This window comes from Pinus tabuliformis, chromosome 8 (assembly GCF_031772625.1).
Source record: "Pinus tabuliformis cultivar Carrire ecotype Pingquan chromosome 8, CPIR1, whole genome shotgun sequence".
Classification (NCBI taxonomy): Eukaryota; Viridiplantae; Streptophyta; class Pinopsida; order Pinales; family Pinaceae; genus Pinus; species Pinus tabuliformis.
Window position 1 is genome coordinate 504,691,616 of NC_142294.1, and position 288,358 is coordinate 504,979,973.

The 288,358-nt window shown below is 36.9% G+C and overlaps 1 protein-coding gene and 1 pseudogene across 1 annotated transcript in view; one reads left to right on the forward strand and one right to left on the reverse strand.

Moving 5' to 3' along the window:
* The first annotated feature begins 219,285 nt into the window (after window positions 1-219,285).
* Window positions 219,286-220,044, forward strand: LOC149236302 (monodehydroascorbate reductase pseudogene; annotated as a pseudogene).
* Window positions 220,045-288,217: 68,173 nt separating this feature from the next.
* Window positions 288,218-288,358, reverse strand: part of LOC149236303 (basic helix-loop-helix protein A-like) — a 46,552-nt gene continuing 46,411 nt past the window's right edge. The window contains exon 10 of the mRNA XM_089372372.1: window positions 288,218-288,358. This exon is cut by the window's right edge and continues 437 nt beyond it. The gene's annotated coding sequence lies outside the window, so the exon portion shown is untranslated.

The window sequence follows — 288,358 nt, forward strand, 5'->3', positions numbered from 1 at the left end:
TCTAAAAAAGAAAATGTGTGATTATATATACATGTGTGATAGTATTTGGATAAATGCCAACCTAACCCACAAATTTGTTGACATTTCGCTGGAGATGACCTATAATTGTTCCTAAATTGAATAAACATGTAAAATAGGATTGACTTGTCAATACAAAATATAAATTGATAGGAACATGGCCAAATTGTGAAACTATAAAAATTGGTATGGTTTAAAGGGACCTATCCCTTTGAAGAGTCTTAAATGTGGTAATGAAGGTTGAGCCTCATTATAGAACCGCTTTGGGTGTCCATCTTAGGAATTGGTGTAGGATGCAACACTTCAGAATAATTTTTGTAACAGTGATGTCAACACTTGTATAGTGACATGGGGTTGGAGTTGGCTTGTCAAAGCTCATTGGTATACTTTGGAACTTCTCTAGGGTGATGCCTTAGATGATTTGGAGTACGAGGGAATGATTTGATATTTAGTTTGCATTGAAGAAGCTTTGGAGGCTAGATACTGCAGAAAAACCCCTTGTTTTGAACAAGGAATCACATGCCACTGAAGAAAGTAACAACAAGTACATAGATTTGAAACTAAAATCACATCACTATTTATTACTCTTTGAAACAAGAAATAAATAAAATTTCAAAGACTAATATTCACTTTTCCTTTTGTAGGAATTTATAGGGTAAGTTCCTAAAACAGAACACCAAAGGACACCACTCACAAATAGATCACAGATCAATACACCAGCATTGTTGACATGGTTAAAACCCTCAAAGAGGGAAACAGTCCACGGCCTGAGCCAACGTGGCCACTTCAGGCAATTTATTAATAAAAGAATGAAAATTTACATAAGATTCTCTCATGAACAGTTACCCTACAAATGACCCTCCATGCTCTTTAAATAGAGATCATGGACCAATTGGGTGTTAAGCCATGGATCAAGTGTCGGTAATACCAAGGAGAGAATGAACCATCAGATCACTACATATCGTGACCATCGGATTCTAAGTTACAAAAGTACATAGTAAAGAAACACACTTTACCTAACAGTTACACTAGACCAAGTTATACTTAACTATTTCCTATGTGTCGAAATATCCTAACATCCCCCCTTGAGAACAACTTGGGATAGGATTGAAGGATGTACAAATATGACACAATAGGAGAGGGAAGGGGGTATTAGAGCCTATCCCCCTTTAGTGACAACTTCCTGAACTCCAACCATAAATTGAAGTTTAGTAAACTTTGCCTCTGTGAGAAGATTTGTAAAGATGTCTGCAACTTGATCATCTATTGAACAATATTGCACTTCAAGAACATGGTCGTGAATGAGCTTTCTGATGAAGTGCATGTGCAGTTCAATGTGTTTGTTGCACTGATGTTGGACTGGATCGTTGCATAGTTGAATGACACTTTGATTATCACACCAAAGTGTAGTCGGATGTTGCTGCTGAAAGCCAAACTCTGACATGATTTGGCAAAGCCACAGGGCTTCCTTACTAGCTTCTATGACACCACGATACTTTACTCTTGCTAAAGAAAGAGAAGTGGAACTTTTTTTCTTGCAAGCCCATGTAATAGGTCCTAAACCAAGAGTGAACACATAACCTGCAGTAGACTTCTGATCATCAGGGTCACCAGCCCAATCAGAATCAGTGAAACCAACCAATAGAGGAGATGCTTCTACACTGTAATGAATCCAAAACTGAATTGTACCTTGAACATAATGAAGTGTTATTTTAGCTGCTTTCTAATGAATTTCATGTGGGTTTTGCATAAACTGATCAATAAGGCCAACAACAAAGGAAAGGTCAGGACAAGTATGGGTCAGATACAAAAGTTTTCCTACAAGTTAATGGTATAAGGTAGCATCAACTTCAGGGGAAGTACAAGTGACTGAAAGTTTGGCTCCAGACTGAAAGGGAGAAGGGGTTGGCTTATAGTCTTCCATGTGAAAATGGCATAGAAGATCACATGCATACTTGGACTGGGAGAGGGAAATACCTTCCTTGGATTGCAAGACTTGAAGACCAAGAAAATAATGCAAGTGTCCTAAGTCTATCATTTCAAACTTCTTTTTAAGGCTGGACTTCACATGATTTATAAGGTTGGGATCACTACCAGTAAGGATAAGATCATCAACATAAAGAACAAGAATGATAAGAGACTTTCCCACTTTCTTGGTGTAGATAGTATTGTCAAAATGACACCTAGAAAATCCAGTTTCTAAAATAAAGCTATCCATTTTGGCATACCAATCCCGAGGGGCTTTCTTGACACCATAAAGGGATTTATTAAGCTGGCATACAAGATGGAATCTGTTTGTATAAAGCTAGTAGGTTGTTCCATATGGATTTCTTCATGCAAGTCCCCATGCAAGAAGGAATATTTAACATCCATCTGATGGACTTCCCATTTGAAAGAAAGAACAATGCAGATAGGGTTCGTTTTGGCAACAGTGGAGAAGGTTTCAGTATAGTCAATACTTTCAACTTGTGAAAAACCCTTAGCAACAAGACGAGATTTATGTTTATCAACTTTTCCATCTCGCCCATACTTAGTTCTGTAAACCCATTTGCATCTAACAAGTTTTCATCCCTTTGGAAGGGGAACAAGATCCCATGTATAATTTGCCAATAATGAATGATATTCTTCATTCATAGCTGCATACCAATATGGATGGCCTGAAGCTTCTGCAAACATGTTAAGATCATAATTAGCTGAAGCTTGAGCTAGTAAAGAAGAGGCTCTATTGAATTGAGAACGTGTATGTCATTGGTTTGTAGGATCACTGATAAGAGCACCTGTTGCATCTCGAGTAGCACAGACCCATTTTGGAAGTTGAGGAGTTGAAGGAGGATCCTGAGAAGGTGGGGGAGGATTGTCATCGTCGCTGTCATCTTCTGAAGAAGAAATATTTTCAGAAGTAGAAGGGATAGATAGAGGTGGCACATCTGCCAAACTAGGCTCGTAGGCCAATATATTTTCAGCAAACTTTACATCTCTTCTAATGATAACATTTTTGGACTTAAGTCGAATAAGTCTGTATCCTTTGACATCTTCAAAATATCCAACAAAAATACATTTTTCACTCTTAGGTTCTAAAGCTTTATGTTTCTGATCTCGAATATGGGCCCATGCTTCACTTCCAAAAACACGATAGTGACTTACATCTAGTTTAATTGAGCTCCATGCTTCTTCTGGAGTGATATTCTTTAAAACCTTAGTAGGAGTACGATTTATTATGTAATTTGCATAGTTAACTGCATCTACCCAAAAATTAAGACTAAGTCCTTTAGATTGAAGCATACAATTAGCCATTCCCTTTAACGTGCACATTCTTGCTTTCAGCTACACCATTTTGTTGTGGAGTATGTGGAATAGTATGTTGCATTTGAATTCCATTCTCAGTGCAAAAGTTGATGAATTTGTTGTTAACATATTCTCCGCCATTATCATATCTTAGCTTAAGAATTTGATGTCCATATTTTTTTTCAACAAAGGCCTTAAAGGCCAAGAACATGCTAAATAATTCACTCTTGAGTTTTAAGAAGTATACCCAAGTGCATCTAGAGAAATCATCAATGAAAGTTAATAAATACTTGTAGCCAGAGAATGAAACAACTAGAAGTGTACCACATAAATCACTATGCACAAGCTGCAAAGAGGTTAAGGCATGCCAAGAGGCACGTTTTTCAAAACTATCCTGATGACGTTTTCCAAGTACACATCCAGAACAAACACCATCTCTGCAAGATACCATTGGAAGACTTGTCACCATATTTTCTTTGCATAGATTTTGAAGGGAGAGATAGTTTAAGTGACCAAATCGCTCATGCCAAAGTTTTCTCACTTCATCATTATGAGCAACAGATACCGAGGGAAGATTTGATGACCCAAAGTTGTTAAACTTATACAACCTTGTAGAATCATCAATAATGCCAGTAGCTAAAATCTATCTAGGATCTCTTAGGTCCTTAATTACAACATCGTGAGGTGAAAATTCAATGATTTTACCTTCACCTGAATGAGTTATCTGATATATAGATAGAAGGTTGCAAGATAAGGTTGGAACACATAATACATCATTGAATTGACCATTGTCTATATGAACAGTTCTAGTCCCTACAACACTAAGAGATGTATCATCACAAACATATATATTTTTGGTGTTACAATCATTTTAAAGAAGAAAACATGGTTTGTTTTTGGCCATGTGATAAGAAGCTCCAGAATCAATGAGCCACTCATGAGAATGAGAATAAGAAGATACATTTAGTGCATATCCAGACTGAGATGCTTGACAACCACATGCAGAAAGTGCTATTCCTGAAGATGAAGTTGAAGTTGTTGAGTGCTCCAAATGGATATTATGCTTCTTCATTGATTCTTCCAAGGCTTCCATATTCTTAAAGCATTTGGATTCTAGGTGGCCATCTCAATTATAAAAGTGGCAATGTCTATTAGTCTTCTTCCCTTTGTTTTTATTTGCCTTATCATTTTTTTGAAATGATTTTTCATTTTGAGACTGAAATGGCTTAGGACCATTGTTTGGTTTAGGACCATTCTTTTTAGGATACAGCTTCTTAGGATTCTTTGAATTTGGTTGCTGCTGGGCAGCTAAGGCTTTGTTAGAAGAGTTTCCAAGATTAAGAAGACCAATATGTAAGAGTTTTTCTTGTTCTCTTATTAAAGAATCGCAAAAGGCATCAAACGAAGGGGACTTGTAGTCTTGTCCTTGAGAAATGAAGGCTTCTCTTGTAGAATGGAAGGTGGAAACAAACACAGAGTAGGCTGGTCCCAACTTAGTAAGAATGGAATAGATAAGGTTACCATCTTATTTCTTAACCTTAACGCCTTCCAAGAGAAGTCTAAGGGTCTTGAACTTGGACAAAAAATCTTCAATGGAAGAAAATTATTAGGTTCCAATGTAAGCAAATCATTTTCGAGTTGATGGGCTCTAAGTTCATTTTTAATTCCAAAAACTTTAGTGATCTGTTTCATTGCTTCATTAGGAGTATCAAGTTCTGTGATATGGAATCTAAGGTCTGGAGAAATAGACATCCATATCAACCCACGTGCTTGATCTTGCCTATTTTCCAATTTGGTTTCCTTATCTTCATCTTTTGGTTTGGTTTCTTGGCTTGGGGCTATTATGTAAAGACCTTTACTTCTAAGTAAATCCACAATGTAGGACCACCATTGGAAGTAGTTGGTGCTGTCAAGAATAACTTGGCATGGACTTTCCATTTTAACAGAAACTGAAGCTATAGATGTTGAAACTAAGTGTTCCAATGGAAATATCTCAAAAAATTAGGCTAATTAAAAAAAAGGCTTTAAAAATGACTTCCGGATGAAGAAGTTATGGCTTTTTGAAGAAAAGTTGTTGAAGATGCCGACGAAGTGTGGGAATGTGTGGAAATGAATGATATTGTTATATTTAAAAAAAATTCACCCCCTTTCCAAACTTAATCTAATTAGATCAACAAAAAGAAAGACTTGAACTCAAGACCTCTATTCTCATAAAGTAGCTTTGGACCAAGTGAGCTATATTAAAAGGTTAGTAAGTTTTGGAAAATAGGAAGGGTTTTTTTTTTTAATTCACTGAAGCTTTGGGGTGTGTGCTTACTTGAAAAAGTGCTTTTTTGCCTACAAAACAAAAAACAAAAAACTCAACACAGACACACAAAAAAAAAACAAACCTTACGGCTTGAAGTTAGCTTTAGATGGAAACTAAATATTTTCATCAATGTTTCTAATTTTCTGAGATCACACTAACGCGCGACAGAAAAGAGCATATGCATGAGAAAAATCCTTCCTTTCTATTTCTGATTTTCCCAGATCGCACAGAGTCATGGGGCAAATAGCATACGCATAAATCAAAGGTATAGATCCGGTAATAAAAAAACAAAGAGCTAAATAAACCAAAATAAACAAAGAGAAAATAACTAAAAACTACAAATAAACATTGTATTCCTCCAACTCTTAAAAATGACATAGCTAGGGATACTAGAAACCTTTTCGTGTCAAATGAAAAGGGTTCCTCACTGGAACATATGCTCCTAACACAATAGAGCAGTCCTCTCGGCCCAAAAATAGTCAATAATAGTAGATCTATGAAACGACGGTCGGATGCAGTTCTACCGGCTTCAGATTTGGATCACCAACGGATGTGGCCCTCAACCTAGCTCTGATACCATGTAGGAATTTACAGGGTTATTTCCTCAGACAGAACACCAAAGGACACTGCTCACAAATAGATCACAGATCAATACACCAGTATTGTTGACGTGGTTAAAACCCTCAAAGAGGGAAATAGTCCACGGCTTGAGCCAACATGGCCACTTCAAGCAATTTATTAATAAAAGAATGAAAATTTACATAAGCTTCTCTCATGAACAGTTACCCTACAAATGACCCTCCATGCTCTTTAAATAGAGATCATGGACCAATCGGGTATTAAGTCACGGATCAAGTGTCGGTAATACCAAGGAGTGAATGAACCATCGGATCACTACATATCGTGACCGTCGGATTGTAAGTTACAAAAGTTCATAGTAAAGAAACACACTTTACCTAACTCTACACTAGACCAAGTTATACTTAATTATTTCCTATGTGTCAGAATATCGTAACACCTTTAGTCTAGAAGGTACAATGAATTTGGAAACATGTACAACAATGTCTCAACTTTCTTAACTCCTAATCCTAAATGTACCTTCCTTGCATGGATAGACAAGACAATTAAAGTTTGTCTCTAGTGAATATGATATGAGATATGCAAACATGCTTCCTTAGCTAAGGCTGAGAATTAATAACTAGGTAAGTGATCCTTTTAAATGTTCATGCAAAAACTAAATAAAGCAAAGAGTTTCGCTACTCCAGGTGCTAGAAACGAATCCACTACCTAAGGTAAGTGCTTTGCCTAGAACAAGATATTAAGGACTCAGAAACTTTGTTGCTTCCTTCAAGAGAGGTGTATGCCAAACAGAACTAAGCTATCATGCACTATCCTCCAAATTCATTCACCTTTAACATAAATCTTTTGCTGAGAAAAATACAAGAGACCAATATCCAATAGAATTCGTTGACCAGTCAGAGACCCTTGTGCTCAAACAGCGAGATAATAAGGGAATGTCAACTAGGGTGGAATATTTCACCATCGAAATTGACAAGAGATAGAAAGGGTAAAAAACTATCAGATCTAATGCTCAAGAACAAATGAATTAATGCACACTTTGTGATCCAAAATGAATTCAATCCTTCTTTATTTATATATTTTCTAGAGGGGTTTCATATTCTTAAGTGATTGAGTAAACCTTACTCCGAACCCCAAATTTGGGTTTTTTAAGCCCAGTTTCCCCAAAAATTTCCCAACAATGGGTATTTTGGGGTTTTCCCCTTTATGGAGGACTATAGTCTATGGGAATGGATAGGATATTACATCCCATTCGTCCTCAATTTGTAGAGGATGTTACATGGAACCTAATAAAAGAAACAATGCTTTAGTTTAGGAGGTAATAACTAAATGCTTATTTCTTTCCACATAGGACATACATCTTACAAAAACGATCATGGGGTAAAAATACTAGAAAAGGCCTAAATATTACTAGCATTGTCATAGTCCAAGAATAAAAAACCTTTCAGGTGAAACAAGGTCAGTACCACATACTACAAGCACAAATGACAAATTCAAAAACAATATAATTATTCAATGAAAGAATGATGAATCATATTAGTGCACTTTAAATTTAATAGCTCTTGAGTTACAGTGTCAATCAAAATTTCTCAGGTTGGATCATAATTAAGTACTCAATGTTGTTTTGGGTCCAATTTAGGGAAAAGGAGGAGATCTTGGTGACAATGGTATGATTAGGCTTTTCAAAATGGAGCTCTGCTATACTTTTCAACATAAAATCCATTCATTCTAGTGGAGGAGATATAGAGAAGCCTTTAATAAGGACATTTCCAACATCAATTTGGCGGAAAATCCATCTTCAAAGCTTAAACATAGTTCTAGATTCAAACAAGAGTAGTCATTTTTCAAAACAATTATTAATTCCCAAGAAATTGGAGCCAAGCTGACATTTTGACCATTTATTCTTCTACTAGACAATGAAGCATTTATAAAAAGTCCTTGGCCCTTTGATCCAGTATTTGATGTAAATCTCTTGATTAGAAAAGTAATAAGAGATGCAGTTTATATTAAGGAAAATGGAAAAGTAGAGGACCAGTTAATAATTATCTCTAGCAAACTCTCAATAGAATCATAACATATTTTAAATGGAAAAGGATAAATCCATGGTTTTTTTTGCTTTAGAAACTTTGCTAATTTCCATGATTGAAGCATGTATTCATGCCTTGAAAGAATCTCACAAATGCTTTTGATATTGGTTGAAGCAAAGAAAATGTGAAAAGTTACACTCACATAGAGGTATGGAAAAAAAATATGTGGAGCTTGTTGTCCCAGACTCCAAACAAAGAATGGACAAAAGGTGGAAAAACCAAGTCAAAAGGTATGTGTAGCTTTTGTCATGCAGAGGTAGGTGTTAACTCCATACTCTACAACGAAGGCTTTGCGGCACAAGTGACACAAAGGTTTGCATGCAGAACTTTGGATTAAAAGGAGTGGAGCTTGATGCTACATGTCCATTATTACCTCACTTTCTGTATGAGTTACAAGAGATAAAAATAATGAGATACGGGAGATACAGAGTAGATACTATTGTTATTCAAATTTAATAAAAAAATATTACTATGTCTTCCTTGACATAAAAGAAACATCTTCCATAAAATATTTTCTCCATGAACCTGATTTAAAATGAATCTCTTCCATTGACGTACCTAGCCGCAAATAGAAACGATGCTGATGGGCCAATTTCAGTTTAGAAAATTCACAATTAGTTTCAATTGTAATATCTCCTATTTTCAGTTTAGATTTCAGTTACAAGCAGTGAAACAAGACTCGCCGATCAATCGCGATTAATCACGAGTCAGAATCTGCTCGCTCTCCAAACGATCTGATCTAAATATTTGCGAGTCAAACTCACGTTGACCAAGTTTAACTCATGGTCAATGCAATTTTTTCAAGTTTAGGTATTCCACATTGATAAAAACTAAACATCAGTTGTTCCAAAATTTATTTCTCATTTCTCAGGCCCAAAACTCATACGTCGAGACCTTCAATAATCAATCACTACCCTCTATTACACAGTCCAGACTTAATATCGGGGAACTACCAAGGTGAGCCTAAGTCTAGACTCCATATCAGGCAGTCACCAATCTGTGCTCTATCCATACTCCATATCGACCCTCGGGTAGTTGCACGTCACCTTCAGCGTGTGTTACCTTTAGGCTTAGTTGCTTCACTATTCAACAATCGAGGTAAATTGGCACTTGGCTTAAATAATAGGTATATTACTATATTGAAGTTTCAATGTCATTTTCAATGGCAATTTTCAAGTTTCACTGTTTAGCAATCAAATGTTCGGAATATTCCTTTGGATATGACTTTTCAACCCTATAAATGGGGCCTAAATAGATTTTTAAAATGCACTAAGAAATGGTTTCATACCAACCATCGACCAAGTCATCAAGCAGTCCTTCCTTGGTCGATGTCTTGCCGACTTCAAAGGATTTAACCATGTATTCACAACCTTGGGTATTTTTGTTCTTCCAGAATCTGTTATTGATGTATTGGTTCAGTTGTATTATGCTAAACGAACTTGCAAATTCAAGATTACAATACAATATATGTTGATAATATTTCCTTTACGTAGCATTTCCTCATATATACCTAATTGTGTTTCAAGTTCATAATGATATATTAGGTTGAAATGTGCTTGTGTTGCTGGACAGACTCCTCTTTGATCCTTAACAAAACCTCATATCCTTTAAAACCAACCCTCTTTTTCGGAAATTTATATATGGCATTTTTAATTTTAATTTTTTATTGTATTTTACAGGAGCCAAATTAAATAGAAGTCACAACTCCAAATCTAAACAGAAGCCCAATTTAAACACAAGTCCAAAACAACAACAATGTTGAGGGAGAAGGACTTTTCTTGGGCTTATTGTGACAAGATTCTTGGAGACCCTAAGCTCCTTTGTAAATTTTGCAAAGCGAAATGTAGTGGAGGCATTTATAGATTCAAGTACCACCTTGCACAAATACCCGACCATGATATAGGTCTCTGCAAAAACGTTGACGAAAATGTCAAACACCAAGCAACCTTGGCCATTGATATGTTGAGTCAACATAATGCAAAGAAAGAAATGAAAAAAAAGGAAATAGGAACTCTTGGAGTTGACAATTTTTCTTCCACTACCCCATGGTCATCTCCCTCTGTTGAATCCTTAATGCAGTCCCCAGGTTTCCCACACATGCCTCCAAGTCCAAGTCAAACTCAAGGCCAAATGAATCCTCCTGCATTCAACATTGGAGGTGGAAACATAAACACCTTTTTTTCTCCCCGCACAAAACCCGGTTCCCAACCTACCTTGGATACCACTGGTTGGAAAAAAAATATCCATAGTCAGGCAAGGAAGGCCATTGCTAACTTTTGGTACTATTCTGACATACCTTTCCACTGTGCCATAAGTCCTTATTGGCAAGCTATGATTGATGCAGTTGTTGTTGCAGGTCCAGGGTTCAAAGCTCCTTCATTAGAGAGCATTAGGACAAATTTTCTATTAGAAAGTGTTGAAGATGCCATGCTTGTGCTATCTGAGTTTCGTTCATCATGGGTAGAAACAGGGTGCACGATCATGAGTGATGGATAGACAAATTAGAGGAATAGAACTTTAATAAATCTCCTTGTATATTGTCTAGTAGGTACAATGTTTCTCAAATTAGTGGATGCCTCAAACAAGGTTAAGACTACACAACTTACTTGTAAAATGATGGAGGAAGTCATTCAAGAAGTGGGAGAAGAACATGTTGTACAAATTGTCACCGACAATGCAACTAATTATATGGTTGCTGGTAGAATTTTTGAGATTAGGCACCCCACTATTTTTTGGACCTATTGTGTTGCCTATTGTATAGATTTAATGCTTAAGGACATTGGTAAGCTTCATTGGATACACAAGGTTGTGGAGAAGGAAAAATCCATAACCAAATACATATACAACCACATTATTGTCCTAAACACCATGAGAAAATACACTGAAGGTAAAGAAATTGTTCGACCTACAGTGACTAGATTTGCAACAAATTTTATATCTTTGCAATTTGTGGTTGAGCAAAAGATAAATCTGAAGAGGATGTCCTTGGGACCTGAGTGGATGGCATCTAAACATTACAAGACCCTTGAAGGTATTGAAGTTGTTGCACTTATGTTTAATGACGGTTTCTCTAAAGATGCCGAAGAGATTTTTGCCGTGATGGAGTCCCTTGTTAGAGTTCTCAGGTACTTCAAGTCTTTTCACTTTTTCAGGTTTTAAATTTCATTTCAAGCTTCTTTTTATTTTCAATTTTCATATTAACTTAAATTTGAAAGCTTGAACTTTCAGGATGGTTGATGGTAACAAACCTGCTATGGGTTACATTTATGAGGTGATGGATCTCGCAAAGGAAGCCAACAAAAAAAGATATGGGGATGCGGAGGCAAAGTATATGCCTCTTTGGAACATTATTGATGCACATTGGGATAGGAAATTGCATTCCCCTTACATGCTGCTAGGTATTTCTTAAACCCATAGTATTTTTATGATGAGAGCAAATTTAATGAGGATGGGGAGGTTCACAGAGGACTTATGACATGCATGGAAAGGTGCTTCCTTGATCCAAAATTTCAAATTCGTGTCTTTTCCCAACTATAGGATTATAGAGCACCACCTAAATTATTTTCCTATACCAGTGTTATACGAGAAAGGTCTAAGGTGTTGCCAGGTACCCTTTAAGTCTTGAAGGATTTATCAGTTCATTAAATTTTTTTAAAATTTATTTTGTATGTTCAATTTTTTATTAAATTTTGTTGTGTTTTTAAGTTCTTACTATTTATTATTCAGTACGTCCATTCATGAACCCTTGCCACTTGCTAGGTCTTTGGTGGTAAAAATTTTGTAGTGATACACCAGATTTGAAGAGATTTGCCATTCGAATCTTAAACCAAGCATGCAGTGCTTCAAGTTGTGAGTGCAATTGGATCACGTTTGAGAAAATACATTCTAAGAAGCAAAACCAATTGACACAAAAGCGCTTAAATGACCTTTTATTTTCCCATTACAATCTAAAACTTCGCAACAAGAAAATACTAGATGAGAGCTTGAATTTGAAGGTTTCATAATCTGATTTGGAATTTAAAGTTTAAAGTTAAAATTCAAACTTAAATTCATGTTTCAATGTCTCATGATAATGATAGGTTTGGATCATTCACCAATAGACCTTGAAGAGATAGATTTGCAAACTACAAATGCAACAAATTGGGTCCAATTATAGGAGGCTCCTCTTTTAAGCCTACATGACTTGAAGAACTTTGAGAGTCAAGAAAGTGGAGGAGTGGGAGGAATCACTTCTAGTTCTCACTCTTAAGAGTCTTATACTCTTAGTTACTGATTTTTTCTAATTAGTATGCAGTTGTTTGTAAAATTTTAGAAGCAATTGCTTCTAGTTCTATGTAGTCACTAGTTAGGAGTCATGACTCAATACTTTGGATCATGTTTAGACTCATAACATATATGAGATGCTTATTCATTCATGATATTTTAGACATCTATTGATATTATGAATTGTTTGGAAATGGATTTACTGAATATCAATGAAAAATGTTTTTTCTTTTTAATTCAATATATGTGTATATTTTTATTTATTGAATTCAATGATTTTTTCCTGCTTTTTTTCCGATTTTTCCCCAATCTGATTAAAACTCTTAGCTCTTTTGCCTTGCCAATTTATTGTCTATTCTGAGTTTGATAACATTGGTTACTAGTTTCATTCTTCACTTATGAGTGCTAAGGTGTGCTAGAGAGTGCCAATGCATGCTGAGGAGTGTTAGGGAGTACTAGGAAAACACAAGGGAGCACTAGGTCAAAATGCATGGAAGTGAATGAATATGAGGGTGTGTTGGGGAGTGTCAATTAGTGCTAGTTGTCATGCCAGGAGGGAGTGACAAGGTATGCTAAGAACGGGTAAGGCATGCTAGGTAATATCAGGGAATGTCGAGAAGTGCTAGAGTGTGCTAGGTAGTTCCGGGGTGTGCTAACATGTGTCAAATAGTACCAAGGCATTCCAGGTGCTAAGACATGCTAGGATGTGTAGGGTGCCAAAGTATGCCAATATGCATCAAGGAGTTTCAAGGAAAAAAAGGAATAACCAAGCTAAAATGAAAGGAAATGAACACATAAGAGGGTTAATAAGTCAAGACTTTATCTTTTTCAAAAGGGGCATGCTAGGCACACTAATAATATGTTCCAATACCTGCCAAGTGCTATTTTGTCAATGAAATATTATGCCAAGGAGTTCCAGGGCATGTTAGGGACTACAGGGAAGCCAACACATGATAGGGGAGTGATATGCTATGTTATGGCATGCCAACATGTGCTTTGGCGTCCTACTCATGGCAAGATGTTCTCGGTGCAAAGATGTTCTAGGTACAAAGATGTTCCAAGACATGCGAGGTGCCAAGGAATGTTAGTGTATTGTTCCAAAGTATGTTAAGGTGTTCCATGAGTGTTGGGAAGTGCTAAGTCTCTCTCATTAATAGAATTTACAATGCTTGATTATGTATTAAATAATATAGTTCCTACACACACTAGTGGAACTTTATTTAAAGGAAATTTGATAGATAATAAATCTAAAAGATATTAATCATGTGTTGAGTCATATGAAGACTATACTATTATGACTTGAGGGAAATGATACACACTAATTACTTCTTAACAAATTGACTGGCTATTATAACCACTATGACCTTGGACACATAATGAAAAAGACTCCACAACGATGGTCTTAAATCATATATTTTGACAAAAAATATAGTAACAGGTACATAGCATCATCATCAAAAACTCATTGGAATGATCAATGATGACGAACATTTTTTTACCGTCACCAAAAGTAACCAAAAAGAGCATTGGTGAGGGTCAATAAAAGATTGTCACTCGAAGTGTCACCAAAGAGAGAATTAGTGATGGGCCTTTAACGACCCTCACCAAAAGTGTCACCAAAGAGAGAATTAGTGATGGGGAATTACCGACCCTCACTAAAAGTGTCATTGAAAATGGCTTTGGTGACAAACCTTAAAGGATCATCACTATATACACATACAACAATGATTTTTTAAAGACCATCATCATATGCGACATTGGTGATGGACCTTGAAGGTCCATCATAGGCATGAAGCATCATCAAAAACTCATTGGAATGATAAATGATGACGAACATTTATTGATCGTCACCAAAAGTAACCAAAAAGATCATTGGTGATGGTCAATAAAAGATCATCACTAGAAGTGTCACCAAAGAGAGAATTAGTGATGGGCCTTTAATGACCCTCATCAAAAGTGTCACCAAAGAGAGAATTAGTGACAGGCCTTTAACGACCCTCACCAAAAGTGTCATTGAAAATGGCTTTGGTGACAAACCGTAAAGTAACATCACTATATACACCTACAACAACATTTTTTTAAAGATCATCACTATATGCAACATTGGTGACAGACCTTAAAGGTCCGTCACAAGCATGACCCTCACCAATGACCTTTTTTCTTGTAGTGTATCATGATCTATTTTTTTCCTTAAAGTGTCTTCCCATTTGGTAAGTGTGTCATTACTTTAGGGAATGTAGTATTTCCAACATTGCCTTCTCATAAATAGGTTTGTGTAAATACTTTCCCTTGATTAGATGAATTTCAAAAGCAACGAGTTTTCCTTATTTTATTAAAACAACATAAATTCCATTTCATGAGGCATCAGATTCCACCAAAAAGGTGTTTGTGAAGTCTGGTGTAGCTAAAACTGGTGCTTGGAACATTTCCTCTTTAAGATGCTCAATGGATTTAGTTTCTTCTAGAGTCAAAAAAATGCATATTTCTTTAGTAAATTTGTTATAAGCGCTACTATTTTCCCATAATTCTTAACACTCTTGCCATAATACCCCATCAACCTGAGAAATCCTCAGACATGCTTTAGGGTTGTGGGGATTTTCCATTCCTTGATGGCTTTCATTTTGATAGGATCTACCTTAACACCCTCATGAGATACAATATGACCTAAATATTCCACCTCCTGTACCCCAAAGAAACATTTGGATGTTTTTTCATACAATTGTTTCTCCTCCAATAGTTTGAGCACCCTGTCAACATGTTGAACATGATCCTTCCAAGACTTGTTGCAAACTAGTATATCATAAAAAAAAAAATAACACAAATTTTCTAAGGAGGGGTTTGAAAATGGAATTCATAAAACCTTGAAAAGTGGAAGATGCATTAGTAAGGCCAAAAGGCATGACCAGAAATTCATAATAACCTTCATGAGTTATGAATGTTGTTTTTCAGAATGTCTTCAGTCTTCATTCTAATTTGACGAAATCCTTAACGAAGATCCAACTTGGTGAAATAAATTGCTTCATGTAATTCATCTAACAATTCATAAATGACAAGAATGGTGAATTTATATTTAATAGTGAGCTTGTTGATCTCCCTATAATATAGACACATACACCATGATCCATACTTCTTGTGTACCAATACTACTAGAGTAGAGAAAGAACTTTGCCTAGGTTGAATTATACCAGTCTCTAACATTTCTGCGACCATACATTCAATTTCACTTTTTTGGGGTTATGGATATCTGTAAGGTCCGATGTTTGGAGGAACACTTCCTAAAATCAAGTGAATAGCATGATCATGATCACAAATAGGTGGGAGGCCTTTGGGAGTCTCAAATACCTTGGAATGATTGTCCAAGATTATTTGGAGATATGGAGAAACAAATGGTTTCATTGTTTGAACATCTAGTGAGCATAATTGTGCAATTATGTCTTGTTTTTCTTTCTTCAAAAGATTTTTCATGCCATTAGAGCTGATTATCTTCCCTAGTTTCCCTGTGATTCCCCTTAATTCAATTTCCTTTCCTTCCCAAGAAAATTTCAAGAAAATTTCTTGAAAATTAAAATCTATCATCCCCAAAGATTGTAACCATTAGACTCATAATACACCATTAGCACCACCCATTGGAATGGAAATCATTGGAATATTCAATACATATTCCCCCATGGTTAGATTTATATTATGTGCACTTCCCGAAGCAATTTATAGTTCCTCCATTTGAAACCATCACTTGACACTCTAGAGATGTATATAGAAAGAAATTCAATTCATTAGCTATCTTACAATGAATATAATTATGGGTACTACTGAAATCGATCAACACTATGACCCTTTTTTTAATTGATATATCCTTCTATCTTGAGATTTTGAGGAGTTGTAATTCCTGCCAATGCATTACAAGATATGGTCAGATTCATTTCTTCTTTCTCTAGGATTCGTTCCTGGTGTATATCCTCTTCTTTTGATGTTTCTTGTTCCTTTTATTCCTCCTCTTCACAATATATGTAAAATAATTTATTCTCAGCACACTTATGACCCTTAGTGTATTTTCTATCACAACTATAACAAAGCCCTTTTGCTATGTTTTCCTCTAGTCATTGTGGTGTCAACCTTGTAGGTTGTGGGAGGCTAGGAGCAACAACACTTCCATACTTATAGTTGTGTGAGGTATATTTCCTTGTTTACATAATTTTTCTTTCAACTTTTCTTGCCACCTTGAATGCCTTCTCCAATTAATTATATTGCCAAAGGCAAACCTCATGTTGGATGTTATCCTTTAAAGTCCCAATGAAGATATTAGTCCTATGCTCCTATGGAATATCATTTACCTTGATATTCAACCTTTGGAAGACCTTAATGAGTTCCATCATTGAACCCTTTTGGTTTATATTTACCAATTGGGTAAAGAAGGCATTTCTCTTTATATCCTCATAATGTGCTACTAATTCTTCCATAAAAATTGTCCAAGTGAAAATTGATTTACAATAACAAGTTCATCGATACCATAAAAGTTGATTTTTTTCTAAATATAAAGATGAAACGCGTACCGTTTTTGAGTGTGGGACATCATGTAGATAAAATAATTACATGATATTTTTGTGTTTTCTCACTTATGATTGAATTTTATGGATATCATAATAGAATGGTTGTGGAAGGTTGGTGTTAATTTTTCATAGGGCTACAATGTTCTTTGCTTTGATAATTTCATTTCATCCGTAATACATTAAGTTCACCCCATATCATCATAAAATTATTCATATCTACACCATTATACATCAGCATATGCAATTATATAGAAACAATAGCATCATCGTCATAATCATCAATGCAGTGGAACATAAAAGGAACAATAGAAGAAAATCATGCACACACATAGATACACCAGGATTGGTCCGAGACCAAGGAAAAACCCACTATGGGGAAAACCCTTGCAAATATTCTTATTCTTAGATCATCATCAAATGATTCAGCAAAAGAGGTTACAATGATCCATCACTTTATCTATGCAAGAAAACAACAATGATATCCATGAAACACATCTAATCATGCTTGAAGTTATAACCCTGATTCTGAAGATTGTAATATGTTATCATTGACTGTAGATGACTGTTGGATACTACTTTCACTATGTTAAACACTATTGAACATTGAACAAAAACTTAAGAATAATGAAATCTCATCTTTGAGTCTCAGACATGGGGAGGAGGAGTTGAGAGAGCATCTATAGCGAACCTGGACACTCTCTGTGAAAAGTATGCCAACATCTATGGCAGCCTGGATGCTCCTAGACCATTATGTGAATCCGTTTGGAAACTAACTCACTAGATCTACTAAAAAAACATTGGTTTCCCTCTTATAGTTACTGTGCATTCATCCAAGACCTCCTGGATGCTCTCAGGACCACTTTGTGCTAGCTTCTGGGGACGGAAATCTCCAGATCTACCTCTCGAACCTTGGAAGTTTTCATAATCTTTAGTACCAATGTCTATGGGTCTCTAAAAACTCTCATAGGCTTGTTCTCCAACGTCTAGGAACTAAAATGCCCAGTTTTGTGCTAGCATCCAGGGACTAAAATGCCCTAGATTTGTGCCAACTTTGACCTTGAGATTGCAGACCCTTCAACGAACTTTTCTCCGACAGACTTGTGTGAACTAAGAGAATAAGAGAAGAGAATATGGCTTGATCGAATGTTTCCAAATGAGCTTGAGGTATATTCTATTTATAGGCTTTCATGAGGGTCCACTTTGGGTTAAGGCTGACCCAAGTAGTTACACATGTGGTTAGAGCCGACCCATTCCATATTACATGTATGAATAAAATAATTCATAACTCAAATTCCACTTAACCAAATTGGGTGATTGTTAGGTAAATTTTGGTTCTCTTGAAAAGTGGAATCTAATGCAATTATCATCTCAGTCATTTAAGTTGTCCAAGGTAGAATTTGATTGAAGTTAAAAAAATTAGCACTCGTTCTCAACTAGGAAGAATTCCACTTGACAATATTTGTCCATCGATCAATATGCCATTTTGGAATCTTCAAGTTTCATCATGTAACATCACAGATCATCTCTATCATGTATTCATAGTGCCATGTCCATCTCTAGTGTCTCATCATCAGAAATCATCATTGTACATCTCAATCTATCCTTTGCTTAATTTTTCATATCTCTTTGTTGTTCCTGTTTGTATGTTGAACATTCTTGGAGCTAGAAGAAGAAGAATTTGTTACCAGATGGGAGCTTAAGCTAGCACCCTTTGTCCATCAGGATGCTATCTAGAATCTGTGTCAAAGGGATGCTACTTGGAATATCATCGCCATTTGTCATCGAAGAGCATATCATCAGGGATCACATATCAACTTGGAACCACATTGGCGATCAATATCTTCCACCCATATCAAGAAATAGGATAACTCATCATATAGGGAATTACACCCTTAACCTTGGACTCTCAAAGGGAAGCTTACCCTCAACCCAAAATCTCAAAAGGGGAGTAACTTCCAACCTAATCCTATTTCCTACCGATCTTCCCAACAATGACTCTTTGTAGTCATGTGGTAGAACACCTGCATCATAATCACCTTTGGTTGCACACCCCCAAGTACGCTCTTAAGCTGTTGTCCAAATGAGGAATGGTATTCCCAAAAATCCTTGCTTGTGGGTATAATTCCAACTAGAGTATACTCAGCAAATACCAAACATGGGAGTAGTACCCTCAACCCTATGGGTAACAAATAAGGGTCATGCCCTATTGTCCAAAATTCCCTGAACCCCAGGGGCCTTTCTCCCTCAATTTCTCACCTTGGTATCTCAAGCAGGGGGGAAGAGTTGGCTCAGTTTCCTCAATCAATGTTGTTCTCATCAAACTCATTTTAGTTTGTCTCAATATCAGTTGTTTCCTATTCATACAGAACATCAAATAAAATATCAAGTTAGAACATCAATAATCATATATATCATGAAAGGATACCATAATTATCCTCCCTCTCAAGGAGGTTCCAACCACAAGCCTAAGATTATTTCAAACAGCTACAATGTCTCAGTAAATGAGAGTATCCTAGTCCCAACTATATCTATATATATATATATATATATATATATATATATATATATATATATATATATATATATATATATATATATATATATATATATATATATATATATATATATATATAGATATATAGATATAGATATGGGATTCCCTGTCATCGAAATGTACCCATGCGATCTACAAATCATGCTCAGACAACTCTCTAAGGAGCTTCTTCATCTTGCCTCACATCTAGCCATGCTAGCAACATCATGTTCAACCTCGGTCATGTTATGGACCTCTTGTCCAAGATATCATGGCATATCTCATACTAAAGTACCATACAAATGTGCTTAATTATAGTCTCTATCAATAAAATTACATCCATGCCATAACATATCATAGGAGAACTATCTCAGTATAAAAAAAGATAGAACATCTCATGAAAATATTTCAAAGGATGCTTGATGGAAACTCTAAGTGAATGAAGCAGCTCAATCATGAATTTATTTAAAATTCATGATATATACAATGGATGTTCAAAATGAAACATTAATGCTTCAAACAACTATCAAATGCCATGTCAAGTTCAACAACATCTTGAATGACAAATCGGAGTATCCAAGGATTCGGATTTTCATTATTCAAAAAAAAAAACCAATGGTTTTGAAAAATGGAATTTCTTTCTCAAATTCCAGAAATCGATTCATCATGCCATGATATATAATTTTTTTGGCTTCAAAATCCATATCCATTTGATTTAGATCATCATAGGCTCATCACCTATCACATGTAGATCATAAGGATATAAAACCAAAGCCATAATCAAAATCAAAGCCATACCTTGGAACTCATCATCTTGACTTCATCAGATAACTGTCAAATATAAACATATATGCATCGCAATAATCTAAGCATAATGCCTTACAAAGACAACATAATCAACCTTACATAAATAAATGTTGTACCATCACATCAATAGAGTCATCTTATCAAAGCTCAAAAGTAAGATCAAAGTTATTATGAAAGTCATCAATATCACAGTATCAATTCTTTCAACCAGAAGACAGGTGGGGTTCATATCAAATCATGACTTCATCATTCCAGCCATGCATTATCAATCTGAAATTCATTAGGTCATAATCATAATCATAACATAAGTCATTTCTGTCACTAGGTTCAAATGCATACACCAAGGATGAGTCATGAAGGTTTCAATTCCATGTTGAATCACAACTGTCAATACCTCAACCATTGTGCTAGGAACAAGGAGGCTAATTTTCGAATACCCACATAAGTCATTATGCCCACATGGCATATACATCAGAGAAAATCAACAATTATCAAATCAAATAATTAAACACCAGGTCAAGTCCAAGTTTTCTATTGTAGATTGATCTATAGTCAAAGCATATCTCAATCATCAATTCATAGTTATTATCAAGCATCATGACAAAACATTGTTCATCTATATCAATAAGCCAAATCATGCCAACCTCTTGTAGCAAAAACATAATTACATAGCTATATGTATGTCTCGATCACCTGTAAACACAAGTTCAGTCTGCATGTTCATATTATGACAAACGTTCAACCTTTTCCTACTTACAGATTTTTCTATTATCTTCCACACATCTGTAGGACTGTCATCTCTTAGGTGAAAATCTGATTTCATGCACAATACTTCATTTTTATGTGATCAACAATTTATCCCAACAACTTCAAAAATCATATTACAGTGGTAGAATATGTCAGAAACATCTTGATTTAGAGTTCAGAGAACTTCAAAAATATTCATATGATGGTCAACTATAGTCAAACCTATAGACGCTCCCTTAATGTTAGCATGGGAGCGTATTTAGCTGTCTGGAATGTCTCTGGGCCTTAGCATGTGAGTGTCCAAGGGGAATATCTTCCAGATCTGTGATTGCCTCTAGGGCAGCAACCCTAATTTCTGTACGGCCTTTAGATCTGAGACTCTGATGTAGATCAATATTGTAAGATGCACATAAATCATTCTTCAGTAGCACAGAATGAAAATAGTAATATGAGTAAGAGTCTTGAGAAGAGATTCTCCCTCTGACTGGGGATCTATATTATTCATCTTCATTCATGACATCAACCTATCTCTATTAGAGTCAAGCAACAACAAATATGTTAGATCATAAACATATATATATCATGGCTATTAGCATCATGACATCAATCTTTCATCAAAGGTTAGACTCAAAGTAGCAGATAGATGCAACATCATATCTCAAAGATTATGAACACAATGACACTTTCTATCAAGTCACTCCATCAAGTTAGGACAATCAAATATGCCATAGTTACTCATCACATCAAGACATGACCATAGTTAGTAAGAGATCTAGATATCAATATTACACTTATACCTCTAACATCAAGGTTACCATGCTCTTCATTATCAATAAGATCAAGTAAGGTCATTCAATAAAACTTCATCAAAACAACAAGAGTGTCAATCTCTCTTTCCATATGCTTTCATCATGCTTATCACAAGCATTATCAGCATACCCATGTATATGAGTTAATGGGTTATCTTTGTATGTGAAATCCAACATGACAAGTATTAAGAGTATAATTTACTAGTGTCGAGGTGATATCCTTATTTATAAGATGTCCAACGGATGGATGTTAGCCAAACATCAAGTATATCAAAACATTAGATAGCCTCATAGAATTTAAGAAGATCAAAATGTTCAACACCAGGTGCATCATTTCATCATAGGAAACATAGATCCAAGTTACATTCATAGGAATGTATGGTCCATTAAAGAAAGAGCCATTCTCCTCATAGCTAAAACACAACATACCATGCATACCTTGTGGTATTCAAATACATGTGCACCTTCTCATTAAACATAGGCCGCTTGAAGCACTTTATCATATTTTCATAAAGTACCTCTTTATCTCTTCCAGATTTTCATCTCAAAATGATTCTCAAGAAGGATCTACTCATTACATCTCATCAAGGAGGTTGGAAGCATCCATATACTCAAATACATATGCAAGAAGTGCAATCAATAAAAATAATCATCATATCTATAAGTCTAACAAGTAAGAAGCATCATAAGTCAAGGAATACTTATCTTCAATGAGAGGTGATCCTCTCCCTCTTGAACCAATCATCAATATCCATCAATGTCCATGGTCTATATACCAATGTTTCCTTCAAGTATCCAACCAGGTCTACTAGGGATTCTCCCATCTAAGGCTTCAATTAATCTCTCACAAGTGCTTGAGCATATTCTCATTGACCATACTAGGTTTCATATCTCATATTGTTTCCATATACCAGGGTTTTCTTTCCAACCCTAATATCATAGAATCTTTCACTGATACACACTTTCACTTCATGACAAGATGGTGTGGATTATAGTGTGATATCTCACCGCAAGACACTAATTCTTTCATTAGTTAATGCAGGGCAAATGAAAATACTAGTGAATTCAAAAAAGAATTTAGTGCTTCTTATGATCAAACCAAAGAATGATGTTGATTATGAAGCGTTTGAAGGTTGTGATACAAAATTGAAATCTGATTTGATTGAGTTGATTAATCAAAATGATGAGATATTTTAGGAACCTAAGGGATTACCTCCCAAGAGGGGAATCCAACATAAAATACCATTGCAACAATATTGTTATATTTCTAACATTAGCATGTATAGGATGTCAATAATGGAAAATTTAGATATACAAAAGTAAACCCAAGAGCTGTTGAACAAAGGGATCATCCGACCATCTACTACACCATACAGGTCACCTATTGTTTTGATGCCCAAGAATAATGGAAATCATGTCACTAAGTGGAAATTAAGGAGTGGATATAATCAAAGTAGAATTGTTGAGGGAGACACATGGAAGACGACATTCAAAACAAAGCAAGGTTTGTTTGAATGGCTAGTTATGCTTTTTGGTCTTGACCATGCTCCTACTACTTTTGAGCATATGATGAATGATGTATTGGAGCCATTTCTAGATGAGATAGTCTATTTAGATGAAATCTTAGTTTTCAGAAAATCTCTTGATGAACATGTCATGCATGTGAGAAAAGTACTTGATGTCTTGAAGAAAGAAAAATTGTATTTAAAGATGTCAAAGTGTGAGTTTGGAAAAACTTCGTTGGTGTGCTTAAGGCATATTTTTGAAGGAGGTGAGTTGAATATAGACCCCTCCAAGGTCAATTTCATGATGAATTGGCCAATTCCCAAGACAATCACTGGAGTAAGAATTTTTTTGGCAGAAACCCAATATTGGAGAAAGTTTATTGCTAACTTTTCTTCTATCGCAGCTCATTTTCATGCATTGACTAGTGTGGAAAAGGTCTTCTAGTGGGGAGGCAAGCAAAAAAAGGAATTTGATGTCTTGAAAGAAAAGATCAGTTCAACTCATGTACTTGCAAGTGATTATGTCATGGGAACAATACTCATGCAATATGGTAAGCCCATTTCATGTCATTCAGAAATTTTCAATGGTGCAGTGACAAAGTTGCAGCAATCAAGGCACTTTTGATGGATGGGATCCTTACAATAATTCCACTTGGTCAGCAGGTATAAGAAAGGTATATACAACAAGGTTGATGATATTCTTTCTAGGCCTATTGTTAGTGCAAATACTTTACTCAAACATACTTTTGTTTTGCATGAAAGTTATGTTCAACAATATGCATACTTTCAAAATGTACATTTAATATTGAGTCAAGAGAACCAAGTAGGGGAATTTGATTACCATTTGCGTCATAATTTGTTGTACCATATTGGTAAGAAGGATGTTGCTATTGATGGTGACATGGACAAAGCCAAGAAGTTCATTGAACGATTCCAAATGGTACTTGAAATAGTTCAAGATTAGCTTGAAAAGAGCCAAGGCAAGTACAAGTCAAGGCACAACAAGCATCGGGTAGATCACAAGTTCCAAGTCAGTGATGAAGTTTGGCTTCACATTAGAAAAGAGAGGCTCCAAGGAGAAGGTAAAAATATGAAACCAATTAGATATGGTCCATTCATAATTCTAGAAAAGATTGGTGACAATGCCTTCAGGTTGGATTTGCCTTCATATATGCAAATTTATGTTGTTGTTAATGTGGAAAATTTAAGGTTGTATGAGCCTCCTTTAATTGAAGATCAAGGAGAGAATGGTCAAATTCCATCCATTGAATATTACTCTCCGGAATACCTTGATGAACTATAACAGGACACCATTCTTGGTAGAAGAATAAGGTCTTGAAAACGAGGGAATGTAGAATACCTTCAAGTGGGGCGCAAAGGAACAAATCCTTCCAAGGTCAAATGGATCGAGATTGGAAAGGTGAGGGAAATGTACCCTCACCCGTTGAACACCTGAAAGCAATCTTTTGGGGTCCAAAAACTTCCAGTGGGAAGGAATGATTAGGTGCTAAAAAATTTGCTCAAAATTAAAAGTTGTCAGATTAGTGTGGAACCTGAAAGACCACATAGTGCTCGTCATCTTGAATCTGGTGCAACTCATTTCTCTCAAAACAGACTCTATATGCTCCCAGAAACATGTTCTATTCGTTTTCCTAAACAAACGAATTTTTAAAAAAATATGCAGGCAACCCAATCAGTGGTTCGTACTGCTGATGTGGTGGTGAATAGGCATGCCTATGTGGCAGGGTTACTGTGCATATTATTGTTTACCCCCAGCTAATTATATGGTGCCAAGTGGCATGATTTTATTGGTGTAGATGTGGACGAATTTCATTGGTTGGTTGGTGACCAACCCTGAGGTGCCACATGGCCCAGCCAGGGTTGCCACGTGGCAACCCGAGGGCCACCAAAAATTGGGCAAGGTTCAAGATGCAGTAGGCAGGGGTCAAACCTACAACCTTCAAGTGAGAAGTCCAAGCCATTACCAACACATCACACAATATTTCTTATTAACTAGTGTTGTTGGCACATGTTTAAAGTTAAAGTCTATCGCCATCTGGGAAAGGGTCCAGCCCCTGGGCGCATCCCACCCAACAGAACCACAATGGAGCGGAGTGGGGACCTAGCCGATAGGGGAAACCGATTGGCCTTAGCCATGGGCACATGGCCCCCCATGTCGCCTAATTTTCAAGAGTAAGGCCTCATTGGGAATTTAATCCATCCGACAAATTCGCACGAAATTAGGCGAAATCGGCGCTCAGTTAGCGGAATTGGAGGCGAAATTGTAGGATGGTGCCAGATTTTAGGGAAATTGAGGTGTGTTTAGAAGAAAGACTTAGGGAATCCATAACTTATTCAGTTTTTTACCAAATCAGGAGTAGAATGAGGCTAGATAGGAATTTTTGGGCATTCTGGAGTCATTGGAGTAGGTTTTAGAGTTGTTTGAACATTGTAAACTGATGTATTCACACTTTTGAGCATAATAGAGAGCGTTAAGCCATTGGAAGCTGGACCAAGGAGGCATAGCCCATAAGGGGTGAAATCCTTCATCATGTGTTGTTGTGATACTATTTTGGTAATGTTCTTGTCTGTCATATGTTGTAGTTCAATCATTTATTTATGTTAATTTGTACTTGAATTTTACATAAAACATTCAAAAGCTCATGTTAAAACTTGCAATTAACCGCATGAATCCTTAACCACTTTTACATATTCTGAAGAGGAATTTAGCACAACAAAACTAATTTTCCCATTCAGATCATGTTTCATGGTGTTTTTATGTAAATCTTTATGCTTCCTTAGTCTTTGTTGTAATGTGGTTTATATATCTCCCATCCCTTATGTTTTCTTTTTCGGTTGAATATGTTGTTGTAACACTAGAGCCAAATTCTTGGGTCCACATGACATGTCTATCACTAGGATTTCTGGATATCCTTGATGGAATCCCTTTTTGCATTATATAATTATTTACTGCCTACGAGAAAAAGTACAACTTCTGAATATATCTTTGGTATGGTCAGCATTAATATTTTAAGGCAACCACTAAACCTTACTCTGAATAATTATAATACCTAATATATGCATTATTACGAATCATTAAAATTTATATATATATATATATAGTCTGAACTAATGAAACATACTCATGCATAACACAATATATACGAGATGTATAAGAAGAACTGGAAAATTGTTTAAGCTTTAATTATAAATTGTACTCAATAATCAAGTTTATTAACAACACACTAAAAGGTAATATATATTGGAGTTGATATTCAACCCATAAGTAGGATATAGCTTTTACATCATCACCACACATTAATATTTTGATTCACACAATATTCTTCAACTTACACGTAAAGGCCATATTCAACATCTGACTACTGAACCACTACTTGAACTCTTTATTAAGGATACTTATTATTATAATATAAATTGAATGGTAGTATAAGAAAAAATATAATATTAAAAAAAAGCTCATCAATAACAAATTGGTAATATTCAATAGAGAAATATCATTCATATGAAATTCATATGAATCTATTCACAGTCGTATAACAACAATAGGATTCTTCAATTATATTTAATACTATAATTTCAATGATTTTACAATTTAGGTATCCCTATTCCTTTTACATCAATACAGTCTATGTAGAGAATTCCTTAATTATGCAAATTATAATTTCACAACAATTATTTTATTAAGTTCACAATGTTGAAGATCATAGTAATAACATGATATAATTACCAATTTAATCTTGAGTTGATGATTTGATCTCGTTTAGTAAATTGATGTAGAGATTCTCCATAAGTGTTCATGAAGTCTTTGGGATTTTTGAGACCTTGTATCTTGTCTAAATTCCATTGACTCAATGGTGAACCACCCTACCTATTCCTTAGACCTGAGGACCCCCGAGTTGCAAACTGTTTCATTAGGGAAGCTTTTGAAATCGAAAATCACCATAACAAATTTAATTGAGAAGATGGATATCGACTGAGCTATTCTTGGAATCCTACTGTTGATTTTTTGTCCTCTAAACCTTATTCCCCTAATACTAATGTCATTAAACCTCCCCTTTCACCTCTCACCTCATTCTCATGTGTCCTTCTCACTTTAGAAATTAATAGAAATTTACTACTACTGATGCATTCGAACTAAAAACAAGAGATTACAAATTTCCTCTACTATTCCACGGAATGTAAATCACAATTTAGAAACACATGCAATGACATGCAACCATTAAAACACCACAAGAACACATTGATTTATAGGCAAACCCAACTACAAAAAACCCCTTCACTACTTTTCACTAATTAGATGAGAATGAGAAACTATTACAAGGTCTTGCTTCGAATATGAAGCACACCCTACACTGTAAACATGTTCCCCTATTGAGTGTCCTGATTTGGCCAACACTTAGCTAATTCAAAGCCCTAACTTGCTCCTATTTCCTTGTGCAATCCTAGAGGAAATTGTCTCCTAAAAAGTAGGAATTTCTCCAATTTTCTTTCTCAATTCCCAAGGAATGATTCACCTACTTACCAACCCTACAAACTCAAGTAGTATACAATTGATAATCACAATGTGCCTTTTCTTCTACTCTATCTAGGCAATTCAAATTCCATGCATGTTTGGGCTATTTTTATTTGATTGACTAGTTTAACTGAGAGATCACTGAATTAACAACATTTCTACTTCGCAACTAACCCTCAACTGACTCAACTAGGTACTTGAGCTCACTTAATTGAGTCAAACTAAAAATAACTGAACTATATTACTAAATTTTAGTAATCACTACATGCACAACTCTACGTCTAGCCTATAACTAAAATTTACTAAGTAAAATAGTATAAAAATACATTTCACACGAGTCAACTACAATCCAAGTCATCCTACTGATGTGGAAAATCAAATTACTAAATTTGACTAAGGCACAAGTCAAATTTATCCTTTCTTGCTACATTTCTAACACTCCCTCCCTGCAAGAAAGGGATTTTGAACCACCCCTATCTTACACTTGTGGAATTTGAGTTTACCTATTGAAAATTCCTTTGTCAAGATATTTTCATCCTGCTCCTCAGTTGGAATGTACTCTGGCATCATAATCCCCCTCTACACACAATCCCGCAAGTGATGGTACTTAATATCAATGTGCTTGGACCCGTCATGAAATACTAGATTCTTAGAGAGTTTGATACAACTTTGATTATCACAATAAATCACTATCAAATTCATTTCCTGATTAAAAGGACCCACAAATATTTTCCTCATCCATATGGCCTCACATGTTTCTTGACTTGCATCCATGTATTCAACCTCTGCTGATTTGAGTGCCACAGACCTCGGTTTCCTACAATACTATTAAATATCTATAGGCACAACACTGAAGATAACACTTGAAGTACTTTTTCTGTCTAATGGAATCCCTACCCAATATGCATTGGTGAAGCCTTGGGGCTTCACGCCCTTTTTCCTCATGTACCATAACCCATACTCGGTAGTGCCTCTAAGGTACCTCAATACATTCTTTGTTTCCTTCCAATATGACTTGGTAGGCTTCATGATGGCTTGACTCAAATGATTAATTGCAAAGCATATGTCGAGTTGTGTGTTCATCAGATACATCAAGGATCCCACAAGTTGTCTGTAGAGGGTAGCATCTATTGCCTCTCCTGAAGAACCACTTCCCTTCCTCCAATTTGTAGCTAGAGGTGTTTCCATAGGCCTACAGTTCTCTATGTGAAATATCTAAAGTATTTCAGAGGCATACTTCCCCTGACTCACAAATAGTTCACCATCACCCTGCCATACTTATAGCCCAAATAATTAATGCATCAAGCCCATGTATTTCATCTCAAATTCTCTCGTAAGGCCATCCTTCCAAGAGTGGATCAACTATTCATCCTTTGTAAGTATCAAGTCATCAACCTACAAAACCAAGATAATAAACTTGTTATCTACCACAATGTCATAGAGGTTGGCATTTTCTTCACTTTTGGTGAAGCCCAATCCACTAAGTATGTGTCAATTTGAGTGTACCATGCTCGAGGCACCAATTTGAGACCATACAAGGCTCTCCTAATTTTACACACATGTCTCCCTATCATATGTCTCAAATCCATTTGGCTTCTCTATGTAAATTTAATCCTTAAGAACACCATTGAGAAAGGTAATATTCACATCCATTTGATGGATCTTCCACCCCATTTGTAGCTAATGATAAAATGGTTATGACGGAGGAATATCTTGCCACAAGGGAAAACGTTTCCTCACATTCTACTCCCTCTACCTAAGAGAAGCCTTTGGCCATAAATCTGGCCTTGTACTTCTTGATGCTCTTGTCAGCTGCATGCTTCACTTTGTAAATCCATCTAGAACCAACTACTGAATTATTCTATGGTCTCAACACCACTTCCCACACATTTTTCTTCATGATGGAGTTATACTCCTCGACCATGGAATCAACCCACACTAGTTGAGAAACTTCTTCCTCAAATGAAGAAGGCTCTGATTCAATGAATTATGTCATTTTTTGTAGCGGCTACAACCACCCTCTAAATTTTTTTCTATGCTTCATTTTGGAACCTCCCTTCTAAATTACAACATCTCATATTGTACTGACCCAAGTACTTGTGCTTGAATTGAGCCTCATACTTTGCATCATGGCTTCTTTTTCTTACTTGATTTATAGGCTAACCCACAAGCCAATCTCTTAAATTTGTTTCCACCCAGTTTCAGGATTCCCTTAGAGAATTGTGCAAACTTTGAGGGAAATCAACCTTGTTCTCGAGAATTGTGTAGTTCAAGCTAACAATGAGCCTACAGCTACAAAATTGTGCATATCTAGTTGAAGGCCAACCTTCAACAGGGAAATTGCACAGACTCTAAGAGGCAGCCTAGAGCCACTCAGCCTAGAAATTGCGCAAAAGGCTCTTGCTCAAAGGCTGCTCAGTGCATGAGCTAGTGAGTTACCCAGTCCTTCCCAGAACTGCACAATATCTCTAAGAAATGCATGGCATATTTTCCCAAAAAATAAAAAATAAAAAATCGAAAAAAGAATCCCTAAAAAATAGGGATCTATTTTTAGCAGCCTAGAGGAGACACTTGAGTTATTTTGGAAACTTCCACCAAGTGTTGCTTTTTCCTTGATTTTTTTCCTTCACGTCATAAACCCTGCATTGGAAAAATCTATTTAATCAGCACATCTAGAGTTTATTTTCACATTCAATCTTGGAGATTTAGCATTCTCAAGGAGATCAAGGAATCTTTGGTGTGATCGTCATTGATTTTCTGGGTAAGTCTTGCTTTTCTAGTCTTTTGCCACTTTTTCAGTCGCTTTTGTTTGTTTAGCTTGTGGGAGTGTTATTTCACTTGTTTTGTTGAATGAATTGTTGGCATTTTAACTTGTGTTAGCTTGTAGAAGTGTTGTTTTAAGTTTTTTCATTCCATTTCTCATTTGTCACATGCATTACCCAACTTTTTCACTAACAGTCATCATTGCAGTGAATCTCTCTACATGCTTAATTTTCCTTCAATTTGATTGATTCTTTCACTTGTTTTACTTGCATGCATCATCACTCAGTCAGATCTGCACCCAAAATCACACCATCCTTCATATCTGCTTGCTTTCACACTCCTCTTGGGAAGATTTGGGATTCCCTTACATTCACTCTGCATTCTGGGAACTCAAGGCCTCAGCCTTGGATTCGAGAATTACATAGAAGTTACCTTCTCCTGGCTCCAACAGGGCACTGCGCAGTTTGAGAAGCCAAGCTCTGAGTCCTGGCCACTAAGACTGTGCAATGTGTAGTCTCTCCTATCCTGTGCTCAGAATGAACTATCCATTGCGTAGTTCCAGTCAGCAAGCCTCCCCCACTGACTGTTGTGACTATGCAATGTGTAGTTCTAGCAGGAATCGAGTCACCTCTATGAAGCAGGATTGTACAATTTCTCCCAGCATTTTCCTGGTTTGCTACTTTGGTCTTGTCTTTAAGTGATTTTTCTTTTAAGCTAACATTTTCATGTCATAAGTGTCCTCTTTGTCTCCAGGTACATCAGTTGTGAGAATTTCTCTAGAAATTACAATTAACATGGCCTCCAAGAGAGCTACATCAAAGGACAATGTCGATAGTAGTAATGGGGTAGCAATTGAGCAGGTTTAAGTTAACTTTCTATTTTATGCAGACTCTTAGTTGTTCATTGATAAAGGCATCAAGTTGACATGGCAGAATATCAAGGATATCTTTCCATAGGACTTCAAGGAAGACTTAGAGGATCGATAGGTTTATATCAGTATATAGCGGTCATGCTTTTACAAGGTTTCATGTAGCTACCCTACCTTCCCATGTGTGGACATTACCAATTGAATTTTCTCACACACAGATCCAGAAACTATGACATTAAATAGTACCAGTGGGGTAGAGCTTGACATATTCATGGTGGAGAACTATCATCATATGTATCATTTACCTCAGTGGGCGAGGCACGTGAACACACTTTTCTATGTCACCCACAACTAAGTGAACATAAGAGATATATTCAAGCTCTAGGTCAAAGAGTCGTTAAAGTTTAGGAAGACACCCAATCATGTTTACAAGACAAAGTCTCTTAGGAAGGCATACCGGTTCTTGATCATCTTTACATGCTGAATATATGGTCAAGAGAGCATCGAGACCTTTCCTGAAGGTTGGGTAGTTGTGTTGGACCAATTGGTGAGTGATAGAAGGCCATTCAACTGGTCAAAATTGTTGGCTTATTAGTTGAAACTCCATGTGACTAATGCCCAGAATCCACCCAAGGATGAGAAAGCAAGATTCTACATATATGCATAATTACTAGATGCAATATGTGCCCGACAATAGTTTCCTGGCATGAGCTAGACATGGACACTAAAAGAGACTGTCATCAATATTTATTGCAAGTTTCTTTCTGACTGCAGCTACCGAGGAGTAATGGCAAGGTTGACTGCCCATTTAATCATCCCATTGCAAAAGTTGATCTTTGAGTAGGATCCACCTTGCATGTCCCAAGAAGTGATGGAGGCGATACTTAACATTACATATTGGTATGCCTCACCTGGTGGCACCTTCATGAGAGTGTTTGGTGGAGAAAATCCTTTGCATGTTCTACCAAGGTATGCCACAAATAATTTGGTCATGCAATAGGTCTTATATCACCTCTCCAAATCATCAGGACTACACAGGAAGAAGAAGGCACCATAGCCTACCCATCCTTTGTGGATTGGATTTTATGAGATTATGAGCTTGAAGGATGTAGATGCTGAATATACGGAGATATTGAAGTTAGAGTTCGGCACCAAAGAATTCAATCTTTATCATCCCCATGGTATTTGCAAGAACCAATGTGCGAAGGTGTACCATTCATTGATCGATGGGACCTTTCATTGGAATAAGGATGACCCTTGGGGCACTGTTACAATGACTCCAAACTCCATGAGCCATTCAATATAGCCACAACTTGGAAGGCTACTCTTGATCCGAAATGGATACTAAATCAAGAAGAAAAGGTATTACAGACTCATGTGCAAGAATGCCTATATTATTTAGTGCAATGGATGAAAAAGATTGTGGATAATACAAACATTTAAAAGTTGGAAAACATAACAATTCAACACATCAACACAACAAATAATCAAGGAGTTCACCAGACTTCTTGGCTACGTCTCCTAGTCTAGATTTTAGTGTCGACCTCTATATTATGTCTTCAAGAACAGAGTTTATAGGTGTGAGCTCAATTAGAACCATAACACAACAAAAAGTGACATTACACAGGGATTTCACTCGAAAACCTGGAGTCTAAAGAGTGCACAAACTCTCCCTCTTAGTGCCTCTGATCAACTGTTCGTACTTGTGCTTTTTCTCTAACTCTCTATCTCCCCTCTGTGTCTGATCTCCCCTTCTCTGTGCTGCCATTGAATGGCTTTTAAGCCTATCGGCGCTGTCGGTTCAATCCCCTTCTTGGGCTCTCTGGCTCCCAGTGCTATCCCTTCATCTCCCTGCTGAGCGTTTAAACAATCATTGCAAAAATGCTTAAGGCATTGAGGCCACCTATTTACAAACGGAAGGACCGGGTGCGAGTGAAAATCCCTGAGAACACACTTTTCCGTTTACACGGGGAATACACTGAAATAATGGAAAATCTGACCAAAACGCCAAAGCCGGACTTCAAACAATATAAAGTCCACCCTATAATCCTCTCAAGTTTGACTTGATCGCAATCACAAGTCACATTGGCTACGGGTCATAATCCCTTTGTATTCCACACCGTTGATTTGCCTTCAATATCATGGTTTACATCCAACCATCTCGTGCCTTCTTCACCATCTGATTTGTGATCACTAATCCAACGGTTGATGGCCATTTCGGGCAACCCACTTGCACGGGGAAAACCTACCTGAAATGAGTGGTTTTCTCTCTCCTACGCCATGCTACGTGTTAGCTAGTGTATGGAATCGGTTGAAGCCCTTCTAATACCACTTACCGCCTATAGCCTGCTCAAATTACCGTTTACCATGGAACTCAAATCCTTCATTGTTTAATTCATAACTCCTTCGGGTCTACTGAAAGCCTTCCACCTGTGTTAAGTCCTCCCTTTAGGAATCTGTGATGCGATATCTGTAATCTCCGTCGTTGATCTGCGCACTCGATCAATGGTCCACGTTAAGTCGCCGATCGCAGTCGCATTTCCCTTAGGGCCGCCTCTGATATACTCCGCTGGCCTCTCCCGATGCGATATCCCAATTTAATCTAGGTCGTTGATCTGTCTGATCCGACGACTCCTATGCAACGAGACTTTACGCTCTGCTTCACTCTGTTTTCCACCATTCCTTAGTGTTTTCCTCTGCGATCTCTATTTTCTGATAGTTTAATATATATGAAGACTTACATTTTTAGAGGGTTTAAGATCCATTTTGGATCACGCCTTCCCACTAAAAAGCTTTTGGACCACCAAAAGTTGGTTTTAGCATTCGAGCAAGTGAGGATACTACTCCTTCACCTGTCTAACTTCTATCCATCATGCTTTGCTTGGATTTGAACCTTTGAGTCCCACTCTCAGGTACTCAACATCCCCTTGACACGTAGTTCTTACCTTCCTGTCCAGAACTGTGTCCTCCTATAACTCATTGAGATACTCAGGCAACAAATCCCCCATAGAAGGCAATTGAATTTGCTCTTCAGGGTCTTCAATCAATGAAGGTTTATACAATCTCAAGTTTTCTGCATTAACGACTGAATAGATCTACATATAAGCTAGAAAATCAAGGCAAAAAGAATTTTCACCAATTTTATCAAGTATCTTGAAAGGTCCATACCTTATTGGTTTTAGCTTCTTACCTTCACCCTGCATTCTGTCTTTGCTGATGTACAGCCAGACTTGATCACCAACTTGAAAATTATGCTCAACTCGATGCTTGTCATGTCTTACCTTGTACTTGGCTTGACTTCTTTCCAGCTGTTCCTGTACTGCCTGGTGAATTTCTTGGATTTGTTCAATGAACTTGGTTGCTTTGTCCACATCATTGTGTCCATCAATTGCTATGTCTTTACCAAAGACAAAATCCAAGGGATACTTTGCTATAAAACCAAAACAAGTCTCAAAAGGAGATCTCTGAGTAGAAGAGGGCTTGGCATGGTTGTAAGCATGCCACACATAACACAAATGCTCATCCCAAAGCTTGGGATGCTTGCTGCAATAACCTCTAAGCAACTGGATAATTGTCTTGTTGAACGCTTCTATTTGACCATCTGTTTGTGGATGAAATGTTGTGCTTTTCTTCAATCTAGTGTCCATTAACTCCCATAGATTTGACCAAAACTTCCCAACAAATCGAGAATCTCGATAAGATACAATAGAAGTGGGTAACCCAAAATGAACCCATACATTCTGAAAGAACAACTTTGTTGTTTGTTCAGCTATAACCTGCTTGTTACATGGTATCAAAATACACATTTTACTTAACCTATCCACAACAACATACAAATAATCATGACCTTTCCTAGACTTTGGCAACCCCCCAACAAAATCCATGGAAACAATTTCCCAAGGATGAGAAGGAATTGAAAGTGGAGTATACAAGCCTAATTTGCTATTACTTGGTTTTCTTGTAGCACACATTGTACATCCTTTAATATATCTAGAAACCGTCTCATGCATTCTTGGCCAATAAAAAAACCTTTGCAATTGTGCAACTATTTTACTTACACCAAAATGTCCTCATATGAGAGAAGTATGTGCTTCTTGAATTATGTTAACTCTTTCAATTTGTGGAATGCATAACTTTCCCAAATGATATAAAAGTTGGTCCTTTACATAATAATCCAATTCTTCTACTTGCTTTCCATGACTTAAAGTTGCATATACATCTTTAAAATCTACATCTTGAGCATATTGTTCAATGTAAGTTTCATGCATTACTGAGTTATGCTTAAGTATAGTAGATGCATTTATGATTGGTCTTGATAACATGTCTGCGAACTTATTGTGTATTCCCTTCTTATATCTGATGAAAAAATGAAATTGTTGTAGAAAACCCATCCACCTATAATATTTTGATTGCTGCAATTTAGTTTGTGAGTGCAAATATTAAAGTGGTTGATGATCTACATGTATGATTGTTTCTTTACCCATTATGTAATGTTTCCACTTTTTCACACTTTGTACTAATGCATACAATTCTTTATCATATGTCGAATAATTAACTACTGCAGAAGAAAATTTCTCAGAATGGTAGCATATGGGTTTTTCTTGTTGCATCAACACTGCTCCCATGGCATAGTCACTAGCATCTATCTCAATCTCAAATGGATGTTGAAGATCTGGAAATGCTAGTACTGGTGCTGTACTGATTTTCTCTTTTAAGGTGTTGAAGGCTTTATGTTGTTTTCCTCCCCACTTAAACACCTATTTCAATCCTGTTAAAGCATGTAATGGAGCTGCAATCAAAGAAAAGTTAGCAATAAACTTTCTCCAGTATTGTGCTACCCCTAGGAAACTCCTAACCTCTATAGAAGATTTTGGTTTAGGCCAGTTCATAATGACTTCAACCTTAGAGGGATCTATCTTCAATTCACCACCCCCTACAATATAACCCAAATAATTTAAAGATGTTCTGCCAATTCACATTTTGACAGTTTTACATAGAGATTTTCTCCTTTTAAAACATCTAAAGTCTGCTTCACATGCTTTACATGGTCGTCCCATGTCTTACTAAAAACAAGAATGTAATCTAAATAAACAATTACAAAATCATCAATAAATGGTCTGAGTACATCATTCATGACTCTCATAAATGTAGTAGGAGCATTAGTTAAGCCAAAAGGCATAACCAACCATTCATACAGTCCTTGCTTTGTCTTGAAAGCAGTCTTCCATGCATCTTGTTCTACAACTCTGACCTGATGATAACCACTCCACAAGTCTAACTTAGAAAAGTAAACTTCTTCTTTTAATTGATCTAATAAATCATCAATACGAGGAAGAGGATAATGATTCTTGATCCTTATTTTATTTAGTGCTTTATAATCAATGCATATTCTCCACGAACCATCTTTCTTTCTCACTAGCACAATTGGAGATCCTCATGGTGATGTGCTTGGTCATATAAACCCTTTATCAAGCAACTCTTGTACCTACTTCTTTATCTCTGCATTCTCTAAAGCTGACAACTTGTACATTCCAATGTTAGGTAATGGAGTATCTTGCTGCAAATAAATATCATGTACTATTTCCTGCTTGGGTGGCAAACCTGTTGGTTCTTGAAATAGAACATCATACTGTGAAACAACTTTAACTAAATCAGCTTTCTATGTAGAATCACAACCTTCAAATGCATTGGATTTTTTAGGATCCTTTGCCTTGACAACCATTAGTAAAAATTGCTTACTTTAATTCACAATTCGTTTCATCTATTCTGAGTTTATGAGAGAATAATTACCTTTGAGTTTATGAGCTCTTACAATATATTCTATTCCATCTTTAGTGAGTTGATACTTATTCTCAACTCTATAGAAAATAGCTTTTCTATCATACAAGTATGGACTTCCCAAAAAAATACCACATATATCCAATGGAATTATATCTAACTCAACCTCATCTACAAATGTTGATCTAATAGCAAACCTAAGTTTACATTGTCTCATTACTTGTAGCTTTGTTTTATCACACACCCAACCTAATGGACATGGCTTCTCATGAGGTTTTGTTTGTAATCCCAACTTCTTTACAATTGTTTTAGAAAATCAAATTTACTTGTGATCCGCTATCAAATAAAGTATCAATCTTATTGTGCTTAGAAATCACTCTAATACGAAAAAGCTCATTTATTTCCCTCTCATTATTTTCATTATCAACGGATTGTGCAGAATTACTTGTGGATGCTTCATAATCTTTACCTTTAATACCTATAGTTGTAACTGTTGTTTCATTGCCTGAATCTGATCCCAAGTCCTGCTGAATAGCAACAACATTCTTCTTCTCCTTTCCACCGAACTTCTTAGGTTTTAGTTCTAGATTCAAAAACCAGCAGTGTGCCTCATCATGTCCTTCTTTCTTGCAACGAATGCATGAAGGTTTATCCTTCTTTACAGTGCTTTATTTCCTCTCCTTCCATTTCAGTTTCTTCTTTTCCTGCTCTTGCTTATAGAATATTTAGATGATCCCCCAACCTCTAGGTTTACATTCTTACCTCTAGCTTCTAGATGTGTGGCTTGAATTGATACATCATCTAAGCTAGTGGGATTAAACATGAGAATAGTATGCTTTAAATAGCTATGAAGAACACCTATATACTTCAATAAAGTCTCAGGTGAATCTAATGATATACCTAGAATTAAAGCTCTCTTTCTGAATTCCTGAGTATAACTTTGTACAGTTTGACCCTTCAACTGATGAAGAGTTTGCCAACTCATCATTGCCTATTGCATGTAAGCTAAAGGATAGAATTGCCTTTTGATAGTAGAAACAAATTCATTCAAGGTAGAAATGATTTTACCATGTTTTTGCAGATCAGCTTGTGTCTTGCCTTCCCACCATACTAGTGTAGTTCCTCCAAGTTGAAGGCTAGCCAGCTGAATCTTCATGTAAGCTAAAGGATAGAATTGCCTTTTGATAGCAGAAACAAATTCATTCAAGGTAGAAATTATTTTACCATGTTTTTGTAGATCAGCTTGTGTCTTGCCTTCCCACCATACTAGTGCAGTTCCTCCAAGTTGAAGGCTAGCCAGCTGAATCTTCTTTCTTTATGAATCAACATTCTGTACCCTGCAATATACATCAATTTGTCTTATCCAAGTATCTAGCTTTTCTGCATTTAATTCTCCATCATAAATTGGAAAATCAAACTTCACATCTAATTTGATTAAGGAAGTTTTCTTCTTCTTCTTAGAAGAGCTGGAAGATGATGATGACGAGGATGATGATGGAGGAGATGGTGGATGAGTCATTCCTCCTTTTCCTTTTCCTTTTAGAGGGGCAACTAGAAAAGGTTCCTCTGCTCCTTTGTCTGGTTTGGGTATTGCAGTGCTTTCACCTTGACCCTTCTTAAACTCCAGATACATCTCTTCCACCATGGCTTCGAGTGTCTTATAACTTTCTATAAATTGAGATTATGATCCCAATGGAGCTTCTTCTACCATTCTCCTCTAAGAATAGACTCTTCCAATCTATGTATTAGCCTCAACAAGTTCTCCTTCTCCTAGTTTGAGCTTTAATATAGTTAGCATTCAAAATCCAGCACAAGCTTGTCTAACCTTAATAAAACCAAAACCAAATGTTCTAATACCACTTAATCTGAAATGGATACTAAATCAATAAGAAAAGGTATTACAGGCTCATGTGCAGGAATTCCTATATTATTTAGTGCAATGGATCGAAAACATTACGAATAATGCAGACATTTAACAATTGGAAAACATAACAATTCAACACATCAACACAACAAATAACCAAGGAGTTCACTAGACTTCCTGGCTACGTCTCCTGGTCCAGCTTTCAGTGTCGACCTCTATATTATGTCTTTAAGAACAAAGTTTACAGGTGTGAGCTCAATCAGAGCCATAACACAACAAACAGTGATATTACACAAGGATTTCACTCGAAAACCTCGAGTCTAAAGAGTGCACAGACTCTCCCTCTTAGTGCCTTTGATCAACTATTTGTAGCTATGCATTTTCTCTGATTCTCTACCTCCCCTCTGTCTCTGACCTCCCCTTCTCTGTGCTGCCATTGAATGGATTTTAAGCCTATCGACACTTTCGGTTCAATCCCCTTCTTGGGCTCTCTGGCTCCCGGCGCTGTCCCTTCATCTCCCTGCTAAGCATTTAAACAATCATTGCAAAAATGCTTAAGGCATTGAGGCCACCTGTTTACAAACGGAAGGACTGGGCACGGGTGAAAATCCTTGAGAACACACTTTTCTATTTACACAGGGAATACATGGAAATACACTGAAATAGTGGAAAATCTAACCAAAATTCCAAAGCCGGACTTCAAATGATATAAATTCCGCCCTATAATCCTCTCGGGTCTGCCTTGATCGCAATCGCAAGTCGCATTGGCTATGGGTCATAATCCCTTTGTATTCCACACTGTTGATCTGCCTTTAACCCGATGATTCGTATCCAACCCAATCATCCAACCAGCTCATGCCTTCTTCACCGTCTGATCCGTGATCACTAATCCAACGGCTGACGGCCATTTCAGGCAGCCCACTTGCACGGGGAAAACCCACCCGAAATGAGTGGTTTTCTCTCTCTTGCGCCATGCTACGTGTCAGCCAGTGTATGGAATCGGGTGAAGCCCTTCCAATACCACTTATCGCTTATAGCCTGCCTGAATTACCATTTACCACGGAACTCAAATCCTTCATTGTTTAATTCATAACTCCTTCGGGTCCGCTGAAAGCCTTCTGCCTGTGTTAAGTCCTCCCTTTAGGAATCTGCAATGTGATATCTGTAATCTTCGCTGTTGATCTGTGCGCTCGATCAACAGTCCACATTAAGTCACCAATCACAGTCACATTTCCCTTAGGGCCGCCTCCGATATACTCCGCTGGCCTCTCCCGATGTGATATCCCGATTTAATCTGGGCCGTTGATCTATCCGATCCGACGGCTCCTGTGCAATGAGACTTTACTCTCTGCTTCACTCTGTTTTCCGCCATTCCTTAGTGTTTTCCTCTGTGATCTTTGTTTTCTGATAGTTTAATATATATGAAGACTTACATTTTTAAAGGGTTTAAGATCCATTTTGGATCAAGTCTGTAGGCAGAAATAGTGTAGGAAGAAACAAAAACAACAACAATAAGCAGTTATCTGGTGCAAGACAAAGGAAAGAGGAAGATTTCCGAGAAATGAGAGGTTGAGAAAAGATAAAAGATGAGAGCAGATCTTATCACTGATAAAGAATCTTTGGTATTGGAGGCAAAGAGGTAGTAGCAGATAAATAGGTTAGAGCGAAGGAAGAAAGAAAAGAAAAGGTTGGAGGAAGTGGAACGAAGTTGCAGGAAACAAAGAAGAAGTTGAACGAAGAGTAAGAGCTGAGAAAAAGAGAAAGGGAAGAGAATTAGAAATAGGAGGAAGAAGAAAGTAAAGGTGCAATGATAGAGAAAACATTGCCCATATAGGCTGAGGAGTCATAACAACCGATAGCTTAGTAAGATGGTAAACAGATGCAGGATCTAGAGCTTTCTCAATAGGTTGAGCAACTTATCAAAGTAACGAACATGGAGTTGGGGGATGAGCCACAGAAGGAAGACACTAACCTTATGTCGAGATAACCTGAGGTCACCACTCATTCCCCTCCACCTCTAGTGTCAGAAACAATCCCAAGCGAGCAAGGAGAAGTTTTCCTCCTTGAAAATGATCGAGTTATGGATGTGTACAATCTATCATTCGATGAGTTGCAGAAGAAGATTATACAAGCACAGAGGAAGCACCTTCTAGATTATCATGCTTCACCTGCATTCATGAAGGAAAGGGTGGTAGTGTCAGATGCTAGAAAGAATCCAACTACCATTTCCAATGCCACCTTGGCCTATGCAGGATAAACAAGCTCAAATATTAAGTTCCCATTGGCTAAGAATGAAGAAATGGCAAAGAACTTGTAGGCAACCAAAAAAGAGGCAAAACAACTTAGAGAGAAAAGTGAAGTTTCTGCATTGGTACAGATGAGGAAAGTGATACTTGATGAAGTATCAACTCTTAAGACTTCCATACAGAAGATCTATGATAGATTCGTCATTGTGCATAAAGCAGTTGTCCATATGCATGGCTTACAACAGCGGAGAAAAAATGTTTGTTCAAACTCTCAGGGACATACATGCTTCCATCGCCCATGTGCAAGAGTGGACAATCTTGTACAAAGGGGCCTCACTTCACTTGCTAAAGATGATGAAGCCTCAGGCAGAGCTAGATAAAGCAAAGGTCTAGATGTTGATCCAGAACTATGAGAAGCTCACCCCATTTCTCACCAGCATATAGGCCTCATATGCACAGTTGTACAAGAGTTTGGATGTCATGGTGAGAACGCACAGGATCCCTTCGAGTCGTTCCCTCACCGAGGCTAAACAAAAGAACCAAGTCCGGCTAGAGATCAACGGGTACATGGAGTAGCTAAGGTGAGAGGCTGCCAGGTATGACTTGGAGCTTAATGCACATAACATGAAGAAGTACATTGGTGGTCCCATCATGGTCAACACCATGTTGTACATGCTTCAGGACGATTTAAATACAGGTTCGAAGACCATATACCTAGATTCTATTTAGGCAAGAGTCCGCTATTAGAAACACACCCTTAAGAAACTTGCAGACATCATCTCATAGGACTGAGCTTGGCATGAGTACATGACCGAGAAGCACCAATTGGAGGTTTCCGAGTTTGTCTTTCCCCAAACTTCAGAGTCATAGTGTTTTGTTTTGTTAGGCTATCTCTAGCCTATTTTATCTCACATGGGTGCATGTAAAAAATGTAATATTATCTATAAATATGTTGTAAGTGAAATTCCAAGTGTCATTAGTGGAATATGAAAGGTCATCATATTATGTAATGAGTTTTTTGTAAAGAAGTTGAAGAATCATGAGGGTAGTTAAAGAGTCATAAATGGGAATATCAAAGGTCACCCCACCCTTTGTTATAAATAGAACCTCATAACTTATAGAAAGTGATTTTGGGAGCCAAGCTTTGGCTAGGCGTAGGCTTAGAAAAGGCTTGGGAGTATTGTGACGAGCCTTGGCTTCTCCACAACGTAGAGCCATTATAATTCTTTGGAGGAGTAGGTGTTCTTGACTATAATGTTCCACTGTTGGGGCTAGTGGATATCAATGGTGTATGTATGAATGGAACTTTCACTTATAATACTAATAACAGAGCCAACACCCTTTCATGCATATGTTGTTATTGTAGTTGGACTATTCTAGTTGCTTTAGAAATGTATATTGTTTAGCTTACACATTTTCTTATGAACTAATTTGTATGCAATTGTATGAATCTTGTTGAATGCATGTTGTTGGATTAACCCATCACTTTAATTTGTGGACTATTACAAATTTTAGCTTGTGATGTCATTACGCTCGTTTGTTCCTTTCAGGATGTGTATTACTATAAGATTCTAAGGCGCACACTTAATTCCCCCCCCCCCTCCATGTGTTAGAACCCCCGTGCATCTCACTTGAATCGCTACAAGGTCACACAGTTGCTTTAGCCCAAAGTTATAATACTTATCTCTACGTGCTAACGTGGTCAAGGCATTACACTACCACCCACTATTGGGACTCCTACTCCCAAATGGTTTGAGGTATAATTAGGACTTCTCACCGGGGATATCCCATGAATGTTGGTGGGTCCAGCACTGTTAAAATTGCTAACGCTAGAAGGAGGTCCAGATGGCAAGATGATCCCTTGAAGTGTGTTTTGAATTTCTGTGTATCAATCATTACTTATGTCCTAATAAAAACCCCATCACGTTTTTATCATGCTGCTAATTTCAACGTGTCGGTGGATGTTAGATGACTTGTCCAAATACAAATTCAATGGCAATAATGGAACACCCGTGTTTAGTCACGCAATTGCCTTTGGTGGATTTTGCGACAGGAATGATGTCCCCTCGGATGACATTGCCTGTGGGTTGTTCAGTTTCACGTTTGAAGGGAATGTTAAGAAATGGCGTCACTCATTGCCTGCAACCTCTATACACTCTTTCAATCACATGCTTAAATAATTATTTTGTGCTTTCATTTTTTGTGACCATAAAGTACTCAATTGAAAAAAGTTAAAATTTTGAAAAGCACCTAATGAATCTCTTGAGCACTTTCATGATTGTTTCATTCATTACCATCATGAACTCCCTAAAGATGAAGTTGACTTGAAATTTATAGAGGGAATATTTCAATATCTTGTTTACATTTTTTAGAATAGACACAAGTTAGAAACTTATGACTCTCTCCCAACATACCTCAGTGTTAGAGCTTTAGAATCTGATATGGATGAAGTTGTTGTCCCAAGTGACCCTCTATCCCCTTCTCATAAAACAAATCTAACTCTGTGGGATGAGATGGGAGAAGTTGTGAACCCACCTATTGATCTTCCACCATCTCGTCCTACCCCACCTGCTCTAGATTTCTGCGCAGATTTGGACTGCAAGTTTGATGGTTGTCACGTGTTCTCATCCACTCAACCTCCGACCACTGGTTCCTTTGATCCTCCATATTTTGGTGTGTTGTGCTCATCCGTTCTGTATTCGACATGTGATGTTCATGAGGATCTATTGTGGACAAATTTTTTGTTGAACAACCAACTTGCGCTTTTATTTTTTATGAGTATGTGTGGAAGTCTGAACAATAATCTGTAGTGAAGGATGACCTCCTTCCATCCATGCCTCATCCGCTTTATCTTGACATATTCATCGATTATTCGATTTTTGTTCCATCTTGTTGAAATTCATCTTCAGATGTTTCCACTCCTAATCATTCACAGAACACATGGGATGTCCGCATTTCATTCGAATTTGGAGAGGACAAATCTTTCTTCCCAGATCCACCCAATATCTCATCTTTCATTTCCAAAAACATAGAGGGTGAAAATTTTTGTCTTTCATCACCTCCTCTTTATGATTCATCAGATCATGAGGATTTTTTTGTTCATCTCAAATTTTCTGATCATGGCTATCATGATCTTTTTTCTCACTCATCCGATCACAATTTTGATTCACCTATTATTGATCTTTCCAAGCCACTAGTGTTTAATGATCCACCTTCTGATGAAGTGGAAGCCCCTCAAGATGTCGAGGCACTTCAACCCAAGTTGATGGTTTTGTCAGGTTCTCATATCCTTGAGGTTAGTTCCACTTCTGATCAGAAACCCGTTGAATTTATCCAGGCTCCTCATCAGTCCTTTGTTCACATTGAAGATCAATCTATTTCACAATTTTCACATCCTCCACCAAAGTCACATGATTCTATTGCTCGTGCATTGGAGGAGTCATACGTAGAAATCACTGTTGCGAAACATAAGCTTTCTTGTTTCTTTATGTTTTCTTGTTTTCCATGTTCGAAGGTGTGTACATGCTTGTCTTCCACACACAATGACAGGACACCATGATACATTTGTAGAGTGCCTTTAATGTGCTTTCAATATTTTATTTTATGTGGATGCATTCAAGCTTTGAATGATCTTGTTTGCGTCATTCCATCTTTATTTTCTATTGGTATGCTTGAATATATTTCTTGTCAATCATGTTTTCACCTACATGGGTCAACCAATGCGTCGTGGTTGCATTGGAAATATCACTTCATGTGAGTTGGCCCATGTTGTACTTAGCTTAGGAGCAGGATCAGTGTTTTCTTTCTTGTTTTGTTTTGATTTACTTACTTTATTTTTCTTTTCTCTTGATTATTTCCTTAGTTTGTTTTCTTTTCACCCGTAGATTAGTTTCCGCATGAAAACATGTTTGGCTTCTTGAGACAAGTAGGGTGAAATCCAAAAGAAACTTGTACAACTATCAACACTTAGTTATTTTTTGTATTCCCTCTCCTTATGAGAACCTTTTCTTTCTTCTAGTCGATGATACCCTGATGGAAAATACATTCCTTTCAGAGAAAATCATGGGGAAACCACAATGCTTTCACTTTTAACTAGTACCACCTACTTTAATCAGTTTTCTATATTCGTTTAACCCTTTTCAACTCAGTCAAGTAGAGTAAATAAAGGGGAAAAACATTAACAAGTATGTTATAGGTATATATAAACATCCTTCTCTTAAGGGACAACCTCTTCTAATTCAATAAGTCGGGATCCCTCTTCTTCCTCATGAAATAAATAAGTCCCTATGCACAATTCTATAAAAAAATGAAAAATGAAAAATGAAAAAATAAATAACGGTGAAAGAAGAGAAAGGCTTCCTATGAAGGGAGGTGAAGCAAGTAGCTCCATTGGGGTATTATCCAGGCTCACTGGCAGCGGATCAATGCTTGTATTCCTGAAGTGACTCCGTTGGGGTACTGTTCAGGCCTTATGAAAATGGAGCAACAGTAGAGATGACACTAAACTTTGACAATCTAAATTACTTGTGCATTTATATACCCCTCATCCCCAATGGAAACAACTCAGTTTGACTTGGATTGGTATGTGTGTTAGCAATAAAGAGAATGGTAGGAATTATATATTTAACTCAAGCTAGTGAAGAAGCTATGACAATCGAATAATCAAACAATACTTCTAGAGATTGGACTCGCTTTACACGAGACAAGTTCCATATAGAGAGTTGGAGTTCTACCAATTTGTCGCCAATGTTGCAGCAGCTGCAACCACCCTCCAAATTTTTTCCTATGCTTCGTTTTGGAGCCTCCTTATAAATTACAACAACTCATCTTGTATTGACCCAAGTACTTATGCTTTGATTGAGCCTCATCCTTTGCATCATGGCTTGTGTTTTATTACTTGATTTACTGGCTAACCCACAAGATGCTCTCTTAACTTGGTTTTGACCCAGTTCCGAGTTTTCCTTAGAGAACTAAGAAATCCTTGAGGGAAACTAACCCTGCTCTCAGCAATTGCGTAGTTCAAGCTAACAGTGAGCCTTCAGCTCCAAAATTACACAAACCCAATTCAAAACCAACCTTCAGCTGGGAAATTGTATAGAGCCTGAGAGGCATCCCATAGCCACATAACCTAGAAATTGCGCAGAAGCCTCTAAGAGGATGCTCAGTGAATGAGCTAGTGAGTTTACCAGTCCTTCCCAGAATTGCACAATCTCTCCGGGAAATGCATCAAAGCTTTAACTGAAAAAAAAAAGGAAGAAAAAAGTGAAAAAGAATCCCTAGAAAATAGGGATCTATTTTTAGCAGCTCGAGGGAGACACTTGAGTTATTTTGGAAACTGCCATCAAGTGTCGCTTTTTCCTTGATTTTTGGCCTTCGCATCACAAAACCTAAATTGGCCAAATCTATTTAATCAGTGTAGCTAGAACTCGTTTTTACATTCAACCTTGGAGCTATGGAATCCCCAAAGAGATAAAGGAACCTTCAGTGTGATCATCGTTGCTTTTCTGCGTAAGCCTTGCTATTCTAGTCTTTTGCCTCTTTTTCTGTCGCTTTTGTTTGTTTAGCTTGTGAGTGTTGTTTCACTTGTTTTATTGAATGATTTCTGGAATTTTAACCCATTTTAGCTTGTAGAAGTGTTGTTTCAGGCTTTTCATTGCCTCTCCCATGTGTCGCATGCATTATCCAATTTTTGCACTAATGGTCACCGTTGCGGCAATTCTCTCCACGTGCTTCATTTTATTTCAGCTTGATTGATTCTTGCACTTGTTTTATTTGCATGCATCATCACTTAGTCAGATATTCACCAAGCATCGCACCGTCCTTCAAATTTGCTCTTTTTCACACTTCTCTTGGTAGATTTGGGCTTCCCTTGCCCAGATTTCACTTTCCCTTGCATGAACTGCACATTCTGGGAGCTCAATGCCTCAACCTTGGCTTCTGGATTGTGCAAAGGTTGCCTTAGCCTATTCCTAACTGCACACTACGTAGTTCCAAAATCCAGCCTCCTAGTCCTAACCACTAAGACTATGCAATCTGTACTCTCTCTTGGCATGTGCCCGGATTGAGCTGCGCATTGCATATTTCCAGTTAGCATGCCTCCCCCACTAACTGTTGGGACTACACACTGCATAGTTCCAACAAGAATCCAGTCAAATCTATGAGCCAAGATTGTACAATTTATCCTAGAATTTTCCTGGTTTGTTTCTTTGGTCTTTTCTTTTAGTGCTTTTGGTTTTAAGCTAACATTTTCATGCCATGAGTGTCCTCTTTGTCTCCAAGTACATTAGTTGTTGAGCATCTCTCTAGCAATTATAGTTAACATGGCCTCCAAGAGAGTTGCATCAAAGGAAACTATTGAGAGTAGTACTGGGGAAGTAGTTGAGCAGGTGTCAATTAATTTGATACTTTATGCAGACACTCAATTGTTCACTGAGAAAGGAATCAAGTTGACATGGCGGTAGATCAAGGATATATTTATAGAGGACTTCAAGGAAGACTTGGAGGACCGACATGTTTATATCATTATCTAGTTGTCAGGATTTTACAAGGTTGCATGCAAGTATCCCACCTTCCCATGTGTGGAAATTATCAGTTGGATTATCTCACACACAAATACAGAAACTATGACATTAAGAAGTACCAGTGAGGTAGACCTTGCCACCTTCAGGGTAGAGAACTATTATCAGATGTATCATTTACCTCAGACTAGGTGAACAAAAAAGGTATAGTCAAGCATTGGGTGAAAGAGTTATCAAAGTTCAGGCATACACCCAATCATGTTTACAATACAAAGTCTCTCATGAAGGCATACCAGTTCTTGATCATATTTTCATGTGGAATATACAGTTAAGAGACCACCGAGACCTTTCCTAAAGTTTGGGTAGTTGTGTTGGACTAATTGATGAGTGATGGAAGGCCATTAAACTGGTTAGACTTGTTGGCTTATCAGTTGAAAGTCCATGTGACTAATGCCTGGAATTCACCCAATGATGAAAAAGTGAGATTCTACATGTTCACATACTTACTAGATGCAATCTATGCCCAGAAATAGTTTTCTGGCATGATTTGAACATGGACACGAAAAGAGATTGTTGTTATTATTTATTGTAAGTTTCTTTTGGATTGTAGCTACTGAGGAGTAATGGCAAGGCTGAATGACCATTTTTTCATCCCATTGTACAAGTTGATCTTTGAGCAGGATCCACCTTGCATTTTTGAAGAAGTGATGGAGGCGATACTTAACATTTCATATTGATATGCCTCACTTGGTGGCACCTTCATCAGCATGTTTGGTAGAGAGATGCCTCCGAATGTTCTTCCAAGGTATGCCACAGACAAGTTGGTCATGTAATAGGTCTCATATCACTTCTCAATAGGGTTGTCATCATGACTACACAGGAAGAAGGCACCATGTCCCACCCTTCCTTTACAAATCATATTGTATGAGATTAAGAACTTGAAGGATGTAGTTTCTGAAGCTAAGGAGGTATTGAAGTTTGAGTTTGACAACAAAGACTTCAATCCATATGATCCCTAGGGTATTTGCAATAACCACTGTGCGAAGTTGTATTATCCATGGATCCAAAAGACATTTCATTAGCGTGAGGAGGACCCTTGGAGGTACTGTTATGATGACTCTAAGTTCCATGAGCCGGTCAATATAGACACAGTTTGGAAGGCTACTCTGTAGGCAGCAACAATGTAGGAAGCTACAACAACAACAACAATAAGTATCAATCTGGTGTAGAAGAAAGGAAAAAGGAATATTTCTGAGAACCCATAGGCTGAGAAAAGCTAAAAGATGAGAGAAAATACTATCACTGAGAAAGAAACTTTGGTAGCAGAGGAAAAGCGGTAATAGTGGATAAAGAGGGAAGAGTGAAGGAATAAAGAAAAGAAGAGGCTAGAGGAAGTGGAACGAAAGTTACAGGAAATAGATAAGAAGTTGAAGGAAGAGCATGAGCTAAGAAGGAGAGAAAGGGAAGAGAAGAAAAAACAGGAAGAAGAAGAAAGGAAAGTTGCAATGATAGAGAAACCAATGCCCATGAAGGTTAAGGAGTCAAAATAGTTGGCAGCTGAGGAAGATGGTGAACAGATGCAGGATCGGGAGCTTTCTCAATAGATTGAGAAACTGATCCAAGTGATGGACATGGAGTTGGAGGATGAGCCACATAATGAAGACACTAACCTTATGCTGAGAGCACCCGAGCTCCCCTCTCAGTCCCCTCCATCTCTAGTGTCAGAACCAATCCTGAGCGAGCAAGGAAAAGTTGTCCTCCTTGATGATGATCTAGTTATGGATGTGTACAATATGTTATTCAACATGTTTTATAAGAACATTGTATAGGCGCAGAGGAAAAAATTTCCAGATGATCAAGCATCACCTACATTCATGAAGGAAAGGGTGATAGTGTCAGATGTTAGAAAGCATCTAGCTTCCATTGTCGATGCTAGCTTGGCCTATGTAGGAGCAACGAGAATGAAAAAATGGAAAAGAACTTGTAGGAAGCAAGGTAAGAGGCAAAAAAAATTAGAGAGCAGAGCCCAGTTTCCGCAATGGCGGAAATGAGCAAAGTGATACTTGATGAAGTATCAACTCTTGAGACTACCATGCAGAATCTCTATGATAGATTTGTCACCGTGAATAAAGAAGCTGTCCATGTGCATGGATTACAACAATGAAGAAAAACGTTTGTTCAAAATCTCAGGGACATACATGCTACCATTGTCAATGTGCAAGAGTGGACAATGCAGTACAAAGAGGCCCTTCTTCACTTGCCAAAGTTGATGAAGCCTCAAGTAGATGTGGAGAAAGAAAATGTCTAAATTTTGATCCAAAACTATGAGAAACTCACCCCATTTGTCACCAGCATATAGGCCTCATATGCACAGCTGTACAAGAGTTTGGATGTCATGGTGAGAATGCACATGATGCCTTCAATTGGTTCCCTCACTGAGGCCAAACACAAGAACCACGTTCAGCTAGAGATTGATAGGTACATGGAACATCTAAGGTGAGAGGTCACCAGGGGATGACTTGGAGCTCAACACACATAACATGAAGAAGTAAATTAGTGGTCCTGTCATGGTCAACACCATGTTGCACATGCTTCAAGACGAGTTGGATACAAGTTCCGAGACCATATACCCAGATTATATGGAGGCAAGAGTCCGCTATCATAAAGACACCATTAAGCAGTTTGGGGACATCCTCTCACATTACCAATATTGGCATGATTATGTGACCGAGAAGCACCAAGTGGAGGTGTCCGAGTTGGTCTTTCCCCAAACTTCGGAGTCTTAGTGTTTTGTTTTGTTAGGCTCTCTCTAGCCTATTTTGTCTCACACGGGTACATGTGGAAAATGTAATATTATTTGTAAATATGTTGTAAGTGAAATTGCAAGTGTCATTAGTGGAATATGAAAGGTCATCATATTATTTAGTGAGTTATTTGTAAAGAAGTTGAAGAGTCATGAGGGTAGTTGAAGAGTCACAAAGGGGAATGTCAAGGATCACGCCACCCTTTGTTATAAGTAGAACCTCATAACTCATAGAAAGGGATTTTGGGAGCCAAGATTTGGCTAGCTTAGGCTTAGAAAAGGCTTGGGAGTATTGTGACGAGCCTTGGGTTCTCCACAACGTAGAGCGAATATACTTATTTGGAGGAGAAGGTTTTCTTGACTATAATATTCCACTATTAGGGCTAGTGGCTATCAATGGTGTATGTATGCATGGAACTTTCATTTATAATAATAATAACAGATCCAACACACTTTCATGCATAAGTTGTTATTATAGTTCGACTATTCGGGTTTCTTTAGCAATGTATGTTGTTTAACTTACGCATTTGCTTATGAACCACTTTGTATGAAATTGTATGAATCTTGTTGAATGCGTGTTGTCGGATTAACCCATCACTTTAATTTGTGGACTCTTCCACATTTTAGCTTGTGATCTCATTCCACTCATGTGTTCCTTTCAGGTTGCGTACTATTAAAGGCTTCTAAGGGGCACACTTCCTTTTCCCACCTCCATGTTTTAAAACACCCATGCATCTCGCTTGACTCACTGCAAGGTCACACACTTTCATCAACCCAAAGTTATCATACTTGTCTCCACGTGCTACCACGGTAAAGGCATTACACTACAACCCAATGCTGGGACTCCTACTCCAAATGGTTTGAGGTCCAGTTGGGACTTCATACCAGGGAGATCCCCTGAATATTGGTGGGTCTAGCACTATCAACAAAGCCATATACTCAGTGTACCTATCTTGTGACCTCCTTTTCCTGTGCTGAGATGTAGGAGCTCCCGCATGCTTCAGTGCATCCTATACCAATCTGTCAGCTTCCCTAGTTCTCTTCCTCGCTTCTTTGGAGGATTATGGATGATTGGGTGCCTCCACTCGACATATTGTCTTCTCCCCTGCATCTAGCTGCTCCACAACCTCTTGAAGTTCTACATGAGGCTCCTCCTTCGGAACTATAATATCCTCCTCCAGTGGGATACTCAACTCTCGCTCTAGAGAGCATCACATATCCTTCTCCTCATCAAATTTGACATCTCTCCTCACTACTGTCACACTAAGTAAGGGAAAATACACCCTATAATTATGTGGTGTCTCTGTCTATCCTATAAAGACTCCCATCTCAACTGTAGGATCAAATTTATTCCTGCTATTCTTGGAGGCATGACAATACACAGTAGCTTCAAAAATTATGAAATGAGACACATTTGGCTTCCTCCCAAAGAAATCTTCTTTGGGTGTGATCATGCCAAGTATTCTATGAGGGATCCTATTTTGCAAATAAATTGTGGTGTTTCATGTTTTTTCCCATAGACATAATGGTAATCACTGATCATGCAACATGGCTCTTGTTGCTACCACTATGTTTTTGTTCTTCCTTTCATCCACCCCATTTTTTTGTGGGTTATGGGGTGCTATCAGTTCTATTTTAATACCCTCTTTGGTATAAAATTCCTTGAAGGTGTTAGAAAAATATTCTAATCCATTATCACTTCTAAATGCTTTCAACTTTTTACTAGAATCCTTTTCAACCAATGCTTTTAATTAAACAAATCTTGAGAAAACTTCATCCTTATTCTGCATGAAGAAGATCAAACATTTTCTAGAGTATTCATCAACAAAAATCACATAATACCTGTGTTTAGATATAGAGGTTGTATAAAATGGTCTGCATACATCAGAGTGGACTCATTCCAAGATTTTTCTAGCTTTGTTATCTTGGCCCTAGAAGGTGGATTTGACATATTTCCCTAATGTGCACCCCTTGCAAACATCATGTTGGTCAAGGGTACATTTCAGGAGACCAGTGATAATATGTTGCATGATATTTAAGGCTCCATAGTGTATGTGTCACATGTTCCTATTCCAAATTTCTCCAACATCCTGAATTTTCACTTGTCCTACCTTGTTGCTTAATGCAACACAAGGTTCCACCTTACGTTTGTAGGGATTCTTCACTCAAAATCCAATTTGTTTCACCTTCCTGGTAGCTACATGACTCAAAAAGTCTTTCTCCTTACTGAAAAAACATCATAGCCACGATCCTCTAATACAACTACAAATATCAAGTTCTTATGTATCCCACGTACATACATAACATCTTTTAGATGAATATGGGACCCTGAATCCCTCTTAAAGGTTATGGTACCAATTCCTTTGGTACTGTACCGCCCATCATCCACAAGTTCTATGTGCATTTGGGGATCCTTCTCCTCTAGGCTACTGAAGAATTATTTGCATCCCATCATTTGGAATGAGGCACCTGAATCTAGATACCACACACTCCCCATTACAGTGCTTTCCATGCATGCAATCAGGGTGAAGTATAATTAAAATTATGAGGCATGTGCTTCACCTCCTGCTCCTCCTGAAGTCTTTCTATTAGACTTCTTATGTAGACACTTTGTTGCATATTGCCCAAATTCATGGCAGCGAAAACATTTTTTTTGCTCAAGTCTTTCTTGCCATTGTTCTCATTGGTCTCTTGTTTTCTTTGGGCCTTCTTTCCCTTCCCAACCAAGGAACAATTCTCTCCCTCCTCATATTTGGATTTTACTCCATCTCTAATGTTCCTTCGAATTTGTTCCTACACCAGATCAGACCACAATATCTCCCAGATTGGAACTTTGTTCCTTCCATTTACAGATTCCTGGTAGTTGTGTTAGGATTTTGGAAGGCCTGGGAGCGATAGGCTCACTAGTTCTGAAGAGGGAATATTATCTCCAACTACTACAAGCTCATCTTGACACTGAGTGAACCTGGAGGGGTAATTTGGAATGGTTTCTCCTTTCTACATGTAAATGTTTTTGAGCTTGTCCCTTAATGCCAATTTCCTGGCATCACTGTTGTTTTCAAATAAATTAGTGAGTTTCTTCCACATAGCAAAGGGAGTCTCCTTACCATGTAAATTCAAGACATTGTGGTCTCTCACACCCTCCAAGATTATCCTCCTAGATTTTGTGGTATCCTTATTCCACTTTGCAAGTGCTTGTGCATTTGATGTTCTTGGTTGTGGAATTTTAGTTTTGGTGTGTTCCAACACACCATTCATAATGTTTACAAATATCTTTTCTGGATCAATCACACCAATAATTTTTGAGTTGACATTTTAGACCAACCATTGTGTTTCATCATCAAGACATAGATCGAGAATTTAATCTATCGAAGAGATTAAATATTATAAAGATGCAATGGAAATGTGTAAAAATTCTAATTTAAAATATTTGGTAATTTAATCTAATAAATTTTTTTCCTCCTCACTTTAATTTAATTGAATACTAATTAATTTTATCCTTCATCTCTTTAGTATTAATATCATGTAATTTAATTTATACTTTGTTAATGTAATTTATTTACTTAGTCCTTATTCTAATTCTAATTTAATTTAATATTAATTTAATACTATTTAATAATTTAACCTAAATAATTAACCATTATCACTTTAACATTAATTCCATTTGATCAAAATATATTATTTCAGTAAGTTATTTAAATATTTAAATATAAATAATTCTCTCTTTTCTAGATATTTCAATTTAACCAAAATCTATTTTTATTAATTTCTTCTCATTTAATTCAACTTTATTCTTTTTTTTATTACCCAAATTCTCTTAATTAATTTTTTTAATTTCATTTTACCTCTTAATCTATTTTATTTTCTTAATCTTATCCCTCCCTTTCTTAATCTAACTCTAATTTAATTTCTTTAATTTAATTTAATAATATTTTTTTAATTTTTTAATATATATTATTAACCATCATCTCTTTAGTATCAGTTTGACCATAATCTATTTTATTATTTTTAATATAATTAACCCTTATTATATTTTGTGAAGAAATATGCTTTTTGGGAGGTGAAGAAAGGAGAATTTGCATTGTTTTGTGACAATGTCTGGCAGCAAATCTCGTGTCTATCTAAGCGAACATACCTTAGTACCTTGAAAATGTTTACAACTTGTCTTGGAACCATGATGGTTATGGATTATTCAAAGTTAGAACATGATTCTACACTCTGGTGGTGGTGTAAATTCAAGGAAGATTGGCCTTTGTCGTCCTAGTATTTTCCATGAGGAAGTTTGAAGCTAGAATTAATGGAAAGAAATATTAGATTTTGGTAAGAATGCGACAAATTGTACTAGGGGATGAGACCTATTGGTATGTTTACTTTAAAATAAGCTTATTCCAATGTGAACCCCTTGCAAACATCATGCTGGTCAAGGGTACATTTCAGGAGACCAGTGGTAATATGTTGCATGATATTTAAGGCTCCATAGTGTAACTATCCCATGTTCCTATTCCAAATTTCTCCAACATCCTGACTTTGCACTTGTTCTACCTTGTTGCTAAATGTAGCACAAGGTTCGACCTCAAGTTTGTAGAGATTCTTCAATCAAAATCCAATTTGTTACATCTTCCTGGTAGCTACATGTCTAATAAGGGCTTTCCCCTTACTGAAAAAACATCATAGCCACGATCCTCTAATACAACTACAAATATCAAGTTCTTCTATAGCCCAAGTAGATACATAACATCTTTTATATGAATATGGGAGCCTGAATCCCTCTTAAAGGTTATGGTACCAATTCCTTTGGTACTGTATCGCCCATCATCCACAAGTTCTATGTGCATATGGGGATCCTTCTCCTCTAGGCTACTGAAGAATTATTTGCATCCCATCATTTGGAACAAGGCACCTGAATCTAGATACCACACACTCCCCATTATAGTGCTTTCCATGCATGCAATTAGGGTGAAGTATAATTAAAATTATGAGGCATGTGCTTCACCTCCTTCTCCTCCTAAAGTCTTGTTGTTAGACTTCTTATGTAGACACTTTGTTGCATATTGTCCAAATTTGTGATAGTGAATTTTTTTTTTTTGCTCAAGTCCTTTTTGCCATTGTTCTCATTGGTCTCTTGTTTTCTTTGGGTCTTCTTTCCCTTCCCAACCAAGGAACAATTCTCTCCCTCCTCATATTTGGATGTTACTCCATCTCTAGTGTTCCTTTGAATTTGTTCCTGCACCAAATCAAACCACAATCTCTCCCAGATTGGAAATTTGTTCCTTCCATTTACATATTCCTGGTAGCTGTGTTAGGATTTTGGAAGGCTTGGGAGAGATAGGCTCACTAGTTCTGAAGAGGGAATATTATCTCCAACTACTACAAGCTCATCTTGACACTGAGTGAACTTGGAGGGGTAATTTGGAATGGTGTCTCCTTTCTACATGTAGATGTTTCTGAGCTTGTCCCTTAATGCCAATTTCCTGGCATCACCGCTATTTTCAAATAACTTAGTGAGCTTCTTCCACATAGCAAAGGGAGTCTCCTTACCATGTAAATTCGAGACTATGTGGTCTCTCACACCCTCCAGGATTATCCTCCTAGATTTTGTGGTATCCTTCTTCCACTTTGCAAGTGCTTGTGCATTTGATGTTCTTGGTTGTGGAATTTCAGTTTTGGTGTATTCCAACACACCATTATCATCGAGTACCACTTCCATCGTGTCCTTCCAAGCTATGAAATTTGATGTTCCCTTAAGGGCATACTCCAATCTCAATTTGTTAAAAGACATTTTCCAACACAAAAGAAAATGCTTCACTGAATCTGCAAATCGAAATATCTGAAGGAGAATCTCTACTGACTAGTTTCTAGTGTGATTTTTGCTCTGATACCATGTAGAAATTAATAAAAAATTTCTATTACTGATGTATTCAAACTGAAAACAAGAGACTATAAATTTCCTCTACTTTTTTGCGAAATGGAAATCAAAATTTAGAAACACATGCAATGACATGCGGCCATTAAAACACCACAAGAACACAATGATTTACAGGGGAACCCAACTAGGAAAAACTGCTTCATTTCTTTTCATTAATCAAATAAGAATGATAAAATATTACAATGTCTTGCTTCTAATCTGAAGCACACCCTGCACTATAAACCTATTCTCCTGCCGACTATCTTGCTATGGCCAACACTTAGCCAATTCAAGGCCCAACTTTATCCTATTTCCTTGCGTAATCCTAGAGGAAATTAGCTCCTAAAAGGTAGCAATTTTCTCCTATTTTCTTGTGAATTTACCAAGGAATGATTCACCTGCTTAATTACCAAGTTTGTACACTCAACTAGTATACAATTGATAATTACAATGTGTCTTTTCTTCCACTCCAACAAGGAAATTTGAATTCCATGCATCTTTGCACTATTTTTAGTTGTTTGGCTCATTTAACTGAGAGATCATTGAGTTAACAACAATTCTACTACTCAACTAACCTTCAATTGACTTAAGTAGGTACTTGAGCTCAGTTAACTGAGTCAAACTAAAAATAACTGAACTAGATTACTAAATTTTAGCAATCACTATGTGTATACCTCTACTTCTAGCCTATAACTCGAATTTACTGAGTAAACTAGTAGACAAAGCCATGTCACACAAGTTAACTACAATCCACGTCATACTACTGATGTGGAAAATTGAATTACTAATTTTAACGAAGGCACAAGTCAAATTTAGCCTTTATTGCTACATTTCTAACACTTTCTACCTTGTTTTCCTCCTCCTATTTAATTATTGTCTTTCTTTTTGCCTTGAAATCCACCTCACCCCCACTCCCACCCCCCGTGCCCCTTCTTTTTCTTTTAATATTTTTCCTTAAGAATTTTATTCTTTTACTTAATATAATCATTAATTTTATTGTCTTCTAATTCTTCTCTAATCCCAATTAAATACCTCTTTTATTTCTGTGTTTAAGTTTATGTGATTCATAATGTTTAGAAATATCTTTTCTGGATCAATCACACCAATAATTTTTGAGTTGACATTTCGAACCAACCATCGTGTTTCATCATCAAGACATAGATCAAAAATTTAATCTATCGAGGAGATTAAATATTATAAAGACGCAATGGAAATGTGTGAAACTTCTAATTTAAAATATTTTGTAATTTAATTTTAGCTAATTTAATCTAATAAAAAATTTTCCTCTCACTTTAATTTAATTGAATACTAATTAATTTTATCCTTATCTCTTTAATATTAATATCATGTAATTTAATTTATACTTTGTTAATGTAATTTATTTACTTAGTCGTTAATCTAATTCTAATTTAAACTATCGTATTCTAATTTAATTTGATATTAATTTAATGCTATTTAATAATTTAACCTAAATAATTAACCATTATCACTTTAACGTTAGTGCCATTTGATCAAAATATATTATTTCAGTAAGTTATTTAAATATTTAAATATAAATAATTCACTCTTTTCTAGATATTTCAATTTAACCAAAATCTATTTTATTTTCTTAATCTAATCCCTCCCTTTCTTAATCTAACTCTAATTTAGTTTATCTTTAATTTAATTTAATAATATTATTTTAATTTTTTAATATATATTATTAATCATCATCTCTTTAGTATCAATTTGACCATAATCTATTTTATTATTTTTAATATAATTAACCCTTATTATATATTGTGAAGAAATATGCTTTCTGGGAGGTGAAGAAAGGAGAATTTACATTGTTTTGGGACAATGTCTGGCAGCAAATCCCATGTATATCTAAGCAAAAATACCTTAGTACCCTAAAAAATTTTACAACTTGTATTGGAACCATGATGGTTATGGATTATTCAAAGTTAGAACATGATTCCACACTCTGGCGGCGGTAAAAATTCAAGGAAGATTAGCCTTTGTTGTCCTAGTATTTTCCATGAGGAATTCTAAAGTAAGAATTAATGGAAATAAATATAAGATTTTGGCAAGAATGCAACAAATTGTACTGGGGGATGAGACCTATTGGTATGTTTACTTTAAAATAATCTTATTCCTTTCTTGCAAGTCATATAAGCCTAGAGATAGAAATAATTTGGCATAAGATCTGGTTTGGAATCCATTGGCCCAAAATTCCCAAAATTTCACTTTTATGCATGGAGCAAAGGCGTAGGCTACTAACATGGGATTGCATCAGGAAGAATTGTATTGAAGGGCCTTATTTTTGTTTTCTTTGTATTATGGTGGAAGAGACTATGGATCATTTATTTAAATCTTGTTTGTTTGTTGAGGAAGTATGATCCATTATTTTATTCATTTTTAGTAACGATAATCAGAATAGTGGATTGACTGGCTTCTGTAGCTCAATGGAACTCTTAATTATTTTCTAACCCCATAGTCAACAAGGCTTGAATATTGGTGGAAGGTTTTAGTCTGTGGAATTTGTGGAAGGAGAGAAATGCTAGAATTTTTAGGGACAAAAGGAAGACTAAAGTAGTAAAGACGTGATCACTCAAAATCTAAGAGAAACACTACTAGGTGTCTCCTAGTCGATGGGTAATTGGAAATTATATAGTGTCGAGGCATATATCCTAAAGAAATTAGACCTAGAACAAAAGATGAGCATCCCTGAAGAGAAATCGTTGAAGGTTCTAGATATAACATCAAAAATTTTGTTTTCTCCTCCTCCAAGTGGATTTATCAAATTAAATTTTGATTGGCAATCGAAGGGCAACCCAAGTATTGTTGGTTTCGAAGGTGTTTTTAGGGATTGTAATTCCTCAACATTGAGAGTATTTGCGCATAGTTGTGGATTGACTAGTAATAGCATGGAAATGTTTTTGGAACTAGAAATGGGTATTCAGATAGCTATTCATGAGGGGTATCATTTGTAACAAATTGATGGAGATTTTTAGATCATTATTCAGTGTATACAACAACTTATAAATGGGTAACCCCTGGGTAAAATAGTAAAATGTTGGAGGTTGGAGTGTATAGTTTGGAGTATACATGGTTTAATTTGAAATTTGGATGATGTAATTACCCTGCAATCTGGGAGATTGGGTAATAGGGTTGGTGATTGCTAGAAAAATTTGGGTTGTCAATCTCAAGCTCTTGAGTTGGATGTGAGTTGGCCTCTCACATGTATTAAAGGTGGAAGGCATTAGAGGAAATTTTAGCCTAAAAATTCCCATGAAAATTTCACGTAATTTCCTTTTCATAATATGTAAACCAATCAAAATCCTTTAAATTTAAAGAGGTACATGTAAATATTTTGGAGGGAAAATAATAAAAACTACTTTTTTTAATTGTATTTTTGGCTTATCTCCTTATAGGTTTACTCAAGTTTCAAGTGTAGACACTCTTTGGATTCATAATTTAATTTCGCATCCAATGAGTGTCTACACTTGAAATTTGAGTAAACCTCTAAGCAGATAAGCCAAAAATACAATTAAAAAAGAAAATTAGTTTTCTTATTTCCCCGCAAAAGTTCATAACTCCTATTTTTTAATTTTAACTATTATTTTATTATTTTTCCTTAGGAGGCCACTCTTAGGCTGAAATTTCCTATAATGAATTGAGAATATTCAGTGCTTGTTGGAGAATGTTAAGGTAGTCTTCGATGGGGGTGTCATTACGGATGTGATGGTTTCATAAGAGGTTGTTCCATCCTCCTCCCAAGTGTAATGCCTCGTTTAAGTCACTGCAGGCGCTATGCCGTGGGTGCATGTAAGAGTACAAGTGGAGTCTCTTCCTATAAATGGAATTTATGGGCCTGGTTTTGGAATATGAAGAGGTGAGTGCGAGTGGAGGTGAGGATAGACCCTCGACCCCGATCCGCTGTTTCCCAATTTCTCTCTCGGTGGGTAATATTTTCTAGTTTGAAGAGGTGCTTTTGGTAAATAGAATTGACACTTGTATTTGTATACAGGGGTGCAACTTTTTTAGTCTTTTCACTATACTACTATGTGGCTTTAGTATTTTTAGAGTGATAGTGAGAACATTGTTTCCGGTTACATGTATTATTTTCCAAGTTATGGTCTTGCATCAATAATTTAGTAGGTATATTTAAATTCTAGGTCTACTAGTGATATCGTGGGTAATTTTCAAGTCCTAGAGGGTAAATTTTGTTGGACGTTGGACATCATGGGGTCCTAATTTTTTTAAGGTTTTGTATTGCTTAGAGTTTGTTGATTTTAGTTCAAGCAAGTGTTTTCTCTTCTAATTTTGTCAAAAATTTTAGTTATTGATGTTTGTTGATGGCATTGTGTTGTCAGGGATTGGTATATGCTTCTATGTGTTATGTTAGCGCATAGGTAATTTTAACTGTTTGGAAGGGTATTGTGTAATATTGTGTGTCGTGGTTTTGGGCTACAATTAGTTTGATAATTTGATGGAATTTGCACCATTGGTGTGGAAATTCGGTGATGATCAAGAGGGGTGGAGGAGGAAATTTTATTGTGGCGAAGAAAAGGGTCCGTCCTTTTTCCTACGACTCCGTGGACACTTTCTTTGATGTAGTTCCTCCTGAGGGGAGGAAAGAAATTCTACTGTTGGAATGTAAAGAGTCAGGGGATCGCCCGCATCACTCTGATTTTGAATTGGTTGGTGAATATATGAAATGGGTCCTTTGTAGTAGATCTAACCTAAAAATATATTAAAATTGCAAATACGCCAAAAACATAACACAATAGATTTCTATAATGAAAAGGCTTTTCTCTTCATAAAACCCTTGAGGTAGGGTAACACCATACAATCAATCCTTAAGGAAGTAGAACACTCCAAAAGATATATTCTTGTCAATACAATAATACTTGACATCTCTCAATGGAGATTCTATAGCCTCTATATAGGCTTCATACATACAATACCATGGGTAATTACCATGGGTCTCTCAATACAATGGACTTATCACTTTATTTCCTAACTACTTGTGGTTCCTTACATAATGTAGGTTAACCACTTTATTTATTAATTATGGCCAATTTATCATTATTACATTACATTATTCCCTTGGTTACTTCCTTGTGTACTCCATATTATCCCCCCTAGGTATAATACATTCCACCCCCTTTAAGCATGTTTCATCTTCGAAACATGAGAATAACAAAAATAATAAGATCCACTCAAAATAGTAGTCCAGTTGTACCATGCATGTGCATCTAGCCATCCAAGAGAAAGGTGAACACTCGATCTAGCTGGTCCCTCTCTTGCTTGAGATAGACATTGTTTTTGGTGGTTCCTCTATGTTGATGTGTTGTGGGTGGATCGCCGCACCTTTGTGTGTGTTGTCCAGGGGTTGTTGTCCTTGTTGCTAATTTTTTTCCACCTTGCTGATTGTTTTATTAGGTGGTGCGGGTGGCAATATGTTGATGGAATATCAGTCTTCAGTTCGCCACCTGATGGAGCCTGAGTGGTATCAGGTTCCTTTTGTGGTACCTACTCTTGTTTCTTGTCTTTCATTATGAATTCCACCACTGATTATTCATCTTATGTGTCTGTACCTGTAGAGTTATTTTCTTGGGCCTCCTTGGACTCTACTTGTTTACTAATGGAAATATTTTGTAGTGTAATTTTCTTCTTTTTATACCAGATCTTTAGGAATTTCTTCTGTTAATTAATATTGATAGTACATACGAATTCCATCCAAAGGTATCCCAGAATAATATGCACATCAGCCACATCTAAAGCATAAAAATCAGAATGCAACACATACTTATTCACAGAAATCTTCAAATCTTTATAGCTTTTCACTTCCTCTTCATTAACCTATGTGTGCTCCATTTGTTTTGTTGAAACTTACAATCTTTTAGTCAAATGAACATTAATAAAATTATGCTTGCAACTAGGATTGATAGACACAATGCTATTCTCTTTTTGAGTACATCCATGAATCTATAATAAGGATATACCAATAGAAAATAGCCCCCGATGTTTCTTATTTTCCTTGTTTTGAGTATGAGACCATTTTTCGAAAAGTATTTTTTCAAGTTCTTCACCAAGAAGTTGCCTCACCGAACTTTCACGTGAGAAACACCATTTAACAGCCTCATCTTTCATATCAAGCCCTAGAGCAGTTGTCCAAAAATATTAGGATCGAGACTTGTGATATTGTATAAATTCTTCAACAGTGCGACCATCATCTTTTCCTGTAAAAGTTCTTGCAAAATCCATCTTTGTAGAACCCTTAGATAAAGTGAGGGTTTTTAGAAATCACTTATTATTGGGCGAAAATTTAAAATGTGCATAACAGGGTCAATATAACTCAAAATATTTACTATAACTTGTTTTAAGAAATATAATGACCATTCTGCATCTTCTCGTGTTATTGAAATCCGACATGGGTACTCTAGAAACTAAAATTTATGTTGCAACTGTCTTGCCATCATAAAAAAATGTGAAACAAATAGTTGATTTTAAATCAACTATATCTCCCTCATCTAGATTCTGATTCGACCGATCGTTTTTTTGAAATTGGATTATTTTTCAAGAGGATCTCAAATCTACAATCTGTTTTTTGAAATTTTGTACAAAAACTAAAAAAATGACTGAGAGTCTCCGTCCACGAATTGTCGTCAGAAACGTTACTACAACACAGTTGATTTTAAATCAACGATATCTCCCTCATCCATTCTCCAATTGAGCCATTTTTTTTTTAATTTGGGTCTTTTTTCACAAGGAATCCAAATATGTTATTTTTTTTTGCAAGTTTTTTACTAAAGTGTTCAGATATGATCTGGAAATTCACTGCCCAAAAAATTCCTACAAAAATTGATAAATAAATAAAAAAATTCTCCCCTCTTCCAAAGAAAGAACTTTAATGCCACTTGTATTAGATCTAACCTGAAAATATACTAAACATGCAAATATGCCAAAAAATAACACAATAGATTTCTAGAATGAAAATTATTCTATCTTCATAAAACCCTTGAGGTAGGGTAGCACCATACAATCACTCCTTAAGGAAGGAGAACACTCCACAAGCCATATGCTTTTCAATACAATAATACTTGACATATCTCAATGGAGAGTCTATAGTCTCTAGTGTAACTGCGGTCTTAGGGTAACTACGGTCTTCGGGTGAACTATGCGGTCTTCAGGTGAACTCTGCGGTCTTTGAGTGAACTCTGATTGGACCTGCATTAACCCTGTCTGTGGTGAAATCTCGGCGGCACAGGAGGGTTGAGGGCACTCCACGAATTTTATTGTACACATATGCATTGTGCTTCTTGGCGAAACCTGAAACATCGACTTCAGTCTCTCGGTCGGTGGATCTGCGACTCGCTTATAAACAGTTCGCCTTTTGTTGAGGATAAGTGCTCTCTGTGTGTTGCCTCAGTGATTTTATCAATCTCTCGGTGGTTCTGGGGTTCGCCTTCTGTTGAGGATGACTTATAATCGGTTCACCTTTGTATCTTTGTTCCTTCGGTGATTTTATCAATCTCTCGGTGGTTCTGCGGTTCGCCTTCTGTTGAGGATCACTTATACTCGGTTCGCTTTTGTATCTTTGTTCGAGTTTTTCTTGGATCCTGGAGGGAGTCTTTCTACGGCTTTTTTCTGTGCAAGTCAACTGGCCTCTTCAACCATTTCAAATATGCGCATCCACTTTGGTGATGTCGGGCGGTTTTTTCCGCAGAGTTTGCTTCTGAGGATCTGCAGAAATGGCTTTGATTTAGAATTACGGCTCCCACGTTTTGTTCTACGGCTCTTCTGTCGCTGATCTGCGGTTCTTCTGCCACTGATTTTCCGCGGCTGGGTTTTGATCGACTATTTTCTCTGCCACGGTAACCTCTTCAACAGGACTGGAAACAAGCATTGGTTGAGATCCATAGATCTGTCTATGGGCTATACAATCAAAATAGGCTAAGGGTTTCGCTGGCTTTTAGATCTAATCTTGTGTGGCTAGATCTAGATCTAGATCTAATTGCAGCTAGGTTCTAGATCTAATCTTCTGCGGCTAGATCTAGATCTAATCTTTATCTTCTACATTTTTTTTCTATGGCTAAGTTCTATGGGCAAGCAGAATATGGCTCCCAGCTTCGCGAAAATAGCTACTAGCTCATTTCCGTCCGCTTCTGGAGGGAAATCTCCTGCCCATATCATCAGTGAAGCCCCAACTCCCACCGTCCAGGTGGTCCAGGCCTCACTCGATGAGGCTTTGAAGTTTTTCGAAAGTGACCTAATCTGTCGGTTCAATGGTTTTTGGCCGCGGTTGATGGCTCTCCACAATTGGATCTCAGAGGTATGAAAGCCTGTCATTTCTAATGAAATTAATATCTACCCTGTGCTAGGGGTTTCCTTATAGTAGATTTTGAAAATCCTGAAAGCAGACAATGTATTCTAGATTCCGGCCCTTGGTTTTGGGAAAAATCAGGCCTATTCATGAAGCCATGGAATCCATCATTCGATCCGTCAACAACAGTCATAACCTCAGCACCAGTTTGGGTGAGATTTCCAATTCTACCCTTGCATCTCTGGAACCTCTCCTCGCTAAAAGCCATTGGAAATGCAATCGGGGAATTTTACTATAGGTGCCCAGAAACAGAGGAATATGCCAGAACCACCTATGCACGCATCTGTGTGGAAATGGACTTCAGCACCGGATTCCCAGCTGAAATAAACCTAACAAGTAAAGACTATGTGTGGAACCAGAAACTCGATTATGAAAGTGTCCTCTTCAAATGTCGATCTTGCTTTGAGACAGGCCATCTAGCCAAAAATTGCCCAAAAGCCTCTGAGAAAAATTTTGCTAGAAAAAGCCACCATAGATCTACATGGTGGGAAGGAGCACAAAAAGAACACTACACTGTCATCAAAGAAGAATACTCTAGAGAAAACTCTGAATCACAAGAAATCGGGCAAGAAAGAAACAACTCTCAAGACAAGTAGGGACAAAGCCCCGCCCAACAAAGAAAAAGTGAACTCGACAACCCCTCAAGCATCAACAGTGATGAGGATTCGAATACTGCACAAAATAAATCTTCATTTAACATCAAAGCAAATCTCCTAGAGCAAACTTCTTCTCTGACTACCTTCAAAAGGACGAACACAATGGATCGCGAAGCTAAGACACCAATGTCCCAAGAACCAGAAGAGATGAAGGAGATGCATGATAAAGGAAGTTGGAAGATTGTAGAGAAAAAAAAGAAAGTTACAGCACCAATCTCGCCAAGAAAGACGAGGAGCCAGATAATTAAAAACTAAGAAAATTATAGGTCCGATAGACCAATTTGGTCTAAGTGGACTTTAACCACCACCACCACCATCATCATCATCATCATCATCATCATCATCATCATAGGCTTAAGAAATACAATATGATGAATAATTACCATGGCTCTCTCAATACAATGGCTTATCACTTATTCCCTAACTACTTGTGGTCACTTACATAGTATAGGTTAACCACTTTATTTATTAATTATGGTCCATTTATTGTTATTGCATTACATTATTCCCTTGGTTACCTCTCTTTGTACCCTATATTACCTCCCATAGGGATACAACATCCTTTCTCCTATAATATTCAAGAGTAGGCGGCAACATTTTTTGATTTCTATGACTTTACATCAACAAATGGATACCCCGTTAGGACCGATTTTCAAAAACAGGCAGGTCAAAAATTATAATGTAATCTCCTCATTGGAGGACATTAAACACATGATTCATAATCAAAGGTTCTATTTAGAAAATCTGGATTCTTATTTGGCTCATGTAGAAGGATTTCTTGTGAATGATTCAACCTTTGGTGATCTTATAGACCCTCTAGATGACAATCGCAAGTGCCTAATACAATACCTGTTGGCATTATGATACATGTGTTGTACTTGATGGCAACCCACTTGTAGCAGAACAACTCACTTCTATATGGTAACTAGATGAATCTACATAACTAGATGAATCTACAGGAGAGATATCAGATGTGACAAAATGCAAGGTAGTTCAAAAAAATCATTTCAGAAGTAATATGGAAAATTACATTATAACAAGTCTATTCAAAGGGAACAAAGTAATGGTACAAAAGAATAGGATGAAGGAACAAAGGACTACATATCATAATCAAGAAATTGAAGAAAGAGAATGGTTTAAGAAGTATACGCTGGTTCACCTTGTCCAAGTAGCATATACACGTGGGCTCATGGAACAAAAGAAGTGTATACGTATGCACGCACTTTCACAGAAGGAAAAGCGTGTATGGGATGGAAAATCAAGGTTTTGGTCTGAGGTATTGGTCCAAGGTTTTGGTCCGAGGTATTAAGTCTGAGGTATTGGTCTGAGGTTTTGGTCCGAGGTTTTGGTCCAACATATTGGTGCGAGGTATTTGGTCTGAGGTATTAGTCTGAGGTTTTGGTTCGAAGTTTTGGTCTAAGGTATTGGTCCAAGGTATTTGGTCCAAGGTATTGGTCTGAGGTATTGGTCCAAGGTATTTGGTTCGAGGCATTGGTCCTAAGTGGTTTTGGTCCAAGGTATTGAGAAAGGCCTAAAACTATATAAGGAGGAGAATATCAAAGGGATAAGTACATGTAATTAATATCTTATGAAGTTTTAGATCAAAAGCAAATATGAAAGTTATGGGTTTCTGATGCTTTTCTTGATCTGAAATAAGTATGCACCTGAATGTTTGATGATGGATGAGATCTAATGATGGATCGAGATCATAATGACTTATCATTATGAGATCTGATAATGGATATGCTAGATCTAATTTCTAATGCACATTTTATCTTTTATAAGTGATGGTCTAGGTATGTTTGAAGTCTGGAATTGCAGTGAAGATATAAGTAAGTATTTTCAGATCTATACATTGGTTCGCTTTGATGAAGTTGTGTATACATGTTAGTTCGAATCTTCCAAGTAACATATGCAAAAGAAAAGCTTGATGTTCAGGGATGACTGATCTATCATATCAGTGCTGTTGTTTTATTGTTGTTTGTCAGTGATGTGTTCTTAGATCTGAAAGTAGAACTGAATGTATAAGGAAATTGAGTCTAATTGATTGATTGATTATTAAATGAGGGTGATCCTTTTTGCTATATACTTATAACTCTGTAATATGATAGTAGATCTTCAAAATGTCATTGATTGGTATCATTTGTGGTTCAAAGGTTTTATGATTCAGTATCTTTAGAAGTGTACGCAGATTGGGAAAAAGGAAGTAGTGTATACGCGCAAGTTTCCTTCATTGAAGGAGTGTATGCATTCTGACACATGCCTTTTGAGGTTACAGTTAGTTCTGGTTGTTGATGCAGTGTTATGGGTTTAGATTTGTGTACTGGTTATAGTGATCTTTCTGTTCCAATTGATTGGTTGAAATTGATTAAGTTTGAATGAATGGTTGATGCAGCTATGTCCGAGGTCTAGTGATTGCTTGATTCATTTGTGTCAGAGGTTCAGAGGTTTCAGTGATTGATTGTTTCAGTTATATCAGAGATTGATGATTAGGTTTCAGTGATTGATTGTTTCAGTTATATCAGAGATTGATGATTGGGTTTCAGTGATTGGTTGATGCAAATGAATTTGAAGATTGTATTGCAGTGGTGATTGATTTTGAGCTTCAATGTTACTAATGGGTCCAGTGTGAAAATTTATGAAACATGGTCCCTGGAGGATACTGAGGGTTGGTCAGTGAGGAAGTTGAAGCTTCTTGCCAGTAGTGGTTGGTGATTTGATCAAGGGGTTGGAGCTCCCTTCTAGTAGCAGCTGGAGAACGAGTGAAGGTTTTAGCCTTCTGTAGGTTGAAGCCTACATACTAGGAAACATATCAGTTAGTACAAGAACTAGGGAGTTGTAGCTCCCTTCCAGAAGAAGATGGAGAACGAGAGAAGGTTGTAGCCTTCTACAGGTGGGTGCCTCCACACTGGTATGAGTTTGAACCTGTACAAGATTGTAAACAAATTTTCTTATTATTAATAGAAGACAAAGACGCGAACAATAGGTGGTTTTCACCCACATTGGGTTTCCACCTTAAATCTTGGTGTTCATGTGTGTTACTTACATGTGATGGTTTATTATGTTATTATTGCACATGGTTATTGTTTAATGTTTAATAAAGTACTGATGCACTGATTAAAGATTAACATATGATGAATTAACTGAATCATAACTTCACTGGATATATGTTGGTTGCCTTAAGAACAGTTGCGTGCACATGCAAGTTCCCTTCACTGAAGTAGCCACATAAATTTGATTATGGAAATGAAAAATTTATTGATTTGTAAATATTGATTCACCCCCCCCAGTATTATTTCCAACAATACCTTCTTTTGATCATGAAAAGAGATTCTCGGTTTTGTAATCAATTTTGGCATGTGAACTCAAAGGTATGGCCACTTCAAGGGGTTCCTAATTATGTTTTGGTTCAGAAGTACCTTGTTTAGGAGCATATTTCTAGTTGAAAGTCTAGTTTATTATGTGGAGATTTGTTTCTCTGTCACTTTTTGTGGTTATCACCGTGGATGGATGGTGTTATCGATGTATCTTGTGTTTTATGGTTGGATGTCATATCTTGTTGTTTCTCTGGGCTATGAATTGGGGAATTGAGATTATGGCTCTCGTTGTTGTATTTGTGACACGCCTGTGCTTTACCTACAATTGGATATGGATATCTGTGTTTATGTTGCATAACCCTCCCATGTGTTATGAATTTCTTCATGGTTGATCTTTCTATGCCTTTGGGCATGTAATATATCTTACCTGCAAATATATAACAATGGAAAATATGCCCAAGAAATATCAAGATCTATCCAATAATATAAAATGGAAATGCTTCTTTATTAATATCTTCAGAAAAACCCTTTAAGTAGGGTAACACCATACAACTACTCCTTAAGGAAGGAGATTAGTCCACAAGCCATATGCTTATTAATACAATAATCCTTGTCATCTCTCAATGGAGAGTCTATAGCCGCTATATGGATTCATACATACAATACCATGGGTAATTACCATGGATCTCCCAATGCAATGGGATTATCACTTTATTCCCTAACTACTTGTAGTCCCTTACATAATGTGGGTTAACCACTTTATTTATTAATTATGACCCATTTATTATTATTACATTACATTATTCCCTTGGGTACCTCCCTCTATACCCCATATTATCCCCCCTAGGTATACTACAGGGTGAATTATGGCTAATTCATACTTGTTCTATGGACCATTGACAATTTTTCTATTTTTTGGCAATTGATTTGTTCTTGTGGGCACCTATCGCAGTGGTGGATCATTTTACGGCTTTGGGCACATTATGGCTACCTTTTTTTTAGGCCCACTAACACTGTGGTTATTTTGTTTATGCTCTGAAATTTTGAAAATATATGGCTCTAGAGATACCCTTCACTTTGGTAGATGATTTCAGGTCTTGCTTGTATTTTATGCTTCATTATCTTGCTTCCTACCAATGGAGAAGGGTGATACTTTCCGTGGCTTATTGGCATCGTGTTTTGAAACTTTGCTTATGTATCTATGATGGGACTGGATAGGTGTGTGGTGTTGTGTGTTGTTAAACTGAAGAGAGCAATACTCCTCCGCGTCTTTGTTATATGGGGGTATTTGGGATCTTTCTCTTTCCTATGTATTTCTGGGCGGGACCTGAAAAGGATAACTTTGTAACCCTTTTTTGTTAATGAAATCCAAGAGGTTCAATTTACAAAAAAATAAAAACCCTTAACTCATTAAAATTAATATTAGTTTGAACATAATTTAGTATTTTATATTTAATTTATCCTCAATCCATTTTTCCTATCCTTCTCAAATGGGTTTAATTAATCTTATTAACTTAAAAAAATATATATATTAATAAATGTTCATATCCTCTTCAAGATCCTTAATGGTCATATCCTTTCTCTATATATTATTGTTGTAACACTCTTCCTAGCATTAATCTAAGATTTATATCCCTGAAGATAGGCGAAGTGTTCGCCTAAAACTTCAGACACCTCAATCATGAAATCTTTGCAATATTCATTTCAACAAATGCCATTTTCATGATTAACGAGCAATCGTGTATATCTTACTTGTATGAAAATTTTTGAAGAAGTAATTTACTAAAACCTATTCATTCACTAAATAATGTTTAATATAGTTAAATAACAAAAATAAGGAGACTTCGTAAACATTAATTTTATTTGTCTGTGTAATTAATAATTACAAAAAGATCTATTCTTATAGTAATAAGAAAATATTTTGAATAATAAAAATATTTTACTATCACAAAAAGCATTGGAGTGAATTTTTGTAGTGAAGGAAAATTCACTGGCTAGTCTTAATCTGTTGTAAACTCAACCCCCTGAGATACCCTAAGAGTTGGTCTTACATTTTTGTGTAAAGACCCCTCTTATACAATGATATGTGGTTTAACGGTAAGTTTCAGTGGTGACACCATCAAGACCATAGTTAAAATCGTATTGAGCATATGGCATGTTATGATCTTGGCTCAAGGAGTAGACTCCCATTATATGAGAATCTCATCTGTTTCTAAATCATAAGTTTTTGGTATATCTATCTTGCGAGTTGTTGGATATATACCAAGGAGGTCTTTTAATTTGAATCATCCAATAATTGTTCATTTATGTGATGTAATAGGAGGTTTTCCCCTCAAATAGGCTTATTTTCAAGTTGTTTATCTATCTTTTCTTCTGGATTTGTGATCTGGTTACACAACATTTGGTATCAAAGGTCTAGATCCTAGGGTTTTGCTGCTTCAAGCAGGCCATCTTAGAATTTTCGCTATAATTTTTTTTTTTTTGTGAGGCTTCGGAAGCTGAAATTTTGACCACATGGAGTAGAAACCTTGATGAATATCATGTAACAATTTTAGATCTTGGTTCTCTATATTTCGAAGTTATGGTCCAAACAATTTAGGATTTATGCATGCTCCAGAATCCAATCTAAAATAGGTGTTCCAAGAAATATCATCATAAATTTATCTTCATCCATCGGATTTGAATTTCATAAAATGTGACTGAAATTTCATGGACTTTAGTTTTGTGTATATCATTTTCAAGGCTGAATGTGGAAACAATGACACGTGGCATCTTGTACAAATTCACTCTACTAAACCAATCTATAATCAGGTCTTCGTGGGATATTTGGCATAACTTTACTTTGAAGAATCCAATCTTAGTCTGACTTGTAGTGTTGGAAAGAAGACTAAGAAGGATAACATAAGATGAAATTTCAGACCTTGGAGGTCAAAATTATAGAGATACAATAGATTCAATATCAAGATCTTAAAAGAAAGAAATAGGTGTGTAATTTTTTAAATTTACATAAATTTTGTTTGAAAAAATAGTTTCAAGTTATTCAAAGGGCATAGTGAAGCATCGATATCATTATTGGGTTCCAAAATTCTTCAAAAAAAAAATGGATACACCCAACAAGCCAATAGAAATCTCCACTATGATTCATGAAGAAGAGGAAGAAACGCAACATGATATATCAAAATTACAGGACCAAGTGGAATAAATTTCACTCTCACAAAGAGTATGTTGAAATATGGCAACAAGAATATTCCAATTTGATTTGTCCTTGAATTAAATCGTGAATTAAAATTGAATTTAGTCTTAACAGCTACTTGGAAATAATTATTTAAGTTATTTTGACTTAATTAGTTGGAGAAATTCAAGTTAGAAGTCTTTCTGAAGTCATGCAAGAGCTATCCCTTAAATTAATGAGATAAGATTGAGTTATATTTGAGGTGTAATTAGTTAACTTAGTTTACTGAGTTAGGTCTAGTTAAATTAGTTCCAAACTGTTTGAGGAACTAATAGAGAGTTAATAGTTAGTTGATGCATGCATGCACTCAACTAGTGTACTCCAGTTAACTGAAGATTCCCTCATCAGAAATTCATGCATGTCTATTCTAAGAAAGACCCTATTGAGATTAAAGACAAGGATAGTGTACTATCAGTTGCATGTGTTTTCTTATAAAGAAAACTCATGCATGCAGTCAAGGCATCATTCCTTGAGGATTGCGCAGTTCTGACAGTGTGTGAGATCAGAGTGTTCCACTTGGTTGAAGGTGAATCATCCCAAAGGAATAGTGCAAGGAAATAGGAGCTTGGAGGGTAGAGAGGAAGGCTGGAGAGCAGCCAAGATTGCCTGTGAGAATCTGTGAGGATTGTACTGAGAGTTGGCTAGTAGTGAGAGCTAAGGATTTGTATAATTCCTATGTATTTCCACCTTGTATGATAATATAGATAGTGGGGCTTTTAGCTAAGGCTTTCCCCAAAGTATTTTCATGTGTATTGTGCATTGATTCTTCTTCTTCTGGTTATATTGTTCAACTCAACATTTAAGCTTCCGCAAATTGATAGTAGAAGTAGGTTATAGTATTCTGCTTTGATTTATATTGCATTATTGGGTTAACCTACATCATATTTTCTACATGGTATCAGAGCTTGATTTGTAGAAATTTCTACATGGTATTAGAGCTGGATTTGTAGAATTTTTCTACATGGTATCAGAGCTGTGAACAATATACTGAGAAGAGAATTCGAAGTTTGAAGTTCGGGGTTGCAGGTGCTAACCGAATTCATATCATACTTCAAGGTTGGCCAATGGCATTCTATGGTTTGAGACTCGAGTATGCCTTGGAAGGTAGCTTGAATTACATAGCATGGAAAGATAGAATGGAGGTTATATTAGAAGACAATGGTTTGAAGAAATTCATTGATCAAGAAATCCCAAAGCCGACTTCAACTAATGCACAAGAGTTGGCTGAGTGGAAGGAGTGTGTGGCGAAGGCGAGATAGATCATCCTTGAGGGAGTTCGACACCATATTGTCTCAAGTCTCCATGGGAAGGATACTCCATTTTCAATGTGGAAGATATTGAAGGACCTCTACCAGAATAGTAGCGACTAGAGGAAATTGGTGCTCAAGGATAAGCTTCAAAGAATCAAGATGGAGAAGGGAAATACTATTTCCACATATCTGAACAAGCTCACCACCTACAGAGATGAGCTTGGAATTGTGGGAATAACTACTGCCAATGATGATATGGTGAGCCTCGCTCTCCTTCGCCTTCCAAAGAGTTGGAATAGTTACCAAGACTTTATGAATGGAAGGGAGAAAATATCGTATTGGGAATGATTGTGGTCGGGTCTTATGCAAGAAGAGATCAGGAGGAGCACACAAGATGGTTCTTCATCCAAGAATGATGATGAAGAAAATTTAGCCTTAGAAAGTAAGGCAAGGAAAGGGAAGGGGAAGGATTCCCATTTCAAATCAAATTCTTCTCATGGAGGGGAGAAGGGTGACATGTCTAATGTGAGATGCTTTAATTGTCACAAGATGGGACATTATGTAACTAATTTTGCATCGAAGAAGTCCAAGAAGGGATCCTCGAAAGGAGCAGAAGGTGAGGCATTAGCCTCTCAGTTCGAAATGGACTTTACCCTCATCGCATGCATGGTGTCATCGGTGATGGGTTGTGTCTGGTATCTTGAAAGCGGAGCCTCATTCCACATGACCGGTGATAAAAGTTTATTCAGTGCCTTGGAGGAGAAAGACCCCAAGATGCGCATAGAGATGGGTGACATCAAAAGGTATAGTGTTTCAGGAGTGGGCATGGTTTCTTTTCAGAAGGAGCATGGAGATCCTATCACCTTAACAAATGTGAAGTATGTGCCTGGACTACAGAATAACTTGGTATCGATCATGATGTTGGAGGACAAAGGCTACGATGTTTTCTTCAGTAAAGGAAAGGCATTCCTAAGACACATAGCCATGGGTCAGACCAAGAGGATAGGGATTCGGGTGAATAATCTCTATAAAATAGAGGTAGATGATTGTGCAACATTGAGTACAAAAGCAGAATTGGTGCAAAGCCAAGACATTGGCGAGTTGTGGCATAAGCAGTTGGGCCATTTGTATCATGGGGCTTTGAAGATAATGCAGCAGATATCTACAAGAATTCCCAAAGGTAAAATTGAGCAAGTTGACACATGCAAAGGTTGTACCTTAGGAAAGTACACCAAGTCTTCCTTTCATGAACGAGACAATTGAGCAGAGCCTATCTTAGAGCGAGTTCATACTGATGTGTGTGGACCATTCTCGATGGCATCTACAATGAAGCAAAGGTATTTTGTGATTTTCATTGATGATTATTCTCGTAAATGCTGGATTTATTTCATGTAGAGGAAGGACCAAACTTTCACAAAGTTTTGTGAGTTAAAAGCTTTGGCCGAGAAAGAGTCAAGGAAGAAGATCAAGTCCTTGAGAAGCAACAACGGTGGAGAATATGTCTCTCAAGGGTTTAAGGACTTCTGTGTAGCAGAAGGAATTAAATGAGAGTTGACAACACCTCATAACCCACAGCAGAATGGGGTGGCTGAGAAGAAGAACAAAACTATTGTAGGGGTAACACGGGCAATGTTGCATGACCAAGGCCTACCACTTCACTTGTGGGCTAAGGCATGCAACACATTGGTCTATTTGCAGAATAGAATCCCGCATCGCATACTTGGGATGAAGACACCAGAGGAAGATTTCTCTGATAAGAGACCAAATGTGGTTCACTTCAGGATCTTTGGCTCATCGGTATATTCCATGTGACAAAGGATGCACAGAAGAAGCTTGAGCCGACAGCAGAGTTGGGGATACTTGTGGGGTACACTGATACACCTCACAACTATCGGGTGTACTTGCCTACCAGTCGGAGGACAGTGATTTGCAGAGATCTAAATTTTGATGAGCAGAAGGCCATGTGAGTTTCCCTTGAGAGGGAGTTCCAACTACAAGCTATGGAGGAACTGTTGGTTCCTAAGGAGGAGGAGCCTTAGACTGATGCGGAGCAGCTACATGCAGAGGTTCCAGGAGTGGAGACATCCACTCAAGCAGATTCTTCCAGAGATGGATGGAAGCACACAAGAGAAGCTGACAGATTGTTGGAGGATGCGAGAGAGAATGTGGGAGCACCATTTTCTCAGTGCAGACAGAGGAGGTCACTTGAGAGGTACACTAGATACATGGCCCTTGATTGGGAATGTGTTGATATCGAGCCATATTTCTTTGAGGAAGCAGTGCAATAGCCAATTTGGGTTGATGTTATGGTGGAAGAGTATGACTCAATAGTTCATAACAGTGTTTGGGACGTGGTTCCGAGGCCAGAAAACAAGTCAATTGTGAGTTCCCGTTGGCTTTACCAGGTAAAGCAAGCTGCTAATGATGGGAGGATCATGTTGCTGCATTATATTTCTACAGAGGAGTAAGATGCTGACATTTTGACAAAGGCATTGTCAAAGTGTAAATTTGAGTTCCATAGAGACAGGATCGGGGTGGCAGATAATCCATTTCTTGTTGAGAGGGAGTGTTGAAATATGGCAACATGAATATTCCAATTTAATTTGTCCTTGAATTAAATTGTGAATTAAAATCGAATTTAGTCTTAAAATCTACTTGGAAATAATTAGTTAAGTTATTTTGACTTAATTAGTTGGAGAAATTCATGTTACAAGTCTTTCTGAAGTCATGCAAGAATTATCCCTTAAATTAAGGAGATAAACCTTAAATTAAGGAGATATGATTGAGTTATATTTGAGTTGTAATTAGTTAACTTAGTTTACTGAGTTAAGTCCAATTAAATTAGTTCCAAACTATTTGAGGAACTAATAGAAAGTTAACAGTCAGTTGATGCATGCATGCACTCAACTAATGTACTCCAGTTAACTGAAGATTCCCTCATCAGAAACTTATGCATGCCTATTCTAAGAAAGACCCAGTTGATATTAAAGACAAGGAAAATGTACCATGAGTTGAATGTGTTTTCTTATAAAGAAAACTCATGCATGCAGTCAAGGCATCATTCCTTGAGGATTGTGCAGTTCTGATAGTGTGTGAGATTAGAGTGTTCCACTTGGTTGAAGGTGAATCATCCCAGAGGAACGACGCAAGGAAATAAGAGCTTGGAGGGCAGAGAGGAAGGCTAGAGAGCAGCCAAGATTGCATGTGAGCATCTGTGAGGATTATACTGAGAGATGGCTAGATGTGAGAGCTAAGGCTTTGTATAATTCCTATGTATTTCCACCTTGTATGACAATCCAGATAGTGGGGTTTTTAGCTAAGGATTTCCCCAAAGTATTTTCATGTGTATTGTGCATTGATTGTTCATCTTCTGGTTATATTATTCAACTCGATCTTTAAGCTTTCGAAAATTGATAGTAGAAGTTGGTTATAGTATTCTGCTTTGATTTATACTGCATTATCAAGTTAACCTACATCAGATTTTCTACAGAGTAATCAAAATTGAAGTGGAAGCTAAGATGGATGAATTAAATGAAAAAATGGGATTTTTTAAAGTATACATGGAAATGATAAATTCCAAGTTGGAAGGGTTGACAAAGTTGTTGCAAGCAAGGCTTCCTAGTGGTGACAAGGTAATCCATGAAATTCATGATGAGGACAAAAGGAATATTAATTATGATTTTAGAGACTCCAACGTTGGTTTTAAGGCCAAACACATTAAAAAGATCGATATGAAGAAGTTTGATGGCAAGGATCTAATAACATGGATACCATAAATTGTTATAACATCATTTACCACCTTTGTATACTTGAATCTTTGAGTCATGGCCTTGGGCAACCCTTTCCCTTCAGACTTGGTCCAAATATTAAAAAATATTATTTAAAATTCAATATGTGACTCTGACCTACAAAAAATGAGTGCACACGTGGTTTAAGCTATACCCAACCCATATATATGATCTAAAACATGAAAAAAATATAAAATACCTATTTTTTTGGTAGGATTTATGGGTCACCGGAATCCTACCTACAGGAGCCCATGGCCTAACTGTTTCCCAACTAAAAAAAATATTTTGAGGTGATATAAATACACCTCATGGGGAGGGCCTAAGGGGAGAGAAAGATAGGATATTGACATTATATCTATCTTGTCCCTGATCAAGTCTGGTTTATCCCCGTGCCTCATGAACTCGTAGCCATAGGAAACCCATATTTCCTCATTTTGATGTCCATCTCCTTTATATGGCATCCATGTGTATGCATTTGAAAGAGGATTGTTGATGCTTGGGATGGACGGATCTGGAGGAAGGTTTCACTTGGAGCCGTGGACGAATCAGGTTGTATTCATCCACATTCTTTTACATTCATCAATAAAGAAGCCATGTCTTGTTCCCGATGTTATGATATTAATGCTTTAATTCATGTTCTAATCTAAATAATATATGATTACATGTTTTATACTTATATGCTTATATGATATAAAATTTATACCATGAACATGCTTTCAACTACTAATGGTATATGTTCTTTTCTTGAATGAGTTGCAGGCTTTGGAGCATTGGAGGAAGTAGAGGGTTTGGACCCTACAGGAACGACCTCAAGCGTAGGACCTTCACATAATACTTCTTCTGCATACTTCAGTAGTTTAACTATTAAGGCTACTTGTTTATTTGCTTCTTGTTAGTGTATGCCCTCTTCTCTATTGGGGTGTTCAACCCATTCCATAGGATGTGTTATTCCCGTAAAAGAATTGGCGACTCCATTGGGAATACTTCTAGTATCTCCTAGTTTGGGTTGTTTCTCACTTGATATGGGCCTTCTTGTTTGGTTTCTTGTCTTTCTAGTATCTTTGACTTGTCTGTAGCCTGGACAAAAAGTCTGATCTTCTAGATCAGACCTAAAAAAAAAAAATTCCTTACTGACTTTTATATACGCAAGTTTTAGTTTACAAATTAGCGTATACATATGCTTTTGTCTAAAGAAACACGTGTATACTTGTGTTTCCTTGAGAACAATCGCATATACACGTGGGGTTGTCACTGTCGCATATGCTTAGTCTTATTTTAATTTTTCAAATGCTGAGTCCAGTAAAGGGTTTTGCCTGATGTTTGCTGCTTTTGTTTAGTCATTGATTTTCTTTGAAAGTACTGCTTCTGGCAGATTTCAGTTTCATGTCTCTCTTTGTGAAAAGGCCTAGTCAACCTAGGGTTTGCTTTTGGTAAGGTGTTAGTTTCTGTGTTTGGGCTCAACGCTTCTCAATATTCCGAGCCTTTGGAACAGAGAATTGGATTCAATTCGTTTATAACCCAACCTTTGCATTACTTTGCCTTGATTTCCTGAAAGTTGGTGTTCTTGGTTTTTTTCTTGGTTTTTGAGAAATTTTTTCTTGCAATCTTGAAAAGCTTTCTTGTTCTCCTTGAATTCTTTCTTGTTTGCTGGAGTTTGTATGCTGATCTTCATATCATTTTATTTGAGTTTGTAGCCTCTTTTCACTTTAAGTCATATCATGCTTGTGATATCTATGGCTTGTGAAGTTTGAGGTTATTTATGCTTGAGTTTGATCTTGAAGCCTTTAGTAGTTTTTTTTCTTCGAAAAATCTTTGTGTTCTTAAAAAGAAAAAGATAAAAATGTTGTTTTGCTGCCTATCTTTTTCCTTTTTGGTATTGTTTTTGGTCTCTTTATCATTTTGAGCAAGTTTGAATTCCTTTCATTAGGTTAAATTCACTTGATTTTCAGAAGAGTTTGTGATTGAATTTGTTCTTCCTTTTTTCAAGTTTGGCCTCTTGATCATTTTGAGAAACACATTTGCTTGTTTTTAGAGTAGTCTTTTGAATCTTGCATTAAGAATTTAGTTTGCATTAGGATAGTTGCACTATAAGAATTTTTAGTCTTTTTTGTAGATTTTGAGTGTGTGAGCGTGTGTTTTTGAAAAAAGAAAAAGATTTTTTTTCTTTCATAGTTTGTTCGTAGAACCTTGTAGAAATCTCTTTTCATCGGAAGAAAAAAGTTGCATGTGGATGTAGCCAAGATTTTTATTTACTTCTTTTTCGTCCATAACATCATAAAGTGGAACTTCCATTTTATCCCTGGCCTAAGAAAATCCACTGAAATCAAGCACTTAATTAAAAATGAACTAGAATTGTTTTGATTTGTCATAGTAACATCAACTAGACTAGGTCATATTAGGGCCTTGGAATATGCGAGTGGAGAGTTAACTCTCCAAGGCCACTCTAAATTTAAACATAGAAGTTGATTAAAAGGGTGAAATCCAGTGTCGTGAAGTTGAATAGGAAAGCTATTCTCTTCAAGAGTTAAGCATGAGGGCGAGTGAAGGCAGGAAAGAGAGATACCCCCTCTTTGACTTGTTGGATCCCGACCAAATACTGTTCCGCTTGGCTTCTGATACGAATTAGTGACCTTAGTTTCCTTTCCTAGGGACAACATAGGTGATTGTGTGGGGGAATACCCGTGGTACTGGAGGCAAATGATGTATCACTCTCATTAGTACTTCTAGAGGGTGCCCTTTTGAAGCTTGGGTACTTGCACCCACAAAATATTTTGATTGAAGGTCAATGTAACTATTTTTGTTACCTTTGCTGGTAGGCTTGGGTCGTCATTATACCAAACTATCTTTGGAAGGTCCTTTATATTGCTTTCTTATATTTTGGTGTCCGGTCCTAATCACCCAAAGTGGAAATACCTGAAAGTAGCTTGATTGATTGTATATTTAGGGACATTTCAGTGAGTTCTCTTTGCTCCTAGATTTCCATAGCTTTATAATTTTTTGAGTCTTTACAAGTTCTCATAATAATTAAAAGTGGCTGATTGACTAGTTCATTGGTCCAGGAGGCTTTGTCAGCTCTCACCTACGAGTTCCGAGCCTTCTTCTAGAAGGAATAGGGGCAATTCTATTGGTAATTTTCAATCAATAGTAGGAAACGCATCATAGATTGATCCTCTGCAATAGGCTATAGTTTCACAGGGTAGACCTAGTGCAAGTCATGATTTGGATAGGGATACCCCTATCCTTTCTAGGGTCCTCTTCCAGTCAGAAGACAAAGTTGAGGTTGAAGATATTCCTGAGTCACCTGTGACTCCTTCACCTCTTCCTCCTAATTATCCAAACGTTCTATTATACGTTGGGATCCCGACTCACAGGTCAACCAGCCCTAGTTTTTGTCGTCATTTTCCTTCGATGACCATTGTTGGGAACATGAATCCGGTTATGAGTGCTACTAGTGAGCATACTCCTCTTTCAATTCAAGGAGGAGGTACTATTGCTATATCTACTATCACTCCTAGTACTACAATATTTGGCTCTACTTCCATTCCATCTTCGAGTGGGGGCAACCAAGCTTTTTCTTCCCACACTAGTTCCTTCCCCTTTGGGATGCCTTCTAGTGAAATTCCCTTGGTTCCTCTATCCATCCCATTCGTTGTTTCCATAGCTATGACTTCTATGGCTAGTGGTTCAACCTCTTTTCAGGGTTTTCCTTTTGGAAGTGGTCACATACCTCATTCTAATCCTTCTTTAGGATCTCTTCCTTTTTCTGCTCAAGGTAAAAGTTATAATCCTTTTCAAGGGTGGAATAACCCTGCTTTTAGTGGTTTAGGAACTGGTAATTAGTTTTCTTTTGGTCAACAGGGGAACATGCCTTACTCCTCCATAAGTTCCTTTTAGTATTTTTCTCCCTTCGCTAATGCATGGACCACTTAGTAGGGGCTCTCCTCTCCTTTTAATACTTCACTTGGGGGAAATATTCTTGGTTATGGTAACTTTTCGGTAGGAGTTGGTCAAACTATGAATTTCTCTAGACCACAAGATTTTCCTTACGGTTTAATATCTTCTACGAGAAATCCTTGGCAACCTGGTGCCTCTAAAAATCTAGGATATTCTTTTCAAGCTATTGGGAATCTATCTCATAGTGGGTGCAATTCTCAAGTTCCTCTGCGCTTACCATTCCTGGCAACCCTAAATTTTCCAGATCTCTCAAAATTGACAAATGATCCCATCCGATATAATCAAGCATGGCCTCCGGTTCTTACTAAACTTACATTGCATATTCCAAAATTCGAAAGAAGGACTGGGTAGGATCCGACTGGGTATATAACAACATTCCATTTATGGTGTTCATCTAACTCCCTAATTGATGATTTAATCAGGTTGATATTGTTTAAGAGCACTTTAACTGGAAATGCTGCTAAATGGTATATAGAGCTTAATGGGGGTATCTTTGCTTCGTTTGGTGAATTGGATACTATGTTTTCAAACCATTTTCAGTTTCCCATTCTGTATGATTCTAGAACTGAGGTATTGGCTAGTTTCCAACAAGATACATCAACTCACATTTCTTACCATATTCAAGGATGACAGAGAAGGAAGAGGCTCATCAAAGCCTATATTCCTAATGAATTACTTCTCGAATGGTTTTTAAAATATTTACAGCTAGAAATTTCTAAGGATGTATTGCTCTCCAGAGTATTCACTGAAGTACAGGCTATCTTTAGATCCCAGTAATTAGAACATATATTCTTAGTCTGGGATTTTTGAGAAGAATTTTCCTGATGTTCCTCGATCCTGTTAGAAAATTATATATTACGGAGCAATGGAACACATAAAGTATTGTAGAAACATAAACATAGAAAACACATAAAACAAGAGAGACACAGATATACGTGGTTCACCCAGTTTGGGCTACGTCCACCCCGAACAACCAGTCCTTCCTTTTTATTATCTAGCAAAATAAAGAAACACAACCTATAGCAGATCCGCTATAATATTCTCTGTTTTCTCTCACAGTCTCACCTCTCTACTTCTCGCTCAAAGAATACACATCTATATCACAGCCTCAAATACAATACCCTCATACAAAGAGAGGGGTTGCCTTCTAGGGAAAAAAACCCTAAACTAAACATAAGTTCTACCGTTATATCATCCGCCTAATGAACAACCCAGATTGACTAGAAATTACTATAATTTTACAAGGCAATTTTACATCTATTTTTGGCTTCGGGGGCACTGCCCTTGAACCCCCGTCGGGGGACTGCTGGCCCCCGGACCCCCCAGCCAGGGGGGGATCGGCCCCCCCACACCCTCTTGCATGGAGGGGTGTATAAACTTCCTAGGGTATACATCTGGCTGAAACAAAGACCTCTGAACAATCATGCTCCACACACAATAATCTCCCACTTGGAGAATGATTGTAGCAACTCCACCACTGCTTCATTTGTTGGACAATGTCTCCTCTTTGGACCTGGTTGTTTCTCATCTTCATCGTCATCCTTGAAGACCAATTGAAACTGAGCATGTTCTCAGTTTCTCCCTGGTTACAACTTTTGTTAGCATGTCTGCAGGATTCTGGCTAGTGTGTATCTTTTCCAGCTTCAACTCTCCATCTTCCAACACTGACCGTATGAAATGGTACTTGAGTTGTATGTGTTTAGTCCTAGAATGAAATGCTGAGTTCTTTGCAAGATGAATGGCACTTTGGCTATCACTGTATAATGTGCCCATATCATGCTCCTTACCGAATTCACTCATAAACCTTTGTAACGAAATCATTTCTTTACTAGCCTCTATAGTAGCAACGCACTCTGCTTCTGTTGTTGAAAGTGCAACAACACTTTGGATTTTTGAAACCCAACTAATAGCTATTCCACCAATAGTAAATACATATCATGTAGTGCTCCTCCTGTTATCTCTGTCACCTGCCATATCTGCATCAACATATCCCTGTAGGGAAATGTTTGAACCACCAAAGCGTAATGCTTGATTTGTGGTACCTTTCAAATATCTGAGAATCCATTTCACTGCCATCCAATGTTCCTTTCTTGGATTGTTCATGTACCTACTTACATCTCCCACTGCATGTGCAATATTAGGCTTTGTGCAGACCATTGCATACATTAAGCTTCCAACTGCTGATGCATATGGAACTTTAGACATATAATCCATGTCTTCTTGGGTCTTTTGGAACATTTCCTTACTAAGTTTGAAATGGCTAGCAAAAGGTGTAATAACTGGTTTTGCATTGTGCATGTTAAATCTTTTCAACACCTTTTGTATGTACTTATTCTGAGACAATGTTAATTTACGATTTTTCCTATCTCTAGTTATTCTAATACCGAGGATTTGTTTTGTAGCTTCCAAATCCTTCATTGCAAATGAATTTGCCAAATTTCTTTTGAGCACATTTATTTCCTGCATGTTAGACCCTGCAACAAGCATGTCATCTACATACAATAACAATATAATATAGCTGCCATCATTTTGCTTTTTCAGATAAACAAAATGATCAGAGTGACATCTAGTATAACCTTGTTCAGACATAAACTTGTCAAATTTTAGATACCACTGCCTTCGAGCCTGTTTTAAGCCATACAAGCTCTTCTTCAACCTACACACTAGTTTCTCCTTCCCTTTCACTTCATATCCTTGTGGCTGCTGCATATATATCTCTTTCTCCAAATCCCCATGGAGAAAGGTTTTCTTTACATCTAACTACTCAAGATGCAAATCTTCAACTGCTACTAGACTTAAAATAGTTCTGATTGAAGTCATTTTAACAACAGGAGAAAATATTTCATCAAAATCAATACCTTTCTTCTGTGCAAACCCCTTCACCACAAGTCTAGCTTTGTACCTCTGTTTTCCTCCATCTTCTTCCTTCAACCTATAAACCCATTTATTCTACAATGTAGTTTTACCTGCAGGCAACTTGACTAAGTCCCAAGTCTAGTTATGCATTAAGGAATCCATCTCTTCTTCCATGGCTACCTCCCACTTCTTCTTGCTTTCAACCTGCATTGCTTCTTCATAACATTCGGGCTCACCCGAATCAATCAACAATAAATAATATAATGAAGGAGAGTATCGCTCAGGGGGTCTACTTATCCTAGTAGATATTCTAACACCACTCTCAGGTGTTTGGGGTGCCTGTTGCTATTGTGGTGGTTGTTGTTGTTGTGGTTGTTGATTATTATTATTTTCAGGCACCTTTACTTTTTCAATGATCTCATCAAGGACTGCATATTCCTTGTTTTCTTTTTCCTGTTTCTTTTCCCACAACTGATTCTTATACAAGACCTTTTCATTGAATATTACATCTCTGCTCCTAATGATTTTCGTAATCATATAAGTGATAACCAAAATCATTAACACCATATCCAATAAAGGTACATTTCTTTAACTTTGCCTCAAGCTTTGTTCTATTTTCTTTATCAATATGGAAAAAGGCCTCACAACCAAAAGGCTTTAAAAAAGAGTAGTTTACCTTTTTACCTGTCCATGCTTCCTCCGGAACACCACCATCCAAGGAACTTGAAGGCCCTCTGTTTATTAGATAAACAACAATATCTACAGCATCTGCCCAAAATTGTAAAGGCAATCCTGCATGCAATCTCATGCACCTTGCACACTCCATGATTGTTCTATTCATCCTTTCTGACACACCATTTTCTTGTGGTGTTCTTGGAACTGTCTTCTCTTTGTGAATTCCATGCTCTAAACAATACCTATCAAACTCTTTGCTGCAATATTCACCTCCATTGTCTGATCTGAGACACTTCAATTTATTTCCTGTCTCAATCTCAACCAAAGCTTTCCATTTCTTGAAAGTATCAATTACATCAGATTTATTCTTAATACAGTAAATCCAAGTTTTTCTAGTTGCATCATCAATAAAAGTAACATAATAACAAGAGCCACCGAGAGATGATAGCTGAGCAGGTCCCCATACATCTGTATGCACAAGCTCTACTTTTTCGCTCTTCTTTTCTTTCCCAACTCTCAGAAATCTGACTCTCTTCTAGTTTCCATAAACACAATTCTCACAGAAGTCCAAATCAACATTCTTCAAACCCGGCAACAAATTCCTTGAGTGAAGAATCTTCATCCCCTTTTCACTCATGTGTCTGAGCCTATGATGCCATAATGCTACATCTGCTCCTTTGGAAGTTAAAGGATTAACAGAGTTAGAAATACCATTACATAAATACAATGCACCAACCTTTTCGCCTTTTGCTATTACCAGTGCTCCTTTGGTAACCTTCCAAGCTTTATCTGTGAAAGTTGTCACACAACCTTCACCACTTAAATACCCTGTTGAAATCAAATTTTTCTTTAGATCTGGAACATGCCTTACCTCCTTTAGTAGCCACTAATTTCCATTCTGTTGTTTTACAAGAACCTTACCCATTCCAACAATTTTACAGGGTTTTTCATCACCCAAACGAACTTGTCCAAAATATCCTTAAACATAGTCATGAAAGTATTTCTTATCAGGTGTGGCATGGAATGAGGCCCCTAAATCTACCACCCAAGAATCAGTAATATTTTCAAAAGAAAGAATCAAAGCATCTTGTAACACCTCACCTGTCAAATTTGCTTCATGATTGTTTTCTTGCTGTGCATCTCCTTCTTTTCCCTTCCGAGATCTACAGTCTTTCTTTAGGTGTCCTTTCTTTCCAAATTTTTAGCACACTATCCCCGATATAGAATTGGATCTGCCTTTCCTTGATTTACTGTGATATCCTAAGCTCTTTCCTCTTTCCATTTTTCTTCCCCTAGACTCTGCACTCAAAGCATTACCCGATGTCTCACCAGAGCTTTTCCGTCGCATTTCCTCGCTAAGAATAGCACCGACAAAATCATCAAACTTTAAAGTATTAGATCCAAAAATAGAGTTACTAATGGTCATTACTGAACCATTCCAACTTTCTGGTAATGAGCACAAGAATAACAGAGCTCTAAATTCATCATCAAAGTTTACCCGTACAGAGCATAACTGACTTGTAACAGTATTAAAATCATTTAAATGGTCTGCAACAGATCCACCTTCTGACATCTTCATATTAAATAATCGTTTCATAAGAAATACCTTGTTTGAGGCCGAGGGATTTTCATATAGTTTCTCCAACGCCTTAATCAAACCCTCTGTCATTGTTTCCTTCGAAATTTTGAAGGCGACTGACGCTGCGAGGCACAACCACACTATTTCGAGTGCCTTTCTATCAAAAAGGTTCCATTCTTCATCTGTCATTCCTGTCGACATCTTTGTTTTTCCGCCCAATGGTAGGTACAGATCTTTCTGATATAGATAATCTTCCATCTGCATCTTCCACAGTGAGAAGTTTTGGCCGTTAAATTTCTCTACCCTAAACTTACCATCTTCTGCCATTTCTCCCACTCGAACGAGGAACCCTTCTTTTCTGCGAGTTTAATAGCCAAATAGACCTTTGGCTCTGATACCAGTTGTTAGAAAATTATATATTACGGAGCAATGGAACACAAAAAATATTGCAGAAATATAAACACAGAAAATGCATAAAACAAGAGAGACATAAATATATGTGGTTCACCCAGTTTGGGCTACGTCCACCCCGAATAGCCAGTCCTTCCTTTTTATTATCTAGCAAAATAAAGAGACACAACCTACAACAGATCTACTATAATATCCTCTGTTTTCTCTCACAGTCTCACCTCTTCACTTCTCACTTAAATAATACACATCTATATCATAGCCTCAAATACAATACCCTCATACAAAGAGAGGGGTTGCTTTCTAGGGCAAAAAACCCTAAACTAAACATAAGTTCTACCGTCAGATCATCCGCCTAATGAACGACCCAGATTGACTAGAAATTACTATACTTTTACAAGGAAATTTTACATCTATTTTTGGTTTCGGGGGCGCTGCCCCTGAACCCCCGCCAGGGGGGATCGGCCCCCCCGCAGCCCCCCACGTGGAGGGGTGTACAAACTTCCTGGGGTATACATCCAGCTGAAACAAAGACCTCTGAACAATCATGCTCCACACACAACAGATCTAAGATCAATTTAGCTAAACCGAAGCTAGGTTCCCATGCCAATGGGATTGTCAGATTGATAAATAATAACATGGCTAACCTGCTAAGTCAATTGCAGTAGCTGTATTTACAAACTGCTTCTTCAATTCAGGAATCATTGTCAGTGTCTATGCCTTCTCAACCTTTAGCTATTAACATTGTCAAATATTCTAACCCTAAAGAAAATCAACAATCTGATGGGATGAAAAAGGGATGAGGTAAGAAGAAAGATAAGGATGGGAAAGATAATGCGAACAAACCCAGTAATAATATCAGAGAGGGTAAAAAAGGAGTCTAAAAAGAAAGTTAATTTTCCTTGCAAATTGTGAAATGGAGACCATTTAACTCATCCTTTCCCCAAGATTAAGGATGCTCAACGCTTGTTAGTGTAGCAGGGTTCTTCTACCTCCCAGGTAGTTCTAACTAACCCTTTTCCCCAAGGGCAACAATGTTTTCTAGAACGAATTCTAGTACTGGAAACCCCACGGGGGAAAACTAGGAAGGGGAAAATCCATCAAATTTATATATGATGAGTACTCATGTCAATGTTGCTACAATATCACATGATTATGGTGAGCTAGAATTATCTAAGGATAAGGCCGCTCTTGATGTTCTAAAGGTTTGTAGTTGAATCTATACCTTGGATGTCGAAAGGCTCTGCAAAACATTTCACGATTAACCCTAATGCTAGGGCTGCCCAGAACTACTCCATTGTTGAAGATCTAGCCCAAAGTCCTTGTGTGATGTCTGCATTAGAGGTACTCCAGTCGTGTCCATCACAAAGAAGTGTGTTTCTCACTACAATCAGGGCCATAGATCCAAAAAACTCTCTTATTGTTACATTTGACATGTCAAATATTAAGAAGAGACTACCTCATCACATGGCTTTCAAAATTAAATCTACATATCGAAAGATCAATATCTTTCAAACTGTAGTTGATGAGGGAGCTTCCACATGTGTCATGTCTATTGCATGTTGGAAAGCTATCGAATCTCCTCAAGTTGTTCCTTCACCTACTCTCTTGACTGCATTTGATGGTCATTCTCATAGGCTACATGGAATTATTCCATCCTTTCCCATCTGTGTTGGGGGAAAGGTGGTCAATATAGAGGTGGAAATAGTCGATGCAAATTTGGATTATAATCTTCTATTGGGACGAAATTGGATTTATGAAATGGATGCCATTGTATCATCATTATTTCACATCCTATGCTTTCCCCATGAAGGGAGAATTGTTATTGTTGATCAGATGGAGTATTCTCTGAAAGAATCCAATGCATCCTCTGATTCCTCCATTCCCTTGGTGAATAATCCCAAGCAACCTGTTGAGAATTTAGGAGTTGGAATGTATTCCTCGTTTATGGGTAATTTTGATATTCCTTCTCCTACTGATCAAATAAATTCCATTTTCATCATCCAAGACCCCTTCTTGAAGAGAGTTTTTAAGAGCTCATTATTGTTCGGATCCTTTGCCCTTACCCTCTTCTACCATCACATTAGAAGCAGGGAAAGTAGGTGGAATGGCATATCTTATGTCTGCAGCTAAAATTGCTTATCAAATTATTGTTAATACTACAGATTCTGATCCTACTCATCTTTCTTCTGAGTTGGATGGATATGTGGCTTTGGCTTGTAATCTTAACTCTACTTCTTCTATGGACTACCTTGATATTGTTTTACCATTTGAGGAAGCAAGCATTAGGGGATTTTTGAGGTCTAAAATGGGCCTCCTAAGAAAAATGTACAACCAAAGTAAACTTTATAAGAACCAATAGGATTCAATATGATGATGTCAACCATGGGGGATGATTCACCATTTTTGAAGTAAAAAAGTAAAAATAATAAAACTACTTTCTCAACTCGTATTTTAAACTTATCTCCCTAAGGTTTTACTCAAATTTAGAGTGGGAGTACTCATTGGATGCAAATTTTAATTCCTCATCCAAGGAGTACCCATGTTGCATACTTTCGATGGACCATGCTACATGAAAAATGAGAAATACATGAAAGAACATGATTGCAATCACATTTTTTCATGTATTTCTCATTTTTCATGTAGCAGGGTCCATCGACAGTATGCAACATGGGTACTCCTTGGATGAGGAATAAAATTATGCATCCAACGATTGTTGTCACTCGAGATTTGAGTAAACCCATAGGGAGATAAGTTGAAATATGAGTTGAAAAAATAGTTTTTTTCTTTTTCCCTCTAAAATTTGATGATGTAATCAAATCTATCTTTATTATTGTTGGCCCTCATTTTTGGTCCAATTTTGCTTAAGAAAACATACTTAATTATTATATTTTCCATCCATTTTCCATCACATCCACCTCATTTTGATGTATTTTATGCATATTCAAGTATTTAATTTTAGTTTTGCAATTTCTAGAAATTTTTATGAAAATTGAATTTCAAGTGCAATTTTTGGATAGAATCAGAAATTATCGTAATAGCTATATCGATGTCATATTTGTAGGACACTTGGGCATGAGCTGGATACATTTACGAAAATATTGGGAGCTAGGACTAAACTAACTCCAATTGGTTTGGTCAAAACAAGCTAAATCAAGCCTGGTCAAAACTGGTCAAATAGGACAAGTCATCTAGAAAATCCCTAGGAAATAGCGCAGTTTCATGATTTCATGGGATTTTCCATATTTTTAGTGATAGGTTGTGTTATCACTAAAAAAAATTTCAAAAAAACAATTTGGACAACTTGTATGGTTTCAAAGTTGTAAGTTAGTCTTGGTCAAGTCATTTCTATTGTTTTATTTAAGGAGTCTAAAACATAGGATAGAGTCTTGATCCCTTTGTTAAATATGGTCAACAATCTTGTTTTACCCACCATTGGTCCCACATTTATTCAAAGTGTCATGTGTTAAGGCTGTTGTCTAGACAATTTAACGTCTTAAATTGCTCTACATAAATTATCAATCCGGGTATCGTAAACTGATGAAGTGTGGTGCACCATATGTGCTTAGTTAACCTTTTTCTTACTTCGTTGTTTTATAGATTTTATTTTGGTTTGGGGTTTTTTTTTTGTTGGTTTCCTAAAGTGTCTAATGCAAATGGAAATCCTACTCTAAGGTCTTAAGAATACTTTTAAAGGACAAGTATGGATAGAGATTTCAAGACAAGGCCTAAGGCCTAAGTCCTTAATGGTAACTTCCAAAACTTTAGCACTTCAAAAGATCTCAAAACATGTTATTGGTGGAATTAGTACTTGAACAAAAGTGTAAATATGAAGCTACTTCAATCAAAATGGAATGAAACAACCAATCAATGAGCTAGTGACTATGAAACCCGGTATCCTTGCTGCTGTATGAAAAAGAAAGTAAAAACTGAACTTAAAGCAACTCAAAAACTGAAAGCAAAGCAACTAATTCATCACACTACTTCAACTCTTCTGATTCTTTACCCTTCAACTCAATCTACCTTATGGGAAGCAATTATGAACAAGTTAAGCAATATGATATCTAAATTGCATAAAGGAAACTAATCACACTACTTCAACTCTTCTGATCCTTTACCCTTCAGCTCAATCTACCTTATGGGAAGCAATCATGAACAAGTTAAGCAATATGATATCTAAATTGCAAGAAATTAAATTGCATAAAGGAAACTAATCACACTACTTCAACTCTTCTGATCCTTTACCCTTCAGCTCAATCTACCTTATGGGAAGAAATCATGAACAAGTTAAGCAATATGATATCTAAATTGCAGGAAAGTAAATGAGCAAAACAAAACTAATTGAAATAACAATGCTGGAATTAGAACTCAAAAAAAAAAAATCAGCAGAACGACAAGATCATTTTGTCATGTCATTAGTCATTAGAAAGCTATGTGCATTACTAACCTACAATCAACCGGTTGAACACACTTGCATGAATTAAAATTGCATGAATGAAAAATCTAATCTATCAAACTTGAAAGCAATTAAATGACATAATGAAATCAAAGCAAATTTACAAAATGAAATCTACTCTACCTTACATTCTAATATGCTCCATGAAATCTACTTCACATCTCCTTCCATGTTGAGAACATCAAAGCTTTATTCAAATTCTTCAAAATTACAAAGTACAACAAAGCTCTCCAAAGCTTTCAAAAGCCATCAAGGAAGAACTACAAACTCCAAGCTAAAGAACTCACAAGCTAAAAGACTAACAAGCTAAGCTCTCAAATGAAGGAGAGAGATCTCCTATTTATACAAAAAGATGAGAAGCCATCTCATTAATGAGAATCCATGAATCTCTCCCTCTACCTCTAGAGTCCTAATCAAAATAGGAACTGATAAGACACATGTCTTCTTAGAGTTACAATACAATTAGGAGATGTGACACATATCCTCATGATCCCATGATTCTTTCCACTCAAATTCGAATTTGGCCTTAGAGTGCCACATAAGAGTCTTCTAGAAGCCTCCTTTCAACCTACACATGTCAACATTCTCAACCCATTTGTTAGGTATAAGCATATGCACATTATTTTCTAATGTTTTACCACAAATTCACTTAAAAAGCTTAGAATTAATAAAGATTGGAAAAACATAAATGTGGCCCAATGATAATGAAAGTGGAATGAATGTGGTGACATAGTAGTGAAATGGAGGTGATATAATGGACATAATAGTGAAAGTGTAATGGAAATGAATGACATTTTCAAGACTCAACATACCCCCCAACTGAAGCTATTGCATGTCCTCATGCAATATATATTACATTAACTCTTTTGATCCTTTAGCTTTGGCTTAACTTTGCATGATATCATTTGATAACTTCATATTTCTGCAAAGTGTTTTACTTGAATTGCAACATGGTTGGTTCTTGTGTTACAATCATTTTTTTTTGTTGCCTTCTATTTTGATCTTTGAACTTTGCATAATGATATTTTGATTATTGTTGCAAAGTATATCTTTATTGGATTGCATAATGGTTGGTTCTTGTGTGACAACCATGATTTTGTTTGTATCCAATTTATCCTTTAAGCACTTTTTCAAAAGCCATTGTATGCTCATAATAGCAATGTAATAATTAATATATGTTGGAAGTATGTGAGCTCTTGAATATCATATGGACATGGCAAGATATGAATATGAATGTATCCCCCCCCCAACCGATGGTATTGGTAATTTTATGAAATGAGGAAGAGAAATGTTTTTCCAACAATTAGCATTCTAGCTTTTTATGGAATTCTATGGTCAAAAGTTAGAAAATGCCGTACCTTCACTTACCCTTTGGAATGGATGAGTTGTATGTGTAGTGGCTGAAAATTTCTGATCATATTCTTCTTCAAGTGGCTGAACAAGAGGAGTCATGGATAGAGAGATAAGATGACTTTTTATTGCTTCTACTAAAACTTGTTGAATCTGCTCCAAAATGCTGAAAATAGTAGTCTTCATGTCTTAAGAACTCACTGGCACAATTCCTACTATGTGAAAAGATGTTCTGATTTCGAACATAGTAGGAAATTGTTGGCTTAGTGGCCATTAGTGGATGCCACTAGTCAACATGAGAACTCTCACCATTGATGACAATGAGAGTCAAGATGCCCAAACACATCTTGCTAGGTACGAATGAATTTGCTGAAGTCGAGTCACCTAGAAGATCTGACGAACAAGGGACATTAATGTATTCCCATTGTTTTTCAGCATGAGAACTTGCCATTAAGGCATGCAAGCCTCAAGGTGTTTTTACAAAGAACTTAGACTCAAAGGACTATGGACTCAATAATTTGCATTGAAGCAGGGCTTATTTGCGGAATGAAAATGACAGGAAATAGAAGATGAAAATGGAAAATGGCAATGGAGAACAGAAATGGCAATGGGAAATAAGCATGTGAATGAGCCTCCTGCTTTTATTTGTGAGTTATGAATGGACAAAAAGAGATGGAAAGTGTATGTGAATGTAAATGGAAAATATGGAGTGAAATGAGGTGAATGGTTTATTATGAAGTATGGATGTGATGGAGACAATAGTATCTGAAAGTTTTTTTCAAGTGTTTGGATCTAATTTTGCATTATCATATTTCATCCTTGTTGTTGATCATCCTCTTATGAAACAAATTGGTCTCTTAGAGAGAAACCATTCTCTTGTAGTCATTTGTCCTTCCTCCTGGAACCTGCTTTGGAATTGGTGCCCAAGTTGAATGTTGCTTCTTTTCAGCAATTTATTTCATTATTTTCCATTTCAAGCTCTAATGATATATTTCTCATTGTGTAGATCTTGTTGAGATCTTTCCAATGGTACTTAAATCATCAAAATCTGATTTTGTATGAAAAAGTTAGGCTGATTTGAACAATGAGGTTTTTCTCGCTGTAGAATTGGACTTTAGCTGCGGAATGTGCACAGTTTCTGTAGCTAAAAATCTTGAATAAAAAGTTAGTCATTCATTTTTCATCATCAATCCAAAATTAATCAATACCTTCAGAAAAGTGAGCAAATAACTTATTCATTTCATTGATTCAAAATTATTATTTTTTCTTGACATGCAGCGACTCAGTGTGGCGACTTAGTGATAACACACAACTTGACTTCTCTTTGACCGGGATCTTTTTCATCAAATTTGATCGAATTAATAGGACACCATCCATGTACTACCATTCCCCTAGCTACCCATGTGGCTTGTTTTTCTTGATGACACCTGCAACCTAGAATTTAACAAAACAGCTGCGGAAAGTTAAGCCAGCTGCGGAAAGTTGAATCAGCTGCGGAAAGTTAAGCCAGCTGCGGAAAGTTGCTGGAATAGTCAACCATCAGTTTTGAAATTTTATTTTTTTTTGTCTGCATTTAGGAACTCTGTGAATGGAGCAAAATAGTTTCATTGATGGACTTATAATTTGATAAACAGCCTATAACCATGATCATAACTATTTGGCCCTTTCATAGACTTAGGCCCTTCCGGTTCTGCCCTTAATAACCGACCCATCATTTCCTCTGTTTAAAATTCAATCTGGAATTCAACTGCATGTGATGGTTTAACAGAGGTAAGATGACTATGTTGCAAGGTTTATGGAAGAATAATGGCTGAAAATGGAAGATGGATACGGGTAACGGGAGTGTTCAGGAGCTGTAAGCAGAAACAGAGGATGAGCAACCGAGATGAGTTCACAAAATGAAATGGAGACGTATGGGAACGAGGTGCAGCTTTAACACAATGGTAGGGTAGTGAACTGGAGTTGGAATTTTTGAACTGAACGGCTGTGTGAGAGACGTTACACGTTGATGAAATGGTTGCACAAAGTACGGTGGAGAGGAGCCGTATGAGTTTTAAACACGTCTTTGTTGCTAGTCGTGAAACTGAAACACAGTCACACGTTGCATGGGACTGTTAGTTATTAAAGACATGTAATTAAGCTTGAATAACAGCACATAGTTGATTCCTATTTAGATTTCTCTTCCTCAGGCACGCGGAATTACATCACAGCCTGTTCATTTAATTAAAATTCCGTTTTTTTTTTCACGCGGCAGTCAAAAATGCACTCCAAAGAACCGCAAATTTCTCCCAAACCGCCACGAATCTCTTCAAACGGTTTCTGGGTTATCTAATTAACTCAGCTGGAGAAAAAACCCATGTTTTATTTTCTTCAAATTTGCCTCCGTTTGGGCAAATAGAGCGTTTGAAATTAGACGTTTTTTCTGTTGTTTACGTTTTTCTGAGTTAACTGTTCTGCATTCGGCCTGTAGAATTTTTGAATTAGTGGTAAGACAGTACGCCTTTGTTTGACAGTGGTAGTTTGCACACTATTGATCCTTATTGGAAATCTATGTGGGAGACCGTCTGATGAGTCAGAAGGAGAAGGTCAGGAGGAGCAGGAGCAGGCTTTATCTCCACAACAGTCTCATAGGTCACCCAATCACTTGCCCTCACAATTGGTATATGAATAATGAAATCCTTTTGAGATGAACGTAGTTTCTGATTTGGAGGCATTCATTGAAGAGGGAGGGCAGCTACAGAAATTTCCAATCCAACCACAGGAAAGGCACACTAATGAAGAATACACTATTTGAAGAATCGTGAAGCCATTTCATAAAGAAAAGTGGGAGTGCAGTCATCTATAAGTTGAACCCAAAAAAATAATCATGAGACCGTTTAGGGAGTAAACGTATGGTTTATTGAGTAAGGTCGTGGAATGGTAGTGGAGTTATCGAAATAATCATTGCACATGGTGAGCTTTAATGGTTCAATAACTATGCAAAATTGTGCCTTTAATTGCTATTCGAAAGAAATTTTTGCCCATACCTTTAGAATCCTTGTCTTTGTTTGTCCGTTAGCCCTTACTCAATTGCTCCTTATTGATGTCTGTAGATGCTCCATGTACATGTCTTCATAGCATATGCTTAGTCATACCTGCATTTTCATTTTATTTCACTAACATCTTGACTGTAAATTTGAAAAACAGAGTGGTGGCTGTGGAAACTGCTTCTGGCTGCGGAAACTTGGCACAACAACCACTTAGCTAAATAGAGATAGTTAGGCAATCTGAATGGAAATGATCATGGGGAAAAAATCTTTTATTGATGAAATGGATGGCATGGAGTGAAAATGGAAATGAAATGAAGTTTATTTTGTCTCTTTTTTTTTTTTCTTTTTTCTTTTTGAATCAATTGAAATGATGAAGTTTATTTTGTCTCCTATTTTTTTTTTTTTTTAGGCATAAAAATCCTTTTTCTGATCCTCTAGATCACACAAAGTACAAGAGGAGAGCATACTCAAGAATTATTATTTTTTTTTTTACTTAACAATCCTTTTTCTGATCCTCTAGATCACACGAAGTGCAGGAGGAGAGCATACTCAAGAATTATTAATTTTTTTTTTTTCAGATGTAAGAAATAAGGTCTCCTAATTACACTTCCCCAGCAACAGCGCCAAAATGTCTAGTCAATTTAACGTCTTAAATTGCTCTACATAAATTATCAATCCGGGTATCGTAAACTGATGAAGTGTGGTGCACCATATGTGCTTAGTTAACCTTTTTCTTACTTCGTTGTTTTATAGATTTTATTTTGTTTTAGGGTTTTGTTTTTGTTGGTTTCCTAAAGTGTCTAATGCAAATGGAAATCCTATTCTAAGGTCTTAAGAATACTTTTAAAGGACAAGTATGGATAGAGATTTCAAGACAAGGCCTAAGGCCTAAGTCCCTAATGGTAACTTCCAAAACTTTAGCACTTCAAAAGATCTCAAAACATGTTATTGGTGGAATTAGTACTTGAACAAAAGTGTAAATATGCAGCTACTTGAATCAAAATGGAATGCAACAACCAATCAATGAGCTAGTGACTATGAAACCCAGTATCCTTGCTGCTGTATGAAAAAGAAAGTAAAAACTGAACTTAAAGCAACTCAAAGACTGAAAGCAAAGCAACTAATTCATCACACTACTTCAACTCTTTTGATTCTTTACCCTCAGCTCAATCTACCTTATGGGAAGCAATCATGAACAAGTTAAGCAATATGATATCTAAATTGCATAAAGGAAACTAATCACACTACTTCAACTCCTCTAATCCTTTACCCTTCAGCTCAATCTACCTTATGGGAAGCAATCATGAACAAGTTAAGCAATATGATATCTAAATTGCAAGAAATTAAATTGCATAAAGGAAACTAATCAGACTACTTCAACTCTTCTGATCCTTTACCCTTCAGGTCAATCTACCTTATGGGAAGCAATCATGAACAAGTTAAGCAATATGATATCTAAATTGCAGAAAAGTAAATGAGGAAAACAAAACTGATTGAAATAACAATGCTGGAATTAGAACTCAAAAAAATTAAATCAGCAGAAGGACAAGATGATTCTGTCATGTCATTAGTCATTAAAAAGCTATGTGCATTACTAACCTACAATCAACCGGTTGAACACACTTGCATGAATTAAAATTGCATGAATGAAAAATCTAATCTATCAAACTTGAAAGCAATTAAATGACATAATGAAATCAAAGCAAAATTACAAAATGAAATCTACTCTACCTTACATTCTAATATGCTCCATGAAATCTACTTCACATCTTCTTCCATGTTGAGAACATCAAAGCTTTATTCAAATTCTTCAAAATTACAAAGTACAACAAAGCTCTCCAAAGTTTTCAAAAGCCATCAAAGGAGAACTACAAACTCCAAGCTAAAGAACTCACAAGCTAAAAGACTAACAAGCTAAGCTCTCAAATGAAGGAGAGAGATCTCCTATTTATACAAAGAGATGAGAAGCCATCTCATTAATGAGAATCCATGAATCTCTCCCTCTACTTCTAGATTCCTAATCAAAATAGGAACTGATAAGACACATGTCTTCTTAGAGTTACAATACAATTAGGAGATGTGACACATATCCTCATGATCCCATGATTCTTTCCACTCAAATTCGAATTTGGCCTTAGAGTGCCACATAAGAGTCTTCTAGAAGCCTCATTTCAACCTACACATGTCAAAAATCTCAACCCATTTGTTAAGTATCAGCATATGCACATTATTTTCTAATGTTTAACCACAAATTCATTTAAAAGGCTTAGAATTAATAAAGATTGGAAAAACATAAATGTGGCCCAATGATAATGAAAGTGGGATGAATGTGGTGACATAGTAGTGAAATGGAGGTGAAATGGAGGTGATATAATGGACATAATAGTGAAAGTCTAATGGAAATGAATGACATTTTCAAGACTCAACAGCTGTTTCAAAAATTACATGCACTACGAAATCAACTAGGAGTTTTCGTAGCGCAAACTCACAAAAATACACTATGTGCGCTACGAAATCAGGGATTTGTGCCAAATCTGGTCTTGCTATCTTTTCCATCAAAATTCATTGATTTTTCATCACTATGTGTCAGTCCTTGAACCATGCTTATCACATGCAACCATTCATTCTCATTATTAGAGTCGTTAGGAGTCTTGGTATGCTTAGGTTGCAAATTTCAAAGAGAGCCAAGTATTCACAGTTATGAGTTAGGTTTGGGTTCATGCATGAGGAGCACATTGAAAGGTGTTCAATTTGAATTCTTTAAAGATCAAACGAGGCAGCTTTCCTTATCCATTGCAAGTGAGGCAGCTATTAGTTTCAAATTCAAGCGAGGCAGTGTTCAAAACAATACAGTGCATGTTTATCTTCAAGTTTCCTTGCAGGGATTTCATAGACATCTTTGAAATAAGGAATAATTGGTCTGGGTCACTTTCATGTTCCTTTCATGCATAAGAAGCACTTGGCAAAGCTCAGGTTCAGCATACATCAGAGTTTTCCATTTCAACTCAAGTAAGGCAGTTAGCACTCAAGAAGAAGAATGTATCTTTGAGGAAGTCATAAAAGAAATTGATGTCTACCAACCTTGAGATTGCCCAATTCAAGGAAAGGGATTACTTACAAGGTATAAACATCAAGCAAAGGAGACAACATGGTCAGTAGAAGGATTCGAAGACAAGCATAAGAATGAAAAGCATAAAAAGGAGGAACTTTCTCTCCTTGTTTTTAACCAGTCAACTTCTAGGAGCGTTTCTGAGCAGTTAAAAAACTCATCTCTAAAAAGTGAAAGAGGTTTTCATTCCTAAGATACTAAAGTACAAAAAAATCTTCCACTTTCTTCAAATACATTATGATTTGAGAGAAATTAATGACCAAATTTGCGCTACGAAACTGCTGTAGGTGCAGTTTTTCATCTCCTGATTTACAGTTGTTTTTCAAAGACACATTCTGGGTAGTAGGAAAGATGTTTCAAAAAACCAAGAGTGGTTTTTGTTCATCATGGATTGGCTAAAAAACGCCTCCTTCAAGTTTTCCAAATACAACTTTTATGAGAAGATATGAACTCTGTCCCAAGACCTATTTTTCAGCCAGAACAGTTGCAATGTGGTTGCTATCTTTGATTGATTCCTTTAATAGTGAAAGTAAAGTGGCCATCATGGAAGCAGGGGAACGCTTCTTGTGGTTGCAAATTCAGGAGTAGCTAGAGGTCTATTACAATTTAAATTATTTAAAGATACAGTTGAGCCAGCTACAAGAATCTCCATAAAGAAATCTCACTACAAGTAAGGCTATGTTTTAAAGTTTTGATGATTTTGCTTGGCATAATCCTTCTTCAAGAATCAAACATCCCATTCATTTTTGAAAGGTTTTGGAGCTGTTTAAAGAATCCTTAAATAGTAAAAGACTCAAAAATGGCAAAATTTTGGTTGAAGCTGTGTTTTTAGAATAACTCAGCAGTTTCGTAGCGCGCTACGAAACTGCTGAAGATGAAGACTAACGCTCAGCAGTTTCGTAGCGCGCTACGAAACTGCTGAAGCTACAAAATCTAATCTCAGTCACCGGTTTTGAACTATAAGCGGGAATTTTGAAAGGGGAATGTCTACAAGGCATACAAGGCATCATCTGAAGCTATCAACATTCAACCAGGTCAAGACAGGTGGAGAAAATATATATTCAAATCCAACTTTAAATTTTTGTCGTAAAGTGAGCACATTTACCACAGTTCAGGATATATCAAACAGTTTGCAAGAAACTTTTGCCTGCACACATGTACATGGGAAAGGCTTACAACACATGAAGGACGTGGCACCCCATGAATAGATTGACTAATTCAAGAAGATCAACATAGTTAATTACTTTCGATTATCTTTAAGGAAACCAAAAGCATAGAACAGGGGCAGTTTCCTGTTTCTCAGCAAAGGTAAAAGGATACGACATCAAAGGCCAGCAAGCAGCTACAAACACCCACCACATCCAAACTAAAAGATACGATTGTCAGGGAATAAATCTTGATTGTAATAAATGCTATGTTCAGCATGATGTAGAATTAGAATCCTAATTGTTTTAGGTTTCTAGAGCTGTCAATTAGTAGTCAGTTGTATTTATTAGTTAGTTAAAGGGTTAATAGGTGTCATTAGAAGTAGTTTTCGAGTTCCCTTAATGTTTAAGGAGGAAACTCAATCAGGGAGATGAACTCTATAAATAGGAGGAAAGGAAATGTAATAAAGGTTCGAAATTCTCAAAGAAACTGAGGACTTTGTGTTATTGTACAGGACTGTATGTTTTTAGGATAATAGAAGGATTTGATTTCACTACTCAGGATTCAGCAAGGGTTTTAAATGTTTGATTTTCTTCATGGTTTCTTTCCTATGCTTAGTTGCAGTAGTACAGATACATGTTACTTAGAAGTCATTTGAAGATGCTCTAATTTCCTTCATGTATTTGTGGACAGTGTTCCTACATTATATTGTTGTTCTACTTCTATGTGAAAGCCCTCTATGCCCTGACTTCCATGTGAATTTAATCTCATTGTTGTACTGAAATACACCTTGACTCCATGGCCCAATGGAATTTTGTTAATTGATATTTCAACCGTTCATATACTGTTGTTTGAATTTTTCATAGATTTAGCCATCTTAATCTTCAAAGCAAAATCATTAACCCTTTGAGAGAGCCCTCTCAGGCTAAGGAGGCTAAGCCTTAGCCAAAAGATTGGTTTGAAACAGTTACTTGAAGCCTTCCTAGTCTGCAGCCTTCCAAGGCCTGATTTTGAGATAACAAGTTGGATGGATTCGACTTGGATAGATGGATATGGGTAGATGTAGTTGTTAGAGATACTTTAGATAAGTTTGTTCCACGATCTTCTATTTAAGGCAAAACTTTGAAGTTTTATGGATGTAGAATTTTGTATAATTTATGTTCATACATTTGAATATTTGAAGTTAATTTGAAGAACTTGTTCTACTTTCATTTTTTTGTTCAATGTGTGGATGATTAACCAAAGTTTCAATAGTTGATAACCTCTTCAAGTGTGCAAGGCAAGGGTGGAGGGCCCCCACTCCAAGCTAAGTACACTTCATTGTTTAACTAGCTTGATTTTCATGAATTAGTTGCTTCAAAATTGTTTACTTGTTTTGCTTCAGGTTTGCTTACTTGAATTGACGTGTGATGATTTATGTTTGCTAATGAATCTTAGTCTATTTATCATTTTGATATGAAATGACAACACAGTGTTCAAGTTGAACCCTCTTTCTATTGAATTAATGAATAGAAACTAGAGTTCATATTTCTTGTTTTCAAGTAGTTTTATGCAATTCCAGTTTTTTAACAATAGCATAATGATGAATGAATTTGTGATGAGGAATATCAAGGATATCCTAAGTTAGGAGCCTATTTCATTTTTTATTTATGCATTTTAAGTTGTTGTCAATTAATGGTTTTTTATTTCTATTCATCAAGTAATATTGTAGAAGAATGACACAAATGGATCTCTTAAATTAAGTGCCACTCCATCTTAAATATGTTGCAGAAGTGAATTAGAAATTATTTAATTAGATTTATGTTTGTAATATGAACTTCCTTAATTCTTCATATTTTATCTTCTAAGTTTGACTACATCTGATATCCATACAATGTGGACATGCCTCCAAGTTTTACAAACCTGAATTGATAATGAAATACTTGTGTTAATAAATTAGCCCAACATTTTGGTGTTGTTTCTGGGGAGACATTCATCAACCTAGTCAAATAGAAGATAAAACAAAATATTAAAAAAAAAAATGACAAAACAAAAACAATAAAAATTCAGTTATGTTATGTTTTTCTTAGTTATGTTTCTTTATGCCTAGAAATAGAGATCAGAAATGTAGATTTATTAAAAAAAATACCCCATCCATAGAAGTAGGACCATCAAGACTAACTACACCAGTTGCTGGTAAACCAACAATAGAGGAATTAGAAGAAAAACAAAGAACAAGACAAAGATTAACTTTAATTGAAAGACAAACCTTGTTAGTTTGGGAGGTAAAAAGGAAACAAACTCCAAAAGAAAAACCTACTTCAGAAAAACAAAAGAAAATTGTTAAACTAATAGATCAGCCCATTTTTTAGCCTATAGATCAACCTATTTTAAAAAACAAACAACAACCTGAATCTCAAATTGTCATCGAAATAGTTGAAACTAAGACAGAGGAAGGGCAAGGATCTATTATTCTTGCTCCAGAACAAAGACTTGAATATGAAAGACAACAAAGAGAGGAAGAAGTAAAAAGAGAAACTGATAGAAAGAGAGAAAAGGATATAAAAAGACAAAATAATAATGAACAAGAAAATATTGATGATCAAGAAGCTACTTTTGTCTTTCCAATATTAGATAGGAGTGCAATATTAGGAGAAGATATGAAAATGAAAAACATTCCACCTTCTTATTGCCTAACTTTTATAGAATGTCAACAAAAAATCCCGAGTCATTTATGTTTGAAATCAACATCTTATGTAGAACTTATGGATACACAGATGACACACACAATCTTTGTCTCTTTCCTACTACTTTGAAAGTAGCAATATTAAAATGGTTCATGGGTTTAGGAGAGCGAACAATAACTTCTTGGGATGACATGAAGAAAATATTTCTTAAGAAATACCAAGCCTATTGTAGGCCTAGGGACTCAAAAGAGGATGTTTTTAGAATGAAACAACAAGAAGATGAAAGTTTAGAAGAATACTTGGAAAGATTTGCTTACAATCTTCAAAAGTCTAAACAACACTCGCTAAACCGGGATACCATTCGAACAATATTTCTTAAAGGTATAAGAGATGAATACCTTGACATTCTAAATGTAATAGGCAAGGGTGACATTTAAAACTTTCCATTTAATGAAATTGCAGAACTATGTCAAAATATTCTAGAGGAAGATAGAAAACTGGAAGGAGAGATGTTAGTTCAAAAGCAGCAAAATCAGCAGTAGGAGGGGTAAAAAGAGCAGAGATAGGGAGCTTGATGGAAAAATTCAAAACTGATCTTCTAAATAAATTAGGGAGACAAGTAGATGTTCTAAAAGAAAACAAAAAGAAAGAGGAACAAGAACAAATCTTAGCAATCTTTTGTCCCAAATGTAGAAAGAAGCATGCATTATGAGAATGTCCTTTAGATAGTGTTCAAGTATGTGGCCTTTGCAAAGAAAACCATTCAACAAAAAACTATCTAAAGTTGAAATAATTGCAAATGAATCCAATGTAAGAAGTACAAGGATCAGAAGGTTTTTACTATGCGGCACGAAGAAGGCCTTGGCATGCAAGGATTCCTCAACAATTCCCTTAACAAAAATATCAGTATCCTCCTTAAAACTCTTGGAATACCCAATGCCATGGCAAGCTTGGCCTCCACAACAATATCAAAACCAACTTGCACAAGGTTGGAGAGGATATAGTTATGGAAACCAACCACCTCAACAAATGTATCCTCAACAATACCAACAACAATACTAGAAACAATATCAACAACCATTTCCATACCAACAGTTCCAACAATATCCACAATCCATGCCATTTCCACAATAGAATCCCGCACCATTACTAACACAACCACAGTAGCTACAGCTTCCTTTGAACCAACCTAGACCAACTCAACTACCAGCTCAGCTAGTAGCAAATCCGAGCAACAAAATGGATAAACCTACATACAATGTGGAAGAAGCAACATATTTTCCAACATACTCCATTCTTCCCATAAATGATGTCCATTTAAGGTCTAGGAAAGTACTGCATAAAAATTCTCCTCCGATCATAGAAGAACCAACTGAACAAGGAGAACAACCTGAAACATCACATTCAGAAAATCAAAGTCAGAAAGGAAAAACTGTAATAACTCAAACACCACCCTATCTAGAGAGGTTAGTAGAGCAGAAAATTCAAATGACCCTTCCTTAATTTTGATATTTTGGATGAATTAAAAAATGCTTATATCAAAATTCCTTTATTGCAAGCAATCAAAGAAATACAAATTTATGCTAAAACAGTAAATGAATTATGTATCAAGAAAACTAGTAAAAATAAGAAGGATCCCACTACAATCCAAGTCATCAGAAAAATAGCTAGCCTCATGTCTACAAAGACATCAATAGAAAAATATATTGACCCTGGTATCCCTATGGTTACTATTTCAATAAATAGTTCCAAACACATTGATAGATTTAGGAGCAGTTGTAAATGTAATAACTACAGAGACAATGAAACATTTATATTTAAACAACATTAGATCTACTACTACCATTTTAGAGTTAGAAGACAGATCTAAAGTTATACCAGAAGGAATATTAGAAGATATCATAGTCTCTTTGGATTCATGGGAGTATCCTGTAGGCTTCCTCATTTTGCGACCAAAAACAAACTTGGGAGGACATCCTCTAATCGTACGCAGACCATGGTTAGCCACTGCTGATGCCTTTATAGGATGCAGATCGGGAAGTATGAGTATTGCACATTGGGATGAGAGAAAAAACATCACACTTTATTCTCCAGCACAAGCACCTTCTTTAGTATCATTGCTTGAAGGACAAGAACAACAACAAACTAAATCAGTTCTAAGTATCAACCAAGTTTTTGACCTTAGAGAAGAAGAGGAGAATGAATATCTATTGGATCTTTTCATCTCAGAATTGAATATTTCATAGCAGCTTAGAATAACTCAGTATGAAGTTATAAGTAATCTTTTGAACCACTGTTTTCAGGAAACCTGCACAATTCAATCACTGCAAGAATCATTCACAAATATTTTTCCTATAAACACAATTACCAATTCAACAACTAAAACAATTGAGATTTATCTTGGAAAACATTTGAACATTGGTAACAACTTACAATCGTCACAAGAACAAGAGGTAATAGCATTATTACAGAAGTACTCAAAAGCTTTTGCCTAGGATTACACAGATATGCAGGGAATTCACCCCAGCACATGTATCCACCACATCTATACTGATGACCAGATTAAACCAGTAAGGCAGCCTCAAAGGCGGATGAACCCCATGATGAAGGAAATAGTGAAAGAAGAACTACAAAAACTATTGCAAGTTGGGTTCATCTATCCTATTTCTGACAGTCAATGGGTTTCTCCCTTAGTGGTAGTACCAAAGAAAAATGGGAAGTGGAGGATATGTGTAGATTACCAGGAATTGAACAAAGCAACATTAAAATATCATTTTCCACTACCATTTATTGACCAAGTCCTAGATTCATTAGCTGGGAATAAATTCTTTTCTTTCCTAGATGGGTTTAGTGGGTATAATAAGATTAGAATAGCAATGGAAGACTAGGACAAAACAACATTTACCTACCCATGGGGAACATATGCATACAATGTTTTTCCATTTGGGCTATGTAATGCACCTACTACTTTCCAAAGAGCAATTCTCGCAATATTTGTTGATCTAATCCATGAATGTGTAGAAGTCTATATGGACAATTTCACTGTATATGGAAACACATATGACGATTGTTTGAAAAAGCTTGAGAAAGTTCTGAAATGATGCATAGAGACAAATTTGTCCCTGAGTAATGAAAAATGCTACATGATGTTAACAGAAGGGATAGTGTTAGGACACCATATTTCCTCATCAGGAATTAAGGTGGACCTAGCCAAAATACAAGTCATTGTGAATTTAATGCCACCTACAACTCAAAAGGAGGTAAGAAGTTTCTTGGGTTATGCAAGCTACTATAGGAAATTTATTAAAAATTTTAGTAAAATAGCACAACCTCTATTCAAGTTACTTGCAAAGGATGTTGAATTCCAATGGACAAATCATTGTCAAAATGCATTTCAAATATTGAAAGAAAAACTATCAGTTGCCCCCATCCTTCAAGGACCGAATTGGTCTTTGCCATTTCACATTTCCATTGATGCATCTGATACTGCTATAGGTGCATCACTTGGACAGAAAGAAAACATGTTTAATTATGCTATATACTTCATAAGTAAAAACTTAACACCAACAAAATTGAACTACACAGTCACAGAGAAAGAAATGTTAGTTGTAGTACATGCATTAAACAAATTTAGGCATTACATAATAGGTTACCAAGTGTTCATTCACACAGACCATTCAACAATCAAATACTTAATGAACAAAGCAATCACAAATGATAGAATTACAAGATGGTTACTCTTAATGTAGGAATTCAACATTACAATTCAAGTTCAATCAAGGAAGGACAATCAAGTAGCTGATTTCCTTTCAAGGCTTTTATACACCTGGTGATCCAAATCCTATTTCTGATAATTTCCCAGATGGACATCTGTTTTCAATAACTACCAAAACACCATGGTTTGTAGATATAAAAAACTATTTATCCTCTGGAAAATTACCATCCCAGTTCATAAAGAAACAAAAATGAAAAATAATTAGAGAAAGCTTTAGATATAGCTGGGTGAATGGTGATTCTTTTACACTAGCTCTGATATGACAATAATAAAATGTGTTAGAGAAGATTAAACATTATAAATTTTGAAAGCATGTCATGATGAGCCATGTGGTGGTCATTTTGCAGACAAGCAGACAACCTACAAGGTGCTGCTACTCGGCTACTACTGGCTAACAATGTTCAAAGACTCCAAAGCCTATGTTAAAAGGTGTGTCAGTTGCTGAAGAATAGGAAGGCCAATAATATCAGATGAAATTCCACTTAAGCCACAAGTGCTCATAGAACCATTTGAGAAATGGGATCTGGATTTTGTGGGACCAATAAATCCACCATCAAATGAAAATAAGTACATCTTGGTATGTAAAGACTATGTAACTAAGTGGGTTGAGGCAAAGGCAGTAGTAAGAGCAACAGAAAACACCGTGGTCACCTTCCTCTTTGAGGAATTCTTTTTCAGATTTGGGGTACCAAGATAGATTGTAACTAACCAAGGCACACAGTTCACTTCAAAACTTGTTTGTTATCTTACAGAGAAGTACAAGATCAAACATAGAAAATCAACTTCGTACCATCCTCAAGCAAACAAACAAGTGGAGTCGACAAATAAAGTCCTGGAAAATATCATGACGAAGACAATACAAATGAACAGGAAGGACTGGTCAGAAAAGTTAAGAGATGCACTATGGGCATACAGAATAACATGGAAAAACACAACTGGGTTTAGTCCATACTAGTTAGTGTATGGAAAAGAAGTCTTGTTGCCCATAGAATTTCAGATACACACATTCAAGTTAGCAGCAAAGTTAGGATTGGAATTGTCTGAAGCACAACAATAGTGGATAATGGAATTGAATCAACTGGATGAACAGAGACAACAAGCAGTGGAACACACAACTCTGGTACAATAGCAAAGGATGAAATGGCATGATCGATTCATCAAGAACAAGACATTCAACAAAGGAGACTGGGCATTATTGTTTGACTCCAAATTCAAAGATTTCAAGGCAAAGTTTACAACTCATTGGCTGGGGCCATATGAGATAGAAGAAATCTTTGATAATGGAGTTGTTCAGATAAAAACAATTGATCAAGAATCTACTTCATTTCTAGTTAACGGACATAGGCTTAAAGTCTACAATAAGCCTATCAATAAAGAAGATTTTGTGAAACAAATGACAAAAGAGACTGACCTGGAAGTAATGGAACAACATAGAAATATGCCTTCCAATACTCCAGAAGAAGAATAAAAAAAAAAAAAATATATATATATATATATATATAATAAAAAGTTTGCTTGTGAAAACCAGGCAACTGGCACAAAGCAAACATGAATTCATAGAGGAAAACCAACTAGTTTGGCTTGTATGAATTCACAAATTTTTTTTTACACTCACGACAGTTTGATTTTGCAGAATGAACCTCCAAAACAAAACAAGACTTGAGGACAAGTCTTCAGATAAGCAAGGGGGAAGTTGCAAAAGAAACTCAATTGAGTAGCTGAAAGTTTGAGCAGCTGAATTGAAGAAGGAACTTGAATTGTATCGCAGAAGGGACCTGAAACATTATTGGAAACATTGTGTAGAAGGGACCTGAAATGTTAGAAAAAAACATGTATATACTGCATAAAAATATACATGACAGTAGGGACTTGAACCATCAAGTACCAATTGCAGAAGGGACCTGAACGACATCAACAATCAATGAACCTGAATCAATGATGGATGCAAGAACATGAAGCAGAAATAAAGTCTACATTTCAATCTATCCTAGACAATTCATCAAAGACATTTGACCAGAAGACATCATCAAATACTATCAGGGAGTAAAAGTACAGTGAGTACAAAGTTTTGCTCTTGAAATTTCAAAATTTTTAGAAATTTTTTAGAGATTGTTAAAATTGAGTTAGTACCTGACATGCATATTTTACTTACATATTCATTTCACTACCCTCATCATATTATCCTATTCATATATTTATACCCATTATCCTACATTTAATCCCATAAACATCCTCCAAATATTCATTTCATATTCCATATTCATTTCATAACCCTAAGTATTTTTCTTTTGAAAATAAAAATCGATTCAAATAGAGGGTCCAATAGTTGAAACGTTAGAACCTGCAAAACCATACACAAGATTAGTATCATGAAATTAATTTTAAATATGACCTAAACATGGTCATTTTAAAATTAAAAGACATATATTGAAATATATATATATGGAAACATGCACATTATAAAGTAATACAAAGTGAAAGAAATCGAAATAATTTATTTCGATAAGTTATAATTAAAGTGCATAAGAATGATGCTATTGAGTGCAAGGGTTATCATAATGCAAATCGTGTGATGACTATACAATGCAAACAAACATTATGAAGTGTTTCGGAGGTATAAACCATGGGTAATGGATATGAAGGGGAGGTACGTTAACATTTAAATGGAGATAAGACCATGTATTAAAACTATAAACCATGCAATCAAACTATAATGAAATCCAAAGCGGCGATCAAATCACAATGCACCATGAAATGAATAACAATACGAGCCAGTGGTAATGAAATGAATGGTATGTAGACTATACAGTGAAATGAGTGATATATAAGTCAAAGGTCAAGTAATAAACACCGAGATGTGGAGGTAAGTATTGTGGGTTGGTATGCTAGATGGGCACGATAAAATGAAGAACGGCCACAAAGGAAACAGTGAGGAGATGCAACAAGTGGTACATTCAACTGAAATTTGAAAACACAACAGTGAATGTTACAAAACAACACTGTGAGTTTTGCATTCAACAGAGCTCATGCAATATACCTCCGCCATTTTTACACACAGAGCATTGTAAAAATCACTTTCTCTCCACCATCACAGCCATTTTGCAGGCTCAGGGAGAGAAATGAAGTGTTGCATAAGCCATTAGTGCACATTTGCGAGCCTGAGGTGAGTGGTTTGAGAGAGAAAACATGGAAATAGAGGAAATCAAACTGAGAAGGAGAAGGCAAGAGATATAGCAGTTGGAAATCGGAGTGATAAGAAGAAAACACGGAGTAGATTGAGGGATAAGCTGAGGAAACTAGCAGAGAAAGTGGAGTTAGTTAAGGAAGATCTCGTGAGCAACAAGGTCAGACCAAAACTCGATCTCCCTCAATAAATGCAGCAGATTTTTTATGAGAAAATATCAAGATTTTTAAAATAAAACACAAATTAGACTCCAGGATATAAGAAGCACTCCAACCATTGTTTATTATTTGTTAAATGTTGTCTCTGCCATCAGTCAAGAAGTAAGGTTTTTGAAACAGAGTTTAACAGTGGCAACCATTATGAAACGTAGGTTGGTTGAGATGTGACATAGAGAGAATCAGGGAAAATCATTGCAGACAGGTAACTCAACTCGGATCCTCCACTTTCACTCATGAAATCAACAAATTGATTGATGAACAAAATGTTAGTTAAATGTTTAACTGCATAAGTAAATATTTTCGCCAAGTTAAAATAGAGTGTTTAGTTGTGGTTTTGATTACATAAACACGTGTTTTCACTGAAGATTGGGTAATAAGACAGAGTGTTAAGTTGAAGTCTGGTTGCATAAACACTTGTTTTCATCAAATTGGTCAACGAAACAGAGTGTTAAACTTATAGTTTGTTATGATTTCGTTGAAAACACAGTGAAATATTTATGGTTGATTGCATAAACAGTGGGTTCAGTTGCATAAACAGTGGGTTTGATTGCACAATTGTACAAATAGTGAATGAAAGAATGACTCCAGCATGACCTAAAAATGAGTTTGATAACTATAGGGAAGTTATAAGAAGAATGAAAATAAAAAAGAGGAGCTATGGTATGATTTTGTTTTTATATAAAAAAATTTCAAAATCAAAATAGAGTTCGATTTCCAATTTCTTTTCTTATAAACAGTGATATGCATAAAGAAGAATACTTCATTTATATGGACAGAGCAGAGTTTTGGTGAAAGAGGAACAGAACCAAGAATGGATTTTACATCAGAATAAGCAGGATGTTTGTTTTTGTTTTTCATTCACAAAGGTTAATGTTTAAAAAAAAACAGTGATTCATTGTTGCAGTGAAACAAAGACTAAAACAAGCCTGACTTTATTATTTCTAAAGAGTATCAGGAGAAAGGTAAGCCCCCCTACAAACTAAATCAAAAAGATTTTTATGCATGAATGATTGTTATTTTCATTGTTAAAAATGAAGTTAATGACAGTAGAAGGGTATATCCACTGGTTTTCAGAAAACATGACCACCAGAATAGAACCAAAATTTCAAATTGAGCAATGGAAGAAGGAAACAATAGAAAAATTATATCAAGCAGGGATTATAGGGTTTCTATAGAGGTTTAATGGTCACAGTGAGGGTATAACCAGGGAGTTTGTGAATAACTATACCCATGATCAAACCACTATAACAAAACAGGCAATTTGCGCCAGATTTAGCACCAGATTCTAGTGCATTTTTTTCTCAATTGGGATGAGCAACCTGGCGCTAAATCTGGCTCTATTGTACAATTTTTAAAGCGTCCTTTTTTGCACCAAATTTTTCATCTTTTTTACGCCAAATTTTCCATCATTTTCTGCATCATATTTTGCACCAAGATTTTCATTTGGTTTTACAACAGGTTTTGCTTCTAGTTTTGTGCCTTTTTTTTGCATCTATTTTTGCATCATTTTTTGCTTCCTCTTTTGTGGAATTCTTTGCTTCTATTTTTGTGTCATAATTTGCATCAATTTTTACACCATCTTTGACATCTTATTTAGCGCCTTTTTTTACATCCAATTTGTGCCAATTTTTGCATCTAGTCTTATGCCATCTTTTGCTTCTAATTTTGTACTTATTTTTACATCTATTTTTGTGCCAATTTTTGTGCCTTTTTTTACACCATCTTTTCCATCCAATTTTGCACCATATGTTGAATTTGATTTAGTGCCAAATTTCGCATGCATTTTTGCACCATTTTTTGCATCCACTTTTGCATTTTATTTATCTCCCTTTTTTGCATCCTATTTTGCACCATATTTTGCATTTAATTTTGCATCATTTGTTGCATCCACTTTAGCATCATTTTTAACACCATTTCTTGCATCCAATTTTTCATCCTTTTGAGCATCTAAATTTGCATCCTATGTTGAACCATATATTGCATCCACCTTTGCATCCCATTTTGTGTCTATTGTTACGTTCACTTTTGAGCCATTTATTCGTCTACTTTTGCATTTGTTTTTGCACCAAGTTTTAAATGATTTGTTGCATCATTTTACATCCAATGTTGCATCTCAATTTGCATCCAAAATTGAGCCATTTTTATGCCCATTTTTGCACCATTTTTTCTTCTTTTGTGTCCAATTTTGCACCATTTTTTATGTCCAAATTTGCATCCTTTTTGGTATCTATTTTTTCATCGTTTTTGGCTTCCAAATTTGCATCCTTTTTTCTGCCACATTTTGTGTCCACATTTGCATCTCATTTTGCACCTAGATTTTAGTTGGAATTTTCATCTAGTTATGCATCATCTTTGACATCCTTGGTTTCACCATTTTTTAGTCCCATTTTGCATCTTGTTTTGTGTCTTTTCTTACATCCTTTTTGCATCCTAATTTTACACCATTCTTTGCATCCTCATTTTGGTGTCCATTTTTACATCCTTGTTTGCACCCAATTCGGTATCCTTTCATATGCCCTATTTTGTTCCCTTCTTTGTGTCTAGTGTTGCACCCTTTTTTAATTTTACTTTAAAAACCTTTTTGTGTCATTGTTTGCATATTGTTTTGATGGCTAGTTTAACATCCAATTCTACTCCCAATTTTTCATCCATGATTAAATCCACTTTTGGCTTCTTGTTTAGAGTTTTACTTTTATTTCCATTTATGACCACCTCTATGGGTTCATTTTACTAAGTTCATTTACATAGTGAAATATATTAAATTTTCTAAATATCATTTTGCTGTAGGATTTAATGCATGGTTAGATGAAAACAAAACCCTCTCAGTTTATCTCAGAAACCTAGGACAAACCAATTAAGAGAAAGGTTGTTCTAAGGCTTAGGATTCTTAGTAGATCAAGATGTAGAGTATAGATTAAGAAAAAAAGAATGAATTCTTGTGAGCCCTCGCATGCAGGTCTTCTTGGAGTTTTTCGTATAGCCAAGAAGCGCTCCTAGCTAGCTCCAAAGCTTGGTCCTACACATAAGAGAGAGAATAAAGCAACCTTCACAACATAATATCTTAATAATCAAAACTATAAAAAACATATAAATATTATTGAATAAATAAATATAAACCAAAAACCCATGCATACATTAGTTAAATAGAAGAAGTAAAGAATGAATAGAAACATATGGAAGGAAGAACAACTGATCTATATAAATAAAGGAGTTGGAGGAAAGTTACAACAATCAGATATAGTTGCAACATCACCTCCCCTAACTCATAGCTCCAAAACTCTCCCTCTCAAGACAGATCTCAAGAGCGCGACAATACAAAATTCCCATCATTTTTTCAATGGCCAAGCCTCTAATATATAGGAAAGTGGAGGCTATGAAGATTTCCAAAATTCCTCATTAGTTCAATTTGGGAAAAATCTTTTGGGTGAATAATGTTTCCTCATATAAAAAAGGAATTTTCCACTTTTTAGATGCTTTTGTGCTTAGGAAAAAGCTTCCCCATGCTTTATGGCTCTTTCCCATTTTTATATGCTTTTATTTTTTAGGAAAAAGCTAAATATGAGGATAAAGAGATTACATTCCACCATATGTTTCCGAAAGTGACCAAGAATGTCAAATTCAAATTCTAGTTTGCTTATGTTTTAGTTTTTTTTTAAATATATATTTAGTTTTAGTATTTTTTTTTTCTAGAAAAATATATTTAGTTTTTGGTATATTTTTCTATAACAAAAATTATATTTTGTTTTTATAAAAATGGATTTTAAACATTCCATTCATGCTAAATTTGTGATTTTATGATAGGAGTTTAAATTATATATAGTAAAGTAACTTAATGTCATGTGTCGTGTTGCTGAGATGGGTGTTATACATCTCTTTCTTGCTAAGTTATAGAATGTGCTTGGGTTTTCTTAATGCAATAAAACTAATTATGTTCTTCATGATATCTTGAAATGTTCATCTTGAACCAGGCTAATAAAACAATAAAGTTAAAATAGGTTTTCCTTTTTCCTTTATAGATCTTTGTCCCCATTAATCTTGGTCTTAATAGATTAATTGTCTTGTGGTGGCCTTGAGTGGTCACTTCCATTAGTTGCATGCTTTGTAGTTTTCAGTTAGTGACATTTTTTAGGCTTGATAATATGTTATTTAATTTATCAAAATGTGTTATTGTCCATATTATTGTTAAATATTAATATTAAATATGCTGATTTTTAAGCATGTTTTAGCAAAACTTTCCCAAAATGCATATAGATTGTATTTTATAATGCAATTATTCTTTGCTTGATGAAATTGTTTTGGATATTTTTTTTAATGATTCATTGATTGATGAAATTGTTATGGATATTTTTTTAGTATATTAAATTGTATGTGATAAAGTCAAAAATCACCTCTTTTTTATATTTTCATTGATCAATTTCCCTTAAGGCCATCAAGTTCACCATTTGGTCCCAGGTTAAGGAAATATAGGAGTCATGAAGTGGAATTGTCCAAGCACTTAAATCTTGAGACATGTTTCTTTTTAGTCACTTTATACTTTCTTTCTATGTAAATTTTTGATGAAAATAGTCTTGGAACATGAGGGGCGTCAATAGTAAGCGAAAACAAACTCATAAAAGAAAAATGGTATGCAAAGCACCCATAAATAATGTTGATATAAGAAGCAAAAACATTAAGTGAGGTTAAACCTCATATAATTAGAAAATGGGGGAGGAATCTCCAAGTAGTAGTGATTGATTCTTAGAGATACTTGGGTGGAATGGTTATTATTTGAAATGATTAAGACATCAAGGTTACCAATATGTTTACCTCTTTTCGCATTATGACAATACAATTTTAGTTAATTGAAATTGAGGACTACTACCATGTATCCAATGTCTATGACTCCAATATCGCAAATGGAAAACCTCTATTTCTCAATTCTATTTCTAGCACAAGTAATTTATACTCCCCATCTCCATGGATTGTTGGGAGTGACTTCAATATTATAAGTGTCTCGAGGAAAAGAAAGAATGAATCGAAATGTTTAACAAGATATTTTGTAAGCTATACCATTAAAGCCACAAAGTAGTCTCCATTAAAGTTGTCAAGAAATGAGTCTCCAACCCACACATGTGGATCAATGAGATGTAATACATGTGTGTGTGGTTACGAACTCAATACACCTCTATAATAACTCCACAAACTTATGTATTTCACTCTGTCACATAAATTGACAGTAGTGTGACATAAGTAAACCAAGAGTAGACATGAAAGCCTTAGGAAACAAACATTCCTTAGATCCTCAATTAGGTGCTTAAATGATGAAGTGAAAATGCAAGGAGAAAAGAAGAATTCATGATTTAACCATCACATACATGTGATCAAGTGTGACTAGGAGTGTATATATTCATATATTTTCCAAAGAGGGAGTGAATACATGGGTTACCATTTATTGGACCTTATTTTTCTTTCTTTTTCATTTTCTTATATACAGGACTTAGGGAATAAGGTTTTCATAAGTTTGGCACAAATCATAGATATAAGATTTACATGAATTTTCACTTCAACCTTAGAGTTTAGACTTAGATAAATCAATATAGTGTATGTTTAATGATTTTGGATTTCACTTTTTAATTGTATTTCATCACAAATACAAAAGGGGAAATATTTTGCCACAAATCTATGAATGCTTAATCATAAAGTCGTCATGTGATGAAAACAAATTAATGATGTTATTCTCTACGAAAATGATGGGTATTCTTGAGAAAATCTTATGCTTGTGGATGTTTCCTCCCTGGTTGAGAGGGAGTGAGGGTAGACACCATGTTATCCATGTGTCATGTACTATGGCTAGGATTAACAATCGTAAGCCTAGTAAAGGCACTAGTAGGGATAATGGTGGATTGGATAAACATCTGGGACCAACATTCTTTGAGAATTTGGACATTGACTAGGACTAATCGCCATAAGTCAAGTACATTAATCCAAGATAAGAATAGTCATGAGGATTGACATTTTCTGGTGTCAAATATTATGATAGTGGATTAGGAAATGATCATGTGAGGACATACCTGGTAAACATCTTGGTGGGGTAAGTGCCTTGAAAGGCAGTGGTGTCCAAATTTATGCCTCCCAACATTGTGCTCTGATCTAATGGAGAGATAAACTTGTTAGTCAAGGCCTTACTATTTTGAAAATTTTGGCTATGATGATGTAAATCATCATTGATGCTTATCAATCTAGATCCCTTCTTATATGAATATTTCAACTTCAGAGTACTTTTTTGTCTCATTATGAGTACCTCGCTAGTTTAGAGGGAGGGTCATCATCTTCATTATTGCCATCATCACCACCATCAATGTGATCATTATTGTCATCATTTCATTATCATCATAATCACCATTCATGTCTTCTTCATGATCATCATCATCATCATGATTTTTTATATTGTCGTCAATTGTTCATAATTATAGGTATCATAAGAAATATCACCAACCTTAGGACACATGATATATGAAAGAAAAATAAACACTTTATTTTTTAGAAATGATTGATGATCATCAACATCACTACCATTATCATCGTCATTATAATTGTCATCATCCCCATCATCATAACTAATATAAGTTTTATCATAATTTTTGTCATCTTCATCATGAACATCATAATCATCATTCATGCCATTATTGTTCTTGATTATGACCAAGATGAAAATAATGATAATGATGATCAGATGATGATGACTTGGAAGATGATGCCAAAGAAAATTATTATGATTTTTACCATGATAACATTTAAAAATTGGGAGGAATGGCCAAGGTCATTAGCATCATCATCATTGTCATTGTAACTCCCATCGTCTTTATCATCATTGTCATTATCATAACAATCACAATTCATGTCATCGTCATCATCTTCATTATCATCATCGTTATAATTATTGACATTGTCATCAGTTGTTCATAATTTTCAATGTCATAAGAAATATAATCAATGCAAAATATATGATGTGTGTTAGAAAATGGATGCAAAAGTAAACAAAAAAATGGGGGTAAAAATAGACGTAAATTTGGATGAAGAGTGGACACAACATAAGTAGATGCAGAACAAGACAGAAAAATTGAACAAAAGTGGATGAAAAAGTAGATGCAATAGTTCATACAAACTTGAACACAAAATAGGACTCAAACATGGATGAAAAAGTGGAAGAAAACATGGGCACAATAGTAGGCATAAAACTTAGCATGAATTGTGGTGAAACAAATGTGGATACTCCAATGAATGTAAAAAAAAAGGGACACAAACTTGAATGCAAAAAGGAGGAAAACTTGGATGAAAAAAGGGATGTAAACATGGGCCAAACATGGGTGCAATAGTGAACACAAAATTAGTTGCAAAACTAGACAAATCAAAAGTGGATGTAAAAGTAAATTCGAAATGGGATGCAAAAAACATAAACAATATTTGATGCAAACTTGGACACAAAAGAGGATGCAAATATGGATGAAATAGTGGAAGAAAATGTGGGTTGCAATGATAGGCATAAGATATGGCACAAATAATAGCACAAAAAAGGTGGATGTAATAATAGACACAAAAAAATATGCAAACTTAGATGCAAGACAAGATGCTATAAGGGATGTAAAAGTGGATGCAAACACGGGTGCAACATGAGAAACAAAATTGGATGCAAAATATGGATGAAATGGAAGTACATGCAAAAGAAGATACAAAATGAGATGCAAAACCCAACACAAAAGTGGATGCAAAAATAGATGAAATATTTTATGCAAAAGAGGATGTGAAGATGGATGCAAAATTGGAAGCAAACGTGGGTACAACAATATGTGCAAAACATGGAACAAATTTTGTCACAACAAAAGTAGATGTAATGATAGATGCAAAAAAAGAAGCAAATGAAGATGAAAAATAGGATGCAAAAAGGGATGTAAAAGTGGGTGTAAACATGGGTGCAACAATGGATGTAAAATAGCTTTTGCAACTTATTTGAAAGAGCAATTTCGACCCAACAATTAGACTTGTAGCATAAAGAACATGGTTAATACATATGATTCGACCAAAAACTAGTTACTACCAAAATTCAACCAAAAAAAATATTACTGCATAAAAATAGAATTAAAAACAAAAATTTCCCAAATTAAAAATAAATAAATGATAAACTTTTTTTTACCAAAATTTAGTGATTTTTTTAGTGCTAATACTAACATCACCATTACAAAAAGATATTTTTTTAGTGCTAATACTGCCATTACAACAAGATATAAGAGGGATATAATGCAAAAAGTTTAATAATAATATGTATGTAGAATATGGTCTTCAGACTGGTGAATTCATGATAATCAATGGGACTACAGTCAAAATAATTGGATCTTATTTACTTTTTTACATAGATTGTCAAAATAATTGCATAAATCGATTTTTTTTAACCAAAATTTAACAAAAACTTTGCTAGTGCTAACATTAGAACCACCATTACAACAAGATATCTTTCTAGTGTTGACAACACCATTATAGTAAGATACCTCAAGAGAGACAAAAAATTTAAAAAGTATGATAGTAATATGTATCCAGAAGATGGTAGTGAAACTAGTAATTATTCATTCTCATTATCATAATCATTGTCATCATCATCACCATCATCCTTGTCATCGTTATTGCCATCATTACATTATCATCATAATCACCATTCATGCCATCATCATCGGCTCCATCATCATCATCATTATGGACATTGTTTGCAATTGTTTATAATTATAGACGTTGTAAGAAATATCGTCAACCCAAAAAATGTGATCAGTGCTAGAAAAGGGTTGTTTAGGACACATTGATATACGTAAGAGAAATAACAACTCTATTTTTGAGAGATGATCGATGATCATCATCATCATCACCACCATTATCATCGTCATTGTCATTTTTATCATCCCCATCATCATCATTAATGTAATTTCTATCAACATTGTTGTAATCATCATCATCATTCATGCCATTATTGTTTTTGATGATGACCTAGATGAAAATGATGATGATGACACCAAAGATAATGCTTATGATTATGACAATGACAACATCTAAAATTGGGAAGATTCGCCAAGGTCATTAGCGTCGTCATCATCATAATCATTGCCATCATCATCATTAATGTCATTGTAACCACTATCGTCTTTATCATCATAATCACAATTCATGTCATCTCCATCATCTTCATTTTCATCATTGTCAATATTATTGACATTGTCATCAATTGTTCGTAATTGTCAATGCCATAAGGAATATCATCAATACAGAAAATATGATGAGTGTTGGAAAAGGGATTCAAAAGCGAACATAGAAATGGGGGCAACAATAGAAGTAAAATTGGATGAAAAGTGGATACAACATAAGTAGATGCACAACAACATGAAAAACCTAACACAAAAGTGGATGCAAAAGTAGATGCAGTTGTCAATGCAAATTTGGATGCAAACATGAAGGCAAAAGTGGAAGCAAACATGGGTCCAATGGTAGGTGTAAAACTTGGCACAAACTGTGGTGAAACAAATGTGGATGCAACAACGGACACAAAAGTAGATGCAAAAATGGATGAAACAAAAGTGGATACAATAGGGGATGCAAAAACACACACAATATCTGATGCAAACTTGAACACAAAAGAGGATGCAAATGTGGATGCAAACGTGGAAGCAAATGTGGTTGCAATGGTAGGCGCAAGATATGGTGCAACAAAAGTGGATGTAACAATAGACAAAAAATATGCAAAATAAGATGCAAAAATGGATGTAAAAGTGGAAGCAAACATTGATGCAACATGCAAAACAAAATTGGATGAAAAAAATGGATACAATGGAAGTAGATGCAAAAGTAGATACAAAACGAGATGCAAAACCCAATGCATAAACCTGACACAAAAGTGGATGCAAAAATAGATGCGATATTTGATGCAAAAGAGGATGTGAACATGGATGCAAAATTGGAAGCAAACGTGGATACAATAGTGAGTGCAAAACATGGTGCAAATTATGGCATAACAAAAGTGGATGTAATGATAGATGAAAAAAAAGAATCAAAGTATGATGCAAATGAAGATGTAAAAAGGGATGCAAAAAGTGAAATTTAAAATGGGTGTAACAGTGGATGCAAAATTGTATGCAAAAGTGGATGCAATAGAAGTCGATGCAAAAGTAGATGCAAAACGAGACACAAAACCCAATGCAAATCCTGGTCCAAAATTGGATACAAAAAGGGATGCAAAAATAGATGTAGTAGTTGATGAAAACCTAGATGCAAATGAGGATGCAAACGTGGATGCAAAATTTTAATCAAAAGTGGATGCAAAAGGAGGTGCCAAACTAGGCGCCAATTGCGGCACAAAAAAATTAGATGCAATAGTGGGTACAATAATAGATGCAAAAGAGGATGTAAATATGGATGCCAAACAAGATGGAAAAGTGGATGCAACAAAAGTAGATGCAAAATTATATGCAAAACTAGACACAAAACTCAATGTAAAACGTGGCGCAAAAGTGATGCACAAATGGATGAAAAAATGGATGCAAAAAATGATTTAAAAAAGGATGCAAAAAAGGATGCAAAAGTTGATGCAAGTGTAGGTGCAAAAAGTGGATGCAAATGAGGATGCAAAAGTATGTCAAACAAAAATAGATGCCAAAATTGATGCAAAACCTGGAACAAAACCTGGTGCAAAGGATGACACAAAACTTGGCATAAAATTTGGTGCAAAACGTGGTGCAAAACCTATAGCAATACCTGGTGCTAAACTTGGTGTAAGATTTGGTGCAAAACTTGATGCAAATTTTGTGTCAAGTTTTGCACCATATTTGATAAATGGATGCAAATAGCACCAAAAATGGGCTCTAGATGAAAAAAAAGAAGTAAAAAGGGACACTAATCGCTGGTTTTGTTGTAGTGAACAACGGTAGGAAACTTAAGCATTCCGTTGACTCCGTAATACATCCCCCAAGCATTGGATCTTCCATTGATAGGGGAAAACTATAATAAAGGTCTACATTTCAAGGAGAAAGCATGGACTTTTTTCTTAGAAAAAAATAAGAAGGGAGCCTTTGACAGAGCTAAAGGCATACCCAGGGAGTGCTTCAATGAGCCATAGGGAGAACTAGTCTTGATCATTCAAAAATTCTTCACATGTGATAGGGGACATAGTGTGGCACATTTGTATCATGTCAGATTACTCCAACACATTAAAGGAGAAGTCAAAATAAACTTGCCATATTTTTTCTCCCAAAGTCTCATTAAGATCTTAGATCCAGTGAGAAATGAGAATAAACCAATAGAAGCTCAAGCTTGTCATCAGGGACTAATAAAAATTCTTGTAGAGCATCAAGTAAAAACTCAGGGCATAATCGAGAGAGAGATTTTAATCCAAAACCAGCATGAGGAATAGGTCATTAACGAACAGTACAAAAAAAAGTAGGAAACCAGGGACATCATGAATTCACCACTTTATCCCAGAACCAGGTCTAAGAAGCAAAACAACATTGTTATGGTTGAAAATGAAGCATCCTTCATATCCACTTCTAGGAGGCATAGAAGAAAGAGCCCAATAGAAACAAGTAGCAAGGACCAAGAAGTACAAATTGTAGAAACATGTTCTACAGAGAAATAGGTAGAAGATATAATCAAAAGATTAGAGAAAGAAGCTCTAGAAAAAGACTCATATTTTGATGATGTGGCAACCGCATCATTTGCAAAAGATATACAAGAAGTAGAAAAGGAGTTGCATTTGAGCAAAATCAAAGAATTGACCGATCAGCTAGAAATAAACAAGATCCTGAAAAAGCACTTGATGAAAGAAAATAAAGCATGCAAGAAAAATAATGCAAATTTAGTAAGGGAGAATGAAAATTTAACTAAATAGGTAGGCAAACTAACGAGAAAGAATGATATACTTTGCAAACAGGCATTCAAGTGGCTTAAAGACAAGAACATGTGGAAGAATAAATATGAGAAACAGAAGGTCAAAGCAACTATGTATAAAGGAGAACACAACATGGGGATAGATTATCTGTTAGAGGCAGCACAACAGGAAGCATCAGGGTCAGGCATAGGATTCACAGCAGAGGTCAGGAGATCCAAGAGGAAGAAACAAGCATGAGGACATGCTTGTGAATCAACAAGGGGGAGATGTTGGCCCTCATTTTTGGTCTAGTTTTGCTTAAGAAAACATACTTAATTCTTATATTTTCCATCCATTTTCCATCACATCCACCTCATTTTGATGTATTTTATGCATATTCAGGTATTTAATTTTAATTTTTCAATTTCTAGAAGTTTTTATGAAAATTGAATTTCAAGTGCAATTTTTGGACAGAATCAGAAATTCTCGTAATAGCTATATGGATGTCATATTTGCAAGACACTTGGGCACGAACTGGATACATTTATGAAAAGATTGGAAAATAGGATTGAACTAACTCCAATTGGTTTGATCAAAACAAGCTAAATCAGGCCCGGTCAAAGCTAGTCAAACAGGACTAGTCATCTAGAAAATCCCTAGGAAATAGAGCAGTTTTATGATTTCATGGGATTTTCCATATTTGTAAGCAGAACTTCGGCGAAAATCACATGAGGAAAGACCTTTGTCGACGCGTTTCGAACCAACCAGTGTGGTTCATCGTCAGGACAAGTTGAAGAAACAGATCCAGCTTAGCATGTTAAATAGTCTGAGCAGAGACTCCAACGGCCAAATCGACAAATGGCTAATTTTGATCTACGGTCCATAGGTCAAATTACTATTCATTAATTTAATATTATTATTATTTTTTTAATATTAATACATAAAATATTTTAATGGTTAGTTATAAAAATTAATTAATTAATTAATTTATATATATATATATATATATATATATATATATATATATATATATAGATTAAAGTTATAATATTAGGTTATTAATAAATTTATTTATTTATTTATTTATTTATTATTTTTATTTTTATTTTTATTTTTATTTTTTATTTTTTTTCTGAATTAGACTAATTCTATTAAGCAAAAAATATTGTACAAGAGGATACATTCAAGAGAGACAGGAAACCGGCAACCAGAAATGATAGGACTATCAACCTCGGTTCCGGAGAAGGAGTTAAACAAACAAGGAGCTACAACAAGTCGCTGGGAGCCTAAAGAAGCATTGATTCCTACCCTGAAAGGGTAGAGGCCTCAACACGAAGCTTTTTCCCTTTCCTTTTTTTGACTTCGACCCAACCATTTTGGGGTGGATGAGCGATAACAACTTGAAGATTGGGGTCCTCCACAGGGGAGCCCTCCTTTTCTGAATCAGAGGAGGAGGACAAATGGACGTGTTTCTGAGCAGTGGCTGAGTCAGAGGAAGGCGCCAGACCATCGGTGGAAGGGACGACGAAATGAGGGGCCTGATTCAATTCTTCATCGCTATCTTCATCTTCAGAGCTGGAGGAATCAGAATCCACGACTGGAGGAGGAGAGCAAGGAGCCCATCGTTTGGACTTGGGCTTGGAGATGTTGTCCTTATTCTTTTTTGCCGGGCGAGATGGGCATGTATTCTGCAAATGCCCAGATTGGTGGCAATGGCGGCACCGAAAAGCAGTATTCTCGTAATCCAGTGTCTAGGTCCAGACAAAGTCGTTTATCTTGAGATTGATTTGTTCTAGAAGTCCTTTGCTTAGGTCTAGCTCCACACATACTCTTGCATATGAGTAGAGACCTTTGGATTCCCGCCATAAATCTCCCCTAATGAAGTTGCCCAAGGTGTCGCCTATAGCTCTAAAGACACGAGTATACCATAGGTGAGCAGGTAAGTTTGGAAGCCTGATCCATACAGGTGTCTTTGTAATGACTGCAGTAGCTGGATCAAAATCTGGGAACCAAGGAGTCAAGAAGAGCCCTACGGTTCCCATGAACCAAGGGCCCTCAGCTAAGGCCTTTTCATAATGCTTACTGTTGTCAAATAGAACAATGAAGTAACCTTTTGAACAAAAAAAGATCTTACAATGATGTGTCCAGTTTGCATGGATCCATGCATAGAGATCCTGAGATCACGGCCACAGTCCATTAAATCTGCAAATGATGGCTCTTTTTGCAAACTCTTGAAGTTGGGTTGCCAGATCTTCATGGATGAGTTCAGTAGAGGAATTTCTTCAATCTTGTCAACCAAGAAGGCCTTAGATTTAAGGGCTTCCGGGGGTTTGGGGTTCTCAGAGTGAACTGTGTCTTTGTATGAGAAGGGCCGAGTAGAGGATGACTGTCCCGCAACACCTCCTCTCAAATGAAGGGTTACCACCATAGAGTTGTTCCTGGAAATGCTGTAAGAAGAGAGGGGAAGAGGGTCTTCAAGTTGTTTACCTTGAAAGAGAAGTCGCTGAAGGCTTGATGGGATCCCGATCCTGCGTTCTAGATTCAGTTTGAGTTCCTGCACCAGATCTGAAGGACTGACCCATTGCATGATGGTTCTACCTATAGGCTGAGAAATTTGGATCTGAAAGGAGTCAGAGAAGGGCCTTGACCCCATGCCAGGGCTTCTTGTGCTTCCTAGTACAGATCTGCCGTGGCTATTTCCCATCCGAGGGATCAGACCTGCAAGTTCTTGGCCGATCTGTTTGATGAGAGCTCGATCTGATTGATCAGCGGCGGATCTGGGGATTTTATACTTTCTTATGCTTGAAGTGAACGTCCCGGCTCCTTGCATCGCTCTCCCAGGGGCGGAGGTAGCAGATCCGTGAAGTGGGTTGCGAGTCCTTCGCTGACGGCGATGCAAACCCCGATTCTCTGAGATTGTTTGAACTTCATCTGGTAGGGGCGGCAAAATAATTTGGGATTTCCAGGCTCCAGGCAGCACTGTCCATATTTTCCATGCAGATCCTTCTCTGCGATTTGAGACTGTGGTCCGGAATAGGACAGAGCCAAGATGTAAACAGATCTCTGGATCTGGCCAGAGCGTGGGCCTTTCTGCCTTCTGGGTGACCGGATCTGTCAGATCTGAAGATAAGACTGCGTTTCGGAGAGCGAGTGTTTGCCCCAGATCCAAACAAAGACCATGCGAATGCTGAGATCTCATGCACTGGTTCATGGCAAAAGCGCACGGGTAACTGTCCGGCCGAGACCACAATGGCGAATGCAGATCTGCCGTGAAGGCAAAAGGATCCCGAGCTGTGCTTGCTGAGGTTGCCCAGAATGCTGGACTGGAAAGTTGCGTGAAAGATGACTGCAGAAACCTTCTCCGCTGCCATTGTGTTCCGGATTTTATCAGGTTATTAATAATAGTTAGGATTCAAAATAAATAAAATATTATTAGTGGTTAGTTTAAGAAGATAATTCGCTTATTTATTTAAATTATTCATTGATTATTGTTAATATAAAAAAAAAAATATATATATATATATATATATATATCATATAGTTAAGGTTAAAAATATCAATAATTTAATTTAAATGGTTAGTTAGAAAAGGTAAATTATTTATTTAATTATATATTAACAATATAAGTAATTTTTTGTTTAATTAAGTTATTTATTAAATATAATTAATATTATATTAGTAAAATAGTCTTGATAATGATATATTATTAATATGTTATTATTACCGGAAGGATGATTACCGGAAGAAGATGTTAGATCATCTTTACAATAGTGGCAGTTATAAAAAACTGCCCAAGAACCCTCTTAAGAAAGTTTCTAGGACTGTGGCTCTCGCCATCAAGTCCAGTAGTTCGGTGAGCTCTCTAAGCCACAAACTCATTGAGAGCAGTCCCCTTACTCCTAGGATCTATGGGTTACCTAAGATTCACAAAGAAGGGGTCCCTCTGAGGCCTATCGTCAATACCATTGGTGGTCCGACCTACCTTCTAGCTAAGTTCCTCGCCCTGAAACTTAAGCCCCTGGTTGGCCGCACTGAGTCCTTCGTGAAAGACTCTGCATCCTTCATTAATGAGCTTAAGGATATTAAGCTTGACCCTGAGGACATCCTGGTCAGCTTTGATGTGGTCTCCCTTTATACCTGCATCCCTATAAAGGAGGTCGTGGAAGTGATCTATCGCCTAACGGATCCCGATACCGCGCATCTGGTGGAGATCTGTCTCACTTCCACTTTCTTCTGTTTCGAGGGTGAGTTCTTTGAACAGACTTGTGGTGTTGCCATGGGCTCCCCCCTTTCCCCTATTGTCGCCAATCTCTTTATGGAAGATTTCGAAGCCAAAGCTCTAGCCTCGGCTCGTCTCCTTCCTAAGCTTTGGAGGAGGTTTGTAGATGACACTAATGTCATCTGGTCCCATGGCCACGAGGAGCTGGATCGCTTCTTCAATCACCTCAACGGTCAGTCCTCTGCCATTAAGTTCACCATGGAAAAAGAGGTCAATGGTTGCCTCCCTTTCCTGGATATTCTTATTTCTAAGAATATGGATGGCTCTCTCTCCCACTCAGTATTCCGTAAGAAAACACATAATGAGCAGTATCTTCATGCCGATTCCCATCATTTCCCTGTTCAAAAGATGGGTGTTCTTAACACCCTTGCTACTCGTGCCCTGAGGATTTCTGATAATAAGAGCTTTGATAAGGAGAGATCCCATCTCCTTAATGTCTTTGTGGAGAATGGCTACAGTAGGCGCCTTGGTCAGAAGGCTTTCCTTAAAGCCTCTAAAAATGCGATGATTAATAAAGAACCGAAGGAGCGCCGACTAGGGGTCCATCTTCCCTATGTTCAAGGAACCACAGACAAAATTGCTCGGATCCTTAAGAGGTATGATATCCCCTCTACCTTTAGGCCCCTCAACACCATTCGTAAGTCCCTCCGATCGGTGAAATATCCTGTTGACCCTATGGACATGAACGGTGTCTACTTGATCCCTTGTTCTTGTGGAACCCCCTATATCGGGGAAATAGGACGCTCCATCCATCAGAGGATAAGCGAACATGCAGCTGACCTAAGACATGGGAGAACCAAGTCTTCAGCGTTAGCAGAGCATGTGGAAAAGACCAAGCATCAGGTTTGTATTGAGGAGGCCAAGGTTGTTGCTAAGATTGCTCATTTCCATCATCGTAAATTCAGGGAAGCTATTGAGATTGAAAGAAGGCCTAACAATCTCAATAGAGATGACGGCTGGAAAATCAGTAGCTGTTGGATCCCTGCCCTGTCGTCTTAGTTTTCTGTGTTCCCGTTGGAGCCTTCCTTCCTCCTGGGGTTGATCCGTTTTGCTCTGTGGTCGCTTTTGGTCTTTTTCCTGTCCCTCCCCCTTTTTTGTTGTTCTCTCTATTGTTTTTATTTATTTATTTATATACCCTATATTTACATGCATTTATTATTATTATTTATTTTTATTTATTTATTTATTTATTTATTTATTTATTATTATTATTGTTATTATTATTATTATTATTATTTTAATTAATTTATTAATTTATTAATTAATTTATTTTTTTTTTATTTTTTTTCAACGGTCTTTTATCAAACTTTATCTAAATAACCGAAGATTATTAATTTAATTTATATATATATATATATATATATATATATATATATATATAGATATAGATATATATTAATAATTATTAATAAATAATTTAGATAAATAAACTATATTAAAGTTTTTTTATTTTTATAAACTAACACTTAAAAGTATTTTTCTCTATATATCTTACCTAATTTAACTTTTTTCCATAAATAATAATAATAATAATAATAATAATATTAATATTAATATTAATAATATTAAATTAATAATATTTTTTTCACTACTAATATTAATAATATATTATTATCAAGACTATTTTACTAATATAATATTAATTATATTTAATAAATAACTTAATTAAACAAAACAATTACTTATATTATTAATATATAATTAAATTAAATAATTTACCTTTTCTAACTAGCCATTTAAATTAAATTATTGATATTTTTAACCTGATATATATATTTTATATTAACAATAATCAGTGAATAATTTAAATAAATAAGCAAATTATCTTCTTAAACTAACCACTAATAATATTTTATTTATTTTGAATCCTAACTTTTATTAATAACCTAATATTATAACTTTAATATATATATATATATATATATATATATATTAAAATTAATTAATTAATTTTTATAACTAACCATTAAAATATTTTATGTATTAATATAAAAAAAATAATAATAATATTAAATTAATGAATAGTAATTTGACCTATGGACCGTAGATCAAAATTAGTCGTTGGTCAATTTAGCCGTTGGAGTCTCTGCTCAGACTATTTAACATGCTAAGCTGGATCTGTTTCTTCAACTTGTCCTGACGATGAACCACACTGGTTGGTTCGAAACGCGTCGACAAAGGTCTTTCCTCATGTGATTTTCGCCGAAGTTCTGCTTACAACTATTATGGATCACAGAAGCCTCAATTCAATAATTTTCCATATTTTTAGTGATAGGTTGGATGGATTCGACTTGGGTAGATGGAGATGGATACATATAGTTGTTATATATACTTTAGATCAGTTTGTTTCATGATCTTCTATTTAAGCCAAAATTTTGAAGGCTTATGGATGTAGAATTTTGTATAATTTATGTGGAGACATTTGAATATTTGAAGTTAATTTGAAGAACCTGTTCTACTTTAATTTTGTTGTTCAATGTGTGGATGATTGACTGAATTTTTAGTAGTTGTTAACCTTTTCAAGTGTGCAAGGCAAGGGTGGAGGGCCCCCACTCCAAGCTAAGTACACTTCATTGTTTAACTAGCTTGATTTTCATGAACTAGTTGCTTCAGATTTGTTTACTTGTTTTGCTTCAGATTTTCTTACTTGAATTGATGTGTGATGATTTATGTTTGCTAATGAATCTTAGTCTATTTATCATTTTGATATGAAAGGACAACACAGTGTTCAAGTTGAACCCTCTTTCTATTGAATTAATGAATAAAAACTAGAGTTCATCTTTCTTGTTTTCAAATAGTTTTATGCAATTCTAGTTTTCTAACAATAGCATAATGATGAATGAATTTGTGATGAGGAATATCAAGGATCTCCTAAGTTAGGAGCCTCTTTCATTTTTTATTTATGCATCTTAAGCTGTTGTCAATTAATGGTTTTTGATTTCTATTCATCAAGTAATATTGTAGAAGAAGGATACAAATGGATCTCTTAAGTTAAGAGCCACTTCATCTCACATATGCTCCAGAAGTGAATTAGAAATTATTTAATTAGATTTATATTTGTAATATGAACTTCCTTAATTCTTCATATTTTATCTTCTAATCTTGACTACATCTGATATCCATACATTGTGGACATGCCTCCAAGTTTTACAAACCTGGATTGATAATGAAATAGTTGTGTTAATTTGTGTTAATAAATTAGCCCAACAATTATTTCCACTATTATTTTATAATTTCCTTAAAATGCCCATTTTAGACCTCAAAAATCCCCTAATTCCTAGAAGAAATGATCGTTATAGACAGACCATGGGATGATTTGAATCATCAGTCATATTTTCTCCTAGACATACATGAAGTAGAATCAAGTTTGTCTAGTCCTTCGTCGACTGGTGATGTTCACACAATTTTAAACCCTTTGGCTCCAACACAGGTTTTTTTCGAAGGCAACATGTCTGTTATTTCGGAAACTATTCTGGTGAACATCTCCAGGAATCCCAATATAATTGAGAATGTTTTCATCGGAGCTGAATGCTCCCCTTAAGAAATTTAAATCTATACTAATCTTTTTAAATAATTTTGTGATGTGTTTGCTTGGTCTTATGAGGAAATGCTTGGAATTGATCCATCAATAGTCCAACATGAGATCAAGACTTACACGAATGCAAAGCCTATATGGAAAAAGCTTTGGCCAGTAAACCCTAGGAAAAAGGTAGCTATCAAAGCCGAGGTTGAGAATTTGCTTAAGGCAGGTTTCATATACCTCATTCCGTTGACTGAGTGGGTCTCGAATCTAGTCTTGGTTGATAAAAAACAAGGAATGATCTGTGTATGCATAGAATTTGGGGATTTAAATAAGCCTTTTCCTAAAGATAACTTCCCCACATCATTTATTGACCAAATTATCGATGAATGTGAGGGAAATGAGATTTTCTGCTTAATGGATGGTTTCTCGGGTTATAATCAGATTATTATCCATCCTGAAGATCAGCATAAGATAGCTTTTATTTCCCCTGAGGTACTTTTTCATACAAAAGATGCCTTTTGGCCATAAAAATGTTGGAGCTACTTTTCAGCGTGCCATGTACTATGCTTTCCATGATATCAAACATATCATCAAAGCTTATTTGGATGACCTAGCTGCTCGTTCTCGAAAGAGAATTGATCATCATCATCATCTTCGATTGGTTTTTGAGCGATGTCGTTTTTATCAAATATAATTGAATCCAAATAAATGTGTTCGCTGTCATATCTGGTCAATTATTGGGATTCATCGTATCTACTTAATGGATTCATGTAGATCCTTTCAAGGTTGAGCCAATACTTTAGTTTCCTCCCCTATCTACCATCCATCAACTTCAAAGTATCCAAGGAAAAGCTAGTTTCTTGAGGATTTTTATCGTCAATTACACTGAGATTACAAAGGGATTTATTGGATTTCTGAAGAAAGGAGTTCCATTTCTATGGGACAACTTCACTCAATTCTCATTCGATTCTTTGAGAAAAACATTAACCTCTGCTCCATTATTGAGTCCACCCAATTATAGGAGGGCTTTCCTCTTATATCTCACTGTGGTAGAATCAACCATCGATATGGTTCTGGTTTAGGAAGACGATGCTCTCTGTGAGCATGTGATTTATTATCTGAGCCAAGGCTTGGTAGGTCCTAAACTATGATATTCTCCTATAGAGAAATTAGCTTTGGCAGTTGTTCATGTTGTCCAACGACTTAGACACTATATTCTACTTAGAAAAACTTTTGTCTTGGCGGCTGTCAATCCATTTCAGTTTGTTCTCAGTAGGCGAGTGATTGGGGGAAAATATAATAGATGGATTGTTATTTTACAAGAATTCGATCTTGAGTTCTTGTCAGCCAAATCTAAGAAATCGTTAGTATTTTCAAAATTAATCTCAGAGTTTCCTTGTGAAGAAGAAATAGTTTATGAGGAATCATTCCCTGATGAGCATATTTTTCTTATTTCTTCACAAGATCCTTGGTATGGAGATATTATAATATATCTTCATACTACAAATTTTCCCCTCTTTTTCAAAGGATGAGCAAAGAAAATTGTGTCACTTAGTGAAAATTTATGCTATTATCGATGACACTTTATATCGTCGCAGGGTTGATTCAATCCTTAGATGTTGTTTAACCTTAGAAGAGGCTGAGTCAACGCTGAATGATTGCCACAGTGGAGTTTGTGGTGATCATATATCTGGGCTTGCTACAACCCAAAAAATCTTGTGTGCAGGGTATTTTTTGCCTTCGATTTTCAAAGATTGTGTTGAAATGGTCAAAAATTGCCATCCTTGTTAGGTTTATACTCGGAAAATGTGCTCTCATCCAGCTCCACTTTTTCCTGTTAATACCATCATTCCATTCACAAAGTGGGGAATTTCTTTTACAAGTTGTAGCCCACCTTCAACAAAGGGTCATAAGTATATTATTGTAGCAGTGGACTACTTTACTAAGTGGGCTAAAGCTATGCCCACTATTGTTATGATGGTAAAACAAAAACCATGTTTCTTTTCAACCATGTCATTTCTCATTTCAGTATTCCAAAGGAGATTGTCACTAACCATGGTAGTCATTTCCAAAACAAGATGATGGTTGAATTGTCTTTCAAGTTGGGTTTCCGGCAGGAGCATTCATCTCCATACTATCCTCGATCCAATGGTCAGGTGGAAGCTGTGAATAAATCCCTGATATTTAGCATGCAAAGGACAATTAATAAGGCTTGATCCAATTGGCATATCATGTTATATCCTCTTCTTTGGGTATAACAGACCTCTATAGGTTTCACTCCTTTTCAACTAGTTTATGGTTTGGAATCGATATTCCCTGTGGAATGTGAAATTCCTTCTCTTAAATTAGTTGTCAAACTTCTTCCAGACACTTCTAGTCTTGAATAATGTCTCGTTCATTTGGAACATCTTGATGAGAAATGTCGAGATTCTTCCACAATTAACGAAGCTCATAAAAAAAAGTGAAAGTTCAATATAATAAGGTTGTGCATCCTAGGGTTTTCTTTGAAGGTGACCCTGTCCTGGTCTATGATCAAAACAAAGACGCCTTAGGGGTAGGTAAGTTTAAACCCATGTGGTACAGTCCTTTATCGTTAAAAATATCTTAAAGAAGGGAGCCTATGAAATGGTTGATTTTGACGGAAATGAGTTGTTGGAGCCCAAAAATGGACTCTATCTTAAAAAGTATTATGCCTAGGTTTTTGCCTAGCATTTTCTTAGTTGTAGATATTTTATATATTTTTGCATGTCTGTCTATAGGTTTCATAGTGATATCGATATTTTTGATCTACTTTGGCAGGTATAGATGGATGATTTGGTATATCTAGGGTTCATCGATGGTGCTAGTTGACATACCTGGAATTTGGCTTCTGCGACTTGGGTGATTTACTATCCATCCAGTCAGTTGTTGGTTTCAAGAGGCATATGTATCGGCCCTGCTTCAAATAATGTTTCTGAATATATTGTTGTGGTTAACTTACTATTTGAATCAATATCTCTTGGTATTGATTTGTTAGTAGTATAATTGGATTCAGAACTAGTGATTTCTCAGTTAAACAACATCTATCACATGAGAGATCCTTATTTATGTCACCAATTTCTGAGAGTGTATTTATTACAAAGATCATTTAATTTTGTCACATTTATTCATATTCCACGATCATAAAACTCATTTGTTGATTCCATATCTAATCAAGCATTAGATTTTCATATAAATCATTCATCACATTAAAAATAAAAATAATCAAACATCATATATATATGATCATCACATCATGAAACCGTTTGTATATAGATGGAAGTTTTATGTTCAAAATGTTATACAAAATCGAGACAAAATGTCATAAAAAATTAGGGCTTAAGCCCAATCATGCCTATCAAAATATGGACATCTCTAATCTATATCTATGGGTCCAGCCCCAGATGTGCATCTCGGAAGAAGACGATAACATTAGCCACCCATTGGAAGAGCTGCACCCAATCTCATGGTACTCCTACCACACGTCTCTGCATAGCCTATGGTAGATCCTCTATCACTTCCATATGTACCTAGTGAGTCAACCTCTCCAAGTTCCTTTGTACAATATGGAGGAGTCTCTCAGTCTCAGTTGCAACACTCTCTGTATCTCTTCCACGATGCCTATGCCTGGGCAGACCCTCAGGTCTTACTGGTCCCACATCTGTATCATGATCAAATAATTTTGTAAGAATATTTGTCTCATAAAAAAATAAAATTCATAATTTTTGAAATCCAAAATAAATCAAATAGATTTAAAAACTTGAAAGTATTTTTACCTATGGCATGCCATGCAACATCTGGTGGAAGCACTAGATCTGGATCCCCTCTGAATTCCATGCCTGCATAGGGGTAGTACTAGATGGCAATGACTTTTTGTTCCCACCAAAGGAAAAAATTGTCATCAAAAGTTATTCTAGTGACCTCGTGACCCCCTAGTCTCTTCATCAAATCAACCCATCTACCTATACGTTGATCCCTTTGGCTGTTGACGGTAGAGAGAACTTTGGGTCGAAGCCCCGGTAGCCTCTCAAAGAAGAAAATGAAAAGGATGGTACCATACCTAGAATGTTTGGTATTACTATTTTTTATAGAAGTGAGTTGCTTTTTCAAATTGATCTGGAGGGTTGTAAACCAATCAAAGTCTATGGTGAGGAAATCGACTATTAGTCTCGTTGTAACATGCGATGCTTGGTGCAATGAAGTTGAACTTGCTACCCTCACAATAGTAAAAATGAGAATTTTGAGGGGTAGAATCTCCACATTCTTTATTGGGATCTATGTCCCTACCTTCTCATTATTCCTGGGGAAATATATGAAAATATAATCATCTACATTGAGGCTACCTCGAGCCTTCCCTTACAAGTTAACTGGCTCTCCTCTCTGGGAAATTCCAGTGATGAAGTAGATATCTTCTACTTCAATTTGTAAGGGCATTTGATCATTCATAAAAGCATCCTCTTCTGGATCCCAGTAGTTCACAAGCATCTCCATCCTTCCAACGTAAAAAGGTAGGTCTATCTAAGTGCTAACCCACCCTATCCTTCCATCTATCCAATCAGGCAGGTGGCAGTATAAGCAGCTTAGGCGGGACAGGAAGCTATGAGGCACGGAGTGGGGAACTTCTAGGCACAGGTTAGGTAAAAATACCGATAAATGCATTACCCGAACTACTAGTTTTGTCTTTTCCGGATGTCCCGTCAATTTGAAAACCTTTTGAAATACAATTTGAAATATATCCCAACCCCTTCAACCTTGTGTTGGTTTTCATATTAGGAATTTTGAAAATTTTCAATAATCCAAACCCTCTCAATGCATCCAGTGATAGTGGGTTATTCATTACTTCATTGTCTACTGCACTATGCTCTCTTTCTTTCCATGTGATAGTCATATTTCAATTCAAGCAGTTTTATCCATTAAAACTCATAATTTGAATTTTTTCACTATGCACACGCTAGTTCACTTCATACACAATCGTGTATATGGTTTACTCATACTCGACTTCAATATGCACAACTCGCATATGCGTAGAGTAAAAATATAAAAATAAGATCTCTACGGTAAAATTCTTGAAAAAATGCTTGAAATGTACATAAATTCATTGAAAGATCGAATTTGAAGAATACCTGGACGTTTGGTAACTGTTCGGGCCGAGAAATAGGGTGGATTGTGGTTGCTGGTCTTTGCTCTAGAGCTCCTTTTCTCAATTGTTCAAAACACAAATGAGGTTTGTTGAGCCAAAAGGTCTATTTATAACTTGTAGTTTAAAAAACTTTTAAAATAACACTTTTACAAATTTTATGTTTTATTTTTAGTAATTTTATAAACGGTGTGACCTTTTTCCTTTGAGTGTTAGGATAGGTTGTCTTTCAAGTTAAATTGAAGACTTTGAGATTTTTTATACCACTTCGATTCCATGACCGTTGACCCATCATGGAAGGTATCGTTTTTCGTCACTAGCATATAGGTTAGGGAAGATCACTTTTCCATTACATTATGCATTGTAGCCTCCATGCTATGATATGTTGCCTTAGGATCGATCCTATTGTGTTATGATTCTTAAAAAAAAATTCACTCACCGACTTATAAAATTATGACATGATGATAGAGCCTTCCTTTAAATGGGCTTCCTAGTTATATCCTCACTAACATGTGTTTCCAATGCTGCAAAGATTGAGTAGGCTCGGGATTCCTCTTTAGTCCTGCCATGAATTTTTGCGATGAAGATTCATTCTCCTTCTTTTTTGTTGTCTTTATGGATTTATACCCTAGAGGCTCCCACATGTTGAGTTGTACTATTCAATTGCATGTTGACTATTTGTACCTTTTGGCCTTCACTTGGACTCGTGTATGAGCCACTTTTTAACCATGTCTTTTTGCAAAAGCAACCTTGGAGTCACATAGCCTCTGCAACTTGACACCTTTTACCAGTGGAAAGAACATTCCTTTGAGTGTCATTGACCAATTTCGTCACCTTGCATTAATAATAGGAATTTTTCCCTCCCAGGAACTAGCCCATCTATATTTGGACACTCATTCTTTCCACCATACCATAGACATTATTTTATTCTTTTTCATGCTTTTCAAATATGAAAAATACAAAAAATAATATATTCCAAAAAGAGCAGGAACAGGACCTTACTTCCATAGTTTATGGCAACAAGAGTCAATTGTGTTGCCCTTGAACAAAGCACTCAAAACTAGTATTTCCTCCATCGGGATGGGATTTAGTTTGACTTAGGAGAGTCATAACCTTGTTATTGAGTCAGCACTCCTCTGGTTGGTTATATCTTCCAATCATATGGAGAGTTTGTGTATGCCTCCTACATGACAAACTTATACAAAGTTATCATATGCTTCCATACAGTCACATCTACGTCGTGCTTTTGTTCAAGGGAAGTAAACCTGAGTCAGCCTTTCTATGATGTCTCTTGACTCATATTCAGTTGGCCATACCCGGTCTATCAAACTTATGTTCAGTATCACATCAGCTATTTGGTCCTTTTCTCGTGATGGTTTGAGAAGGTCTCCACTGACTTCTTGTCGGTGGGTCTTCTCTTATTAACTTTGACACATTTCTCTTAGAGTAGGCCTAGATACGTACCATGGCCTTATTTACATCATTGATAGGTGACCTTGTGCTCAACATTGGTCAATATTATGGGTCTTTGACTGAGTGGTTTCCCTTGTGTTCGACATCAAATTACATTATCACACATTGGGATTCATACAATACCTTGGTTTCCATTTGATCCTATTGGTGGATTCCTCACCTCTATGTCAAATTTCATTATTGGTTGATTCAGAGGTTTTCTGTCATGCGCTAGCCACATCTTGTGTATGCCAGAAACGTGCTTTGTTTTGGTTACTTCATCTTTCTTCATCTGATTCCTTCCACATTATTGCCTTGTGGGTTACACTCACGCTAGATTGTTGTAGGATGCCTTAATGCCTTCCTTCAAGTAGATATTTTCCCATCGACTCCGACTCATTGCTCTGGGAATAATATCTAGAGTCCTTTTTTTAGTACCTTAGTGTTTGCAGTCATTAGTGGCTGACTCCTTCACTATTGATAGTGAGAATACATCAATGTCTTCTGATTGATAGATTCTTTCAAGTGTTTGAATTCAACTCATTTATTCACACTTGTTAGATTGTACTAGGGTACCTTAACTCTCATTATCATTATCGGCGAGTTGTATCAAGTTTGTTAACAGTATACATCAATGATCAGTAATCAAATGATTTCTCACATGCTCAAATTCAGCTCATTTATTCCTATAGTGTAGAAATGTACCATGGTGGTCAGTGAAGACCTCTGGTTGCATCAGAATTTCATGGTTCACATGTCAATCCCTCCATCTTACTTCCACTGACACCATCCACCTTATAGGTTACATTTCATCACAAAAACATCCTATATGTTGGCACCTGAGTTGCATGCAGTACCATTATTCCACTTTTTGACTTGGTACTTTTGAGGATCAATTATGTGACTTCAGTGATTAGATATCTACTTCAGCATCATTGATCAGTTCTTCTATATGTGATATTCTGACATGGCCTTGATAGGTACTTTTTTTACTATGGTCAGATGATCCACTATGTATTTCTCAGTTTCCTTTGTACTTATATACATATTGGATCCACTCTACACTTAATATGCAGACATGCTTTACTATCTCTGAGCATGGGTATGCTCGCCTCAGACATGAGATTTCTTTCTAATCTCTTCCACTAGTTTGGCAGGTTCGAATATGGTGATCTCCTCCTAAGTCATCGCATGATTCTTTCCATACATTTAATACATTTCAGCCATCATGTACCCCTTCTAACCTCATATATTAGGGGTCGTTTCTTATATCATCATTTACTACCTTTGTGTACTTGATCCGCTGAGTCGTGACCTTGGGCAGCCCTTTCCCTTCAGGCTTGGTCCAAATATTAAAAAATATTATTTTAAATTCCATACGCAACTTTGTCCCTACAAAAACACATGCACACATGGGTTCAGCTATACCCAACCCGCGTATATGATTTAAAATATGAAAAAAATATAAAATCCCTATTTTTTTGGGCGGGGTTTATGGGTTACACCAGAAGCCTACCTACAGGAGCCCGTGGCCTAACTGTTTCCCAACTAAAAAAATTGTTTTGAGGTGATATAAATACACCTCATGGGGAAGGCCTAAGGGGAGAGAAAGATAGGATATTGACATTATATCCAACTTGTCCCTGATCAAGTCTAATTTATCCCTGTGCCTCCTGCACTCCCAGCTATAGGAAACCCCTATTTCCTCATTGTGATGTCAATCTCCTTTATATGACAACTATGTGTACGCATTTGAAAGAGGATTTTTGAGGCTTGGGTTGGATGGATCCAGAGGAAGGTTTCACTTGGAGCTATGGACGAATCAGTTTGTATTCTTCCACATTCTTTTGCAGTCATCAATAAAGAAACCATGTCTTGTTCCTGATGTTATGATCTTAATTCTTTAACTCATGTTTTAAGATAACTAATGTATGTTTTGATTTTTCATACTTATATTCTTATATGATCTAACATTTATATCATGAGAAAGATTTCAACTATTGTTGGTATATGCAATTTTCTTGAATGAGTTGCAGGTTTTGAAGCATTGGAGGAAGTAGAGGGTTTCGACCCTATAGGAATGACCTCAAACATGGGACCTTTGGGTATAATACACAAAAGGTACACATTGCATCTTTAAATTTAGAAATCAATCAATTTTTATGATATCAATGGATTTGTTCTAGTAAAGAACTAGTCACTTAGACAATTTTTACTAAGGAATTGATAGAACATTATAAGGATATAAAGAGAAATACCTTCTTTATCTTATTGATAAATTTTGAACAAAAGGTTTCAGTTGGGAGCACATTAAGGACTTCCAAATATTGAATATCAAGGTAAATGATATTCCAAAGGAGCATATGATTGATGTTTTCATATGGACTTTAAAGGATAACATCCAGCATGAGGTTTGCCTTTGGGAACCTAGGGCAATGGTGTTGGCATTATGATGCAGGTGTTGTCCTTGATGGAAACTTACTAAGATGACAGATCACAGCTCAGGCTCATGAAGAAAAAGAGATATACACAGGTTACCCTTGATAAATCCATGTATACACACGGGTTAGCCGACCAAAAGGTGTGTATACGTATACATGCACTTTCATGCAAGGGAAGGCGTGTACATTGGGTTTTGGTCCGTGGTATTTGGACCATGGTATTGTGATCCATGGTATTGGTCCAAGGTATCTTGTCTGTTGTGTTGACCCCAGGTATTTGGTCCAAGTTATTGGTTCTAAGTGGTTTTGGACCGTGGTATTGAGTAAGGCCTAAGACTATAAAAGGAGGAGAAGATCATTAGGCAAAGGCATACAGAAAGTCCTGAATATCTGACGAAGTATGAGATCTAGTATGCAGGTTATGGGTTCATGATGCTTTGCTTGATCTGAGCCAAGGAGGAATCTCAGCGGTTGAGGGAGAACAAGATCTAAGGATAGATCGAGATCTAATGGCTTGGAATGAATCATATCTGCATGGTTTGATCATGCTTATTCTAGATCTGTATACTGACACATGTAATGTTCTGTAAATATTATGATCTGAGCATAACTCAAGTTTGGAATAGCTACAAATCATGAATGAATATTTACAGATGTATACGCTGGTTGACTTTGATAAAAGCGCGTTCATACGCAGGTTAGATAGATCTGAATAGCGTATACCATATAAACTATGATGTTTGAAGTTACAGGTGGTTCTGGTTGTTTATGCAAAGTCGGAGTTCTGGTGACTGTTTACTAGTGTCAGTATTCCGCATATTCATACTGGTTGATTATGTTTAGCTTCAGTGTTGATGGATGAGATCTATAATGGATCAGGATCATAATGACTTATCTTTATGTGATCTGATGGACTAGATCTAGTTGTTAACATATGTATTATCCTTGTATATGTAATGATCTGGGTATGTCTGAAGTCAGGGAGTGCAGCGAAGTTATAAGTAAGTAATTGATGACATATACGCTGGTTCGCTTTGGTGAAGTTGCGTATACATGCTGGTTCGACTCTTCCAAGTAGCATATTCACTCTGATGCATGATTTCTGATGATATAGTTGGTTCTGAATATTGTTGCAGAGTTCTGTGTTCTGCTCTGTGTTCTAGTGACTGCATTTTATTGAAAGGGTTTTAGTGATTCAGTATTGGGTGATTCAGAGATTGATGATGCAAATGGTGATTGAGTTTGTGATTCAATGATATTGATGGGTCCAGTATGAAAATTGGATGAAACGTGGCCTTCATATTATGGTGTTGTGCTTCAGGAGTATCGAGTCTAAAAATTTATGAAACGTGGTCCCTGGAAGAAAAGAGAAGGTTGTAGCTGTCAGTAGGTCGGCACCTCCATACTAGTACATGAGCTAGTACAAGAGCTAAGGGGGTTGTAGCTCCCTTCCAGGAGAAGCTGGAGAATGAGAGAAGGTTGTAGCCTTCTGCAGGTAGAAGCATGCTTACTGGTATAAGACTACTCCAATACAGAAATATTGTAAAAAGAAGTTTCTTATTAAAGGAAGATAGAGATGAATTGCAGCAGGTGGTTTTCACCCACATTGGGTTTCCACCTTACATCATGGTGTTCATGTGTGCTTCTTGTGTGTGATGATTTGTTCTATTTTACTACACCTATTTACTATTCATATGATTAATGAAGTTTTGATGCACTAAATAAAGATCAACATTTATTGGCTTAACTGAATCATAAGTTTACTAGATATACGCTAGTTTCATTAGACACAGTTACGTGTAAACTTGGGTTCCCTTAACTGAAGTAGCGTATATAAATCTGAGTATGGAAATGAAAATTTTATTGATTTACTAATACTGATTCACACCCCCCCCCCCCCCCCCCTAAGTATTATTTCCAACAATTGGTATCAGAGCAAGTCCTTTTAAAGAAGCTTGATCACTTGAAGGAGATCCATAGAATGATGGGAAGGAAGCTAAAGAAGAAAGTGCCTCAAAAGAAGAAGACATCTCAAAGGAACTATGATAGTGGGAGAATTGATTGGGGAATATGTGGAAGAAACAGTTTAGATTCAGAATCACTTAAGAATGAGGATGAACAAGAAAAAGAACTATCAGGTATGAATTTGTTATCCTCTCGTGATACATTTCTCCATCCATTTGAAGATGATGAAAGTGATAGCGAAACAAATGAATTTTCTCTTATGGGTGAGAAAGAAAGATATCAAATAGCGGTAGAATTTAAAAGGCTTATAGACAAAATTAGAGATCAACAAGATCTATTGCACAAAAGGGAATGTGTCTCCAAAGAAGAATTTACCAATCTAAAAGCTCAACTAGAGGAAGGAAACAAGGTAAGGAAGCTATTCAAGGAAAAGGAAGATCAATGTCAAAAGTTGCAAGATGAATTAACATCATTAAGAAATGAAGCAAATGAAAGGAGCACAACAATCAAGAAACTCAGAGAAAGATCCAGTTACTATGAAAGTCTTGAAGCTACGATCCTCTTGCTAAAAGAAGATCTTGAAGAATCAAATAAGCAGAATAAAGAACTACTCCAAGCTCTTGAAAAACAAGAAAACGAAGTTCTTGAATTAAGACATCAGTTGGAAGAAGGAAGAAAAGCTAAAGAAAACATGAAGAAGCATTATCGTGAAAAGGAAGAGCAACACCTGCTTGAGGTAAATATTCTAAAAGATAACTTAGAAGAAAAGGATAAGCTCATATGATTTCAAGATAGTACTAAGATCTTGGATGATATTCTTAGTAGTCAAAGGTCTCCTGCTATCAAAATTGGTCTTGGTTTTCATGAATCTGTTGAAGGTGAATCTAGTTCACAAAATAAGACAAGGAACTCTAATGCACAATCTGAAATACTCAACAAGGAGATGAGAGGTCAATCCCATCAACGACCAAGGAAAGAAATTATTCAAAGAAAATATTTTACTCCTCCGATGAATAATGTTGAATGTTGTGTATGTCATAATCTTGGACATGTTGCAGCCAGATGCAGAAGTAGAATGGTTCAAGACCATCACATAGAAAGATCATCACGTTCCAAGTACTTTAAGGGATATTGTTTTTCTTGCAATATGTTTGGTCACAAAGCTGTTGATTGCTACAGAAGGAATATGAAACATGTAAGATGTTATGCATGTAACAAGCTTGGACATATAGCAAAGGAATATAAGAACAAAGTATGGGAACCATACCAAAAGGAGAAAACATCATCACACTTGAAGATATGGAAGAAGAAGGAAGTACCATTAGAAAGATGTGGCACAGCATAATAGACAAACATAACAGACTCAGAGGGAGCTGAAAGTGTGAAACTTCAGTGTTCTAAATCTCATACACAAGTTTCATGAATAGAAGTCGCGTATATACACAAGTTAGTCATTGCACAGTCGCATATATGTTAGTTTAAGGAAAAGCAGTGGGACATGCTCAGGAAAAAGGGTATGATATGATCTAGTCCATTATTTGCTCTGTTTGATAATGGTTACAATCTGCTGATGATGTGTGGAAATGTCTTGATACTCATAAGATGTTTAGAAGTGTTTTTTATCCTAACTTGATGATGATGATGCCTTGATATTTCTTGCTGATACATGCTTGATCAATTCTGACAGTAAATAGATGGCACAGGTTCATGGGGAGTTTATGCTTTGAATAATTCATTGTTGGCATTATGGTTAGAAGTCCTTGGTGATGATGCTTATATGGCTAAATGATACATCTTGCTATGATATGGTTACGAGTTGTCCATGACAAAATCTCATATGATTTTTGTGGTTACATAGTTGGTATTCAGATCAGATTTGTCGTTGATTCTCTGATAATGCATATATGTTGCTTACATGGTAATCTTCATAAGGATAAGGAGAAGTACAAAGCTTGAATACACAACTTCATTACTTGATGATGAGTCACTCATATGTTGTTGTATTCATATGCATAAAGATCATATAATACAGTTATGATTCAGGATTCCTATAGTTCTTGGCTCTCACATGATTAAGGATTGGTGTTGTTGATGATATTAAGAACTCTTGACAAAAGATCTTGAGCTCAAGGTTTGCTAGATACATAGTGATATATACAGTATGCTAGATACATGAAGTTGCATTGTTGGTTGGCCAAGATAATGAAGTTATTGCAGATCACATGAAGACATAACTATTTGAAGGCATGACGATGATGAGTTCTTTACTCACATATTGTTAGGCCCCTATACTACTAGTGTAACCCCTTATTGTTATTAGTACAACCCACTTATTATATTGATGTACCCATGTAGTGCCCATATTGTTACTATTGTGCGCCATAGAAGCCCACTATTGTTATTATTGTGCCCTTACATTATTATTGTTATGTCAGCTCTGATTATGTTATGACCCCTTAGACTCCTATATATAGAAAGGAGGTCTTTTCATTTGTATCATCCAAGAATTGTTCATTTATGAAATGCAAAGGAGGTTTCCCCCTCGAAGAGGCTGAATTTTAAGGCGTTGATCTATCTTTTCTATCTTTTTCTTGAGCTGGTTTCATAACATTTGGTATCAGAGCTTTGGATTCTAGGGTTTCGCTGCTCCAAATAGGTCATCGTGGTATTTTCGCTATAACTTTTTTTCTGCGATGTTTTAGAAGCTAAAAAAAAAAAACCCATTTAAGAAGAAATTGTGTTGAACATTGGGTCCAAATTTCAGAGCTTTTTGCACTATATTTGCAGAGACATGATCTGAGGAAGTTGGTCTTGTTGCAGACTCCTGAATTACATTCCAAAAAGGTGACCTGGGGAAAATCGTCATAACTTTCTCTTTGAGAATCGGATTGAAATTTCGTAAGAAGGTATAGAAAGAGGACGGACTGTAGTTTCTTTTGTATTTTTTTCAGATCCAAAGGTCATAATTGTGTTGAGAAGAAATTATTTTATATATAATATGAAGAGGAGGAAGAAAAGGATCAAGAAACATCAAAAGAAGAGGATATATGCCAGGACCCCACCCTAGAGAAAGAAGAAATGAATCAGACCGTATCTTGTAAAGCATTGGCAAGAATTACCACTCCTCAAACTCTCACGATAGAAGGATATATCAAGAAGAAAAAGGTGCAAGAAGTGAAAGATCACATCGAGAAAGAAGAAATGAATCAGACCTGTTACAGGGAAAAGTGTCTATATAGAACTGCTCTATCCCACTAAGGTGTGACAGCTGCCTTAGAAACAAACAGAGAAAAGCTACTTTTGTTTTTCCTTTATGAATTATAGATAGAGAGGAACAGAAAGACCAACCTCTATCTTGCGCTAATATCTTGATTCGATCCCTCTCTTCTTTAATAATCCTCAGCTACCTGCTCCCTTGCACGCCCAGCTTCACAAAGTACCTGTAAGATCATAGAAGCATAGCACTATACAAAGACATGGATCTATAATCATAAACAATCTAGGATCAGATGTAAATTGACCATACAAATGTAACAAGCATCAATGATACAAAAGCATGGAGGAAAACTCAAATAGCTTTTATTGATAAACAAGAAAAGAGCCAGGAGGAGTTACAACCAGTTGTTCTGACCCAGCATCAACCTCCCAGCAAAGAAGCCCCTCTTCACCTCAAACAAAGCTTAGATCACCCAACAATCTGATGTTTGTCTCAAGAAACCAACAGCAATTCCTTACAATATGCAAAATTCCAGCCTCTGGATCTCTAGGATGAGGGATCCATATATAGATATCTGTAAGGGGGATGAGTCAGCTTGTGATTTGATTAGTGTCTTCTCTCTAATAGTTGTTGCTTCGACTTGGAGACCGATGGCCTCTTACTCATCCTTGGTCGAATTCAGTGAGGCAAGTGTCACAGGAGAAGATTCTGGAAGCTTCCATTGCCTCTCCACCTCGCGGAATGACACTGCCATTTGTCATTTCTCACCCATCGCACCCCACAGAAGGGACTTTTGAAATGCAACGCACCCTCACAGTGTATTTGGGTGAGATGCAACACACTTAGCCAGTGGAGCAGCTGCAATGATCCTGTTTTGACCAATTCTGAGAAGTTTCTCATGGAGAACTTCTGGGAGAAGCTGTAATCTGTTGACCTTGTTCCTTTAGGGGTTAGAACAACAATTTTAGGGACTTAGGAGCCCTTGGTTTATGGACATTTCATGCTTGGGGTTGTAGGGCCCAAAAATGTCTATAACAAGACCATATCTTGTAAAGCATTGGCAAGAATTACCAGTCCTCAAACTCGTAGGATAAAAGGACATATCAAGAAGAAAAAGGTGCAAGAAGTGAAAGATCACATCGAGAAAGAAGAAATGAATCCAACCATATCTTGTAATTCATTGGTCAAAATTACCACTCCTCAAAATATCAATATAGAAGGACATATCAAGAAGAAAAATGTTCAAGAAGTGAAAGATCACATCAAGCATCAAGAAATGAATCCGACCATATCTTGTAAAGGATTGGAATAAATTACCACTCCTCAAACTCTATAGATAGAAGGACATATCAAGAAGAAAAAGGTTCAAGCAGTGAAAGATCACATCGAGCATCAACAACAATTTCTCCAACTTTTAAAGGATAATGCCACTTCGGTGCAAAATCAAACGAAACAACAGGTAGATCAACATCGTAGTGAAAAATGTTTTGATGTAGGTGATTGGGTATTTTTACTGCTACATCTCAAGCAAGTTATTTATGAGAAGGAAATGTTGGCAATACTACATGCACTTAAAAAATGGCGACCTTACCGAATGGGAATACTCTTCAAAGATGAGGACGTGGAAGCATTGTTTTGTACTATTTCTATTATCCAACCAGATTGGATAAATGAAGCAAGGGATGAATGGAAGAAGGACGAAGAAGTATGGCCACTTATTCAAAAGTTGCAAAAGATCCCAATTCAAACAATATTGCTAGAAATTGAAGAGGAAGGAAAAATCATATTGGAACCTAGAGCAGTCACAGAAACAAGAACCCGACAGCTACGAAATTGATCAATTTCAGAGTATCTCATCAAGTGGAAGAACTTACCCACTGAAGATTCCACATGGGAGGACAAGAATTTTATACAGAAGCATCAAGAACTACTCAAGCGTTGAGGACAATGCTTTTTGAAGGAGAGGAGCATGTTAGGCCCCTATACTACTAGTGTAACCCCTTATTGTTATTAGTACAACCCACTTATTATATTGATGTACCCATGTAGTGCCCATATTGTTACTATTGTGCCCCATAGAAGCCCACTATTGTTATTATTGTGCCCTTACATTATTATTTTTATGTCGGCTCTGATTATGTTATGACCCCTTAGACTCCTATATATATAAAGGAGGTATTTTCATTTGTATCATCCAAGAATTGTTCATTTATGAAATGTAAAGGAGGTTGCCCCCTCGAAGAGGCTGAATTTTAAGGCGTTGATCTATCTTTTCTATCTTTTTCTTGAGCTGGTTTCATAACACATATGTTTATTGATGCTTATCAAATGTGGGATGTTCCTGAGTAATGATACATGGATGGTATAAAAGATCATGCAAATCTTGATGATGATGTGATGGCTATGATTTTTTTCGCATATTATATAATGAGAATGATTTTGTATGATATATGCAGAATTGATTCATGGAAGGTTATGATAATTCTCAATATCAAGAGGATGAATTGATGCAGACATACCCTGTCATAGGTTGATGTTATCTAAACTAATGGACAAATACAGGTTGCCAGTCTGAATGATGATTGACAGATGTTGTTGATGTTAGTTGTTGATGACTATCATAGCCTTGTCTTAGATATTTAGTCTATATGTCATGTATTTCTTTTATTATCAAGGTCATGTAACAGCCTATTTTGGTTTCCCCACTATGACTGGGATGGATGACGTAATGTTATTGTTTTATCATGTGTAAACTTTTGGTGTATCCCCACTTGGTTGGGTGGATGAGTCAATCCCCACTTGGTTGGGAGATGGATGTATTTATGAGTCTTTGGTGGTTGGAAGGTCATGTATGATGTATAGAATCATGTTCTTCTTGTATAACATCTTTTTGCAGACCTTGCTTACAGTCAGGGGGAGCATGAACATCACACTTCAGCAGAGTAGAGACTTCAGCATGTACTCAGAAGGAGCATGGACGGATTGGTACATCTTGGCATGTACAAAGGGGGAGCTCAATCAAATATTTTAGTAGGTACTCAGGGGGAATATGGACAACAAAATGTATATCAAGGGAGAGAATATCTTGGTCCACCCTTTGCCCTTGATGTCAAAGGGGGAGAGTGACTTGGCGTTGTTGTTGCCATCAATTCCAATGGGGGAGATTGTTGGCATTATGATGAATGTGTTGTACTTGATGGCAACACACTCGTAGCAAAACAACTCACTTATATATAACTAGATGAATCTATAGAAGAGATATCAGATGTGACAGAATACATGATAGCTCAAAGGAATCGGTTCAGATGTAATGTACAATGACAACTCATTAAGATGACTGTTCTCAGTATGGCAAGTTAACTTTTCCATCAAGTCCAAAGGGGGAGATAGTTGGCATTATGATGACAAATCACAGCTCAAGCTCATGAAGAAAAAGAGATATATGCAGGTTACCCTTGATAAAGCCACGTATACAAGCAGGTTAGCCAACCAAAAGGTGCGTATATGTATACACGCACTTTCATGCAAGGGAAGGCGTGTACATTGGGCTTTGGTCCGTGGTATTTGGACCATGGTATTGTGATCCATGGTATTGGTCCAAGGTATCTTGTCTGACGTGTTGACCCCAGGTATTTGGTCCAAGGTATTGGTTCTAAGTGGTTTTGGACCATGGTATTGAGTAAGGCCTAAGACTATAAAAGGAGGAGAAGATCATTAGGCAAAGGCATACAGAAAGTCCTGAATATCTGACGAAGTATGAGATCTAGTATGCAGGTTATGGGTTCATGATGCTTTGCTTGATCTAAGCCAAGAAGGAATCTCAGCGATTGATGGAGAACAAGATCTAAGGATAGATCGGGATCTACTGGCTTGGAATGAATCATCTCTATGAGGTTTGATCATGCTTATTCTAGATCTGTATATTGACACATGTAATGTTCTGTAAATATTATGATCTGAGCATAACTCAAGTTTGGAATAGCTGCAATTCATGAATGAATATTTACAGATGTATACTCTAGTTGACTTTGATAAAAGCGCGTACATACACATGTAAGATACATCTGAATAGCATATACCATATAAACTATGATGTTTGAAGTTATAGGTGGTCTAGTTGTTGATGCAAAGTCAGAGTTCTCGTGACTGTTTACTAGTGTCAGTATTCTGCATATTCAGACTGGTTGATTGTGTTTAGCTTCAATGTGGATGGATGAGATCTATAATGGATCAGGATCATAATGACTTATCTTTATGTGATCTGATGGACTAGATTTGGTTGCTAGCATACATATTATACTTGTATATGTAATGATCTGGGTATGTCTGAAGTCAAGAAGTGCAACGAAATTATAAGTAAGTAATTGATGACATATACGCTAGTTCGCTTTGGTGAAGTTGTGTATACACACTGGTTCGGCTCTTCCAAGTAGCGTATGCACTCTGATGCATGATTTCTAATTATATAGTTGGTTCTGAATATTGTTGTAGAGTTCTCTATTCTGCTCTATGTTCTGGTGACTGCATTTTATTGACAGGGTTTCAGTGATTCCGTATTGGGTGATTCAGAGATTTATGATGCAAGTGGTGATTGATTTTGTGCTTCAGTGATATTGATGGGTCCAGTATGAAAATTGGGTGAAACGTGGAGTTCATATTATGTTGTTGTGCTTCAGGAGTATCCAGTTTGAAAATTATGAAACGTAGTCCTTGGAAGAAAAGAGAAGTTTGTAGCCTTCAGTAGGTCGGCACCTACTACTAGTACATGAGCTAGTACAAGAGCTAAGGGGGTTGTAGCTCCCTTCTAGGAGAAGCTAGAGAACGAGAGAAGGTTGTAGCCTTCTGCAGGTAGAAGCCTGCGTACTGGTATAAGACTGCTCCATTACATAAATATTGTAAAAATATTTTTCTTATTAAAGGAAGATAGAGACGAATTGCAGCAGGTGGGTTTCACCCACATTGGGTTTCCACCTTACATCATGGTGTTCATGTGTGCTTCTTGTGTGTGATGATCTATTCTATTTTACTGCACCTATTTACTGTTCATATGATTAATGAAGTTCTGATGCACTAACTAAATATCAACATTTATTGGATTAACTTAATCATAAGTTTACTAGATATACGCTAGTTGCATTAGACACAGTTGCGTGTACACGCCGGTTCCCTTAACTAAAGTAGCGTATATAAATCTGAGTATGGAAATGAAAAATTTATTGATTTGCTAATACTGATTCACCCCCACCCCCCCCAATATTATTTCCAACAAATGGGAGTGTTGTTTCTCCTAGCCTCCCACAACCTACAAGGTTTACGCTACAAATATTGGAGGAAAAAAGAGCAAGATGGATTTGTTACAGTTGTGATAACAAATACACTAAAGGTCATAAGTGTATAGAGAAGAAATTATTTTACATATATTGTGAAGAGGAGGAAGAAAAGGAACTATAAGCATCAAAATAAGAAGACATACACTAGGCACAAACCCCAAGGGTTGAAAAGGAAGTAATGAATCTGACCATATGTTGTAATTCATTGGCAAGAATTACTATTGGGTAGGGGTCCCCTAGGTCTAAGTTTTGTCCAATTCATTTAAATACTCCACATTTCGAGAAGTAGAGCATGATTAACACAGGGTTATAAGAGTCAAAGGGGATTTAGGGTGGGTCAAAGCACCTTGTTTTGTAAAGGGATGGGATTATCTAGAGTACTTTGAGCTCTGCTCATGGTTTGCGGACCATGATATTGTAAGGGTAAAAGAATATATAAAGGGATGTCTTAGCAATTCTAAGGTAATAAATTGATGGGATGATATGTTTTTGAGTCTGTAATTGTGAGATATTTCTGTATTCAGGTGAAGTGGAAGGCTCCTGCAGCTATGTGCACGGAGACCTTTGTAAGTCTATAGTTGTGTACACAAGCCCCTACAACTATGTGCACAGGGTCAGAAAGATTGTATTTGTGAAGACTTCAACTAATAAAGAAGAGTTTGAGACAGATCTGTGTATTTTCTTATGTTCACATAGTTTATGTGTTTTAGATTGTTTATGGTTTGTTTTTTACATTTCTTCTGAAATTGCATCGCAAAGGTTCAAATACTACTTTATATAATGAATAATACATGTTAGATTAGTTACGCGCAACTTGCAAGTTTGTTAAGTAGGAAAATGCTTTACGACTGTAACAATAAGGTTAATGGTTCACGAAGGTTGTATTAAGACCTAAAATGATAGAAACCTTATAGCCACACTGCATAACCCCTCTAGATGCAGAAACCTAGTTCTAGCATCCCCCAATATTGCCTCAGGTGAGACTGCGGTATGCACTACACATATCATTGCCGAAAGGGTCGGTAGTATAGGGTTTTGTTGGTTAGCGTAGAAAACTCTGAACGTGGCTCTAAGCCCTTAAAGGCAACAAATGGTTCTTTTGCTAGGACCAAGATCTATCTGAGGGATGTGTGATGTGGCGATTGACTAGAAAAGAGATCCAAAATTGGGTAGATCGGAAGTTGTACGAATTTGCAGCATAGGAAATACGAAATATGTGCCAGTGAACAAAAAGGTGGTTACAAAAGGTATATCTATACAGAACAACATCCAATCTTTCTCACATCATTCGCTAACAAGCTACACGAGTGGATTTCAAAGCTAGCTACAAACGAGCCCTATTGGAAACACGATGATCCTATTGTGTGGACCCCAGAGCTGATTAAGCGACTTAAGGAGTTTGAAAATAAGGTCACAAGAGTTGTTGATTACTAGATCGATAGTATCCTTGGAGGCTTCATTACTGAATTCGCAATTGACACAACAATATCCTACAATGAAGCTAAGTGCAAATTTTTCAAAGGTCCACGAGGTAAGTATCTGAATTCCTTAAATCTCTAGATTAAGATGTTGTTATGTGAAAAGGGTGTTATTCTTATATATTGATGTTTAAAAGAAGTCAGACTAGATCTATGCGAAAAAAAAAAAAAAAATATATATATATATATATATATATATATATATATATTTAGAGTGAATTGTAACAAGTTTATTGAGGGTGAGTATAGTCCATTATTGGGTGAATCAGAAAGCGAAGAAGAAAGGAGCAACCCTAGTACACCTAGAGGTGCAGCGCAGTCAGAAACTCAAGGCACTTATGGGATTCCTCACCCATCCACTCCACCTCCACCTTCGCCTCCACCTCATACACCTACACCTCCACCTCCACCACCACTATTCAACATGGCTAACGTAGTAAAGATTTCTATCTTTAAGGGTCATGGATCATAGGATCCTAAGCAATTTTGGTTTTTCGCGGAAGTTGTGTGGAAAGCGTAGCATATCAATGATGATGATATGAAGAAATCATAGCTTGTCAAAACACTGTAGGACAGAGCGTTGTCATGGTATATCAAGTACAATATGAAAAATCCAATTGCTTCATTAGCTGTGATGAAGAACACAATGAACATGGAGTTTAAGAATCCCAAGTCTTAGTCACAGTGCATTACAGATTAAAATAAATTAAGCAAGTCATCAATGAGACTTCCTGGGATGTAGATCAGAGGTTGAAATGTTTGTTGGGACAAGTCGACTTCCATATCTCTAATGAAAAACACAAAGAGTGGTATATCGTTGTGTTATTTCCACACCTCAGATTACCACTATCACAGTAAAATATTGGGATGCAGGTGGAAGCATTAGAAATCACGATGAAATTAGAGGCTTCACCAGTACAAGATACTCACGTAGGGGTTTAGTAGATATAGTCCTAGTTGGCAAGCTTGCATATGAAATTGCAAGACTTGAAGAAAGGTAAGGAATCTCAGTCTAAGATATGGTCAGAAGTTTGGTGTCTAAAGTGTAAAGCAGAAGGTCACTATAAGGACCAGTGTCCTATCTATCCTGACTGTTTGGCTACCAGAGGTCCCAAACCTTTGAAGATGAAGCCTAGTGCTAAACCAAGTACTAGACCAAGAGTATGGTGTAGAATTTTTTGAGTTGCAGGCTAGCACCCGACTGATCACTATTATTTGTTACAAAAATATGTGTAGTTGCCACGACAATTATATTGTAACTTCTGTCAATCAATGGGACATGATGAGAAGCATTGTCGCAACTATGATTTGATGATGGATTGAACTCTAATATACAGGCAAGCTAAAGGTCGCGCGCAAGAAGTTCATGGTTCACTTGTGGCCCATGGATGATTTTAAGGTCAAGGACGTGGTCGAGGAGGAAGCGTGGGACAAGGTCGGGGTCAAATCATATGCTATAACTATGGTGAAGCTAGACATTTTGCATGGGATTGGCAAAACCCCACTCACCCTTCCTATCAATATTTTAGATAGTTTGAACACATGATAGAGGATTTCCCCATTTTAATGGCTAAGATCCAAGAAAAGAAGAATCAACAACTTGCACAAAATTTACAAATGATGAGATCCAAATTGCGTGAGGATGATCCAATCATTAATATAGTGACATGAAGTGGTGTGGCTATCGAAGAAGATAGAGCATAAGGTAAAAAACATGTGGCAGATACATGGGTTAGGAGGGTAGGAGAGAAGAGTATTAGGTTTGATCTACAGAAGGAGAAGGTAACTTTCATAGAGGCGGAGAAGATTTTCATAGACCTAGGAGCTTCAACATTAAGGACGTGAAGACAAATAGTACCCCAAAAGAACACTCTTGAAATAGGTATTGCGATGAAGAACCCTAATTCAACCGTTCTAAAGTCCTTTCTATAGACATGTATGAAGTTTATAAGGGACCAGAAAGCAGTGGAAGGGTTGCAAGAATTGATCGACAATTATGCCAGTAAAGGGAATCCACAAACCAAACAACACGTAGTAAACAAGGTCAACAAAAATAAGAACAGAGTTGGTCAGGAAATGCTATTAACTACACAAATTGACAAATTTGAAATGGAACAAGTAATTCTAGACTTGGGATCAGATGTGAATCTATTACCGAAGTAGACTTAGGAGCGGATGGGGAACCAAAGTTGTATGGTCACCAATTCAGTTGCGCATGGCCAGTCAACAAAAGATTATCCTGATGGGTCGATTGCAGGGCATTGTTGTAGATATTGAAGGAGTAAGCGTAATGGTGCATTTTTAAGTTCTTGAGATTTTGGATGATAGTAATATGTATCTGTATTTACTCAAAATAAATTGGGCTTTTGATATGGATGCCATAATCAATCTGAAAAGGAGAAGTATGGTATTTGAAAAGGATGGTACGAGGGTCGTTGTTCCTTTAGATCCCTCCAAAGGAGTGTGATATACAGAACCTGTCCATAAGGAATATGGTGATGAAGATATTGATCAAATCTACAAGTTAACTGCGTGAGACAAGGATTGGATCAACCCCACCGCAAATGGATGGATAAGCTGGGAAAATTATAGTTCATGTCATTCAGACTTGGATGAAGAATTGGAGAACTGGCAGAATCAGTTGCACGAAGTTTCTACTCTGTGTTGTAATAGAATGACAAAATATCTTCGCTGCATATCAACCGAGGTATGTAATTTACCATATTATGATGGAATAGGTGATGTCAGTTTATTTCTGGATGAATTTGAAAGGAATGTACTGGAAGAACAACGATTCCAGGCCTTGGATATAGCCTTGAGGGCTACGCTTGCATGATGGTGGGGCACACATAAGGATAATATAGGAGATTGGAGGGAGTACCGAAGGTTGATGAGGCTCAGGTTTGGTCATGCAAACACAAGGATCACCGAGAAGTACAATGGAAAGGATGATCCTCGAGATCATTTGTCTCATTGGACTAAGTCATGGGGCAAAGAACCTTGACCAAAATGGGTACATGTATTTGTTCACACTTTGGATGTGATATCGATGAATTGGTATCTTGAAATAGAGTTGCGCCATGGCACTGTCAATTGGAATGATCTGAAGGAAATTTTTATATTGACCTTTAGCTTTGAAGATGGTTTCTAGTGTATAGATGATGCCCTTCAAGAAATTAGAGAAAAAAAAATTTGGACACCTAATAAGCCAATGAATTGGGTACAGCCCAACTGAAACACATAGTTGTAGCACACACTGGAATGTTATAACATGACTGTTGAGGAAGGCAAGGAAGATTCACACAAAATTGATATTCCTGAGTGAGAAGGACAGTGCAAAGTGACAGGACCAGATGTTGAAATCCCTGATGTAACACAACCTGTTAAGACAAAGCAGATCAATATAGGCTCGGAGGAAGCATCGGTTAAGGATTTAAAGGAAGAGGTGGGAAAAGTATGGTTTGAGCTATAGATGTACATTACAGAACTCCAAATGGAGCTGCATCCTATGAAACCATTGGAATTTCAAGAGTAACACGAAGCTGTAATAAAAGCTGATATGGAAAATATAGGAACTGCAGTCAAGGACTGCGACCAAATTTTTGAAGATACAATGGAAGTGTGGGCCTCGCTGTAGGAGGACCCACATGTGTATAAGATCGAAGTGGAGATCAGAGAAAAGAAACTGCAATTCGATGAGCTTAAAGCAATGGCGCAGAACTTAGCACTTGTGCAATGGTTCACTCATCTTCAGGAAGGAACACTTCTACATGGACATATTGATGAGTTGCGGAGGAAGGCATGAATCATCTACGTGCGGATGCAGTCTTGGATAGATTAGTCCTGCCATCTCTCAAATGCAGTCATCGTGCTTGCACCTTCCATATCAATTTTTACTCCATATAACTATCCCATCAGAATGATCTTCTGTTGGTTTTCCATTCTGAGTTGAATCAGAGACTACTGTAGTGCAGGCCTCCCCATTCTTTCCCATGTTTGTTTTGGTAAAATGTTGACATTATACCCCAGATCCAAAATGACCTGGTCCATCTCATATTCTCCTATCTGCGCAGTGAGTCTCATCTCGCACCCTATTCTTTCCTTATGTTTAACAATTTTTTTGACTACGTGGTGTCCATCCGAGACATTTTCTTTGCTGGCACATTTTTTTATTAATTCATGCAGGCCTTTCACAATTTTTCTATCACACAACAATTTCATGCAAGTTTCCAAGAACGTGGAAAGGACAGAGGGATCAACCTATGTAGGCGCATTGGTTTCTTGCACTTTGTTCTGGCTTCCTAAGGTGAAGGCCTCAACGAAGCTCTTTTTGGCTTCCATAAATGTTTCCTTTGCATGCTCTAGATCAAAACCAACTTCCTTTTCTAGGGCCTTATGGACCCATCCGTCCTCTTCAGGTTGTTTTCCCTTATCATTGCTAGTATTTATTCCACTCCTCAGCACTATATTCACATTCTGATCTTCTTCGCGGGGCTCAGCTCTTAGCATTTGTAAGTTTTGTGTAAGTTTTTGAGCCTGTGCCTTCTTTTCCTGCATTTTAGCTATCGACACAGGGCATTCTTATATAGTGTTGGCTTAGGCGGTCCTGACCTAGGTTCAGAGTTAGTTGCACCAACCAACAAAACCCTACACTACTGGCCCTTTCAGAAACAACCTGCATAGTGCAAGCTGCAGTCTCACCCAAAGCAGTATGGGGGGATGTTGGAACCAAGTTTCCGCATCCAGAGATCAGTGTGATGTCTTTTAGCACCCTAGATCTACCTTCACACAGATCTACTTAGGCATTTAATAAACATAATAGAAATTATCACGGTCTTCGTGAAAGTACTTAACATGCATTGCGTATAGTTATTAAGACTTATTCCATAGATTCAAACATCATTAGATCAATATTTCATAAACACAACATTCATTCACAACACATGTAAGTTGAAATAAACCGAGATAAATAGATATACACAGAATTCTTCAATAATATTCTTTATTGATCTTTATTTCAGGTTTACAGACTCAAAACTACCATGCACACTTAGCTACAAGGGTTTGCATACTCATCTACATACTCTACCTAGGCCTCTATGCACTCAGTTGTAGAGCCTTTCTCTTCTATATTACCCAATTCTCTACGCTAAGAATTTTCTTCTATCAACCCATTACATTCTCCATTATCTTCTCTATTGCCTTAGACTCTCTAAGGCACACCTATTTATACCTTTTTTCATACAATCCCATGGTCCATGTGTTATAGACATTTTTGTGCCTCGCGCCATGGAGCATGAAATGTCAATAATTACAGGGATCCTCAGTCCCTAAACATGTTGTTCTTACCCCTAAAAGGACAAGGTCATCAAACAACAGCACTTCCAATCAGTTCTCCACCTGAAAACACTTCAGAACAGGCTTATTTTGGATCATGTCAGCTGCTCCACTGAGCTTCTGCGCTGGAATGCAACTGTCCCTCCTTGTACCTGCACTGGAAGTCAAAATTAATGAAGGCTACCTGCGCTGGGCGAGATTGGCCAAGTGGCACAGTCATTCTGCAAGGTGTCAACTGCCCAGGAAGCTTCCAAACTGACACTTGGTTCATGAGATTCGCCCTGTGATGAGTAAGAGGTACTTGATCACCATGTGTAAGCAAGGATCTCCAAGTGGACTCAAGAACTGAAGATTAACTGAAGAGGGAGAGGACACAAGGCAGCTTCATGTCAGTCTCAAGCTGACTCATCCTTTCTTCTTCTATCCTATATATAGAGCTCTTCTATGAGGTCTAAGGAGGCGGGAATTTTGTGTAAAGCAAGGAGGTGCTGTTGGTTTACAGTTAGAGCTATTGGGTGATTGTTTTACTAGAGGTGAAGAGGAGAGTTCTTGCTGCTGGGGAGGTGCTGCTGGATTGGAGCCATCATTGGTTGTAACCTTCTCAGAACCCTGTTACTTCTATCAATAAAGTTTTGCATGTTCTCCTATATACTTGTATTACATTGATGTATTGTATTTACATGTATATTTGATTCACTCTAATCCATGCATCAGTTATGAGTACTTGTATCTTGTAGTTTCCTCTCTTGTTTGTGCAGGATCTGTGTGTAGCTGGACCGGCAAAGAGAGCAAGGAGCTGGGAACAAGAGACAAAGAGAGAGGACAAGGATCGACTAAGCGAAAGACACCAGGTTGGTTAATCTTTCTTCATTCTCTCTGTACTTTCATAAAGGAAATCATCAAAACTTTACTTTCAGTTGTTGCTAAAGACTGTCACCTTTAGAGTAGGGATAGGGTCATCCGCATCGGATACTTTTCCCCACAACAAACTGGCGACTCCGCTGGGGAGCTAGTATCTTTTTGGTTTATTGTGTTTCTTGCTATTCATCTCATAAACAAGGAGAGCACCAAATCGAACTGCAATTGAGTCCTTCAATTGCAAAGTAGAGGGCAGCTGCTCTGGCTCAGTTTCTGAGCAAGTTTATGATTTGAAGAGCTGATCCACAAGGACTCTTGTGCTCTTTGTGATAGCTTTTCATCCTCATGATCATCCCTTAGCTTGTACTTGACCTATAGCTTTTTATTTCAGCAAAAACAGTGAATTTTTGAGCTTTTTATGACCCGGAAATCCTTGTAAACGCAACTCTCGTGTCTCAGTGCAGGCTGTCCAAAGGCAGTCTGCATTTCAGCGTAGGTACTCCCTTCGGGAACTACGCTGAAAGTCAGTTTGACAGACCAGAGCCTGCGCTGAACCAGTTAGGCTATGTCTTCCTGAGGTTTCCCACTGAGTCTTGGCCCTGTTTTCACTGTTATTTTGCTGCTGATTGCTTGTCATTTGTACTTGTTGTAAACCAAGTTTCCTTGACATTATTCCGCCTCAGTTGTGTGATGAAACTGTGATTGTTCTTTCAGTATTTCTTGTTTCAGTTACAGTTTCCCATTGTGAAAAGCAAACCAGTATAGCTGTGGCCTCTTAGATCCTGAACTGTAAAAGTGTCTTTGTGATCTTAAGAGCTAGTTTTATTACTGTTCATGGCTGTTTGAGTTTGTTTGTTTTTTCATCTTATGGTTTGAATTCATACATTTTTTAGTGTCGAAACAAGTACCTGTAAGGCGTCTTTTGATTTTAGACAAAACTTGTTTGTTTACGCTTCAAATTGAATTCGAAATTATACAACAGTTTCCCTTTTGTCTTACATCAACATTAAGGAAAAAGAAAAGAAATACATGCATCTTGCATTTGCATTTTTTGATAAGTTTGCATGATTGATCTAGGAGAAAGTGCATTAGTTTGTGCTTTGTGGCCTGTGTGGAAAGATAGTGTTTTCTTATCCCTCAATAGTTAGGATTTTCAAAGCTAAAAAGATTGTAAAGCTTGCTTATCATTTTAGCTGCATTTAGGAATTTGTACCAATACATCTCGTGGTGATCCTGAAAGACAAACTGCTAAACAAGATCAACTTAAAATATATTGAATGAATCTAAAAACGCTTTGTAACATAACGCTCACAATAGAGGTCTAGGTAGGGACGTGTTCCAGCGTCGTTAAACGTAGTGACTGTCGATCTCTACGAAGGTGGGTGATTCCTCCTGAGGGACGATAGCACTAATACGGACTTGTGCTCCCGCGTACCGTCGCGTATATTGGGAGACCCCTATAGGCATTTATCCTTTATCCTTAGGAAGCCGTGTCGGCCGCCCTACTGATCGCGATGCAGTGAACACAGCATTCACGAAGATCGACCACCCGTACCGTAAAACGTATTATGTGGTTTCGCGAAAGGTTTGGCACACCCTCTGCCTAGATCTCCAGAGCAGTTTCTTTTGGCCTTTTTCAAAATCTATAACTGAAAAAGTCCAACCGAGCATTTGTCACTTCGGGCTCGTTAATACATCGAAGGCGACTAGAGTCATCTTTAGCTTTTTCTCGACTCTTAAAACATGAAAAAGCAAAGTTGTGTCTAAAGCGTCGTTATAAAATTTATTTTAAGCGGAATAATCATCACCCTTCCCTCGTTGATCTTCGAAGTTAGTCCACCACAAGTGGAAGTTCCTGTAGAATCGCTAAGAAAATCTCTTGGATAGACTAGATATGTCTGAACAACCGTCGACATCCAGGACTGTGTCATCCGACACAGCAGCGGCAGAGCCTCCTGCTGCTATCCCAACAATGTTCGATGGTATACCATCTGTCCCGGCAAGTTATCAACAACAAGCCGGAGTCCCATCAGGGACGATGACATGGTTAGTTCCTATTTCTTCATCTGGATTATCATCTGGTATTTCTTATGTTGAAACTCAACAAATCAATCCAACGTGTCTTCAAAGGCCAATCTGCCCTTTAAGTACTGGATTGCCACCATATGGAGGACAGTATGCCTTTTCATTATTCCCCCCTGGAGAACAACCATATGGGAGTTTACAACAAAATTCAGGTCAAACTGGAAATACATCCAGCGGATGGGTACCAATACTGCCTCAACAACCAAGAGTTGCATATTCAATGCAACCAGTCCACCCTGTGTCGAATGTTGCCACTATACCTGGTATGGTGATTGCGTCGCAAGTACAAGCGCTGCCTACTGTATGTCAACCCCAAGTTTCTCAGGTTGCCATACAACAGCCTCTTGTCTCGACATCTCAATCGCAACCTCAGGGCAGTGCCTCCTTATCTGGAGCGACTCAGGATCAAACAAGTACTGTGACTCCTCATCTTGGTCAATCATCTAGTATTGGGCATCAGCAAATGGTCCAACAACCAGAGCTGGTTCGAACTCAACAACCGCAATTCCAGCAATCATATCAAGGACCTGAGCAACAAGTCTTTGTAAATAATGGGCAACCATACTTTACTGGTTATGCCCATCAACCTTGTCAAAGTTGCCAACATTATGCTGGTATGCAAAGACCCACTGCTCAGGCGATTCCATCTTATCCTGGATATGCTTCACCTAACCTGAATCAACAGTTGCCCTTTGTAGCAACTCTAGAATTACCAGATCTAAACCGGCTGACGAATGATCCAATTGCTTATGCCCCTTGGTGGCCAGCGATTCCGCATAAACTTCCATCAGACATTCCTAAATTTAATGGAAATCCAGGTGAAGACCCGTCGAATCATGTGATGACATTCCATCTATGGTGTTCATCAAACACCCTGAATGATGATTCGATAAGACTTCGCCTTTTTCAGAGGACGTTAACGGGTCCAGCGGCAAAATGGTACATTGAATTGCCTAGAGCTTCGTTCGACAACTTCAGTGCCTTAGCTACAACCTTTTTAACCCATTTTCAATTACCGATAAGGTATGAAACAGGAACAGAACTCCTTACCAACTTCAAACAGACAACGGCCACTCATATATCTGATCATATACATGAATGGCGACGTCGTCGTAGGATGGTAAAAACATATGTTCCCGATCAGCTATTAGCTGAATGGTTTATAAAGTCATTACTTCCGGCCATAACGGAAGATGTGGCCAAGGGGGGAGTCGTAACAGAAGAGAAAGTTATAGCTCGTGCGCAATATCTAGACTTGGTTTATACTCAGTCTGGCACGCTCTACGACAAAATACCTAACGCCCCTAGACCGGAATTCTCAATTCCTCCTCCTCCTAAATCAAACAATGACTCTCACGCCGGCGAGAACGTGATTGGCAAGCACAAAATTTATAGTCAAAATGCAAATGAAAAACTTCTTACCTCAGAAGTAAATGCCATGTCGACCGACAAGGGCAAACAACTGAAGCAACCAGGGGGCAAGAAGAAAAAGACAGGAAGAAAAAGGAAACCCCCGGCAGGGTGTCATATATGCGATGAGGATCATTGGACGAATTATTGTCCACATATAGCTGAAGTTAAGAAACTCTTTAAGAGTTCAAAAACCCCAGCAGTATTGACTGATCCGTTTGCTAATCCAGGTCAAAATCTGGTTGCTAATCAAAATGCTTCAGGATCCCAAGTGCTTATGTTGTCTACCTCAAAGCAACAGAATAATGCTTTGACAAGGAATAAAGATTACGGGAATCCAAAGCTGTCGAACAACAAGGTTAATGAACGACCTAGTAGTTCAACAACAACTTTGACCGAAGTTGTGCCACCCATCGTTCCTGAGCCAATGATAAAGTCGCAAAAGGGAGTAGTACACAAATCGACATTTAATCCTCGTGCCAAAGAAGCACAGAATTATAATATAGTAAAGGACCTGGCCCAATCGCCGTCCACTATGTCGACACTTGAGGTACCACAAAATTACCCCTCCCAAGAGCAAGCTTTATTATCAGCAATAGGTGGGATTGGCCCAATGGATTCCAATCTTGTGGCCTTTGATCATAAAGGATATGACCCGCAATTACCAGCTCAACTAGCTTTCCTTATTCAAGTGAAAGCCCTCAACAAAACTGTTCATCGAACAATTATTGATGAGGGGGCATCTACATGTCTTATGTCGATGAGTTGCTGGAAAGATTTAGGCTCACCACCCTTGTCGAAATCGTCAACGACGTTAAAAGCATTTGATGGACGATCATACACTCCATACGGGATTTTAAGTAACTTGCAAGTTGAACTGGGGGGAAAAACAGTAGGAATTGATGTTGAAGTAATTGATGGAAACCTTGACTATAACATCCTACTGGGAAGACCATGGATTTATGCCATGGAAGCTGTTGTGTCGACCTATTTTAGGAAAATCGCATTCCCCTTTCAAGGAGAGATTACGATCATTGACCAACAAAATTTTCTCCACGACAGTTCACAAGTTACAGAGAGCATTCCAATGATCCATGGAAGGAATCATTTGCTTCAAAATATCGGAATAGGTCTCCTAAAAGACCCTGCCTTAATGGGTACTTTCGCCCTACCGCCTCCAAGTAATCTGGCGGGAGTGGCCACGGTGGAAACCTACAAAATGAAATCTAATCCAATCTTCTGGTTGGATTCGGAAGATTCCTAAATATTTTGTCGGCTCCGAGGACAGTTCTCATCTCGCATCAACCTCGTTAAAAAATGAAACAAGGAGTTATGAGGATAGTTCTTTTACTATGTCAACCTCATTAAAAAATGAAACAAATCCCCTTTTCAAAATTCAAAGGTAAACCTTCATTCCAATCACCAAGTTGAATGCAATGAAGCTTGGGGGGCACCCTCCTTTGACATGCGTTATTATGATGCTGGGGGCATGCAAGATTCGAGCAGTTTTTGTGCATAGTTCATGCTCGTTAAAAAATAAACATAAGTTGTGAGCAATCTTCCCCTAGAGTTCAAGCTCATCCAGAAAAAATGAACCGGTAAACAACCGTGGTAAATGTAACCTTTGACAGCCATATTAAAGCCTTGGTCGTGTTTGTGCACCGTCACCTCCATCCGTTCATTTGGCCAATCGTTCATCTCCATATGTTTGTTTACCCATTTTGAGGAACAGCTGCGAAGAGTGATTTCACTTAGCCATCCTTGTGACACTACCGTGATTGGAAATTTCCAACCTGTACCTGGAATCTGCTGCTATCCCTGTTTATCACTCGTTCCTCAAAAGACGAGTCTTCTTTGAGATTTTTTCACTGACTCGTAAAATATGAAAAGTTTGCCGAGTTTTGGCCTTCCAGCTCATTAAACGACCGGAACGCTATCCCTCATTTAGACTTTAATCTTTTTGGACCTGAGGGATTATTACACAAAAAGATCGAGCGCTTGTCTTGTTTGGCTCGTTAAAAGTACCGAACACTCATCGCTTCTGTATTGTTTTATACTTTTTCGGACTTAAGGGATTAGATGACGAAAAAGAAATTATGGAGTTAACTTTCTGTACCTTTTCAGACTCTCTAAAAATGAAAAGGACCGAGTTTTCTTTGTCGTTAGACTCGTTAAAATGATTAAATAGCGACAAACTTGTCTTTAGACGAGAACGAGTTTCCCTATCGCTAGGCTCGTTAAATCATAGCGATGGGCTTGCCCGAAGGGCAGGTTATAGAACAAGCATATGTTATCCTCCTCAAGCTTGACAAAAATAAAGAGGTACTGGTCAGAAATGACTGGGGAAAAATTGGGAGAACATCAAAGTTTAATGGTAGCAAGTCACTCTTGAACATGACACTTTTCCTCCGTACCACATCGGGTTGGGTTGTTTCATTCACCGGTCTCATCGCCATGGTCCTCGCCAAACCATCCACATTTGGGGTAATGCTACCGATCCATCGCATCAGTGTCGTTATATGTTCAAGAGGGGTCATTCTGAAAGTGTCAACCGTGTCCCATCCACTGCCATACATTATCCTTCATCCATTCATGATCGCCACCCTGAATCATATATCACAGTTTGTTTTCACCTCCACTAAAATCATTAGCTCCGTTCCGTGTCATTGATGTGGGATTCATTAAGGCCCTCCTTTGACGGATCGCTTCTTGTCGACTTCAGCTCATTATCCAAGAAGTTGATCTAGGAACACACCCATCAGTACTTTGAAGCTTGCATGCCTCAATGGCAAGTTTCTCACTTCCGGCGACAGGTATACATCAATGACCTTCGACCAGAAGATTTTGCGTGGTGTTCGACGCCAAGTCCTTTATTCACGCCACGTGAATTGTACTGCAGTACCTTGAGGATCATCGTCATTATTGGTGATTCCTCTCGCGCTTGTTAACGGTTTTCATCATTGACCGGTAATCAAGCGATGTCTTTCCATGTTCGACTTCAGCGAAATTCTCACATGGATCGACTTGTACTTAGAGTGAAGATCGAACGAGTTTGAAGACCCCGGATCTAGTTTCATCCATCCGGGCTGCGATATATATTCAGGAAATATAAAAGCATTTGCCATGTACATCATTGCAGCAGATGATCATCCTATTCAAAGGATGATAATTTCAGCAGAAAATTATCAGTCTACCATCAGACGATCGTCTGTCATATGTACCAAAATGTATTTATAAAGCTGAGCATGGGAATGCCCGCCTCAGCTAGATCATGAAAACAGAATGAAAAATAATGTATTGTATTGTATCGTATTACAGGGCGCCTCCTCAGCACTGGAATGAACTTCGGACCCTCTAGATAAAGCATTTCACCCGATAAACGGCCTCATACTTTAGGGGGCAACTGTTATAGACATTTTTGTGCCTCGCGCCATGGAGCATGAAATGTCAATAATTACAGGGATCCTCAGTCCCTAAACATGTTGTTCTTACCCCTAAAAGAACAAGGTCATCAAACAACAGCACTTCCAATCAGTTCTCCACCTGAAAACACTTCAGAACAGGCTTATTTTGGATCATGTCAGCTGCTCCACTGAGCTTCTGCGCTGGAATGCAACTGTCCCTCCTTGTACCTGCGCTGGAAGTCAAAATTAATGAAGGCTACCTGCGCTGGGCGAGATTGGCCAAGTGGCACAGTCATTCTGCAAGGTGTCAACTGCCCAGGAAGCTTCCAAACTGACACTTGGTTCATGAGATTCGCCCTGTGATGAGTAAGAGGTACTTGATCACCATGTGTAAGCAAGGATCTCCAAGTGGACTCAAGAACTGAAGATTAACTGAAGAGGGAGAGGACACAAGGCAGCTTCATGTCAGTCTCAAGCTGACTCATCCTTTCTTCTTCTATCCTATATATAGAGCTCTTCTATGAGGTCTAAGGAGGCGGGAATTTTGTGTAAAGCAAGGAGGTGCTGTTGGTTTACAGTTAGAGCTATTGGGTGATTGTTTTACTAGAGGTGAAGAGGAGAGTTCTTGCTGCTGGGGAGGTGCTGCTGGATTGGAGCCATCATTGGTTGTAACCTTCTCAGAACCCTGTTACTTCTATCAATAAAGTTTTGCATGTTCTCCTATATACTTGTATTACATTGATGTATTGTATTTACATGTATATTTGATTCACTCTAATCCATGCATCAGTTATGAGTACTTGTATCTTGTAGTTTCCTCTCTTGTTTGTGCAGGATCTGTGTGTAGCTGGACCGGCAAAGAGAGCAAGGAGCTGGGAACAAGAGACAAAGAGAGAGGACAAGGATCGACTAAGCGAAAGACACCAGGTTGGTTAATCTTTCTTCATTCTCTCTGTACTTTCATAAAGGAAATCATCAAAACTTTACTTTCAGTTGTTGCTAAAGACTGTCACCTTTAGAGTAGGGATAGGGTCATCCGCATCGGATACTTTTCCCCACAACAAACTGGCGACTCCGCTGGGGAGCTAGTATCTTGTTGGTTTATTGTGTTTCTTGCTATTCATCTCATAAACAAGGAGAGCACCAAATCGAACTGCAATTGAGTCCTTCAATTGCAAAGTAGAGGGCAGCTGCTCTGGCTCAGTTTCTGAGCAAGTTTATGATTTGAAGAGCTGATCCACAAGGACTCTTGTGCTCTTTGTGATAGCTTTTCATCCTCGTGATCATCCCTTAGCTTGTACTTGACCTATAGCTTTTTATTTCAGCAAAAACAGTGAATTTTTGAGCTTTTTATGACCCGGAAATCCTTGTAAACGCAACTCTCGTGTCTCAGTGCAGGCTGTCCAAAGGCAGTCTGCATTTCAGCACAGGTACTCCCTTCGGGAACTACGCTGAAAGTCAGTTTGACAGACCAGAGCCTGCGCTGAACCAGTTAGGCTATGTCTTCCTGAGGTTTCCCACTGAGTCTTGGCCCTGTTTTCACTGTTATTTTGCTGCTGATTGCTTGTCATTTGTACTTGCTGTAAACCAAGTTTCCTTGACATTATTCCGCCTCAGTTGTGTGATGAAACTGTGATTGTTCTTTCAGTATTTCTTGTTTCAGTTACAATTTCCCATTGTGAAAAGCAAACCAGTATAGCTGTGGCCTCTTAGATCCTGAACTGTAAAAGTGTCTTTGTGATCTTAAGAGCTAGTTTTATTACTGTTCATGGCTGTTTGAGTTTGTTTGTTTTTTCATCTTATGGTTTGAATTCATACATTTTTTAGTGTCGAAACAAGTACCTGTAAGGCGTCTTTTGATTTTAGACAAAACTTGTTTGTTTACGCTTCAAATTGAATTCGAAATTATACAACAGTTTCCCTTTTGTCTTACATCAACATTAAGGAAAAAGAAAAGAAATACATGCATCTTGCATTTGCATTTTTTGATAAGTTTGCATGATTGATCTAGGAGAAAGTGCATTAGTTTGTGCTTTGTGGCCTGTGTGGAAAGATAGTGTTTTCTTATCCCTCAGTAGTTAGGATTTTCAAAGCTAAAAAGATTGTAAAGCTTGCTTATCATTTTAGCTGCATTTAGGAATTTGTACCAATACATCTCGTGGTGATCCTGAAAGACAAACTGCTAAACAAGATCAACTTAAAATATATTGAATGAATCTAAAAACGCTTTGTAACATAACGCTCACAATAGAGGTCTAGGTAGGGACGTGTTCCGGCGTCGTTAAACGTAGTGACTGTCGATCTCTACGAAGGTGGGTGATTCCTCCTGAGGGACGATAGCACTAATACGGACTTGTGCTCCCGCGTACCGTCGCGTATATTGGGAGACCCCTATAGGCATTTATCCTTTATCCTTAGGAAGCCGTGTCGGCCGCCCTACTGATCGCGATGCAGTGAACACAGCATTCACGAAGATCGACCACCCGTACCATAAAACGTATTATGTGGTTTCGCGAAAGGTTTGGCACACCCTCTGCCTAGATCTCCAGAGCAGTTTCTTTTGGCCTTTTTCAAACTCTATAACTGAAAAAGTCCAACCGAGCATTTGTCACTTCGGGCTCGTTAATACATTGAAGGCGACTAGAGTCATCTTTAGCTTTTTCTCGACTCTTAAAACATGAAAAAGCAAAGTTGTGTCTAAAGCGTCGTTATAAAATTTATTTTAAGCGGAATAATCATCACCCTTCCCTCGTTGATCTTCGAAGTTAGTCCACCACAAGTGGAAGTTCCTGTAGAATCGCTAAGAAAATCTCTTGGATAGACTAGATATGTCTGAACAACCGTCGACATCCAGGACTGTGTCATCCGACACAGCAGCGGCAGAGCCTCCTGCTGCTATCCCAACAATGTTCGATGGTATACCATCTGTCCCGGCAAGTTATCAACAACAAGCCGGAGTCCCATCAGGGACGATGACATGGTTAGTTCCTATTTCTTCATCCGGATTATCATCTGGTATTTCTTATGTTGAAACTCAACAAATCAATCCAACGTGTCTTCAAAGGCCAATCTGCCCTTTAAGTACTGGATTGCCACCATATGGAGGACAGTATGCCTTTTCATTGTTCCCCCCTGGAGAACAACCATATGGGAGTTTACAACAAAATTCAGGTCAAACTGGAAATACATCCAGCGGATGGGTACCAATACTGCCTCAACAACCAAGAGTTGCATATTCAATGCAACCAGTCCACCCTGTGTCGAATGTTGCCACTATACCTGGTATGTTGATTGCGTCGCAAGTACAAGCGCTGCCTACTGTATGTCAACCCCAAGTTTCTCAGGTTGCCATACAACAGCCTCTTGTCTCGACATCTCAATCGCAACCTCAGGGCAGTGCCTCCTTATCTGGAGCGACTCAGGATCAAACAAGTACTGTGACTCCTCATCTTGGTCAATCATCTAGTATTGGGCATCAGCAAATGGTCCAACAACCAGAGCTGGTTCGAACTCAACAACCGCAATTCCAGCAATCATATCAAGGACCTGAGCAACAAGTCTTTGTAAATAATGGGCAACCATACTTTACTGGTTATGCCCATCAACCTTGTCAAAGTTGCCAACATTATGCTGGTATGCAAAGACCCACTGCTCAGGCGATTCCATCTTATCCTGGATATGCTTCACCTAACCTGAATCAACAGTTGCCCTTTGTAGCAACTCTAGAATTACCAGATCTAAACCGGCTGACGAATGATCCAATTGCTTATGCCCCTTGGTGGCCAGCGATTCCGCATAAACTTCCATCAGACATTCCTAAATTTAATGGAAATCCAGGTGAAGACCCGTCGAATCATGTGATGACATTCCATCTATGGTGTTCATCAAACACCCTGAATGATGATTCGATAAGACTTCGCCTTTTTTAGAGGACGTTAATGGGTGTGATTTCTCATAATCTTGCCTACTGCTATAAGAGATCTGCTGCATAGAAACTGACAGTCAACCAAGAAAATCAAGCAACCAATGAAATGAGTGCATCCTAGGAAAGACAGAGTTTTGCATTAAAATGGCCTAAACTATGATGTATAGAAGGAAATGCTGGGAAATGTTGTAAGAAAGGAAAGCATACAAAAGGAATATTGAAAATCAGGAATTGAACATGATAAAGAAGATCTAAAGCAAAGAAAAACTGGACTATCAACCTACTAGAGAGCTGCAAACACTAGAAGTCCTAGGAATGAGGAAAATCTATGTTTCTGGGGAAGCAAGAGAGTCTTTGCCTCTAATCATGGTCCCATAAGGAGGAAGAGAGGACAAGGCATTGTTGCTAGCCTTTTGAATCTTCTCTGATCACTGCTTAACCTTCCACAGAAAGCACAAATGGAAGCAAGCTACTAAATCATCAAAAGCAACCTATTCTTAACCATAAGAGAAATATATCTAACAGCAAACTAATCTACAAACTGAAGTAAAGCATAAAAATACAAATAAAGAGAAGCTTGGCTACTTGGATTGGGCCCTAACCCAAGAGCTTCAACCCTCTGAGGTAACTCAGTGCTAGCTCAAAAAGGATTCCATCTTCATTATCAAAAAATAGCAAGATTACATAAAATTGTCATAAAATAGTAAGCTCGAAATTTGAGTAGAGTTTACACAAGAAAAAAGTCAACCCTAGTGAGACCCTAGGCCTCTCTACTTATACATCTGAAGCTACCAATAGCTTCGTTAAAATTAGGGAGGCTTGGCTCCCAAAACTCGAGATAACTATCAATCATCTTCCACTTTCTCGGCTGCCTTCTAGTGCACGATTCAGTTGCTTGTACTCCGAGTTGAATGAAGGGGAATTCGAAGTGAGGAGCAATAAATGAGGGGGATTCCATCCTATAAGTCCTCTCCTCTGTCTACTTTGAGTTATTGTTGCAGTTTGACCACTAGATCCTTAATTTTTACCTTGAAATCCATCAATAATCTGCATTAAATACATGTTAGACCACATGGCATAATAACTAACTCAACTCACCCTATAAGCATAAATATAATCAAAAATTCATACAATAAGCTAAGAGAATGGTTGATTTGACTAGGTTAGGAGGTAAAATGAAGCCATATAATTACCCATTTATGAGGCTCATCACAAGGCCTCCTTCTTCTGTCCTACTTCTACCTGTGCGAGGAGCTGCTTCCCCTCCAGCAACTTAGCTAGGTGTTGCATTAGTGCAATGGAGCGCGTTATTGCTCTGATTTCATCTTACTACTTCTATAGCTCCCTGACCTTAGTAATTAGTGTTTGTAGGTTTGGATCCTCCTGCAAATTGGTGACCAACTCCATGGCCTACTCAAATAATGTTATGCAATCTGCAACTATGGCATCCAGAGTAGTCAGGCCTTCCTTTATCGCAACTCCATGCTGCTCTCGAACCTCCGGCAAGGTCGATGGCTGCATCTTCAAATGCAGCTCGATGATCTTCATGTTGAGTTCAAATTGAACTCGATTGACCTCTACCTTTTCTTCGCAGACACCAGTGGCTAACTTCTCAATCTTCGCTTTTGGTTGTGCATCATCAGGAATATGAAGCTCTGGTACTATTCTACATGCCTCCACAACTGATGACTCCAGTCGTGAACTATGGACCTAGAGCGCCTCCTTTTCCTACACAACCTATGTCTTCTCGGCAAACAACTGCTCATTATTAACCTTGATTTTGTTGAGTGCGCGTTATTCCTAAATGCGAAGTTCCTCGATGAAACCTTGTAATATTGCATGCAATGACTCCAGTTTCATCGTGGTAAGATTCAGGCCCATCTTCAGGACTCTATCAAGGAGGGTGTGCTGTTCCTCGGTGTCGACACAGACTAAACCTTCAGGCAAGGGGAATACTCACACATCCTGTGACAGCCACAGAATTATTTTTGTGCCTGTACTTTGACCTTGCACTAAATTGCCTGCTGCACTGCTCACTTTCTTGAAATCCGCTTAGATCTAGGTTACTCAAAGCTGCAACTCTCAGAGATCCTCCTGAACTCCGCCCAATGTTTGCAAGTATTTTTGTTCCAGCTACTGCAGCACTTCTGTTGCGATGTTGTAGACTTTGTCATCGACCTCATCTAGATCATTTTCTATGAGCACCATGGGCTCAACCTATGTTTTTTGGGCCTTCTTCTTCTTCCACGATCCATCTTGTTGCTCCAGCTCATGCCTTTTTAGAAGGAAGGGGGTGTGTTTTCCTTTCTCGCTTCCACCGCCTTGCCATGTTTTAGTTTCTGTTGCTGGAAAAGGTGACTTGTCACCTTTCTGGGTCTCGCACTGTTCCCACAATGCCTTCTCCTTGGCAGCATGTTCCTTCTTGACTAGGGCCTTCTCTACGACATATTTCTTTTTCTGCGCAACCAAGTTCTGCACAGTCTACTTGGATACCTCCTTCCTTTTCTTCATGCCCGCACTCTCTACACCTGTGCTTGGCCCAGTAGCTATATCTAGAGAGGCATGCCACTCGATGGGCTAGCGCGTTGCTACCTCCTGCACATCGGTATTTGTTACCAAGTATGGAAAATCATGCCACTTCTGTGAGGGATCCTTCCGCACCTAGATATATACCCGATGAAAGTCAGCCTTGAAGGTTTCGTAGGCTGATAGCTATGTGTACAAGGTTAGGGACAACCTTAGGTGTTGGTTAACTTCCATGTGGAGACTTGCTTCCATAAGGACCCAAAAAATCTTAGTCTTCGTGATTCATGCAGGGTCGTTTGTGGCCCATGGCGATGCAAACTGCACGGCTTCAAGCGATGCTTCTTCCAATAGAGGAAATTGGCTTTCCTCTGGCAGCTCCCATGCAACCAACACAATGGAGAGCAACAACCAAGCATAATGAAATGACTTGGTTTCATCTTGGGCCTTGTGGAAATTCGCGAGGAACTCTTGGCATAGGTATCTGGACCAATTGAACAGTATGCCTTTTGCCCACTGAGCCACTAGAGACACTACTGGCATCGGAACTTTGTCCGCGTGACATTTCCTCATCACCTTTCTAGCCAATATCTGCACGGCCAACTGAACTCTAGGGTCTAAGATAGAAAAAATGGAAAACCCTCATGACTTTTTCACCAGTTCAAACTATTTCTTCATTCTCTCTGCAAGGTCCTTTTCCCCCATTTTTCCACCAAACTCCTTGGTCAGGTTCATACCTTCATGTGGAAGGTGTGTAATCCTATGAATAAGCATATATGTTATGAGTATATGCCCCCCTAGCCATAAACACCCATCATGCACCAAAGTGAGTAGCTACCATATGAAAATTATGTTAATTGGGGTGCGGTGGTTATGTGCCACCCAAAGCAAGTTGAGCAGCCCGAGTTGCTCAATACCGTGTACCCATTCCTCCATTTCCAGCACTGTCACACTTGTGTCTTCATAGTATACACACTTCATGAAGTTATCCATCGCTAAGTGTGGGAACTTAGCGTGATCCGCTAGGTCCCAGTCCTCCATCTTCAATAATGGGACTTGCACGAGCCGCAGACCTTCAAAAGGCACCTACTCAGGTAGCAAGGGTGTGGAGATGGTGAATTTGTCTGATTTGGGGTCTTTGGTGATCTTTTCCTTCCCCTTTCTCGAAGGGATATACCCAGGGAGCTTTGTGATGGGCTCTGCGCCTTCAGCATCGATATCCTCCATTCCTTGGCCTTCTTCCGCCTCCAAGTCTACAACCTTTTGTTTTCCTTTTGTTGGTTGTTTATCTTTCTTCTGGGCAGGTGTCATAGTATGCTTCTTGGGGGAAGCGTGTATCTGTACCATCTTCATCTACTTCTTCTTTGTTACAGGTTACCTCAGCACCGCAGGCGTAGCTTTAACACTGGATATTTCAAGGCCTAGGGCATCAGATACAACAACTTCTGAAATCACAACTTCAATGGGGTTGGTGGCAATCATCCTCTCAACAAAAAACTCACATGCTTCAAGAGACACATCTGTGTGGGTGAATAATTCCTCCCAAAATGCTCGGCTCATCAACAGACAAAAAATTTCAGAAAAAACTCTAAAGGTGCAAAATGTTCTCTGTTGGACTCGCACACATAATTTACAGGGGTTTTTGAATTCAAATCTGACTTTTCCCCCCAAATTTCATCCATTAATTTTGTTTTGGTGGCAGATATTCAAATTTTTTGGCCTTAAATGCCACCATCCTGCTCCTCTTAACCATCTTCTAGCTATCAAGTCATGAACAGTGACTCCGACGATCATTTTTCTGATGTGCTGTGTGGCACCTCCCTCCATAGTGCAACTTCCTGTGCGCGGCTTCATATATTGCAACTTCACCATTTTCCATTAAACCCACCTGCTATGTAGTCCTCCGACCCTTGTAGTGTATCTTATAGTCTTGCACTCCCTTGCAACTGCCTAAAGCCCTAAGACTGTCTTGTTGCCATATAATCATTACGCACGATCCCCTGTATATAGCTTTAATTGGCTTCCATTCACTCTTCCCAGAAAAGGCTCTCTATTCACGAAGGCTTTGTGAGTTGAACTGCACCTCCATCTGTAATTTCTTTGATAATATATGGCCCCAGCCAATTGATCTGAAATTTACCTAGAAATTTAGTAAACTTACTATCATATAACAAGACCAGATCGTTTACCTTGAATGTGTGGAGCTTGATGTGTCGATCGTGCCATGCTTTTTCACATTCCTTCTCTACTTGCTAATGGAATCCAGCCAAAAATAGGTCCTCTTCAAGATCCATCAGCTGCACAAGCTGGTCCTCCAAGGCTTCACGATCTGCCATACCTATGAGAGCCATTATGCATAAACTAGGCACGATATACTCCATTGGCATCATAGCTTCTACACCATAGACCAACCTGAATGGTGTTTGTCCTATCAGCTTCTTGCAGGTAGTCTTATACACCCATAGTACTGTAGGTACGTGCACATCCCAATCATTTCGCTGGGTGTTGTAGATCTTCGTCAGCATGTTCTCTAAAATCTTGTTGAATGCTTCGACAATTCCATTATCCTGTGGGTGATATGGTGTACTCTTCTGATGGTAGACGTGGAATTCCTCTGTTAGTGCACTGATCATTTCGTTCAGGAAGTGTGTACCTCTGTCACTCATCAATACTTTCGGGTAGCCAAATATAGTTAAGACATACTCAAACAAAAACTTTGTTGTTGTTGCCCCAGTACAATCCTTAACTGATTGCGCCTATGCCAATATGGTTAGATATTTTGTCACGGTGATGATATAGCGTGAACCATTTTTCTTTCCTGGGGGCTGAATTGGCCCAACAAAATCAATCGCCCATTTTTCAAATGGTTGCAATGATACTTGAGGCTGTAATGGAAATTCATCCCTTCGTAATGGTCTTCCCATTCTCTAACACACATTGCATGCCTTACAATATGCTTTAGAATCCTTGTGCAGTGTTGGCCACCATAAACCTGCGCGCAAAACCTTTTGTGCAATCACTTTTTTGACATAGTGTCCTCCTGCAGCCCCTCCATGAGCATCAGTGAGAATGTTATTCCTTTCAAAATTGGGCCAATATCTTCACAATATTTCATCTGCACCCATCTTATACAGATGTCCTGCGATTACTAAAAAGTCCATTGTGCGCATTACTAGTTCCTTCTTTTGTTGACTTGTACACCCTTCTCGTGCCATCCCTATAGTCCAAAAGTGAATAATATCTACAAAATGATTGTCCGCTATGCACATCGTGAAGAGATGCGCATCAGGCAACTCTTCCTCCAAATTATTAGGCTCTTCCCCAGTTTCAATCCGCAACAGATGGTCAGGTCCTGCATTCAACCTCCCTAGCTTCACAATGACCTCAAAGTCATAATCCTAGAATAGCAACAACCATCGGTAGATCCTCCCCCCCAACACAGGCTTATTGACCAGGTATTTCAAGGCAAAGTGATCCATGTACATTTTGAAATTTCCACCCAATAGATAATTTTGCACAAAATATTGTCACCATGATTTTCTACAATCAGTGTGAGTCTAGCACCACTCATACTTTCCTCCTATGTAAGTCTTAAACCTCGGATCTTCATTTCAAGCCTTAAAAATGAGAGAAAGTCCTTGAAAATATATAAAACTCTGGTTTCGCACTTTCTCTTAGCGTTACCTGCGGTCCCGCACTCCCTGGTCATGTCCCCTGCAGATATGCCTGCTCTGTCTCTAAAGGAAAGGGTGTGAACCCCTGTAAAGTCAACAAGGCGCAAGTTTATTATTAAAAACTCACTTTGGGTTAATTATGGATGCTTCTAGAAGGAATCTTGAGGTGGCAAGTTTGCTCCTAGGTGGTTCATGCATCCCATAACTAAAGGAGCTAACCCCTTGATGAGAGGAGCTTATCCCTTTGAAGGAGGACTCTATCGATTTGAAGGTGGACCTGGTAACTTCCTTCGTCTGCACTATAAAATGAGGCATTGGGATAGTTGCTAGGGAGGTTAAAAGCTAAATATTTTTTAGGGTAAATGTTGTTGTAATTTATACTTCCTAATTGAGCTTGAGAGGAGAGATTACATACCTTTTGATCTCTTTGGGGAGAGTGTGAAGCTTGTCAAAGTAGAGGAGATTCTTACTGGACCCTGGGAGGAGCTTGTACAACATCAAGACACCAAGGTTGTTGGTGGGCTCCAGTATTGTAGCAATAATGCTACAACTCCTGGAGCTTCCTTCTCTAATTTTATCAACCCGGTAGTTCGTAACAAACTTGGAAGCGACGGTGCTGTATGCACAAGTACTAGCTCTTGTCGCAGCTGTCACTTGGTCAGCTGGGAAAAGTCCGCTAGGGCTCAAGCCAACTTCTATATGTTCTCAGAAGAAGCTTTTTAAGTGATGAACGAAAGCTATCTCAAATGAAATTAACCTACTTTGCAAGAATGAACTGAAAGCCAACAAAACATGGAAACCCTAGTAAACCCTAATTTGACCAGCTTAATCCTTATGATGCAATGGTAGGAATGCAACTTCTAAAAGTGATGTCATTACTTCTATTGAGATGTGATGCATGGGTCTAAACTACTTTCAGCTGAAGAGAACATGTTTTTGTACTTTTGCTCAAGTGGTTGGAGTTATTATGACTGTGCTTCTCACTGGGTCTTGACTGTGCAGGGGTAGTTCAAGGGGAGGAAGGCTTGGAAAAGGTCAGGAGGACTCTGAGAGGGTCCAGGGGATCCCTAACATCATTCCACATAAGTTCACAACCTTCAGATGCCTGGCAACCGTGTTTGCAAGCTTCTACAGGATGTCTGCAGGGGATCCTACAGGAAGCTCGGGATTTCTACAGGAAGTCTGCTAACTTCTACAGGATGTTCTGCAATCGGAGTTTTGGGTGATGGATGGGTGAATGAGCTGTATGGGTGGATGGGTAGGATGAGAGGGGAGCTTGTGATGGCTTATGGACAGAGAGATGAGATGGAGAGGGGGTGTGTAAAGCTGGTTGGTCGATAGGAGGGTAGAGGCAATGGAAGGCCGAAAAGATAAAACAACGTGGATAATAGAAGAGTGGGGAGGCAAATGATCGAACTGGGAGGTAAGGAGATGGCTTAGGCATGGCTGAGAAGGATAAGGAAATGATAGAGTGGTGCTGCGCAGTGTAAATGAAACAAATCACCTCTGTCTTGAGTATCACCGAAATGTCATCAACCTACTCTAACTGTTTTATTAAAAACCAAAGAACAGCAATGTAAGTTAAGAGAAAAGCGTGCATGGTGCTGAAACAAAGAGTTATTCCACAAGATCTAAATGCATGGACACTTCTACAACTGAAATTATTACGTTAAAGCTTGCATGAACATATAAAACAGTGTTTTTGGTAGTTGGCACGGTCTGCACTTCCGGTCCCCAAACAGAGGTGAAAGTGAGTGTGCATTCAACCTTTTTTCGAACTCTGATTAACTCCAATCCTTACTCTAATCTAAACTACTGAAAGAAACTTTTGTTCATAACACTAACCTATGTAACCACACCAAGAAATCCGAATCAGCAAACTGTGTTCCAAGTGCATGTAAAGGACAAGAAATATAATGCTGAAAGAAAGACAAGTAACAATACAAAGAAAGGAGGCCTATTGCTCTCAGGTTGGGCCCAAACCTGAGAGCTATAGCTCCTCTAAGAACTTAGAATTGAACTCAAATTTGCCTGCCTTTTATTAAAAGATCATAGTCAAAAGTCTAACAACATGCCAAAAATGGCTTACAAAGAGCAAAACAGAGTTGTAGCTCGTACTTCATAATTTGCAACAAAGGTTCAAAAGTTTCCATCGAAGGCTACGGCCTCAATATTTATACATTATGAGGGCCAAGCTGGCCTCCTAAATTAGTGGGGCTTGGCTGACCAACTAAAAGTAAACTGTTGTTCCTTTAGAATCCGTTGGCTGCCTTCTAGCTCGGTGGTGATAGCTGTTGGAGCTCGGAGTTGGGGTGGAGATCACGAGGAAGGTCATTCAAGGCTCTGGACAACCTTCCTACAAAACCGCAATGCCACCTTGGCTGTCTCCTTGCCTTCATCTGTGTGGTTTTGCTCCATTTAATGTCAAAAAACCTGAAATAAACATGTATTAGCCACATAGGCATAATGACTGCCCTCCTTCCTACAAATAACATGAATATACTAAGAAATGATGCATAAGTGATAAAAAATGAAGGGTTGAGCAAGGTAAGTAGGCCAAATGAGCCCAAAATGTTACCAAAATTTGGGGCTCATCAGTTGTAAAGTTATTCTTTGTTTAAAGTTAATACAATCAAATTCATTTTTCTCAATAAGCTGTCTTCTATGGTTTATTTCATGAATTCCTTGATCATTATGATAAATATAATTTATTATATTGGCTATGCAGGTGTTATTTGATGTGTGCTTGTTTGTGTTTGCAAGTTCTTTAAAAGGAAACTCATTTGGATGGACGGAGCATGGCTGCCACAAACCAGTGTTGGACTTGAGGTAGGATCTAAAACATCTCTTGGCTTCTATTTATGAATCACAATATTTAGAGAAAAGTAGAATTTGCTTGTCTTGCTTGTCACTAGATATCTGTAGATATTAGGGAGATCGGTCTTGTCCGCAAGAATGATTTATCCGGCTGACAAAATGGCGACTCCGTTGGGGACTTGAATTTTTGGTTTTTTGCCTTTGCTTTTACTTTGACTTGAGAAACTTTTTCTCTGTTTCTGGTTTTTGCTTGATGTGTGTGGGATTGGGTAGCTTCAGTAGATTTTGAATTGTTTTTGTTTTTCACACTTTTGAAAGAGGACCGTACGTTATGTTTGTAACATAGTGTAGACATCCCCTCACCGTTGCTTCACTACACAGAGCGGTACTGCACCTGGTTATACTGGGAGCCTGCGGACCCTGTCAAATTTTTGACAAACTTAAAATCTTTTCATTTAGTTAAGCTTATGATTTGTTTATGTTTTTTAGCCTCTGCCCAGATCTGCATGTGTCTTGTCAGGAACTTCTTATAGGTGAATTCCATTGGCATTTAGGTTTTAGGTGATTTTCTAGAAGTTTTGAGTCCCTGGCTTGATTTTCGTTTGGTCTTTGTAGTAACTCAGAGCTTAGAAGCCTAAGAAACCTCAGATTACCCTGGTTTTTGCTGGTCTTCTTAATGAGTTTGACCGATTTGTAAAATCTGCCTTTGGTGAGGAATACATCTCGTTTTCTCTTTGCAAAGCTTTGAAAGAACTTGTTTGAGTTTTGAATTTCATTTTTAAAAAAAGAAAACATAAGATGGGTGTTTTTTGATTAATTTGTTATTCTGAATGAATTAGTCCTTAGTTTGCTTAATAACTAAGTAAAACATCCTCGAAAAGAAATTTTGTAAGCTTTTACTTCAATTAGGTTTTTAGAATTTGTAGATCTCAAGATTAGATTTTTCATAGTTTTGAGTGTTTTCTAGAAATTTTAAAATCTCTTTTGAAAAGAATTTATTTTTTGTAGTTTTTGAGTGTTGAAAAGAAAAGAATATTTTTCATGAGCATAATTAGTAGTCTCGTTTTTGAGTTTATTGAAAAAGACAAAAAAGTTTTTCTTTTCATTTATTTGTTAAGGAAAGATTTGTTTTTCAAGCAATTGCATTCTCAACTCTTTCTTTAGCTAGAAATTCATTGAAGAAAAAGAATTGTTTATCATCTTAGGTGCATTTTTAGTGTTTTGGAGTCGAGTCTTCACACCATAAAGTTTCATCTCCATACCTTTTTACCTAAGGAACAACCAATAAAAATAACGCTTAAAGTAAATTATCTAGCAATCTTTTTAATTCTAGGGCTCTTTATCACCAACATAGCTTAGGCTAGTATCTTGGAGTAGGGAGTAATTAACTCTCCAAGATAGTTAAAACAAACAAGTATCTATGTCTTGCGGTAGGAGATAAATTCCAATTGTTACATCTATGCTCTGGGAAGCTCCTCTTATAGGAGTCAAGCACGAGATCATATCTGAACCATTGGGGTAGTCAATCCTTCCTCATTGGGAACGATAGAATATATACACGTATTAAAAACGGTAAACCTCGGATTAACCATTGTCAAGGAGCCTGGGGTCACTTGTTGGTAAACCTTGGATTATGTCAAGGAGCCTTCAAGGGGATTGAGCTTAGCTACTCTGCCCTTGCGTGTGTATCGGATCATAGACTGTTCCCCCAGGTATATTTGTTTTTGTTGGTAACCATAGTGACCATAATCTATAGGATTCTTTCCTAAGGTGACGGTGGAGGGAAGATCCCACTATACCTGGAGCAGACGTCGAATAGACTCACTTGGACTCTCTGGGGGGTTCTCTTCACTCAAGACAGTTTAGTGGAGAAACTTGTGCCATTCTGTTTCATTAAGAAGGTTGTCAGGGTAACTGTTCCAACCACTATTTCTGTATTGAATTCTACGACGTTGGATTTCATCACCAACTAGTGTTTTCGGTACGGAAAGTTACTATTTGTGTGTGGTTTGAACTCCTAGATTCTTTAGGCATGTGATTCAAATTTTTTGGTTCTTTAGAGACTTTAGGTGGTTTTATTGAGATTTTTCTTTGTTTGTGTGTGAAGTAATTAAAATTTTTAATCGTGGCTGAATTACCGAGACAATCCCGTAGACTTTGAGGGCAACCTCCCGAGTATTCACCAAGCCAGCTTGAAGGGCTACGAGCTCTTGTAACTCCTAGTGACAGTAGAGTTGGGTCACTGAAAGAAAGAGAATCTTCTTTAGTTGTGCATCTTGATTATCAAGTTCAAGCACCAGAGTATATTATTGAACCAATTTCATTTTCCGAAGTTACTGGTAGTGTTTCCTCTACTAGTGAATTAGCCGAAGAGCCTGAAATTTCTGAGCCTGAAACTGAACCTGTTGCTACTCCATCATCAGGATTTGCTTCTCCAACTTCCAGTGGTCCTGGATCACCCAGGGTAGGAAGAATCATTACCCAAAATCTTCCTTCTAGAGTTATTGCTATTGAAGAACTTGTCACTCTGGAAGAAGGTATATCTATCCCTAAAAATCAACCAACTATAGAACTTAGGGAGCGTGAATCGATCTTTTACAGTCCACCTAGGAGGGACGCTTGGTATCTTTCATTAACCAATTTTCTAGAAAACCCGGGACTAAGTTTTTCGCCACCTCGAGTTCCTTATCATCAAATACCTAGAGATTATTATCCTCCTTTGAATATGTCGAGACAGTCATCCATGTTTTCTCAATCTCCGGAAACATTTTTATATGGCGGTCCTTCTGTTCCTTCTAGGTATCAGTCACTCACTGGTACTTTTCTAGGAGCATCTCCTCAACCTATTGAACAAGGGTTATTAACTGGTAATAACGGAACTAAGTCGTTGAGTGTAGAAGATATTCTCATGATGTCAGGTACTATTCCAAATCCGCAACCTCAAGGTAGTCAGTTACTGACTGGGGGGCAACCTCAAGGTCCACAATTATCACCTGGGGGGAAACCTCATGGTTCCCAGTTACCGCTTGAGGGGCAACCTCAAGGACAGTACATACCTTCGGGACAGTAAATTCCTCAAGGTCAACCCTAGACTCAGTACATACCTCAAGGTCAACCCCAGTATCAATATGTACCTCAAGGTCAACCCCAGTTTCAGTACATGCTTCAAGGTTATCAACCTCAGGGTCAGTACCCAACCCAAGGTTTCCAACCACCTTCAGGTCAATCATTTGTCACGGAAGCTGGAAATGTACCTTTGAATTATCAACCCTACCCTCAACCCAGTTACGGTCCTCAATATGCTCAACCTTCTATGGGTCCATACCCCAGAATGAACATGGTGTGGGATCCATCTCAATCTCAACAGAGCGTGCAGCCTAATGTGTAGTTTTCATCTCAATCTGGACAACCCTTAGTTTCTGGTTCAACCCAGCAACCTATCCATCCTACTATTCAAACTTCTGCACCTAGTATAGTTTCTCAGCCTGGGCCTAGTTCTCCTCGAACTCCACCTCAAATGACTGCAGCAACTGCTACAACATCTGTTCAATCTACCCCACCTACTTCTGGAGTATCGGTAGCTCCCGTTTCTACTGTTCCTGCATCAACTCCTCAAGCATATTTACCTCAGTCTGGACCTACAATTCAAACTTCGATTCAGATGCCTACAGGACAACCTGGTCCAAGTACGGTTGTCACAAGTCAACCTCAATTTACTTATCAACCATACCAGGGATAGTACCAATTCGATCCTACTGTGCAGAACCCAGTCTACCAGTATCAACCGTAACCTGGATATACTTATTAGCAACCTCAACAACCCCAGTACGGTCCAGTTAATCCTGTTTTTCCGGGAGGATATATATCCCAAATGCAATTCCAATTCCAAGTTATCCTAGATATCCTCCTCATAGGGTTGGTCTTATGACCCAGGGTTTTCGAGACCCTAATTGTCAGTTACCATTCATTGCAACTTTGGACTTGCCTGATTTGTCGCGCCTTACGAACGATCCGATTAATTATCTTCCATTTTGGCTGCCAATGCCGAATAAGTTGCCCAGTGATATCCCAAATTTTGAAGGTAAATCAGGAGAGGATCTGCCAAACCATGTGATGACTTATCACCTCTGGTGTGCATCTAACTCCATTACAGATGATTCAATTCGTTTACGTCTTTTTCAACGCACTCTAATTGGTCTTGCGGCCAAGTGGTACATTGAGTTACCGTGAGCCACTTTTTATAACTTTAATTAGCTAGCTACTTCATTTTTAACTCATTTTCAGTTGCCAGTCAAATATGACAATGGCACAAAATTATTAACTTCATTAAAACAGTAAACATCCACTTATATTTCAGATCACATTCATGAATGGAGACATCGACAGCGTTTAGTGAAAGTTTTTATTCCGGATCAAATCTTAGCAGAATGGTTTTTTAAATCATTATTACCTAAAATCACTAAGGATGTATCTAAGGCAGGATTTCTTACTGAAGAGCAAGTAATTGCTCAAGCTCAGTACCTTGACCTCGTTTATACGCAGTCGAGTACTTTACACAAGAAAATGCCCAACCTTCCCAAACAAAATCAAATAACTGCATCTCCTTCAGGGTCTCATGCCGCTGACGGTATGATTGGTTCAGTTAACACCAAAAGTAAGAAGAAATCTTTGAATAATTCTTCTCCTATCATAACTTTACCAGATTCACCGACAGGGGACTCTTCCACGGAATTTCCTGCTAATATTCATGTCGTAGAATCATCTACGGCCAAATCAAAATCCGGCGGTAAAAAGAAGGGGAAGAAGAAAAATAAGCAAAATTCGAAAGAGAAATCAGATAAAATGGAATCTACTGACGAGAAACGTAAACCTCGTTATCCTTGTCTCATTTGTGACGAAGAGCATTTTACAAGAGACTGCCCTCATCGCGTTGAGGTTGTGAAAATTGTCAAAGGTTCTCAAACGCCTGTTGTCTTGAAGGATCCTTTTCCTAGTCAAGATAGTAAGATGATAGGTTCTTCCTCAAATGCCTCAGAAGAACCCATAATGATGATGTCCCATGTTAGGATTGTGACATGATCGCAAGATTATGGAAGTAAAAGTCTTGTTGGTGGTAAGGAAGTAGAATCTTCTAATTCGAACCCATCAACTTCAACTCCTGGTTCTGATCCGCTACAGATCGAGAAACCTAACCCATACTTAGTAATCAAACCACCTGCTAAAGGTATACTTCAAAAGTTAGCTTTCAATCCACATGTGAGAGATGCTCAGAACTATAACATTGTTGAAGATTTAGCTATTTCCCCTTCAGCAATGTCAGCTTTGGAGGTGCTGCAATCATGTCCAGCACAGCGTAAATTGCTATTGTTGGCTATAGGAGCTGTTGATATTCAGGACTCGAACCTTATAATATTCGATTTAGAAAATAGTACACCTCACTTACCTCATCAAATGGCTTTCCAGATTCCAATGTTAGTCAAAAACAGGCCTTGCTTTAGGATTGTGATTGATGAGGGAGCTTCAACGTGTATTATGTCGATCCAGTGTTGGAGATTGCTTGGTTCTCCTACAGTTAATCAATCCCCAACGATTCTAAAGGATTTTGATGGCCGTGGGTTCCATCCATTTGGCATCCTACAGGATTTACCTATAGGGTTTGAAGGCAAAACTGTTAATCTAGATGTGGAAGTGGTTGATGCCCCTCTAGATTACAACCTTCTCTTGGGTCGTAGTTGGTCTTACGCTATGACTGTTGTTGTTTCATCGGTCTTTCGGCTTATAAATTTTCCTCATAATGGAAAGATCATAACTATAGACCAGCTAACATACTTTTCATCTGACCCAGCCTCTTCTGAAAGTATCCAGCATGTCGGCAAAACAACTATCCCCTACAAGGATGTTGGAGTAGGACTAGTTAAAGATTCTGGTTTACTGGGAACTTTTTCCTTTCCTCCTCCTAACGTATCGCCTTCTACTGCAACCATTCATATGATTTCATCAGACACTATTGTTTATGATGATCCTTGGATCGTACCTTCCGAATCTGAGGTGGATTCATTTGGTGATGCTATGCCTTTGAGTCCCTATGAAATTGTGTATCAGGCCGTACAGTCATTTTCCGACCCTTCTTCAACCGAAATTGACCTAATGAATGTGGTCCATGAAGAATCACTTTCAACATCAAACTCAGATTCAACAACTTTTTCTGAACTTGTTCATACTGATGAGCAGATTCGTGAAATTTTGTCTGTTGATGACTTACCATGGGAAGATCTTCATCATAGATCTTCGTTCTTACCTGAGATTGATCATTTTGAAAATGATTTTTCATCTATTTTTATTACTAATTTTGTCAAAGAACCTCAAAATCCATTGCAAAATCCTGATTCTGAATTAAATTTGGGAAATATTTCTCGAACAATTCCTATTGACATTTCAGTTAAGCCTGGAATTGTTGAAAACATTCATATCGGTGCCTCTTGTACAGAAGATGAATTTCAAGCTTATAAGGCCCTATCTCAAGAATTTTGCGACGTGTTTGCCTGGTCATATGAAGAAATGCCAGGAATTGATCCAGCAATTGTTGTTCATGAAATCAAAACTTACCCGGATGCTAAACCCGTCTGGCAATGTTTGTGTCAGATCCACCCATGAAAAGCTGCTACTATTAAAGAAGAAGTTGAAAAACTACTTAAAGTAGGTTTCATTTATCCAATTCCCTTAACGGATTGGGTATCGAATATTGTTCCTATTAATAAAAAGCAAGGAACAATAAGAATATGTATCGATTATAGGGATATTAATCGAGCTTGTCCAAAAGACAATTATCCGACTCCTATATCGATCAAATCATTGATGATTGTGCCGGCAGTGAAATAATCTCCTTTATGGATGGTTTTTCCGGTTACAACCAAATCAACATTCTACCTGCTGATCAACCAAAAATGACTTTTATTTGTCCATGGGGGACATTTGCTTATTGCAAATTACCTTTTGGGTTGAAAAATTATGGAGCAACTTTTCAAAGAGCTATGTCTTACGCATTTCATGACATCAAGCACATTGTGCAACCTTATCTCGATGATTTACCTACTCATTAATTATGCAGAGCCGATCATCTCATTCATTTACGAGCAACCTTTATGCGATGTAGGCATTATCGAATTAGGTTGAATCCACACAAATGTGTTTTATATACAGAAACGGGTCGTTTACTGGGATTTTTTGTTTCGAAAGCCAGCATTTGTGTCAATCCCTTGAAGGTTGAAGCTATTGTCAAATTGCCTCCTCCTTCGAATCTTCGCCAACTCCAAAGTTTGCAAGGGAAATCAAACTTTTTACATCGATTCATTCCTAACTACGTTGAGATAACAAAGGGTTTTACTAGGTTGTTGAAAAAAAATACTCCATTCTTTTGGGATGAGATAGCTGACAAATCTTTTGATGCACTTAAGCATGCGTTGACTCATGCACTGTTATTGCATCCTCCCAACAACAACCAGGAATACTTCTTGTATCTCGCCACCTCTCATTCCACCATCGGAATGATGTTAGTTCAAGAAGATGAATTTGGTAGTGAACATGTGGTTTACTATCTTAGTCGAACTTTGAATCTGACTGAGTTGAAATATTCACATGTGGAGAAATTGGCCTTGGCAGCTATTCAAGTTGTCCAACGATTTCGTCATTACATTTTACTGCGCAAAACTATCGTAATTTCCGACTGTAACCCTATGATCTATATTTTGAAAAAACAATTGCTAGGGGGCAAGTATTCCAAATGGATTGTTATCCTGCAAGAATTTGACGTGGAATTTGAAAAATCTAAGTCAAAGAAATCTTTAGTTTTTTGGAGTTGATGTGTGACTTCCAGCGTGCTGACACTGAAACTATGGCGGAAGAGCCCATTTCGGACGAATCCTTGTTTCTTATCAGCACTCTTGATCCATGGTATGGAGATATCATAGTTTATCTCCAAACCCAATCTTTTCGGCCTGAAATTTCAAGATCTCAGCATCGGAAAATACGTTTCCAATCCCAACAATACAAGATAATTGGAGATACACTTTATCGTCGTGGGGTGGACTCTGTTTTCCGACGTTGTTTAAATCATGAGGAAGCTGAAAAGGTTCCAAATGACTGTCACTCTAGAGCGTGTGGCGATCACATTTCTGGGTATGCCACAGCCCAAAATATATTGCGCGCTGTCTATTTCTGGCCATCTTTGTTTAAAGATTGTATTGACATGGTCCGAAAATGCCACAATTGTCAAATTTTTGATCAAAAGATGCGTTCTACACCTGCTCCACTCCACCCTATAATTGTCATCGGTCCTTTTGCAAAATGGGGTATCGACTTTATTACATGTAACCCTCACTCAGCCGGGGGGCATGCGTATATCATCCTTGCGATAGATTATTTTACCAAGTGGGCCGAGGCGATGCCTACATTTTCAGAAGACGGCAAAACTGCTATGATTTTCGTTTTCAATCATATAATTTCTAGTTTCGGTGTTCCACAAGTGATTATCATTGATCATGGGCATCATTTTCGAAACATCGTGATGACTAAACTAACAGATCAGCTTGGCCTGCGTCACGATAGTTCTACTCCATATTACCCATAGGCTAATGGTCTGGTTGAAGCCATCAACAAAGTTCTAGTCATTATGATCCGACGAATCATTGGGATTCATAGGTCAAACTGGCATAACATGTTATTTTCAGTGCTTTGGGCGTATCGAAACTCAGTAAAAACATCAACTGGTTTCACTCCTTTCCAACTGGTTTACGGTTTGGAAGCTGTGTTACCCATTGAATGTGAAATCCTGTCATTGCAAATAGCCATAGAGTTACTTCTAGTGACTTTTGAAGAGGAGAAACATTTGTTGCATTTAGCTTAGCTAGATGAGAATCGACGTAATGTTGCACTAGCAATCGAAACTCATGCCAAACGAATTAAAGCTTACTATGATCGAAATGTTACACCCCGTAATTTTTCGGAAGGAGATCTAGTCTTACTATATGATCAAGCAAACGATAAGCTAGGGGCTGAAAAAATCGTACCTATGTGGCATGGTCCTTATGTTGTTAAGTGAAAGCTAGCAAAAGGGGCCTATGAATTGGTAGATTTTGACAATGTCTCTTTGGGTAAACCCAGAAATGGTCTTTATCTGAAGATATATTATGCTTAAATTTGGGTGTTGAGATTTTAGTTAGATTAGTTTTCTTTCTAACTGGTGTGTTTTAGATTAGAAAAGTGTGCTTAGTTTAGAGAGTGTTTTTTGTCATTATTCTTGCTTATCTCGATTTTACTCTTAATATTGCATATGTCGACGTCTCTTCAAACATACATTGGTTTCACTGATGGTGCTTGTCGTAATACATGAAATATTTCTTCCGCAGCTTGGGTTATTTATTCACCCTCTGATGAATTGGTATCTATGCATGGGGTAAGCCTCAGTAAAACAACGAATAACATTGCAGAGTATAGTGCAGTGATTGAGTTATTATCTGAATCCATCTCATTTGGGATTCCGAGTTTGATTGTGAGGTTAGATTTTGAACTCGTTGTATTACAGCTTAATAGAGTTTATGCCATTAGAAATCCAGTGTTGTTAAGATTATTTTTGAGAGTTCATCTCTTGGAACGTGAATTTGACTATATTGAGTATCAGCATATTCCAAGATATTTAAATACATTAGCAGATGCAACTGCTTCTCGAATGTTAAGTAGACATTTGCAATAATCAAACAGTAAATTTAAAAAACATTCCATAACATGTTTTACAAGATAGCCAGTAATAGTGATATACCATAGTATAGAAGTGTGTCAAATATACATCGTCTTCAATCATAGGTTGAAAAACACCTTATGATCGGCAAAAATGATAGTACAAAAAGAAAAAATGTCATATGAGTCTACAAAGCGATCATCTTATCACTGGTGATGATCACAATAAGAAACCACTGCTCAGACCACCCTACAAAGGAACCTCCTAAAAGGTCCTAGGACCCCAATCACATAGCGTTGTAACCTAAGAGGAATGTCATCTATGCTAGTATCTAGAATGTCTGCTGTCAAACGCTCTAGATGGTTTTTCAATTCGGCCAGGGTCTCTTTAGATTCGTCCCGTGGGGCTGGTATTGCTGCAGTTGGGTGTTTCCTCTCATAGGGCCGGAGAGTGGCTGGTCACCGTGGACCAACATCTGCATTTGAAAATTTTTACTATCAGTTTTGGACGATTTTAAAAAACAAAAAAAAAATTAAATTAGAAAATGTTGAGAAAGATTTTACCTAAGTCATCCCATTGCTCTCTTGGTGGAAGAGCCGTGTCTGGGTCACCACGATAATCCATCCCAGCATAAGGAAAATCTTGAATTGTGAAAACTTGGTTCTCCAACCAATGAAAATACTCATGAGGAAATCGAACAACCTCTGAACCCTCCTTAGGATGACAGGCCATAATTGCAACCCAACGCATCAGCTTGGGCTCTCGGGGAAGTCCAGCTTCAACGGAAAGATGTTGTGGGACCAACATTGGGACCCTCTCTAGACCAAAGCTCACAACTAAGAAACCATATCCAAATTTTTTCAGTTGTCTGTTTTTTGCTCTAGTCAATTGGCCTTTTACATTAGCCGACACAGCCTTGCACCAGTTGAAGATGGTGCCTCGATAACAGTCTACTGCCATCCGAATTTGGGATCCAGTGGCCACATGTAGTGCTGCACTTCCACAGAGTCTGGTGACAGTAAATGCAATCACTTTGAGTTCAGGACAGGAGATGGTTTTGATATCAATCCCTTTGTCCTTGGTTTGGTCGTTACAAAACTCTAGCCGGAGACTATCGACAGACTCGCTACCTGGCCTAGTCCCGAATAGAGTTAAATGTTCACCTCTTATAGGCAAACCAGTCAAAAATTAAATGTCCTCTACTTCCATTTCGAGCTGGTGGCCACCAATAATGAAACACTGGTCTTGTATATTCCATCTGTCCACCAGCCACTACAAAAAGTCCACCTGGGCCCTCATGCCAGGTATGGCCTAGAATATAAATAATCCGCATGCCTTTAATGCATCTATTGAAGGTTGATGATTAATTGCGGCGAGGTCCACATCTTCGTGTTCCTGTTCCCACCAACTAAGCATGGTGTATATCCTACATTGAAAGAAAAGGCCGATTAGAAAATTTTAAATCAAATTTTTTGGGTGGAAATTGAAGAATTTGAAATTGTAAAACTTATGCAGTGAGGACCACACTCTCTAGTTAGAGATAGTGCGTAGGTCCGCACTCTATCCAAACAGCAGGTGCAGGCCCCTGGCTCTTTCTTGTGTGGGAAAAAGTCGGGGTCCGCAGGTTTCGCATGCTGCGCCTGTGGACCCCCGCGAGTGGTCTTTTAAACAAAATTCTTCCTAAAAATCAAAATAGAAACCTAAAAACAAAATTTGAACGATTGAAATGCAAGATTAAAGTGATGTGGATTACCTGGATGTGACGATTTTCGATTCCAACAAACAGATTTTCCGCAATTTTCACGGGAAGTTTCTTACTCAAAAGCTCTTTTTCTCACTCTGAAGTCAAACGGTAAAAATGAATTTACAAAAGCCATTTTTGTAAGCTTTTTTGAATAAATGAATTTTTGATTTGTTTATTTTTCACTTTAAAGAGGTAAATTTTTTATGCATTTTTATTTATTTTTAAACGGGTATGAGTAATGTTTGAGTTTTTGTGCAGAATATCGGATTTTTCAAGAAAAATTGATCATTTTCAACAAAAAACATTAGAGTCATCTTTAAGCTCTTTTCTGACTCCTAAAATATGAAAAGATTGTCGAGCTTTTCTTTTTAAGCTCGTTAAAACGGAATTAAAAAGATGGTCCACTTATAGCTCTTTTCTGACCGTATAAACATGAAAAGATTGCCGGATTTTTTTCATTTCAAATTCGATATTGGTTATAAAATGACGTGTCCTTGATCACTTTTTTACTTTTTCGGATCAGAGACACTAATTATGAAAAGTACTCCTTGATTGTAATGGTCAAGCGGTTCTCTCAAGTAATATTTTATACTTTTTTGGGCTTGGGAGACACAAATTTACGAAAAAGGACAACCATGGAGTTTTCTTAAGTTTTTCTTTTGACTCCCTAAAATTGAAAAACGCCAAGTTTCTCCTATACTGGACTCGTTAAAATTTAACAGTAAAGGACCTGCTCAATTACAAACAGGAATGAAACACTCCTTCTTAGGGTTTGAATTTAAACTAAGTTGGACTCATCCGAAGGATGAGCTTATAACCAAGCAAATGTTATCCTCCTCAAGCTTTTCAAAAATAAATAGGTACTTGCTAGAAATGGTGGGTGAAAAGAAAGAAAAATGAACCTACTTGTTATACTTTGTGTCTCAGAAAAACATTTAACCACTCTTGAACACAACACTTTTTGTTTACCTGGGTTGGGAAATCATTTGCCTAACAGTTAAACAAACCATATTGAAAGTCTTCAGCCAATTTCTGGGTATTAGCTTTGGGTCAATTGCCACCAAACCATCTGTAGTGTCGTTATGTGTTCAAGAGGTCAGTGCAAATAAACCATTCATCTGCAAAATATCTTTCATCCATCCTGACCATCCCTGAGTCAGTCCTTGCAACTATATTTCTTCAAACTTGATCTATGATTTCGTGTTGTGGGCTTGCCTACGACGGATCTCTTTCTATCGACTTTAGCTCATTATCTAGAAAGATGATCTAGAAATCATCAGTACCTTGGAATTTGCATGCCTTAATGGCAAGTTTTTGGCCTTCGACGACAAGTTGCATCATTGACCTTCGATCAAAGGATTCCGTGACATCTTCGACATCAACTCATCTCTTCACATTTCATGGGTTGTACTGAGTATTTTGAGAGCCATTGACATTATTGGTGGTTTCTCTCACACGTGTTAACAATTTACATCATTGACTAGTAATCAAGTGGTTTCTACCATGTTGGACTTCAAAACATTCATTCACATGGATAGAATCGTACTATTTTGGGAAGTAGAAATCAAGACCCTGGATCTAGTTTCCACCATCTAGGCTGCAAGGAATTTTGTTATTCATTATAAAGTGGACTATTCATAAACAGATGGTTGCACCATACTGTGTCTACATATGTCTATACTTGTGATGTATTACAAGATCATTCCTATATCAGGGCAGTTTAGTTAGTTTCCTAGTCAGTTTTGATATGAGTATGGGAATGCCTACCTGAGCGATGATATGATCTCATATATATATTTTGTATTGAATGTTTTTACAGGTTCCAACCAGGCTCTCCACAAGATAATCCTCGAAATAATAAAGTACTTCACTCTTCTTAGATGACAAATACTATCTATTACAGACTTCGCACTTTAGGGGGCAATCTGTTGCACAAAATATTGTCACCATGACTTTCTGCAATCAGTGTGAGTCTATCACCACTCATACTTTCCTCCTATGCAAGTCTTAAACCTCAACTCTTCATGTCAAGCCTTAAAAATGAGAGAAAGTCCTTGAAAAACTCTAAAACTCTGGTTCTGCACTTTCTCTTAGCATTACCTGCGGTCCCGCACTCCCTGGTCATGTCCCCTACAGACCTGCCCGCTCTGTCTCTAAAGGAAAGGGTGCGGACCCCTGTAAAAGTCAAAAAGGTGCAAGTTTATTATTAAAAACTCACTTTGGGTTAATTCTGGACGCTTCTAGAAGGAACCTTGAGGTGGCAAGTTTGCTCCTAGGTGGTTCATGCATCCAATAACTAAAGGAGCTAACCCCTTGATGAGAGGAGCTTATCCCTTTGAAGGAGGACTCTATCTCTTTGAAGGTGGACCTGGTAACTTCCTTCCTCTGCACTATAAAATGAGGCATTGGGCTGGTTGCTAGGGAGGTTGAAAGCTGAAAATTTTTTAGGGTAAATTCTATTGGAATTTAGACTTCCTAATTGAGCTTGAGAGGAGAGATTACATACCTTTTGATCTCTTTGGGGAGAGTGTGAAGCTTGTCAAAGTAGAGGAGATTCTTGCTAGACCCTGGGAGGAGCTTGTACAACATCAAGGCACCAAGGTTGTAAAGTTCTTCTTTGTTTAAAGTTAATACAATCAAATTCATTTTTCTCAATAAGCTGTCTTCTATGATTTATTTCATGAATTCCTTGATCATCATGATAAATATGATTTATTATATTGGCTATGCAGGTGTTATTTGATGTGTGCTTGTTTGTGTTTGCAGGTTCTTTAAAAGCAAACTCATTTGGACGGATGGAGCATGGCTGCCACAAAAACTAGCGTTGGACTTGAGGTAGGATCTAAAACATCTCTTGGCTTCTATTTATGAATCACAATATTTAGAGAAAAGTAGAATTTGCTTGTCTTGCTTGTCACTAGATATCTATAGATACTAGGGAGATCGGTCTTGTCCGCAAGAACGATTTATCTGGCCGACAGGTTCGGCACTTTATCTTAGTGTTACCTGTGGTCCCGCACTCCCTGGTCATGTCCCCTGTGGACCTGCCTGCTCTGTCTCTAAAGGAAAGGGTGCTTGACTTGAGTTGCTTGGGTGGACTTCTCATGGTCGAGACCAAGAGATAGTCTTGGTGGAACCTTTAGTGGGGGAGCTATGATGGAGAGACTCATGTGATGATCATATGGTTGGGTGACCGAGTTCACTAGACTGAAGATTGTAGACTTGGATGAGGATGATCGGTTGTTGTGATGAGTCTACTTGGTTGGACTACATGGGAAACTTAGTCATCGACATCAAGCATGGGCAATTTATAGGTGCCCGGCATGACTCATGGACAGATTGAAGAAGGGAACACACTTGAGGTATGATGATACTTGGGTGGACTTCTCATGGCCGAGATCAAGAAGCAAGTCTTGGTAGAACCTTTAGCGGGGAGCTATGATGGAAGGGACTCATGATGATGATAATATGGTTGGGTGACTGAGTTCACTAGAACAAAGATTGCAGACTTGGATGAGGATATTCGATTGTTGTGATGGGTCTACATGGTTGGACTACATGGGCGACGTAGTCATGGACATCAGGTTGGAAACATGGAGCATGGAAATCTTATGCAGGGACATTATGTAGGAGCACTTATAAAGGTGTCACTATGGGCATCTATATCATCAGGTCAAGCCTTAAAAATGAGATAAAGTCCTTGAAAATCTCTAAAACACTGGTTCCGCACTTTCTCTTAGCGTTACCTGCAGTCTTGCACTCCCTGGTCATGTCCCCAGCGGAGTCGCCATTTTGTTGGCCGAATAAATTGTTCTTGCGAACAAGACCGATCTCCCTAGTATCTACAGATATCTAGTGACAAGCAAGACAAGCAAATTATACTTTTCTCTAAATATTGCGATTCATAAATAGAAGCCGAGAGATGTTTTAGATCCTACCTCAAGTCCAATGCTAGTTTGTGGCAGCCACGCTCCATCCGTCCAAATGAGTTTCCTTTTAAAGAACCTGCAAACAAAAACAAGCACACATCAAATAACACCTGCATGGCCAATATAATAAATCATATTTATCATGATGATCAAGGAATTCATGAAATAAAGCCTAGAAGATAGCTTATTGAGAAAAATGAATTTGATTGTATTAACTTTAAACAAAGAATAACTTTACAAACTTGGTGCCTTGATGTTGTACAAGCTCCTCCCAGGGTCCAACAAGAATCTTCTCTACTTTGACAAGCTTCACACTCTCTCCAAAGAGATCAAAAGGTATATATGAAGTCCCCAAAATTCACAACAACATGTCATCATGAGCTCCATGAGTCTTCTCCAACCAACATCTCAGCAAGCATACAAGTCTCGGCCCAAAGGTCTCTGCAAGATGCCTCAGCTCTCCATGTAGTAGGCATGCTCCATAGTCTGCTCACAACTCCATCCAAGTCTATGGCCTTGTTGTACAAGAGTGCACAACCTCTCCATCGACTCACAATCAAAACATCTCCATGTCACATTAGCAAATCCACCTGCACAACATCCTTACCTCGGCACTCCTCATTAGATGCCCATAGTGACACCTTTATAAGTGCTCCTACATAATGTCCCTGCATAAGAGTGCCATGCTCCATGTTTCCAACCTAATGTCCATGACTAAGTTTCCCATGTAGTCCAACCATGTAGACCCATCACAACAATCGGTCATACTCATCCAAGTCTGCAATCTTTGGTTTAGTGAACTCGGTCACCCAACCATATTATCATCATCACGAGTCCCTTCCATCATAGCTCCCCACTAAAGGTTCTACCAAGACTTGCTTCTTTGTCTTGGCCATGAGAAGTCCACCCAAGTATCATCATACCTCAAGTGTGTGCCCTTCTTCAATCTGTCCATGAGTCATGTTGGGCACTTATAAATCGGCCATGCTTGATGTCCATGAATAAGTTTCCCATGTAGTCCAACCAAGTAGACTCATCACAATAACCGGTCATCCTCATCCAAGTCTGCAATCTTCGGTCTAGTGAACTCGGTCACCCAACCATATCATCCTCACATGAGTCTCTCCATCATAGCTCCCCCACTAAAGGTTCCACCAAGACTATCTCTTGGTCTCGGCCATGAGAATTCCACACAAGCAACTCAAGTCAAGCACCTTTTCCTTTAGAGACAGAGCGGGCAGGTCCACAGGGGACATGACCAGGGAGTGCGGGACCGCAGGTAACGTTAAGAGAAAGAGCGGAACCTGTCAGCCGGATAAATCGTTCTTGTGGACAAGATTGATCTCCCTAGTATCTACAGATATCTAGCGACAAGGCCTTTGAAGGTGGACCTGGTAACTTCCTTCCTTTGCACTATAAAATGAGGCATTGGGCTGGTTGCTAGGGAGGTTGAAAGTTGAATATTTTTAGGGTAAATGCTGTTGGAATTTAGACTTCCTAATTGAGCTTGAAAGGAGAGATTACATACCTTTTGATCTCTTTGGGGAGAGTCTGAAGCTTGTCAAAGTAGAGGAGATTCTTGCTGGACCCTGGGAGGAGCTTGTACAACATCAAGGCACCAAGGTTGTAAAGTTCTTCTTTGTTTAAAGTTAATACAATCAAATTCATTTTTCTCAATAAGCTGTCTTCTATGGTTTATTTATGAATTCCTTGATCATCATGATAAATATGATTTATTATATTCACTATGCAGGTGTTATTTGATGTGTTCTTATTTGTGTTTGCAAGTTCTTTAAAAGGAAACTCATTTGGACGGACGGAGTGTGGCTACCACAAACTAGCGTTGGACTTGAGGTAGGATTTAAAACATCTCTTGGCTTCTATTTATGAATCACAATATTAGAGAAAAGTAGAATTTGCTTGTCTTGCTTGTCGCTAGATATCTGTATATACTAGGGAGATCGGTCTTGTCTGCAAGAACGATTTATCCGGCCGAAAATGGCAACTCCACTGGGGACATGACCAGGGAGTGCGGGACCACAGGTAATGCTAAAAGAAAGTGCGGAACCTGAGTTTTAGAGATTTTCAAGGACTTTCTCTCATTTTTAAGGCTTGAAATGAAGAGCTGAGGTTTAAGACTTGCATAGGAGGAAATTATGAGTTTTGATAGACTCACACTGATTGCAAAAATTCATGGTGACAATATTTTGTGCAATAGATAGTGCCTGAACTTTTGAAATGCATACACCATAGCCAACCCTTCGTGCTCCGTCGTTGAGTAATTCTTCTCGGCCTTTGATAATTTCCTACTCACAAAGGCTATAGGATGGTCCATTTCTCCTTCACTGACCTATGTTAGCACTACACCCAACACAATGCAAGAAGCATCAACATGTACATGGAATTCCTTCTTCCAATCAAGGAAGACCAATATCGGTGCGGTGACCATCTTCTCTTTCAATACATCCAAATTGTGTTGAAATTCTTCATCCCAACAGAATGTAGTGTCCTTCTTCAGTAGTTTCTCCATGGGCATGGTAATATGAGCATAAGCCTTGATGAACTTCATGTAAAATCTTGTATGCCCCAGCGTCGCGCTCATCTTTTTAATGCTCCTCAGGGCCTCCAAATTGACTATCACCACAATCTTTTCAAGATCCACCCTCAATCCTTCCTTGCATACCACATGACCTAGCAAGATCCAAAATGGAAAATAGAATAAGCATTTCTTCAAATTTAGTGTGATTTGGTATATGTGACATGTATCCAACATCAAGCATAGACTTGCTACATGGCGCTTCACTAAACCAAACACCGTCCAATCATCAAAGTATACTTCCAGGAAGTTATGAATGAATTCATTAAATATTCCTATAACTACACGAGAGAATATCACATGTGCATTCTTGAGTCCAAATGACATCATAGTCTAGTGGAAACAACCCCATTCCAATGCGAAGGTCGTTTTTGTCCTATTCTCTGGCGTGATCTTGCTCTAATGGTACCCAAAAAATCCATCGGTGAACGAGTAGGCCTCCTGCCCTCCAACATTGTATAATACTTTGTCTGTAAATGGTGTCAGGAATGGGTCATGGACACATACATCATTAATCTTCTTCAAATCTACACAAATCATTATTTCATCCTTATGTTTCTTCTCCTGAACCACCATCGAGCTTACCCAATTAGATTCCTCCACGGGTTCTATGATACCTTCCTCCAGTACCTTATCCAACTCCTGACTAACATTTTCCTTGTATTTGGGATTAAGATGATACGGTCTCTGCTTAATAGGCTTCGCATCCGGCTTAAGAGTAATATTCATAATGCCCAAGTCACCTATTATACCCTTCAGGTCTGAAAACTTGGTAGGAAAAAGATCTTGATATTCGCGAAGTAACTCAGCAACTTTATCCATAGTAGCATCGTCCTAGTAATCTCCAATCTTTGCAAATTTCAGTTCTACTTCAGCCCCAATGTTTAATTGCCTTGTTTTCAATGGCGTGATGAGTCCGAGTTGTCTAATTATGGGCCCTCGACTGTGCGATGCCCTTCCACCTCTATAATATTAATATTCCTCAGATCTTCATCCTCCCCTTCAACTGTCACAATATAACATTCTAGTGCATGGCACAGCTGGGTGCTCCAATCTGGTTGAACCCATTCCAAAGGTTCTTGCGGTGTTCTGAATATCATTGCCTTAATCTCCTGCAGAGCTTCATCAATGCTCTCGAAACCATCTTCAAAACTGAAGGTCAATAAGAATCCTTCTCTTAATATATCCCACTCTGTAGTTCCATGTCGGAGCTCCGTCTCCAAATACCAGTTCATGGGGATTGTGTCTAAAGTATGGAAAAATAAATGTACCCACTCTGGCTGTGGCTCTATCCCATAAGTTTTAGTCCATTTCGATAGGTGATCAGGTGGATCATCCCTCCCATCGTATTTCTCAGCCAATCGAATGTTAGGACACCCAAACTGTAATCTCATCATTCTTCGGTAATCCCACCATCCATCAAAGCTATCGTTGTGCGTACCCCACCATCATGCGAGCGTAGCACATAGTGCCAAATCTAATGCTTGGAAGCAGTGCTTCTCAGGGACTTCACGTTCAAATGCATCCAAAAATTTATCCACATTAGTTAAACCATCAGTATAAGGTAAATTCCTTACCTCTGATGAAACGCAGCGCAATGATTTGGTCATCATGTTGCAGTGCAGTGTAGATACTTCATGCAAAAGATTCTGCCAGTGCTCCAACTCTTCATATGAATATGAGGTATAAGAACTCTCTCGGTCCCATGCAATTTGTCCATCTATTGTTGGATTGATCCAGTCCTGGTTTCACACTATTATTTTGTAGATCTGATCTAGCTCATCCTCACTTTCTTCATAGTCGCGGACCAATTTAGTGTAGGGCACTCCTTCTGTAGGGTTCAAAAACACTACAACTCAAAGTGATTTTTGTTAAAACGACATTTCCCTCCTCTTCATGTTAATGACTCCATTCATGTCAATGGGCCAGTAAATTCCCAGGAGAGTGGGGTATGGATTACTATCATCAACAATCTCTATCACTTCAAAGTCAGCCATCATGCTCACACCTTCTATATCAATTGTTACTGTTAGGCCCCTATACTTCTAGTGTAACCCCTTATTGTTATTATTACAACCCCCTTATTACATTGTTGTACCCATGTAGTCCCCATATTGTTATTATTGTGCCCTTACATTATTATTATTATGTCGGCTCTGATTATATTATGAACCCTTAGATTCCTATATATAGAAAGGAGGTCTTGTCATTTGTATCATCCAAGAATTGTTCATTTGTGTAATGTAAAGAAGGTTACCCCCCTCGAAGAGGCTGAATTCTAAGGCATTGATCTATCTTTTCTATATTTTTGTGAGCTGGTTTCCTAACATTTGGTATCAGAGCTTTGGATTCTAGGGTTTCGCTGCTCCAAACACGTCATCGTGGAATTTTCGTTATAACGTTTTTCTGTGATATTTCAGAAGCTACAAAAAAAACCCATTTCAGAAGAAATCGTTTTGAATGTCGGGTCCAAATTTTAGAGCTTATCTCGCTACATTTGTGGAGATATGATCTGAGGATGTTAGGGTTTTTGTAAGCTCTTGAATTACATCTAAAATAGGTCATCGTGGCATTTTTACTATAACGTTGTTTCTACGAAGTTTCAGAAGATAAAACAAAAATCCATTTGAGAAGAATCGGTCTGAGCCTCGGGTCTGAATTTCAGATCTTGGCTCACTATATTTTCGGATATATGATCTGAGGAAGTTAGGGTTTTTGCGGACTCCCGAATTACATCCTAAACAGGTGACCTTGGGAAAATCATCATAACTTTATTTCTGAGTATCCGATTTCAGTTTCGTAAGAAGTTACAAAAAGAGGACGTCCTTTAGATTTATATATCAATTTCAGGTCTGTAGGTTAAAACCGTGACACGCGGCACGTTGTACAAGTTCGCTCTTCTGAAAAGGTATATAATCAGGTCATCTTGGGAAATTGTGCATAACTCTTTCTTGGAGATTCCAATTTCGATCAGACTGGTGGAATTAGAAAGATGACACAGAGGGCTAGTGTACATCATGATTTTAGAACTGGAAGATCTGAAATTATAGAGTTACAGTCATTTCAAGATTGATCTCCTAAAATCAAGAAAAGATGATATGAGGAAGTTTGATGGCAAGGATCCGGTAAATTGGATACTACAGATGGAGAAATATTTGGATCTACATGAGGTGCAACTGTTGCAAAAGGTACGTATTGCATCTTCATATTTAGAACCGGATCAATTTTTATGGTATAAAGGCCTTTGTTCTCATAAACCACTTGTTACGTGGTCAATTTTCACAGAGGAAATGATAGCACATTATGACGATACAAAGAGAAACACCTTCTTTAGCCAATTGATAAACCTCAAACAAAAGTGTTCAATGGCAGAGCACATTGAGGGCTTTCAAAAATTGAATATAAGGGTAAATGATATTCCAAAGAAGCCAAGGATTGATGTCTTCATAGGTACTTTAAAGAATAACATTCAACATGGGGTTCGTCTTTGGGAACCTGATTCATTGGAGAAGGCATTTAGGTGGGCAAGAAAAATTGAAAGCGAAATTATGGAAACAAGGAATCCCACCACTCACGACTATAATTATGGAAGTATTTTTTCTCCTAGCCTTCCACAACCTATAAGGTTTACACCACAACAATTGGAAGAAAAAGGAGAAAAAGGGCTTTGTTACAATTGTGATAGCAAATGCACTAAAGGTCATAAGTGTGCTAAGAAGAAATTATTTTACATAGATTATGAAGAGGAGGAAGAAAAAGATCAAGAAACATCAAAAGAAGAGGATATACACCATGAACCAACCCCAGAGAAAGAAGAAATGAATCCGACCATATCTTGTAAAGAATTGGCAAGAATTACCACTCCTCAAACTCTCAAGATAAAAGGACATATCAAGAAGAAAAAGGTTCAAGAAGTGAAAGATCACATCAAGAAAGAAGAAATGAATCCAACCATATCTTGTAATGCATTGGCCAGAATTACCACTCCTCAAACTATAAAGATAGAAGGACATATCAAGAAGAAAAATGTTCAAGAAGTGAAAGACCACATCAAACATCAAGAAATGAATCCGACCATATCTTGTAAAGCATTGGAAGAAATTACCACTCCTAAAACTCTCGAGATAGAAGTACATATCAAGAAGAAAAAGGTTCAAGCAGTGAAAGATCACATCAACCATCAACAACAAGTTCTCTAACTTTTAAAGGATAATGCCACTTTGGTGGAAAATTGAATGAGACAACAGGTAGATCAACATCATAGTGAAAAAAGTTTTGATGTAGGTGATTGGGCATTTTTACGACTACATCTCAAGCAAGCTATTTATGAGAAGGAAATGTTGGAAATACTACATGCACTTAAAGAAATGGCAACCTTACCCAATGGGAAGACAATTCAAGGTAAAAATGGATCATGATAGTCTTAAATACTTCTTAGAACAAAATTTATCTTTAGAAGAACAAAAAAAATGGGTCAAAAATATGTTGGGTTATGACTTTGACATGATCTAAAAAAAGGGAAGAAAAATTTTGTTGCAAATGCACTCTCAAGAAAGGGTGAGGATGTGGAAGCATTGTTTTGTGATATTTCTATTATCCAACCAGATTGGATAAACAAAGCAGGGGATGAATGGAAGAAGGATGAAGAAGTGTGGCCACTCATTCAAAAGTTGCAGAAGATCCCAATTCAAACAACATTGCCAGAACTTGAAGATGAAGGAAAAATCATATTAGAACCTGGAGCAATCATGGAAACAGGAACCGACAACTACGAAATCGATCAATTTCAGAGTATCTCATCAAGTGGAATAACTTACCCGCTCAAGATTCCACATGGGAGGACAAGAATTTTATACAGAAGCATCAAGAACTACTCAAGCGTTGAGGAAAACACTTTTTGGAGGAGAGGGGCATGTTATGCCCCTATACTACTAGTGTAACCCCTTATTGCTATTAGTACAACCCCCCTATTATATTGTTGTACCCATGTAGTCCCCATATTGTTATTATTGTGCCGCATAGAAGCCCACTATTGTTATTATTGTGCCCTTACATTATTATTGTTATGTCAGCTTTGATTATATTATGACCCCTTAGACTCTTATATATAGAAAGGAAGTCTTGTCATTTGTATCATCCAATAATTGTTCATTTTTGTATTGTAAAGGAGGTTGCCCCCCTTGAAGAGGCTGAATTCTAAGGTGTTGATCTATCTTTTCTATCTTTTTTTGAGCTGGTTTCCTAACAGTTACTCCATATAACCATCCCATCAGAATGATCTTCTGTTGGTTTTCTGTTCTGAGCTGAATCAGAGACCACTGCAGCATAGGCCTCCCCATTATTTCCCATGTATGTTTTGGAAAAAAAAACACATAGGACCCCAGATCCAAAATGACCTAGTCCATCTCATATTCTCCTATCTGTGCAGTGAGCCTCATATTCTTACCTTATGTTTACCAATTTTCCTGATTACGCGATGTCCATCCAGGAATTTTCTTTGTTGGCACATTTGTTTATTAATTCTTGCAGGCCTTTCACAACTTTGCTATTGCACAACAGTTTCATGTAGATTTCCAAGAACATGGTAAGGACAAAGGGATCAACCTCTGTAGGCATGTTGGTTTCTTGCACTTTGTTCTAGATTCCTGAGGTGGAGGCCTCAGCAAAGCTCTTCTTGACTTCCATAAATGTTTCCTTCACGCACTCTAGATCAAAACAAACTTCCTTTTCTTGGGCCTTGCAGATCCATCCATCCTCTTCAGGTTTTTTTCCCTTATCATCGCTAGTCATTATTCCACTCCTCAACACTATATTCACATTCTGATCTTCTTCACGAGGATCAGCTCTCATCATTTGTAAGTTCAATGTAGGTTGTTGAGGTTGTGCCTTCTTTTCCTGCATCTTAGCTATCAACACAGAGCATTCTTCTATAATGTTGGCTTAGGGGGTCATGACCCAAGTTCAGGGTTAGTTGCGCCAACTAACAAAACCCTACACTATTGGCCCTTTCGGAAACAAACCGTGTAGCGCAGGTTGCAGTCTCACCCGAAGTAGTATGGGGGATGTTGGAACAAATTTTCCACATCTAGAGATCAGTGTGATGTATTTTAGTACCCTAGATCTGCTTTCACACAGATCTATAAGCCCCTAGGGCTCAGTACTGCAACTCTATCCCAACAGCTTTTAGACCTTTGTGAAGGTCTACGATTGGTCTTTTCAGACCCTTAATAGTCTATTCATCCACTTACATGCACCAGAAAATAGCCCTATATTAGATCTCACGCATATCTACTTAAGCATTTAATAAACATAATAGAAATTATCGCAATCTTCGTGAAAGTACTTAACATGCATTACATATAATTATTAAGACTTATTCCATAGAGTCGCGCATCATTAGATCAATATTTCATAAAAATAGCATTCATTTGCAACATATATTGTAAGTGGAAATAAACCAAGATAAACAGATATACACAGAATCCTTCAATAATCTTCTTTACTAATCTTTATTTCAGGTTTACAGACTCAAAACTACCTTGCGCACTTAACTGTAGGGGTCCATGCACTCAACTGCGGCTCTACCTAGGCCTCTGTGCTCTTAGCTGCAGAGTCTTTCTCTCCTATCCGACCCACTTCTTTGCGCTAAGACTTTTCTTATATCTACCCATTACATTTTCCATTATCTTCTCTCGTGCCTTAGACTCTCTAAGGCACACTTATTTATACATTTTTCGTACAATCTCATGGTCTGTGAACCATGGGTGTATTGGGTTGTGTTATATTCTTTCCACGACTAGCCCACGTAGTTAATCGGGGGTTAGAGGGGGGAGGTCATAGGGGGTTTGAGGGTCACCTGTAACCCCACTTTATGGGGTCTGGGGCAGCACCTCAGAAAATTTTGGTTTTGAACCCTATGTTAGGTTGGGCGGACCCACCTATGGTTTTGTGCATGATTTTCGCACATGTTTTTGGACGCGATGGTTTTCGGTCCATGGTTTTGGACGCGACGGTTTTTCAATCCATGGTATTAGATGATTCGGCATGTATAAATATGTATTGTAACATTGAAAGCAACATAATGAAAAATCAAGCTAGTAGTCCCAGTTTTGGGATCCAGGGGAAAATATTTGTGTATATGTGTTTTATGTGTTATGCTTTCGCATTGTTTATTTTCTATGTTTTAGAATTCGTACGTAGGTAATTTTTTGTACGGGGTTAAAACCTACATTTGGTATAAGAGATGTTTTGGCTTCAAGGGTACGCCTTTGTTGCTGAGGGGTTTCACTCGGACCTGTGGTAGACCCTGTTCAGTGGGATATGTACGAGATCGATTCTGTTGGTGAAAGAAGATGGCGAGTAGTGGAAAGATAAAGATCGAGAAATTTAATGTTCAAAGTTTTGAGTTGTGGAAACTCAAGATGGAGGATCTGTTGGTGGATAAAGATCAGCGGATCATTGTAGATCTGGGTACTAAACCAACGGGAGTGTCCGATGAAGAATGGAATAAGTTGGATCGGAAGGCAAAGAGCACAATACAATTGTGTGTATTAGATTCAGTATTGTTGAATGTATCAGGAGAAGCTACGACGAAGGCTTTGTGGGACAAGTTAGGGACTTTGTACCAATCTAAGTCTCAAGTGAATAAATTGTTCCTGCGAAAAAACCTGTATAACCTGAGGATGAAAGATGGAGACTCGGTGTCAGAACATCTAAACGCATTTGATACTGTGGTAAGTCAGTTATTATCTGTTGATATTAAAATTTCAAATGAAGATAAGTGCATCAGTTTGTTGTGTTCTCTACCAGATTCGTGGGATAATCTAGTTATTGCAATAGGCAGTAATGCAACTGCCTTGAAGTTTGATGAAATAGTCTCATCCTTGCTAATGGAGGAGATGAGATGGAAAAATATGGAGAGCCAAAATGGTGATGCCTTGTCTGTACGAGGACGGTACCAGAACAGAAAAAAAAGATAAGTCATCAAGTGGGAGATATAAATCTAGAGGGAGATCTAAATCTCTAGGAAAACCTGTAAAGGTGGTGTGTTGGAAATGCGGAAAGGAAGGGCACTACAAAAGGGACTATAAATCTAAAGCTCCTGATAAAGGAAAGGGATCTGATGATGCTCCTTCAGCAGAGGCAAAAACTACCTCAGATGAAGGTGGGGATGTGTACTTGGATTCTTCAAGTACACATGTAGATCGTGAGGCATGGTTGATTAACTCAGGTGCATCCTTTCACTTCACTCCCCATAGAGAGTGGTTCTGCGAGTATAAGAAATATGATGGTGGTGATGTCTTCTTGGGGGATGACAGGAAGGCTAGAATTGTTGGTCGCGAAAAAGTAAAATTGAAGTTGAAAGGTGGAAGAGTTAGAACACCTCCTGTATTAACCAGAAATCTGATTTTTGTAAGCAAGTTGGATGATGCAGGTGTAAAAACAGTGTTCGAGAAGGATACCTGCAAAATGGTTCAGGGAGCACTGGTATTGATGCGGGGAGGTTGGATTGGAAGTTTGTACAAGCTGCAAGGTAGCACTGTTATTGATGGGTGCAACAGTTCTGTGGTTCCTAAAAGTGGAGCAGAAAATCTAGTGGTCTCTAGAGAAATGACCATGCTGTGGCATCATAGGCTTGGACATATTGGAGAGAAGGGCCTTCGAATACTTCATGGTAAAGCTATGGTAGAAGGTATGAGTAATATCTCTCTGGATTTTGATTTCTATGAAAATTATGTATATGGGAAGCAGAATCAGGTGAGTTTCCCCTCTGGTAGTAAGAGGGTGAAACATATATTAGAGCTTGTGCACAGTGATGTGTTTGGACCTATGAAGGTTCCATCACTGGGTAATTCTATGTACTATGTATCATTTATAGATGACTTCTCAAGGAATACATGGATATATTTCCTTAAGAAGAAATCTGAAGTCTTTGACAGGTTTAAAGAATTTAAGGCTCTCGTGGAAAATCAAACAAAGAAGAAGATAAAGGTGTTGAGGACGGATAATGGTGGAGAGTTTTGCAGTAAGGAATTTGAAGAATTCTGTAAGAAGTGTGGTATATCACGATAGAAGACTACTCCATATACACCTAAGCAAAATGGAGTTGTAGAAAGAATGAGCAAGACATTGATGGAAAGGGCAAGAAACATTCTCAATGGTGCCGGGTTAAGACAGGAATTCTGGGTAGAGGCGATGGATACTGCATGTTACCTGATCAACAGGTCACCTTCATCAGCATTGGAGGATAAGACTCCACAAGAGGTATGGACTGGTAAGAAACCCTCTCTTTCACATCTAAGGGTATTTGGATGTAATGCATATGTAAATGTTCCAAAGGAGAAACGAACCAAGTTGTATAGTAAATCTGAAAAATGCATCTTTATTGGGTATAAAGATGGTTTAAAGGGTTATAAGCTTTGGAACCCAGTAACAAGGAGGGTTGTGTACAGTCAAGATGTGGTGTTTAGAGAGGTGAAAGATGTTATTAAACATGAATTCCAACCAAAGGAACCTGAGAAGATTGAGTTTTAGCTGAAGGAGGAAGAATCAGACTCTACAACAGAGGAGGAATCAGAAGATGAAGAGCCACAAACTCTGGCTGTGAGAAGATTAGTTCAAGAAAGAAGGTAGCCAGAAAGGTATAGTCCATGTGCTTTCTGTTCAAATTTTTCTTTGTCTGTTACAGATGATGATCCTAGAACTATGAAGGAAGCAGTGGATTCAGAGGATGGAAAACTCTGGAAAGAGGCCATGGTTGATGAAATGGCATATTTGCACAAAAATGAGGCTTCGGCTCTGGTGGATTTGTCGGCTGGAAGGAAACCGATTGGCAGCAAATGGGTGTTCAAAAAGAAGACAAATGCAGAAGGAAATGTGGAAAAATACAAATCTTGGTTGGTAGCAAAAGGTTATTCCCAGGTGTCGGGAATTGATTTTGGTGATATTTTTTCTCCTGTTGCTAAGGTAACTTCTATTAGATTACTTTTATTTGTTGCTGTTGTTTTTTATTTTGAGGTGGAATAGATGGATGTGAAGACAACATTTCTTCACGGGGATCTGGAAGAGGAAATCTACATGAAGCAACCTGAAGGCTTTGCGGTGAAGGGTGAGAAAAAACTGGTATGCAAGTTAAAGAAGCCTCTGTATGGGTTAAAACAGTCACCAAGGATGTGGTATCAGAAATTTGATACATTTATACAGGGACTTGGCTTCACCAGAAGCAAAGCAGATCACTATGTGTATTTTAAATTAATTGGTGACCGTGTTATTTTTCTAGTCTTGTATGTGAATGATACGTTGCTGGTTGGAAATGACAAAGAAATTACCTAGGATTTAAAGACCCAATTGTCCTCCAAATTCGACATGAAAGATCTTGGTGCTGCAAACTATATTTTTGGCATGGAAATTAAAAGAGATCGGGCAAAGAGGAAGCTCTAGTTAAACTGGAAGAAGTATGTTGAGACAATATTGCAGAGGTTTAATATGCAGGATAGTAAACCGGTGAAGGTTCCTATTCCTATAGGTGTGAGGTTATTTGTTCAACAGTGTCCAAAGACACAAGAAGAGGAAGAGGACATGTCCTGTGTTCCATATGCAAGTGCAGTCGGTAGCTTGATGTATGCAATGGTCTGTACTAGACCAGACATTACACATGCAATGGGAGTATTGAGTAGGTTTATGTCAAAACCAGGGAAGGAGCACTAGACAACAGTGAAGCGGCTTTTCAGGTATTTGCATGGCACTAGTGATTATGGTTTGTGCTACCAAGGAAGACCAAGATTGGATAGAATGTTGGATATTCGTGGATTTGTTGATGCAAACTGGGCAGGAGATCTAGATCAGAGAAGATCTACGAGTGGGTATGTGTTTAACCTATTTGGAGGTGCAGTCAGTTGGATGAGTAAGAAAAAATCTGTAGTGGCAATATCAACTACAGAGGCAGAATACATGGCAGCCACTCATGCAAGCAAGGAAACAGTTTTGTTGTAGAGATTGTGTTCAAGTATGGGGTTAGTACAGGAAGATATAAGGATAGACTGTGACAGTCAAATTTTCTTGGCATATCATTCAAAGACAAAGCACATTGATGTTCAATATCACTTTGTGAGGGATATGATAGAAGACAAAAAGGTGTTGCTAGTAAAGGTGGACACTTTGAAGAATACTATAGATGCATTGACAAAAATTTTGAGCTCTGAGAAGTTCTCTTGGTGTAGAGAAACAATGGGCATTGCAGGGTTAGATAAATGACTAAGCTCTCTTGTGGCCCCCTGTGGAAAGAAAACAACAAGTGGGAGAACGTTGGGTTGTGTCATATTCTTTCCACGACTAGCCCACATAGTTAATTGGGGGTTAGAGGGGGGAGGTCACAGGGGGTTTGAGGGGCACCCATAACCCCACTTTATGGGGTCCAAGGCAGCACCCCGGAAAATTTTGGTTTTGAACCCTATGTTAGGTTGGGCAGACACACCTATGGTTTTGTGCATGATTTTCGCACATGTTTTTGGACGCGATGGTTTTTGGTCCATGGTTTTGGACGCGATGGTTTTTCGGTCCATGGTATTGGATGCTTTGGCATGTATAAATATGTATTGTAACATTGAAAGAAACATAATGAAAAATCAAGCTGGTAGTCCCGGTTTTGGGATCCATGGGAAAATCTTTGTGTATATGTGTTTTATGTGTTATGCTTTCACATTGTTTATTTTCCGTGTTTTAGAATTCGTATGTAGGTAATTTTCTATATGGGGTTAAAACCTATAGGGTGGGTCTCAAAGTCGACTCAAACTGTAGAAATTATCACTGTAGATCAAAATATTATGCAATATATTAAAACACAATACAAGATCTACTTATATAACACTTTGCGGAAGCTTAATCGAATTGAGCAAGATCAAGAGAACACATATAACTGAGAATGAGAAATCAATCACACATAACACAGAAGAAATAACCCAAGGCAAGCCTCAACCTAAAACCCCAACTCTGTATTATCATACAAGTGGAAATCTTGTTCAAGTTACAAAAATAATCAGCTCTCAAGCTATCCTGCTCTCTCTGCAATCAAACAATACAACTCACATACTGAATAGACATAGTATATGTCATCCTCAAGCCCTCCAATCCTCCTATTCCCTTGCGAAATTTTTCTTGGGGCCTAGTGAAGCCACATGTGTGAATTGGCCTCATCACACTCACTAAAACCTCTGATCTAACTGCGCAATCTTCAAGGAAAGAATTCCTTCTGCATGCAATGAATATTCACAATGGAATATTCTAGCAACTGATAGTACATTGCCCCTCCATCTAATCTCAATTGGGTCTCTGTCTGAACTAACATGCATGAGTTATTTATGAGAGAATACTCAGTTATCTGAAGTGCAGTAGTTACATGCATGCAAGCATTAACTAATTGAACTTACATTAATTTAACAAACTATTTGAATTAATCTAACTGGACTTGACTCAGTTAACTAAGTCAACTAATTACAACTCAATATTACAACTCACTCTTATCTCTTTAACTAATGGATAAATTCCTCAATTAATAGAGAAACTGTTGCATGTCCCCACATAGACTTCAAGTTTGATTTTCCTTAACTAATTAACTCAAGATGAATTAATTAATTAATTTACAAACTACTGCTAAGATCAAATTCGAATTTTACTTCACTATTTTAGTATAGGGACTAACTAAAATAAGAAGGTATCCCGAAATGCTATTTATAGAATGCTATTTTTAGCACTTCCATATTTCCATCCATTGTTGCTAAGATCAGCATTGGCTAAACTGCTATTTATAATAGTGCTATTTTTAGCAATTCTATTTTTAGCATTTCTTGTTGCTATTTTCAACACTCCCTCTCAAAAATAAAGTGATTATCAGTAATCCTGATCCCATCTCTATGGAATTCAAACTTGCATTTTGACAATGCCTTTTTCAAAATATCTGCATCCTATTCCTCGGTCGAAATATACAGTAACAACATGATCCTCTTGACCACACAATCTCGAAGATGGTGATACCAGATATCTATGTGCGTGGACCTATCATGAAAAATTGGATTCTCAGAGAGTTTGATACAACTCTGGTTATCACATTAGATCACTGTAGGATCCATCATCTGACCAAACAATCCCACTAGAATCTTTCACATCCAAATGGCCTCACATGCAACTTGACTAGTAGCCATGTATTCAGCCTCTGCTGAGCTAAGTGCAACTGATCTCTATTTCCTGTTGTACCAGGAAACTGCAACTGAACCAAGGTTGAAGATTCCTCCATAAGTGCTCTTCCAGTCTAATGGACTCCCTACCCAATTCGCATTTGTGAATCCCTGAAGCTTCACTCCCTCTGTCCATCTGTACCACAATCTGAACTGAGATTTGCCTCTAAGGTATCTCAGCACATGCTTTGCTGCCTTCCTAAACAACTTTGTAGGTTGAACCATATCTTGACTCTGTTGGTTCACCGCAAAGCATAAGTCAGGCCATGTGTTCACTAGATACATAAGTGAAACCACCAACTGCCGATAAACAGTAGCAGCGACTACCTCACCTGAAGTAGCATCCTCCTTCCTCTAGTTCCCAGCTAGAGGAGTCCGCATGGGCTTGCACTTCTCCATGTGAAAGTGCCTGAGTATCTCATTGGCATACTTGCCTTAAGACACAAATATTTCCCCATCTTTCTGCCACACCTCCATGCCTAGAAAGTAGTGCATAAGGCCAATGTCCTTCATCTCGAACTCTCTTGCAAGGTCCTCCTTGCAAGACTGTATCAGCTGATCATCACCTGTCAAAATTAGATCATCGACATAAAGAACAATGATCAATGGTTTACCTTCTACCATGATGTGGTAAAGTTTGACATTTGCTTCATTCTTGGTGAAGCTCAAACCGGTGAAATAGCTGTCGATCCTAGTGTACCAAGCACGGGGTGCTTGCTTCAGCCCATACAAAGCCCTCTTGATTCGAAACACATGCGACTCACGATCGAAGGTCTTGAAACCCTCTGGCTGCTTAATGTACACCTCCTCCTCAATCTTCCCATTGAGGAATGTTGTCTTCACATCCATCTGGTGGATCTTCCACCCCATCTGAGCTGATAGTGACAATATCGCTCTAATCGATGGGTACCTTGCTATTGGAGAAAAAGTCTCATCATAGTTGATCCCCTCGACCTGTGAGAAACCCCGGGCAACAAACCTTGCCTTATGTTTCTCAACACTGCCATCAGCTAAAGCCATCTGGAACTCACCACTGACTTTCCTTGAGGCCTTGGGACAACATCCCACACATTGTTCCGAATGATAGAGTCGTACTCCTCTACCATTGCATCAACCCAAACTGCTTTCTGCACTGCCTCCTCTAATGAAGAAGGTTCTATATCTACACACTCCCCAACCAGGGCCATGTACCCAATGTACCGCTCAAGCAACCTCCTCTATCTGTGCTGAGAAGATGGTTGTCCACATTCTCATGTGCATCTGGCATCAACCTGTTAGCTTCCCTTGAGCATTTCTGCCCATCTTTGGAAGTATCAGCATGAGTGGATGTCTCCACTCCCAGATCCTCTGCATGCGGCTGCTCCACATCAATTTGAGGCTCCTCCTCCTTAGGAACTGAAAGTTCCTCATCTGCATGCAACTCGAGCTCCCTCTCAAGTGATAAGCGCATGGATTTCTACTCGTTGAACTTTAGATCCCTGCATACCATAGTCCTCTAAGTGGAAGGCAGGTACACCTGATAGTTGTGGGGTGTATCTGTGTACCCCACAAGTATTCCCAACTCAGCTGTTAGGTCTAGCTTCTTCCTGGCATCTTTGGTCACATGACAGTAAACTGATGATCCAAAGATTCGAAAGTGACTTACATCAGGTTGCTTCCCGGAATAGGCCTCCATAGGTATCTTCATCCCCAGTATACGGTGAGGGCTTCTGTTCTGCAAGTATATTATTGTATTGGATGCCTCAGCCCATAAATGTAGTGGTAGGCTTTGGTCATGCAACATTGCTCGAGCTACTCCCACAATCGATCTATTCTTCCTTTCAGCCACCCCATTCTGTTGTGGGTTATGGGGTGCTGTCAATTCTCGTTTAATACCTTCTGCAGCACATAAGTCTTTAAACTGTTGGGAGACATGCTCTCCACCATTGTTGCTACACAAGGATTTTATTTTCTTTCCAGATTCTTTCTCTGCCAAGGCTATAAACTCACAAAACCTCAAGAAGGTCTGAGCCTTATTTTGCACAAATTAGATCTAGCATCTATGAGAAAAATCATCAATAAAAATAACATAGTACCTTTGTTTAGCAGTGGAGGCTGTAGAGAAGGGCCCACAAACATCTGAGTGAACTCACTCCAGGATTGCTCCAGCACTACTGTCTCGACCCAGAAAGGAAGATTTTGCATACTTACCCAAGGTACAACCTTTTCATGTAGTTGTCTGCTCAAGTTTTCCCTTGGGTAATCCAGTAGAAATCTGCTACATGATCTTCAGGGCTCCATGGTGCAAGTGGCCTAGCCTTCTATGCCATATCTCACCAACATCTTGGCTCTGCACCATCTTATCTTTGGAACTCAAAGAAACACAGTCGTCTACCTCTAGCTTGTAGAGATTCTTGACTCGAATCCCTATTTGCTTAGTCTATCCAGTACTGATATGCCTTAGGAATACCTTTCCTTGACTAAAGACTACATCATAGCCTTTATCTTCTAGCATAGCGACAGACACAAGATTCTTCTTCAGACCTGGTACATACTTTACATCAGTCAAGGTGAGGGGAGCTCCATGCTCCCTCTGAAACACAATTGTACCTTCACCTGAAACACGGTACTTTCCATCATCACCCATCTCGATCTGCATCTGGAGATCCTTCTCCTCCAAGGTACTGAAAATATTCTTGTCACCTAACATGTGGAATGAAGCTCCACTGTCCAGGTACCACACACATCCCACCATGGATGAAACCATGCATGCGATAAGCGAGAGATCTAGCTCAAACTGTGAGGCCAGTGCCTCACGATCAGATCCCTTCGAGGAACCCTTCTTGGATCTCTTCTGTGAAAAATTCGTAGCATAATGGCCCACTTCATGACAATGAAAGCATCGTACTTTCGATTTGTCAATATTCTTCCCACCATGGGAAGAACCAGATTTGGGATGGGACGCCTTCCCTTTCCCTTTCCTTGCCTTACTCGCTAAGACTAGATTTTCCCCATCTTCTTGTTTCGATGAGGATCCATCTCTGGTTTCTTATTTCCTCTTGCATCAGATCTGACCAAAGTCGTTCCCAATCTGGTAGTTTTTCTCTTACATTAACCGAGTCTTGGTAGCTATGCCATCTCTTAGGAAGACCGAGGAGTGCAAGACTTACCATGTCATCATCAGTGGTCATGATCCCTACACTTCCAAGCTCATCCCCGCAGGTGGTGAGCTTGTTCAAATATGTAGAGATCATGTTGCCCTTTTCACACTTGATCTTACGAAGCTTGTCTTTCAGCGCCAACTTCCTCTGATCATTGATGTTCTGATATAAATCTTTCAATGTTTTCCACATTGAAAACGATGTCTCCTTCCCATGGAGGCTCGAGACAATGTGGTCTCGAACTCCCTCCAAGAGGATTCTCCTTGCTCTAGCCACACATTTCTTCCATTCTACCAGTTGAGTAGCATCAGTTAGCTTTGGGACTTCTTGATCAATGAAGTCCTTTAGACCATTATCCTCTAACACTACCTCCATGTGATCCTTCCAGGCTATACAATTCAAGTTGCCATCAAGGGCATACTCGAGTCTTAAACCACTGAATGCCATAGGTGAAATTGAGATGTGATAAGAACTCGATTTATATATTCAGGAACACAAACTTCGAACTTCTCCTTCTTGTATGTTGTTCTTCACCTTGATCACCTTTGCTCTGGTACCATGTAGAAATTCTCACTGTAGATCAATAGACTATGAAATATACTAAAACACAATACAAGATCTACTTCTACAACACTTTGTGGAAGCTTAATCGAATTGAGCAAGATCAAGAGAACACATATAACTGAGAATGAGAAATCAATCACACATAACACAGAATAAATAACTCGGGGCAAGCCTCAACCTAAAACCCCAACTCTGTATTATCATACAAGTGGAAATCTTGTTCAAGTTACCAAAAGAATAAGCTCTCAAGCTATCCTACTCTCTTTGCAATCAAACAATACAACTCACAAACTGAATAGACATAGTATATGTCATCCTCAAGCCCTCCAAGCCTCCTATTTCCTTGCGAAATTTTTCTTGGGGCCCAGTGAAGCCACATGTGTGAATTGGCCTCATCACACTCACTAAAACCTCTGATCTCACTGCGCAATCTTCAAGGAAAGAATTCCTTCTGCATGCAAGGAATATTCACAATGGAATGTTCTAGCAACTGATAGTACACTGCCCCTCCATCTAATCTCAACTGGGTCTCTATCTGAACTAACATGCATGAGTTATTTATGAGAGAATATTTAGTTATCTGAAGTGCAGTAGTTACATGCATGCAAGCATTAACTAACTGAACTTACATTAATTCAAAAAATTGTTTGAATTAATCTAATTGGACTTGACTCAGTTAACTAAGTCAACTAATTACAACTCAATATTACAACTCACTCTTATCTCTTTAACTAATGGATAAATTCCTCAATTAATGGAGAAACTATTGCATGTACCCACATAGACTTCAAGTTTGATTTTCCTTAACTAATTAACTCAAGATGAATTAATTAATTAATTTACAAACTACTGTTAAGATCAAATTCGAACTTTACTTCACTATTTTAGTATAGGGACTAACTAAAATAGGAAGGTATCCCGAAATGCTATTTTTAGCAGTTCCATTATTCCATCCATTGTTGCTAAGATCAACACTGGCTAAACTGCTATTTATAACAATGTTATTTTTAGCATTTCTTGTTGCTATTTTCAACACAAACTTTACATAAATAAGGGGTTAAAACCCCTTTGAATCCTAATCATCTACGCACTCTGCATGCACAAATCGCGGAGACTTTACATTGCTTACAAAAAATACATCAAACTTGGGTTATCTTAACCCCAAAACTGACCCAGGGGACCCCATCCCAACAAGACAATTAAGACCTTGAGTCCTTTACAACCATTAGCCATTCCAAGTTAGTGTTGGGAGGAGTTCGCAATGGATTTTATCATAGGTTTACCAAAGCCTAAAGGAAAGAGTGTCATCATGGTGGTACTTGATAGAATTACCAAGTATGCACACTTTTGTGTAATATCTCATCCTTTCAAAGCCAGTACAATCGCTACTGCATTTGTGGAAAAAAATCAAAAGCTAACCTAAATATTATTGTAAGTGACAAAGATCAAATTTTCAATGGAAATTTTTGGACAAAATTATTCTCTTGTCTTGGTACTCAATTAGCTCTTACCTCATCTTATTGTCCTCAATCTGATGGGAAAATTGAGATAGTGAACAAATGTTTGGAATGATATCTTCGTTGCTTTGTGTCTGATAAAAAACACAATGGGTCAAGTGTTTACCTCTAGCAGATTGTTGGTATAACATTTCCTTCCATACCACAGTAAAAATGACTCTATTTATGGTGCTTTATGGAAATAATCCACAATCCATCATATCATATTTAAGAGACAATTTTAAGGTTCAAGTAGTGGAAGAATATATCGAGCATCAACAACAAGTTATACAACTCTTAAAGGATAACCTGACTATGGCGTAAAATCAAATGAAACAACAAGTAGATCAAAATCACAGTGAAAGAAAGTTTTCTGACCACCCCTCCCACACTTACTCAATTTCATTGGCCTATAGAGGTAAAAATGAGAGGAGGAGCTACTATGACATGACCCAACCTCGTAGATCCATTTAAGTGGGATCGACTACTGACAACAAATTGACATATAATAATATTCCACGAGGGATACAAGGCACTCAGAGGTTGAGAAACCACCCTAGGTGGCCCAACCCTGAGTTGGACTGCTCTTTTACTACCCTAGGCCTTCAACCACACCCACAACAAGGCCTCCATAAAGTTGGAAGCCTCTAATTGTATGCATAACACTACATCCATGCAGTTGCAACCCAATTTTTCTAGTTATGAGCATGTAGTCTCAAGATCTGAGCCTAGATTTCAAGTTAGCCTCTGGACCACTACCTAGAACTTCCTGTAACTTGTCAGAATCAATAATGACATGTCAACAATTCTATGCATACAAATTTTAAGGCAGAATGTGAACTAGACTACCTAGAACATGACAAACATTTCGTCAAACACATGGCAAACATGTAAGCAATAGGTTATGAATTCATATCTGATCATAAAAGTCTGAGATTCATATAAGAATCACCAAGAAGGCCCTATTCCCTCTCAACATATTTGAAATAACATTTTTTAGCTCATATATTCATTAACCATTCATCAACAAATCAAACATATCAAGAGCCATAACCAATATACATCATATAACCAACATATAACCAATAAATTAAAAACATATAAACCATGATATAATAGCTATCAAAGCCACATAATATCAAGTACAAGTACTCATAAAATACAATAGGAAAATATATCTTATTAACATATGCAAAATCCAAACAATTCAGGGACTTCCACATATCACTCGACCATAGATTGGATGAACCAAATATTTCTTACAAACAATCACCCCCACACCATATTCTAAGCATGAATGAAGGATCTCATAGAATAAACAAACAAAAAAAACCAGACCAGGGATTACACATGCCAAACCACCTCAAACCTCAACCAGTGATTCCACCTGACGGTCAGGCATGAGTAACACCAGCCAAATCAGTCTCTATCCAGTTGTATAGGGCTTCAGGAACTAGTAACTCAACCCAAAACCTTCCAAGGATTGAGAGAATTTTTCCAACCTAGCTCTAGGACTAGTAAATCAACCCACTAAGGGGTCTAGATGGTTTTTCCAACATAGGCTCCAAGAATAGTAACTCAACCGAAGTTGTTCTAGGGATTCTAGAGCGTTTGTTCCAACCCACATCCATAAGGAATTATGAGCGCCAACCATAAACAATAAAGTGAAAAAACCCCACAATGCCATGGCTATCCCAGAAATGGAAAGGTAAGGCTAAAACCACTGTTAATCTAGGAAATCCTCCATGCAATGACATATCATAACAAAATAATCACATCCATATACCATGCATCCATAAATCAGCAAGGAAATCACACACACAACTTATTACCTACAAAGCAATCTAGTTGTAGGTGTTGATCCACCTACTCCCTTGCACTTTCTTGCTTTTCTTTGCCTTCTCTCTCCAAATCCAATGTATGCCAAAGTACTCTAAGAAATCTCCAAGAAACTCTAAGAGTGCAAAAGTATGAGGGAGTGAGAGAGTAGAAGAGACCTCCAAAACTAAATTAACAAAAGGTTGTGAACTAATCCTCAAAAGCCTTTCTATCATTGATGCCTCTATTCTTAATTTTCCTCTATTTTTCCTTGAATTTTCCTCACATGTAATTTTGTGACCTTTCACCTTCCTTTTCTCCTAGTTTCCATTATTTTCATAAATAAATGCCAATTAATGCCACTTTTCATTTTCCAATGCCTTTCCCAATTTCCATAGCCATAAATTAATCACAAGTGATCCCCGCCACTATGTTTTTCCCAACATTTAGCTTGGAATACATGTCCCATGAACTTTGTCTTATTTTTCCTTTATTAACTTTATTACATGAACTTTTAACCTGGGGATGTTATAGACTCCTCCCCCTTAGGGGAACACTATCCTTGGTGTTCTATAACACCTATGACTAGCAAGACCACTAAAAACCAAAACAACTACCCATGAATCTTTATAACTTAGCTCGATGTAGTGTTTACAATGAAAATCATGCTGAAAAGAAAAACCAACATAAAAAACATGACAAGTTGACAATGATACCACTTATTGGAGTTTTATAACACATCTCATTGTGGCATTTACAATAACAACCATACATAAATACATATGCATATACCAAAACTCGTTTCCATCAACTGGAAAATAATGAAGGATACATAGCCTGCATCTAATAATCCATCTCCCATGTAGCTTCATTGGGCCCAAAGTGCTTCCACTTCACTTTAACTTGCTTGATTATGGAGCATGAGCCTCTTTCACTACAAAATGCACTAAGGCTCCGGCTAGAATTCTCCTTTTAGCTCCATCTACAATATTACCCATTCAATCACATGATCAACATATTTCACATACTTCTTAAGAAATGACACATGGAAAGAAACATGGACTTTTACTGTTGGAGGTAGTTCAAGTTGATAAACCACCAGTCCAATCCTCTCAAGGAGTTCGAGAGGCCCGTAATATCGAGGTGCTAGCTTGGCACATGATTGAATCCTAAAGGATCTCTTCTTGGGCTTGATATGTAAGTACACATGTTCCCCAACCTGAAACTCCTTAAATTCCCTATGAAGATCAACATAAATATTATGCTTGTCCTATGGTACCTTTATATTCTTCTTGATAATGTACATTTCCTATTCTATCTCTTCCAACATGTCCCATCGAATCAATACAATGTTCACTGGATCACTCCAAGTGATGGGAGTATTACAACTTCACCCATAGAGGGCCTCAAACAAACTCATCCTCAGTGACTCTTGATACCTATTGTTGTAAGAAAACTCTACCAGTGGAAGATAATCTTCCCACTTCCACTATTGATGCATGACATACATCCTCAACACATCCTCCAAAATCCTATTGACCCTCTCTGTCTATCCATCTATCCATGGATGATAAGCTATATTGAAGGCCAACTCTATCCCAAAACCTGCAAACAACTCTTTCCAAAACCTAGAAGTGAAATTGGCATCTTTGTCTGACACGATCTTCTTAGGAACGCAATGCAACCTCATTATCTCCCTGATGAAGACCTGTGTTATCTCACTAGCTGAATTCATAGAATTCACTAGAATGAAGTGAGGTACATTTGTCAATGTTTCAACCACAGCCCTGATGAAATCATTCTTTCTAGATTTCCTCGGTGAACCTGTAAAGAAATCCACAAAAATGACCTCCCATTTCCACTATGGAATCGTAATCAGCTGTAATAAACCACCTGGATGATTATACTCTGCTTTTAACTATTGACAATCCAAACATCTCGCAACAAGCTCTGCCACCTCTTTCTGCAAGTTCAACCAATGATAAAAATTCTTAACTATTTTCAATGTCTTTTAATATCCCAGGTGACCTAAATACGGATTAACATGAAATTCTTCACAAGATAAGCTTCTTGAGCTAACTTTTGTCTAGCACATAGATCTTTTCCCTAAATCAGACCAAACCATCTATGATGAGATGATAATCCACTTCTTATTCACCTACACCCTACTATTGTAACTTGTGCTTAAGCTGTTGGTACCTATCATTTTGTTGACCTGCCTGTAAGATCTGATCCTATAAATTTGTCTCATATGAACACATAACTGAAATTTGATTTACCTATACTCTTCTTCTAAGATAATCTCCAACCACATTCTATTTACCCTTGATGTACATTATTTTGAAGTAAAATGCACTAAGTGTAACCAACCACCTAGCTTTCTTTGCATTCAGGTTCAATTGGTGAAAAATGTGCCTCAACCCACTGTGATCACTCATCAAAATGAACCTCCGGCCAAGAATATAGTGTCTCCATATCTTCAATGCATGAATTGTAGTTTCTAAATCAAGATCATGCATCACATAATTCTTCTCGTGCTCATTCAATTTGATTGACTCATAGCATACTATTTGTCATTCCTACATCAAAACCCCATCAATTCCTCTTTTCCAAGCATCTGTACATGCCACAAATTTTTTATCTAGACCTGTGATATTTAGAACTGGAGTGTTTGTAAGCAACAATTCAACTACTCAAAATAAGTTTCACATTCCCCTGTCCATTCAAATTTATTTCCTTTCCTCTACAAAGATGTAATAGGACAGGAAATCCATGAGAATTTCCTCATGAACATCCTATAATAACCTGCTAGTCCCATGAATGATCTAACCTCATCCACCTTCCTAGGAGTTACCCACTCCATCATAACTCTAATCTTTTCTAGATCCAGTGTTATACCTTCCTTGTAAGCCACATGCCACAAGTAATGAACTTTTGTCTAAAAGAATTTGTACTTACTAATCTTGGCATACAACTATTCTCTCTCAACAACATTAACACTGCTACCAGATATTCTACATGCTCTTCCTCATTCTTAGAATATATCAATATATCATCATTGAATACAATCACAAACGTTTCCAGATAAGGACACAATACACTATTCATCGAACACATGAACCACAAAAAACTCATAATTCCAATACCTGGTCCTGAAAGCAGTCTTGTAGATGTCCTCTTCTTTGGTGCGTACCTAGTGATATCCTAATCTCAAATCAATTTTTGAGAACATTGTTGCTCTCTTCAACTGATCAAACAAATCTTCAATCCTCATAAACAAATACCTATTCTTGATCGTCACCTTTTTCAATTTCCTATAGGTAATGCAAAACCTGAGAGTACCATCCCTCTTCTTCACAAACAACACTGGTGCACTCCAAGGTGAGACACTTGGCCTAATGTATCCCTAATCAAGCATTTCCTTCAACTACAAATTTAGTTCCATTAACTCTGGAGTGCTAATACTGTAAGGTTCCTTTGATGTTGGTGTTTCTCTTGACATCAACTCAATAGAAAATTCCACTTCCCAATGAGGAAGTAAATCTGAAATATCTACTAGAAACACATCCTGAAACTACTGTAAAATCAGATACCTCTTCAAGACTTCCACATCCTCAACATCCTTACCTTTTTCATTAGAAATATGTTCCATTGCGTCTCGTACCATTCCCTTTGAGGATATTATATGCTCCATTGAGTCCATCTCCCACTTCCTTCCCTCCCATGCAGTGGACGAGCTTTTAAATGTGATCGAATTCTTTGAAACTCCAAGCTCCTTAAACCTAACCTTACCGAGGAATAATTTTTATCCCTTCTGTTATCACTCAAGAAAAAATATTTTAAATTCTGAACATCAGTTTTTTTTTAATTATAAAGGTTTGGTGTCAGTCCCTTTACAGGTTCCTGTGGATGTAAGTCCCTTGTTTCTTCTCTATCAGGATTGTGCTTTTGGACTTATATTTCTCGAGATTGGTATTGCTGGGTCAAATGGCACCCCTTACAGATGACAGCTAGTGGATAAAGTTCAAGCGAGTCAAAGCAGATGGGTTTTCTTGCTCACGTGGATTATGGGTGTTTCGCCAAACCAATACTCGTAAAGCTTTTGACAGCACTCTGTGTGCCATATGTCTTTGCTCGTGGTTTGTTCCCTCTCTCACTTTGTGAGGTTCCTTTCATCTAAATGCCGAAGCTTGCACCACATTGGAGACACTCCAAACCCTTATGAACAAGCGATTTCGATAATTGGGAGGACCGTATCTGTATTTGACGAAGACAACTTGATTCCTTGTTTTGTTTTGGGAACGCTTTGACACATGATCAAAGTGTGTTTAGTTTCTATCCAGATGATAGGTTATGCAATGGATTTGAAGAAGCGTTGAGACGCTACAGGGAGATAGTCTCACATCTTCGATTGGCTGGGCCAACACCTTTTACCCCAATTATTGAAGCAGAAATCCGTATTGTGGAACAGAGTGGTGGGCAGTATCATGTTCTCTGGATAATTGCGTATCCAACAATTGGTCATCAAGTTATCCGACTTAGGTGTGCAAGGAGCTGATGCCAAGGGCATCTTTTATCTGAGAGAGATTAACGAAGCTGATGCCTTGATATCAGCGATAAAGTCAAAACCAGAATGCACAGCTGTGATTGTTGGTGGAGGATACATTGGCCTTGAACTGGCTACGGTTTTAAACATCAACAAGTATAAGGTTAAAATGGTTTACCCTGAGCCGTGGTGCATGCCTCGTCTTTTCACTACTGATATAGCTGCTTTCTATGAGGGCTATTATAAAGGAAAGGGTGTGGAAATAATTAAAGGAATAGTGGCCACAGGATTTGACACGAATGAACACGGAAATGTTAAGATAGTAAAGTTGAAGGATGGCAGGGAACTAGAGGCAGACATTGTTGTTGTTGGTGTTGGAGGAAGACCTTTAACAGGCCTTTTCAAAGGACAGCTTGAGGAGGAAAAGGGTGGCATTAAGGTTTTACCTGGTTTCCATTAATTTTTGCTCTTCGAACGTTGAGCTAATTATTGAATATATCAAAACATATTAGCCCTGGACCATCTAACATTGTCCGGGGTTCCATCGGTCATTGGCAAAATGAATGTTACAGTTTCCTCCATGCCATTTGAAACAAAAATTGACAGAGAAGTTAAGATCTTATGCTAATGGTTGCCTATAGAAAGGTTTAATTGAAAACAGCATTCCCGCTTTACTACTGTTCATTAAATAACTCAGGTTTTCAAATTTGAGAGAAGTAGATTTATAATCAACAAATGATATGCTAGTATCTTGAAAGCTTGAGAAAGCAGAATCTCTTGGGAGTCGGTAACGCTTTCCTTATGGGGGTGGTGCGCCATGATGGTGCTGGTTTCTTGAACTAGAGTGTGTCGCTGATCCCAGCTCCAGTCGGCTTTAGCTCGAACATTTTCTAACCTGTAAACCACTTTATTTCCAGATGCTCTAATCTGATTGAAATACACTCCTCAGGCAAAAGATATATACAAGTGGTAGTACAAGGAAAGACTGCATGGTGGAAACTTATTAGACATGGTTTCAGATGAAGAGGAATGGTCAATAGTGCAAGGAGCTTTACAGCTTCTTACTGTTGCTGATGGTCTAAGCAGCCGTTCATCTGTTTTTGAAGCATCTCTGCGTGCTACTTTAGCAAGATTAAACACCACACTGCAGATTTCTAGTGTTCATGCAAATGTTAGTCAAGCCAATGCTTCTGGCATAGATGTTAGTGGGAGTGAAGAACTATCCAAAGCAGGTTCACCTAGACTTGATATGACAGCTTTGCGGTTAATGGATGCACCTGAAAAGGCTAGGAGGCTTTCCAATCTACTGGAGCAGGCAAGGGATCCTCGATTTCATGCTCTTCCACATACTTCTCAAAGGGTTGGAGCTTTCTCAAATGCTGTCAATGAACTTGTTTATAAGGTTCTGATATTAAAAGTTCGGCAAAGGATCAAAGATGTATCTAGAATGGCAATCTGGACGTCAGCTGAAGAAGACAATGCTTTTTCTTTACCAAGTTTTAGTGCCTACCCTCAGCCATATGTTACCAGCATTGGTGAATATCTTCTTACTTTACCTCAACAACTAGAGCTTCTTGTATTGGATGCTGGGACAACAGGATTGAATACCAATGCGGACACAAACACTGATGAAGCTAAATTTTTTGCAACTGAGTGGATGTTCAAGGTTGCAGAAGGTGCCACAGCCCTGCATAAAGCTGATATGAATGAGTTTTTCCTTCCTATCAAACTTACAACATTAGCAAGCTTGGAGGGAATCCTTTATATTCTGTGGTAAATGCTCGTGATTCTGCAGCAGCTGCAGCAATAAAACAGTTAAAAGAATGTTTTAACAGCAAAGTTCTCAAATGGTGAAGTTTTGGTTTGAAACTGTGTTTTTTGAAAAAAGCTCAGCAGTTTCGTAGCGCGCTACGAAACTGCTGAAGCTAAACAGTCTAATTTCAATTAACCGGTTTTGAATATGGACGGGAATTTTGTAAGGGGAAACGTCTAAAGAGTATGCAAGAACATCATCTGGAGCTGCCAGCACTCAATCAAGTCAAGACAGGTGGATGCCTAAAAAGGTTGAAGATTCAAATCAAATTTTAAATTTTTGTTGTAAAGCTCCTTTATCACCGTTCAAGATACATCAAATGAGTTGCCTGTAAGAAACTTTTTGCCTGCACACATGTTCGTAGCCCAAGCTTACAATGCATCAAAACGTGGCAGTCTTCCACATTTTGGGTAATTAAAGGCTAAAGTACATGCTTCTGTGCATTCGAAAATAATGAGGAAAACTAAAGCCGAGAAACAAGGGTAGTATCCTGATATTTCTGAGCAGTTAAACAGATTCAACATTCAAGGTCAACATGGAGCATTAAATACCCATCTCAGCCATCTCAGCTAAACTGAAAGAGGACCAGCTGTCAAAGAACGAGGAGAAGCCATTATGCATGGAAAATAGAGTTAGAGTCATAGTTAATTTAGAACTCTTTAAAAACTCCAGTCAGCACTTTAGTTGTATTTATTAGTTAGTTCAATAGTTGATAGGTGTCATTAGAAGTAGTTTTCGAGCTCTCCTCATGCTGGAGGAGGAAGCTCGAATCAGTTAAAATAAAGACTCTATATATAGCTGAAACAACAATGTAATCAGGGTTGGAGATTTTATAAAACAGAGTACTGTTTTGGCTTATTTAGAAAGACAGAGTTCAGTAATATAATAGAACTGCTTTTCTTCTCAGGATTCATAAAGTGTTTCTATGTTCAAGATGTGTGGTTTTACTTTATCCTTGATTTATTTTACAGTTGCATAGATGTGTAATCACTCAGAATTCACTTATGCTGCTCTGATTTCCTGTACACATTCATGAACTGTGGTTTTATAAGAGTTGTGTTTTGAACATTTAAATTCCACATGCCCTGACTTCTATGTAAAGGTTGTATCATTATTTGTTGAGGTTTTATTGACTCCATAGGCCCAATGGAAACTTATGTAATGTTTGTCCAACCTTCATATTTGTCAGTGTTATTTCACAAGAGTTAGCCCTCTTATTTTTTAAAATCAAAATAAATAACCTTTTGAGAGAGCCCTCTCAGGCTAAGGAGGCTAAACCTTAGTCAAAAGATTGGTTTGAAATAGTTACTTGAAGTCTTCCTGGTCAGCAGCCTTCCAGGGCTTGATTTTGAGATAACACCTTCATCAACTTAATTCCAACCCCGATATTCTCATTCTTAAAGCTAATAAAGGCAATGCATTAGTTGTTATGAATTCCTCGAACTACCATCGTAAGATGCTTGATATCCTTTCCTCCTCTTCTCACAAACCTTTACCTAAGAACCCCCTCCAATTTTTTACCAACGGGGTCACCAAAGCCATTAAAGCCTCATCCCTTGACCCTGCCACCCAAAATATTCTTATCCCCCTTAACCCCATTACCCCTAGAATTTATGGTCAACCTAAAATTCACATGCAAGATATCCCCCTTAGAGTTATTTTTAGCACTACAGGAGGTCCCACCCATGCCATTTCCAAATTCCTAGCCAAAAATAGTTGTCCCTATTCTGGCCATTCTTCCTCCTTCATTAAAGACTCCTTTGATTTCATCCAGCAAATCTAGAACCTTAAGCTTGATGAGAATGACATCATGATCGGATTTGATGTTGTTTCCCTATTTACCAAAACTTTAGTCCCTGAAGCCATTGATCTCATTTCCAAACTTGTTGATCATGGGACTATTAACCTTATAATTTTTTTTCTTACCACAACCTTTTTCACCTCTAACAGGGTTTGTTAAGAACAAATTGAGGGCACAACAATGGGCTCATCCCTTTCCACTATTGTCACTAATATTTGTATGGAACACTTTGAAGAGATGGGCTTCAAAACCTTCCACCTTAAACCTAAATGTTAGAAGCATTTTTTTATGACACATTTGTCATTTCGTCCCATGGTATACCTGTGCTCCAATATTTTCTTTTTCATCTCAATAAAATCACCCCCCCAAATCCATTTCACTGTGGAGCTTGAAAAGAAATATTAACAATGTAAACTTTGAAACGGGAATTGATACTATTACCTGTTTCATAGAGATAACAAAAAAGTGACCTGATTTTGAAAAGGGGAGATGCAGAACACACATATTTTTTTTAGAGCATAGTTTTTGGCACTTTAAATTTTTTTATGTACATTATATTTTAGAATGTTAGTGATTTTCATGCTGATTTTAAAAAGTGGTGATTCTGCATCAGGCCCTTTTTTTAAAAGACCTATTTTTTGACTTTAAATTTTCTAATGTATGAAATGTAAATAATTATTTTCTAAATTTAACAATTTTTGAAGTGGTCTTCTTCTTCATATTTTCTTGTTTTTATTAAAAAAAATAATTTTTTTTAGAGTGAGGTTTTTATTGTTTTGCATATTTAAAGAAGAAGGTCGATATTTTGAAGTTTCGATATTCTACATATTTATACATCGTTAATTAATTTTTCAATGCACATGAAATAATTGTCTCTAAAAACAATAATTTTTAACAATTGACATAAAAATAACCATTTTCAACATAAATATAACTAAAAAATTACACATTTTGATCATTTTTGTAATTTTTTTGCTAGAAATGACATGTCAAAATCACAATTTTTATAGGAAAATTTTAACTAAAATGGTTAAATAATAGTTTCTTTTATGAATTTCATGTCAAAAAAATAACAATAATTACTGTTTTTTTCAAAAAAATAGTGATTAACATAAAAATTAATGTGAAAATCACATAATACAAATATTGAACACATAACAACATTAATTGAATGCTTATTCTTATCATAAAATGTCAAAGTCAAAACATTACATGTATAACTAATTAATAGTTACAAAAAATGAGCTTGATTTCCAAGCATAACTTAAATTTAATCAACAATATCATGTAATCCAAACTCTTCATCCTCTAGATTTTCATCATTGTCTTCTTCCATAATATTTTCTGCTTCGTTTTGCTAATTTTCCTCTTCTAATGGATCTTTGATGTCTGTGAATCTCCCAATGTATGCCTTTCCAATCATTCCATGTAATGGTGGTTGGGGTTCCTTTGCCTTTTTTGCCACACGTGATTCACTAAAGTCCCCTTTCTTCAACCCAATTTCTTGCATTGCATCTAGAAGAAATTGAAGAGCATTAATTCTTTGCTGAATAAAATTGCATTGTATTGAATCTTTTTCAATGGCAATGCAATTTCTTCCTTTTTGAAGGCAACATGCTAGTGTTGCACATAATTATCAAACACAAAAGAAATAATGAAGTAAATTAGTACAATGACATATAAATTAAGAAATAAGATATTGAAATTCAATTCCATATAATAAAACTTACTTGAGCCAGAAAATAAATCCATAACCCAATCTCCTTCATTTGAACATATGTCTATAAGGTAGTTAATCAATAATTGTAGTTTTTGGTAAATGTTAACTATCTCTCCTTTTTCTTCTTTGTCTTCATATGTTAGTTTTCTCACAATAGCATCATAAGCCAGTACTTAGCTATGACTCTTTCTATCTACGAGATTAAAAGTCATAGACATATAGCTATCATCTTTTGCCCAACTATCAATGTGGATGAACTCACAATCATTTATAAATGGTTGATCTTCACAGTTAAGAAGATTTGTCTTTTTCCTGTAACATGAAATAGTAAAAGTTCAATTAACTTGTACATAAATGAATTTTTTTACATTAATCAAATATACATTTTCAGCATCTTACCATATAAGCTACATCCTTGAGTTTGTTTTCCCCTTGAATCTTGACAATAACATTGCTAATTAACATTGTCAATTGTGTGTCTGAATGAAATTTCACAAATCTCCATAATGGTGATGATGTGACTTCTAGAAATCCCACAACCACTTTACTAAGATCTTGATAAGTATAAGGGTCACTATCATAGTCAATGTTTGGATTATTGAAACCATGGGGAATATCTGCAATAACTAGGGCATAATCCATTTTAGGTATGAGTTTAGCAATGTATTCACAGTCGCCTTGTATTACTTGATATTGAATAGTGTCAAGCACATTCCAAATGAAATGAGTAAGAGTTGGATCAATTTCAACATTCTTGAGACGTTTCTTCTTCAGTCTTTCGATCTTAATTTTTTCAATAAAGGTTTTGAAACTATCTGGTGCTCCATTTGCATCCTTCCTCGTCTTTAATAAAATAAACAAATATATGTGTAAGTTATAAAATAAAAATAGTATACAAATGAAATCAACATACCTTCTTAAATGCAAGATAAAAAAAAAAAAAAAAAAATTGTTGATGTAGAACTTGAATCTAGATAGTTGCGTACAACATCATCCCAACTATCTTCATTCAACAATTTAACCATTTGTTCTTGTATTTTCATGTAAACTTTGTGACTGCATAGATAAAGTAAAAAAAGTTAATATAATGATATGTATAACAAATACTACCAAGAACAATATGTTATATTTAAAAGAAAATTATAATCTAAAAATAAGTAAAAATAATTTAACAAACTTACTTTTGAAATTCCTTAGACATTTCCTCCAATGATAATTCCCCTGACCTCACACGAGATAATATTACTTTGACAAGCTTTTCATCATTCACTCCTTGCAATTCTCTCCAAGGCGTGATAGTGATATATTCTGGAAACTGCTTCAATTCAGGACCTGATTTACTATTGCTAGATATCAATGGTTTAGACCTTTTGACCTTCTGGTTTTTAATGCCGGTGTTCTCCCATACGCTAAAAATATCGATAATCAATTCCCATATCTCTCTAGTTCTAAATGTCAACTGGAAAATGTTATCAATACCTCTAAATAAATCAGTATTTACTTTTCCACCTTTTGAATTGATTTTCTCCTCAATTTGATAGCCTATTTCCATACAACATTCCTTTCATAAATCTACAGTAACATTTAGCTTATCCCCCCCCGGATGCGGGTGCTTGTCCTGATAATTAAGGCGATGGGACAGGGGTGCAGCAAGCCTGGAAGACACCTGCCTGCCCAGCACCACCTAGTTTATGGCCGGACGCGACTTCAATAGAGGCATGGGAGTTCATTTGGTTTCATGTATTGGGACGCTGATATGCACAACCTGTACTCTGATCTTTCCATCAGTTCCGCATGCTTCAGCCTGAGTTGGGTATCGGTTCCATTCAATGCTAGAGTAATGGCGGGGGCAATCCAAGGAGAGGCAGTTGATGTTAAATTCAGGCACAGCTATGGACTCGTTTGGAAGCTCCTGGTGCATAGCTGGTATAGCAAAGTTGTGTCATGGGAGGCTGCATGGTTATGCTTGGAAAATTCTGCGTCGGGCCCTCTGCCTGCTCCCAATTTGCTTTTCTTTCCTCCCTCAGAGTATCCTGGTGCTCTCTTTGTTCCTCATCCCATCATGGTTCGACAGCGTTTGATCAGTAGAACAGGTGGCTCGCAGGGTGGGAGCTCTAAGCATCAGGTCAGGAGGCGAAGCACCTCAGGCTCTCCATCTTCCTCGGTGGAAAACCCACGCTATCCCAACACTAGAAGCGGCCATGGTAGAGCAAGCCTTCACTCTGCTCCCTTTCCTCTACCCCAGCATCACTCCCCCCATACCACGCTATTCCACTTCCGCAGCACTCTCAATCAACCAATCATCACCGCCACCATTTCCATCTCCTTTTCTAAGGAAGCGAAACAGAGCATCCCGATGACCTTCCCCAGGGACGATAAGCATAGAGCTGGACCAAGTCATAACAAAGCTGAACCGAGTCGAAACATAAATAAGGAATGCGAGCCTGAAGGGCACGGTGGGCAACCCAAACGGAAAGGGAAGGAGGTTGTCGGTGACCTGCAAAAGGATTCAGCGCCACAGCTTGCTACGATAGCCATGGAGAGGTGCATGATGGACGGGTCAGACCTGCAGCTAGACGATGGTATCAGAGAAGGCGAGCAACAAGACAGGGGCCAAACTAAGCCAGACAACCAAGATGATTGGAGCTGCCCGATAGTGGAGGAACTTGCCACGGAGCATTTCATCACCAAAATCACCAATGCCAGGTGGCACTTCATCTAACTTTTGGTTTTTCTTCCTCTTTTTTGTCCACATAGGAGCTCCAAGGAGGATGAATTGCTGGTTTTATGTGGGTTTATTAGCACTTTTCAGAAAACTGTGGCAAATTTTTAGTGATGTCTTCTTTTTTGTATCTCCCTTACTATCAGATTGGTTTCCCCTCTGTTGGGGCAGTCCTAGATCTAGTTCTTCGGCAAGCTAAGATAGGTTGTATTCCTTCACAACCAGAACTCGTCTATAAATATATTTTTATTTTCTTTTAATAGATTAAACTTACTTAGCAAAAAAAAAACATTTATCTTATCCCCACCACATTTTTATTCAAATTCACTATGAATAAATCTAACCCTTTGGATGAAAGTCATAGACATCCTATATTCATTATCTGAATTATGATCCCATGCCACTAACTTTGCTTCTGTATCTAATAAACCAGCATAAATGATACATTTCATTGTTTCAAAACGTGGGTTATTGGGATATTCCTCCATCAATTATCTTTGAGCTTCTACAGAATAGTCCCCCCCAAGCACATAATAATTGTATGCAAAACATTTTGACTTATAAAATGCTTCTTTATTGGGAACTTGATCTGGATCAATAAGAAGCACATAATTAACCACATGACAATATGGATTGTACCTCATCAATGTCTTCAAGTTGTGAACATGCAGGTGGTGTGGCTTTCTGATTTGATATTTACATTGTCCTTCACTTGCCTTATAGATTTGTCTCACATTAAGTTGAAATGTATGACCACCCTCAATTAAGTTTCTCTTTGTCAAGTTCTGTCGAATGGCATTTTGTTTTGTTTTAATAATGCCATCCTCTAAATCAGCTCCTAGTGTAATGATTTCTTTGCTTTCTCTTGAAGTTTCACTAGGATCTTGACTATTGGTAATGACTACTTCAGAATGTTCAACTTTACTTTTCTTCCTCATAACATTCTCATCATTAACTAGAACAGATTTATTCTTGGGCATTGTTACTTTTGGTCTTTTATGGCTCTTCTCCTTTCTAACATCAGTTCCAATGTCATCCTTATTACTACAACATATTCTTCAGTGTCAGTTTCAACTTCCTCATCTTCAAAAGTAACATGTCTACCTTTGCTAGATTTATCCACTAGAGGTTATTTTTCCTGATCCCTTGGATGTAGTTTTGTAGCATCACGAATTACTACATTTTGCTTGTTTGCCATATCTTCCTCTGACACTGAGTACAAACTGTTGACAACTTTCACAATATCATGCTCTATGAAATGAATGCCTCACAACATAATTGAACAACTTTAAACAAAATTATGCCAAACAAAATATCATATGTCAATAAAAACAAAGTTATAAAAATATAATGAGACAGTTACAAGAATGCAAAACAAAAATATAAATAACAATACTTACGATATTTTGTTTCATCTCATTTACGATTTTTTTACCCAACTTTGTAGATACCTCTCTTGTGTCATACAATGAATATGATAACTAGTATTTAATCCTTTCATGTGACTTGGGCGGTTTTGTAAGTATGTAAACAACTTCACTGTCTGGTACCGAACACATGTCTATGACCTTTCCCAGCACCTCATAAATTCCAGTATCATTAGGTATATAAACATATAGATATATCTGCACATCTTGGCTTTCTCTTTCTTTCACATACCAGACATTTGCTGGAAGTTTCACTTCTTTTGATTTCTTCCAGTATGAAATCATCTTCTTATCGTTTGAGGCACTTGAAATATTTGTAGCTATCAGCTCAGGTTTGGTTCGTTCAATAGTGTTTTTTGAAGATCCACCTTTAATAGTCTTTGGTCTAGAAAGATTCACAGAAATCTTGTTTGATGCCATTTTCCTGAAAAAAAGACACATATAAATCAGTAAATTACAAAAAAATAATAGCTTAAATTAACAAACAAAATGATAAATGATAATTAATTTTGTGAAACATAACAATTTAAAAAATAAATAAATAAGAAATTTAAAAATACAGCACCCTGTCGCCCCACCCCAGAAATCGCTTGGCAATTAGGCCCAACCCCCCTACTCCACCCTAGAGGCCCAACAACTGCCCCCCTCCCCAGCCCTGCCCCACCCGGCTCACCCCCCATCCCACCCCACCCCACCCAACCCCGACGATGCCAACCCCTCCACCCCATCCGGGCGGCCCAATGGCCCACCAGGGTAATCAGCCCACCACCGTAGCAGGCCTTTGGCCGACCCGGGTGGGGCGGAGACTAGCTGCCCAACACCCTGCTATTATAGCTTCAAATATCACCCTTGGTATTTATGAAGCTTGGTTTATGGCCTAGGGCAACCCTTCCTTCCAGACTTGGTCCAAATATTTTAAAAACAGTGTTTTACTCCCTGTACGCTACTTTGCTCTGTGTTAAAAGCGTGTACATGTGGGTCAGTCTATACCCAACCCGTGTATATGTGTTAAAACACTTTAAAAAAATTAAATTTCCTTAACTATGAGTGGAGATCATGTTTTTTACCTATTTATTACCTATTAGTGCCCGTGGCCCAACTGTTCCCAACTAAAAAACTAATTTGGGAGAAGTATAAAAAGACTTCAATGGAAAGGCCTTAAGGAGGAGATAAATGATAGAATTACTACACTGAGATTATCCCCTGATAAAGTTTGAAGAATCCCTATGCTTCAAGCACTTCCCCATGTTAAGGAAACCCTTGTTTCCTTGAGTGTTGATATTCTCTCACATGCTTGGAGATATCATGGTATTGGTTATGGAAAGAGGCTATTGAAGACTAGGACTAGATGGACCTGGAGGACAGATCCGCTTGGAGATGGAAGAGGAAGACTCAAGTGAAATCTTTCCATATTCTATTATACTTTTTTATAATAAAAAGAAATGTTTTCTTGTTCTTGATATCGACTTTGTTTATGCATCAGATGTTATTGTTATGGTTTATATATGAATGACTATTTCAATGTATAACTAACCATTTACTTATATGATATAAAGTTGATTTCACTAAAATGTTTTATCTATATGATGCTATGTGTATTCGAATTGGCTTATTTGCAAATTCGAATATCATTAGGAGTTGCAGAGTGTTTGAACCTTGGCTGGAACTACCCAAACGAAGGACATCTGGGTATGTTCATCCTCACATAGTTAGTTTGTTTAAGCATGTTGCCTGAGTTGAATTCTTGTTTCTTACTATATATTACTCCTTCTCTGTTAGGGTTCTAACCCAAAGCCCTCGGGGACTTATTCCCTCAACACCTGCCCCACCCCAGCGGCCCAACGACCGGTCGGGGTGATGGGTCGTTGGGCCGCCAGGGTGGGGCGGGGGCTGGGCACTAGTGTGGGGCAGAGGGCTGGCGACTAGCCTCCACCCCACCCGAGTGGCCCAACAGCTCGCCACCCCGACGGGTCACTGGGCCGCCCAGGCGGGGCGGAAGCTAGCCGCCAGCCCTCCGTTCCACCTCGGTGGCCTAACGGCCCACCACCCTGATGGGTTGTTGGGTAGTCCAAGTGGGATGGAAGCTAGCTACTAGCCCTCCGCCCCACCCTGGCGAGCCGTTAGGCCGCCGAGGTGGGGCGGACGTTGGCGGTTAGTTCCCCACCCCACCTCGGCAGCCTAACGATGGACCGTTGGGTGGTCAGGGTGGGGCGGGGGGCTGGCCGCCAACCCCCCTGCCCCACCCCGACAGCCCAATGGCCGCCTACCCCAGCTGTCCGTTGGGCTGTCGGGGTGGGGTAGGGTGCTGAGCAGCCAGCACCCCCCCCCCCCCCCCCGCCCCTCACTCACGGGCCCGTTGGGCCGCTGAGAGCATTATCGGGCCCACCACACCCACTGCGGACGTAGTGGGTAAATCTGTCCCAAAAGAAATTTTAACTTCTAAAAAAAATAATTCATTAAACTTATTTAATTTTAAAAGTTGCACAATAGAAAATTTAACTAACCTTTCAAATGCGCTCATCCTGTGTTGAATATGTTGTTGATAACTCCACAAATTTGTTCCAAGTCTTTTAACGAACTTCGGAAAACCTTGATGTGATGTGAGGAATAGTGATAATGAAATTTATTATATAGGGAAATTATGGAATTGTTTTACCGTATGGTTAATGTGGGATTAATTTGTTTTTATAAATTTTAACATTTTAATTTTGTTATGGCAATATAGGAAACTATGTTAAAGTGAACATTACGAAAAAAAAATTAAAGCACAGCGAATGTGGGATTAATTTGTTTTAGAAGGTATAATAAAATTATATAAAAAAAAAAAAATCAATTGTTTAGTAAATATTATATAGTTTAAGTAATAAATTAATTTAGGTAAAAGATTTAGTTTACAATTTTAATTTTAAAGATTTATTTCATAAAAAAAATTAGTTAAATTTTTTCAATAAATTGTAGAAGAAAATAATGGAGGGAAATACATGAAACAAAATTTTTGGAGGGAAAAATTTTGGCGAAAAATTTTGGAGGGAAATTTTCATTCTTTAAGCTATATATTGTCATTAGGAGAGTTTGCATTTGTATCATTCAACCTCTTCTATTTGAGAGGCATGGATTCTTCTGATAGTGAATTTTCACTTTGTGAAGCATCAACATCTTCGTCGCATAACAACTCTATTCATATTGATGAATATAACGGAAATTATTCCACTATGAATAGAGAGTCAATTCTTCCACTTAGTCCTAATCCTAAGGACTATGAGAGAAACACTGATGAAAGATGGGATGAAGAATTTCAAATAAATAAAGAGTCACGGTTTCCACTTAGTCCTAATCCTATGGATTATGAGAGCAACAATGATGAAGAGCATGATGAAGAATTTCAAAAGAATGGAGTGTCACGGTGTCCACTTAGTCCTAATCCTATGGACTATGAGAGCAGTAGTGATGAAGAGCATGATGATGAATTTCAAAAGAATGGAGTGTCACGGTGTCCACTTAGTCCTAATCCTATGGACTATGAAAGCAACAGTGATGAAGAACATGATGAAGAATTTCAAAAGAATGAAGTGTCATGGTGTCCACTTAGTCCTAATCCTATGGACTATGAAAGCAACAATGATGAAGAATTTCAAATGAATAGAGTGTCACAATGTCCACTTAGTCCTAATCCTATGGACTATGAAAGCAGCAATGATGAAGAATATGATGAATAATTTCAAATGAATAGAGTGTCACGGTGTCCACTTAGTCCTAATCCTATGGACTATGAGAGCAACAGTGATGAAGAACATGATGAAGATTTTCAAATAAATAAAGAGTCGCAGTTTCCACTTAGTCCTAATCCTAAGGACTATGAGAGTAGTAGTGATGAAGGACAGGATGAAGCACTTAGTCCTAATCCTAAGGACTATGAGAGTAGTAGTGACAAAGAACAGGATGTATAATTTTCAGTAAGTAAACAATCACATTTTCGACGTAGTCCTAATTCTATGGACTATGAGAGTATCACTGACAATGCACATGAGGAATAATATCCAATAAACATTGAGTCAAATTTTCCATTTAGTCATAATTCTAAGGACTATGATAGTAGCACTGAAGAATGGGAAGATGAAGAATATCCTCCAAGTCAGTATTTCAAAAGCATAGCTGATCATAATGAGGATAACATTCCTTAGAATGATGATGAAAATGCTTCTACAAATGATGATCCAATGATGGAAATGTTTCTAGGAAATATTGTATCGAGGATTAGGAGCAGATATTTTCATATCAATCCAAGATGTTCTAGTTATACAAGGGGTAGAGCAGAATATATGATGAGAAGAAGTTCTATCAACACTCTCATTTTAAGTGAATATTGTCAAAAAGATTGTTGAAACATATGGATTTCAAATTTTCGTTAGAGAAAAGGAAGAGATACTTGTCAATGAATAAAAGCAAGAAAAATTCATATTTAGTTGGGTGCATGCAATATACATTTTCAAGTTATGATTATCATATTGGGTATTTATTTATTTGTAGAAAGGATTTCAAATTGTTTCATTCAATTTGTAATTTTCGTCTCTCAAGAATCCAAGAAAATTTGGAAAAGGATCCCACATTTTATTCATAAGTATGTCATAAACAACAGTTTGGGCCATTATCAAATACTGCAATGTCATGGATGAAAGATTTATTTTCAAAGCATGGAGAGTGTATGCCAAATAGAGAGACAATACATATTCCAGATAATTTTTCAAGACGAGATATCTACAACTTGTACAAAGAATATGCAGAAGGTTTTGAGGGACATGGTCGGTTTATTACATATCAATATTTTGTGAAGGTATGGAAGAAAGAATTCAACAATGTTCATATTCCTAAGAAGACAAGGATCGAGATTTGCAGTACATGTGCTTATCTTAAATCTAAAAGGGATAAATTTGAAGGGTCAGAAAGAGGTGAGCATTCATAACTTCAATTTTTAAAATTGTATAGTCATCAATTATGAAAGCGTATTTCTTAATGATTATTTTATGTTGTGTAGATTCCATTGTCATAGAACTTCAGGAGCATTGCAGACAACAAACAAGTGAAAGGAAAAAGTTGTTCAAGCATCGAAAGAAGTGTTATGATAATCCGAATAAATATTTGGGTTTGATAATTGATGGTATGGACCAGAAGAAAACACTTTTGCCACATTTTTTTTGCACACCCAAAAATTTATAGGAGGAAAATTTTATTCAGTATCACTTAGTCGGTTATATGATCTCCAATGGGAAAATTTTGTGAAGGGTGTACTTCACAGCTCCAAATATTCATAATGATGCAGATCTAACAATAACCATAATTCATGATGTGCTTTCTCATTGGTCTAGTAATCTTCCTGAAGTATTGTATATAACAACACTTGCCGTGAAAACAAAAATCAGGTTGTTTTTGGATATCTAAGCATGCTTGGTTAATTGATAATTTTTCAGAAGGTAAAGGTTGGTTTCCTTCTTCTTGGGCACACTCATGACCATATTGATCAGATTTTCAGTAGTTTTTCAGTGACATTGAGGAGGAAGGAAGTTGGGAGCTTTCCATCATTAATTGAATGTATTAAGAAATCATACATGCCAGAGCCTACTTTTGATGTGTTGGAAGAAACTGTTGACATGCGAAGGTTTATTCTAGGATCGCATGGTGAGGAGAAATGCATTGAACAACTTAATGAAATTAGCTTCCAACATCAATTTCGTATCAAAAAAATTGATGGGAAAACACTAATATGGGGAAAGAAGTATTCAACTACTGCAGAATGGGCACCATCATCAGGTTTGGAATTTTTGAAGTTCATTCCAGATCATCCAATATTTGCATCAAAAATATTGTTATTACAATCATTTGATGAAGCTCATAATGCACACAAATAGAATAAAGATATAAATTATTCTGATTGCCTAGAAGAAATTAAAAAATGTATTAAATATATATATGAGTACTTTGACATTGCTAATATAGTTTGGTGGGAGTCATATTTCAATAATCAAAGTGATATCATTTCAAGAATAACAAATGAAGATATACCTTTGAAAATCCATTTATTTCGCAACAAAATGTGTCAAATGAACATGAGAAAAGAAACATTGTTGAACAACAACAATCTCAAGGTATTATGAATTCTTCATAGGCAGAGGAAAGAGAGATGTATATTGGTTCCAGAAGATCTCGTTCATAATGTGAAGCCATGGAAGACCTTTACAGGGGTTCAATACAAGATATTAAGGAGGGTTACATGATCGCAGTGCTAGGAGATGGAGATCTGAATGGCTATCCATTCTGGGTTGCTAAAGTTATAAAGGTATTTACATAAAATAAAGATGTTATAGGTGTTGAAGTACATTGGTATGCCACAAATACACACCCATTCAATGGTGTGTATAAGCCAGAGATGGTAGTTGATAAAAAATTGGCGAAAAGAGAAAAAGAAAGGGTACAAATATAAATCGCCACTGCACATACCTCTTAAAATTGGAGGATGTTGACATACTTGTTTATGACTTCAATTTAACTAAGAGAGGAACTCTTCACTTCAAGACGATAGAGACTATAAAAAGGTTGTTACTAGAAGGAATAGTATTGAGATGGGAGTCTGTTGAAACCAATCGTAGATCTAGAAGAATTTTGAAACCTGAAATGGTGGGCATGCATGTGGACTCAGATGGGGCACCAGTTGATGAAAGAGAAGAATATGGAACATCTTTGTTTGCATCCAATCATTCATCTAAAGATGTGAATTCTAATGGTGTGCAAGAAAATATGAGTGATTTTGAATAATTTTCTAAGACAGTTTATATAACTGATGTTTGCATCATATCTTGAAATAAAAATTTTGATTTCCATATGGTGTTAAATCAGAGGTTACGAGTCATTTTTATGTTGTTGGATTATATGTTTTAATTATGATGATTTTTATTGTTTAGAATATCTACAATGCAACAATAAATTGGAGATATAATGTATGTTTCTTTCAATGTACAAATAATGACATTTTGATTAATTTAGTCATGTAATTTGTTCAAAATGTCATGGTTTTTTAATTTTATGGTTGAAAATTTTTCCAATTTTTTTTGTATCTTTAATGTTATGGCTGAAAACAATTAGAATTTTAGCGATCTCTAGTGTGATTTTATTATATGTTTAACAACATCGATGAATACTAATAGAATTTTAATGTGTTTCAGATCCCATTATTTAATCTTTATCGGCATTAATAAAACATGTTGAATTTATACTTAGGAAAGAAAAATGTTATTCTACCAAAAAAATTAATGTGTTTTTTCCATCAAAAACAACTGTTTTTTTGCACATAAAAATTCGGTTTTACTGGCATATTTTTAAAATGTTGAAAGTTGACCCTAAAAAAAAACCATCATTCCAGTATCAACACTTTTCGTTTTTAGGGCGTTTTTTGCACAATTTTTGCACGAAATTTTTTTTTTCACTACCATTTTTAAAACATGTTCAAAATTGAGCCTAAAAAAAAACCATCATTCCAATATACACACTTTTCATTTTTAGCACTGTTTTTGATTTTTTTACAGGGTTTTTTGGCCAGAGTTCCCATTTTGAGTTTATAGTTCTCGTTTCAAAGTTTACATTGTTCATTCCATTCCATTTCTTGATGTCTTTGTCTTGTGCTTCCTAGATGGTTCCCTAACTCACCAAGTCTATTGAAAGAAGACTCATACTGATACCTACCTTCATGCTAAATCCCACCACCATCCTGCCAAAAAATATGTCATTCTCAAGACCCTTGTCACCTGAGCCATTCAAATATCCTCCTCCCAATCCTTTCCCAAAGAAAAAGCCCATCTCTCCAAATCTCTTAAGTCTAATGGTTACTCCTCTTCCCAGATTAAAAAATCCTTCTTCTCTAGTTTCCATCCCCATCCTAAATATTGTCCCAACACCCCTCCCTTACCCAAAGTAACCCTTCCTTACATTCAAGGGGTTACCGATCATTTATCCAAGATCCTCTCTAAAAATAACATCAAACCTTATTCAAGCCCCAAAAAACCCTCAACCAACTCTTCAGATCATCCAAGGATAAAAATGACCCTATGTTAGGCCCCAAAGTGTATATGATTTCCTACTCCTGTGGAATGTCTTACATAGGATAAATTAGAAGATACTTCAAAGCTCTGTTGAAAGAACACATGGCTAAGACCTTCCACAACTGCATTGCAAAATATGTCATTGTTGAGCACTCCCATTCTACCAAACACCTTATTTGTTTTGACAAAAATGAAATCTTAGCTTTTGCCTCATATAATTCAAACTAGGTCATTTGGGAGGCCCTTTGGAAAACATCATAATAATTTTAATCGACATGATGGATACTTGTTGAATTGAGATTTTTGTGATCCATAATAGTTATAAGAAGAGCTTCAGCGTAAATCACATATAGAAAGACCTTTGTCGACGCATTTCTTCTGTTTCGAGGGTGAATTCTTTGAACAGACTTGTGGTGTTTCCATGGGCTCCCCCCTTTCCCCGATTGTTGCGAATCTTTTTATGGAAGATTTCGAAGCCAAAGCTTTAGCCTCGGCTTGTCTTCTTCCGAAGCTTTGGAAAATGTATGTGGATGACACTAACGTCATCTGGTCCCATGGCCAAGAGGAGCTGGATCACTTCTTCAATCACCTCAACGGTCAGTCCTCTGCCATTAAGTTCACCATGGAGAAAGAGGTCAATGGTTGCCTCCCTTTCCTAGATATTCTTATTTCTAAGAATAAGGACGGCTATCTCTCCCACTCTGTGTTCCGGAAGAAAATGCATACTGAGCAGTATCTTCATGTCGATTCCCATCATTTCTCTGCTCAGAAGATGGGTGTCCTTAACACCCTCACTACTCGTGCCCTCAGGATTTCTGATAATGAGAGCTTTGATAAGGAGAAATCCCATCTCCTTGATGTCTTTGTGGAAAATGGATATAGTAGGCGCCTAGGTCAGAAGGCTTTCCTTAAAGCATCTAGAAATGCAGTTATTAGGAAAGAGCCTAAGGAGCACCGACTAGGTGTCCACCTTCCATATGTCCAAGGAACCACAGACAAGATTGCCCGGATCCTTAAGAGGTATGATATTCCCTCTTCATTTAGACCCCTCAAAACTATTCGTAATTCCCTCCGATCGGTTAAAGATCCCGTTAACCCCAAGGACATGAAGGGTGTCTACTTGATCCCTTGTTCTTGTGGGACCCCCTACATCGGGGAAACAGGGCGCTCCATCCATCAGAGGATTAGCGAACATGCAGCTGACCTAAGACATGGGAGAACCAAGTCTTGAGTGCTAGCAAAGCATGTGGATAAGACCAAGCATCACGTTAGTATTGAGGAGGCTAAGGTTGTTGCCAAAGTTGCCATGTTCCATCATCGTAAACTCAGGGAAGCTATTGAGATCGAAAGAAGGCCTAACAATCTCAATAGAGATGACGGCTGGAAGATCAGTAGATGGTGGATGGGGCCCTCTCATCTTAGTCTCCCCCCCCCCCCCCCCCCTCTTTCATATTTTTCGCTTTCGTCGTTCCCCTAGAGCCTTCCTATCTCCTATGGTTTATCCTTCTTGCTCTGGACTCTTTCCAATCCTTCTCCTGTGTATTTTGTGTCGCTCCGTTTTTCCCTGATTGATATTGGTATTTATTATCATAAATAATATTTATTTACTTATTATTATTATTATTTTTATTTTTTTTATTTATCTATTAACGAATATATATTATTATTATTATTATTATTTATTTTTATTGTTGTGTCGCTCCCCTTTTCCCTGGTTAATATTTATAGTCATAACAAATATTTATTTAATTATTTTTATTTTTATTATTATTTATTTATTTATTTTATCAGTTTTTCGTAACTAATTTTTATATATATTATTACTATTTTTATATATATATTATTTTATATTTTAATTAATTTATTAATGAATATCTATTATTATTATTATTATTATTATTATCTATTTTATTATTTTCGTAACTAATGTATTGTTATTATTTATAATTTATTTATTTATTAACGAATATATATTATTAATATTTATTTGATTTAACTAGCATCTTTCATTTACCTGGTTTGTAAAAAAGTTAGGTCCTCAATTTAACTAATTCCCACCTAACTTTTATCTTAATAACCTAATATTATAACTTTTATATATATATATATATATATATATATATATATAATTTAAATAAATAAACTAAATTAAAGTTTTTTAAACTAACCATTAAAATTATTTTATTTACCTATATTAAGGCTATATTATCAATATATAATAATAAATAATTTAATTAAATTAAATAAATTACTTTTTCTAACTAACCATTTAAATTATTTATTTATATTTTTAACCATAACTTTATATATATATATATATATGATTATTAATAAATAAATTAATAAATTACTTTTTAAGCTAACCATTGAAATTATTCTCGTCCTTAACAACCTATTATTATATATGTATTATATTATTAAATAATTTAAATAAATAAGTAAATTATCTTCTTAAACTAACCTCTAAAAGTATTTTATTTATTTATTTATTTTAATTTTTTTATCTTAATAACCTAATATTATAACTTTAATATATATATATATATATATATATATATATATAATTATTAATTAATTAATTATTTATTTTTTTAAAACTAACCATTAAAAATATTTTATGTATTAATATTAAAAATAATAATAATATTAAATTAATGAATAATAATTTGACCTGGGTCCTAAGGTCAAAATTAGTCGTTGTTCGATTTAGCCGTTGGAGTCTCTGCTCAGACTATTTAACATGCTAAGCTGGATCTATTTCTTCAACTTGTCCTGACGATGAACCACACTTTTTGGTTCGAACGCGTCAACAAAGGTCTTTCTATATGTGATTTACGTCGAAGTTCTTCTTATAAATGATGGATACTCGTTAAGTCAATCCTCGAAACCAACCATCCATCTCTTATCATCCAAACCCTTTCCCTCTAATTTAAATTCTCACCCTTCTTAACCCCTTCCTCCCTCTAATTCTCTCCTTTGTAAGCATTTTCCTCCCCTTTCCCTTCCTCATAGAATTCTTATTATGGTTATTTTTTCCCTTTTCATAGTTAGTTATATTCCTCATTGTAATATTTAATTAATTTAATTTTCTTATTGAATTACTCTTCCAATTTAACCTCACTTGATGTAACTAATAAAATTAGGGTATTTAATAATTTAAATAATATTTCTTTCCAAATGTTGACCTTTTGACTTTGACCATCTCCAATCATAATTTTAACATTTATATATTGTAACCCAATTTCATTCCAATTTGATTTTTATATTTATTTTATTTATTTTAATAATAATATAACCTTAAATCATATAATTAATTGATTATGCCTTTGATACAAGTAATAAAATAATAACATTTTTTAATTCTAATGGTTTCTCTCCTTTTTTTGAAGTTTGACCAATTAAAAATAATTTTTAATCTCTGAATTTTATTTATTTATTTTAATCCTTGTATTTATTTATATACTTTTCTTTTTTCAATGATTTTAATTTAACAAACAAATATTTGGATTATAATAAATTATAATTTAATTTCAATTTTAAATCAATAAATTCTCCCTCTATAGTTTTAGTAAAAATGATAAGTTATGCAATGTTATGTTAATCTCACTATCTCTAACAACGAATTCTTCCCTCATTCTCTATATATTTTGGTCAATCACTCTTCCTATCATCAATTAAGCTTCCTACCCCTGAATATGGATTCCAGAAGTTTTCAACAACAATATGTTACTGACTTGGGAAATATACATGTTATTATTATTTCCCTCTATGGATATGATTTTCTCTTTGAGACCAAAACTTTCTTAGAGATGTGTCAATATGCTTCAATTCTACCAATATTTACTTGATTTCCTCCTTGAGCGCATAGGCCTGATCTCAATTGAATCCATTAGTAATTCCCTATCTTTCAACACCCATTAGTAATTCTCCATCTAATTATCCATCTCCTATTTTTACCTCCATTCCTCATGATTCCTTTTTACCTTTACAACCTTAGTCCTCGCTTTACAATTTTGACCCATGCGTCCATCCTTCATCTGTAGCTTATACAACGTCACCCTCACCCTCTCCCATTGAACCTAACTACTCTTCATGCAAAGGAAATCCATATTTGCACCCTCACTGTCATCCATGTATTTTCTTCCTTCATCACCCAACCCTAAGCCTCAGACTCCAACGACGCAAAATTACCCACCATCTCACAAGATGCAAGATTCCTCAGCGTCCATGGCATCTTCTTTTACCATGACTGATCCATCCTCATCCTGTGTTAATACTCTTTTTGCCGACAACTCCATCATCACTTCTCCCTCCCAGTATAATCTCTCTAGGCCCTTCAGCAAGTCCAAACATTCTCCTTCTCTGCTCAGCATTGCAGCCAACCCTAATAGCTTGCCTATCCAATGCCATTCTACTTCTAATAGCACGTCCATCATTTTTCATCATTTACCCAACTTTAACTCTAATAAATTCTCAACAAATGAAAGTAATTCAAATATTGAAATTCTTAATAATAATAACCATCCTAATATAATAATAACCATCCTAATTCTGTTAGTACTTGTTTGAATTCCTATGCCTCTAACTTTAAATCATTCCCTTCTTTTAGTTTTCATTCTAACCTTAATTCGAATTTAAATTCTTATACTAAATACAACCCTAACCCAAATTCTTCTAGTTTGATCATTATTCTAATATCAATTTTAATATTATTTCTAATCTTATAAATGATATTTCTAAGTCGAATGTTAATTCTAATTTTAATTCCTCTCCACTCCCTTATGATTCCTCTCCTTTTTCTAATACCATCACCATTGATAATCCTATCAATTTTAATTTTGTTCACAATCCTTCCTCATCTTTTGACCCCCAAAATTCCTATCAACCCCCTCCACCCCCTCCTTCCTCTCTTAATTCCAAAGGGGTTAAATTCTCATCGGTTGAGCTTGATGCCCTCTCATTAAGCCTTCTTGAGAAAGTTTTTAACTTTTCCCTTGTACCTTGTACCATTCCATTTGATGATATTATATGCTCCATGAATCCACTTCCCGCTGCCTTCCCTCCCATGCAGTGGAAGAGCTTCAAAAAGAATGTGGTCGCATTCTTCAAAACTCCAAGCTCTATAAACCTAACCTTACTAAGGAAGAATTTTTATCCCTTTGTCAGCTCAATTCCAACCCCAACATTCTCATTCTTAAAGTTGATAAAGGAAATGCATCAGTTGTTATGAATTCCTTGGACTACCATCGTAAGATGCTTGATCTCCTTTCCTCCTCTTCTTACAAACCTTTATCTAAGAACCCCCTCCAATCTGTTACCAACAGGGTCACCAAATCCATTAAATCCTCATCCCTCAACCCTGCCACCCAAAATATTCTTATCCCCCTTAACCCCATTACCCATAGAATTTATGGTGAAATGAAAATTCACAATCAAGATATCCCCCTTAGACCTATTTTCAGTGTTATAGGAGGTCTCACCCATGCCCTTTCCAAATTCCTAGCCAAAACACCTCATCCCTATTCTGTCCATTCTTCCTCCTTCATTAAATAATCCTCTAATTGCATCTAGCAAATCCAAAACCATAAGCTTGATGAGAAAGACAACATGGTCAACTTTGATGTTGTTTCTCTATTTACCAAAATTCCAATCCCTGAAGCCATTGATCTCATTTCCAAACTTGTTGATCCTGAGACTCTCAACCTTATCAAAATTTGTCTTACCACAACCTTTTTCACCTTTGATGGGGTTTTTTACAAACAAACTAAGGGAATAGCCATGGGATCATCCCTTTCCCGTGTCGCTACTAAAATTTTTATGGAACACTTTGAAGCCATGGGCCTCGAAACCTTCCACTTTAAACCTAAATGTTGGAAGCATTTTGTTGATGACACCTTTTTCATTTGGTCCCATAGTATACCTGCACTCCAATATTTTCTTTTCCATCTTAATAACATCACCCCACAATCCAGTTCACTATGGAGCTTGAAGAGAACGATTCCCTTCCCTTTATTGATTTCCTTGTCTCATTCCTCCCAAATGGTTCCTTAACTCACCAATTCTATCGAAAGAATACTCATACTGATAGGTACCTTCATGTTAAATCCCACCACCATCCTACTTAAAAATCTATTATCATCAAGACCCTTGTCACCCGAGCCATTCGAATATCCTCCTCCCAATCCTTTCCCAAAGAAAAAGCCCATATCTCCAAAGATCTTAATTCTAATAGTTACACCTCTTCCCATATTAACAAATCCTTCTTCTCTAGTTTCCATCCACATCTAAAAACTGTCCCAATACCCCTCCCTTAGCCAAAGTTTCCTTGCATTCAAGGGGCTACTGATCATCTATCCAAGATCCTCTCTAAAAACAACATCAAAACCTTCTTCAAGCCCTAGAAAACCCTCAGCCAACTCTTCAGATCAGCCAAGAATAAAAATGACCCTATGTCAGGTCCCAAAGTGTATGAGATTCCTGGCTATGTTAGGTCCTGAAGTGTATGAGATTCCCTGCTCCTGTGGAATGTATTACATAGTACAAATTGGAAGACCCTTCAAATCTTTGTTGAAAGAACACATGGCTATCACCTTCCACAATTGCATTGCAAAATTTTCCATTTTTGAGCACTCATATTCTACCATCCACATTATTTGATTTGAAAAAACAAAAATCTTATCTTCTTCCCCATATCATTCAAATTGTGTCATTGGGGAGGCCATTGAAATTGAAAAACATCTTAATAATTTTAACTGGGATGATGGATACCAGTTAAGCCAATCTTGGAAACCCACCATCCATCTCTTATCATCTAAACCCTTTCCCTCTAATTTAAATTCTCACCCTTCCTAACCCCTTCTTCCCTCTAATTCTCTCCTTTGTAAGTTTTCTCCTCCCCTTTCCCTTCCTCATAAAATTCTTCTTATGGTTAATTTTTCTCTTTTCATAGTCAATTCTGTTCCTCATTGTAATATTTAATTAATTTAATTTTCTTATTAAATTACCCTTCCAATTTAACCTTCTTTGATGTAATTAATAAAATTAGGGTATTTAATAATTTAAATAATATTTCTTTCCAAATGTTGACCTTTTGACTTTAACTATCTCCAATCATAATTTTAACATTTATATATTGTAATCCAATTTCATTCCAATTTGATTTCTATATTTTTTTTATTTTAATAATAATATAACCTTAAATCATATAATTAATTAATGATGCCTTTGATACAAATAATAAAATAATAATAATTTTTAATTCTAATGTTTGCCCTCCTCTTTTGGAATTTTGACCAATTAAAAATAATTTTTAATCTCTTAAGTTTAATTTATTCATTTTAATCCTTTTATTTATTTATATATTTTTTATTTTTTCAATGATTTTAATTTAACTAAAAAATCTTTGGATTATAATAAATTATAATTTAATTTCAATTTTAAATGAATAAATTCTCCCCTATAGTTTTAGTCACAATTATCAGTTATGCATCGTTCCGTTAATCTCACTATCTCTAATGGCTAATTCTACCCCCATTCTCTATACATTCTGATCAAGAACTCTTCCTATCATCAATTAAGCTTCCTGCCCCTAAAGATGGGTGAAGCGTTCACCCGAAACGTTGGGCTCTTCAAACAATACAAACAGGATTCCAGAAGTTCTCAACAACAATACACATCCTTTCCTGCTATTGCGCTTTGCCTGCATAGTTGTAACCATTCTTACTGATGTAGGTTTCTTTTTACCTTGCAATATTCTCTTCTCTCTATCATCATCCAAGCACTCAATAGAGTTATCATATAAATCTACCTTAGTCATGTGAATGTATAACTAATCCATACCCAACAAAAAATTGTAAGATCCCAATGGAAGAAAATGTATATGCATTGTTATAGACATACCATTCAACTCAAATGCACAAACTATTACACAATGATGAACTTTTTTCTTGGCACCTATATCCAATTGCACCAACCATGATTCTTCATCCACTTCTTTATTCAAACCATACTTGTCCACCAGATCAGGACAAATATAACTATAGTTAGATACAGGGTCAATCAAAATAGAAACAACTTGACCAAAAAGGTTACCTTCTATTTCGATAAAAGATGCTGGATTATCAACGTACCTATTATCCAAAGATGCATAAATTCAAGGAACACTTTATCCAACATCCCCCATTGTCTATGGTTCCTCAACACTATGAATCTACGGTCTACCACCCTGATACTATGGACAATATTTCCATCTCCCTTGTTTTTCTCCTCAGACTAAAATCCCTATCCTCTATCAGCTGCATTGAACTTATTTTATGGTGCTACATTCTCCTTATCATCTGTATCTTGGGTTTTTCCTCTCTTCTTAACTCAATTTCCTTTATTCTTGTCATTACCTTTCCAATCCTACTTAGACTCATTTTTGTGCTTCAATTTCTCTTAAGAGTGCTTTAACTTTCTGATGGCTTCCTCCAACGATCTAGGCCCATAAAACTCAATCATGTCTTTGAATTACACTGGAAATCCACTAATGGATCTCTGAATTTTTGCTTTCTCCTCCTTAAGATAAGGCACATATCTCAACAACTCTAAGAATCTTCTAGTATACTCCTCATTGGTCCTTCAACTCATAGAATTCATTTTCCTTCTCATCATAGTATCTCTCAGATAGATACTTCTTCCTCAAAAGTCTCTCGATCTCACTCCAAGTCAACTCTTCTTCCCAAATTCCTCTGACTTTCTTTACATCTTACCACCAAATGTTTGCTTTCTCTTCAAGACTGGAAGTAGTTATCTAGGATTTCATATTCTATAAGTAATCATGTAATCATAAGAACTTATTCATCCCAAGAAACCAAGCTTCTTAATATTGTTGTCGATCAGTGGTTGTCATTGATGTCAACCCAAGAAACACCAGGGGCTACCCTGATATGGTAATTTTGACATGAAAACTCATCCTATTCTAAGTCAAGGATCTTCTATATGGATTCTACTCATCGAGATGTTTCCGTTTATATATGGCACACCACATAGTTTTTCACAGTTTGAGATATTTTCGTGTTTGAAGTTAGTAACCCCAGTTAGTGGGCTAAAATGCCACGGGGTTGTGGCATGCCACTCATCATTGGTTGTGGTCATTGAATAGTCAATAATTAATAATGTTTTAAGCTCATAAAATCCCTTCAATGTTCACTTATTGAAGACCCTCTCAACCTAAGACATTTCTATAAATTTTGACCCTCGTATCCTCTTCATGGAAGCACTTTTGAACGAACTATATTATGAGAAGACATTTGTAATTTTTCGGCCTTCATGAGATTCTAATGCAGGATTTGTTGTAGGGATTTTAAGGTTTCATTGAGGTCTAGTTACGGAAAAAAATTATGATCAATTTTGAAGGTCTGTTTTGAAGCAAGTTTAGAGCCTTGGATTCTAGGATTTCGCTGCTTCAAACAGGTCATCGTGGAATTTCCACTATAACTTGTTTTCTACGAATATTGAGAAGATGAAATTAAAAATCATTTGAGCCGAAATAATGATGAACCTTGTGACTTTATTTTAGATATTGGTTTGCTATAGTTTTGAAGATATGATCTGAGGAATTTAGGGTTTTTGTGGGCTCCCGAATTCCATGTCAAACAGGTGACCTTGGGAAAATTGTCATAACTTTCTCTCTGAGCATTGGATTAAAATTTCATAAATAGTGATAGAAATAGGATGAATTCAGTTTGTTGGGTATCATTTTCAGGTCTAATTGTTGAAACAGTGACACAAGGCACTTCATACAAATTCTCTCTACTAAACTAGTTTATAATCAGCTAATTATGGGAGATTTGGAATAACTATTTATTGAGAAATCCAATATCGATTAGAACTATGGGGTTGGAAAGAGGACTCTGAGGGCTACCAAAGGACAAAATTTCAGATCTTTGAGTTTCAAAATTACATAGATAAAATAATTCAATATCAAGCTATTAGAAGGCAAGAAAAAGTATGCATTCAAGGATCACTACAGTAAGGACCACACATCAACAGTCAAGGGTAAGTATGCTACAACAAGGTATGTATGATTAGTGTTTTCATTTGAATTTTGATTATCATCTCTGACATATGTTTTTGCAGGACAACATAAGTATAATTTTTTGTATTTGTTTGGGTCTTTCTTGATAATGCATGTGTAGGAAGGATGACACTTTAGAACAACTCGGACACATACTAGAAGGACATGTAGTGCAAAAGTACCATTACTTGAAGCAAGCACAATAGCACCTCGGCACCTGAAAGTGATCCAAGAAGAAATTTCGAGTCAAGTGTGCAGTCTTGTCAAAAAGCCAATGCTGTAAAAGAGTCATCATTGTAAATTTGTAAAAGAGTTATAATTGTAAATTTGTAAATGAGTCATTATTGTAAAAGAGTCAATATGCCTACAGTTAGAGAGGAATTGTTGGGAGGTATAGGAGTCATTGTTGGGATGATGCCATGGTTGGGTTGCAGGTCATAGTGTGATCGGGTGTTCGATCAAGTACAAGAAAATCATTGCAAATCATATTGTATCATGTATCTTTGTCCCTGGTACAGGAGTCAACACTCTTGTCTCACTTATAATAATTATAGGGTGGCAGGGAGGTGCTAGGCAGGTTCATGAAGCTGCCTACAGGTTAGAGCCTGTGAACACTTCAAGGTCGTAAGTTGGTCTAGGATGTTGGGGCATCAATTCAATTGACTACTGAAGAAACCAAGGCATTGGGACGTCCTTCCAGTGGGAGCTGGAGAAGAATGCTTTTCTAGAATTCTAGGAAGTTGCAACTTTAATTTCAGTTGGGGCTGAAGATTAAAGAATTTATTAGAAAAGCATTCGGTGGTTTTTGACCTGGAGGGGGTTTTCCACCTAAAATTATTATGCCTAATGTGTTCTTTTGTTTATTGTTGTTACTGGATAAACATTAATAATAATTGAAGATTAACTAATGCTCCGAAAATATTTAAAAGTTCTAATTGCTAAGGAATATTGATTCAACCCCCCCCCCCCCAGTATTTCCAACAATTGGGATCAGAGCTTGGTTCCTTCAATATCAATCTTACAACTGGAAGGAGAACATGGAATACACCAAGAATAGAGTTCCTTTGTTCAATGGAAATAAATATGCACTTTGGAGAGGAAGAATGCAGGATCATTTGCTGGCACAAGGATACAAAGTATGGGAAATCATTGAAAAAGGATTCACATTGACCCCGGATGAACAAGGTAAGAATAACATGGTATGTGATGCAAATTCTAAAGATCTTATTATCAGTGGGATTATCAAATCTGTCTATATTAAGGTATTGAGTTGCAAAACTGCTAAAGAGGTATGGGGCAATCTTGAGAATATATATGTAGGTGACTCATAGGTGAAAGAAGAAAAGCTTCAAATTTTCAGGGAAAATTTTGAGTAACTTATAATAAAAGAAGATGAATATATTATTGCATACTTTTAGTGTGTCGATGAAAAAATAAATACATTGGAAGGTTTGGGAGAACTTGTCGACACAAAATTGTTGTCCGAAAGATCCTCATAACCTTGCCAGCAAGATTCAACCCATAAGTATCTGTCTTGGAAGATAGATCGAATCTGACCAATCTCAGCATAGATGAATTGCATGGAATCCTTACGGCATATGAAATGAGGATTGAAGAAGAGGATGACACATCTCACTTAGAAACAACATTTTCCACATCCAAGTAGAATAGTAAGGACAAGAAGACTCTAAAGGAAAAAACTTGTAGTTGTAAGGATGAAGAAAAGGAAGAAGATGAAAAAGAATTTTCAGATAAATAATTTGCCTACTTCATACAAAAAATGAGAATAGGTACGGGGAAATTAAAAGGTAAACTTCCATTAATATTTTTTATTGTGGTGAGGCTAGGGAATTTGTAGTCAAGTGTCCTCACAAAAATGAGGTTTTTACGAAGGGAAATAAAGGTCCTCATAAGTACAACAAGAAAGGCAAGAAGAAATGGTTTAAGAAGATTTTATTCAACAAAGAAGATAGCTCCTCATCTGATGAATACAATGATAACGAAGAAGAAATCAACGGAAGAGTATTGTTTATGGCCAAGCACAATAAGCAAGAGGCATCTGACGAAGAAGGAGAAGAAGAGATGACTGAGGTTGAATTTCAAAACAAAGTGATTAGGGATATCAAAGAGCTTAACGTCGAAAAAAAATCACCTCAACACTCTTGAAGACGAATTAAAGGCAGAAATGGAACAAGTCCTAAATCTTAAAATAAAGGTTGAAGAATACAAATGATTGAAGAATCGCTCAGGAAATAATTAAAGGAAAGTAACAACCAAATAGAGGCATTGGAAGCTGAATAGTCTCTCTACGAAAGGAAGTAAAAAATGTAAAAACTCCTCAAAACTACTCCAAAAACTCAAAGGCATTGGAAGAACTCGTCAGCAATCAGCGATCATGTAGTGACACGAGTGGTCTTGGTTACAAAGAGAAATCTAAAAAGGAGTCAAGTCATTCTATGACAACAAAAGAAGATGGATATGAAAAATATACCAAGCAAGTAGATCTCTCGGCTAAATCAAGAGATCAAGACTCGCAGGAAGAACCATGCAAAATAATTCCTTGAAGAATATTTCCTCCCGAGTATCAAACTATATTTTACGGTCATTGTTATTCATGCGGAAGGTTTGGACATAGAGCTGTAGAATGTCGCATGTATGTTTGGAATGAATATAGTTCCAGGATATCTTTCATAAATGGATATTCCAGAACTCAGCAGAATATCAACAGATCCGATCATTTGAGAGATGATGTCGAATGTTACAAATGTAACAATTTTGGACATCTAGCTAAATATTGTAGAATTGGAAGCTCTTCAAATGAATTCTCGCAAAATCAGAATGAAAAAGTATGGAAAAACAATACTGAAAAATGTGTTGTTGCTCTCAAGGCTCCAAGAAACAAAATAATTTGATATTTTGACAGTGGTTTCTCAACACATATGACTGGAGATAAAAATAAGTTCATATCCTTGAAGGAAAAGAAGGATGGAACAATGTCTTTTGGAAATGATGGGTCTTCAAATGTCATAGGAGCAGGTACGATCACACTTGGAAGCAAGGATGCATTAGCGAAGGATTTTTTGTTGGTTGAAAATATGAATCACAATCTGCTCAGTGTTGGATAGATGTGCGATCAAGGACACATGATGTTATTCAACTCTAAGAAATGTGAAATCAGGAAAGGAAAATTTGGAAAAATTGTGGCTACAACAAGCAGAGCTCCAAATGACATATACATTTTGGATGAAACACCTAAAGGGTTCTTTTTGGAAAAATAAGATGAAATTTTGTTATGGCACAAACGAATGGGACATATAAATTTTGACAATTTGGTCAGGATGAGAAAAAAGGAAGCAGTAAGAGAAATGCCTAAAATTTCAAAACCTACCAATACGATATGTGAATCTTGTCGACATGAAAAATAGACAAAATTTGATTTCAATATGAAGGAACACTTTGCATCACGTCCATTGGAATTAATACATACTTATCTATGTGGTCCTATGAGAACAGAAGGTTTAGACTGTGAATTATACTTTATGCTAATGATAGATGATTACACTAGAATGGCAACCGTTAGTTTTTTAAAGAAAAAATCTAAGGCATTCAAATTTTTCAAAATATAGAAGGAATTGGTCGAAAATGAAACCTATTTGAAGATCAAATGTTTGAGATTAGATAATGCCAGAGAATTCATGTCCAAGAATTTCAGCAATACTGTGACGAAAATGAAATAAAAAGGAAATTCTCAACAGCCAGAAAACCACAGCAAAATTGAGTTGCAGAAAGAAAAAACAGGAACCATACAGGAAATGAATTTATAATGTTAAATGACTCAAAATTGAATGATAAATTATGGGTTCAAGCAATTGATATAGTTGTATTCATTATAAACAAAGGTCTGCTAAGGAACAATTGTAACGTGAATTTTTACGAACTATGGAAGGAAGACTGACTAACATCAAATACTTCAAAATATTTGGAAGAAAATGCTACATCAAAAGAGAAGACCACAAATTGGGCAAGTTTGATTCCCGTGTTGAAGAATTCCTTTTTGTTGGTTATTCATGCAAAAGAATGGCTTATAGGTGCTACAATATGAGGCGAAAATAAATAGTTGAAAGCATAAATGTTTCTTTTGACGAAGACTGTGTTCTAAAGGATAAAAATGAGATCGCCTCTGAGGGGTTTGAGGTAGAATCTGTGAAGGATGAAGAAGAAGCTCCAGAACAAGACCAATCAAATAAGGAAACAACAGTCAACCAAGAGGATATAAGAAATGATCAGCATGATGTACAACAAACTTCTCCAAAAGTTTTAAAATAATAGTGTCAAAAGAATCATTCATCGAATCAAAACATTGGAAACATAAATGAAGGAATTAGAACCAGAATAAGTCAACAGCTTCATTCATTACACCAAGCCCGCCTTACTCTTTTAGCAACTTTTGAGTCTAGCAATTTTGAGGAAGTTAGTCAAGATGAAAATTGGGTAGTAGCTATGAATGAAGAACTTGATCAAATTGAGAAGAACGACACTTGGGAATTGGTTCCACGACTAATGGATAAAAACGTTATTGGAACTAAATGGGTCTTCAAAAACAAATTGAATGAGGGTGGACAGGTTACTAAGAATCAAGATTAGTCTGCAAAGGATATGCACAAGTTGAAGGAAACGATTTTGAAGAAACCTTTGCTGCCATTTCTAGAATGGAAGCTATCAGGATGTTTCTCGCTCATGAATGCTCGAGAAAAATCAAGGTATACCAAATGGATGTTAAGTCATCTTTTCTAAATGGTGAATTGGAAGAAGAAGTTTACATTGAACAACCTAAAGGTTTTCTACTCTCTGACAAGGAAGACTACGTCTACAGATTAAAGAAGGAACTATGTGGTCTCAAACAAGCTCCTAGAGCTTGGTATGCTTGTCTTGATGGATATGTACATCAACATGGATTCAAGAAAGGAAACACCGACAACAATCTCTATGTGAAAGTGGATCAAGATAACCTAACATTATATCAAGGTATATGTGGATGATATAATCTTTGGAAGCAATGATGACAGATTAAGAAAAAAAAATTGCCACAAAGATGCAAAGTGAGTTTGAAATGTCGATACTTGGTGAGTTGACATACTTTTTAGGGCTTTAGATATCTCAACAGGATAAAGGAATATTTAGATATCAAACCAAGCACATCAAGTGAATTCTCAATAAATTCAAGATGGAATATTGCATGCATTTCCTTACCCCAATGGTAATAGGTTGCAAGTTAAGTTTAAAATATTTGTTAAAGGATGTGGACCAGAGGTTGTATAGATCAATGATTGGCAGTATTCTATATGTGATAGCTTCTCAGCCAAACGCAATGCAGGTAGTTGGACAAGTAGTAATATTACAAGCAGCACCAAAAGAATCTCATATTATTGTTGTCAAAAGAATTCTTCGATATCTTAAGGGAACAAAAAAATATGGTCTATGGTATCCCAAAGGAAATGATCTAGTTATCCAACCTTATACAGATGAAGATTGGGCGGGAAGTGTTGATGATCGAAAGAGTACCAGTGGAGCAACATTCTATCTAGGTGGTTGCCTTGTTTCATGGGTAAGTAAAAAGTGTATTCAATCTCGTTATCCACAATGGAAGCACAATATATCACGACATTAGATTGTTGGACTCAAGTTCTCTAGATGAAACAAACTTTGAAAGATCTTCAAGTCAAGTTTGATGAGCATATTCCCATCTTCTCTGATAACACCAGTGCCATCAGTATCTCCAAGAATCCTGCAATGCATTCCAAAACAAAGTACATTTCGATCAAATATCATTTCATTAGAGAGCAGGTTGCCGAAAAGAATATCAAGCTTGATTATGTTGGCACAAAGCAACAAATTTCTAACATATTTACCAAAACATTACCTCGTGAAACATTTGAGTATCTTCACCAAAATATTTGGATTCTCCCAAGTTCTCATTAGACTCTTTCTCTTATCTAACTAAGTAGAAAGGGGAAGTGGAGGTGTGTACAGGTCTACAAGATCCCATTTTGTTAGGGGGAGTCGCAGGGGAAGAGAAGGCAGTAGGAAGAGGTTTCATGATCGCAGGGGGAGTACTTGTGTTGCCATCAATGCCAAAGGGGGAGATTGTTGATCAGTGGTTGTCATTGATGTAAACCCAAGCAACATCAGGGGCTACCTCGATCTTGCATCAGAATTTTGACTTGAAAAATCATCTTATTCTAAGTCAAATATCTTCTATATGGATTCTACTCGTCGATATGTTTCCGTTGATATATGGCACGCCACATAGTCCTTCATGGTTTGGGAGATATTCATGTTTGAAGTTAGTAACCCCAGTTAGTGGGCTAAAACCCCATGGGGTTGTGGCATGGAACTCATGATTAGTTTTGTTCATTGAAGAGCCAATAATTAATAATATTTTAAGCTCCTAAAAGGCCTCCAATGTTCACTTGTTGAAGACCCTCTCAACCTAAGACATTTCTATAAATTGTGACCCTCATATCCTCCTCATGGAAGCACTTTTCAACGAATTATCTTGTGAGAAGACCTCTGTAATTTTTTGTCCCTCATGAGATTCTAACGCAGGATCTATTACAGGGAGTTTAAGGTTTTGTTGAGGTCTAGTTAGGGCACAAAATTATGATCAAGTTTGAAGGTTTGTTTTGAAGCAAGTTTATAGCCTTGGATTCTAGGATTTCGCTGCTTCAAACAAGCCATCATGGCATTTTCGCTGTAAATTTTTTCTACAATGATTCAAAAGCTGAAACTAAAATCAATTTGAGCCTAAATATTGATGAACCTCGTGACCAAATTTTAGATCTTGGTTCACTATATTTTCAGAGATATGCTTTGAGGAAGTTAGGGTTTTTGTAGGCTCCCAAATTCCATGTCAAACAGGTGACGTTGGGAAAATCATCATAACTTTCTCTCTGAGAATTGGATTCAAATTTTGTAAATAGTAATAGAAAGAGGATGGGCTATAGTTTGTTGGGTATCGTTTTCAGGGATAAAGGTCGAAATAGTGACATAGGGCACTTCATACAAATTCTCTCTACTAAACTAGTTTATAATCAGGTCGTCATGGGAGATTGGGAATAACTATTTATTGAGAAATCCAATATTGATCAGACCTATGGGGTTGGAAAGAGGACTCTGAGGGCTACCACAGGATGAAATTTCGGATCTTGGAGATAGGAAATTACATAGATACAATAGATTCAATATCGAGCTCCTAGAAGGCAAGAAAAAGTATGCATTCAAGGATCACTGCACTAAGGACCACACATCAATAGTCAAGGGTAAGTATGCTACAACAAGGTATGTATGATTAGTGTTTGCATTTGAATTTTGATTATCAACTCTGACATATTTTTTTGCAGGACAATGTAGTATTTTGTTTTGTATTTTCTTGGGTCTTTCTTTCTAATGCATGTGTAGGAAGGATGACACTTTAGAACAACTCAGACACATACTAGAAGGACATGTAGTTCCAAAGGACCATTACTTGAAGCAAGCACAACAGTACCTCAACAGTTGCAAGTGATCCAAGAAGCAATGCCGAGTCAAGTGTTAGGTCTTGTAAAAAAATCCAGTGTTGTAAAAGAGTCATCATTGAAAGACTCATTATTGTAAAAGAGTCAATTTGCCTAGAGTCGAAGAGGCATTGTTGGGAGGTATAGGAGTCACTGTTAGGTTGATGTCATGGTTGGGTTGCAGGACATAGTGTGATTGGGTGTTCAGTTTAGTAGAAGAAAATTATTGTAAATCATATTGTATCATGGAGGAGTCCACACTCTTGTCTCACTTCTGATGATTAGAGGGTGGCAGGGAGGTGCTAGGTAGGTGCATGAAGTTGCTTACAGGTTGGAGCATGTGAACACTTCGATATGGTAGGTTGGTCTAGGATGTTGGGGTATCCATTCAGTTGATAGACCCTAGGTGGCCCAACCCTGAGATAGACCCAGGTTGCAATCCAATTTTTCTAGTTAGGAGCATGCGGTCCCATGATCACAGCCTAGATTCCAGGTCAGCCTCTAGAAAATTGCCTAGAACTTCTTGTAACTTCTTAGAACCAATAATGACATGTCAACAATGATAGACATATAAATCTCAAGGAACAAATTGAACTAGAATACTTTGAACATGACAAAAATTTCGTCAAAAGCATGGAAAACATGTAAGCTACAAGTCATGAATGCATATCTGATCATAAAAGTATGAGATTCATCTAAGAATCACCGAGAAGGCCCTATTCCCTCTCCACATAGCTGAAATAACATTTGTTAGCTCTTGCATTCATCAACCATTCATCAAAAAATCAAAACACATCAAGAGACATAGACCATATACATCATATAACCATCATATAACTAGAAAATGGACAACATATAAACCATGATATAACAACCATCAAAGCCACATAATCTCAAGTACAAATACTCATAAAACAAAATAGGAAAAGAGCTCTTATTAACATATGCAAAAGCCAACTAAGTCAGGGACTTCCACATACCACTCGACCATAGATTCGGATGAACCAAATCTTTCTTTCCGATAGTCACCCCCGTGCCATATTCCAAGCATGAATGTGGGATGTCATGGAATAAACCAAACTAGGGCTTCTAGAGGCCAAACCACCTCAACCCTCAACCAGTGATTCTACCTCATGGTTAGACATCAGTAACGCCAACTAGATCGGTCTCTACACAATTGTCTATCGCTCTAGGAACTAATAACTCAACCCACAAGGTTCCAAAGCTTTAGAGAATTTGTCCAACCTAGCTCCAGGACTAGTAACTCAACCCACCAAGGGCTCCAGAGCATTTTTCCAACCTAGGCTCTAGGACTAGTAACTCAACCCAAGTCATTCCAAGGCTTCCAAAGCGTTTTTTCCAACCCACAACCATAACGAATTATGAGCACCAAGGAGAAACAATCAAGTGGAAAAAATCCACAACACCATGACTATCTAGGAAATGACAAGGCAAGGCTAAAACCATTGTTAATCCAAGAAATCCTCCATGCCAATGATATATCATAACCAAATAATCACATGCATATACCATGTATCCATAAATCGAAAAGGAAATGACACATGGAACCTGTTACCTGCAAAGAAATCTAGATATAGTTGCTCATCCACTTGTTCCCTTGCGCTTTCCCACTTTCCTTTTCCTTAAATTTCTCCAAATCCATGCCAAAGTGCTCCAAGAAATTCTAAGTCTGAAAGAGTATGACAAAGCGAGAGAATAAAAGAGAGCTCCAAAACTGAAATGTTAAAAGGTTGTGAACTAATCCTTAGAAGCCTTTTTATCATTGAGGTCTCTATTTTCTTCATTTGCCTCTATTTTTCCTTCAATTTTCCTCACATGCAATTATGTGACCTTGTACTTTCCTTTTCTCCTATTTTCCATTATTTTAATAAATAAATGCCCAGTAGTGCCACTTTGCCTTTGCCAATTTCCATAGCCATAAATTAATCATAAGTGATCCCCATTGCTATGTCTTTCGTGACATTAAGCTTGGAATACATGTCCTATGACCTTGGTCTTATTTTTCATTTATTAATTTTATTACATGAACTTTTAACCATGAGCTATTATAGTTTTGATGTGGGGGATTTGATATTTTTACGACTACAAGCATACAAGAAAATGTCCCTCAAGCAAACCAAGATGGATAATAAATTATCACTCAAGTGTTATGGCTCTTACAAGGCATTGCAAAGGATTGGTACTTGGTACTATGGCATACAAATTGGAGTTGCTTGCAAATTTGCTAGTACACCCAATTTTCCATGTTTCATGTTTAAACTATATTGCCAAAACTTGATGAGGAAGGAAAAATCATATTGGAACCTGAAGAAATCACAGAAACAAGAAACCGACAACTATGGAATCGATCAATTTGAGAGTCTCTCATTAAGTGGAAGAACATACCTACCAAAGATTCCACATAGGAGAATGAGTATTTCATACATAAGCATCCAAACTTACTCAAGCGTTGAGGGCACCACTTTTTTGAAGGAAATAGGCATGTTAGGTCTCTATAATAAAAATGTAGCTCTCATATTGTTATTGTTGTGCCTCATAGAAATCAACTATTGTTATTGTTGAGCCCTTATATTTTGACTTTTTATACTCCCATATATACCAAGGAGGTCTTGTCATTTGAATCATTCAAGACTTGTTTACTTATGTGATGTAAAATGATGTTGCCCCCTCAAATAAGCTTATTTTCAAGTCGTTGATTTATCTTTTCTTTTCCTTTTATGATCTAATTACATAACATTCTATTTCTAACTAATAGTTATATAACTATTGTATATTAGACCAATAAAAAATTACTTTACTTGATTTGAATTAATCCATCTCGTCACTTATTTTATCTGGATATTAACTTTATTACATCCTTCGTAACAATGTCTTATATGCACAAGTCATTTGTCATCATCTTAAGACTTGTTCGTTCATCATTAACAACTAGAAAATTGGATACCTTGAGCTATTTACAAGTGTGATACGAAATGAAGAGATTATTAAAAAGGTTGGACTATGATGGTTGGTGTCTAGTTTAATATAACGTTGATATGTTGGTGGCATTGTATCTCATGATGAAAATAAGTAGGTAAGCCTCCACTAGTGTTTCCAAATTCTTTTGGCCATGGTGATCCCAAATGGGAGGCATTAAGGGAACTTAGATGGACTTATAATGTAAATTTTCATAATGAGCCACAGTGAGAGAACTTGAAATACCTCATACAACCGTGTCAAATTTCTTAACTTCAAATACAAGGAATCAATATAACTTGCTATACAAATAAATTGTGTTGTATGACACATTACAAGGTATACAGTATAATCATATTTGCCTTGCTCTCCATTTATTCTTTATAGCATTAGGAAGCAAGGAAACCTTTGTATAATAACTCATTTTGACCTAAAACCAAAGTATTTTTTAATCAACGCATGCAGTTAAAAAAGAAGAAGGAAGGCTGACATGAAAAGAAGGCAAGGAAGTACTTGCAAATGAAACTTGTGATTTTCTTTTAAATCAACGATTATTTTGGATCGAAAAGTGTGTGAAAGTTAAAGTTAAGTTGAGCATCGTATTGTGTGGTGGAGAAATGGCATGATTCAATGGAGGATCATCACGTTAGGTCTTAAAGTAGTTAAGACGCCTTTTTTTCAAACCCCCATGTGGCTTGATCGAGATGGCTATTGACTTTATTAAATTTCCTATACTTTCAAGATAACTTATTAAGTCATTATAGTATTTTGTATGTATTATTATCGTATAATTATAATGGTTACCGTTATATTACATCGTTGTAATCATTTGCCATAGTGTAATTATTATTTTAAATTAGCATACTATTTGTATATATAATTATATAATTTTTATATTCATTATATAACAATATAATATTATTATTATTTTTTATGTGGTTTATCAGATCTAAAGAGACTATTATATTTATGGAATATTTGTATTAAATAAATCTAAAGGGATCACTTTTTATTGGCTCAATCGCGAACCTTAATCCTGAAAATGTTAAAAGAATTGAATATTAGACCTCTCAATAGCAAATGTACTTTAACTAAGACTCACCCAATTAAGCTAATCCTTAAGGCTTATATATATATAAATATAAATAAATAAATATATAATATAATGTAATATAAATATATATATATATATATATATATATATATATTTATTTATTTATTTATTTATATTGCTCATTATTTTGGAATTTCTTATTTTATATTATGTCTAACTTGTAGACCATGTAATTCAATTTTGTTAATATTTACATTTTCATCATGCTAAATTTTTTTAAGGGAGTGTGATTATGACTTATGACTCAAATAATTGAAGTAGAGGTTAGTTGTAAAGTGGCGAATAAAGAAGATAGGTTTTAAGAGTCAAAATAAGACTAATAATCACAGGGTAAGGGTACAGGAATGGAATTTGTAGAGATTGAAATTTTTTAAGAGGGTAAAATTAGGATACAACACTGAGTGACTGAGTATAAGATTGGTTAGAAAAGTAGAAATTTAAATTTTTTTATAGCTATGTACAGGTCGAATAAGGCTGCATTCATAATCTAGAGCCAAAATTAAGAAGGGGGGTCGACCTTGATAGGAGTAAGGTAGGGAGTTGACCATATGTGTCATTGCTATGAAATTCTAGGTTTGCCAAATTATTTGCAAAATCCAAGGAACTTTAAGGTCTAAAATAGGCCTCTTAAGGAAAATAATAAAATAACGGTTAAAATTATAAATAAAAAATAAGTTGAATTTTTTTGTTTGTTTGTTATGTAATCTGAGTCCTGAGATGACTAGCACACCTAACCTATGGCTTGAAAATCCATGACCCAGAGGCATTTAAGCCATCAAAATCACTTGGGGATCACACCTGGCCTGGGCCACACCAACCCTTAGCATGAATGGATTTTTTTCATGGAGTTTCAAACGGGTGACCTTATCACCACGCAGTGCCTTATAAAACACCCTATCACTCTCTGCTCTATGTCCTGTGGGAAAAATAAGAGTTGAATTTTTAAAAGAAAAGAAAGAAAACTATTTTTTAATTGTATTTTTTTCTTATCTATTTATTGGTTTACTCAAATGTGAAGTGTAGATACTCATTGGATGTGTAATTAAAATCTACATCTAATGAGTACCCACTCTACATACTTTTGTGTAGACTACATGTTGGAAAAAATTAAAATTTATGAAAAAACATGTTTCTTTCAAGAAACACTATTTTTTCAAGTATTTTCAATTATTTACCATATGGGTATACTCAAAAGTATGCAGAGTGGGTACTTATTGTATGTGAAATTTAATTACGCATCCAATAGGTCCCTCCACTTGGAATTTGAGTAAACCTATAAGGGGATAAACTAAAAATACAATTAAAAATGTAGTTTTCTTATTTTTCCTCCAAAAATATTTACTTGTGGGGATCACATGATTATCTTGAATCATATCATTTTTTCTAAATTTGACTTTGTTAATTCATTTTTTGTTTGAGGCCCGCCTTAGCCCTCAAAATTCCCCTAATAACACTAAAATTTTGTTGACTTTATGTCACAAAGTGTCAAACTAGAGAAGAATTTCATCACATGCTTCATTCCTTTCAACCAACACATTTCCCATGATCACTTTAGCTACCAAAATATATACATAATTTGTATGTACTAGGTTTTTTTGGTATGAGTGTTTCCCATATTTGTAACCCACTGTCCCATATCATCTATCAATTGTATGTTCTTTGAACCTAGGGTTTGCATCCAACGACATCCAATTCCTCTTTCATTGAGTGGGAGTAATCTCCTTGTACCTATGGGCTATTATCTCAGTGCTAACTTGAGCATGAGTACATGGATATGGCTCATGCTTGTTTCCATGTTAGAGCTCAAGCGAGAGAGAGGTCAACCCCTTTGATATATTTCCACATAATTGGTGAGAGGTTGGATGACAAGACTATATTGCTTGGACAAATAAGAGGAGGAGTTCGAAGAATGAAGAGGGGTGGGAGGAGAGCATATGAGTGGGAAGGATATAGCCAAGTGTCAAAATAGAGGAGTTAGAGGAGGATGCAAAACCAAGACTTGAAAATGAGACCAGAAAGCGAGAAGTTCAACAGGGGGAAACTAAGAAGATACATGCAACCAAAAGCAACCAACCTTGTCAAACCATGCTATGCGAAGGGATAAAGGGAGATGGCATTTAGGAGTTAGAAGAAAACAAAAGTGTTGACGCCAACAATATCTAAGGTTCAAAGAAAAAGACTAAAAACTTGAATTGTAGAGAAAAATGTGAGATTCTAGAACAAACAAACAATAGAGCACTAATCTATTTAACCTGCATAAAATTATACCCCTTACTTGGTGAAATCTTTGTTGGTGGGAGGAAAGGATTAATAACTCCATTAGCAAATTATTGTGCCAAGAACTAGAGTACTTGACCACCTTAATCGAGATGATGCCCTATAAAACTGCATTGAATAATGATGGTAGCCCTGATCATGGTGAGGAGTGGGTGGAGAGTGAAAAGACGTTCAATATCTTATGATGATTAAACCTAAGTCACTTCTAACTTCCATTTGTTTCATGCTCAATGATTGACGAAAAAGTGGTGTGTGGGGCTATTGATTACCATGATTTGTATTGATGATCATTCCACCTCGAAAATATAATTAAAAATTTATTTTTTAGTTAAATATTTATGTTATTTATTTAAAAGTGAATATTTTTCATATATAATATTATAATTTAAAAAAAATAAAAAAATTCATTATTAACTTGAAATAAATATAAGTTAATAAATCTTTGATTATGGAATAAAAAAACTACTTTTTCATGCTCTAATTACTCCTCTTATATTATATTATATAAATGTGGTAACACTAACTAATTATATATATAGATAGATATATTATTTTTTTCCTTATTGCGTAAACATATGCATTCTATTCTAATTATAAATGAATCCTGCTCAATTAATAAATGACCAAACATTTATTAATGGAAGGAATGCTATTAAATTATACAATTAAATTATAAAACATATTCCTAGATGTTTTATTAAATTACAAATTTATTTATTAAAATAAGGCCTTAGATATATAATAAACATGATCGTAGTAACGAGTAATTATTATTTTTTCCGTCTTAATAGTAGTGGGTTTATAATTTATCTTTTCCATGTTATTTGCTTAATATGACATGTAAAAACATAATCTCTAATTTTTTTCAACAAGGTTTATTGATGCTGAAGAATTACTTAGGATAATAATTTTAAATTATCCAAATTTTATAGATATTGTATATTTCTGATTGCAAAGTTTCTGTATTTCTAATTCATAATAGAAGATTGTGATTTATAATGAAGATTTTTTTGATAAATTACTACAAATTGATACTAAGTCTTAAGCTAATTAATAATCTAAGAAATTTGCGTTTCCAATGGTTGACCATTAACTTTTACAATGATATCCAAAATTCATAAATGTATTTACACGATATAGTTGTTGACTTTAGCAAGTGTAAGTCTAATTTTTTTTTTTAAACAAGTCAACCTCTTTTAATAAAAACACTTGACTCAATCCTAAGAGGTTTGAGAGTCTTAACGACTTGGCTCACAACTGGATATTGAAATTGCTATTAAGAGGTTTGAGAGTCTTAAAAGCGTACGGTCATTAATAATATTTTAATAAGTGATTACTAACTCTTAGTTTGAATAATTCCAATATTCAATGTATTAACATTCAATGTATTATTAAGACACCAATGCCCCAAGAACCAGAAGAGATGAAGGAGATGCAAGATAAAGAAAGTTGGAAGACCATAGAGAAAAAGAAGAAAGCTACAGCACCAATCTCGCCAAGAAAGACGAGGAGCCACACAATCAATAACTAAGAAAATGATAGGTCCAATAGACCAATTTGGTCTCAGTAGACATTAACCACCATCATCATCATCATCATGAAGTATTATAATTCCAAACTAATTATATAAATATATATAAAAACAGTGTATATATAATATAATATATTTGATAAATATGTATAAATTGAATGTATAACAAAAATATGTATAAAAAGAATTAGAGAATTGTTTAATTTTTAACTATCAATTTTATTCAATAGTTAATTTTATTAATATGGAGTTTTTTTTTAACGGTAACTAAGTTTCTATTAATCAAATAAGAAATATTTGATAAACTAACAATTAATATAATAAAAAAGACAAAACCAGGGGTGTAAACCTCTTCCCCATAATAGCCACTAAGAATGACACAATTGAAAATAAGACAATACCAACAGTTCATAAACCATTCCCTAGATATCCAAAAATTAAGGCTACAATAAACATACAAATTTTCTTTAGGGAATATGCCACAACAAAATTTGAACCAAAAGAATATCCATAACGAGAGCTAAAGGCATAGCGCAAATATCCATAACCATAGTTAAAGATGTAGCGCTAGCTACATGCTAAGACTGTTCCCAAAATGTCAAAATAATGATATACCCAAACCAAGACTTTAAGAGAGAATTCCACCATCAACCCTATAATCGCCCTCAACACATAGTTGGTACATCCACCTCGAATCAACACGATGCACCATGACTCAACACAGATACACCCATCAACAATCAACTTCAAACATTAGTGTCCCAACAGATGCACATGTTTTACAGAGTTTAACAACCTCGAACATTAGTGTCCCAGCAGATGCACATGTAATTTATAGAGTTTAAGCATCACATAAAGTCCACGAGTATCATCGTTGAGGCTGAAAATGCTTACAACCGAAAAACAAGTGTGCAAGAAGACCAATTGAACCTTCATATACCTTACCCATCCAATATTAGAAAGCCCAGATAACAACCTCTATAGTGCTGATACAAAAGTATCAAAATATCAGCAAAAAACATATGAGCACAAAAACTAATCTTAGTCAGAAGAAATAATGGTAAGATCGGAGCACTATCCATAAAGTATCAAACATATTAGTGTTAATATTTGACCCATAAATAACATACAACTTTTACATCATAACCAAAGATTGATATTTGATCTCTACAATATTTAACACTTTATAAAGAAGAAGAAAAAGCAACCATGTTCAACATATAACTACTAAACTGCTACTTAATAAAGTAGCATCTTTATTAAGGATACTTGCTATTATAATATAAATTGAATAACGATCTAAGAAGCATTTTTAGTATTCAAAAAAATCAATCATTAGGCAATAAAACAATATCATCCATATGAATGTATTCACATTTCTATCACAACAAAAAGATTCTTCAATCATACTTAAGTATGCAAATTATAACTTTATAACAATTGTTTTATTAAATTTATAATGTTAAAGATTATAGTAATAACATAATATAATTACTAATTCAATTCCAAGTTCATGCCTAACTTTGTTGTGCCGAGTGCTCTACAACTCAGTATAGGCTAGATGTATAGATATAATGTAAGTATGTAACAATTTTAAATGTCGGTGTAATGAAAAAAAAGGGTTACAAGTGATATCGGGAATGAGTGTAAGCATTTAAATGTTGGCTCAAATAATAATAAAAAGTTAAAAGTAATAAACAAGAAGTTAAAAGTAATATAAAACTAGTTAGTGGGGAGGATGAGTGTAAACATTTAAATGTTGGCTTAATTAATAATAAAGCATTAAAATAATAAAAATAATAAAATTCAATTTGTTATATTTTGATTTTGTTATTAATTTTTTAATAGGCTTTGTTACAATACCATGGGTCAATACCATGGCTTATCAATACCACATGCCCAAAAACCATAACCTATTTCACAACCAAAATATTTTATAACAATACAAGATTCTTAACCATGGATATTCATCCCCACTTTACTGTGGATATTATTAACTTGTAAAAGATAGGCTTTGTTACAATACCATGGGCTAATATCATGGCATATCAATACCACATGACCAAAACACATAACATATTTCACAATCAAAATATTTTAATATTCTTAACCATAGATATTCACTTCCACTTTACCATGGATATTATTAATTTGCAAATATATTTTGTTACAATACCATGAGCCAATACCATGGTTTATCAATACCACATGCCCAAAAAACAGAACTTATTTCACAATCAAAATATTTTATATAAGTATGAAAATATTCTTAACCTTGGATATTCACCTCACCCCCACTTTACACTTTACAATGGATATTATTAACTTATAAATAGGATTTGTTACAATACCATGGCTTATCAATACCACATGCCCAAAAAACATAACCTATTTCACAATCAAAATATTTTATAACAATATGACAATATTCTTAACCATAGATATTGACCCCCACTTTTGCCATTGATACTTGTGAATAGGCTTTGTTACAATACCATGGGCCAATACCATGGGTTATCAATACCACATGCCCAAAACTCATAACTTATTTCACAATCAAAATATTTTATAACAATATGACAAGATTCTTAACCATGGATATTATTAACTTGTAAATAGGTTTTGTTACAATACCATGGGCCAATACCATGGCTTATCTATACCACATGTGGAAAAACTATAACTTATTTCACAATAAAAATATTTTATTTTAATTTAATTTTATAACATTTTTTTAATTTAAATTTATAATTACTTTTGAGATATATCTAACCTTGTATCCTCACGACTACTAAAAATATTCCCATAGAAATTAAATTAAGGTTTTAATAAAGTTAAAAATGAGAATATTTTTATATATAAAGACATGAAATTTATATAATATAAATAATATTATTAAAAACCAGTATAGATCCATCCAAAGAGCAAGCAAAGTGACTAACGATAATAGAGGAAAGAGAGTGCATGGTTTTTTTTAAGTATTTCATTATTGTAATTTAGTTGGCATGATTGATCCAAAATATGGGTTCAAATTTAAAGGGGGGTGTGAGAGAGGGTTCAAATTTAAGAGGGGGGAGGTGAGAGAGAGTGAGGGAGGAAAGAACAAATACATAGAGAGAGAGAGGGGGGGGAGTGATAAGGGAGAGATGGAGAGAGAGTGAGGGAGAGAGAAGAGGGAAGAAGACAAAGAAGAGGAGAGGAGAGAGATAGGAGAGAAGGGGAAGAGAGAGAGGAAGGCACAAAGATGGAGGGGAGAGAGAGATGGAGGGAGGGAGGGAGATAGTGACAAAGTTGGAGGGAAGATAGAGAGAGAGAGGTAGAGAAGGGGAAGCGAGAGAGAGGGAGACACAAGGATGGGGGGGGAGAGAGAGATGGTGGAGAGAGACAGAGGGAGGTGCGAGAGAAAGGGAGAGAGAGGAAGGAAGAGAGAGGAATTAAGAGAGAGAATGAGAGAGATTTGGAGTTGGAGGTAGAGAGAGAGGGAGTGAAGAATAAATACATAGAGGGAGAAAGGTGGAGAGAGAAGGAGTGACAAGGGATCAATGGAGAGAGAGAGAGAGAGAGAGAGAGAGATAGCAAGAGAACGTGTATGTTTTGTTGAAAATAGCAACAAGAAATGCTAAATATAGAAGTGCTAAATTTAGTCCTACTATAAATAGCATTTCGGGATACCTTCCTATTTTAGTTAGTCCCTGAACTAAAATAGAGAAGTAAAAATTCAAATTTGATCTTAGCAGCTGCTTGTAAAATAATTAATTAATTCACCATGAGTTAATTAGTTGTAGAAAATCAAACATGAAGTCTATGTGGGGACATGCAATAGTTTCTCCACTAATTGAGGAATTTATCCATCAGTTAAAGAGATAAGGATGAGTTGTAATTAGTTGGATCAGTTAATTGAGTCAGGTCCAGTTAGATTAATTCAAATAGTTTGTTGAATTAATTGTGAGTTCAGTTAGTTAATGCATGCATGCATATAACTGCTACACTTCAGATAACTGAATATTCTCTCATAAATAACTCATGCATGTCAGTTCAGACAGATATCTAGTTGAGATCAGATGGAGGGACAGTGTACTATCAGTTGCTAGAATATTCCATTGTGAATATCTCTTGCATGCAGAAGGAATTCTTTCCTTGAGGATTGCGCAATTACTTCTTCAGGTTTTGTGAGTGTGATGAGGCCAATTCACACATGTGGCATCACTGGACCCCAAGAAAAACTGCGCAAGGAAATAGGAGGCTTGGAGGGCTTGAGGAGGACATATATAGTGTCTATTCAGTCTGTGAGTTGTATTGTTTGATTGCAGAGAGAGCAGGATAGCTTGAGAGCTGATTCTTTTTGTAACTTGAACAAGATTTCCACTTGTATGATAATACAGAGATTGGGGTTTTAGGCTGAGGCTTTCCCTGGGTTATTTCTTCTATGTTATGTGTGATTGATTTCTCATTCTCAGTTATATGTGTTCTCATTGATCTTGCTCAATTCGATTAAGCTTCCGCAAAGTTGTTGTAGAAGTAGATCTTGTATTTTGCTTTAGTCTATTGCATAATCTGTTGATCTACAATGGGAATTTCTACATGGTATTAGAGAAAAGGTGATTAAAGGAGAAGAACAGTATATAAGAAGGGAGAAGTTTGAAGTTTGTGGTTCCTGAATATAGAAATCGAGTTCTTATCACATCTCAATTTCAGCAATGATGTTCAGTGGTTTAAGATTCGAGTATGCCCTTGATGGCAGCGTGAATTATATAGCTTGGAAGGATCACATGGAAGCAGTATTAGAGGATAACGGTCTAAAGGACTTCATTGATTAAGAAGTTCCCAAGCCGACTGATGCTACTCAATTGGCGGAATGGAAGAAATGTGTGGCTAGAGCAAGGAGAATCCTTTTGGAGGGAGTTTGAGACCACATAGTCTCGAGTCTCCATGGGAAGGAGACACCGTTTTTGATGTGGAAAACATTGAAAGATCTACATCATAATAGCAGCGATTAGAGGAAGTTGGTGCTGAAATACAAGCTTCAGAAAATCAAGTGTGAAAAGGGTGACATGATCTCTACATATCTGAACAAGCTCACCACCTACAGGGATGAGCTTGGAAGTGTAGGGATCATGACCGCTGAGGATGACATGATGAGTCTTGCACTCCTCGGTCTTCCTAAGAGCTGGCATAGCTACCAAGACTCGGTTAATGGAAGAGAAAAACTGCCAGATTGGGAATGACTTTGGTCGGATCTGATGCAGGAGGAAATAAGAAGAAGCACTAGAGATGGATCCTCATCGAAGCAAGATGATGAGTAAAATCTAGCCTTATCAAGTAAGGCGAGGAAAGGGAAAGGGAAGGCGTCTCATGCCAAATCCGGTTCTTCCCATGGTGGGAAGAAGTTTGACAAATTAAAAGTACGATGCTTTCACTGTCATGAAGTGGGCCATTATGCTACAAATTGTCCACAGAAGAAATCCAAGAAGGGTTCCTTGAAGGGATCAGATGGTGAGGCACTAGCCTCATAGTTTGAGTTGGATTTCTTGCTTATCGCATGCATGGCTTCATCCATGGTGGGATGTGTGTGGTACCTGGACAACGACGCTTCTTTCCACATGTCAGGTGACAAGAATCTTTTCAGTACCTTGGAGGAGAAGGATCTCCAGATGCGAATCGAGATGGGTGATGATGGAAAGTACCGTGTTTTAGGTGAAGGTATGGTTGTGTTTCAGAGGGATCATGGAGCTCCCCTCACCCTGACTGATGTAAAGTATGTACCAGGTCTGAAGAAGAATCTTGTGTCTGTCGCTATGCTAGAAGATAAAGGCTATGATGTAGTCTTTAGTAAAGGAAAGGTATTCCTGAGGCATATCGGTACTGGACAGACAAAGCGAATTGGGATTTGAGTAAAGAATCTCTACAAGCTAGAGGTAGACGACTGTGCTACATTGAGTTCCAAAGCTGAGATGGTGCAGAGCCAAGATGTTGGTGAGCTATGGCATAGAAGACTAGGCCACTTGCACCATGGAGCCCTGAAGATCATGCAATATATTTCTACCGGATTACCCAAGGGAAAACTTGAACAAACGAATACATGCAAAGGTTGTACCTTGGGTAAGTATGCGAAATATTCCTTTCTAGTTCGAGACAATAGAGCTGGAGCAATCCTGGAGCGAGTTCACTAAGATGTTTGTGGACTTTTCTCTACAGCCTCCACCGCTAAACAAAGGTACTATGTTATTTTTATTGATGATTTTTCTCGTAGATGCTGGATCTACTTTATGCAAAAGAAGGATTAGATCTTCTTGAGGTTTTGTGAGTTTAAAGCCTTGGCAGAGAAAGAATCTGGAAAGAAAATAAAAGCCTTGCGCAATGACAATGGTGGAGAGTATGTCTCCCAACAATTTAAAGACTTCTGCGTTGTAGAAGGAATTAAACGAGAATTGATGGCACCCCAAACCCACAGCAGAATGGGGTAGCCAAAAGGAAGAACAGATCGATTATGGGAGAAACTCGAGTGATGTTGCATGACCAAAGCCTACCACTGCATTTGTGGGCTGAGGCATGTAATACAGCAGTATACTTGCAGAACAGAAGCCTGCACCGTATACTAGGAATTAAGACACCTATGGGGGCCTTTTCCAGGAAGCAACCAGATGTGAGTCACTTCCGAATCTTTGGATCATTAGTTTACTATCATGTGACCAAATATGCTAAGAAAAGGCTGGATCCAATAGCTGAGTTGGGAATACTTGTGGGGTACACACATACACCCCACAACTATCGGGTGTACCTGCCTACTAGTCAGAGGACAGTGGTACGCAGAGATCTGAAGTTCGATGAGCAAAAAGCCATGCGATTATCACTTGAGAGGGAGCTCAAGTTGCATGTAGAGGAGGAACTTTCAGTTCCTAAGGAGGAGGAGCCTCAGATTTATGTGGAGTAGCCACATGCAAAGGATCCGGGAGTGGAGATATCCACTCATGCTGAGACTTCCAGAGATGGGCGGAAACACTCAAGGGAAGCTAACAGGTTGATGTTGGATGCACGGGAGAATGTGGGACAGCCATCTTCTCAGCGCAGACAGAGGAGGTCACCCGAGCAGTACACTAGGTACATGGCCCTAGTTGGGGAGTGTGTAGATATCGAACCTTCTTCATTCGAGGAGGTAGTGCAGCAACCAGTCTGGGTTGATGCAATGGTAGAGGAGTACGACTCTATCATTTGGAACAATGTGTGGGATGTTGTCCCAAGACCTCAGGGTAAGTCAGTGGTGAGTTCCAGATGGCTTTACAAGGTAAAGCAGGCAGTTGATGGTAGTGTTGAGAAACATAAGGCAAGGTTTGTTGCCCGGGGTTTCTCACAGGTCAAGGGGATCGACTACGATGAGAATTTTGCTCCCGTAACAAGGTACTCATCAATTAGATCGACGTTGGCACTATCAGCTTAGATGGGGTAGAAGATCCACCAGATGGACGTGAAGACAACATTCCTCAAAGGGAATATTGAGGAGGAGGTGTACATTGAGCAGCCAGAGGGTTTCAAGACCTTCGATCGTGAGTTGCATGTGTGTCGACTCAAGAGGGCGTTGTATGGGCTGAAGCAAGCACCCATGCTTGGTACACCAGGATCGACAGCTATTTCACTGGGTTGGGCTTCACCAAGAGTGAAGTAGATGCGAACCTTTACCAAATCATGGTAGAAGGTAAACCATTGATCATTGTTCTTTATGTCGATGATCTGATTTTAACAGGTGATGATCAGCTGATACAGTCTTGCAAGGAGGACCTTGTAAGAGAGTTCGAAATGAAAGACATGGGTCTTATGCACTACTTTCTGGGCATGGAGGTGTGGCAGAAAGATGGTGAAGTATTTGTGTCTCAATGCAAGTATGCCAATGAGATACTCAGGCGCTTTCACATGGAGAAGTGCAAGCCCATGTAGACTCCTTTAGCTGGGAACTAGAGGAAGGAGGATGCTACTTCAATTGAGGTAGTAGCTGCTACTGTTTATCGACAGCTGGTGGGTTCACTTATGTATCTAGTGAACACACGACTCGACTTATGCTTTGCAGTGAACCAGTTGAGTCAAGCTATGGTTTAGCCTACCAAGCTATTTTGGAAGGCAGCGAAGCATGTGCTGAGATACCTTAGAGGCACATCTCAATTCGGATTGTGGTACAGACGGACAGAGGGAGTGAAGCTTCAGGGCTTCATAGATGCGGATTGGGTAGGGAGTCCATCAAACCGGAAGAGCACTTCCAAAGGAATCTTCAACCTTGGTTAAGTTGCAGTTTCCTGGTATAGTGGGAAACAGAGGTCAGTTGCACTTAGCTCAGCAGAGGCTGAATACATGGCTGCTAGTCAGGCTGCATGTGAGGCCATTTGGATGCGAAAGATTCTAGTGGGATTGTTTGGTCAGAGGATGGATCCAACCATGATATACTGTGATAACCAGAGTTGTATCAAACTCTATGAGAATCTAGTTTTTCATGACAGGTCCAAGCACATTGATATCTGGTATCACCATCTTCGAGACTATGTGGTCAAGAGGATCATGTTGTTGCTGTATGTTTCTACCGAGGAACAGGATGCAGATATTTTGGCTAAGGCACTATCAAAATGCAAGTTCGAGTTCCACAGAGATAGGATTAGGGTTACTGATAATCCCTTTCTTGTTGAGAGGGAGTGTTGAAAATAGCAACAAGAGATGCTAAATATAGAAGTGCTAAATTTAGTACTAGTATAAATAGCATTTCTGGATACCTTCCTATTTTAGTTAGTCCTTGAACTAAAATAGAGAAAGTAAAAATTTGAATTTGATCTTAGCAGTTGTTTGTAAAATAATTATTTAATTCACCATGAGTTTTTTTTTTTAGGCTGTGGTTCACGGACACCCTGGTCAACGGGTGGCACTACAACCACGGAAAAATCTGGGCTGATCGACCTCGAAGGGAATCTAGCCCCATGGCCCACTAGCAAGGCCTGACCCTAAGGGCTTCGGGGAGATTAGACCCTGTGACCTCCCGATGGCAAGGCACTAATTTTGACCAACTGAGCTAACCCTTGGGGCTTAATTCACCATGAGTTAATTAGTTGTAGAAAATCAAACATGAAGTATATGTGGGTACATGCAACAGTTTCTCCATTAATTGAGGAATTTATCCATCAGTTAAAGAGATAACGATGAGTTGTAATATTGAGTTGTAATTAGTTGGCTCAGTTAACCGAGTCAAGTCCAATTAGATTAATTCAAACAGTTTGTTGAATTAATTTTGAGTTCAGTTAGTTAATGCATGCATGCATGTAAATGCTGCACTTCAGATAACTGAATATTCTCTCATAAATAACTCATGCATGTCAGTTCAGACAGAGACCCAATTGAGATCAGATGGAGGGACAATGTACTATTAGTTGCTATAATATTCCATTGTGAATATCTCTTGCATGCAAAAGGAATTCTTTCCTTGAGGATTGCGCAGTTACTTCTTCAGGTTTTGTGAGTGTGATGAGGCCAATTCACACATGTGGCATCACTAGACCCCAAGTAAAATTGCGCAAGGAAGTAGGAGGCTTGGAGGGCTTGAGAATTACATATACAGTGTCTATTTAGTCTGTGAGTTGTATTGTTTGATTGCAGAGAGATTAGTATAGCTTGATAATACAGAGATTGGGGTTTTAGGCTGAGGCTTTCCCTGGGTTATTTCTTCTATGTTATGTGTGATTGATTTCTCATTCTCAGTTATATGTGTTCTCATTGATCTTGCTCAATTTGATTAAGCTTCCGCAAAGTTGTTGTAGAAGTAGATCTTTTATTTTGCTTTAGTCTATTGCATAATTTGTTGATCTATAGTGGGAATTTCTACATGTTTCAGGGGTGAGATAGAGAGAGGGAATAAGAAAGAGACACATATATACAAATATAGATTATATAGTATTATATAACGAGCCTAGATCCATCTTAACCCCAGATCTATCAAGAGTCGAGATGGATCAAATCTCTCAAGGTCCAATCCTTTCCTCAAGTTTCACACTCAAAAAATAGGTTTGCGAGAGATTGGATCCCTCTCATCTCTTGATAGATCCGGGGTTAAGATGGATCTTATAGTAAATTGATGTAGAGCTCCTCCATAATTGTTAATGAAGTCTTTGGGTTTTTAAGATCTTGTAGCTCATATGAATGTCATTGAATTACCGGTGAGCCACCATACCTATTCCTTGGGCCCAAGGACCCTCGACCTGCAATGAAATTGTATAACTAAATGGATGAACTAGCAGAGTAGAGAGAGCCTAGTCAAGTTTAGGAGATTCCCACTCTAGTACAATTCTCTACTCACCAAACTCTCAACAAAGATCAATTATTCACTCAATATAAATTTCTACATTAGGAAAATTTTCAAGTATTAGGATGTATTCTTTTAGTTTTATCCTCTTTTTATAGTAGTTTTTAATAATGCCATTTTTCTTGGCATGCAAAATTTACAATTTTTTAAATTCATAATTCCTTATTATTCACCTAACCACATCTCAAGTTTTAGCCACGTTCTCATGAACTTCAATTTTTTGTTTTATTTAAAAACACAAATTTTCCTCACCAATGATAGGTTTCCTAAATTTCATCTTAGTTGTCCCTTGATCCCCTTTTACTTTTCCTGTTTTGGTGCCTCTTAGTTTCTTTAACTTGAGTTAATTATCTAGGTGTCAAATCATGTTTGTAACCTCCCCTACTTTCTCTCAAAATTAAAATTTTGGTTGAGATTTCCTTTCTATGTCTTATCCACCATGAGGAGTTCTCTTGAAAATAATATTCCTAATTAATCAATTAGTTTATGTTAAATTTATGCACACTCAATCTTCAAGTGTTAATGTCCTAGTTTATTTATTAGGCCCCTATAATACTAGCATAGCCCCTATATTATTATTTTTATGCCCCATAAAAGCCCGTTATTGTTATTGTTGTGCTCTTACATTATTATTGTTATGTAGGCCCTAGGCCCTAATTATAGTTTGACCCTTTAGACTTCTATATATATCAAGGAGGTAATGTCATTTGAATCATCCAAGAATTGTTCATTTGTGTGATTTAAAAGGAGGTTTACCCCTCAAAGTGGCTTATTATCTAGTTTTTGATCTATTTTTTCTCACGTTTCTGCGTTATTTTGATGTGGATACATAAAATTTAGTATAAGAGCTCTTGATCTTAGGGATTTTCTACTTCAAATTGTTCATCGTGGAATTTTCGCTGCAACATTTTTTTGTGAAGCTTTAGACCTTGAAAATTTTATGACGTGGAGGTGAAATCATGATAAACATCCGGTTAAAATTAAAAACCTTTATTCATTATATTTTTAGAGATATGGTCCAAGGAAGTTATGGTTTTTGTATGCTCTAGAATTCAGTCTTAAACAAGTGCCCTAGGGAAAATCATCATAACTTTCTTTTCGAGCATTTGATTTGAATTACATAAAAGGTGACTGAAAGTCTAGGAACTATAGTTTTTCAAGTATAATTTTCAGGGTCAAAGGTTTAAACAGTGACATGTGGCATCCCATACAAGTTCGTTATGCTAAACTAGGCCATAATCAGGCCATTGTAGGAGATTTGGCATAACTTCATCTCAAAGAATCCAATCTTAATCTAATTTGTGGGGGTGGAAAGAAGACACAACAATTTACTTTAGGACAAAGTTTCATAACTTGGGAGGTTGAAATACATGGATAGTATAGATGGAGTAGTTATTTGATATACATGATGTGCAACACCTGTACACCTTGCATCTTTATACTTAGAACCCAATCAATTTGTGTGGTATCAATCACTTTGTTCTTGTAAATCACTTGTCACTTGAACAATTTTTATGGAGGAATTAGTAGCACATTATGAGGATACAAATAGAAATACCTTGTTTATCTAATTGATAAATCTCAAATAAAAGGGTTCAATTGCAGAGCAAATTAAGAACTTCCCACTAGTACAAATGGGGCCAAAATCCGATCGTTATTCGTCGGATATGTGAATTATTGGCATCAACTATCTAACACATTAGAGACAAGAAACTCATCGCTGACATTGTGTCGAATAGTCAACACTTTATTAAACGTTGGATATTCGATGGTACAGATGTCGATTATCTAACACAAAAAATGGTCGGTTATTAAAAATCTGATGCTTTGAAGTAGGTTTTGTGACGCTCACATTTGTCGGATATTCAATACAAAAAACTTTGGTAGATACACCCACATGCATCAAATATCCGACACGACCCACATTTAATCTAAGAGGAATGTTCGACAATCTGGCATCGGATAATCGACAATATACCTAGATTGGGCGCCAAGAGTGTTATCTCTCTGATGCTTCCTTTCGTCGATGCGAAGCAGTAAGTCTAACAATTTAGCGTATATTCGATGTGTTAATAAATTGGTTCGACGAGAGTTTTATATATTATATGCGTCCTTCTGTCGGTTTGGAGTAGCAAGTCTGACAATTTAGCATAAGATATTTGATGGGATAACAATTTTGTCCAATGGTAATGCCACATGTTTGATGCTTTCTTCCATCAGTCTTACGTCGAATATCTAATGGTTGTCTCGTTGGATAAGAGTCAAATATGCGACGACTTCCATGTAACATTGAATATCTGACGAGTGTCTGTGCATTAAAAATATATATATAATTTGATGGCTTTACATTAGATTTTCTTGCTTTCTCCATGGATCCATCATCTTCATTCCAAAGGTGAAAAACCAACACCTTTATTCAATAATTCAACCACTATGATCAATAATCAATAAATCAAAATTACTCAAAGTTTCAAGTGATTAAGAAATGCTCTAGATCGAAAAATTTAGAAACTTTTTGCTAGATTTCTAAAGTGGCTTAAAAACCAAGAGTTGAAATGGTCTCTATAACACAAATTGTGAAGCCTTCCTCTGCAATACAATCCCAATTCTTAATTAGGTATGCAATTCATTACTCTTATTTTTGTCCATGATATCTACATGCATAATGTTCTCTTGTACTATTCTTCATAGTTTTCTCTATGGAACTAGAGTTATGAGCTTCTCTAAGGCACATAAGTAGTTTGCATGTCTAATGGATGCATTAATATACCATGAGGAGAAGTTTTCTATGTAAAATAGGATGTTTAGAGTTTTTTTTAATGGTTGGTAGGTGCAGAGATGATATACCATTGTAATAAGATGGATTTTGTTCCACACTAATACTCTCTTCCTTTTGTATTTAAGAGTTTGGGAAGTGACTCATTTTAACCTTTCAATAATAAGCACATAGGTTCCTAATAAATGTGAGTAGAAGCATAAGTATTGCAATGCTAATATTATAATGAGATGTAGGGATTATTAATGTGGAAAGAATCCCAACACCCAGAAGGTCAATTTCAAATTAACAAACATTTTTTGTATGCTTCACTATCTCAAAACAATCCTCAATATGTAAAGCCTGAATATTTAATATCACCAAATGGTTAGGCACATGCTGTTGTGATAAGATAATTTGCAACATCACATAAACATTGACCATAACTCAAAAAAAACTTATAATGTTGTGTTAAGATAGTTTGCAACATCACATAAACACTAACCATAACCCAAAAACATCTCACAACATATACATAAAAAACTATTAACAATATTAATATTAAAACTAACATTATCATTAAATTATAAGTTTAAAAATATATCAATCTAATAAAACCATTGACAATGCTACTAAAACTAATGTAACTTTGAACAACCATATATATGAAGCTTAATGGTTAGTAAAGACATATTAGGAGGCCTAGGGGAGTGGGTGTCTAATAACGTAGGATTCTAATAAATAGATAGCCACCCATAGATCAATGACAGGTTCTTTCATTGATGACAATGGGAACACGTCAAGGTCCCATGATTTTCATATCTTGTAGGTGAATCGATGAAAAATCATTCATTTGTACCTGTCAATATGTACTTAGGTACCTTAACACTCACTAACATTAGCGGTGAACCATCTCACTGTTGGCCCTCAATTTTGGCCATCTTTGCCTATCCTAAATCCATTTATTTACCACCTTATTCCATCCTATTTCACCTATATATGCCTCAATTTAGTCCTATTTTTCATATTCAGGTAACTAAATTAAGTTTTTCAAGTTTTGGAAATTTTTGTAAAAATTGGGTTTTAAAAGTAGATTTGGGCTGCATTAAAAATTCCCATAATAGCTTCATGGGAGTCATATGTGCAGGACACCTAGGTGAGATCTGAGTGCATATTTGGAAAGATTAGGAACCAAAAAGGAATAAACACCTATTGGTTCAATCAAAATGAGCAAAAACAGGCCCGATCAACGCTGGTCAAACTTGACCTGTCATTGAGGAATTCCTAGTAAAAAGGAGCAGATTTATTATTTTGTGGGATTTTTTCCTGATTTTGTGAACTAGAGTTGATGAGTTTGACCTGTATGGATGGATTAAGATTGATAAGGCTGTTAGAGCCATTATAGCAAAGTTTGTTTATGATTTTCTTATTTAAACAGAGTTTATGGACCATTCAAAAAAGTGTAATTTTGTATTAAGATTATTGGAGACTTTTGAGATAATTTGAAGAATCATTTATACTATTCTATTTTTTGTTCATGTTGTGGATGATTTATTAAGTTATCTGTAGCTAAAGAGTTCTTCAGGTGTACAAGGCAAGGTTGGAAGGCCCCCATACCAAGCTAAATACACTTTGGTTAAATTTTGTATAAATTAGCATAGTTTTGATTCAATATTTCTTGTTTCAGTTTTATGATTCAATTACTTAGATGTGTTATGATTTATGTATGATTTTTGGATGATTTTGGTTTAAAATCTAATTTGCGTACGAAAGGAAAACCAAGGATTTAAGTTAAATTCTCTTTCTATCAAATTATGAATCACAACTAAAAATCATCCTTTTGCATTTCTTGAATTCTAGTTTATGCTTTGATGCAATGGTAATGTTGTTGGAGTAGAATGGCGAGGAAGGACATTCAGGACCTCCTAAGTTAGTAGCCTCTTCTCTTGCTTTCTACACATCACAAAATGTTGCTCTTTAGTTTCTCTTATTGAGGATAGTATTGTGGGGAAGAACAACGAGGACCTCCTAAGTTAGGAGCCTCTTCCTTCGCTCACTACATATTGAATCAAAGACTTTTTAGTTTCTTTAAAACTAGAACTTATTTGTAATATTCATTTCCCTTAACCTTTGAGCCTTTCTTTCCGAAATTGACTTTACCTGAAATCCATATACTTTGGATGTGCTTCCAAGTCTAGAAACTCGGATTGACAAGTAAAACACCTGCGTTAGTTTACTTAGTAAGGGACCTGACACTCACATTGGTTGATGGAAAACATCAATGGTTGGTAATCCAATGAATTTTTATCATGTTCAACCTTACTGACGTTCATTCACATGATGAAAATTGTAACATGATTTTTGGCACACTTGAAGATTTAATGGCTTTATGAATTCAACAACTTGCAACATTTCCATTTTCTCGTAGCAACATGTTCTAATAAAAGGCTTCCACACAATCTTAGACAACAACGTCCCTTACCTTGTTTGCATGAGGACATGAAAACCATTAGGTTTTGGGGAGAGTTAGAGAAGCTCTTCATATTCATTTTAGATCTTCAACATCTCCAATGTTTTCAGTTCATCTTAGTTGGTTTTTCTTCCCTTCAGCATGATCCAATTCAACCTCTTTCACTAGATTCATCTCTCATAAGCTTCTCAACCTTGCACGTGTTCATACAACATGCATTAGTTCCACACAATTCTATAACACATTTAAATTGAAAAAAATGGTAATTAAGGTACAATATGTATAAATCTATTTAATTTACTAATAATTTGGAAAACATGAAGAATAACCACTTCACATTGCATTGCACAGCGTCACCACTTGAAAAGTACTCATCACCAAACATTAACCCTCCATTTTTCCATCATTTATAACCCTAATCGTGAGACCATAGCAAAGTTATTGTGGTATACAAATACAAAGCAACATCCATAATGTCTTCTCCTTATACATCATAAAACATTTCTAAGACCATTATCTGAAAGTTCTAAATAAGAGGATGAAGTCACTACATCTCACGCACGAAAAACACACCACAAGTAAATATTGATCTCAAGTAAAAGAAAAATATAGAGCATAGAAATGACCAAGTCCATTCATACTGCGATCATTTCCATCATTCCACAAACCACTCCAACCTCATACCATTCACCATCCCTTCATGAAGGCCCATTCCCCACTTGTACTCATTTTTATTATTTTGTTTAAGATTTGTTTGTTGTGACAAGTATGAAGTTTATCTCTGTATTTCTTATTTTGTTGCCTAACTATGAATAAATAAAGTCATATTCATGTCCCTATTTTAGTGTTATATGTGAATTCTTTCCAATTTAAGAATTGAAATTTGATTATACTAACATTTTATGTAGATGTATGCTTTCATCTCTCTTATGGATGTTGTTTTCTTTCTTTCTTTATTGTAGCCATAAATATCAAGAGAACGAGAAGAGGAAAAGGCTTCAAGATCTAACTATGAAGTAGGTCATCCACCTTATAGATCTTGTGTTATATTTTTTGCATGTATTTATGGGCATTTCTGTTGAGTATCTTTCATTTCCTTTGCTAAGGTTTCCAATCTTAGCCTTAGGGGAGATTTTTTCTAAACACCTAGTGCAAAGGAATATCATAGTCATGATCTCAAGTAAGTGGAAGAACCTTGGACATTAATCCAAATACCTTGGAATGATAGTTGACAACTTTATGGAGATCCTCTAACATAAATGATATTAATGTTTGAACATTTAGTGACATGATTGTGCAATTACACCCTAGTTTCCCCTTTTGAGTAGTTTTTTTCATTCCATTAGATCTTATCACTTTAGAGGGTTTCCCTTGGATACCTCTAAGCTCAATTTCCTTTCCTTCTGAGGTAAATCTTATGAAGAGATCTTGAAAATTAAAGGTCATTGTTCCCAATGATTGTAACAATTGGACCCCTAATACAACATCAACACCACCAATTTATATTTCAATCATGGGGCTATCTAATAAATACTTCCCCATATTTAGCTTAATAATATTGCACTTCCCTTTAACAATTTATGCTACCTCTATCTAAAATCATTACTTCAAACTTTTGTTTTTACAAAACAATTGAGAAGTTTTTCTAATTTGTAATTGATGAAGTTAAGGGTATTTCCAGAATCAATTAACAAGGTTACCTTTTTAATTTTGATACATCCTTCTATATTTAGGGTTTGTTGAGTATCAATGTTAGTCAACCCATGACATGATATTGTCTTAGTAGTCTCTTCTAGCTCTAGATCTTATGACAGTTCCAATTCTTGATCTTCTTCCTCTTCAGAGTCTAAGTAGAATAATTTCTTTTCATTGCATTTATGCCCCTTATTGTACTTTCTATCATAGTTAAAAAATAAACCCTTGTCTCTTGTTTCATCCATTTGCTAAGGAGTCAACCTTCTTGGTTTAGGAGAGGGAGCATGATTTTCTCTATAGTTATTAGTGACCAATTTTATAGTGGCCATATTTTTACTTTCAACTTTCCCTACCAAACTGAAAGTGTGCTCTATATATTTAGGCTCAAATAGATGCACCTCAAGTTGGAAGCTTTCTTTAAAGTTCCCATAAATATGTCTAACAAATTATCTTCTGAAATATTTTTTTAGCCTAAGACTCAACTTTTGCAATTGTTGAATGTAATTTGTAACTAGAAATTATTTTCAATGACTTATCAATTTACAAATATTGTATTTATATTAATATCCCAATAATGTGCTATCAATTCCTCTATAAAGATGGACCAAGATATAGTAAAATCATTTTTCCTTTCACAAGTCATTGATACCATACATGTTGGTCTTGTTATAAAAACATGGGTGCAATATTTACCTTTTGTAGAGATGCCACTTGGCATAGAACAAAGTATTGCTCCATGTATAATATCCATGTTATATGAACATTACCATCAAACTTCCTTGTATTGATCTTTGAAATGTAGTAGTTCCTCAGTGTTGAATTGGAATGCTAATGATGTGTATCTTAGATCGAAAATTCATTATTAAGGTTTTGTGATTCAATTTTTGTGCTCTCCAATTGCAATAGAATACTCCCCATATGTTGTTGAGTTCCAAGACCATGCTTTTCCTTATGTTCATGATTTCCTTGGATGTCCACATCCCTTTGAGGAAGCTTCTCCAAGAGAAGAATTTCCATGGTATTCATGGAGTTTTGTATCTTTTCCTTGACACATTTCATTTCTTCCTTATTTTTCATTCATCTAATTTTCCATTTCATCCAATATTTTATCTTTTAAATTTTTATTCAAAATTTGATAAATCAACCTTTTTCAACATGCTACCATCTATTTGATTAAATTTTTTCTCTAATTTCCACCTGCTTGCTTGAATCTGTGCCTATGACATTTTTCTTCTTTGCATCTTTCTTCCAATTATTTGGGTTGAGTTCTAGATGTAATTTCTAACACTTCTCCTCTGTGTGACCATCAATGTTATAGTGGTTGTAGTGATTGTTGGGATCTTCACACTATTGTGGTGTGGTTGTAATCTTTTTGTCCTTTCCACCTTTCCAATTCTTCTTCCCTTCTTTTGAAGCTCCCTAGTGTTCCTTCTACTTTGAACAACTTGATTTCCCTTTATCTTGGCCTATGCTTTCGAGGTACTATTCCTATACCCAAACCTCATCCATTGTTATAGGTTTAGACAACATCAATTTCTCCCATAGATGGTTGTATAAAACCCTATATAGTTGAGGAGTATGTATGGATTCTTGGGAGAGATATCCAATCATTATTTCCATCATTCCAAATTATGTCATGTACTCCTATACACTCTTCCCTTGTCTCTCCCTAAAGTAATTCCACCAAATCCATTGGTCCTCTATATACTCAATAGGGTAGCATTAGGATTTTAAGAGAGTTTTAAAATCCTTCCATTTAGTTACTAGAGGATTCCCTTCTAGCCTTAGGGATTTCATGTGGCTTACCATCAAGTAAGGGCATGGCCTTATAGTTTCAAATGGGTGAAAGAAATTTTCATTTCTTCTTCTATGTGATGAACATTAAAATAAACCTTTAACTACTACAATCAATGATTTAATTTCAAAGAACCAATCTCACCTTGATATGGCTTTATGTTGACCTTCTCTTCCATCTTGAATAAGGGTTGGTTTGTTCCTTATCAGGTTATTTTTTAGGCTACTTCTTTGGTTCTCCCCAATCCTCTAATTTCCCTCTTATCTAACCTTTGAGTAGGAACATCCATATAACGTAATTCTAATAAAATTTTTTAGAGCCACCATAAGGAGGTTCAAATTAGTATTGGTATTTGTGATGTGCTCTTCTATCCTTGTGAATCTCTCCTCCATTGGATCTTGAGGGTTGTTAAAACTTGATTTGTAGACCATGGCTTCAGTTTTTTGTCTTTCTATCCCTTGCAACTCCCAAAAATACACCCAAATAAATATTCTTTGATACCAATATGGTCCATAAAATTCTATGGATATTCCACTGGATAGTTCACCACAATAGATTTGATAAAAAATTATTGAAAATGGAAAATTTATATTATGAGGGTTAATTTTTCCTTAGACTTATAGATATATCAGGTTATTGTTGCATGCAATACCTGAAGATGTGGAAAATAGAGAACAAATAAAAGCAATCACTCACAAAACCATAATAACACCAAGGTATGATTTAAGAAACCCTTTTGGAAAAAATCTCCCATCTCTTTCTTTGAATGAAAATGGTGCGAATATAAAGGAGTGAGACCTATGGCCTCTGGGCTTACAAAACCAAAAATATCTCTTCTCTACCCTCTCTATATCCAATCTCGGCTATTTTTCTCTATTATGGAACATAATTCACTAGAATAGAATCGAACCCCTTTTTCCTCCTAGTGGCTCGGTTATAACACAACCCAATAGCCAACTAGGGGTTAAATTTGACCAATTCAACCTTCAATATGAGCTATAACTTGACCCTTGTAGAGTTTCTTTATAAATCCCTTGTGGCTAGCCCCTTTTCTATTAATAATGGGGGATAATGTGGCATCCTCTCGAATTATGGTGGTCAATCACAACAGGTTAACTTTTGGGAAGCATAACTTTTGCATCCAAACTCCAATTGACATATTTCTTAGACCGTTGGAAATGTATCTATGTAGAATAGCATCAAAGGGCATTACACATAAGTGGAAAATTTTTACCCCAAAAAAACATCGTTTAAGGCTTTAAACTAGGCCTGGAAGGTTTCTTACCCCACTTCTCCAAACGAGGTTGCTAAAACTACTCTTGTATGTTGATTTCTCTAATTGTTTTACCTTGAAAGCATTGACATTGATGACAAACAATATAATGATCCAATCTGGATCACAAAGTATTTAAGATTTCCATAAATTCCAATAAGTATAAAACCAAATAGAGATAAACCAATCTTGAGTTGTTAGATTATGCAAAAGTGTGGGTATTTTGATGTGCAAAGGTGTGGTGTGTGCAAAGGAATGGAATGTGTGGAAGTCCTCCACACAACAAAGTTAAACAACCAAGTAAATGGATTAGTGTGTAAGGGCATGTTGTGCAAAAGTGTGGAAAGGATATTTTTGCCAAGTGTGGAGCATAGTTTTGAAAGCATAGATCTCCAAAAAAGCTTTGAATAATAACAAAGTATTAGGCACATAGGAATCACCTTTGAAATATATTAAAATATGAATAGACAATGGACTAGTGGGGAATGAGAAGAAAGCAAAAAGGTTTGTTTGAAGGAAGAAATTAGAAATAAAAGGTGAGGCATGAAAATGGATCAAGACTTCATTTGTGCTTACATATGTACGATGGAACTATTGTTGCATGCAGGATTCTATGTGCCTCCTCCTGTAAGGGTTTCCCGAAGTAAAATTTTTGTTTGTTATAAATGATGCATACTTGTATTTGTTTATGCTCTCTATTTATATCATTTCATCTATTTTATTTAATTAAGTAAAAACTCAACTATTAAAGAATTTGAGATCTAAAGGAAAATTAACTTTCATAATATAAACTTCAATTATTTTATCAAATCTATTGTGACAAATTGTTTCAATGAAATATCCATTATAGTTTACAAAAATGCCGAAGAGGAAAGACACGAGTTTCTATAAAATCTATGGGTATAATGGCCACCTCAAAATGTGAAGTTTTTTGTCAAAAAATAATTCTAACCTTAGAAGTTTTTTATTATAGAAATGTAAATCATAATTACATATATACTTTTTGCTAGACAATCAAGTTTGTAGATTTTTTTTTTAAATGATAATAATTTAACTAAAAGCTTGAATTATATCAAATTGATTTTGACAAATAAATAACTAAATACTTTAATTTGAATAATATATATATATATATATATATATATAGATAAGGAATATAATTGTATTTTTAAATTAAAAAAAATTACAATTTTAAAAACTAAATAACTTTTCAAATTAATGATATTTATCAAATTAAATATCATGAAATAATTGATAATATAATTTTTAATAAATATTAAAAATTTTATAATTCTCCCTCTAATATTAGCATCATAATGTTTTTTTCATAACAATAAATTAATCAACTTTATTACTAGGTTTTAAAATAATTCTTATAAAATTGATTTTTCCTAAATTTTTAATTCTTTATAATTAAAGTGATTTAAAAAACTTCTCTTAAAGTATTTTAAACCTAATAAATCAAATTCAAAAAACAATATTACCTTTTTACCCCTTAAATATAATAAATCATATTAAATTTTAAATTAAATCTCAAATATATTAAAAATATTAAACCTTTTTACCCCTCAAATATAATAAATCATAATAAATTTTAAATTAAATCTCCAATATATTAAAAAAATTAAAATAAAAATATTTTCTTTTAAAATGTTCATGTTTTAAATATATTAAAATCTAATTTTACATCATTTATAATATTGATGATCTATTATTTATTATTGAAAAAGTTTATAACATTTATTTATTATTTATTAGTGAAAAAGTTTATACCACTTTTTATTAAAATATAAAAAATAAATAAAATATTACTTAAATTTAAAGTGTCAAATCAGATTCTCCATGGTGTGTTTGCATAGGGTTATCTCCACTGTTTGAAATGTGTGCCAAGCATTTAAGAAAGGGTGGTAGAACAACTTCCAATTGGCATTTTGCATGTAATACAGTACAACTAGGCTTGATGGGAAGTTGGTTAGTTTGCGGGAGGTCGTCAAGGTGATTGTTTTCATCATGTGAGAGTCTTGGGAAGAACAATCCATCTTGAAATCAGTTTATAGAGGTACCTCGAAGATAATCATGGACGATGTTGGGCAGTTAATCCATTGTTATGACATAGGGTGATGGGAGATGTTTATAGCTTGATCCCAAGGTGGACAATAACATCATAACACTAGGTTGATAAACATTCTTCCTGCTATTTACAATACATTAGACAGGCACCCTTGTGGGTTCTCTGGGGATTTTTCATAATTAATATTTCTAGGAGGCACTGGTTTAAAGGGAGAATGGGCCAATGTGGGTTTTGCGATGGAGCTAAGTTGCATGCAAGTTTTAATGTGCCCTTCAATTGGAAACTAACCAACACCAAGAGAGCCACCTCTAGATTGCTACGAGCTTTGTTGAGGAGTTTTGGGCTCGATATCATAATCTTCTTTGTTTTACACAATGCTTTGTTAGTAAACTTCCTATTCTCAGTTTTTTGTTTGCATCTTGGGATAGTGGTGTTCTAGTTATATTTCCCTTCCCTTAGTCTATTAATTCTAGGTGGTATGTTTCTTAAGTTCCCCTTTTAAGCCTAACTTTTTTGGTTCTTATCATGTGCTTCACCGGTTACTCTCTGCCCGCCTTTGCTAAAGGTTGGGTTTTCTCTGACTCTTTTCATCTCACTACTCTACCACCTCTCTTGATTTTTCTTTTGGTCAGCCTCTAGTTTTTCCTATGTCTCTCCTTTCGGCCTCATCTTGGGCTTCAAGCTCTCCCTCCCCTACTGTGTGTCCCCCCTTCATTCCACCCTCCCCCCTTGTGCTTCACATATCATGGTTAAGCACCGACTCTCCTATGGTCAACGAGGATGAATAAGAGGTTGTCCTACCCCCTTTGCAACCCCTAATACATCTCCCCCCTCTACTAACCAAACTTGTGCTCAAGCAGCCACTAACTTTGTTATCGCCAAATATAGGGATATCATCCTTGAAGCGGTTCAAAGAGTGATTTTTGATGTCGAAGACCAAGCCAAAGAGGCTAGAAGTTTCATTCCTTCCATGCAAATCGATTGGGGCACCAAGAATTGGATACCTGAAATAGGAAATTGTATTAAAGATCATTATTCCTCCTACATGCAAACCATCAACCCATGTTTTGAGGTTTGTTTATTTATCACTTTTCTTGGAGAGTGATTTGCTTCTTTGAAGCCATCATACCATTTTTGTGCCTCTCTTTGAATGAGTTTTAGTAGGGCCACTTTTTACTTTATCATGACCATATTTATTTTAAGTGATTCCTCCTTTACCAGGACTCCTCCCATCAGTGAAAATCCATAAAGAGAAGGGTGTTTTGGTTGAGGTGACATTGGGCCTCTACCCCATTATTGTCCCATTTTCTAGTTTATACTTTGTAGGGTTCCATCTCCAAGGCTTGGTAGATTTTGTGGCAACATTTTTGGCATCATTGCTGGGATTGATTTCTATGCTTTTCTATTGAGACTAGTGACCTATTTCTACCAACATGAGGCCACCATCTAAGGCTCGCCCCTGATGTGATTTCTACATCTTTCTAAGGCTACTCATTCGCATATCGGTGACATTTCAATGACAGAGTAGAAGGGCTATATGTGGGTCTTTCCTTAGGCCGTAATCTAATCCAAAGCATTGAAGGTTGATCTTTGAAGTGTCGACAGAAGCAGATCAAAATTCATCTACACATCAAGTCTATGGTTGTTTCCAATTTGGATTCCATCTTTGAATTTGACGTAAAGATTTCATTAAGTTATTTCTTTGTTGGACCAGTGTGGATTAATTCCTCTTGGAGGCAAATATCAAAATCACATTTTACTATTCAACAACCCTAATCTTGGTTTCTATGAAGCCTATTTGTGATTCAATTTATGGGGTGTAGTCAGGGCAACCTAAGCCCTATTTATGTGACACTATTTCAAGAGATTTGCAACAAGATTAAGGATCTATCTGTTGTGCCAAATCTGAAGGGTCAATTAAGCCAAATTATCACACCATCTTGTAGAAAGCATAGATTACAACAAGTCATCATTAAGGTCAAATCAAGGGCAGACGTGAGTCTATAAAATCATGACATGTTTTGAAGAACTAATTGGCAGTGTTATCTAAAGTGGAATCCCATTGACCATAGTTGAAGAATGCAAGAATTTTAGAGCAGATCTCTCAGAAAATATACTTGACAGAAATCTGAAGTAAATCAGTGACACCTTCAGGCACATCACTTGGTAGTCAATGGCACACTTAACATCAACAAACTTGAGATCACTCAAGGGCATCTTCAAGCACAACAATGGCACACTTTACATCAACAAACTTAAGGTATGAAACATGTTATGTGACTTGTTCAGATTAAGTTGATTGAAGGCATTATCAAGTATTGCAATCAAATAAGTGAAAGTTAACAATATACAAGGGGAAGTTTTGTACTTAGGCAATTGACATAGTTTGGGTCATCATTGTACATTTGAAGCATACATCAACAGTAAAGGGGTTTATTGAATATCTTTATAAGTGGGTCATTGTCCTTTATGAGAGCCCATAATTATTTCTCTATCTTTATATTTTTAGGGTGGTTGGGTGGTGTAAAGCAAGAGAGTGAAGTCTCCCTTAGGTTGGATCTTGAAAATACTTCAAGGTGGCAGGGTGGTGCTAGGGCAATTGGAATGCCATTCCAGTTGGAGTTGGTAAAACTAGGGTATAGGAGCATCCTTTCACAAGTTGGAGTTTCCTAACAAATTGAATGCTTTTCTAGAGTACTAGGAAGTTGGAGCTCCCCTTGCAGTTGGAGCTAGATATTGTACGCATTATTATATTAGAAAAGTGTTTGGTGGTTTTTCTCCAGGAAGGGTTTCCACCTAAAAAAAAATTGTATTGTTCTTGTGATGTGACGCTGCTATTGGCATTTAATGCTCTAAAAGTTTAAGAATTGACTAATTGAAGTGAAATACTAGTATGCCCCCCTCTCAGTATTTCCAACAACTAACATATCAAAACTCTCATGGGCAAGGTACTTACAGGTTGTGGAGACATTGAACAAAGAATTATGATTTGTATGGCTGAACTAATGGACAAAGTGGATAGGTAAAACAACAAAGTTTTTGTTCTTGCCAAGAGATTGACAAACTTTTATTTTTCTTTCTTAGATGATGACAATACGCTGCAACCATTAATTTTAGTGGATCCTCCTACAAGGTAATGATCAAGCAAGCCAGATGTTTTAAACAAAGATTTTATGATGGCACTACCATAGTCATGATTGAGTGTTATCTTTTGGTTTAGTTTATTTTCTAATTCTTTTTACAATTTGAAAAATAATGTAATAGCCTATAAGATATGCAAATATAAAATTTCTAACTTATACCAATAGCTTAGTGTCGCCAATAAAAGACCAATAACTTACCATGGTTATCCATATACGTCTTTTGATACTAATATAAAAAACACGATATAAAAAAAATGTTAAATCAAATTAGTAATCACATGTTAAATGTCCAACACACCATTATTAAAAATATATAAAAATGGATGATGACTAACCATTCCAAATTCCAATGACAGTACCAATCCTCATTACAAATCCCTGTTGGATGGCGCCCAACTTTTCCAAAATAAATTTTTACCAGA